Raw genomic sequence first — 217,231 nt, forward strand, 5'->3', positions numbered from 1 at the left:
AAGTTCATTCATTCATTCATTCATTCAATCATATTCATTGAGCGCTTACTGTGTGCAGAGCAGTGTACTAAGCACTTGGGAAGTACAAGTCGGCAACATACGGAGACAGTCCCTACCCAACAACGGGCTCACAGTCTAGAATGGGGAGACAGACAACAAAACAAAACATTAACAAAATGAAATAGAATAGTAAATATGTACAAATCAAATAGAGTAATAAATCTGTACAAAGTGACCAGCCCAAGGTCACAGAGCAGACAAGTGGTGGAGCTAGGATTAAAACCCACAACCTTCTGACTCTCCAGTCCCTGAGTAGTAAGAGAGCAGGATTAGGATTTATTGAATAATAATAATAATGATGGCATTTGTTAAGCACTTACTATGTGCAAAGCACTGTTCTAAGCGCCGGGGTGGATACAAGGTGATCAGGTTGTCCTACGTGGGGCTCACAGTCTTCATCCCCATTTTGCAGGTGAGGTCACTGAGGCCCAGAGAAGTGAAGCGACGTGCCCTAAGTCACCCAGCTGACAATCGGAGGAGCCGAGATTAGAACCCATGACCTCTGACTCCCAAACCCGGGCTCTTTCCACTGAGCCAAGCTGCTTCCCCAGGAGGGTCAAGGCACTGTAGTAAGGAATCGGGAAGTATGGAACAAGCGAATGACCCTTTGCCTGCCCACAAGGACCATCCGCTCTAATAGGGCCAACAGAGGCCCGGGCAGCTTACGATCGCGAACACACCTGGCCCCTGGATGGGCATCCTCTGTGACATCTAGATCAATCAATCAATCAATCAATTGTATTGAGTGCTTACTGTGTGCAGAGCACTGTACTAAGCACTTGGGAAGGACAAGTTGGCAGTATATAGAGACAGTCCCTACCCAACAGTGGGCTCACAGTCTAGAAGATCCCCTTTAGGGGAGTCACAACCGACCAGCGTACCCGTAGAGAAGCAGCGTGGCTCAGTGGAAAGAGCCCGGGCTCGGGAGTCAGAGGTCGTGGGTTCAAATCCCAGCTCCGCCACTTGTCAGCTGGGTGACTTTGGGCAAGTCACTTCACTTCTCTGGACCTCAATGACCTCATCTGTAAAATAGGGATTAAGACTGTGAGCTCCACGTGGGACAACCTGATTACCTTGTATCCTCCCAGCGCTTAGAACGGTGCTTGGCACATAGTAAGTGCTTAACAAATGCCATTATTATTATTATTATTGTTATTATTACCCCAGGTGGGCTGGGAGGGGGCTGAGGGGGAGAACTTTGGCCTTAAATTCTGCCTAACATGGAGCAAACGAACATGAATTAGACCTCTGCTGAGAGGTAAGCTTCTTCACTCCCGTTTATTACCTTCCAGCGGACTGCCAGGGTCACATCTGAGTGCATTAATGCAAAAATCAATCTTTATAGCTCTTGCAGGGCTATCTGGCTACCTAAAGGTAGGGGGAGGGAGGGGGCAGAGAGTATCCAAATAAAATAAAATCAGTTGTTTCTACATAAATCTCTTCGGCATTTAAGCAAGCAAAGCTGAACTTTCTGGATGGGAGGTTGCCAGGGGCAACAGGAAAATCCGGGCGGGCTCCCAGGGACAAACTGGATCCCAGAACTGCTTAATCATCATCAATCGTATTTATTGAGCGCTTACTATGTGCAGGGCACTGTACTAAGCGCTTGGGAAGTACAAATTGGCAACATATAGAGACAGTCCCTACCCAACAGTGGGCCCACAGTCTAAAATGAGCATTGGCACCACCCCTCTGCCGCCGATGCCAACGTCTTGCCCTGGCTATCGGATCACTAATCAAAGATGTGAGGGGGATTGCACGAGAAGCTCAGTGCCCGGAGGAAGAGCTGGGTTGTGAGAGCTGAGGGAAATCAATCAATCAATCAATCGTATTTATTGAGCGCTTACTGTGCGCAGAGCACTGTACTAAACGCTTGGGAAGCGTACTAAATGCTATATATATCCTGTATATATGTATATATGGTTGTACATATTTATTACTCTATTTATTTATTTATTTTACTTGTACATTTCTATCCTATTTATTTTATTTTGTTGGTATGTTTGGTTCTGTTCTCTGTCTCCCCCTTTTAGACTGTGAGCCCACTGTTGGGTAGGGACTGTCTCTATGTGTTGCCAATTTGTACTTCCCAAGCGCTTAGTACAGTGCTCTGCACATAGTAAGCGCTCAATAAATACGATTGATTGATTGATTGGGAAGTACAAGTTGGCAACATATAGAGACAGTCCCTACCCAACAGTGGGCTCACAGTCTAAAAGAGTGGGCTCACAGTCTAAAAGAAAGCGCAAGAGTCAGGCCAGTTTAGGACCGACCAACTCGGTGATACCTCGGGGCATCTTCTGTGGAGAACGAGGGCCGAGACTTGAAGACCGGTGAAGGACTCGTTGCCAGGGCTGGTGGTTCGGGCGGGACCACTCGCCCTCTCTGGTCCCAGCAAGTCGTGTTTCTCCTGGAGTTTTAGACTGTGAGCCCACTGTTGGGTAGGGGCTGTCTCTATATGTTGCCAATTTGTACTTCCCAAGCGCTTAGTACAGTGCTCTGCACATAGTAAGCGCTCAATAAATACGATTGATGATGATGATGGAGTTCACTGAGTAGCTCTAATTCTATTTATTCTGACGATTTGGACACCTGTCTCCATGTTTTGTTTTGTGTCTTCTCCTTCTAGACTGTGAGCCCATCATTCATTCATTCAATCGTATTTATTGAGCGCTTACTGTGTGCAGAGCACTGTACTAAGCGCTTGGGAAGTCCAAGTTGGCAACATATAGAGACGGTCCCTACCCAACAGCGGGCTCACAGTCTAGAAGGGGGAGACAGACCGTCGTTGGGTAGGGACCGTCTCTATATGTTGCCGACTTGGACTTCCCAAACACATAGTAGAATAATAATAATGATGACATTTGATAAGCGTTTACTATGTGCAGACCACTGTTCTAAGCGCTGGGGGGGATACAAGGTGATCAAGTTGCCCCATGTGGGGCTCACAATCTTAATCCCCATTTTACAGATGTGGTAACTGAGGCTCAGAGAAGTTAAATGACTTGCCCAAGGCCACACAGCAGTCATCATCATCATCAATCGCATTTATTGAGTGCTTACTGTGTGCAGAGCACTGTACTAAATCATGCGGTGGAGTCAGAATTCGAGCCCATGACCTCTGACTCCAAAGCCCGTGCTCTTTCCACTGAGCCACGCTGCTTCTCTGCACTTAGAAGAAGCACTTAGAGAAGCAGCGTGGCTCAGTGGAAAGAGCCCGGGCTTTGGAGTCAGAGGTCAGGGGTTCAAATCCCGGCCCCTCCGACTGTCGGCTGTGTGACTTTAGGCAAGTCGCTTAACTTCTCTGTGCCTCAGTTACCTCATCTGGAAAATGGGGACTGACTGTGAGCTCCCCGTGGGACAACCTGATCACCCTGTAGCCTCCCCAATGCTTAGACCAGTGATTTGCACATAGTAAGCGCTTAACAAATGCCACCATTATTATTATTATTATTATTCTGAAGATAAACCACTGGATTTTTCTCTGAGCAAATCAAGGGCCAGTCGAAGAAGCATCTCCAAACTGATGCATGATAATTGTATTGGCATTTGTTAAGCACTTTCGAGGTCTAAAAGAATTGTGATCATCCCGGGGAAAGATACAAGAATATTAAATTGGACACGGTTCCCGCCCCGACTCATGGCTCACAGTCAGAGAGGGAGGGAAAGAGATTGTCCTTATTTCCACGTTACAGACGAAGAAACTAAGGGTCAGGAAAGCGATGGCCTTGCCAGAAATTACCCACAGCAGGCCAGGGGCAGAGCTGGGACTTGAACTCGGGTCTTTTTGAGTCCTGTCAGCTCCTTTTGGGCAGGGAGATGTCTACCAACTCTATTATGGTGCAGTCTCAATCAATGGTATTTATTGAGCTCAATAAATACGATTGATTGATTGAGCGCTTACTGTGTGCAGAGCACTGTACTAAGCGCTTGGGAGAGTGCAATATAAAAGAATTGGTAGACGCGCTACCTGCCCACGACGAGCATGTAGTCTAGAGGGGGAGCCATATTAAAACAAATAAATTACTGTGTGACCTTGGGCAAGTCACTTCACTTCTCTGTGGTCTCTGTGCCTCAGTTTCCTCATCTGCAAAATGAGGATTCAATACCTGGTCTCTATCCTACTATGAGCCCCGTGTGGGATCCGATCATCTTTTTTCTACCCCAGCGCTTAGTACAGTGCTTGGCATGTAATAATAATAACAGTATTTCTTAAGTTCTAATCAATCAATTGTATTTATTGAGCGCTTACTGTGTGCAGAGCACTGTATTAAGCACTTGGGAAGTACAATCAATCAATCGTATTTATTAAGAGCTTACTGTGTGCAGAGCACTGTACTAAGCGCTTGGGAAGTACAAGTGGGCAACATATAGAGACAGTCCCTACCCAACAGTGGGCTCACAGTCTAGAAGGGGGAGACAGAGAACAAAACCAAACATATTCACAAAATAAAATGAATAGAATAGATATGTACAAGTAAAATAAATAAATAAATAGAGTAATAAATATGTACAAACACATATACAGGTACTGTACTAAGTGCTGGGGTGGATACCAGCAAATCGGGTTGGACACAATCCCTGTTCCATGTGGGGCTCCCAGACTCGATCCCCATTTTCCCTTATGCGGTAACTGAGGCACAGAGAAGTGAAGTAACTCGCCTAAGATCACACAGCAGACAAGTGGAGGAGCTGGGATTAGAACCCATGACCTTGCGATTCCCGGGCCCATGCTCTGTTAAGTGCTTAACAAATACCACAATTATTATTATTAATTTATGTGACATGTAAAGTCAAGTGGCAGGGTGAAATGGAGGCAGCTGCGGTACAAACTCAACCTCTTTTTCCAGTTTGTTTTTATTCATGGAATCGTATTTACTGAGCGCTTACTTTTTATCCGAAGATTGTTGTATCCACTGTCAGGGAAGACTCTCGCTTTCTGCTTCAGACAGCTGATGTCACCTTCTGTCTCCACAGAATGCTACTTTAATGAATGACAACTTCCTCGCCGGTGAGTCTAGAGAAATGAGCACAGGAAAAGATGACTTTGGGTGTCAGAAGACTCGGGTTTTAGGCCCGGCTGTGACACTGGCCTGCTGTGTGACCCAAGCGCTTAGTACAGTGCTCTGCACACAGTAAGCGCTCAATAAATACGATTGATTGAATGAATGAATGATTACAACTTTTCTTTGGAGAAGCAGCGTGGCTCAGTGGAAAGAGCACGGGCTTTGGAGTCAGAGGTCATGGGTTCATTCATTCATTCAATCGTATTTATTGAGCACTTACTATGTGCAGAGCACTGTACTAAGCGCTTCGGAAGTACAAAGTTGGCAAATCCCAAGTTGGTGCAAATCCCGGCTCCGCCAACTGTCAGCTGTGTGACTTTGGGCAAGTCACTTCACTTCTCTGGGCCTCAGTTACCTCATCTGGAAAATGGGGATTAAACCCGTGAGCCCCATCTGGGACAACCTGATCACCTTGTAACCTCCCCAGCGCTTAGAACAGGGCTTTGCACATAATAAGCGCTTAACAAATACCATCATCATCATTATTATTATTTCCTCCTCTCTAAAAATGGGGGTGAAAAAAGTAGCAAAAATGCGGTTTAACACAAGGAAGAGCGTCTTTAACTGGCAGGAGGGGTGGTGGAGTCTATAATTCTCTATACGACTCACTGAATGAATGAATGGCTGACTGACTGAATAGATGAATGAATGGCTAGTAGGAGAAGCCAAGGCCTCAGAGAGGCAGGGGACTGAGCAACCAAATGCCTAGAGGGGCCGGAAGTGCCCCTCGCGGCGCAGGGCCACGGTCCTTCTAGGCATCCCGGAGGTAAACTCTATGATGTCCCGCCCCCCCCCCAACCGCCCTTCAAGGCCTTGGCCTCCCGCGCCTGCGCAGCTGAAGTCATTTCGCCCCCTAATGGCCTTCAGGCTGAGCACGTGGGCCCATTTGAGGCTGGTTTCCTCACCGGGAAATCTCTTTAGGGGCTCGTGGGGTTCATTCCCAGAGTTTAGAACAGTGTTTTTCACATAGTAAGAGCTTAATAAAGACCATCATCATTATTTTTTATTATTTCCTCCTCTCTAAAAATGGGGGTGAAAAAAGTAGCAAAAATGCGGTTTAACACAAGGAAGAGCGTCTTTAGCTGGCAGGAGGGATTGTGGAGTGTATAATTCTCTATCTGACTGACTGATTGAATGACTGACAATGAATGAATGAATGGCTAGCAGGGGAAGCCAAGTTCTCAGAGAGGCAGGGGACTGACCAACCAAACGCCTAGAGAGGCCGGTAGTGCCCCTCACAGCGCAGGGCCACGGTCCTTCTAGGCAGCCCGGGGGTAAACTCTATGGTCTCCCCGCCCCGCCCTCCAAGGCCGTGGCCTCCCGCGCCTGCGCAGTTGAAGTCATTCCCCTTAATGGGCTTCAGGCCTGAGCACGTGGGCCCATTTGAGGCTGGTTTCGTCAGCTGGAAATCTCTTTAGTGGCTCGTGGAGTTCATTCCCAGCGCTTAGAATAGTGCTTTGCACATACTAAGTGCTTAACAAATACTATTATTATTATTCCCCTTCAATGCCATTTCACGCCAACATCCAGCTAGAAGGTAAGAACTCTGATCTATTTAGAGTCTTTTTGTTGCAGTGCCTTGCACAGTGCTTGGCACATAGCGCTTCATTCATTCATTGTATTGAGTGCTTACTGTGTGCAGAACACTGTACTAGGCACTTGGGAAGTACAGTCACCTTCAGTGACATTCATTCATTCAGTTGTATTGAGTGCTTACTGTGTGCAGAACACTGTACTTAGTGCTTGGGAAGTACAGTCACCTTCAGTGACATTCATTCATCCATTGTTGTATTTATTGAGCACTTACTGTGTGCAGAGCACTGTATTAAGCACTTGGGAAGTACAGTCACCTTCAGTGATATTCATTCATCCATTTAGTCATATTTATTGAGCGCTTACTGTTCAGAGCACTGGACTAAGCGCTTGGGAAGTACAGTCACCTTCAGTGACATTCAGAGAAGCAGCGTGGCTCAATGGAAAGAGCCCGGGCTTTGGAGTCAGAGGTCATGGGTTCAAATCCCGGCTCTGCCAATTGTCAGCTGTGTGACTTTGGGCAAGTCACTTCACTTCTCTGGGCCTCAGTTCCCTCATCTGTAAAATGGGGATGAAGACTGTAAGCCCCCTGTGGGACAACCTGATCACCTTGTAACCTCCACAGTGCTTAGAACAGTGCTTTGCACACAGTAAGCGCTTAATAAATGTCATTATTATTATTATTATTATTCATCCATTCAATTGTATTTATTGAGCACTTACTGTGTGCAGAGCACTGGACTAAGCGCTTGGGAAGTACAGTCACCTTCAGTGACATTCATTCATCCATTTAGTCATATTTATTGAGCGCTTACTGTGTGCAGAGCACTGGACTAAGCGCTTGGGAAGTACAGTCACCTTCAGTGACATTCATTCATCCATTCGGTTGTATTATTGAGCGCTTACTGTGTGCAGAGCACTGGACTAAGCGCTTGGGAAGTCCAAGTCAGCAACAGATAGAGTCCGTCCCAACCCAACAACGGGCTCACCGTCTAGAACGGGGAGACAGAAAACAAAACAAAACATGTGGACAGGTGTCAAAATTGTCAGAACAAGTAGAATTATTGCTATATGCAGATCATTAACAAAATAAATAGTAAATATGTACAAGTAATAGAGTAATAAAACTGTACAAATATGTTCATTCTTTCAATCTTATTTATTGAGCACTTACTGTGTGCAGAGCACTGTACTAAGTGCTTGGGAAGTACAAGTAGGCAACATCTAGAGATGGTCCCTACCCAACAGTGGGCTCACAGTCTAGAAGGGGGAGACAGAGAACAAAACATATTAACAAAACAAAATAATTAGAATAAACATGTACAAATAAAATAAATAAATATTATAGTTATTAAATATTAATATATAATTAATATAATATTATATAATATAATTAATATAAATATGTATTATCTATTATGTAATAATCATAACCACTAACAATAAATAATAATAATAATGATGGCATTTATTAAGCCCTTACTATGTGCAAAGCACTGTTCTATGCGCTGCATAGGCTACAAGGTGACCAGGCTGTCCCTCCGGGGGCTCACAGTCTTAATCCCCATTTTACAGATGAGGTAACTGAGGCCCAGAGAAGTTAAGTGACTTGCCCAAAGTCACACAGCTGACAATTGGCCGAGCCGGGGTTTGAACCCATGACCTCTGACGCCAAAGCCCGGGCTCTTTCCACTGAGCCACGCTGCTTCTCTTATTAATCTCTTCTCAATAATTAATCAGTTGTATTTATTGAGAGCTTGCCCTATGCAGAGCACTATACTAGGCACTTTAGAGGGTACACTGTAACAGAGTTGGTAGACATTGTCCCTGCCCACAGTGAGCTTACAGGTTAGAGGGGGAGGCAGGCATTAATGTAAATAAAATATGGATATGGACAAAAGTGCAGTGAGGCTGAGGAAAAGGTGAATAAAGGGTGACCATTCATTTATTCATTCAATTGTATTTATTAAGCGCAAGGAGAGGCAAGGCTGAGTCCTCAAGGAAAGCCAGCTGGCTTCGGTGCCCATGAGTCTGGCAGATTCTCAGAGGGTTTTCAGGCCCACAGCACCTGTATATATATTTGTACGTATTTATTACTCTATTTTTTATTTGTACATATTTATTCTATTTATTTTATTTTGTTAATATGTTTTGTTTTGTTCTCTGTCTCCCCCTTCTAGACTGTGAGCCTGCTGTTGGGTAGGGACCGTCTCTATATGTTGCCAACTTGGACTTCCCAAGCGCTTAGTATTTATTCTATTTATTTTATTTTGTTAATATGTTTTGTTGTCTGTCTCCCCCTTCTAGACTGTGAGGCCACTGTTGGGTAGGGACCGTCTCTATATGTTGCCAACTTGGACTTCCCAAGTGCTTAGTATTTATTCTATTTGTTTTATTTTATCAATATGTTTTGTTCTCTGTCTCCCCTTTCTAGACTGTGAGCCCACTGTTGGGTAGGGACCGTCTCTATATGTTGCCAACTTGGACTTCCCAAGCGCTTAGTATTTATTCTATTTATTTTATTTTGTTAATATGTTTTGTTTTGTCATCTGTCTCCCCCCTTCTAGACTGTGAGCCCACTGTTGGGTAGGGACCGTCTCTACATGTTGCCAACTTGTACTTCCCAAGCGCTTAATATTTATTCTATTTATTTTATTTTGTTAATTTGTTTTGTTTTGTTGTCTGTCTTCCCCTTCTAGACTGTGAGCCCACTGTTGGGTAGGGACCGTCTCTAGATGTTGCCAACTTGGACTTCCCAAGCGCTTAGTCCAGTCCTCTGCACACAGTAAGCGCTCAATAAATACAAATGAATGAATGAATCCCTGGCCCAACTGGAAAGGGTTCATCATCATCAATCGTATTTATTGAGCGCTTACCATGTGCAGAGCACTGTACTAAGTGCTTGGGAAGTACAAGTTGGCAACATATAGAGACAGAGTTGAGTGGCATTGGTAGCCACAGCACCCCACCCTACAGATCCAGCATTAGGAAACTTTTTTTTATGATACTTGATAAGCGCTTATTATGTGCCAGGCGCTGTACGAAGCGCTGAGGTAGAAACAAGTTAATCAGGTTGAACACAGTGCCACGTGGGGCTGAGAGCCTTAATCTCCATTTTACAGGTGAGGTAACTGAAGCACAGAGAAGTTTAGTGACTGCCCACGGTCACAAAGAAGACAAGCGACGGAGGCAGGATTAGAACCCGGGTCCTTCTGATTTCCAGGGCCGTGCTCTAATCCGCTTCTGCAGTGAGAACCCTCCTGGTCTCCGTGACCGAATGTGGGGTAGCCAGGGTGGTCACGAGCCATTATCACTGGGGAGAGGGGGTGGCATACCTTATCCCGTCAGGAGTTTCCGATGTTTTAAATTCGAGAAGCTCGTAACACAACACACCCTCCCGACACCTCCATCTTAAAGCACACAGTAAGCGCTCAGTAAATACGATTGAACGAATGAATGAAAGCGGCTGTTTCAGTACAGAAGAATGACCAAGTCGCCTATTTAACAGGAAACTCCAAACTCAGGTGTGGGAGTCCAAGGATCTGGCCTCTAGTCCCAGCTCTTTCCTTAGTCTGTTGTGTGACTCACTTTACCTTCCTGGGCTTCAGTTGCCCTAGCTCGGAAATGGGGATGAAATATCCGCTCTCCCTTCCTCGAGGGGAGGATGCACTGAGGTGAAAGTGCTTTGGGAAAATAAGCAGGCCTGGCACTTTCAAAGTGTGACTGTTATTGTGAAGTCGAGTACCTGGATATTAGGAGGCAACCTCTGGAAAATGCCAGTAATAATAATAATAATGGCATTTGTTAAGCGCTTACTGTGTAAAGAACACTGTTCTAAGCGCTGGGGGGGATCCAAGGTGATTAAGTTGTCCCACGTAGGGCTCACAGTCTTATCCCCTTTTTCCAGATGAGGTAACTGAGGCTCAGAGAAGTGAAGTGACTTGCCTAAGGTCCCACAGCAGACATGTGGCGGAGCTGGGATTCGAACCCATGACCTCCGACTCCAAAGCCCGGGCTCTTTTCCACTGAGCCGCGCTGCTTCTCTATAGGCTGGCGTGACTGTTTTTCTCTGACAGGCTCCTAATTAAGCGCTCCCGATGATTAACAGGTGGCTCCAGACACGTCGAAGTGTGAGAAATATGCGTCTGACGTGGAGTTGGGGCAATTTCCCCATCTCTGAAGTCATCCGACCGAAGGCGGACGTCACCCTGCAATTTGGCCCATTTACACGGAGATATCAGGACGGGGAACAGCAGCACGATCAAGTGAGCCCCGTTACCGTTTCAGTTCCTGGAATGTGAGTTTGTTCCCAGTGTCATTCCCGTGGCAAAGCTAATACAACTCGTTCCTCTGGTGTCAGACATGAACCAGGCGATCGCTTTCTTTGAACAGGTGCACGTGAAAGCAGAAAGTTCGAAGACTTCTTTTCCTGACTGTTTTCAGGGGGCTGTGCCTCTCCGCCTTTCTGGAAACGCCTGCCCAGGCCTTCCAATGGGAATTTGGGGGTCTTTCCAGAGCAGGGAAGAAAAAATGACACAAAATTGAGTCCTGCCTATAAAGTTCTTGGTGGCTAGTAGCCTCCCATGACAAAGCATATATCTTGACTGCTTGTTTCAACTGGAAATATTTTCACATAACTAACAGGTAACGATCGTGGCATTTATTAAGCGCGCAAGATGCGACAAGCACTGTATTAAATGCTAGTGTAGATGCGGTCTACTCTGGACGGACACAGTCCCTGCCCCACGCAAGGCTCACGGTCTAAGGAGGAGGGTGAACTGGCATCGAGTCCTCATTTTTACGGTTGAGGGAACTGAGGCCCAGAGCGGTGAAGTGACTTATCCAAGGTCGCACAGCGGACAAGTGGCAGAGCCAGGATTAGAACCTCGGTCCTCTGACTCCCAGGTATCATTTAAGTAATAATAATAATGGCATTTATTAAGCACTTACTATGTGCAAAGCACTGTTCTAAGCGCTGGGGGGATACAAGGTGATCAGGTTGCCCCGCGGGGGGCTCACAGTCAATCCCCATTTTCCAGATGAGGTAACTGAGGCACAGAGAAGTTAAGTGACTTGCCCAAGGGCACACAGCTGGCAATTGGCGGAGGCAGGATTTGAACCTGTGACCACCGACTCCAAAGCCCATGCTCTTTCCATTGAGCCACACTGCTTCTCAAGTAGTTCCTATAACAAACACAGAAGCACAGCGCTGCGGCTTTCATCTTTCAGGTGACAGCCAGGGGAATCCAAGGCCCCCGACAACATTGCCCAGGAAAGTCAAACCCAGTGCTGGAATTTTTAATTGATTTTAATTTTTAATTGATTTTAATTTTTAATTGATTGTAGAGAAGAGAAGCAACATGGCCTAGTGGTTAGACCCCAGGCCTGGGAGTTGGAAGAACCCGCTTTCTAATCCCTCCTCCATCACTTTTCTCTGACCTTGGGCAAGTCACTTCACTTCTGTGGGCCTCAGTTCCCTCATCTGGAAAGTGGGGATTTAAACTCTGACCCCACGTTGTGAGCTTCTATATACCCCGGCGCTTAAAGCGGTGTTCGACACGTCGTAAGCGCTTAGCAAATACCATCATCATTATTGTCGTTAATAGATATATCGGCTGATCAGCGTTTTCCGACGTAAAGGGAGCAACTTTCCTTGGGTCGTGCTGTCAGAGGCTGGTTTTCAAGTCCGTGCAGACCCCGGTTGGAGGTGGAACTGAAGGGGAAGTAGGACCTTTATTCTTGTAGCCCCTGCTGCCTGGGAATGCTACTTAGAACAGTGCTTTGCACATAGTAAGCACTTAATAAATACCATCATTATTACTTAACAAATACCACCGAAGGATCCTGAGCATTTCTAGGTTATGTAACAGATGTGAATATGTTGTAATGATGTTTTGTGCATATAGTAATGATGTAGTATACAGCTATAATTCTATTTATTCTGGTAGTGTTGACACCTGTCTACTTATTTTGTTGTGTGTATCCCCCAAATAGACTGTGAGCCCGTTGTTCGGTAGGGACTGTCTCTATGTGTTGCCGATTTGTACTTCCCAAGCGCTTAGTACAGTGCTCCGCACACAGTAAGCGCTCAATAAATATGATTCTCTCTCTCTCTGTCTCTGCCTCTCTCTCTGTTTCCGTTTGTCTCTGTTTCTCTTTCTGTCTCTGCCTGTTTGTCTCTGTCTGCTTCTCTGCCCTCTCTCTCTCTCCATTTCTCTATTTCTTCCTCTCTTTCTCTGCCTCTGTCTGTTTCTCTGCCCCCTCTCTGTTTCTTTCTCTCTCCATTTCTCTATTTCTTCCTCTCTTTCTCTGTCTCTCTGCCCCCTCTGTTTCTCTCTGTCCATTTCTATTTATTTTATTTTGTTAATATGTTTGGTTTTGTTCTCTGTCTCCCCCTTCTAGACTGTGAGCCCACTGTTGGGTAGGGACCGTCTCTAGATGTTGCCAACTTGTACTTCCCAAGTGCTTAGTACAGTGCTCTGCACACAGTAAGCGCTCAATAAATACGATTGATTGATTGATTGATTGATGATTGAATGAATGAATGGGAACTAGGCTGGGAAATGGGAACGTCACTGTTTATAGTTGTATTGTACTTTCCCAAGTGCTTAGTACAGTGCTCTGCACACAGTAAGCGCTCAAGAAATACAATTGAATGAATGAATGAATGCACTACATCTCCCAGAATGTCCTAGGAGACGTAAGAACCATTCAGCAATCCAGGAGGAATCTTTTAAGTTCTGGAGACGGAAAGCTCGCTTCCTCCCTTCTTGACTATTGAAGGTCACACTATAGTAGCCTTGCTGGCTTGGCGGGTTCCCTGGCCGATTATGCTCAGGACTCTGCCAGCGTATGGGCCGAAGTTTGTGGTTTTTTTGGTACTTTGTGGAGAAGAGTTTGCCTTTTTAGGGGTGCGGCAGCATTGTGATCAGTGTTGTTTTCCCTCTTTTCTGGCTGGGGGTTGAGCTATGCTTTGCTTCAGATCGCTATGTTGGTTTGTCTTGGGTTCCCGGCCCGATAGCCCCGACCGCCCACCGCCACCGGACCACCACTGCAGCCGCGGGCTTGGAATCAATCAATCAATCGTATTTATTGAGCGCTTACTATGTGCAGAGCACTGTACTAAGCGCTTGGGAAGTACAAATTGGCAACACATAGAGACAGTCCCTACCCAACAGTGGGCTCACAGTCTAAAAGAACCTGGAACCTGGAACTTGGAACCTGGGTCCGAGATCCCTTAGGACGTTCGGAGCCGTCAAGTCGGTTTTAACCCTTTGAGATGTGTTTTCACGCTGTATGAGAACTTCCTTCTGGTGAGACTGGAAATGCTGGCGAAACATAAACTGCCAAGAATTCTCTTGTTCGCTGTCGCTCGATTGTGTCTATTGAGCACTTACTGTGTGCAGAGCACCGTAGTAAGCGCTTGAGAGAGTGCAAAATAATAGAGGAAGCATACAGTCTGGAGGGGGAAACAGACAGAAATAAGTTACGGTTGTGTATGGAAGGGCTGAGGGGGGGTAAATATACAGAGGCAATCAGGGTGAAGCAGAAAGGAGGGGGAAAAGAGGAAATAAGAACTTAGGCGGGGAAGGCCTCTTGGAGAGACGTGCCTTCTCTTATTCCTCCTCCTCCTCCCCTCTTCTCGTCCTTCCCCACATCTCCTCCTCCCCTTCTTTCCTCCAGGCCCACAGGTCCCTTGTTTTCCCCCAAGGATTCCCCCTGGCACTGATGGAAGCTAAAAGCATTTAGAAATCAATCAATCATATTTGAGTGCTTACTGTGTGCAGAGCACTGTACTGAGTGCCTGGGAGAGTACAGTCCAACAATATAGCAGACACTTTCCCTGCCCACAATGAGTTTACAGTCTAGAGGGGGAGACAGGCATTAATATAAATAAATTATGGTTATGGACGTGAGATCTGTGGGCTGGAAGGAGGGGATGGATAAAGGGAGCAAGTCAGGGCAAGACAGAAGGGAGTGGAAGAAAAGGGAAAGGGGGCTTAGGAAAGGCCTCCTGGAGGCCTTGAATAAGGCTTTGAATTGGGGGAGAGTCATTTTCTGTCCGATGTGAAGAGGGAGGGCATTCCAGCCCAGGGGCAAGACGTGGGAGAGACTTTGGAGGCGAGATATTTGAGATCCAAGTACAGTGAGTGGGTTCATTCATTCATTCAATTGCACTTATTGAGCGCTTACTGTGTGCAGAGCACTTTTAGAGGACCACAGTGTGAGCGTTGGGTTGTAGGAGAGCAGCGAGGGGAGGTAGGAGGGGACAAGGTGATGGACTGCTTTAAAGCTGATGGTGAAGCTGAAGTTTAAAGTTTGAAGTTTGAAGCTGAAGTTTAAAGTTTGAAGTTTAAAGCTGAAGTTTCTGTATGATGCTGATGTGGATGGCTCTTAAGGAATGGGGAAGCACGGACTGAACGTTTTTATAGAAAAATGATCAGGGCAACAGAGCGAAGAAGGGACCGGAGTGGGGAGAGACAGGAGTCAGGGAGGTCAGCGAGGGGGCTGATGCAGCAGTCGAAGTGGGATAGGATAAGTTCTTGGGTTAATGTAGTAGTAGTTGGGATGGAGAGGAGAGGACGGAAGAAAGCCCCCGGTTAAAGGCGGTGAATGGATGGCTGCTTGCTAGCAGCCCACGAGGAATGCTTTTTCAGGGAATGCTTGTGTTCGTGTGCTGGAATGCCTGTGCAATCTGTCCGTCTGATTATCAACTGTCATCTAGTCTCAGGACTCATCCCACACCTGATCTCACTGAGCTGATCAGAAGAATTCCCGGTCAAGGGGATCTAAAGAGTTTGGCAGTAATCTCAAAAACTTTTTCTTAGGAATTTAATGTCAAGTGTCAGGGAAAGAATTAGAAGCAGTTGGCCTCAGAGGTTTGTGAGTACAGTACAACAATATAGCAGACACTCTCCCTACCCACAATGAGTTTACAGGCTAGAGGGGGAGACAGGCATTAATATAAATAAATTATGGTTATGGACATGAGATCTGTGGGCTGGAAGGAGGGGATGGATAAAGAGAGCAAGTCGGGGCAAGGCGGAAGGGAGTGGAAGAAAAGGGAAAGGGGGCTTAGGAAAGGCCTCCTGGAGGCTTTGAATTGGGGGAGAGTCGTTTTCTGTCTGATGTGAAGAGGGACAGCATTGCACTTTTGCCCGTGGAACAGATTCGAACCACAGTGAAATCCATTTGAGTTTGAACCCGTTATCCAGAATAATGAAAGAGTAACAACTTCCGATCTGCCTTGTCGGGTCCTGGTTTTCCAGCAGCTTCAGCCCAGCCGAGGTTGAAGAGCCATTTGTCCCCAACACCGTGGGGCACTCGGGGAGTTTATAAACGTGGTATTTAAGTGCTTAGTATGTACCAGGCACTGTACTAAGCCCTGGGATGGATACAAGCGAATCAGGTTGGACACGGTCCCTGTGCCAGTTGAAGCTCACAGTTTCAATCCCCATTTTCCAGATGAGGTAACTGAGGCACAGAGAAGTGAATTGATTTGCCCAAGATCACACAGCTGACAAGTGGCAGAGCTGGGATTAGAACCCGGCATCTCCAAAAATGCTGACATTTCTTTTAGACCGTGAGCCCACCTTTTAGACTGTGAGCCCACTGTTGGGTAGGGACTGTCTCTATGTGTTGCCAACTTGTACTTCCCAAGCGCTTAGTACAGTGCTCTGCACACAGTAAGCGCTCAATAAATACGATGGATGATGATGATGATGATTTCCTCCAGTGTTAAAAAGACTCCGTTAGATATAAAACAGGAAGAATATTTTCCTTCAGCACGGTCTGTCGATCGGCCGGGTGGCCAGAACCATGACACCTGATGTATATATGTTTGTACATATTTATTACTCTATTTATTTATTTTACTTGTACATATCTATTCCATTTTATTTTGTTACTATGTTTGGTTTTATTCTCTGTCTCCCCCTTTTAGACTGTGAGCCCACTGTTGGCTAGGGACCGTCTCTATATGTTTCCAACTTGGACTTCCCAAATGCTTAGTCCAGTGCTCTGCACACAGTAAGCGCTCCATAAATGCAATTGATTGATTGATTGACAAATCGGGGCGTTTTACAGAAGCAGGGGCCGAGCCCATTGTATTTTGACCCCCTGGTCTGCCGTTCTGAGCACTTCTTCTCCTGCCGGTTCTGCTGTAGCGTAAACTTCATCGCTTCATCGCGTGATCTACTGAATCCGCCTGTCCCCATGTTGGCAGTGGAAGGGTGCGATTTGCTTCCCCTCGCAGATTCAGTGAGAGTTTATTGATCTGTGTTCCGAAATCAGGCCTGAATTATTCTGGAGGGATTCTTCGCTCGGGAGCGCCTATCGATTCTGACGCCAACCATCCCCTTTGCGAGTGACACAGCGCTTGCCATTTCTAAAATAACAGGGCTGGTTTTCTCCTCCCTCCTCCTGCGCCGCTTTAAGCTCCTCCGCGGTTCTGGTCTGCAGCTGCCCTTAAACACTCAAAATTATGCACAGTAGCATTTACACGTATGCTCGGTTTAGATTGATTTGTACATTTATTTATCTAGTCAGCCTTCCGTACTTCTGCTGTCAACAACTGTAATGACTGTGAATGGCTTTTGCCTGTTAGTCCTCCCCATCTTTTAGGCTACAAGCTCCCTGAGGGTAAGGACTGCGTCTCATAATAATAATGATGGCATTTATTAAGCGCTATAAGCGCTGAACTAACTGAACTAACTCATAACTATGTTCGCCCAGGTAAATTCCATGAAATCCTAGAGATTTATGGTTTTCTAGTCTCCTCGCATAAATCCCGGCTCCGCCAATTGCTAGCTGTGTGACTTTGGACAAGTCCCTTAACTTCTCTGTGCCTCAGTGACCTCATCTGTAAAATGGGGATTGACCGTGAGCCCCCCGTGGGACAAACTGATCACCTTGTAACCTCCTCAGCGCTTAGAACAGTGCTTTGCAATAGTAAGCGCTTAATAAATGCTATCGTTATTGTTATATTCCATACGGCCATTTCAGCATTTCTGCGCCATCTAAACCCTTAAGTACTTCATTCTTCTTCTCCACCGTAGTGCTTGATTTTTGTTTTTCGGGGTAATTAAGTGCTTCCTGTGTGCCAGACACTGTACTAAACGATACAAGCTAATCGGGTTGGACACAGTCCATGACCCAAATGGGGCTCACGGTCTGACTCCCCATTTTACAGATGAGGTAACCGGCGCACGGAGAGGTGAAGTGACCTGATCCAAGTCACACAGCAGACGAGTGGGGGGGCCGGGATTTGAACCCAGGTCCTTCCGACGCCCAGGCTCTGTCTGTTAGGCCTCGCTGCTTCTCAGTGTACTTAGATATTTATCTCTCTTACTTCTGTTCTTTTAGACTGTGAGCCCAATGTTGGGTAGGGACTGTCTCTATATGTTGCCAATTTGTACTTCCCAAGCGCTTAGTACAGTGCTCTGCACATAGTAAGTGCTCAACAAATATGATTGATTGATTGATTGTTTGCAGTTTCTTTTCTTGTCTGTCTTCCCCACTAGCCTGTGAGCTCCTTGAGGGCAGGAATCTTGCTTAGCAACACGATTGTACACTCCCAGTTGATTTAGATCATCTCCGACTAATCCTCCGCTTTTCTAGTTTTTCCACCTTGTTTGCCACCTTCCTTCGCCTCTAAAGTGGATGCTGGTTTATTTCATTTATTCTTTCTGGCTTCCTTATGCTGTTTTCAGTTCTGTTTCCCCCATTACCCCCATTGTGGTTATACTATCTCTATCTGCTTGCCTTCTTTTAGATTATCAACCCCTTGAAGGCAGGGACCTTGTCACCTACTGCTTCTGCCGTTAACGTAGAGAGGCAGCCTGGCCTAGGGGAGAGAGAGGACAAGCTTGAGAGTCAGGAGATCTAGGTTCTAATGCCACTTGCTTGCTGTGTGACCTTAAGCAAGTTGCTTAACTTCTCTGTGCCTGTTTCCTCGTCTATAAAATGGGAATTACACATAATAATTATGGCATTTATTAAGCGCTTACTACGTGCAAAGCACTGTTCTAAGCGCAGGGGAGGTTACAAGGTGATCAGGTTGTCCCACGGGGGGCTCACAGTCTTAATCCCCATTTTACAGATGAGGTAACTGAGGCCCAGGGAAGTGAAGTGACATTCCCAAAGTCACACAGCTGACATTTGGCGGAGCCGGGGTTTGATCGCATGACCTCTGACTCCAAAGCCCAAAGCTCTTCTATCAATCAATCAATCAATCAGTCGTATTTATTGAGCGCTCACTTTGTGCAGAGCACTGTACTAAGTGCTTGGGAAGTACAAGTTGGCAACACATAGAGACAGTCCCTAACCAACAGTGGGCTCACAGTCTAGACAAGGGACTGTCTCTATATGTTGCCAACTTGTACTTCCCCAGCGCTTAGTACAGTGCTCTGCACACGGTAAGCGCTCAATAAATATGATTGAATGAATGAAATGCTCTTTTCCACTGAGCCATGCTGCTTCTCTTGTAGCCTAACATATCAGAACATAACATATAATAACATAACAGAACATATCTGTTCTTCCTCCTCCATACTGGGCACCCCATGTGCGGAAGGGACTAGCGTGGCTCAGTGAAAAGAGCGTGGGCTTTGGAGTCAGAGGTCATGGGTTCAAATCCCGGCTCCAGCAACTGTCAGCTGTGTGACTTTGAGCAAGTCACTTAACTTCTCTGGGCTTCAGTTGCCTCATCTGTAAAATGGGGATGAAGACTGTGAGCCCCCCGTGGGACAACCTGATCACCTTGTAACCTCCCCAGCGCTTAGAACAGGTTTTGCACACAGTAAGCGCTTAATAAATGCCATCATTTATCAGGGGAAGCAGCGTGGCTCAGTGGAAAGAGCCCAGGCTTTGGAGTCAGAGGTCATGGGTTCAAATCCCGACTCCACCAATTGTCAGCTGTGTGACTTTGGGCAAGTCACTTAACTTCTCTGGGCCTCAGTTACCTCATCTGTAAAATGGGGATTAAAACTGTAAGTCCCCCGTGGGATAACCTGATCACCTTGTAACCTCCCCAGCGCTAAGAACAGTGCTGTGCACATAGTAAGCGCTTAACAAATACCATTATTATTATTATCATTATTATTATTATTATTATTAATCTGATGTGGGCATATTGTATCTACCCCAGTGCTTAGGCTAGTGCTTGGGGTGGTGTAATTGCTTATCAGATACCGCAGGTATGATTCTTTTCCCATTTTGGAGGCTTCCAAGCCCTCAGCCCAGCACTGTATTCCCGGTCTGTGCTCAGCATAGCCTATTTCTTGATCGGGGAGGAGGAGGAGGAGCAGCAGGAGGAAGAGACAGAAACCACTTTCCATCAATCGCAGACACGGTGAGATAAATAGAGCCGTGTGAAACGATTGTCTCCTGGCCGTCTCCCTCTATATTTCAATGCCAAACTGGAAGCGGGAGTTAGACGAGAAAACCTTGCTGAGGGCTGGAAGGGGAGCCATGAATCATTTAGAAAAATAATAAAATTCAGACTTCTCCACCAGCCCCGGAACGACGCATTCCCTCAGCCATCCGGGATGGTGTTTTGGCTCCGACTCCATGAAAATCTCTTTCCCCACCTCCCGTCTGCAGGAGTCCTGTCCCGGCCAGGCCATGGCCGAATCCTTTTTCTGTGCACCGTAACGGCCGATGGAGAAGAATTTTCTCTAGGAGCTCACATACCTCGCTTCTCAGAGCAGGAAAATTTCGGGGTCCACCTTAGGCAAGCCCCCCCATTATGCATCAGGCAAGCCTTTCCTGAATGCGTCCCCCTTTCCTCTTCTCCCACACCCTTCTGCGTCACCCTGACTTGCTCCCTTTATTCACCGCCCGCCCCCAGAGCTCTAGTGTCCACATCTACAATTCATTTATATTAATGTCTTTCTCCCCCTCTAGACTGTAAGCTCGCTGTGGACAGGGCTTGCGTCTGTTATATTGTTCTCGAATACTCTCCCAAGTGTTTAATTCAGTGCTCTGCACACAGTAAGCGCTCAAGAAATACGACCGACTGAGTGAACTCTGTGGTCTCCATCTCCCAGTTCCCCAGCCCTGACTAGGTCGAGCCACCCAACACACGTTCTGGCTCTTCCCATGCCCATCTACCCACAAAGGCCAGGAAGAACGGGCCAACCATTTCGGTTTTTTTTTTTTACATGGTATTTTTTAGGCACTTATTATGAATCCAGGCATTGTATTAAGCACTGGGGTAGATATAAATTGGTCCCTTATGGGACTCACAGTCTTAATCCCCATTTTACAGATGAGGTAACAGCCCCAAAGAATAATCATAATAATAATAATTTAGACTGTGAGCCCACTGTTGGGTAGGGACTGTCTCTATATGTTGCCAACTTGTACTTCCAAAGTGCTTAGTACAGTGCTGTGCATACAGTAAGCGCTCAATAAATACAATTGATTGATTAATAATAATAATAATAATAATAATAATTTAGGTACTTGTTAAGCGCTTACTATGTGCCAAGCACTGTTCTAAGCGCTGGGGAGGATACAAGGTGATCAGGTTGTCCCATGTGGGGCTCACAGTCTTAATCCCCATTTTACAGATGAGGTAACTAAGGCACAGAGAAGTGAAGTGACTTGCCCAAAGTCACACAGCTGACAAGCGGCGGAGCTGGGATTTGAACCCATGACCTCTGACTCCAAAGCCTGGGCTCTTTCCGCTGAGCCACGCTGCTGATAATAATTATGTTACTTGTTAAGCACTTAGTATGTGCTAGGCATTGTATTAAGCTCTGGGGTAGATACAAGCAAATAGGGTTGGACCCAATCCCTGTCTCACAGGGGGCTCAGAGTGTTTATCCCCATTTTATTCACTCATTCAATTGTATTTATTGAGTGCTTACTGTGTGCAGAGCACTGTACTAAGCGCTTGGGAAGTACAAGTTGGCAACATAAAGAGACGGTCCGTACCCAACAGTGGGTTTACAGATGAGATAACGCAGGCCCAGAGAAATGAAACGGCTTGCCCAAGGCCACCCAGCAGACAAGTGGCGGAGCCAGGATTAGAACCCATGATCGTTTGTCTTCCAGGCCCGGGCTATATCATCATCAATCGTATTTATTGAGCGCTTACTGTGTGCAGAGCACTGTACTAAGCGCTTGGGAAGTACAGGTTGGGAACATATAGAGACATTCCCTACCCAACAGTGGGCTCACAGTCTAAAAGGAACTCCTGGCCCAGCGGACGGCCCCGGGTTGGGAGGATGGAATAGATCAAGGCACAGTGATGGACCCTTTTAGACTGTGAGCCCACTGTTGGGTAGGGACTGTCTCTATATGTTGCCAACTTGTACTTGCCAAGCGCTTAGTACAGTGCTCTGCACACAGTAAGCGCTCAATAAATACGATTGATTGATTGAATGCTGTGAAGCAGCTATCACTGACAGGCAGAAAAAAAGGGAGTCTTAGAAAGGAGGGCAAACCCAAACCCCTGCGGGCTCTGGACCACCAGGTTTTCGATTCTTAAATTCACCACGATTCGTGCGCTCAGAATAGCGTGCTGCCTTCAGTGGAGCTTTCTAAATAATCTCGCTGCCACTGGAAAATATAAATGGGCACCCGACTGTTTTTCCCCGAGGGGTGGGCTGGGTCCGGGTTGTACTGGGGGAAACCGAGTTCTCTGCCTAGGAAAGGAGGGGGCCGGATAATGGCTGCAGAGATTCAGATTTATTATTTATTTATTTGTTTATAATGGGATTTATTAAGCGCTTACTATGTGCAAAGCACTGTTCTAAGCGCTAAGATGGTGCGAGTAGAGGAGGATAAACGGCTTAGAGCCAGAGCAGCAGGCCTGTCTGCCTGCCTCTGAAGCAGTTGTTTACGCAGGGGAGCAAACTGGAGAACTTCAAGCTGAGACAAAAAGAAGCGGTAAAGCTCCCCTCTGCAGCAGATACCTGACAATTCATTGTCGATGTAAAGAAAAGGAGAGCCGCTTTGGAAGCGGCCGCCTTTAATCTGAAGAACGTTGGAATTCGATGCCACCGATGAATGGCTTGCACTCTTCAGAAGGAGGAACGGGAGCCGGCCTGCCCCATTAGGCCAGCGGCGCCGGTAAGAGACCAAAGCTCCGGACGGCAGCATAAACCGGAGAGTAGTAGTTTACTGACAGCTTCGGGTCTTTGAACAGTTACGTTCCGGGCCTCTATTACGGGTGAACGGTTAGCGGATTAGAAAGATTAAGCCGTCTTTCTGAGGAAACAGAGCAAAATCGCGTCCACTTAGAACGTACCCAGCCAGGATCATCAGTAGTATTCATTGAGCACCTGCTGGGCTCAGAGCTCTTAGGAAAGTGCGGTAGAGTTGGAAGACTTGCTCCGGGCCCACCAGGAGTACTGCTTAAACTCTAGTTTGGGAGGTTCGGCGATGTCAGCGGCAGATCTGGTTTTTGCCTTAGTGAGAATTCCTGACTGCGCATCCTGTGCCTGAGCCCCTTCCTTCCTCTCCCACTCGTCCCCCTCTCCATCCCCCCCAACTTACTTCCTTCCCTTCCCCACAGCACCTGTATATATGTTTGTACATATTTATTACTCTATTTATTTATTTATTTATTTTACTTGTACATATCTATTCTATTTATTTTATTTTGTTAGTATGTTTGGTTTTGTTCTCTGTCTCCCCCTTCTAGACTGTGAGCCCACTGTTGGGTAGGGACCGTCTCTATATGTTGCCAACTTGTACTTCCCAAGCGCTTAGGGCAGTGCTCTGCACACAGTAAGCGGTCAATAAATGCGATTGATTGGCCATTCTCCAGCATTTTCTGCAAATATGGAGGAGCTGTGGCCTGTTTGTCTGCAGCCATCTCCTCCGAGAGGCCTCCTGTGATCGCTCTGTAGTTCCTCCCACCCTCCCCCAACTGTCACTCAACACTAAATGGTCCTGGACCATCCTCAGTTTTCCAGTTGGTAGTGGGTCAGGCAGATATTCCGAAGACAGTTCCCATAAGCGCATTCCTGGAATTACCGGCAGCCTGGTGGAGTGGAAAGACCCCGGGTCTAGGAGTCAAAGAACCTGGATTTGAATCCCAACTCTGCCCCTAGCCTACTGGGGGTCTCTGGGCATGTTACTTAACCTTTCTGGGCCTCTGGTCCCTCATTAGTAAAAGAGAAATAAAAACACCCGCCTTTCACCCCCCACAGGGATGTCGTGAGAGCAAAAATGAGCAAAGTAAATAAGTAATAAAACTACTCTTTAAAATCAGGGTATTGTTATTACTGTATTTGGGTGGTTACCTAGGTACCTGGAGGGTTTTGATAAACTCACCAGCCTCGTTCTGATGCTTTCAATTAGAAATAGTTGCCCTTAAGAGTAACCTTGCAGACTGTAATGCTTGGTGCAGCTAAGAGCTAGGCATCGTCGACTTTTTGGTTGTCACAGTTTGTGGCTCCTTAGAGAAACAGAGCGAAGCCAGCGAAATGGTGAAGCAGCAGTTTGTCCAGAGTGGGCGAGCATCGCCTGACCTCTTAGCAGTCATTTGTTTCTTGTAGTCGGACTTAGCGCCTTATTATAATAATAATCCCCGGGTTCACTAAGCACGCACTCTGTGCCAAGCACTGGGGTGGATTCTGGGGAAGGTGTAGGGAAATCGGATCAGATGCAGTCCATGTCCCACTCGGGGCTCCCAATCTAAGGCGGAGGAAGAACGGGCATTCCCCATTTGACAGATGAGGAAACTGAGGCCTAGCGAGGCTACATGACTTGCTCAAAGCCTCACAGTGGGTCAGAGGCAGAGCTGAGACCAGAACCCAGGGCCCCTGGCAGTCTCGAGTCCTGTCTCCTCAGCCCCACTGCCTTCCGGAAAGCGCGGTCAGCGTAGCCTCTTGAAAGGTTGGCGACTCAGGTCTTGACAGCAGGGATTACAGGAATTCACGTAGATACCCGGTTAACTTTCTTCCAGTCTTTCTCAGAGGACGTCTCTATTTTCAAATCGTCTGTCAACCTGAATTTGGAGAAAAGGAGAGTCGATGAAAGACCCATCTCCTGTCGGACAGGGAAAGCTGCGTTAATCAGCTGCTGCTCGCGGGCCAGGCAGCAGGGTTGGAAATCAGTTCATGGTCTTTTTTTTTTTTTTGGTAGTGTTAAGCACTACTATGTGCCAAGCACTGAACTAAGCGCTGGAGTAGATAGATGAAAGCAAATCAGGTTGGACAGAGTCCAGGTCTCACCTGGTAATAACAATAATAATAATGGCATTTATTAAGCGCTTACTATGTGCAAAGCACTGTTCTAAGCGCTGATCCCTATTTTACAGATGAGGTAACCGAGGCAAGAGAAGTTAAGCGGTCTGCCCAGGGTCACACAGCAGACAAAGGGCAGAGTCAGGATTGGAACCCAGGTCCGGGCATTGTCCACTAGACTACGCCGCTTCCCGCTCCTGACACGGACTCCTGCTCCCCTGGCCTTCCTTCGCTTGCCCTTTGCCTCATTTTCTGGGTTATTTTTAGAGTCGAGTCGAGAAGGGATTGTTCCGTGGAGGGAAGGAGGTGAGCAGCGTGGTTTGGAGGGGACTTGTATTTTTAGATGAAAGGAGCAGGGTAGCCTTCCGTGCCAAGGAGAGGCCCGAGGTCCTCTTCTTGAAGGAAGAGCTGATTCTGTCAGAACAAGAGAACGACTGGCGATCCTCTCGGCTTCTTGCCCTGGGCCTTACCGTGAGGAATGATGTCACCCGGGGCATGCCCCTCGAGGATGAGCCACAGTGGCGGGGGAGGACAATCAGGAGGGAACCACAGAATTAGTAATAATAATAATAATAATAATAATAATAATAATAATAATGGCATTTATTAAGCGCTTACTACGTGCAAGGTGGGGTTACAAGGTGATCAGGTTGTCCCACGGGGGGCTCACAATCTTCATCCCCATTTTACAGATGAGGCCCAGAGAAGTGACGTGACTTGCCCAAAGTCACACAGCTGGCAGTTGGCGGAGCCGGGATTCGAACCCATGACCTCTGACTCCAAAGCCCGGGCTCTTTCCACTGAGCCATGCTGGTTCTCCCCCTTTTAGACTGTGAGCCCACTGTTGGGTAGGGACTGTCTCTATATGTTGCCAACTTGTACTTCCCAAGCGCTTAGTACAGTGCTCTGCACACAGTAAGCGCTCAATAAATACGATTGACTGACTGATTGACTAGTAGATATATGTATATATGTTTGTACATATTTATTACTCTATTCATTTTACTTGTACATATCTATTCTATTTATTTTATTTTGTTAGTATGTTTGGTTTTGTTCTCCGTCTCCCCCTTTTAGACTGTGAGCCCACTGTTGGGTAGGGACTGTCTCTATATGTTGCCAACTTGGACTTCCCAAAGGGCTTAGTACAGTGCTCTTCACACAGTAAGCGCTCAATAAATACGATTGACTGACTGATTGACTAGTAGATGAGACCCCTGCCCCCAGGGAGCTTGCAGTCGAATTTGGGAAAGATACAATGCAATCAGATCAGACACTGTAGCTGTTCCCCATGGGGCTCGCAGTGTGAAAGGGAGAACAGGGAAGGAAACTGAGGCGCAGAAAAGTTAATTGACTTCCTAAGGTCACACAGCAGGCACATAGCGGAGCTGGAATTAGAACCCAGATCTCCAGGCTGCTAGCCCAGAGATCTTTCCACACTGCCTTGGTTTTTTCCAGCTCTTGCATTTCTGTGCTGATCGGTTCCCCCTGAGAATGCAGAAGGCTGAATGAGGTCAAGAGATTGGGCACTGGACAAAGCAGGGCTCTCCCAAGCGCTTAGCACAGCACATCGTTCCCAGTGGCCGCTCAATAAAAGCTAGCCCTACTCCCATGCCCTCCGCGTACCTCGGTCCATGAAACCCTTAAGCGGCCTGTGAAAATCAGCGGGTAAATCTGTGTATTTTAGACTGTGAGCCCACTGTTGGGTAGGGACTGTATATGTTGCCAACTGGTACTTCCCAAGCTCTTAGTACAGTGCTCTGCACACAGTAAGCGCTCAATAAATACGATTGATTGATTGTATTGGTGGAGGGGATTGACCCCAGAGAGCAGAGACCGAGGCGGTGGAGGTGGGCAGGGAGTGAACACGAGCTTGCTTAGCCCAACCAAGGGGGATTATTCCTCTATTTATTTATTGTACTTGTACATATCCATTCTATTTATTTTATTTTGTTAATATGTTTTGTTTTGTTCTCTGTCTCCCCCTTCCCCTTCTAGACTGCTGGGTAGGGACCGTCTCTATATGTTGCCAGCTTGTACTTCTCAAGCGCTTAGTCCAGTGCTCTGCACACAGTAAGCGCTCAATAAATACGATTGATTAATTGATTGATCTTTCGACCTCCCCATGCCCCCCGAAACCTTGGATGCTCCCTGGATCAGCCCAGGGCCTGCCACCCCCTAAGCCCACCCGAGGGAGAGATGACAAGCTTCTTGAGGGTGGGGACAATTTCTTCCACTTCATTTGAACTCTCCCAAGCCGAAGATAACACTCTGCCCACAGGAGGTGGAAACTGGGGCTGGGTTGGTATTTCTTAAACGCTTACCATAATGATAATGATACCATAAATACCATAGTGATGGTATTTGTTAAGCGCTTACTACTAATAATAATGATGGCATCTGTTAAGTGCTTACTATGTGCGAAGCACTGTTGTAAACGCTGGGGGGGATACAAGGTGATCAGGTTGTCCCACGTGGGGCTCACAGTCTTCATCCCCATTTTCCAGGTGAGCTCGCTGAGGCTCAGAGAAGTGAAGTGACTTGCCCAAGGTCCCTCAGCAGACTTGTGGCGGAGCCAGGATTAGAACCCATGACCTCTGACTCCCAAGCCCGAGCTCTTTCCACTGAGCCACGCCGCTTACTATGTGCAAAGCACAGTTCTAAGCCCTGAAGCACTGTTCTAAGTGCTGAAGCACGAGTCACAGAGGCCAAAGCATAGATGGGGGCGGGTAATAAGAAGAATCAATCAATCAATCAATCGTATTTATTGAGCGCGTACTATGTGCAGAGCACTGTACTAAGCACTTGGGAAGTACAAATTGGCAACATATAGAGACAGTCCCTACCCAACAGTGGGCTTACAGTCTAAAAGGGGGAGAAGAAGGATGATGAATAACTTGGGTATTTGCTAGGCGCTTACTAGGTGTCTAGCACTGCTCTAAGTGCCGGGGTGGATGCAAGGTAATCAGACTGGACGCAGCGCAGTGAACATCCAATGGGGCAGCTATTATGAGTCGTTCATATTTATTGAGTGCTTACTGTGTGCGGAGCACTGGACTCAGCTCTTAGGAGAGTACGACACGGAATAACGGATATATTCCCTGCCCACAATGAGTTTACGGTGTGGAGGGGGAGAAAGACACTGAGAGAAATAAATCCACGACAGATGGAGACATAATTGGTGAGGGGCTGGGAGGGGGATGACTAAAGGGAGCAAGTCAGGGTGACACAGAAGGGAGTGGAGGGGTAGGTGTCTAAAAACAAGCACTGAGGTCTTAGAACAGTGCTCTGTACATAGTAAGTGCTTAATAAATGCCATTATTATTATTATTATTATTATTATAGTTCAGGCACCTGCTGACTCCAAGCGCCCTCCCAGTTTTAGATTCAGAGCCGGGGAGCCCGGAGACCCTGATGAATGCTCACGCTTGCACGTCTTCTTAGCACAGTGCTTTGCATATAGTAAGCGTATAAGAACCATTACTACTACTATTACGCTTCATTAGCCACATCAGTGATGGCTGAATTTGTCTAGACCTGTGATTTTTTTCCCCCCAACATGCCTTGATGTGTTATCTCATGCCAACTTGGACTTCCCAAGTGCTTAGTACAGTGCTCTGCACACAGTAAGCGCTCGATAAATACGACTGAATGAGTGAGTGAATTTTGTCCTCACACCATTACTGTGAGATCAGGGAATGGTTGGGATTATTAGCCCCACTTTACAGAAGGGGAAACTGAGGCCCAGGGGGGCTGATTGAGATTGTGAGGCCCCCATGGGACAGAGACTGCGTCCAAGCCGATTTGCACGTATCCACCCCAGCGCTTAGTATAGTGCCTGGTACACAGTAAACTCAACAAATACCCTAATTACTATTATTGTGAGCCCGTTGTTGTGTTGGGGCCGTCTCGATATGTTGCCGACTTGTACTTCCCAAGCGCTCAGTACAGTGCTCTGCACACAGTAAGCGATCAATAAATACGACTGAATGAAGGAATGAATTATGATTATTATTATTAACATTAAGTGATTTTCCAGGGTCCCACAGTAGGCCAAAATACGACTGAATGAGTGAATGAATTATTATTATTATTAACATTAAGTGATTTTCCAGGGTCCCACGGCAGGCCATGGACAGAGCTGGGTCTAGAACAGTGTTCTCCACATAGTAAGAGCTTAATAAATGCCATTATTATTATTATTATTCTGAATGTGCTCTCGCTGCGGGGCCGCTTCGGGAAACACAGTGTAGATTAGCAGTTTCCAAATAGCCGTGCCGGGGGCGGCGTTCAAATGTAGGTCATTTCCAGTGGCTGGTTCGGCGCTTCGGCGTGGTAGCAGAAGTGGCTTTACTCAGTTGGCGGTGGTGTTTACCGAGCCCTTCCTGAGTGCCAAGTACTGTGCTGAGCTAAATGAGCGGTCATGGTGGATTCATTCATTCATTCAATTGTATTTATTGAGCACTTACTGTGTGCAGAGCACTGATTCAGCGGGAAGGAACCGGTGAGAGAGTGGGTGGGTTTGCAAAAGTGTCGCTCCCACTCTCCCGTCCCCGCCCGCCACCGTCCCGCCAATGGGGCACGGAGGAGAGCGGGCGAGCCGGCGGGAAAAGGGCAATGCAGGCACAGTCCATGCCTCAGTGGGGGTTCAAATTGGGGAAGGGCCAGGCTACCACCTCAGGTCTTCCACTTATATATATATATATATATATATGCATAAAATGGCATTTATTAAGCGCTTACTATGTGCAAAGCACTGTTCTAAGCGCTGGGGGATACAAGGTGATCAGGTTGTCCCACTTCCGACTGAGGCTGACGAGCTGGCAGAGACTGAAGAAGGGTCAAACCATCTCTCGATCACTGAAGTCTTGGTGGCTGAAATCACAGCTGGGTGCTCTCAAATGTATATATGTTTGTACATATTTATTACTCTATTTATTTTACTTGTACATATCTATTCTATTTATTTTATTTTGTTAGAATGTTTGGTTTTGTTCTCTGTCTCCCCCTTTTAGACTGTGAGCCCACTGTTGGGTAGGGACTGTCTCTATATGTTGCCAATTTGTACTTCCCAAGCGCTTAATACAGTGCTCTGCACATAGTAAGCGCTCAATAAATACGATTGATGATGATGATGATGATGAAGTCTTGGTGGCTGAAATCCCAGCGGGGTGCTCTCAAATGTCACCAAGGGTGTGGTGGGCTTCCTCATTCATTCATTCAGTCAGTCAGTCGTATTTACTGAGCGCTTACTGTGTGCAGAGCACTGTACTAAGCGCTTGGAAAGTCCAAGTTGGTAACATCTAGAGGCGGTCCCTACCCAATAGCGGGCTCGCAGTCTAGAAAGGGGAGACAGACAACAAAACAACAGGAGCTGGAAGGTGCTCACTAGCTCTGGGCAGGCTTCTATGCTTCAAGAAGCCCCATCTTTCCCCAGTCGGTGTGAGAAAACGCATATAATAATGATATTAATTGTGGTATTTGTTTGGCGCTTACTGTGTGCCAGGCACTGTTTAAAGTGCTGGGGTGGATAGCGTGGCTCAGTGGAAAAGAGCCCGGGCTTTGGAGTCAGAGGTCATGGGTTCAAATCCCAGCTCTGCCAATTGTCAGCTGGGTGACTTTAGGCAAGTCACTTCTCTGGGCCTCAGTTCCCTCATCTGTAAAATGAGGATGAAGACTGTGAGCCCGCCGTGGGACAACCTGATCACCTTGTAACCTCTCCAGCGCTTAGAACAGGGCTTTGCACATAGTAAGCGCTTAATAAATGCCATTATTATTATTAAGCAACTCAGCTTGGACAGTCCCCGTCCCACATGGGACTCACAGGCTTTATCCCCATTTGACCGACGAGGTGACTGAGGCCCAGAGAAGTGAAGTGACTTCCCCAAGGTCACACAACAGACAAGCGGCGGAGTCGGGATTAGAATCCGGGTCCTTCCGACTCCCGGGCCCGTGGTCTCTCAACCAGGCCACGCTGCTTCTCTGATGGGCCGCGTGGCTCAGTGGAAAGAGCCCGGGCTTGGAGTCAGAGGTCACGGGTTCTAATCCCGGCTCTGCCACTTGTCAGCTGGGTGACTTTGGGCAAGTCACTTCATTCATTCAATCGTATTTATTGAGCACTTACTGTGTGCAGAGCACTGTACTAAGTGCTTGGGAAGTACAAGTTGGCAACATATAGAGACGGTCACTACCCAACAGTGGGCTCACTTCACTTCTCTGGGCCTCAGTTCCCTCATCTGTCAAATGGGGATGAAGACCGTGAGCCCCACGTGGGACAACCTTGATTACCTCGCATCCCCCCAGCGCTCAGAACAGTGCTTGGCACATAGTAAGCGCTTCACAAATGCCAACATCATCAGGTTCTTGGGAGTGCGCAGAATTTTCTTGGAGAAGCAGTGTGGCTCAGTGGAAAGAGCCCGGGCTTTGGAGTCAGAGGTCAGGGGTTCAAATCCCGGCTCCACCAATTGTCAGCCGTGTGACTTTGGGCAAGTCACCTAACTTCTCTGTGCCTCAGTTCCCTCATCTGTAAAATGGGGATGAAGACTGTGAGCCCCACGTGGGACAACCTGGTTACCTTGTATCCCCCCCCAGCGGTTAGAACAGCGCTTCTAGACTGTGAGCCCGCTGTTGGGTAGGGACCGTCTCTATATGTTGCCAACTTGGACTTCCCAAGCGCTTAGTACAGTGCTGTGCACACAGTAAGCGCTCAATAAATACAATTGATTGAATGAATGAATGAACAGTGCTTGGAACATAGTAAGCGCCTAACAAATACTATCATCATTATTATTATGTCTGGCACTTAGAGGGAACCCAGTCAACCCCAGGAATGCGCAAAGCAACACCGGCTTGATCCAAGGAACGCTTCCGCATCGGAAAGCTAGTTCCGTACTGGGAAGTTTGGAGATGATCCCACCAGAGGGAGCAGGATTACATTTCTTCGCCATCAGGCCTGCTCTCCTCAGGGATTTGGGCCACTAGGAAAACCAAGGCTTCCATTTCCAATCGGCCCGATTGGTCCTCCGGAAAGAAGAATTGCCGAGCGCTGGGGCTGGGAAGGATGAGTTGGGAGCCGGGAGGGGTAGCCCTGGCAGGGGAGGGGAACGCGTCCTCCCTTGACAAGCTCGGAAATACAGTTGGCGGGATGGGGGTGAATTCAGGAACATTTTAGGTTGCTAAATGGTTTTAATCCCGGCTCCGCCACGTGTCTGCTGGGCGGGTAGGGACCGTCTTTATATGGCGCCAACTTGTACTTCCCAAGCGCTTAGTACAGTGCTCTGCACACAGTAAATACGATTGATTGAATGAATGAATGAAAGTCACTTCACTTTTAATGATGGTATTTGCCAATTTGTACTTCCCAAGCGCTTAGTACAGTGCTCTGCACACAGTAAGCGCTCAATAAATACAATTGAATGAATGAATGATTTGTTAATCAATCAATCAATCGTACTTATTGAGCACTTACTGTGTGCAGAGCACTGTACTAAGCGCTTGGGAAGTACAAGTTGGCAACATATAGAGACAGCCCCTACCGAACAGTGGGCTCACAGTCTAGAAGGGGGAGACAGACGACAAAACCAAACATATTGTTGCCAACTTGTACTTCCCAAGTGCTTAGTACGGTGCTTTGCACACAGTAAGCTCTCAATAAATACGATTGATTGATTGATTGATATTAACAAAATAAAATAAAAAGTGCTTACTATGTGCAAAGCACATAGTGCCTCAGTTACTTCTTTTGTAAAATGGGGATTGAGTCTGTGAGCCCTACATGGAACGAGATCGTGTCCAACCTGATTTGCCTGTATCCACCCCAGCGCTTAGTCCAGTGCCAGGCACATAGTAGGCGCTTAACAAATATCATCATAACAATAACAATTATTAGTATTAAAGTTAGAGAACCGCGAAGATGGCTGGGTGAACCCGAGGCTGCAGCCTGGATCTTTGCGAGATCACTCTTCTTGTTGGTGCAGTGCAGTTGGAAAGAAGGCTGGTTTCTCCCCGTGTTTTAATGCGATGGATTAATTATGGTTCTTATTAAGCATTTACCATGTACTGTGCCAACTGCTGTGGTAGATGCAAAATAATCAGCTCAGAAACGGTCATAGTCCCACTCACAATCCAAGAGGGAGGAAGAACGGGTAATTTATTCCCATTTTACAGATGAGGAAACGGAGGCACAGAGAGGTTAAGTGACTTGCCCAAAGTCATGCAGTGGGCCTATGGCAGAGGGGGGATTAGAACCCAGGTCTCCTGATTCACAGTCCTGTGCCACTCTAGCATCTTCTAAATCATAACGCAGTCAAGAGTTTTTATCGAGTGCGAACCGCTGCACTGAGGAGAATTCAACAGAATAAATAGATGTGATTCCTACCCTCAAGACTGTATCATCATCAATCGTATTTATTGAGCACTTACTATGTGCAGAGCACTGTACTAAGCGCTTACTAAGGGGCTGTATGAGCTCCCTTAAATGATTCCCAGCTCGGGGGGAGGCAAAATCTTGGTCAGGGTCTGTGGGTTTGGCAGTCTGTCCTTAGCGAGGCTGGGGATGGAGCCACAAAGAGAGCAGAGGAAGAAGTCAAGTCACAGTCCCGCTTTTCACTGCACCCCTCCATCGTGAGATTCTGCAAAACCCTGCTAGAACCTCTGCAGTCCTAATAAAGGATTTAAAGGCTTGCAGCATACACTGTCCGCCGATGCTTTGTTGCCCGCCTTCGAAACGGTTTCAACATTTGAAATTGAAATTCCCGTGGGGCGACGATCTCAACTTGGCACATTCGGCAGTTTTCCGAATAACTCGAGGCGTCGAACCTCTGGGAGGGCGATGCGGTCTGGGCAGATTGATTTTTTTTTTTGCCACCAGTACCTTGGGACCTATAGACCCGGAGGCTCGGTGGCCCGAGATGGTCGGGCTTTGCGGCCGACTCGCCGAATCATTTGAAAGGAAAGGGAGAAGGCCGCAGAATTCCCGTTTTGAAATTGCAGCAGTTTGGCGTCCCCGGTCCTCGCTGGCCAAGGCGGGGATTTATGGGAATGTTCAGGAATCTTTATGCGTTCCTTGGAAGAAAGACGGTGAAGAAATGTGCGGCTCTGTGTTGTTCTGACGCCAGGGTATCTGGGCCGCGAGCCATATTTTCTGGCTGCCGCCGATGTTGAAAAAGTGGAAAAATGATAATCTTGTAAACTCAAGTCTCTGGCTGTGTCTCTCACCCCCCAGGTGTGCTAGAAACAATTCCCCCGTTGACCCTCGCCAAAAGGAACACAAGCGATTTATTAAGTGGTTGCTCTAGAGGGACCTGACGAACCGTAGAAAATTGAGCCCTGGGAGGGGTGGGGGGTGGTTTTTTTCCGGGGAGCCGAGGATGTTTTCCGTGGGTTTTGGAAGCAGCCACTTCTGGGGTGGGGATCCATGCCGGATGCAATTGCAGCAGCGTCTCTGCCTTCATCATTACTCGGTGATGTTGCAACGTGCAAATTGGGTTCTCGGCCAAGACCGAGTAAACAAAAGCGGGTTTGGGAAGAGTCACCACGGAAGGCGACAACTGTGGAAGAAAGTTGGGTGCGCCCCTTGGTTTTGAGTCCATCGACGGGTTTAACGTGGAAAACCGAATGGAATCGCTCACACTCACGGGAGGCAGGTTTGACCCCCTAGAGTGAGATTTTTTGGAACCGGAACCACTAGTGACCCGGCATGTTCTCTGGCACTTTATTCAATTAAATGCCAACTCTGTAAAGGCCACTTCCATAATAATAATGATGGCGTTTATAAAGCGCTTACTACGTGCAAAGTACTGTTCTAAGCACCGGGGAGGTTACAAGGTGATCAGGTTGTCCCACGGGAGGGCTCACAGTCTCAATCCCCATTTTCCAGATGAGGTAACGGAGGCACAGAGAAGTGAAGGGACTTGCCCAAAGTCACACAGCTGACAATTGGCGGAGCCGGGATTTGGACCTCTGACTCCAAAGCCCGGGCTCTTTCCACTGAGCCACACTGCTTGTATATGTGGCACCTTGTAATTCTAGTTCTGACAGCCCAATAAGTCATCAATCGTATTTATTGAGCGCTTACTGTGTGCAGAGCACTGTACTAAGCGCTTGGGAAGTACAAGATATTTATGTACCTACCCACCGTAGGCAGCCAGGGCCTGGGGGAGTTTAGGCAGGTTCAGTGGGCCTCCCTTTTGTGGGTGCTCTCTGGGAGAAAGGGGTATAAAATTTTAGACGTTATCCTGTTGCAGCGCGGTAGACGGGCCAGGTCTCCGAGGGCTCTTTGCTGAGGTCTCTGCTTTGTGTGAGCCGTAGTCAATCAGTCTTATTTATCAAGCGCTGACCGTAATAATAATAATAATAATAATGATGATGGCATTTATTAAGCACTGACTATGTGCAAAGCACTGACCGTACTGTACCAAGTGCTTGGGAGGATCTAGTATAATGAAGTCGGTAGACACGTTCCCTGTCCACAACAAGCTTGCAGTCTAGAGGGGGGAGACGGGCATTAATATAAATCATTGGAGATCAGTTGTGTTCATTTACACTGTGCAGATCACTGAACTAAACATTTGAGGGAAAGCCGAAGAGTAAGAAGACTCCATCCCTACCCTCAAGGGACTTACGGTCTAGCAGGGGAGACAGGCACCGAAATAATTTACCGATCATAATAATAATTCATTCATTCAATTGTATTTATTGAGCGCTTACTGTGTGCAGAGCACTGTACTAAGCGCTTGGGAAGTACAAGTCGGCAACATATAGAGACGGTCCCTACCCAACAACGGGCTCACAGTCTAGAAATAATGATCTTAGGAACTTACTAAATGCCAAGTGCTGGGATAGAGAAAAGAAATTTAGGTCAGACTCAAATTTTGTTGGGACTTTACAGTCTGAGAGGAATAATAATAATAATAATAATGGCATTTATTAACTGCTTACTATGTGCAAGGCATTGTTCTAAGCGCTGGGGAGGTTACAAGGTGATCAGGTTGTCCCACCGGGGCGGGGGGGGGGGGGGGAGGTGTCACAATCTTAATCCCCATTTTACAGATGAGGTCACTGAGGCCCAGAGAAGTGAAGTGACTTGCCCAAAGTCACACAGCTGACAGTTGGCGGAGCCGGGATTTGAACCCATGACCGCTGACTCCAAAGCCCGGGCTCTTTCCACTGAGCCACGCTGCTTCTCCAAGAACAGTATTTTATTTTTGTTTGGAGTTCTTTCAACTAGGCCCCACTGCCTCCTTTTAATCTCATAGTCATCTTTACTATGTGCTTTGCACATAGTAAGTGCTTAATAAATGCCGTCATTATTATTATTATTATTGTTATTATTATCTTTATCAAACCAGCCCTGATCTTTTCTTCTGGAATTATCCAGTCTAAGGCTGCCTGACGGAGAGTGTCTCATAGAGACCGCCAGATCTCCATCAGATGTGCAGTTTCTTCTTCCAAAAAGGCCGTTCCTGTTTGGTCTTTGGTGTTTCTTTGCACTCCAGATATTTGACATTTAGCCACCTAGGTGGTTTGGATACTACTTTCTAATGCCTCCCGTATTGAGTTCTTTAAGGTTTTGGAACCAACTGGAAATTGCACAGACGTGCAAGTCAAAAGGCCTGGGTTCTAGTTCCAGATCCACCATGAGCTTCTTCTGTGGCTCTGGGCAATTTGCTTAATCTCTCTCCGCCTCAGTTTCCTTGTCTGTGTCAGGTGGTGTAAGCTCATCGCGGGCAGGGAATGGATCTGTTGAGCGTTCATTCATTGTCGTATTTATTGAGCGCTTACTAAGTGCTTCGGAAGTCCAAGTCGGTAGCATATAGAGACGGTCCCTACCCAACAAACGGGCTCACGGTCATTATTATCGTTACGGTCATTCGTCCCCCAAGCAAATTTGGAAGGTACGAGGATCCAGTTGTCGGAGCGCCGCGTAGCAACGGATGTGGGGAAGGTGACCAGTTTTCCGGCTTCGCAAAATACGTTTGATCTGTGTCCCCCTCTCAGGGACACAGGACAGCAGGGAGAAGAAAATCAATGAAGTCACTTGTATTTATTGAGCGCTTAGTGTGTGCAGGTCACTGTACTAAACACTGTACAAAAAAAAACATGGAGACGGGTGTCAAAACCGTCAGAACAAATAGAATTAAAGCTAGATGCACATTATTAACAAAATAAATAGAGTAGTGAATATGTACAGGTAAAATAAATAGTCATAAATCTGTACAAATGTATACAAGCACTGTGGGGTTGGGAAGGAGGCAGGGCGAGGGGGTGGGAAGGAGGAGAGGAAAAAGGGAGCCCAGTGTGGGAAGGCCTCTTGGAGGAGGTGAGCTCTCAGTTGGGATTTGAAGGGCGGAAGAGAGCTAGTTTGGCGGATGTGTGGAGGGAGGGCATTCCGGGCCAGGGGAAGGACGTGGGCCGTATCGTACTCTCCCAAGCGCTTAGTACAGTGCTGTGCACACAGTAAGCCCTCAGGAAATAGTCGAATGAATGAATGGGAATTAAGTGGCTTGTGAACCCTGTGAGGGACAGGGGCCGTAGTTCCCAGCCCTTAAGAGATGCCTAAATCATTATTATCGTTACGGTCATTCGTCCCCCAAGCAATTTTGGAAGGTACGAGGATCCAGTTGTCAGAGCGCCGCGTAGCAACGGTTGTGGGGAAGGTGACCAGTTTTCCGGCTTCGCAAAATACGTTTGATCTGTCTCCCCCTCTCAGGGACACAGGACAGCAGGGAGAAGAAAATCAATAAAGTCACTTGTATTTATTGAGCGCTTAGTGTGTGCAGAGCACTGTACTAAGCTCTTGGGAGAGGACAGTATAGCGGTAGGGACATCCCCTGCCCGCAACGAGTTTACAGTCCAGAGGGGGAGAGACACATTAATATAAATAAATTATGGTTATGTACCTCGGTGCTGCGAGGCCGAGGGAGGGGGTGAATAAAGAGTGCAAATTTATTTGTTTTTAAAACCAAATTTATTACAGACTCGGGTCCTAGCCCCAGACAGACAGAACAGCCTGAGGGGGGGAGACCATCAGGAGAGGGGTTACTCTTCCTGAGCAGAGACTGGGAGATCGAGGCCCCTCGGTTAAGCCCACACAGCGGCAATGGAAAAACACTGGAGAACGGATTATCTGTTTTCTTTCCTCAGTCCCATTCCCATTTGTGGGGTGGAGGGCGATAAAATATCACCGCAGTAAGTATCATCTTTGATCATGAAGGGGCAGCCCTCTCTTGGAACCAAACCTCGGTGAGGGAACGTAACTTCATCGGCGCGTCTTCCCAGACGATCACCGAGAGCGAATAAAAGTCACACGAGAAGCCCCAGGATAAATTATGAAGCAAACACAGCGCTACTCCAGAGTGGATTTCTCAGCATGTTAATCTCGCTCGAGAGGGGTTTCATCGCTTCGTTACGAAGCCGAAAGAGTACCGTGTTTATCGCTCCGCCGAAATTGCCCTATCCGAGTTTGATTCATTGCTATCGTACAATTCCTTGTTCCTTCCTTTTATTGGGTGTGTAGCCCGGGTTTCATCCGAGTCCGGTGGCCATTTGCTTTAGACGAGGGTTACAAAGAGCGGGGTTTGGAATTCTGGTGTTTTCAAATTTGACCGTCATCCCAGTGTGGGAATTTATTTGAAAAGCAAAGAATCCTGGCTATTAAGTGATTTCGAGCTCATCCTCTGGGGCCGCTCAGATCGATCCACCAAATTGGCTGTTTACTTGCCCAATCAATTTCCATTAAATAGCTCTGTAGGGCATCTATCTTTTTTTGTTGTTGTTAAAGGATGAAAACTAAGAAACGAAGCGAAGAAAGCAGTGAGCTATGGATGTCTCCGAGTAGGCCTCGGAATACATCCAAATTTGGCGGTGGCTAGTTAGTTAGAAAGTAATAGGAGTTACCGGTATTTGGTATAAGATGGTATTTTCTGGCTCCGTGACGTACTCGAGTGAATCCTCTTCTGTATTCTGAGTCATTTTACTATTAAAATAAGGACTGCCACGTTATCGCTGGAGATGATGAAATCGTGCGATGAAGCGGGAAATAGCCTGCTTACAATTAGGGAAAACCCTGACTACCCCCAAAACCTGAGACGTCGTGACGCTTAGTGATCATTTTGACCGACACGGTACCGAGTGTCCCCATTTTGCGTTACATTTCCCAGGCTGGTACCGATGTGGTGGGTCAGTGACTTTGTCAATCCATCAGTATTTATCGCGGGCTCACTGGGTGCGGCACACTGTGCTAAGCGCCTAAAAGCGCAGTAGAGTTCCCCGCCCCCTCCCGCGAAGTGTACAGTCCAGCAGGAGAGACGGACAGTGAATTTTAGTATCTGGGAAGCGCTCACGATGACGGCGCAAGCACTGTTCAAAGCGCTGGGGTAGCTAGAGGTCGGACGCTGACCCTGAAACCCAGCGTCTGAGGAGGGAGAACGGGGGTTGAATCCCCACTTTCCAGATGAGGAAACTGAGGCACCGAGGAGTTCAGTGATTTCCCCAAGGGCAGGCATCGGCCCGATTGGCTCAGGGTTTTTTGGCAGGGACCCCTTTTGGAGCTGGACGTAAAAGGCAGTCTGGCTCAGTGGCTGGAGCCCGGGCCTGGGAACCAGAAGGTCGTGGGTTCTAATCCCACCGCTTGTCTGCCACGTGGCCATGGGCAGGTCACTTCACCCCTCTGGGCTGGCTCCGCCGATTGTCAGCTGCGTGACTAAGTCACTTCACTTCTCTGGGCCTCAGTGACCTCATCTGTAAAATGGGGATGAAGACTGTGAGCCCCCCCCCCCCCCCCCCCGTGGGACAACCTGATCATCATCATCAATCGTATTTATTGAGCGCTTACTATGTGCAGAGCACTGTACTAAGCGCTTGGGAAGTACAAATTGGCAACACATAGCGACAGTCCCTACCCAACAGTGGGCTCGCAGTCGCCTTGGAACCTCCCCAGCGCTTAGAGCAGTGCTCTGCACAGAGTAAGCGCTTAATAAATGCCATCATCATTATTATTATTATCATCTGTCAAATGGGGATGGAGACTGGGGGCCTCCAGGTGGGACGGGGACGGCGTCCGACCCGATTTGGTTGTGTCCATCCCAGCGCCTAGTACAGTGCCTGGCACCCGGTAAGCGCTTCCAAAGGCCACAGTGGTCGGAAGCCTTGCCCCGGAGCCTCCCCCCGCACACGGCCGGTCCCGGCGGGGGGGGGGGGGGGAGAGGGTGGAGAAGGGAGGACCCGGGGGGCCTGGAGGGGGATGGGGAGGATCCGGGGGGCCTGGAGGGGGGATGGGGAGGAGCCGGGGGTCCCGCGAGGGGGGATGGAGAGGATCCGGGGGGGGGGGGAGGATGGGGAGGCCCCGGGGGTCCCGGGGGGTGGGGATGGGGAGGACCCGGGGGTCCCGGGGGGTAGGGATGGGGAGGACCCAAGGGTCCATGGGGGGGATGGGGGGAACTGGGGGTCCTGGAGGGGGAATGGGGGGAACCCGGGGTCCTGGAGGGGGAATGGGGGAACCCTGGGGTGGGGATGGGGAGGACCCAGGAGGCCCGGGAAGGGGGATGGAGAAGACCCAGGGGTCCCGGGGGGTGGGGATGGGGAGGACCCGGGGGTCCTGGGGGAGATGGGGGGAACTGGGGGTCCTGGAGGGGAGATGGGGGGGAACCGGGGGTCCTGGAGGGGAGATGGGGGGAACCCGGGGTCCTGGAGGGGGGATGGAGAAGACCCAGGGGTCCTGGCGGGTGGGGATGGGGAGGACCCGGGGGTCCCGGGAAGGGGGGTGGAGAAGACCCAGGGGTCCTGGCGGGCGGGGATGGGGAGGACGCGGGGGGCCCGGGAGGGGGGATGGAGAGGATGGGGAGGGCCCGGGAGGGGGGGATGGAGAGGATGGGGAGGGTCCGGGGGTCCGGGGGCGGGGAATGGGGAGGCCCCAGGGGTCCCGGGGGGGGGATGGGGAGGCCCCGGGGGACCCGGGACGGGGGATGGAGAGGATGGAGGGGACCCAGGGGTGCCGGGGGGGGGGGGGGCTGGGGAGGCCTCAGGGGTGACGGGGGTGGGGATGGGGAGGGCCCGGGTTGGGGGGCCCGGGTCGGGGGGCGGGGCGGGCTGGAGCCGGGACTCGTGTCCGCCGGGGGCCGAAGCGGCACTTTCCGTTGGGCCCCGGCGCGGGGGGGGAGCCGGGAGCCGGGCGCCGGGCCCCGCCCCCCCCCACCCCTAAACCCGTGACTTGGAAGGTCCCCCGCCCCCCGCCCAGGGGACCACCCCGGCACGGGGCCCCGCCCCCGCGGCGCCCAACCCTGCGCCCAACGCTGCGACCAGCGGCGCGGCGACCGCCGCTGCGCAGGACCGCCGGGAGGAGGAGGAGGAGGAGGAGGAGGAGGAGGAGGACCGGGAGGAGGAGGGAAGGCGGAGCGGCCCCCGGCGTGTCGGTCCGTCCGTCCGTCCGTCCGTCGGTCGGTCGGTCGGTCGGTCCGTGTCCCCCCCCTCCCTCCCTCCCTCCCTCCCCATGGAGGCCAAGGCGGCGCCCAACGGGGTGGCCACCATCGAGGACAGGATCCTGCGGATCACCGGCTACTACGGATACTACCCCGGATATGCCAGGCACAAACGTGAGGGCGCCGCGGGCATCCCCTCCCCCCCCACCGGGCATCCCCATCCCCCTGGCCTCCTCCTGTCCCCGGGCGGTGGGGGGGCTTGGGGGCAGGGAGCTGCCGCCCCCCGCTCACCCCTCCCGGCAGCCGGAAGGACCTGGGTTCAAATCCCGTCCCCGCCGCCTCACCTTGGCCCGCTCCCTTCACTTCCCTGCCCTCCTCCGGGCAGCCCTCCTCCGGGCAGCCCAGCTCCTTGCCCTCCTCCGGGCAGCCCTCCTCCTTGCCCTCCTCCGGGCAGCCCAGCTCCTTGCCCTCCTCCGGGCAGCCCTCCTCCTTGCCCTCCTCCGGGCAGCCCTCCTCCTTGCCCTCCTCCGGGCAGCCCTCTTCCGTTCCCTACCCAGTGCCCTCCCCAGTTCCCTCCTCCGTGCCCTCCTCCTTGCCCTCCTCCGGGCCGCCCTCCTTGCTCTCCTCCGGGCAGCCCTCCTCCTTGACCTCCTCCTTGACCTCTTCCGTGCCCCCCTCCGGGCAGCCCTCCTCCTTGCCCTCCTCCTTGCCCTCCTCCGGGCAGCCCTCCTCCTTGCCCTCCTCCTTGCCCTCCTCCGTGCCCTCCTCCGTGCCGCCCTCCCCCGTGCCGCCCTCCCCCGGGCCCTCCCCCGGGCCCTCCCCCGCGCCGCCCTCCCCCGCGCGGGACAGCGTGGACTCAGCGCTTAGCCCAGTGCCCCGCACCCCGTAAGCGCTCAATAGAGACGATTGGACGGATGAGTGAATGAACGGCAGGGACCGCGTCCCTCGCAGCGCTTAGCGCGGGGTCCGGCACCTAGGAAGCGCGTTAACCAATAGCCGAATCAGGGAGGTGATGATGATGATGAGAATACTACTGCTACTAAGTGATGGTATTTGGTTCAGCGCTTACTACGTGCCGAGCGCTGTCCTAAGCGCCCGATGACGATAGGTCCGTCCCCCTCCGGCCGGCTGGCATCAGTTGGCCCAGAGCGGCCTGCGTGCCAGCCCGCCCGCCTCCCCCGGGCAGGGCTCCGGGCTTGTCGGGGGCTTGGGCCACAGCTTGGCGCTGGGCCGTGGTGGCCGCCTAACCGCCCCTTTCCTCCCCCTGCCCGTCCCGGCGCCCGGGGGCTGTTTGGGCCGCCCCCCCCCTCCCCTCCTCACCCCCCACCGGCCTCCTTTCCCGCAGGGCTCGGGGGCCGGGGGCGGGGCGTCTGCGCCTCGGCACGACTTGAACCCAAGCCCGGTGAGGCTTTCCCCTGCTTGGTGCCTTGTGCCGGCCCACCCGCCCGCTGCCCCGCGGCCCCCGACCGAACGGGGACCGTGGAGAGCACCGGGGCCAGCACACACAAAACTACTTCCTACCCACACTCACACACTCCCTCCGTCCCTCCCTCCTTTCCTCCCTTCCTTTCTCCCTTCCACCCTTTCCCCTTTCTCCCTTCCCCCTTCCTCCTTTTCTCCCTCCATTCCTTCCTCTCTTCCTCCCTTCCTCCCTTCCTTCCTTCCTTCCTTCCTTCCTTCCTTCCCTCCCTCCCTCCCTCCCTCCCTCCCTTCCCTCCCTCCCTCCCTCCCTCCCTCCCTCCCTCCCTTCCTTCCTCCCGTCCTTCCTTCCCTCCCTCCCTCCCTCCCTCCCTCCCTCCCTTCCTCCTTCCTGCATTCCTTCCTTCCCTCCCTCCCTCCCTCCCTCCCTCCCTCCCTTCCTTCCTTGCTTCCTTCCTTCCTTCCTTCCTTCCTTCCTCCCTTCCCCCTTCTTCCTTTTCTCCCTCCATTCCTTCCTCCCTTCCTCCATTCCTTCCTTCCTCCATTCCTTCCTTCCTTCCTCCCTCCTTCCCTTGTTTCCCTCCCTTCTTGCTCCCTTTCCCTCCCCCTTTCCCTCCCTCCCTTTCCCTCCCTCCTTCCCTTGCTTCTCTCTCTTCCTCCCTTTCTCCCTCCGTTCCTTTCTCCCTCCCTCCCCTCCCTCCTTTCCCTCCTTCCCTTGCTTGTCTCTCTTCCTCCCTTTTTCTCCCTCTTTCTCCCTTCCTTCCTTCCTTCCTCCCTCCCTCCCTTCTTCCCTTCCTTCCTCCCTTTCTCCCTCCCTTTCTCCCTCCCTTCTTCCCTTCCTTCCTTTCTCCCTCCCTCCTCCCCCTTTTCCTTTCCTTCCTCCTTTCCTCCCTTTCTCCCTCCCTTTCTCCCTCCCTTCCTTCCTCCCTTCCTCTCTCCCTCTCTCCCTCCCTCTTGGCCGTCGTCGTCACTGGGCTGAAACGTGCCGCGTTGTCGTTGCACTTTGCGCGGTACCGGGCAAGATCCTCGGCCAGAAACACGCCCGCGCCCAGTAGCAGAACGAGCCGTGGCGGAGGCCAAGATCACTCATTGCCATGCAGATGTAATTAGAGGGGCTAGAATTTTCTAGAAAGAAAATAACAGCGGAGGTTGCTTTTGAAGTCTAGGACTCTACTCTCTTAAGAAGCATCCCTTGTCCACCCCCGCCCGCCCGAAAGAAAAGGATTTCTTTTTAACCTCAGAATCCGAGAAGGCTCGGAGAAAAGTCCCCGTTTTCTTGCTTGTAATTAGGAGTAGCAGGATTTTCCGAGTTGAGAGAGTTTAGTAGCTCTGCATAACGGCCCAATTTTGGCACTGAGCTTGTGTAGCAATCGAGTAGTTTCTTTACTAAACTGCGAGGCAGAGGCGGGAAAATTGAGAGTCAATCACCGTTCATTCATTCAGCCGTATTTATTGAGCGCTTACCGTGTGCAAAGCACTGTACTAAGCGCTTGGGAAAGTGCAAGAACAGTGCTTTGCACGGAGTAAGCGCTTAATAAATGCCATCATTATTATTGCAACAACAGACAGACACATTCCCGGCCCACAGTGAGTTCACGGTCTAGAAGGGGGAGACAGAAATGAATATCAGTTACGTGCATATGGGGATGGGAGGGAGGGTGAATGAAGAGAGCAAGCCAGGGTGGCGCAGAACGGAGTGGAAGAAGAGAGGAGGGCTTAGTCAGGGAAGGCTTCTGGGAGGAGATGTGCTTTCATTAAGGTTTTGAAGTGGGGAAGAGCATTTATCATCTGTCTGATCGGAGGAGGGAGGGTGCTTGGTGGCTTATTCGTTACAGTTATCTGTTTCCTCTGTTGCGCTGACCCAATTGTCTAGCAGAGTGCTCTGCATCCGGCAGGCACCCAGGGCCATGCTCCGCACCCAGGACCGTTACTCCACACCCAGCCCACGTCGGAATAGTATTGTTTGTTTGCGTTTGCGACAGTGACAGATCCCAGTGAGGAGAGCAGAATGCACGTTGGCCGATGTGACGCTTGAAAGGCGGAACAGAGTACATTTAAGAGGCCATTTGGGTGGACTTTTAAACCACCTGGGCAAGTCACACCGTTTGGACAGCAAAGGGAAATGCAGGCACTCCTCCAGCCAAGGGAGAGCGTAAGCCCGTGGAGGGCGAGAGGCGTGTGTTCGGCTTCTGATGGGCTCTCCCGGGCGCCCAGGACGGTGCTTAGCCCTTGGTAGGTGCTCAGTAAATAGACCTGTTGGATTGAGAGCCAGGGAAGCAACCTCCACCACCAGCTGAATCCACACACTTACAGAGGATGAGGCAGTGAGAGGAGGAGCCTGGAAAAGAGCCGGTACGATAATTGGCCAATCAATCAATCAATCGTATTTATTGAGCGCTTACTGTGTGCAGAGCACTGTACTAAGCGCTTGGGAAGTACAAGTCGGCAACATACAGAGACAGTCCCTACCCAACAGTGGGCTCACAGTCTAGAAGGAGAATGATCAATCAGGGGTATTTATGGAGCGCTTACTGTGTGCAGAGCACTGTACTAAGAAGCAGCATGGCCTAGTGGCAGGAACACAGGCTTGGGAGTCAGAGGTTGTGGGTTCTAATCCCGGCTCCGCTACTTGTCTGCTGGGTGACCTTGGGCAAGTCACTAAACTTCTCTGTGCCTTAGTTAACTCATCTGAAAAGCGGGGATGGAGACTGCGTGCCCCATGTGGGACAGGGACTGTGTCCGACCTGATTGCCCTGTATCTACCCCGGTGCTTAGAACAGCGCTTGGCCCATAGTAAGTGCTAAACAAATATCGTAATTATTATTAATTAGCGGGCTTGCTCCCTGCACGTAACGCAGGATTCAGACGATTCCCAAAGGGAGAGAGCCAGCGCACTTCCCTGGGATTTAGCGTCAGCTTTGGGAAATCTGAAAGGTGAACTCCAGGAGCCAGAGGCGTTCACGTAGCAAAGACCCGCCTAAGCTTCTCTGAGTTTCACTCTCAGGGGTGGCGCGGGGGTTTCTGCCGACGCTGCTGAGGTCTTAGATTCTGCCGTGGGATCACAGACGGCCCCCCGTTTTTCCTACTGGCCGTCTCAGGGGGTCTGGGCGAGAGAGGACGGATGGCTCGATGCAAACCACCACTACCATTTGCAAAGACAACTCTGGCGCACGTCCGGCCGGTAGCAGAACACACCTTTTCCCCGCTCCGAGACTGTGAGCCCCACACGGGACAGGGACTGTGTCTGTCCTTCTTACCTCGTATCTCCCCCACTGCTTAGTATGGTGCCTAGCACATTGTAGGTATGTAACAATTGTTGTTATTATTATATATAAAATAACAACCATTCGGGTCTGAGCAGTGCCCACCCAAATGGCCGGGGGACCGAAAAGGGGTACTTTCCTGGGCGCTTTGTGAAACAGTGGATGCGGACGCTTGTGGATTCCACTCACCCTCAGCAGCTTAGCGTGTGTACCAAAGGGCGACTTTACCGCTCTGTGTCGAAGCGATGGGAAGCGTCTCATCTGCCGACTGGTTATCTTACATCCAAAGCAACGGTGGTGAAACTCTCTGAGGTTCTGGTTTAAATCAAGAGTGGCTTTGGAAGGGAGAAAGAACCAGGCAGGGTCGTGGCTACCGTGAAGACCGTGGGGGACGGTTGAACCGTCGTTCGACTTATTAATTAGGGTATTTAAGTGCCAAGCAGGGCGTTAAGGTCCGGGGTAAAACAGATCAGACACAGTCTCCGCCCCGCCGTGGAACTCAGAGAGAAAGAGGGGGGAGTTGGCTGATAAAAATGAAATGAGAGTGGTCTGATGATGATGATGGCATTTATTAAGCGCTTACTATGTGCAGAGCACTGTTCTAAGCGCTGGGGGGATACAAAGTGATGAGGTTGTCCCACATGGGGCTCACAGTCTTCATCCCCATTTTACAGACGAGGGAACTGAGGCCCAGAGAAGTGAAGTGACTTGCCCAAAGTCACACAGCTGACAAGTGGCGGGGCTGGGATTTGAACCCATGACCTCTGACTCCAAAGCCCGTGCTCTTTCCCCATGAGCCACGCTGCTTCTCTGCCAACAGCAGAGTCCAGAAACCACATCAACAGCGTGAGGGCAGATGATGGAGCCGTTTGCTGAGGTGAGAGCCCTCAGACTCCCCACTGGTCCAGGCCTAGTGTCTGAATAATTAGAGAAGCAGACATATAGTCACACAGCTGACGAGTGGCGGAACCAGGATTTGAACCCATGACCTCTGACTCCAAAGCCCGGGCTCCTTCCACTGAGCCACGCTGCTTCTGTAACGTGCTACATGCCACGTCGATGATAACGACGAAAGCTTAAAAGGGAGCCGGTTTTTAGATTAAGGTGGTTTTCGTTTCAACCTCAGTCATGATAATAATTACGGTGCCTGGTAAGCACTTACTATGTTCCAGGCGCTGTACTAAGCGCTAGGGTAGATAAGAGTTAATCAGATTGGACATATATATTGGATTGGATATATATATCAGGATGAAATAGCCAAAGACCTAACGGAATATACAATATACAGATAATCCTATTTGTGGTGCGTGAGAGCTGAATATATATATATATATCAGGATGAAATAGCCAAAGACCTAACGGAATATACAGATAATCCTATTTGTGGTGCGTGAGAGCCGAATATATATATATATATATATGAGTATATATATATATATGTATATGTATATATATGTGTATGTGTATATATATATTCGCCTCTCATGCACCACAAATAGGATTATCTGTGTATATATATATATATATATATATCAGGATGAAATAGCCAAAGACCTAACGGAATATACAGATAATCCTATTTGTGGTGCGTGAGAGCCGGGGATAAATGCAGAGGAGAGGAATCGTTTCTGGAGTCATTAGGGAACTAATTAGTCATTAGCAGTTCTGTAAACATAGAAACTTGCAGCAGCAGCGCTTAGTAATGTGAGGTGAGGTGACTGAGGCCCAGAGAAGTGAAGTGACTTGCCCAAGGTCACGCAGCAGACAAGTGGCGGAGCCCGGGATTAGAACCCATGACCTTCTGGCTCATTCATTGATTCATTCAATCGTATTTATTGAGCGCTTACTGTGTGCAGAGCACTGGACTGTGCCGTGCCGCTTCCCAGGGGCCCTCAGATTTCATTGATCGACTGTTAGGCAGTTGATGGCATCTGCAGGGAAATAAACAGGGCAGACCAGGGAGGGAGGCGGCAGGGGGAAGGAAACCCTTTGGGAGGAAAAAAAAAGCCGCTGTAGTGAGCGACCCCAGGAAGCAGAGCCCCTGTAGCGTTGGAGATTCATCAGGGTTTTTCTCCAGTCATCCCGTAGGGACGAGATGCGCTCCGGAGGGTCCCTCTGGGGCTGCTGTGTCCTCTCTCCCAGCTTCTCCGCTTCAACGGGCAATGCGGTCCTTGATTAAGGGAGTAGGGCAGAGGAGCCGTAGTGTTAGGGGAGAAAATATATGTCCTGTCTCTCCCACGAAGATGATGATTATTGCTTTTTACAGGCGCAAAACACCCATAACTCTCAAGCCCGTAGCGGGAGGTTATGAAAGCCTTCTCACCAGTGGAATGAAGATAATAAATATTTTGTCCAAAACATATTCTAGCGGAACTGTGAGAGTACGTTACAACACATTCTGTACTTCTCGACGATAGGCACCGCATTAAACAAAAAACAAAACCCAGTGTACATAGTGGGGAGGGAAGCGTATCTGTTCCGTTTGCAACCAGGTCCAGGTAATTACTATACCTGGTGAGAGCTCTGAGATTGCTCGTTTACAATGATTAATAATTTAGTTGCCGGGACCGGTTGCCCGACCCGTGGCTTTCTTTAGATTCGCTAAAATATTCAAACCTACATTTTCACCTAAAACCGGGGATTCTGTTGTTGGTCTCTAGGACCATTTCCTTTCATCGCCGGGAGTGGTTGACGAGAGCCAGCCGGGGACAGAGCACTGTTCTAGACACCTCCCAGGAGCAGAGGGATCTGCTGGGTACTTGAGGGCGTAGCCTAAAAGTAAGTTAGGCCTTGTCCTCAAGGAGTTTACCATCTCCTCAGCCACTAGCTAAGCACTTCAGCTCTTTGTGATCTCATAAGCGTTAGGGGCATATTTCGCTGCAAGTCAGATGCGAGCGGCAGTTGAAATGCGGAACAAACCAGGTGGCAGTCGGAGTGCCGTGGCATCGTTAACATGAAATTTTTATATTTTTAATTTTCCCGTGACAGTTGACTTTAGCTCTCGCAGCGCCGGAGGAAAAGTTGTATTCCCCGTTTTCGGAGTTCTCCGCTGGCTCTCCGAAATCTGCTCGGAACCTTTGCTCGCCCTCGATCAATCAATCAATCAATCAATCATATTTATTGAGCGCTTACTGCGTGCAGAGCACTGTACTGAGCGCTTGGGAAGTACGAGTTGGCAACATATAGAGACGGTCCCTACCCAACAGTGGGCTCGCAGTCTAGACCGACTCGAGAAAACTGGGGACACGCAGCCCTCTCGAAATGGCCCCCTCGTTTTTGCCCTTCCCAGTGACCGTAGAACCAGGATTCCTGAAAACCCCTCTTCCTTCCACCGTTGGCCTCGCACCCGGGGCTTCCGAGAGCTCGTGGGTCTCCGTCTTATCCCTCTCAGGCTCTTCGGAAGCTGGGAGTCTGTTATTCTATATATGCCAGTCGCCCACACGGGGCCCAAATCTCAGATCTGCCGATCCACCCCCGCGATCTCCACGGCGGGAGGGGGTGATGCCGGCCCGGCCCCCTCCTTGCTCTTCCTGGGGGGGGGAAACATTCCCGGTTGGGTCAGAGATGTCTCCGGGACCACTGGGATCTGTCAGGGCCTTCAGGGCGGAGGGCATGCCTCGTGATTCTGGAGTACTCTCCCAAGCGCACAATGCAGCCCACCGACCCTCCGTAAATCGGCGTGGTTGATCGATGGTTTCTAGTGCCCTGCGCCCCGGTCGGGGGGACTCAATCAATACCATCGAGTGACCGGGCTCATTCCTGGCGCAGCCCAGTTTGAACTCCGACCCTTTCTCTGTTGGCCGCTCCCACCTGGGCAGAGGGATTTCCTGAAGTTGGGGCCCTGAGTCGGTGACCCCGCCTTCTGAAAAAGTGGCAGGAGAGTCAGGTGAGAGAGAAACTCGGAATGACATGGGATGTGAGCCCACTCTTTTAGACTGTGAGCCCACTGTTGGGTAGGGACTGTCTCTATATGTTGCCAATTTGTACTTCCCAAGCGCTTAGTACAGTGCTCTGCACATAGTAAGCGCTCAATAAATACAATTGATGATGATGTCAGAAAATGTGTGTGTGCCTGGAATGCCCTCCTTCTGCCCATCCGCCAAGTTAGCTCTCTTCCTCCCTTCAAGGCCCTACTGAGAGCTCACCTCCTCCAGGAGGCCTTCCCAGACTGAGCCCCTTCCTTCCTCTCCCCCTCGTCCCCCTCTCCATCCCCCCCATCTTACCTCCTTCCCTTCCCCACAGCACCTGTATATATGTATATATGTTTGTACATATTTATTACTCTATTTATTTATTTTACTTGTACATATCTATTCTATTTATTTTATTTTGTTAGTATGTTTGGTTTTGTTCTCCGCCTCCCCCGTTTAGACTGTGAGCCCACTGTTGGGTAGGGACTGTCTCTATATGTTGCCAATTTGTACTTCCCAAGCGCTTAGTACAGTGCTCTGCACATAGTAAGCGCTCAATAAATACGATTGATGATGATGATGATGTATAAAAGCAGTGTGGCCCGTTGGAAGGAGCCCTGGGCTGGGAGTTGGAAGGATATGTTTGTACATATTTGTTACTCTATTTATTTATTTATTTATTTTACTCGCACATATCTATTCTATTTATTTTATTTTGTTAGTATGTTTGGTTTTGTTCTATCTCCCCCTTTTAGACTGTGAGCCCACTGTTGGGTAGGGACTGTCTCTAGATGTTGCCAACTTGGACTTCCCAAGCGCTTAGTACAGTGCTCTGCACACAGTAAGCGCTCAATAAATACGATTGATGATGATGATGATGATGATGATGATCTGGGTTCAAATTCCGGCTCCACCACTTTCATTCGTTCGTTCAATCGTATTTATTGAGCGCTTATTGTGTGCAGAGCACTGTACCAAGCGCTTGGGAAGGACAAGTTGGCAACATAGAGAGACGGTCCCTACCCAACAACGGGCTCACCGTCCAGGAGACAGGCTCACAGTCTAGAAGCTGTCAGCTTGTGACCTTGGGCAAGTCATTTCACTTCTCCGTGCCTCGTTTACCTCATCTGTACAATGGGGATTTAAGACCGTGAGCCCCATGTGGGACAGGGACTGCGTCCAACCTGATTACCTTTGGGCAAGTCACTTCTCTGGGCCTAAGTTACCTCATCTGTAAAATGGGGATGAAGACTGGGAGCCCCCCGTGGGACAACCTGATCACCTTGTTAACCTCCCCAGCGCTTAGAACAGTGCTTTGCACGTAGTAAGCGCCTAAAAAATGCTATCATTATTATTACCTTGTATCTACCCCACAGTGCTCAAGATATGCTATAATTTCTTCTTGTACATGTTTATCTTTTAAGTGTTACTGGTTGCCCGCCAAGTCTGGGGCATGGTACTAAGCACTTGAGAGAACTGAACTTTCCAAGCGCCTGGCATAGTGCTCTGCACACAGTTAGCGCTCAATAAATATGATTGATTGAATGAATGAATGAACTGAAGCAAGACCCAGGCTTCCCGTCCTCAAAGGTCGTATGAGGAAGCCAAACACGAGTTGTTTATAAATAGTGGGAGCAGGAGGAAAAAGGCTAGAACAGGGAGTAGTGCAAATATATCAGCTCAGTAAATATTGAATATATGTGTGTATATATCATCAATCATATTTATTGAGTGCTTACTGTGTGCAGAGCACTGTACTAAGCGCTTGGGAAGTACAAATTGGCAACGTATATATGTGCTGAAGATGAGAATAGAGTGCACCTGCGCTCAGGGTGGCTGTCCAGATGTCATCGATTGTCGTGCATGAATCGGGGAAGGCTTCTCGGAGGAGCTGGGGTTTCAGGAGGGCTTTGAAGATGGAGAGAGCTGGGGCTTGGTGGACTTGGGGCGGAGGCAGCACCAGGCCGGGTGGACGGAGGGCGGAGAGCGAGGTGCAGTCAATCAATCAATCAATCAACTGTATTTATTGAGCGCTTACTGTGTGCAGAGCACTGTACTAAGCGCTTGGGAAGTCCAAGTTGGCAACATATAGAGACAGTCATCATCAATCGTATTTATTGATTGATTGTTTTATTTATATTTATATTTTATATATTATGTGAGCCAGGGAGGGCCGGGGTGTCCCTTGACGTACAGCGGCGGTCGCCCTCGATGGTGATAGTCCCCGGGAATAACGGGTCGGGGGGGCCGAGCTCCGCCGTGACATCACCCCCACACGCCGTCGGTCTCGCCTACGTCAGGTAGGGTGGAAACACTCTGGCTCTTGAGAGAATCGGAGGTTGCTTTGTCTGCCGCTCATCCTAATCTGAGTTCCCCAGAGCGATCTTTAATAAACCTGTCTTCCGGGTAATTATCAGGCATCTCGACTTCTATTAACTTGTGATTCCACTTGCTGGGGTTCTGGGATTCCGTGGCTCCCTTAGGTAGCGCTGAGCTTGGGGGGCGGGGGGGACTCCCGGGGCCCCTTCCTAGATGCCAAACGTGTCTCCGTCAGCCGTCGCAGGGAAGGTGTGTGCTCCTGGAACCTTATTCTTTGAAGGTCTGTCCCTTTGAGAGTGAAGCCAATTGACCTGGGCTTGGACTGTGATATAACCACGATGATAATGGCATTTATTAAGCATCTTTACCGTGTGCCCAGCACCGGGCTGAGGGCTGGAGCGGACGTAATTTAAGCCGATCGGACACAGCCTCCAGGGGGCTTACGGTCTAAGAAGGTGAGAGAGCAGGTATTTTATCCCCATTGAACAGATGAGGAAACTGAGGCCCAGCAAATCGTCTTGCTCACGTTCAGCAGGCCGGTAGTAGCAGAGCTGGGGGTCTTCTGACGGCTAGTCCTGTGACCTTTCCGCTAGGCCACAAGCCTTCCGACGTGGCACCTTGAATTTGAAGGGGGCTATTCGTATTCCTCCAAGTGCGGTGACTAGTGTTTTGGTGAATATTTTGCCCTCCCAGCATCCTGGCCTGGTAGGAGGGGCAAGCATTACCATTCCCCATTAGACTGCTGAGGCTTCTCGGGCCCAGAGAGGTTAAGTGACTTACCCAAGGTCACACAGCGGGCCAGTGACAGAGCTGGCATGCCCCCTCCAAAGCTCTTGGGTCTCAGATGCCACTGATTGATTGAATTCCTACACCAACCAGCCGCTGGGTGACAAGAGGTTACGCTACTGTGAGGGTTAAGGTCATTCCCTTCAAGCTTCCGGCTCTTTCCCCCGTCCCGGTAGAGCACCATCAATCAGTGAATGGTATTTATTGAGCGCTTACTATGTGCGGAGCACCGTGTGACATCGAGCGGGCAGCCGCTGGGTGCTTGCCCTGCCCACCTTATGCCATCGGGTCTCCCTTCATCTTTCAATCAATTTTTCCTTTCGATTGGTGGTAGACAGGTTCCTCGGGGGTTCGGAAAATAGGTAGTGAACGTGGGTGGCGAAGATGGCGGTGGCTAACACTGTGGCTACCGTGGCAACCTCCTGCCGGGCTGTGGCACTTTGGGGCACCATGGGGTTGGGGAAGTGGGCAGTGCCGTGGGGATGGTGGGGGAACAACAGGTTGGTGGGGCCGAAACTCTCAGAGCCGGGAAGAGAGGGGAATCCCTCCCTCCGGATGAATCAATCAAGCAGTAATTTTAATTGAGAGCCGGATGAATCAATCAAGCAGTAATTTTAATTGAGAGCCTATTGTGGGCAGTCAGCCGGTCATAGTTATTGAGCACTTAATGTGTGCAGAACACTGCACTAAGCACTTGGGAGAGTACAGTACGACAATCAACAGACACACTCCCTGCCTACCAGCGTGGCTCAGTGGAAAGAGCCCCGGATTTCAAATCCCGGCTCCGCCAACGGTCAGCTGTGTGACTTTGGGCAAGTCACTTCGCTTCTCTGTGCCTCAGTTCCCTCATCTGTAAAATGGGGGTTAAGACAGTGAGCCCCCAGTGGGACAACCTGATCACCTTGTAACCACCCCGGCACTTAGGACAGACATAGCAAGCGTTTAAAAAATGCCATCATTATTATTATTATTATTATTACAGTCTACAGGGGGAGGATCGTTGTCAACAGCCCCTGGCGTGGGCCGGGCGCTGGACTGCGTGTTCAGGGAAAGCAGGAGACATTGTTCCCGCCCTCACGGAACTTACAGCCTAATGGAAGTGATTCCGCCTCCATTTCCAGCTGTTCAGGAGGCCTGCTGGGCTTCAGTCCGGGCCTGCCACGTACTAGGAAAAGAAGAGGGGCTGTGTCCGGAGAGCAGGGGGAGGCCTCGGGGGACCTGCCTTCAGCTTGTCCCCCCCAACACCCAGGCCCCCCGTCCCTCTCTCCAAGGCAGAGACCATCTCCGCTCTGTTTTCACATCTCCAGGCAGAGTGACTTGCAGCCTAAGGGGAAGATTTCAGCCCATCTATTTCTGTCCTTTCAAAGGCAGCGCTCTGTATTGACACGCCAGGCAAGCGGGGTTTGATCTAATAATAGCCGCGATAAATATGATGTCACCGCTCTCCCCGCACTTGGGTTTTCATTAAAAATCACCCAGCGCCGTGCTGCACCTGTCCTCCTCGGCCTCCTTCCCTATTAATAATAATAATAATACTGACAATAATAATAATAACGGCGTTTATTAAGCAGTTACTATGTGCAAAGCACTGTTCTAAGCACTGGGGAGGTTACAGGGTGATCAGGTTGCCCCACGGGGGGGCTCACAATCTTCATCCCCATTTTACAGATGAGGGAACTGAAACCCAGAGAAGTTAAATGACTTGCCCAAAGTCACACAGCTGACAATTGGCGGAGCCGGGATTGGAACCCACGACCTCTGACTCCAAAGCCCGGGCTCTGGTTTCCACTGAGCCACGCTGCTTCTCGTGGTAATGATGGTATTTGTTAAGCGCTTACTATGTGCAAAGCACTGTTCTAAGCGCTGGGGGGGTACAAGGTGATCAAGTTGTCCCATGTGGGGCTCACGGTCTTCATCCCCATTTTACAGATGAGGTAACTGAGGCCCAGAGAAGGGAAGCGACTTGCCCAAAGCCACCCAGCTGACAATCGGCAGAGCCGGGATTTGAACCCCTGACCTCTCCTCTTGGGGCTGCGGGTCAGGGCCGCTCTCCACCTCCTGGGAAATCGATTTAGCTCCTTGGAGGCACGGGTCCTGTCCCGAAATGTAGCCGGACATTTCTGATGGAGAAATTTAGGATTACCGTTCTGGGTTGCCCCGGGAGTGCCGAGTTTGACACTGTTTGCCCTCTATAATTTATGGCATTCTGCGGCCAACTGTTTGGCAGTAGAGGAATTGGAGAGAATCAGGCTCTGGAGAAAGAAAGGCAGCGTGCTGCGTGACAACTTGTCTGTGACGAGCAGAGCCTGTTCGGTTTGGATCGATTCCCTTTCTCCACTTCTGCTTGTTATTGTCCGAAGGTCTGCCTTCCCCGTTCGAGTGGAAGCCCCTTGTGGGCAGGGAACCTGTCTCGGGCCTCTCTTGTTCTTTCGCAAATGCTTAGGGTGGGACACCGTACCTCGTGGGCGTTCGGTAAATACCTTACACCTCCATACTCACCACCGGTCCTCTAGACTGTGAGCTCGTTGTGGGCAGAGGATATGTCCGTTCTATTCATTCATTCAGTCGTATTTATTGAGCGCTTACTGTGTGCAGAGCACTGTACTAAACGCTTGGGAAGTCCAAGTCGGCAACATATAGAGACGGTCCCTACCCGACAGCCGGCTCACAGTCTAGAAGGGGGAGACAGACAACAAAACAAAACATATTAACAAAGTAGAATAAATACTTGCAAGTAAAATAAATTAATAAATACGTACAAACATATATACATATATACAGGTGCTGCGAGGAGGGGAAGGAGGTAAGGTCGGGGGGGGAGAGGGTGGAGGGGTGTTCTCTTCTACTTCTCTTCTACTCTCCCAAGCGCTCAGTACAGTGCTCGGCACACAGTGAGTGCTTAATAAATGCGTTTGACGGACTGACGCCCCCAAGTCGCCGCTTCACCGACTAGTGTTTTGTTCGCAAAAGCTGCCTCAGTCTTTCTTTCCAGCCCATCTTTTCATGGCGAGGCAGCACTTCCATCCATGTGCGAATTAATGTTGCGACTTTTTGCCTTCGTTAGGCGCTTACTTTGTGTCCCTTTTCCCGGTAATTGATTTTTGGGTCTGTCTCCCCTGCTGGACTGGAAGATCCTCAAGGGTGGGGATCGTGTCCGTTAACATGGGGAGGAGCAGCATGGCTCAGTGGAAAGAGCCCGGGCTTTGGAGTCAGAGGTCATGGGTTCAAATCCCGGCTCTGCCAATTGTCAGCTGGGTGACTTTGGGCAAGTCACTTCACTTCTCTGGGCCTCAGTTCCCTCATCTGGAAAATGAGGATTTAGACTGTGAGCCCCCCGTGGGACAACCTGATCACCTTGTAACCTCCCCAGCGCTTAGAACAGTGCTTTGCACATAGTAAGCGTTTAATAAATACCAACATTATTATCATTATTATTAACTTGAGGGTTCTCTCCCAAGCTCTTAGGATAGTGCTCAGAGTAAGTGCTCCATACGTGCTGTTGATTGATTGATGGAGGAAAACCCACATTATAGCAGAGCCAAATTCAGAAGGACTCGGGTTCTACTCCCGACTCTTCCACTTGACTGCTGTGTGTGACCTTTGGCAAGTCACTTCAGTTCTCTGTGCCTCAGTTACTTCCTCTGTAAAATGGGGATTAAGACGGTGAGCCCCACATCATCAATCGTTTTTATTGAGCACTTATTATGTACAGAGCACTGTACTAAGGTCCCACATGGGACCGGGACTGTGGCCAGCCTGATAAACTCGCATCTACCCCAACGCTAAATACAGTGTCTGACACATAGTAAATGCTTAACAAATACCACTAAAAAAAAACACCCCAAAGCAAACAAAAAAACTGTCTGTGTTTCATGTTTCTGCCATGGGATGCTTGTTTGCCACGTTGTTTTTCCCCTCCTCTACAAGGGGGTGACTTGCCTGGTCCCTTTCCCGTGTCTATAGATTGCCTTACTTTCGTAGCAGGCTTTTGTTCCTAATGAACTCTCACGTTCGTGACCTCACTTTTGGGCTTGCAGCATCCCTGTGCAGTAGGGAAAGGCGGATATTATTGTACCCATTTTCCAGGTGAGGAAGTTGAGACCCAGAAGGTTAAGTGACTTGCCACGGTCACCCGATAGGCCGAGGTGGGGCTAGAACTTGGGCCCTCCGACTTGTGCTTTTTAACCGCACGCCACGTTGTACTTACGTAATCTATTGATGTAGGGAGCAGAGGAGCAGCATGGCCCGGTAGAAGGAGCTCGGGCCCGGGAGTGGGAGGTCCTGGGTTCTAATCCTTGGCCTGCCACTAGCCTGCTCTGTGACCTCGGGCAAGTCGCTTCACTTCTCAGTGCCTCAGTTTCCTCACCTGTGCCGTGGGGATTGAATGTCTGTCCTCCCTCGTACTCAGACTGCGAGTCCTGTGTGGGACGGGGAGTGTGTCCAACCTGATTAACTCGTCTCCACCCCGGCGCTTAATGCAGTGCTTGTCCCGTAGTAAGCGCGTAACAAGTATTATGATGAGTGATTATGATGGGGTCCAACCCCGAGAGGGAGTGTGGTGGTAAATAATAATAATGGTATTTATTAAGCGCTTACTATGAGCAAAGCACTGTTCTAAGCGCTGCGGAAGTTACAAGGTGATCAGGTTGTCCCACGGGGGGCTCACAGTCTTCATCCTCATTTTACAGATGAGGTCACTGAGGCACAGAGAAGTGAAGTGCCTCGTCCAGAGTCACACAGCTGACAATTGGCGGAGCCGGGGTTTGAACCCACGACCTCTGACTCGAAAGCCCGGGCTCTTTCCACTGAGCCACCCGGCTTCTCCAACAGGGAGACTAGGGAGTTCCACGGGGCCAACTCCTTGCAGTGTTTGAGGGCCCCGACTCTGCTTTCAAAGCTTCCTCCTGCTCTCCTGATCTTTGAAGAACTTCTGCTCCGGGAGAGCAACTCCTATCCCGCCAGGCTGCTCTGACCCACTGGGGTCTCCCAGGCCTAGTGGTTAGACCCCAGAAAGACCTGGGTTCTAATCCCGGCTCTGCCACTCGTCTGCCGTGTGGCCCCGGGCAAGTCGCTCAGCATCTCTGGGCCTCAGTTACCTCATCGGCAAACTGGAGGTTGCCCGTGAGCCCCTGGTGGGGCAAGGACCGTATCCAAGCTGATTAACTCGAATCCATCACAGCGCTTAATACAGCGCCTGGAACACAGTAAGCGCTCAAAACATTCCATTTAAGCAATGAAAAAAGGAGCCCAATCCATCCACCCATCCATCAGGGGTATTTACTGAGCGCCCATCGAGTGGGAAGACCTGTACTGAGTGCCGGGAAGAGGGCGGCAGTAACCAGCCCACTGCCGGGAGCCCTGATTTGAGGTGAGGGGCCCAGGGCCTCAGATTCAGTTGGTGGCTGTCAGCTGGGCTTTTTCCACCGGGAGCCTCATTAATATGCCGTTTCTCTTTCTGAAAAATGTAAAGTTAATAGTGTTTTCTCTGCTGGCAGAGCTGTTATTGAACCCACAAATATCCCGAGATCTCTGGAGGGGGAGAGAGAAAGATATTCATTGTGCAAATTACAGAAATGAAGTGAAGGGACTTAATTGCGATAGTCCAGGAGCCGCCTCGGAATATGAAGGAATGCAGTAATACAGTGAGTCGCATGTTGTCGTAATGCAAATGGGTTTACTCATCACCTGGGCTCTCCCAATTTGGCCGAAAGCGGAGGGCTTCGTGGTCCTCGTGCCGAGGTCGATACCCCCCAGCTCCCTTTGAACACGCGGACTGCGTGGCTGCAGGAACCCCGCGTGAAGGAGACCTCAAATCAGGGCCAGCACTGCATACGCTGCATACGCGCTCGCAACTGTTTTTTTCCCCCCGCCGGTGCCACGCCAGACTTAGACAGGCTCGTGGTCTCAGATGAGGGGTCCCTAATTCCCCCGCTGCCGTTCCAGCCAGACCGTGATATGCCAATGTGTGGCGGTGGCAGAACTGTGGGAACTCGGTTTGTTCTCCAAACACGAATGGGCACCTATTGACGAGTCACCAGCTGACCCAGGCCCCCCAAAACAAGTGTAGGAGGGTGACGGAGGGCAGGCGTGGGCTTGGGACCGAGCTCTGAGAAGATGGGCATGAAGGGGGAGCGACTCGGAGAGTTGGACCAGTGCGAGGCTCCTGACCTCCCCCTGCCAGGCTTAGAGACCCCTCTCTCCTTGGCCCCAGCCCTCTCTCTTGAATGGAGAGGAGCCCTTTCAATAATAATAATAATGGTATTTGTTAAGCGCTTACTATGTGCCAAGCACTGTTCTAAGCGCTGGATCAATCCAGCGCTCTGGATTGTGCTCTGCACACAGTAAGCGCTCAGTAAATACGATTGATGATCAATCGGTCGATCCCCAAACCCCTCCCGGAGCCTCTCAGCAGGGCTGCCGCCTGGCCAGGGCACCGGAGGGACTCGGGTGGTCTGAATTCTGGTCCCCTTAGGGGGTGTTGTTTGGTGTGGCATGGAGTGGGTGAGGCCAGAGGGAAACCGAGAGGAAAGGGGGAAAAACTTCAAAGCCAAAAAAGGGATGGAAAAGTCAGGGGACTTCTGGGCTTTTTCGTACTGGGCTCCGTCTCAGCCGGTCGAGCACAACCGGTGTTCCTTTGTGCCGTGTATCCTCCACCTCCCCAACATCATTACCGTCAGCCGCAGCAGCGTGGGCTTAGCGCGTTCGGGTGCAGAGCCCAGAACTAGACCCCCGTGGGACTCCACGAGGCCCGGCTTGCCTCCCGGAGCAATTACACAGGTTAAAAGTGCCTGGTTTCAAAAGGCAGAGAGCAGGGGAGCCGGCTGATGTGTTCGTGGCGGGCCAGAGCGGGTGGCTCTCCCTGAGCGGAGGCTTCCCGGAGATCGGGAGAGCAAGGGGCAGGCTCGCCTGCGGCCGCAGGAGCAACCCCCGGCTGCCTCGGCCCCGCCGGTTACCGTCTTTGTCCGCACCCGAGGTGTAGGTCAACGCGTCGGTCTCTTCGGCCGCACTGCACACTGCCGGCGTCGTCGTCTGTGCGGTCGAATGGTATTTATATTTTTCTACATAGGTCAAACTTTCAGTGGAGTAAACGTCCAGGGATTTCTTCTGGAGTTTTAATGTAACTCTGGGGAGGTTCTCAGACTGGAGCTACAAAATCTTTTCTTCTCTGGGAAAATGATCCAAACTCTAAGGCTCTTGGTTGAATGATGTTGGACACCTGGAAGTGCGGACTATCTGAGGGAGAGGAGAGCAAAGAGGGAGGAGTAAATGTCAATGTTAAAGTGCCAATCTCTTGAGGAAGGTAGCACTTTGTCCACATTTATCAATCAGTCAGTAGTATTTATTGAGCACCTACTGTATGGGCAGAGCACTGTAGTAAGCACTTGAGAGAGTATAACAGAGATTGTGGGCGTCATCTCTCTGAAACTGAAATCAATTATACCGCCGTCCTCCCTGTCTCACAAGTCCGTAACCTTGGCATTATCCTCGACTCATTCAACCCACGTATTCAACACGTCACCAAATCCTTTCGGTTTTACCTTCACGCAATTGCTAAAATCTGTCCTTTCCTCTCCATCCAGGCAGCTACTCTGCTGATCCAAGCACTTCTATCCCACACACAGTAAGCTCTCAATAAACATGATTGATTGATTGATCGATCCTGCTTTGGCTACTATATCAGTCTCCTTGCTGATCGCCCTGCCCCTTATCTCTCCACACTCCGGTCCATACATCATTCTGCTGCCTGAAACTGTGAACTGCGTCCAACCTATCTTGTAATAATAATGGCATTTATTAAGCACTTACTATGTGAAAAGCACTGTTCGAAGCACTTAGTACGGTCCCTGGTACATAGTAAATGCTTAACAAATGCCACAATTATTATTATTATTATTATTATTGAGGGAAGAGTATCTGGGCAGCTGATCATCCGCTTTAGGGGGCACCTGTGGGCGTAATTTGCTGAGGACAGGAAACCACTTCCCCCGGAGAAAACCGAGGCTTTCCTTCTGGTTAAAGTCCACTTTGTAAAAAGATCCAGAGGTGTGTTTCAGAATTTACCATTGCTCCTTTCCGGACCATCCTGAAGGAGGGTGGGACCTGCTTTCTGGAACGGCCCCGGGACGCTGCCAAACTCCTGCTCCGTGGGATGGTCCCATGGGCCCAGACCCTCAGGAGCAGCTTTGCTGCCCAAAGAGGCCGGTCCACTGAGCTCTTCTCTTTGATCTTTCCTTCCATCGAAACACACTCGTCTTCAAACCGCCGATCACCGCGTCGCTGTTTTCGTGGCTCTTCTCAGCCCCGCCGATCGCCGAGGGGGCCGTTAAGGTATTTCTAATGCGTCTCGGGTGATGCTACTCCCCTGCTTTGAGGCTTAGGTTTTGAGTCCGGGGACTCAGTCAGTTCCCATCGGTCCACGAGGGTGGGTTGCGTTTCGAACCCAGTTACGGAGATTGGTTCGTTTACTGACGTGCCTTCGAGTAATTCAGACGTGCTCAAACCTATGTTTTCGTTCCTCAACTTGGCTGTTAACGTGATGAAAGGATACGGAATGTCCTTCCCTCAGCCCAAGTTTTTCTAGTCTTTGTACTAGATCCCAGTCCCCATGTCGGTTCAGAGAGATGTGATGCAGGAAGAAATGGTTGCTTACAGGTCGAGGCGTGACCTCAAATGCGTCCCTGCCTCTGCCTCCGCCTCCACCCTGCTGAACTGGACCACGCAGGACTTTGTGTCTCTGGAGGCATTTTTTAAAAATAATAATAATAATAATCATAATGACATTTATTAAGCGCTTACTATGTGCAAAGCACTGTTCTAAGCACTGAGGAGGTTACAGGCTGATCAGGTTGTCCCACGGGGGGCTCACAGTCTTCATCCCCATTTTACAGATGAGGAAACTGAGGCACAGAGAAGTCAAGTGACTTGCCCAAAGTCACACAGCTGACAATTGGCAGAGCCGGGATTTGAACCCATGACCTCTGACTCCAAAGCCCAGGCTCTTTTCCATTGAGCCACAGTGCTTCTCGATGGTATCTGTTAAGCACTTACTGTGTGCCAAGCACTGTTCTAAGCACTGAGGTAGATACAAACTAATCAGGTTGGACACAGTCCCTGTCCCACATGGGGCTCACAGTCTCAGTCTTGAGACTGAGACTCAATTTTACCCCATTTTACAGGTGAGGTAACTGAGGCCCAGAGAAGTGAAGCGACTTGCCCAAGGTCACACAGCAGGGAAGTGGTGGAGCTGGGTTTGGAACCCAGGTCCTTCGGAGTGCCAGGCCCGTGCCCTAGCCACTAGACCACCCTGCTTTGGCAACTTTTCAGGATTTACTGCCGTGAGACAGCAAAGCTTGACTAGAGGGTGGTGATGTTTTGGGACTGCCTCTCCCGGAATCCGTTAATTCCCTGATTACCGTAATTCAGTTTTCCCAGGTGAGATTCTCCAAGGACACCCTCTTCCCGACATTGTAGCAGAAATGACAGTGGACTGCTTTGGGGACCAGGGCTTCCTCATTTCACAGCCATCTAAACTAGATGGGGTTTAATGTCTCAGGTTTGTTAACCTGAGAATATTTCACAGTGTCTCTAAGCGATGAGATCGAGGCATTTTTAACCTCTCTGTAAATGTTCAGGGCAGGGGCTCCTTTTCAATTATCGAGAAGTCAGGCATCGCTAACTGAGCTCCACGCACCTTTGTTCTACGGAGGCAAGAAAAAATGGGCCCAGAACAGATTATCCCAGCTCTCCCCCGGCCTCTTGGGTGACCTAGGGCAATTCAGTTAACCTCTCTGGACCTTGATTTCTTCCTCTGTAAAATGGGGAGAGGATACCTGTCTCCCTGCCTCTTAGATCAGGAGCCTCGTGTGGGACTGGGACAGTAGTCCAACATGGTTATCTGACTCAAAGACAAGGAAAGAGAACGGTGGAGTGTTAAATCTGAAGGCTTCTAACCGATGTACCAAATCCAGCTTGGAATTCAGGGCTCACTGAGCACCACGTTACAGAGGCTTGCAGGCTCAGAACTTTCCCCGGGTGAACACGAGTCATATTTATCCCAGGAACTGCCGACCGGCTGTCCGGTTGGCTATCCCAGCTGGCCACACTTGGTTTTCCATCTCCGTGGCCGTGGAGCATCTTGCGCGGCTTCTTCCGATATAAGTTTGGGCGTCTTATGGTCCTTACCCAAGGCGCTTCTCGTCACGTCATCCAGAGCTAAAAATACCTCTCTCCAGGGTTTTCTCATGTCATGCTCGAAAACTCAGACAGGTTTGGGGGAACAAACTCCCCCTCACACTTCCCAGTCATTTGCACGGAGAACAAAAGCACGGCAGGGGTTGGCGCTGTCAGATTCGGGGGTTCAGAAGAGGATCTTTGACCCCGAGTTAATTGAACATCTTTGTTTCCCCAAGACCACAGCTGTTGAGTCATTGCTGATCCCTGGAGGGGGTTTGCTCTCTGCTGTTCTGGGCATGGTTTCCTGTCTCCCCCATGGGCTCCCCTGGATGCTGAGAGGCCTTCCCCATCGTTTAGCTCTTTGCATGCTCGCACGCACTCTCTCTCTTCCTCTCCAGGCCACCCTTTTCGCCTGCCTGCCCTCCTCCTGGCCGTTTCTCTGATTCTGATGTTGAGCACGCTCTATCAGAAGTAAAGTTGGGCGGCCTAGTGGAAAGAGCACAGATTTAGACTGTAAGCTCACTGTGGGCAGGGGATGCCTCTGTTATATTGTCGTGTTGTACTCTCCAAAGCACTTAGTACAGCACTCTGCACACAGTGAGTGCTGAATAAATACGATTGATTGATTGATTTGGAGTCAGGGGACCCGGATGCTAGTCCCAGCTCTGTCTTTTGTCTGCTGTGTGACCTTGGGCAAGTCACTTCACTTCCCTAGGCCTTATTTTCCTCCTCTGTAATGTGAGGAATACGATCCTTGCTCTCTCGACGTCCTTAGCTTATGAGCCCTGAAGGACAAAGACTGTCTGATTGAATTATCTTGCGTATGTCCTAGTGCTTAGGCCTATAGTAAGGGCCTACTAAATACTTCAATCAGTTGTATTCATTGAGTGCTTACTCTGTGCAGAGCACTGAACTAAGCACTTGGGAAGAGCACAACGGAACAGCATTGGTAGACAAATTCCCCGCCCACAATGAGTTTACAGTTTGAAGGGGGGGATCCTTGTGTCATTATAATGATAATGATTATTATAGGAGGCTGGGAAGGAGTTTGTGTGGGGAAGTTGGACCCGTGTCCTGTTCAGAAAATGATCCCTGTCCTTCGTCAGCCCTACTGGGAGAGGCCTGTCTGGAATCTTGCCCGGGCCACTTGGAATTGGTCAGAGCCTGCAGACTGACTTCAGATCGCAGCCCCCATTTTCCAGGCTCAGAGCAATAATGGCATTTCTTGAAGGAGCGCTTTCCATGGCACTGGGCACGGCGCTCAGCCCCGGGGTGGGCCCAGGGCAGTCGGATTAGATGTGGGGCTCAGAGTCTGAGGGAGAGCAGATTCATTCACTCATTCAATCATATCTATTGAGCACTTACTGTATGCAGAGCACCGAACTAAGCATCTGGGAAAGTACAGTCTAACAACGATATAACCAATAAGCAGACAGCAAGCTTGCAGTCTGGCAGGTGTCTTCTCCCCACTGTACAGATGAGGAAATGGAGGCCGAGAGGGGGTGAAGGGAATCATCCGAGCTCACGCAGCAGCCCAGTGACTGAGCTGGGGCTAGAACCGACTGCCAGACCGGTGCTCTTTCTGCAAAGTTCTCCCTTTTTTTTTTTGGATTTTAACTTGGGCCCTGTGGTATGATGCCACTTGGCTGTGCCAAGGAGATGCCCTCAAGTGGTCTCTGGGCAGGTTCCATCTTTGCGTCTGGGGGAAGAAGGGAGCCTCAGGGGATAGGAAGCATTGCTAGGCTTCACCGATCTGGACAATATTCCCGGAAAAGGAGAGAGACTGAGGGGAGGGAAGCTAGCTCCCTGTCTAGGTCGGAGGGATTTCCCGAGGCCAACAAGGCGGTGGACAGGGCGAGCATGGGATTGTTTTGCACCACATCCCACCTCACCGGCCCCAGGCGGCACCCGCTGCAGCTTGAAGGTGGTCGGTTACACACAAACAAAACAAAACACTTCTTCCCACAGTGGGTGGCGAGCATATGGGATGTGTGACAGTAGGAGGCTGAGCAGGCAAAAAAGATCTAACGGACCAAGTGGGACGTGGAGAGATTCCAGCGGGAGGAGCCCCTATGACTTATAAGAGAGAAAATTCAAGACTTCAAAAGGTCAGAAAGGGTGAATTTGATCCACAGGTCCACCCACGACGAGCTGCTGGAGGGGAAGGAGGCTTGGAGAACAGCCCCCAACTTTTCCCCCCCGCCTCCATCCCTCATGGCCGGCCGTCGTCGGAGGTCGCGTCTTGGGCTGGTTAGGCGGAGTGGGCTGACCTCTTGTGAGAACCCTCCTGACCTCTTGTTCCTCGGGAATCTCTCACTTGAGCATTCGCTGTATCCATTCACCGTATCCTGTGGGAGACTCCCTATTCCCCTTTCACTGCTTCCCGTACATCTAAACGTCTAGGTGTTATACCATCATTGGCCGGGGCCCCGGTCATCTGGATGCCATCATCTTGGATGTCACCTTGGTATTTTTCTGAGTGCTTCCTCTGGTCCTAACTGCGAGACCATCAGATTGGACACAGGCCCAGCCCCACATGAGGCTTCCCAATCTGAGGTGGAGAGAGCGGGGATCTTACACCCATTTTATGGATGAGGAAACAGGCACGGAGAGGTTAAGTGATATGCCCCAGGTCACCAGCAGGCAAGTGACAGGGCCGGGACTGGACCAGAGGTCTCCAGACTCCCAGCCCTGCTCTCTTTCCACTAGGCCAAGCTGCCTGGAGTTCCTGGGGTCCACTGTGTTTGGGGTAACAACCCCTGCTGCAGCTCAGGACTGACCCCCATCCTTCCTGAAAGTTCCTGAGCAGAGCGGGCCTCTTCCCCCCGTCAGCCACACAAATCACCTCTCAGCAACGAGTCCTCTCATTCATTCATTCATTCATTCATTCAATCATATTTATTGAGCGCTTACTGTGTGCAGAGCACTGTACTAAGCGCTTGGGAAGTACAAGTCGGTAACATATAGAGACGGTCCCTACCCAACAACAGGGTCACGGGCTAGAAGGGGGAAGACAGTAAAATGGGGATTAAATACTTCCTCCTCAAACTGTGAGCCCCATGTGAGACAGGGACTGTCCGGGCTTACTGTAGCGTATCTACCGCAGCATTTGGCTGATAGGAAGCACTTAACAAATACTACAATTAGCATTATTATTAAAAATCGTAAGTCATGGAACAAGGAGGCTGAACTACATTTTGTGTTCAGTGTTGGGGGGCTGAATGGAGAAAGGGACCCAGGGACACCAGGCTGTGGCTGGGGTACACTGAACCTCGCTCATCTGCCGAACACTCACTCATGGTCTGACTCTCTCATAGGTCCCAAGGCCCCAAAGGGGGGAGATTCCAACCGGGAGCCAGAAACCGCAGAGCCCGGCCCACGTGGTGAAAGGCCGTGGGGGCACAGGTGTCCACGCAAAGTCGATTGTGGCGTCCCAGCAGGGCCGGGAGGGGTTGAGGAGGGAACACCGGGCGGTCTCCTGGTCGGGCGACCTCTTCGGAAGTCCTCTAGGGACCAGTAGCCCGGGCGAACGAAGGGCCGGCCCGCTGATGTAGGGCAGATGGATGAGATGGTCGCCGGGAGGCCTGGCACATCTTCCAATTCCTGAAGCAACGAAGGCTCCCGTGACCAGCGAGGCTGACGATATTGACTAGGTTCCCTTCAGGCGTGGGGTCGGGAGAGGGTCCTTATCTCCGCACTGCCCCTCTTCACCCATCTATTCCTTCAGTAATATTTATTGAACCCTGCATTGGGCAGGGCATAGTGTTGGGCATCTGCTGAATAGGCAGAGCGTGGTTCTCTGGGTTTGAGGAGCTTAAGAGCTAAAGTGTGTGTGTGTATATATAGACTGTGAGCCCACTGTTGGGTAGGGACCGTCACTATATGTTGCCAACTTGTACTTCCCAAGTGCTTAGTACAGTGCTCTGCATCCAGTAAGCGCTCAATAAATACGATGGATTGATTGATATGTATTTTATATATATATATACTACATATATATACTATATATATATAATGTGGGGGATGGGAGAAAAATTATAGATGCAGTTGGTGACAGCAAGAGAATGAATAAATGAGTGCCTAAATAGTTCAGAAATTGATTCCTGAGTGCTCAGAGGGGTCACTGGGTTGACACGACCTCGCGGCTGGAAATAGTACTGGATGTATATTTTCCCCAAACTCAAAGAGTAAGTCGTGGAGGAGAGCGAGTTCCAGGGAGCTTCCTAGAGGAAGAAGCGTTTGGAGGCTTACTACAGAGGAGTCGGGAAAAGATGCATCTGGGGTCACCACGGATTTGAGTTTCGGATGCCACAGGGTTCCCATGGAGATGAGTACCCCATTCTTCACTGTTACCATGGAGATGAGTATCGAACGGGATAGGCGGATTGGAAGCCCCGGGGACGGCACAGGGCATTTTCCTGTTTGAGTGGAAATCAGAAAGTTGGCGCATCTCCCCTTCCCTCGGTCCTTCCTTTCCCCACCCGCCAGGGCTGGTGACTGGGGCCCGGGAAGGATTGGTGTGATCAATCAATCAATCGTATTTATTGAGCGCTTACTGTGTGCACAGCACTGTACTAAGTGCTTGGGAAGTACAAGTTGGCAACATATAGAGACAGTCCCTACCCAACAGCGGGCTCACAGTCTAGAAGGGGGAAAAGGGGGTGTAGTGTGGCTCTAGGCTTCAGTTTGGCCAGGGTGGTCATTAGGGGATCGGACCCCCGCCGTTGTGCCCTTCCTAGTTTCCCCGGGCTTCACCCAGACTTCTAAGACAGCCAGCTGTCACTCGATGCCCGGGGGAGGAAGCAAGAGCCTGGGACTCTGTGTCAGAGAGGTCTGAGAAGAGGTCCCGCGGTCCACGAACCCTCTGGAGGCTGACCCTGCAGGCTCCGACCTGGGCCATCCTGATTCCCTCAAAGACGCCGCCGAGGGTAGAGGGCTAGGGGCTCGTTTACTGGTGCGGGTGTTTTCCTATGGGAAATGCTCGTCTGCCCTCTTGTTACGGGGAGGGAGGGGGACGGGCCATCGATTTTGTGCGGTTACTTGGAAAGGAAGACGAGTTTGTGGTGTTCGTCACGGCAGAGGACCTTATCTCGGGTATGTGATTCCCCGTTTTTCAGGTTTGGCAAGGCCCCCGCTGAGGGAGCGCAAGAGGGCTTGCAGTGGGGTTCCGGAAAAATACTTTCCGGAATCAATTAGTGACGGAAGCGGTCAGTTAGTGGTGTTTATTAGAGTGCTTACTCTGTGCAGAGCGCTGCACTAAGTGCTTGGGAGACTACAGTACGACAGATTTAGCAGACACGTTCCCTGCCCACAACGAACGTGCAATCTAGGGGGATCAAGGAAGCTCGTTCCTAAATGTTAACGATCAGTCGGCCAATAGCATTAATAATAATGTTGGCATTTATTAAGCGCTTACTATCTGCAAAGCACTGTTCTAAGCACTGGGAAGGTTACAAGGACTTGAGCACCTGACTGTACCAAGTGGTTGGGAGAGTACAGTTGAATGAATAGACACGATCCTGGCCTCGAAGAGCTGACCATCAAGCCGGGGAGAGACAGAGACGGGCCTGAATTCATTCACTCGTATTTATTAAGCGCTTACGGACAGGCCGAAGTAACCGTGTAAGACAGTGGATGTAAGTGTTCCCCAAATGGGGCACGAGTACCCAAATTCCAAGTGCCAAAGTGCCGGTGGGTCATACTGGGTCGTGACTGAATCGCTGGGATGCTCATCCCCTTCCGGTGGCTGGACTTGTGCCACCGGAGCCTAAGAAGAAAGTCACCGTGCGTCCACATGGGAAGCGGTCCGCCCCGGGAGCCGAATGGGTGGATCAGGTGTCCGGCTTAAGAACCAAAGTCGATTTGAGCCGAGAAAGCAGACACTCTCCCAAGCGCTTGGCTTCCCGAGCGTCCTCAGAGTCAGGCGGAGAATCCTTGGCCATCGATTATGTAGAGCCGCCCTTGACAGTCCAGAGAGATCAGGTTTCTTTCCGGGGCCACCCTTTGGGATTGGGTTTTGGGGGTGCTCGATCAAAGGAAGTCGTGAGCATCTGTTCCCCTAAATGGATACAGAGGTCCTTGGGGGATCGTGTCTACGAATACGATCGTGCTCTTCCGCATGTGTAGTGCAGTGCTCTTGACTGGCCGACGGCCTTCTGGCAGCCTTCCTCCCAAAAGGTGGCCCCTCCCTCCCTTCAGGACCGCTAGCCATCCCGTGAGCCCCCAAGCCCCCTTATTGTCGGGGGCTCACAACCTAACAGGGTTCATTCATTCATTCGCTCAATTCAGTCGTATTTATTGAGCACTTACTGTGCACAGAGCATGCACGAAGCGCTTGGGAAGTACAGTTCAGCAACGAGTCGAGGCAATCCCTGTCCACGACGGGCTCACGGTCTAGAAGTGAGGGGGAGGGGGCATTGCCCAGCGGAAAGAGCACAGACCTAGGAATCAGAGGACCTGGGTTCGAATCCCACTTCAGCACCTGCCTGCTGTGTGACCTGGGCAAGTCACTTCATTTCTTTGTGCCTCAGTTGCTTCACCAGAAAAAAAAGGATAAAATACCCGTTCTTCCTCCTTCGTAGACTGGGGAGCCCCTTGAGGCATAAGGAACTATGTCCGATCTGCTTATCTTGTATCTGCACTAACAATCAATCAATCAATCATATTTATTGAGCGCTTACTGTGCACTGTACTAAGCGCTTGGGAAGTACAAGTTGGCAACATATAGAGACAGTCCCTATAACACTCAGTGCAGTGCTTGGCATATAGTAAGTGCTTAACAAATACCACAGTTATTAGAGAGGGAGAGAGAATAGGTATTCATTCATTCAGTCATATTTATTGAGCGCTTACTGTGTGCAGAGCACTGTACTAAGTGCTTGGGAAGTACAAGTTGGCAACATCTAGAGACGGGCCCTACCCAACAGCGGGCTCACAGTCTAGAAGGGGGAGACAGAGAACAAAACCAAACATATTAAGAGAATAAAACCCCCATAATCATTATTACTAACCGTTCTAAACCAGTGCCAGAGTCCGGAGTGTCTTCAGTATTCATTTTCAGCCACTAAGAGGCTTTAATGCAATTCCATTGCTTTCCTTGGGATCCCTCCTACTTCATCAGTCATATTTTCCAAGGCAAGTGGGAAGTGTGAAGTAAGGGAAGAGCATTGAGAAGGGCAACTAGAGCAAGTGTGTCTCGTTAACTCAGGCTTATTTTTTTTTTTTTTGGTAGAAGAATACAAAAATACAGCATCTCTAGTTGTGTGTGTGTGTGCGCGTGTTCCTAGAACAAGAAACCTGTGTCTGAGTCACTGTCGGCCAGGGTTCCGACTGGCTCCGAGATGACTCCGAGTTGCGTTGCCAACTTGTACTTCCCAAGCGCTTAGTACAGTGCTCTGCACACAGTAAGCTCTCAATAAATGCGATTGATGATGATGATGATGACTCCCAGGAGGACGGGCCTGCAGGAAGGATAGAACCGTCTCTAGATGTTGCCAACTTGGACTTCCCAAGCGCTTAGTACAGTGCTCTGCACACAGTAAGCACTCAATAAATACGATTGAATGAATGAATGAATGAAGACTGTGAGCCCCCCGTGGGACAACCTGATCACCTTGTATCCCCCCCAGCAGTTAGAACAGTGCTTTGCACATAGTAAGCGCTTAACAAATGCCATTGTCATGAGGCTTTGGGTGTTGAGGGGTTATCAGGGACGGCCACCTTGGCGGGGGGGACTTTAGGGGGGGGATTTTGGTGGTCCAGCCTGAGCCTCGGCTGGCTTTGGTCTGATAATCACCGAGAGGACAAGGAGTGAGTCTACCAGTTCTGTTCTGTTGTAGTCTTCCAAGTGCTAAATATCGTGCTCTGCACCCAAGAAGTGCTCAATAAATCCGACTGACTGATAATTCCATGGGTACCCCATTGGGTCACCAGGGCTTGGTTTGGGTAGGGGCCGTCTCTTTGTGTTCCCAATTTGTACGTCCCAAGCGCTTAGTACAGTGCTCTGCACACAGTAAGCGCTTCCAAGTGCTAAATATCATGTACAGCACCCAAGAAGTGCTCAATAAATCCAACTGACTGGTAATTCCGTGGGTGCCCCATTGGGTCACCAGGGCTTGGTTTGGGTAAGGGCCGTCTCTTTGTGTTCCAAATTTGTACGTCCCAAGCGCTTAGTACAGTGCTCTGCACACAGTAAGCGCTTCCAAGTGCTAAATATCGTGCTCTGCACCCAAGAAGTGCTCAATAAATCCAACTGACTGACTGACTGATAATTCCATGGGTGCCCCATTGGGTCACCAGGGCTTGGTTTGGGTAGGGGCCGTCTCTTTGTGTTCCAGATTTGTACATCCCAAGCGCTTAGTACAGTGCTCTGCACACAGTAAGCGCTTCCAAGTGCTAAATATCGTGCTCTGCACCCAGGAAGTGCTCAATAAATCCGACTGACTGACTGACTGATAATTCCATGGGTGCCCCATTGGGTCACCAGAGCTTGGTTTGGGTAGGGGCCGTCTCTTTGTGTTCCAGATTTGTACATCCCAAGCGCTTAGTACAGTGCTCTGCACACAGTAAGCGCTTCCAAGTGCTAAATATCGTGCTCTGCACCCAAGAAGTGCTCAATAAATCCAACTGACTGACTGACTGATAATTCCACGGGTGCCCCATTGTGTCACCAGGGCTTGGTTTGGGTAGGGACCGTCTCCATGGGTTCCCAATTTGTATGTCCCAAGCGCTTAGAACAGTGCTCTGCACACAGTAAGCGCTCAGCAAATACTAATGAATGAATGCTCTGCACACAATAAGCGCTCAGTAAATATGATTGAATGAATGAGCGGTTTGGACGTGGCCACCCGTTTGACGGAAGTTCAACGAATGCCTCCCTTAAGGCCAGCACTTTTTTTTATGGTTCGGTGCTTACTACGTGCCAGGCACTGTACTAAGCACTGGGGCATACAAATGAATCAGGTTGGACACAGTCCCTGCCCCACGTAGGGCTCAGAGTCTTAACCCTGTTGTACAGACGTGGTCACTGAGGCACAGGAAAGTAAAGTGACTTGCCCAAGGTCATTCAGCAGTAAGACAAGCTGTCTTACTCTTTCACAGTAAGAAGCGGGCAACGGCCTAGGGATCCTCCACGTGCTGGAGGAGTTTTCTACAGAGTGCCTCTCCTCAGTGGAAAGAGTCCGGGCTTTGGAGTCAGAGGTCACGGGTTCAAATCCTGGCTCTGCCACTTGTCAGCTGTGGGACTTTGGGCAAGTCACTTCACTTCTCTGGGCCCCAGTTACCTCATCTGTAAAATGGGGATGAAGACTGTGAGCCCCCCGTGGGACAACCTGATTACCTTATAACCTCCCCAGCTCTTAGAACAGTGCTTTGCACATAGTAAGCGCTTAATAAATACTGCTATTATTATTATTATTATTATTATTTAGCAAACAGAAAAGATCCACAGATCCCGTTAAGTTAAATAGGGTCTCGGTTTCCTTAGCCAGCACCTAAGCACTTGGGGAAACACAAAAGAAGTCAGTGACCTGCCCCCTGGCTCAAAAGGAGCTTACGCTTTAATAATAATAATAATAATAATAATAATAATAATAATAATAATAGTATTAGACGCTTACCTGTTGCCAACTTGTACTTCCCAAGTGCTTAGTACAGTGCTCTGCACACAGTAAGCGCTAAATAAATACGATTGATTGATTGCAAAGCACTGTTCTAAGCACTGGAATGAGGGAGGAGACAGTCCTAAAACCATTTACAACCAAAGTGGCCAAAAGAATATAGTTTACACGTACAACTGAATAGATGTAAAGATGTAAGGGCTCAGGATGGGTACAGACAGATGAGTTTGGGAGTCTGATGGGTTTATAAAACTTTGGGATACTGGGACTTTATTGGGGAATCGATCAATCAGACGTATTAAGCACTTACTGTGCTTAAAGAGAAGCAGCGTGGCTCAGTGGAAGGAGCCCGGGCTTTGGAGTCAGAGGTCATGGGTTCAAATGCCGACTCCGCCACTTGTCAGCTGTGTGACTTTGGGCAAGACACTTAACGTCTCTGGGCCTCAGCTACCTCACATGTCAAATGGGGTTAAGATTGTGAGCCCCGCGTGGGACAACCTGATCACCTTGTAACCTCCCAGCGCTTAGAACAGTGCTTTACACATAGTAAGCGCTTAATAAATGCCATTATTATTATTACTGTGTGCAGAGCCCCGTAGTATGTGCTTGGGAGTACAATAGAATAGGGTAACAGAGTCGGCAGACACATTCCCGCCCCACGATGAGCTTACAGTCTAGAGGGGAAGGCCGAGAGGAGGAGGTGGGCCTGAAGGAGGGCCCCTCTGATTGTGGGGAGTCCGTCGGATTTTGGAAGAGATGGTCCCTCAGGCTGGGGGAGCGGAGGGACCAGTTTTAGATCTCGTGCCTGATTGATGCGGGCTGAATGAGACAGCTGTGCCTGCCCGACGTGAGTTGCTCTGTCCCTCCGCAGCCTCGAATCTCCTGAGTAATCGGAGAGCTCTGGGGGCCTTCTCCGTGCCAGTCGGACCCGAAAACTCCCACCCGGATGGGAGAAGGGGCACGGAGCAGGAGCGAGTCCGCACACCCCGCGTCGAATCCCGGCTCTGCCATGGCCTATCGGGTAACCTTACACAATAATAATAATAATGACGGCATTTATTAAGCGCCTACTATGTGCAAAGCACTGTTCTAAGCGCTGGGGAGGTTACAAGGTGATCAGGGTGTCCCATGGGAGGCTCACAGTCTTCATCCCCATTTTACAGATGAGGGAACTGAGGCCCAGAGAAGTTAAGTAACTTGCCCAAAGACACACAGCTGACAATTAGCGGAGCAGGTAATAATAATAATAATGATGATGGCATTTATTAAGCACTTACTATGTGCAAAGCACTGGTCTAAGCACTGGGGAGGTTACAAGGTGATCAGGGTGTCCCATGGTGGGGGCTCACAGTCGTCACCCCCATTTTACAGATGAGGGAACTGAGGCACAGAGAAGTTAAGTAACTTGCCCAAAGACACACAGCTGACAATTGGCGGAGCAGGTAATAATAATAATAATAATAATGATGATGGCATTTATTAAGCGCTTATTTAAGGGAGGGGGATGCTTTCGGAAACGAGGATGGATTCCGCGTTCACCACGAAACTCTCTAGGCTCCACAGCCAAGCTTTTACCTCCAAGTAAGACACCTTCCCGGCGAATTAAGCATCCACCCTCCGGCCGGGAAATTTTTCAACACGACGGCCCGGATTTTCCCTCCGAGACACTTTCCGGGTGAACCGGGTGCCGCCCCTCCTCGTGGAAAAGCGCGCTGCACTCGGCGGCCCGGGTTTTACACAAGCCATTAACCTCCCTTCACCTCAGTTCCCTGCGGATCAGGTCCCCACTCCCCCTCCGTCTCAGATTGTGAGCCCACGTGGGACGGAAACCGTGACACATCGGATTATTTTGCATCTGGTGCTTGGCATAGAGTAAGCACTCGATAAATGCCATGATCAAAACAATGTGATGATAGATAGGATGAGAATTTAGCCTGGCCCGTGGCGTGTTTTTCCTCCATACTCGGAGCAAGCTCGATTCTCCCAGAACACGGGTTTGCAAACGTGTTTCGGCTAGAGCCGACGGCACGCTGTTCCTCCTCCGGTCGGGGGCGTCCAGTCCGGGTAGAGGGATTGAAAAATCTCTCTGTCCCGTACCAAAAACACAGCAGAGTTTGCCATGATGTTTCTCTTTCACTTGTGGGGACTGGCAGTGTGTTCCGTGTGGGCTTGGAAGGCTCCCGGGAGGGTTGAATGGCACAGACCGAAGGTTTTTAGGAGCCCAGGTGGAGGAATTCTGGGTTTCGTTTGGGCTGGCACACTGTGTAAAACAGCACTCAGAGATGAAGAATTAAATTAGAGAGTCGTTCCTCAGGCTCCAGAAGCTCACGGCACCCCGATTTCCTTCTGGGTTCCATTTCGGAAGAAAATTCTTTTTCCCTTCTGGTTTTCTCCCGAGTGATTAGATGGTCATCCCATCCCTAGTGCCCAGTCTCCCGTTCCTCAGGAGCCGCTTCTCGCCGGCGATGGAGGCTGGGACCTTCTGTTTTCTCGCCCTAGGCCTGGTCACTAGTTTTCCATTTGACCCTTCATCATCATCATCAATCGTGTTTATTGAGCGCTTACTGTGTGCAGAGCACCGTACTATGCGCTTGGGAAGTACAAGTTGGCAACATATAGAGACAGTCCCTACCCAGCAGTGGGCTCACAGTCTAAAAGGGGGAGACAGAGAACAAAACCAAACATACTAACAAAATAAAATAAATAGAATAGATATGTACAAGTAAAATAAATAGAGTAATAAATATGTACAATCATATATACATATATACAGGTGCTGTGGGGAAGGGAAGGAGGTAAGATGGGGGGGATGGAGAGGGGGACGAGGGGGACCCTTGACGTGTGGTCCGGCCCAGAGCTAACCTCCTTACGCCTGACAGGAAATCCATGGCCAGGAACTGTTCCTCCAGGGCAGAGGCACCGTCCGAATGCCCGGGGAACCAAACAAGCGAAGCGCGGATAAAATTCGGATCTCCTCGGAGAGATTCGGAGAGCACTGATGATCCTTGCAATGGATTTGGAGTGAAATGTCGCCCTAACGCGTCTCTCTGAACAGATAATGATGATAATAATAATAATAACTGTGGTGTGTGTTAAGTGCTTACTATGTACCAGGCACTGTACGAAATGCTGTGGCAGATACAAAGAAATTCAGACGGGCACAGTCCCTGTCCCACATGGGGCTCCCAACCTTAACTTCCATTTTACAGCTGAGCTAGGCCATACCATTTCTGATTTTTTCGGTTGGCTGATGAATCAGCAGGGAGTATTGAACGCCCACTGGATGCAGAGCGCTGTACTAAGCTCTTGGGAGAGTAAAACAGAAGAGAGAGGGAAACTAGCAGGCCCAGATGCTTTACAAACAGTGGGGAAGGAAAAGGGTAGAACTGAGAGTAGCAAGAGTGTGGAAGGATGAAAAAGGTAAGTCATTGAATAAGTAATGTTTGCAGGTTGATAATGAGCTCTGATCTAACCCCAGCTTTGAACATAAGTGCCAGGGGGAGCTGCCGGTGGGGCTGGGAATAAATCATGGGAGGCTTCCTGGAGGAGGTGGGCTTTCAGGAGGTTTTGGAAAGAAGAGAGAGAGCTGGGGTCTGTGGGTGTGAAAAGGGAGGGAGATAATAATAATGTGGGTATTTGTTAAGTGCTTACCATGTGCCAAGCACTGTTCTAAGTGCTGGGGGGGATGCAAGGTAATCAAGGTTGTCCCACGGTGGGGCTCACAGTCTTCATCCCCATTTTATAGATGAGGGAACTGAGGCCCAGAGAAGTGAAGTGACTTGCCCAAAGTCACACCGCTGACAAGTGGTGGAGCCGGAATCTGAACCCATGACCTCTGACTCCCAAGCCCGGGCTCTTTCCACTGAGCCATGCTGGAGATGCAAGCGGCGGGTGGGTGGAATGAGTCAGGGGCAGGACGAGGGGAGACAAGAGCGAGATACAGTATTCATTCTTTCATTCCATCGTATTTATTGAGCGCTTACTGTGTGCAATGCACTGTACTAAGCGGTTGGGAGAGTACAATATAACAACAGACACATTCCTGCCCACACGAGCTCGCAGTCTAGACGGGGAGACAGGCATTAATATCAATCAACAGATAAAGAAATTACAGAGAGAAGCAGCGTGGCTCAGTGGAAAGAGCCCGGGCTTGGGAGTCAGAGGTCATGGGTTCAAACCCCGGCTCTGCCAATTGTCAGCTGGGTGACTTTGGGCAAGTCACTTCACTTCCCTGGGCCTCAGTTACCTCATCTGTCAAACGGGGATGAAGACTGTGAGCACCCTGTGGGACAACCTGATCACCTTGTATCCCCCCCAGCGCTTAGAACAGTGCTTTGCACATAGTAAGCGCTTAACAAATACCATCATTATTATTACTATTATTAGAGCGTACACAAGTGTTGTGGAAGGTTGTAAGAGTGAGTGAGGTGGAGACGCGGAATGGACAGTATTCCTGAGGTAGGGAGGTGAGGAGTCAATCAGGAAGACTTCCTGGAGGAAGTGGGCCTTCCCATGATCCTCTGTGGAGTGTGCGTTGGCTTCCTTGACTGTTTGACCCAATGTTGCTACTGAGCCTCCTCCCCCCTCCCCGCCGACTCTCAACTCCAAGAAAGTTCGTCAGGGGAGCCGGCAAAGCACTTTGATGATGCCACCTGTGTCAAGTTCTGTATGCAATCTTTCCGAAAACGAAGCGATGAAAGGAAAGCCACCCATTTACCCCGGGTTTCGGTCTAGAGATCTAATCAGATGTGACGAGCCGAAGGGCGAAAGCTAACTGAGTGGGAGAACTCCTCGGGATCTGGGAGTCTTGCCGGAAAAGTCCTGAACCATCCGAAAAGGAACCATCACATAAACTCGAGGGGGGCAGAGAGAGAGAGGGAGCGTGCGTGCGCCCAGGCATCGCAGGAACGAAAGCGTTGGAGGTGTCTTCAGGCGGCAGAGCGGGGCGGCCTCTCTTTCGGGTTTGGCCGGACCCTGGGGTTTTCAGCTGGCCCGTCCCCCGCTCATTTCCAGGCGTAGGAAGTGGGCAGAGCCGGGTGTGGATGGAAGCGACACGACAGAGGAGCATCTGGTATTTCTGAGCGCTGCCCCGGCCGTTGTAGTATAAGCCTCCTCCTTTTTGAGGACCCTTCCATCCTCCTCCTCCGAAAGCTCACACTGCCCCAGCCGCGTCCGTGAAAGTCGCCAGCCCCTTCCCCCAGGACAGCAAGCCACACCAACTGCTTGGCAGACAGAGAAGAAACCCAGGATCCGTCCCCGGCCTACACAAAGCTAACACTGTCTTGCAGAGTCAGCCTTAGAAATAGTATATTTCCCCCCCATCTTACCTCCTTCCCTTCCCCACAGCACCTGTATATATGTATATATGTTTGTACATATTTATTACTCTATTCATTTAACTTGTACATATCTATTCTATTTTATTTTGTTAGTATGTTTGGTTTTGTTCTCTGTCTCCCCCTTTTAGACTGTGAGCCCACTGTTGGGTAGGGACTGTCTCTCTATGGTGCCAATTTGTACTTCCCAAGCGCTTAGTACAGTGCTCTGCACATAGTAAGCGCTCAATAAATACGATTGATAATGATGATGAGTATATATGCACACAATAGTCATAATGATAATAATTGTGGTATTTGTTAAGCACTTACTGTGTGTGCCAGGGACCGTACTAAGCACTGGGATAGATCAATCAATCAATCAATCAATCGTATTTATTGAGCGCTTACTATGTGCAGAGCACTGTACTAAGCGCTTGGGAAGTACAAATTGGCATCACATAGAGACAGTCCCTACCCGATAGTGGGCTCACAGTCCAAAAGGGGGAGACAGAGAACAGAACCAAACATACCAACAAAATAAAATAAGTAGGATAGAAATGTACAAGTAAAATAAATAAATAAATAAATAAATAAACAGAGTAATAAATATGTACAACCATATATACATATATACAGGTGCTGTGGGGAGGGGAAGGCGGTAAGGCGGGGGGATGGAGAGGGGGACGAGGGGGAGAGGAAAGAAGGGGCTCAATCTGGGAAGGCCTCCTGGAGGAGGTGAGCTCTCAGCAGGGCCTTGAAGGGAGGAAGAGAGCTAGCTTGGCGGATGGGCAGAGGGAGGGCATTCCAGGCCCGGGGGATGACGTGGGCCGGGGGTCGATGGCGGGACAGGCGAGAGCGAGGTACAGTGAGGAGATTAGTGGTGGAGGAGCGGAGGGTGCGGGCTGGGCAGTAGAAGGAGAGAAGGGAGGTGAGGTAGGAGGGGGCGAGGTGATGGAGAGCCTTGAAGCCCAGGGTGAGGAGTTTCTGCCTGATGCGCAGATTGATCGGTAGCCATTGGAGGTTTTTGAGGAGGGGAGTGATATGTCCAGAGCGTTTCTGGACAAAGATAATCCGGGCAGCAGCATGAAGTATGGATTGAAGTGGAGAGAGACACGAGGATGGGAGATCAGAGAGAAGGCTAGTGCAGTAGTCCAGACGGGATAGGATGAGAGCTTGAATTAGCAGGGTAGCGGTTTGGATGGAGAGGAAAGAGCGGATCTTGGCAATGTTGCGGAGCTGAGACCGGCAGGTTTTGGTGACGGCTTGGATGTGAGGGGTGAATGAGAGAGCGGAGTCGAGGATATAAAGTAATTGGGTTGGACACAGTCCCTGTCCCACGTTGGGCTCCCATTCTTAATCCCCATTTAACAGATGAAGTAACTGAGGCACAGAAAAGTTGGGAGACTTGCCCAAGGCCCCACTGCAGACAAGTGGCAGAGCCGGGATCAGAACTCAGGTCCTTCTGACTCCCAGTCCTGGGCTGTATCATGTAATCAACACCAAGTGCAGAGGATGGCATAAAACCATGAACGTGGATTCATTCATTCATTCATTCAATCATATTTATTGAGCGCTTACTGTGTGCAGGGCACTGTACTAAGCACTTGGGAAGTCCAAGTTGGCAACATATAGCGACGGTCGCTACCCCACAGCGGGCTCACCGTCTAGAAGGGGGAGACAGAGAACAAACCAAAACATATTAACAAACTAAAATAAATAGAATAAATATGTACAAATAAAATAGAGTAATAAATACGTACAAACATATATACAGGTTCTTTGCAGATGTGCAAAGAACTCCTCTCCGGGGTAGTCTCAAAGCTCATTAACTAATATCCCATCTGTTAGTTTGCCCGAGTGCGGGAAAGAGACTGGCTGTTTCACTCACAAAGACCATTTCCCACTTAGGAGCATTACCGATTTTACCTTGGTTGCATAATTACCATTTAGCCGCCCTTAAGTCCTGCAATGCTCTTCTGCGGTGCTGCCTGTGTTTTCTTAATTGCTTTGTCAAGTATGAGAAAGTAGCCCGAGAGAGGGTTACATTAAGATTTAGCGGGAATTATGCAATAAATATTTGATGCCGCTTAATACGGAACCCTTTGTGTCTGGGCTTTAATATTCACCCCGGTACTTATTACAGCGCTCAGCATAAAAACAGGTGCTCCAGTGTTTTCGCATCTCAGTTCTGTCATCTTGCCCTTAAAAATCTCCCCATGAAGAAGCAGCGTGGCTCAGTGGGAAGAGCCTGGGCTTTGGAGTCAGAGGTCATGGGTTCGACTCCCGGCTCTGCCAGTTGTCAGCTGGGTGACTTTGGGCAAGTCACTTCACTTCTCTGGGCCTCAGTGACCTCATCTGTACAATGGGGATGAAGACTGTGAGCCCCCCGTGGGACAACCTGATCACCTTGTAACCACCCCAGCGCTTAGAACAGTGCAGACTGTGAGCCCGCTGTTGGGTAGGGACTGTCTCTATATGTTGCCAACTTGTACTTCCCAAGCGGTTAGTACAGTGCTGTGCACACAGTAAGTGCTCAATAAATACGACTGAATGAATGAATGCTTTGCACATAGTAAGCGCTCAGTAAATGCAATTGAATGAATGAATGCTTTGCACATAGTAAACGCTTAACAAATGCCATCATTATTATTATTATTATGAAAAGGGCATCTGTTAACGACGCTACTTTTCACATGAGGACACGGAGGCCCAGAGAGGTTAAGTAACTTTCCCAAGATCACCCAGCAGGCCGGGGTTGAGGCCACGGCTAGAATCTGGTCCTCTTCACTTCAACCCGATGCTCTTTTTTTTAGGCCACACTGCTTCCGCACGAGTAATTTTGTGATTGTAATGGGGGCCGATGATCCTAGGGTGGCAGGGGGGAAGAATGGGGATGAGGGAGGGGAGGAGAGGTCAGAGAAGCTTGGGCGGGGACCGTTTGCCTCGATGATCAGAAGCCGAGGTTCAATCTAGAAGCTCTCCTCATCCCGACAGGTGGGGGTCTGAGGAGCCAGGTTCATTCATTCAATCGTATTTATTGAGCGCCTACTGTGTGCAGAGCACTGGACTAAGAGGTTCCTTGGGGCGACAGGGAGGGAAGTCCGGATAACGACAGTTGTGGTATTTGTTAAGCGCTTTCTACGTGCCAAGCACTGTTCTAGGTGCTGCGGTAGATACTAGTTAAGCGCTCAATAAATGCGATTGAATGAATGAACCCAGGTCTTTCTGCTTCCCAGGCCTGGGCTCTATTCATTCATTCATTCATTCATTCATTCATTCACATTTATTGAGCGCTTACTGTGTGCAGAGCACTGGGCTAAGCGCTTGGGAAGTCCAGGTTGGCAACATATAGAGACAGTCCTTACCCAACAGCGGGCTCACAGTTTAGAAGGGGGAGGCAGACAACAAAACAAAGCACGTAGACGGGTGTCAAAGTCATCATCATCATCATCATCATCAATCGTATTTATTGAGCACTTACTATGTGCAGAGCACTGTACTAAGCGCTTGGGAAGTACAAATTGGCAACATATAGAGACAGTCCCTACCCAACAGTGGGCTCACAGTCTAAAAGTCGTCAGAACAAATAGAATTAAAGCTATATGCACACCATTAACAAAATAAATAAAATGGTAAATATGTACAAGTAAAATAGAGTAATAAATCTGTACAAACATATATCCAAGTGCTGCCAACTTGTACTTCCCAAGTGCTTAGTACAGTGCTCTGCACACAGTAAGCTCTCAATAAATAAGATGGATTGATTGATTCTACATAGAATAAATTGGGCAACTGGTCCAGCAGGATATCCCTGTCTCACTGAGGCCGGAGAGGCTTCTCCCTCGGACTGGGGGCTGCCGCTGCTTCGTTTCCACCCTTCGGTGCAGTTGTACGTGTCCCCAAGCGCTTAGTACAGTGCTCTGCACACAGTAAGCGCTCTATAAGTACGATTGAACGAATGAAAGGTGATGGGTTCGTTCATTCAGTAGTACGGCTTAGGCAGCCACTATGTGCAGAATGCTGTACTGAGTTCTTGGGAGTATATAATAAGTAGAAGACAAGACGTCTTCCTTCGAAGGATCCCACTTTCTAATAGGAAAGACAGGCAGGTGCCGATAGCATAAATATGGTATAACAAAAATCCAGAGAGGACTCTAGTGATAGCGAAAATATGGGGAAAGGAATATTTGGATAAATAAGCGGCAAACAGAACACAATGAAGAGAGCATATATGCCTTACGCTAAGCGTGGCTGCATCGATATAATAATAACAATAATGGCATTTATTAAGCACTTACTATGTGCAAAGCACTGTTCTAAGCACTGGGGAGTTTACAAGGTGATCATATTGTCCCACGGGGGGCTCACAGTCTTAATCCCCATTTTCCAGATGAGGGAACTGAGGCCCAGAGAAGTGAAGTGACTTGCCCAAAGTCACACAGCTGACAATTGGCAGAGCCGGGATTTGAACCCATGAACTCTGACTCCAAAGCCTGGGCTCTTTCCAGTGAGCCACGCTGCTTCGCCATACCTAAAGTGTGTCGCGTAGACAATCAAGAACTTCCACCTTTCATTCCATCAGAATTTCTCCCGCTTTTTAAGCTCATGGCCTCCTCATCCCGGGGGGGAATTTGGGGTTTCGAGACATCCTGCGGGCGGGTTCAAAAAAGTCAGTTTGGCTTAATTGGAAAATGTTGTGGTGTTTATTTTTACCAGAGGGCAAACTACTGATGTTCCATTGCTGTTTCATTAGGTCTTTCACGATTGTCTTATGTAACCATTACCCTGATAAAGAATCTTCTAATTTTAGCATCTGGTTTTCCGACAGACCCAAAGATGTCAGAGTGAAGGAGTTTTCTCCGCGGAGCGCCAGCTAGTCTTTAAGCGCTTAGTACAGTGCTCTGCACACAGTAAGCGCTCAGTAAATACGATTGATTGATTTAGGCGGGGGGTTTGGGGACTGTTGGCTGCCGTGATTCCCTAGTACTGTACTCAACGCTGGGGTGGAGACCAGGAAATCGGGTTGGACGCGGCCCCTGCCCCACGGCAGGGGGCTCACGGTCTTCATCCCCATTTTACAGAAGGGGTCAGTGAGGCCCAGAGAAGGGAAGTTACTGGGCCAAGGTCACACGGCAGCCAAGTGGTGAGCCCGCTGTCGGGTAGGGACCGTCTCTATACGTTGCCAACTTGTACTTCCCAAGCGCTTAGTCCAGTGCTGTGCACACAGTAAGCACTCAATAAATACGATTGATGATTGATTACGACCGTCTCTATATGTTGCCAACTTGTACTTCCCAGGCGCATAGTACAGCGCTCTGCACACAGTAAGCGCTCAATAAATACGATTGAATGAATGAATGGTGGAGTCGGGATTAGAACCCAGGTCCTTCAGGCCCCTGCTGCCTCCGAAAACAAAGTCAGGAGGTCCCGGCTCTGCCACCTATTTATTTTATTATTTTATTATGATTAAATTACGGATTTATTACTCTATTTATTTTACTTGTACATATTTATTCTACTTATTTCATTTTATTTATTTTACTTGTACATATTTATTCTACTTATTTTATTCTGTTAATATGTTTTGTTTTGTTGTCTGTCTCCCCCGCCCCCCCAAACCCCCAGACTGTGAGCCCACTGTAGGGTAGGGACCGTCTCTATATGTTGCCGACTTGGACTTCCCAAGCGCTTAGTACAGTGCTCTGCACACAGTAAGCGCTCAATAAATATTACTGAATGAATGAATTCCCGGAGAGCTTGGCCCCTGGGTGGCAGGTGGCTACAGTCTCCCATTCTTCTCCTTTCTTGTCATTCTGTCCTCTTGTCCATTGGCTTCCTTTTAACCCCCCCCTTTAATAACAATGATAATAATAATAATCGTGGTATTTAATGATGGCATTTATTAAGTGCTTACTGTGTGCCAGGCACTGTTCTAAGCACTGGGGAGGCTACAAAATGATCAGGTTGTCCCACGGGGGGCTCTCAGTCAATCCCCATTTTACAGATGAGGGAACTGAGGCATAGAGAAGTGAAGTGACTTGCCCAAAGTCACACAGCTGACAATTGGCGGGGCCGGGATTTGAACCCATGACCACTGACTCCAAAGCCCGGGCTCTTTCCACTGAGCCTTGCTGCTTCTGTGTGTATTTAAGTGCTTACTATGTGCCAGGCACCGTACTAAGCTCTGGGATAGGTACACGTAAATCGATAGACCTTTTAGACTGTGAGCCCACTGTTGGGTAGGGACTGTCTCTATATGTTGCCAACTTGTACTTCCCAAGCGCTTAGTACAGTGCTCTGCACACAGTAAGCGCTCAATAAATACGATTGATTGATTGATTGGACACGGTCCCTGTCCCACGGGGGGCCCACAGTCTCGATCCCCATTTTACAGATGAGGGAACCGAGGCCCAGAGAAGTGAAGTGACTTGTCCAAGGCCACACAGCGGACAAGTGGTGGAGCCAGGATTAGAACCCATGACCTTCTGACTCCAGGCCCGTGCGTTGTCCACCACACCGTGCTTCTTCTCTAGAAGCAAATTATTGAGCCCTTTCTCACCCTCAAATTCTTCTATCATCTAAGTGAACTTTGGAGTCAGGGTAAAGGGAAACTTTAGGTGCAGAACTTCTTGCTTCCTTTGGCAGTGGGTAAAATGTGTTACTTGGACGTCTAGCAAACACACACACACACACACACACACACAGTAGTACAGTGCAAGCGCTTAGTACAGTGCTCTGCACACAGTAAGCGCTCAGTAAATACAATCGAATGAACACACATGTGTGTACACTCCCAGACAATATCAAAATTAGGTACAGGCTTATTCCATGCTGTTCAGCTATTCTATTTCTAATAATAATAATAATGGTATTTATTAAGCACTTACTATGTGCAAAGCACTGTTCTAAGTGCTGGGGAGGTTACAAGATGATCAGGTTTGTCCCACAGAGGGCTCACAGTCTTAATCCCCAGTTTACAGAGGAGGTAACTGAGGCCCAGAGAAGTGAAGTGACTTGCCCAAAGTCACACAGCTGACAAGTGGCGGAGCTGGGATCTGAACCCATGACCTCTGACTCCAAAGCCCGGGCTCTTTCCACTGAGCCACGCTGCTTCTCTTATTTCTAGTAAACAAACTTGTTTCTCTTGTTAATTGTTTGAACGTCTGGAGAATGTGCAGACCTGACGGGAGGTCTGTTGTGATCCCGCCCCAAACTACCATCATTGGCAAGCCCTGAATCCAAGTTATTTCAGTACGGACGTTCCCGTCTGATAAAGAAACCACGAAAATAATAAATTGGAAATAGCGGAAAGCCCGCAAGTTGTGTGCCAGATCATAAAATTTGGTTGGATTAAGTCATTCAAGTTCTATTGTGGCTGAACATTTTGACTTGTTGAGAAGCCTTTCATCTAATCAATCAATCAATCAATCGTATTTATTGAGCGCTTACTATGTGCAGAGCACTGTACTAAGCGCTTGGGAAGTACAAATTGGCATCACATAGAGACAGTCCCTACCCAACAGTGGGCTCACAGTCTAAAAGGGGGAGACAGAGAACAGAACCAAACATACCAACAAAATAAAATAAGTAGGATAGAAATGTACAAGTAAAATAAATAAATAAATAAATAAATCATCATCAGTGGTATTTATTGAGCACTTCCTGTGTTCAGACCACTGCACTAGGAGAAGCAGCGTGGCTTAATAAATGTCATCATTATTATTATTATTAAATTGGACACAGTTCCCGTCTACATGGGCCTCAGTCTTAGAGAAGCAGCGTGGCTCAGTGGAAAGAGCCCGGGCTTTAGAGTCAGAGGTCATGGGTTCCAATCCTGACTCTGCCAGTTGCCAGCTGTGTGACTTTGGGCAAGTCACTTAACGTCTCTGGGCCTCAGTTCCCCCATCTGGAAAATGGGGATTGACTGTGAGCCCCCCGTGGGACAACCTGATCACCTTGTACCCTCCCCAGTGCTTAGAACTGTGCTTTGCATATAGTAAGCGCTTAATAAATGCTATTATTATTATTATTATTATTAAGTGTTGATCCCTGGGTTTTCTGGAGATTCTAGTTGGCCCAGGAGAAACTCCGGCCCCCAATCCAGAGGACTCCCTGAATCCCATTCATTCATTCAGTCGCATTTATTGAGCGCTTACTGTGTGCAGAGCACTGGACTCAGCGCTTATTAACCCCAGCGACTCCTCCGGCGGGCCCGAAGCAGGGAGGCTCCCACCCTTCCCACTCCGAGCGCGGTCTTCCGGGGCCGTATGCAGGTGATCGAAATACCGGGTCCTCGGCCTATATATTGGCCATCTGCCTATGATTTGCATAGCCCTACATAGATTACACCATCTGCCTACGTCCCTGTCCAAGTTTAAAAATGTTTGTTGCCTTCTTAAGTTGAATTTCCTTATTTTGTACTTCCCCATTCCCTTATGTCCATGCACTGTGTATATTTTATTTTTACAAGAGTGTGTGTGTATGTATATATATATATATATATATATATATATATATATAATATATATATATTCAGACATCCTTTGAACATTCAGTCATGTAGTCAACCATTTCATCCTGTTATATTTTTGCAACTTCCTGTTCCATCCCCGTTCTCCCTCCCGGTCCCACTGTTTGGGAAACCATCCTGGCGACGGGCTGCCTCCCCATTTAGTGTACGCTCCTCATCAGCACGTGTCTCGCCGCTGTTGTACTCTCCCAAGCGTTTAGTACAGCGCCAGGTTGAAAGCTTTTTGAGCGCGGGAGTCGTCGCCACTAACTCATCATCATCAATCGTATTTGTTGAGCGCTTACTGTATGCAGAGCACTGTACTAAGCGCTTGGGAAGTACAAATTGGCAACATATAGAGACAGTCCCTACCCAACAGTGGGCTCACAGTCTAAAAGGGGGAGACAAAACCAAACATACTAACAAAATAAATAGAATAGATATGTTGTATTCTCTCAAATGCGTAGTTCAGTGCTTCGCACCCGTTAGGCACTCAGTCCGTACCATTGATTGATTTGTTTTGCGCTTAGTAGGCACCCAGGAAGTAGCACTGAGTGACTGATCACGACCACTGATCTGACAGAAGACAAATATAGCCAAGTGGGAGAAGGACCACAGGGAAAAGGACCTGGATACTAGTCCTGGCTCTGCCACTTTATATTTCTGTATCATCATCAATTGTATTTATTGAGCGCTTACTGTGCAGAGCACTGTACTAAGCGCTTAATGACCTCAGCCAGTTGGTCAGTGGTATTTATTGAGCGCTTACTGTGTGTAGAGTGTTGTGTTGTACTCTCCTGGGAGAGTACAATACAACCACCAACAACCACACTCCCTGCCCACAACGAGCTTACAGTCTAGAGGGGCACAATTCCCCTCAGACAAGTGACTTCTCTGTACCTCAGTTGTCGTACGCTGTCGAGTCGTTTCCGACCCCGAGCGATTCCATGGGCACCTCTGTCCCAGAACGCCCCAATTCCATCTGCGATAGTTGTGGTAGAGTTTTCTCGGTAAAAAATCCGGAATTGGTTGACCGTCGCCTCCTTCCGCGCGGTAAACCTGAGTCTCCACCCTCGACTCGCTCCCACGCCGCTGCTGCCCAGCACGGGTGAGTTTTGACTTGGAGCAGCTGGCCTTGCCACTCGCTAGTGTGCCTCAGTTACCTCATCTGTAAAATGGGGAATAAGAGCGTGAGCAGCCTGATAATATCTACCCCAATGCTTAGTACAGTGCTTGGCACATAGTAAGTGCTTAACAAATACCGTAAAAAAAAAAAAAAAGGCCAAGGAACCCCCAGGAGAAGGAGCGGAAGTTCCCGCCATGTCCCTGTCATCCCTCAGCGGGGCAGGCCTGGCCCCAAGTTTCTTGCTGGGTTTCATTCATTCATTCATTCAATCACATTTATTGAGCGCTTACTGTGTGCAGAGCACTGTACTAAGCGCTTGGGAAGTACAAGTTGGCAACATATAGAGACAGTCCCTACCCAACAGTGGGCTCACAGTCTAGAAAGGGGAGACAGAGAACAAAACAAAACATACTAACCAAATAAAATAAATAGAATAGGTACAAGTAAAATTAATAAACAAATAGAGTAATAAATATGTACAAAGATGGGTTTCCGGCAGCCCACACGGGGCCTCAGCCTAAGGGTTACTGGCTGCCCTTCTGGACCGTGAACCCACTGTTGGGTAGGGACCACCTCTATATGTTGCCAACTTGTACTTCCCAAGTGCTTAGTACAGTGCTGTGCACACAGTAAGCACTCAATAAATACGATGGCATGAATGAGTGAATGAAAGGTGATCAAGTTGTCCCACAGGGGGCTCACAGTCTTCATCCCCATTTGACAGATGAGGGAACTGAGGCCCAGAGAAGTGAAGTGACTTGCCCAAAGTCACACAGCCAAGTGGTGGAGGCGGGATTTGAACCCATGACCTCTGACTCCAAAGCCCGGGCTCTTTCCACTGAGCCACGCTGCTTCTCTAGCGGCCTTACGGATGGCGGTGCGGTCTTGAGCCGCCCCCCACCCCGGGCAAATGCGATAGGGACTGTCTCGATACGTTGCCAACTTGTACTTCCCAAGCGCTTAGTACAGAGCTCTGCACAAAGTAAGCGCTCAATAAATACGATTGAATGAACGAATGAATGATAGAGCACATAGTGGAGCCGAGCAGCTTCGTTCTAGGGACATCCTGAGCGACGTTAGCAGGTCTGGCAATAACACAGCTTTAAGATGAATCGGCTAATATTCAAAGCTCGTTTAAGTCCTTTCTCCTCGTCTCGCGTGCACGTCGTTTGGGCCACGTTGAAAACTCTCACGTGAAAAATCATGAAAAACGGCCCTAATAAGCAGAGCCTGAGGAATTTTTAATTTAGGGCTAAGCTGGCTGGCTACATTAGCTCAGCAGGCGGTGTCAGCTCAGCAGCGGGGCCGAGTTCCTTTCCATCCTGTTGGTTCAAAGAGACGTTCCCCGCTTTTCCTCATTTTGGATTAAAAAAAAAAAAGCATCACGCCGCTGATTTGTGGGAAAACAGCCTAGAGGGACAGCATTCGTACCAGGACGACTGAATAACGTTTCAATCGGTTGTACTTATTAAGCATTTACTGTGTGTGGAGCACTGTACTAAGCGCTTGGGAGAGAGCGGTGTAACAGAGTTGCTGGACAAGTTCCCTGCCCACACAGTTTAGAGAGGAGACAGATATTAAAATAATAAAGATTGTAGAAGTAGCGTGGCTCAGTGGAAAGAGCCCGGGCTTTGGAGTCAGAGGTCATGGGTTCAAATCCCGGCCCTGCCAACTGTCAGCTGGGTGACTTTGGGCAAGTCACTTCACTTCTCTGGGCCTCAGTTCCCTCATCTGTAAAATGGGGATTAATGTGAGCCCCCCTGTGGGACAACCTGATCACCTTGTAACCTCCCCAGCGCGTAGAACAGTGCCTGGCACATAGTAAGTGCTTAGTAAATGTCATTATTATTATTATTAAGTACATAAGTACTGTGGGACTGAGGGAGGGGTGAATAAAAGGGGCAATCCAAGTACAAGAGTGGCACGGAAAGGAGTGGGAAAAGAGGAATTGAGGACTCAGTTGGGGAAGGCCTCTTAGAGAAGATTGGCCTTCAATAAGACCTTGACGATGGGGGAAGTGATCATCTGTCGGATGTGAAGAGGGAGCAAAATGCACCGGCCCATTTTTGTTTGAAAGACAGTGGTAAGGAGCTTCCAGGATGGGCAACCCCTGGAAGTTCTTGAGGAAGGTTTAGTAACATTATGTGTAGGGTTGGAAGTTTAATTCATCTGATATTTACCGAGCACCCACCGAATGCAGCACAAAGTGCTGTGCTGAGCACTTGTGAGAGTCTGTCGGACGCAACTCGTTCCCTGCCCTCAAGGAGTTTACACTCCAAAAGGGGAGAGAGGCAAAAAGTATTTAGTTAGTGGGAGCGGGAGGACGAGCGGGGAGATAGCCTGAAGAGGAACAAGAATGCAGGAGTCAGGCTGACATAGCTGAATCAAAAATCGAGCGTACAAATTAATGTAAAAGCGAATACCCAGGTAAACGAGAAACATCCACACGTACCGAAGTGTTGAGGACAGGAGTAAAATCCTTAAGCGTTGAGGTGGGCATTGGGTTGACGTGACTGGGGTGTTGTAAAGTAATCAGGAAGTTGTTTCATTAATTGAATGAAAGCCCGTTTCCTCCTTTTTTTTTTTTTTTATAAATCAGAAGGAAGAGGAAACCCTCCGAGAGAAAGCTCTTTACTTAATAGTGATTACAAGAATGCTGATTTGGTGGAAACCTTTCACTCCGTGTCCTGCTGATTTTTGATGCGTTTAAAGTCATTCACCAATCAGCAGTTTCACAGAGTGTCTCCTGTGTTAGAGTATTGTAGTGTGTAGGGACAGGGAGAGTCCAATGGAGGTGAAAGAGCCCATCCCTTGCCTCAAGGAGTTTTCAGTCCTTTTGGTGCCGAGTGTGGATGGTGACCATGTTCATGTTCTGCACCCTGGGCAGAACCGAACTGCGACCCGAAGTTTCTTCTGCCCCTTGGCCAGTCCTGTAAAGCCACGTTACCTTTCTAAGGCCTAGGCATATGATTGAATGAATGAATAGGTCCTGCATCTTAGTAGAATACCATTTCCTAGGATTATAATAATAATAATAATAGCATTTTTAAGCGCTTCCTATGTGCAAAGCATTCATTCATTCATTCAATTGTATTTATTGAGTGCTTACTGTGTGCAGAGCACTGGACTAAGCGCTTGGGAAGTTCAAGTTGGCAGCACTTGTATATGTTTGTACAGATTTATTACTCTATTTTACTTGTACATATTTACTATTCTGTTTATTTTGTTAACGGTGTGCATATAGCTTTAATTCTGTTTGTTCTGACGACTTTGACACCCGTCTATGTGTTTTGTTTTGTTGTCTATATCCCCCTTCTAGACTGTGAGCCCGTTGTTGGGTAGGGACCATCTCTGTGTGTTGCCGACTTGGACTTCCCAAGCGCTTAGTACAGTGCTCTGCGCACAGTAAGCGCTAAATAAATACGATCGAATGAATGAATGAATGAACATAGAGAGACGGTCTCTACCCAACAGGGGGCTCACAGTCTAGAAGGGGGAGAAAGCCCTGTTCTAAGCGCTGGGGAAGTTGCAAGGTGATCAGGTTGTTCCTTGGGCTCACAGTCTTCATCCCCATTTTACAGATGAGGTAACTGAGGCACAGAGCAGTTAAGTGAGTTGCCCAAAGTCACACAGCTGACAAGTGGCAGAGCCGGGATTTGAACCCATGACCTCTGACTCCAAAGCCCGGGCTCTTTCCACTGAGCCACACTGCTTCGCGATGGGATTTACCGAGCGTCTACTGGATCCGATGCCCTGTGGCAAATGCTCGATGAAAGTGGCATCTTATGATAAAGATGCTGATCTGGAGGTTTAAATCATTTTGTCGGGATGCTCTGCATTCAGTCAGTCTACGTACTGAGCGCCTGCTGGGCGCGGAGCACTGAATTAAGCGCTGGGAAGAAGATAGCAGAAGGATCAAACTGAAGCAGCACGGCCTAGTGGAAAGACCACTGGTCAGGGAGTTAAAGGACTTGGGTTCCAATCCTGGCTCTGCCCCTTGTCTGCTGGGTGACCTGGGGCTAGTCACTTCACTTCTCTGGGCCTCAGTTTCCCCATCTGTTCAATGGGGATTAAGACTGTGAGTCCCACGGGTCCAACCTGATTAGCTTGTATCTACTCCGGCACTCAGTGCAATGCCTGGTATGTAGTAAGCTCCTAACAAATACCAGATGCCTAGTTCTTCCCCTCAAGGAGTTTATATTTTAGTGGGGGAAGATTACATTTTACTGTAAAGTTGTGTCCCTGCTGTGCATTCTGGGGAAAGGACTGCCTTTCTATCAAAAGGTAGAGACACACCTAACAATAAACAGTAGCTCATGGCTAGAGGTGATTTAATTTAAAAAAAAAACCATGCAATTGGTATGGCAAGTGGATTCTTTTTTTCAAAAAGAGCAAACTTCTGTGAAAGGTATTTAAAATGCTCCTTTAACAGACACTCCTCCACCCCGTAAGGTTTTTAGATGGTGTCGTTGTCCATAAGCTCTGAACACAAGTGATAACATCTCCCAGCCTCAACTCTGGTCACTCCGCACGTTTCTAGAAAATCACAGCGCTCACAGTCGTGCCCTGCCATAAACCATCCTGACTTTAGAGCTGAATTGCAGTCTGCAGGATGGAATTTGAGTTTTTTTGTTTGTTTTTTTTTTTTGTAAATGAATGGAGATCTCGCTGTGTTGTGGTTTCTAACCCGTGCATCCTCACCGTGTTCAGGCCCCCTTGCTGGGAGCTTCTCTCCTCACCCCAGTGGACTTATGTGGATCCATTACGGGGAGCAGTGTGGCCTAGTGGAAAGAGCCTGGGACTGGGAGTCCGAGCCTCTGCCACTTGTCTGCTCTGTGACCTTGGACAAGTCATTTCACTTCTCTGGGCCTCAGTTACTTCCTCTGTAAAATGGGGATTCAGTCCCTCTCCCTCCGACTTAGACTGTGAGACCCTCGTGGGACCCACCTGAATACCTTGTGCCAGTTTAAAACAGTGCTTAGAACATGGTAAGCGCTTATCAGATACCAAAATTAATCATTATTATCAATCAATCAGTCAATCTTATTTATTGAGCGCTTACTGTGTGCAGAGCACTGTACTAAGCGCTTGGGAAGTACAAGTTGGCAACATATAGAGACAATCCCTACCCAACAGTGGGCTCACAGTCTAAAAGGGGGAGACATTATTATTATTATTATATTATATATTATATTATATATTATATTGCATTATATTATATTATATTATATTATAATTATAGATAGCCCAAGGCATTTCACATGACTTCCTTCTCCAGTATTTCCTTGAAACACCTTTAAGGCTGAGCCGGGCGTGATACACAGCCCATCTCAAAAAGCCCTTGAGGAGATCTTACTTCTGTACAGTTCCATTTGCGCACTCCGCTATTTCAGCACTTAATCATCCACTTATCCAGCTTTCCAGTCCCTTCTTTCTCCTTAGCTGTAAATCATTTGACGTCTTCCCGCCCCGCTAGATCGGAAGCTTCTTGAGGGCCGAGAGCGCGTCTCTAACACTACCGAACTCTCCCAAGGACTTAAGTACAGTGGTCCGCCCGCAGTAATTGCTCAATCAATACTCTTCGCCGATCGGTGTGACCCAAAATACCCGAAACTCTGCCGAAAAAATAGCCGTTTGGATCGGTCTTCATAGCATAGCCAAGAAACGAAGGGTTAAAACTCCATTTGTCCTTGTTTTCCCTAAATATTAGAGTAGCGTAGAAATAGTGGGGCATTTCTAAGCGCCATATGGACGGGCATGATTGCGCCCGGCGACGTAAAGGCTCACAAGGCTCCAAAGCGATTTAAATACGTTCACCAAAATCAAAACAGCTCGTCAGCTTTCACAGACGTACCCACAATTCCTGAAAACCAGTTCCTCGGCGGCTCCCGGAAGGCGGCGCCTCGGCATGCTGACCCAGGTGATAATAATAATGATAATAATAATAATAATAGCATTTGTTAAGCGCTTACTGTGTGGAAAGCACCGTTCTAAGCACTGGGGGGATACAAGGTGATCAGGTTGTCCCACGTGGGGCTCACACCCTTCATCCCCATTTCACAGATGAGGTGACTGAGACCCAGAGAATAATAATACTAATAATAATGGCATTTATTGAACGCTTACTATGTGCAAAGCACCGTTCTAAGCGCTGGAGAGTTTACAAGGTGGTCAGGTTGTCCCACGGGGGGCTCGCAGTCTTCATCCCCATTTTACAGATGAGGTGACTGAGAGAAGTGAAGTGACTCGCCCAAGGTCACACAGCAGACACATGGCGGAGCTGGGATTAGAACCCGTGACCTCTGGCTCCCAAGCCCGGGCTCTTTCCACTGAGCCACGCTGCTCCTCTGATGAGCCCACTGTTGGGTAGGGACCCGTCTCTATATGTTGCCAACCTGTACTTCCCAAGCGCTTAGTACAGTGCTCTGCACACAGTAAGCGCTCAATAAATACGATTGAATGAATGATGATGATGATGATGAAGTTCAGGTGCTGTCCGAAAGCCAGAGGATCCATGAGGCGGCAGCCCGGCCTAGGGGAAAAAGCACAGGGGCTGGGAATTCAGAGACGGACAGACGGTCTGATCCTGGCTGCGCCGCTGGTCGGCTGTGGGACCTTGGATGAGTCACTTGCCCTTTCCAGGCCTCAGTTCCCTCACCTGGAAAACGGGGGTCAGATCCCGGTCATCCCTCCCTCCCTCTTACAAGGCAGGATTATCTTGTATCCCGCCCCCAGCCCCGACCACATAGTGCTTAATAAATGACACAGTTATTACTGCCTTCTATTTATGGAGCAGGCGTGCGACATTCTAATGTGAGTTACGCCCAGCCCTCTAAACCCCAAATTCATATTCCCATGGTTCTTTTCCTGGCTAATCAGTATTCCGTGTTCCCACCAGCAGATCGGGATTTCATCACCTCCCCTCCCGTCAATCCCAGAGTTTCACTGGTTCGCCGGCTAGCAAAGGGAGGATCGTCTGAGCCCAGATAAATACCAGCGCTTACAACAGTGCTTTGCACATAGTAAGCGCTTAACAAATACCATCATTATCTTATTATATCTTATTTGTACATATCTATTCTATTTATTTTATTTGGTTAGTATGGTTTTGTTCTCTGTCTCCCCCTTTTAGACTGTGAGCCCACTGTTGGGTAGGGACTGTCTCTAGATGTTCCCAACTTGTACTTCCCAAGTGCTTAGTACGGTGCTCTGCACACAGTAAGCGCTCAGTAAATACGATTGATTGATTGATTGATTATAAGGCTTTTTTTGAATGCAGTCAAAGTTGGGAGTGACCTTTGTGTGCGCGTGTGAGTGTATGTGTGTATGCACAGGCAGAGTCTGAAGACGTTCCCTTGGGACACAGAAAACGGGTACCCGGGGGCTCCCTGCGGTGTCTCCCGAACAATCAATCAATCGATCGTATTTATTGAGCGCTTGCTGTGTGCAGAGCACTGTACTAAGCGCTTGGGAAGTACAAGTTATGTTTACCAACCTGAAATATCCGGCCCCCGGCCACGGATAGCCAAGGCCCAGGGCCACGGCACCACCCTGCCAGACAGAGTATGCCCAGAGGGTTCAGAAACATTCCTGCAGAACGGGGGAAGCAGAAGAACCTGGGTTCTAATCCCGGCTCCGCCACTTGTCTGCTGTGTGACCTTGGGAAAATCACTTCGCTTCTCTGTGCTTGTTACCTCAGCTATAAAATGGGGACTAAGACTGTGAGCCCCATGTGGGACACGGGCCCTGTCCAACCTGATTACCTTATGTATAACCCTGTGCTTAGTAATAATAATAATAATGGGATTTCTTAAGCGCTTACTGTGTGCAAAGCACTGTTCTGAGCGCTGGGGGTGGGGGGTTATAAGGTAATCAGGTTGTCCCATGGGGGCTCACAGTTTTAATCCCCATTTTACAGATGAGGGAGCTGAGGCCCGGAGAAGTGAAGTGACTTGCCCAAAGTCACACAGCTGACAATTGGTGGAGCCAGGATTTGAACTCCAAAGGCCGGGCTCTTTCCACTGTGCCACGTTTCTTCTCTGTACTTGTTACCTCAGCTATAAAATGGGGATTACTTGTATATATCTATTCTGTTTATTTTATTTTGTTAGTATGTTTGGTTTTGTTCTCTGTCTCCCCCTTTTAGACTGTGAGCCCGCTGTTGGGTAGGGACTGTCTCTATGTGTTGCCAGCTTGTACTTCCCAAGCGCTTAGTACAGTGCTCTGCACACAGTAAGCGCTCAATAAATACGATTGGTTGATTAAGACTGTGAGCCTCACTTGGGACACGGGCCCTGTCCAACCTGATAACCTTATGTATAACCCTGCGCTTAGTACAGGGCCTACATTCATTCTTTCAGTTAATTGTATTTATTGAGTGCTTACTGTGTGCAAAGCACTGAATTAAGCACTTGGGAGAGTACATTACAACAACAAGCAGACACATTCCCTGCCCACATCGAGCTCACCTAGTAAGCGCTTAACAAATAACATTAAAAACAAGCAAACCAAAAAAAAAAAAAAACCATGGGCAAGTCGGTTCACTTCTCTGTGCCTCAGTTACATCATCTGTAAAATGGGGATTAAGGCCGTGAGCCCCACGTGGGACAGGGACTGTGTCCAACCCGATTGTATCTACTCCAGTGCTTGTTACGGTGCCTGGCCCAGAGTAAGCGCTTAGCAAGTACCGTAAAAAACAACAACAGGGTACCTCTCGCCTCCATCCACAACACAGAGCGAGAGCCGCCCCTTGCAGTCGGTGAACGTAGCTTGACTATCCGCCGGCCCCTCTGTGGGCGAGCGGTTTGCAAAGATCCCCGGTGGTGTTGTTATATTGTTCTCTCCTAAGGGCTTAGGACAGTGCTTTGGACATAGAAAGTGCTCAATAAATATGTTTGAATGAATTAACGTATAAGGCCTTTGCCGCCGACGGGATGCTTAGAGGGGCAGCCGAGGGAGAGAGTTTCTGTGCTGGAGCAAATATCTGGTCGAAGAATAAGTGCTTCCCTGGGGAAGCGCCAAAGATGTCCCCAGAAGCCCAGCTGGAAAAATGTCGTTCGGTTTGGGTTTGGGCTTCCTATTTGGGAATAACGGCCTGGGCTTGAGGGCCGGAACGAGCCGCCTTTGGCCATAATGAGCGTGGTTCTCTGGGTCCGTGCGCGCTAAAACAGTCTATTGACTTCAAAAGAGTGAAAGGTGAATCGTGTTACCTGGGTGGGAAGGGGTGGGAATCTAAGAAACAGCGCGATACGAAAGGGGAACTTGGAGTTGAGAAGGGGGTCTTTCGTTCTTGAACCGGTGAGTGGGGATTGGAGGCTGGTTTCTGTGTGATATTCCACATATCTGCTTAAGACTCCTATTTGAATAAGTCTCTAAAGTCCCCCATTTGTGAGTTAAACATCTGCTCACCGAGAGGATAAAGAGCCCCAACTTATGTGTCTGCTGGTTCTGTTTCTATCTGCCCCCAGGGCTTCGCACAGTGCTCGGCACAAAGTAAACACTTAACGAAATAAGCCCTGTCACTAAGGAACAAAGAAATTCCATCTTTTCCTAGGCTTTGGTTCTTTAAGAAGGCAGGCCAGTCAGGATGGCGAAGACTGTCTTGCTCCCTTTGGGATCTGCCCAGTGCTCAGTGCCGAGGTTTATTTCTCGTGTCGCGCTGTTATTTCCGCCGTAGCATTATGGGGCTTCACACAGTGCTCGCCACAGAGTAAACACTTAACGAAATAAGCCCTGTCACTAAGGAACAAAGAAATTCCACCTCTTCCTATGGTTTGGTTCTTGAATAAGGCAGACAGGCCAGTCAGGATGGCAAAGACTGTCTTGCTCCCGTTGGGATCTGCCCAGTGCTCAGTGCCGAGGTTTATTTCTCATGTCGCGCTGTTATGTCTGCCGTAGCATTATGGGGCTTCGCACAGTGCTCGGCACAGAGTAAACACTTAACGAAATAAGCCCTGTCACTAAGGGACAAAGAAATTCCACCTCTTGCTATGCTTTGGTTCTTGAAGAAAGCAGACAGGCCAGTCAGGATGGTGAAGACTGTCTAGCTCCCGCTGGGATCTGCCCAGTGCTCAGTGCCGAGGTTTATTTCTCATGTCGCGCTGTTATTTCTGCCGTAGCATTATGAGGCTTCGCACAGTGCTCGGCACAGAGTAAACACTTAACGAAATAAGCCCTGTCACTAAGGGACAAAGAAATTCCACCTCTTCCTAGGCTTTGGTTCTTGAATAAGGCAGACAGGCCAGTCAGGATGGCAAAGACTGTCTTGCTCCCATTGGGATCTGCCCAGTGCTCAGTGCCGAGGTTTATTTCTCATGTCGGGCTGTTATTTCTGCCGTGGCATTATGTGGGGAGGTGGTCTTCAAAGCCTTTGGGAGAGTCTTGTTACGGCGACCATTGACTTCATGGGACTGAGCGGTTTGGGGTCGTAGAGCAGGTAGATGGCTTGAAAATACCACGTGATGGTCACTTTTCCTAAAATTCCTGAATTATCATTATGTCCCTGGCTAGGGACTGTGTCCAACGCGATTATCTTGTTCGTATGCTTAGTACAGTGTCTGGCACATAGTAAGTGCTCAACGACTTCTCTGAGCCTCAGTTCCCTCATCTGTAAAATGGGGATTAAGACTGTGAGCCCCACGTGGGACAACTTGATCACCTTGTATCCCCCCCAGCGCTTAGAACAGTGCTCTGCAAGTAGTAAGCACTTAACAAGTGCCATCATCATCATCATAAAACAAAAAAGATTTCAGCATCTCTCTCTACCCTGCTGGCTCCCTGTAAGTTCCTTGAGTGTAGGGTTCGTGCCTTCTGTCTCTGTGGTAATAATAATAAATAATAATGGTATTTGGTAAGTCCTTACTATGTGCCAAGCACTGTTCTAAGCACTGGGGTAATAATAACAATAATAATGCTGGCATTTGTTAAGCGCTTACAATGTGCGAAGCACTGTTCTAAATGCTGGGGGAGATACAGGGTGATCAGGGTGTCCCACGCAGGGCTCACAGTCTTAATCCCCATTTTACAGATGAGGTCACTGAGGCACAGAGAAATGACTTGCCCAGAATCACCCAGCTGATAAGTGGCAGAGCGGGATTAGAACCCATCACCTCTGCCCTCAAGCACGGGCTGTTTTCTCCACGATCTGTCGATGCAAATCATCATCATCATCATCAATCGTATTTATTGAGTGCTTACTGTGTGCAGAGCACTGGACTAAGCGCTTGGGAAGTCCAAGTTGGCAACATCTAGAGACAGTCCCTACCCAGCAGTGGGCTCACAGTCTAAAAGGGGGAGACAGAGAACAAAACCAAACATACTAACAAAATAAAATAAATAGAATAGATATGTACAAGTAAAATAAATAAATAAATAGATAAATTTATTTTATCTATTTTAAATTTAAATAGATGCAAATGATTGCTTGTGGAGTCCCACCTCCTAAACTGGTGAGCGCAGCAGCCTGGGAGTGGCCAAAGCGATCCCCCGATGAGCGGTGGTGAACCGTGTCGAGAAATTGTCCCACCTTGTTAGTTCATTCATTCAGTCGTATTTATCGAGCACTTACTGTGTGCAGAGCACTGTACTGAGCACTTGGGAAGTCCAAGTTGAGGAGTTTTAGGTGGGCGCCGTCAACCGTTTTGGGCTGTCTCCTTGAGAATGAGTTCGGTCGGCCTAGAGTCAGATTCAGGTTGTGGGGAATCCCTAAAAGCTTTCCTAGAGAGAGAGAGAGAGAGCGCGTGCCCGGCCGTATGATCCGATTTAGGCGGGATGGCCCCAGTCCAATTAGAGGCATTAACTGTAACAATAACAACAGCAATGATGGCATTTATTAAGCACTTTCTATGTGCAAAGCGCTGTTCTAAGCGCTGGGGGGAATGCAAGGAGATGAGGTTGTCCCATGTGGGGCTCACAGTCTTAATCCCCATTTTCCAGATGAGGGAACTGAGCCCCGGAGAAGTGAAGTGACTTGCCCACAGTCACACAGCTGACAGTTGGCGGAGCCGGGATTTGAACCCATGACCTCTGACTCCCAAGCCTGTGCTCTTTCGCTGCTCTATGAGAAGCAGCATGGCCTACTGGATAGAGCAGGCGATCGGGAGTCAGAAGGACCTGGGTTCTAATCCCGGCTCTGCACTTGTCTGCCGTGTGACCTAGGACAAGTCCCTTCACTTCTCTGGGCCTCAATTACCTCATCTGTAAAATGGAGATTGAGACTGTGAGCCCCACGTGGGACAGGGACTGTGTCCAACCCGATTTTGCTTAGTACAGTGCCTGGAACATAATCACCACTTAATAAATGCCATCATTATTATTGCCTGCCGTGTGATCCGGAGCAAGACACTTCACTTCTCTGGGCCTCAGTTCTCTCATGTGTCAAATGGGAATGAAAACCGGGAGACATGGACTGTGTCCGACCAGATTAGCTCGTATCTACCCCAGTTTCTGACTCATAATAAGTGCTTAACAAAGACCAATCCACCCCCCGCCCCCCGCAAAACACAAAATAGAACAAAAAAACAACCTAACGGGAAAACAGCTTCTAGATCTGTCCCTCCCCCAAATCTGTCCCTGGTTCAAGTTGTGGTCATATCACACCTATAATCGCAGTAATAATAATGATAATGGTATTTGTCAAGCGCTTACTACGTGCAAAGCCCTGTTCTAAACACTGGGGAGATGCAAAGTAATCAGGTTGTTCCACGCGGGGCTCACAGTCTTCATCCCCATTTTACAGGTGATGCCCAGAGAAGTGAAGTGACTTGCCCATAGAAGCAGCGTGGCTCAGTGGAAAAGAGCCCGGGCTTTGGTGTCAGAGGTCATGGGTTTGAACCCCGGCTCCGCCACATGTCTGCTGTGTGACCTTGGGCAAGTCACTCAACTTCTCTGAGCCTCAGTTACCTCATCTGTAAAATGGGGATTGAGACTGTGAGCCCCACGTGGGACAACCTGATCACCTTTTATCCCCCCAAGCGCTTAGAACAGTGCTCTGCACATAGTAAGCGCTTAACAAATGCCATTATTCTTATTATTGTTGCCCATAGCCACACAGCTGACAAGTGAATCCCAGCTCCGCCACGTCTGCTGTGTGACCTTAGGCAAGCCACTTCTCTGAGCCTCAGTGACCTCACCTGTAAAATGGGGATGAAGACGGTGAGCCCCCCGTGGGACAACCTGATCACCTTGTATCCCCCCCCCCCCCGAGCTTAGAGCAGTGCTTGGCACCTAGCAAGCGCTTAACAAATGCCATCATCATCAAGGGGCGAAGCCGGGATTTGAACCTTGACCTCTGACTCCGCAGCCCGGGCTCTTTCCACTGAGCCACGCTGCTTCTCGCAGGGTGGTTATAATAACCATTATATATTGGTTATTATAATGGTTATTATAACCATTGTGACAGCCTCCCCTCTGGCGTCCCTGCCTCCAGCCTCTCCCCACAACAATCCACCTGCTCCTTCCATCACTTTCTTCTTGAAACATCTTCTCTGCCCACACCTCGCCACTCCTTCAAACCCTCCAGCGGCTTTCTGCGTTCCTCTGCCTCAAGGGGAGAGTCCTCACCCGGCAGCCGGCTATCGTCATCATCATCATCAATTGTATTTATTGAGCGCTTACTATGTGCAGAGCACTGTACTAAGCACTTGGGAACTACAAATTGGCAACATCTAGAGACAGTCCCTACCCAGCAGTGGGCTCACAGTCTAAAAGGGGGAGACAGAGAACAAAACCAAAGATACTAACAAAATAAAATAAATAGAATAGATATGTACAAGTAAAATAAATAAATAGAGTAATAAATATGTACAAAAATATATACATATATACAGCTGGTTTGGTGCCTCCCAAACCAGCCTTCCAGCAGCAGCTGACGCTCATCCTCTCATTCATTCATTCCTTCATTCAATCATATTTATTATTAATAATAATAATAATAATGACATTTATTAAGCACTTACAGTGTGCAAAGCAGTGTTCTAAGCACTGGGGAGGTTACAAGGTAATCAGGTTGTCCCATGTGGGGCTCACAGGCTTAATCCCCACTTTCCAGGTGAGGGAACGGAGGCACAGAGAAGTGAAGTGACTTGCCCAAAGTCACCCAGCTGACAACTGGTGGAGCCGGAATTCGAACCCGTGACCTCTGACTCCAAAGCCCGGGCTCTTTCCACTGAGCCATGCTGCTTCTCTTATTGAGCGCTTACTGTGTGCAGAGCACTGGACTAAGCGCTTGGGAAGTCCAAGTTGGCGACATATGGAGACGGTCCCTCCCCAACATCATCAGTCGTATTTATTGAGCGCTTACCGTGTGCAGAGCACTGTACTAAGCGCTTGGGAAGTACAAGTTGGCAACATATAGAGACGGTCCCTACCCAACAGCAGGCTCACAGTCTAGAAGGGGGAGGCAGGTCATCCTGAAGGCGTTACCCCTTTTCCACAAAAGAACAGGCGCTTAGTACAGTGATCTGCACACAGTAAGCACTCAATAAATACGATTGAATGAAGGAATGAGTGAACAGGGTGGCAGTCTAAGATGCCGGCTTCAGTGCTCAGAAAAAGAGATTCTGATGCATCTGCGGTCCCGGTTCCAGGGAAAACCGGCTCCAGATCCAGGGACTGTTCATTCATTCATTCAGTCGGATTTATTGAGCGCTTACTGTGTGCAGAGCACTGTACTAAGCGCTTGGGAAGTACAGGTTGGCAACTGTTACTTCCGCTAGGGTACGCGGATCCCTCTCCTTGCCACAGCAGCTTAGAAACTGGTCTTTTCTGATGTCTGCTGGCTTTCCGTTAAGGTTAGGGATGGGGAGGGGAAGAAGCCCGTTGTTGGGTAGGGACTGTCTCTATATGTTGCCAACTTGTACTTCCCAAGTGCTTAGTACAGTGCTCTGCACACGGTAAGCGCTCAATAAATACGATTGATGATGATGAAGGGGATAGGCGAAGCGGCCGGGGGAGGGAGGGGAAGTTTGCGGTGGAAGACGCCACACACACTCGCTCAGCCTGTGGCGAGTGACCACAGACAGTCCTGGGTGGCAGGTGGGGGACAGCCACGGTGGTGGTGCCTCATTTCTGGGTTCCCTGTGAACAAGAGAAGCAGCGTGGCTCAGTGGAAAGAGCCCGGGCTTTGGAGTCGGAGGTCATGAGTTCAAATCCCGCCTCTGCCAATTGTCAGCTGGGTGACTTTGGGCAAGTCACTTCACTTCTCTGGGCCTCAGTTCCCTCATCTGGAAAATGGCGATGAAGACTGTGAGCCCCCTGTGGGACAACCTGATCACCTTGTCACCTCCCCAGCGCGTAGAACAGTGCTTTGCACATAGTAAGCGCTTAATAAATGCCTTCAACATATATGTAATAAGAGCACTTTAACCTCGAGAGGTGCCGTAGCTTCCTTTTAAGTTTTTGCCGAGATCACAGCTTCCTCGGATCTGCTAAAGATGGGCCCTCCCGCTTGGGGCCCGGCCCCTGAACTGTTGCTAGTAATAATCGTAGTAATAAGTGTCCACCACTTGTCAGCTGTGTGACTTTGGGCAAGTCACTTAACTTCTCTGTGCCGCAGTTCCCTCTTATGTAAAATGGGGATTAAGACTGTGAGCCCCACGTGGGACAACGTCCCCAGCACTTAGAACAGTGCTTTGCGCATAATAAGCGCTTAATAAATGCCATCACCATTATTATTATTATTAATTGTGGCATTTGTTAAGCGCTTATTCTGTGCCAGGCACCGTACTAAGCGCTGGGGTGGATACAAGCAAATCGGGGTGGATACAGTCCCTAGCCCATGCGGGGCTCACAGTCTCAATCCTCATTTTCCAGATGAGGTAACCGAGGCCCGGGGAAGTGAAGTGACCTGCCCAAGGTCACCCAGCAGGCAAGTAGCTGCTGTTGCTCGTTGGGAACAAGGCATTAATATTTTGTGAATCGGTCCGTGGCCTCATGGTTTAAAAGCCCGACTCACAAGCGAAGGAGGAGATTAATGCAGTCCATTAGAGCTGGCAGGGGCTGGGGGATGGGGAATGGGGGCGGGAAGGCTCTGTTGGGCATCAACCCTGGCACGGGGGGCTGCACGGTGATCAAGGCCGTTAGCGGGGCAAGGCTGGCAGAGCACTTCCAGGGCAGAGGGGAATAGCTCCTCCGCCCTGTTTAACTCCCTCTTCAAGCCCCCCTGTTGTCTCACGCCCCTCCCCTGCTCCACATCTCTTACATTTAAAGACCTGGCTACGTTCTTTATTGATAAAATTGAAAACTTGAAACCCTCGGGTGTGATCTTCCTAAAATCTCCCTTGCCCCTCCCCAGCCCCTCCCTCCTCCTGCCCCTTCTTCACTCTCTCAGCAGTATCTCGAGATCTCCCACCTCCTCTCCAAATCTGCCCCCCTCCACCTGCACTTCCAACCCCATCCCTTTACAGCCCATCAAAACACTTGCCCCCTTTCATCTTCCATCCCTGAGCTCCCTCTTCAACCATTCACTTCCCAGTGGCTGCTTCTCCACTGCTTTCAAACCTGCTCACCTTCCCTTGACCCCATAGCTCATTTCCCATTATCTCCTTCCTACCATTCCTCTCGAAACTGTCTGTCTACACCAGTCGCCTCCACTTCCTCTCCAATTTTCTCCTTGACCCGCTCCAATCTGGCTTCCACTCCCTCCACTCCACGGAAACTGCCCTCTCTGAGGTCCCCAATGGCTTCTTTTGTCCTCCCACCAGCCCAGTCCCGCTCACCGGGAAGACCCTTCCGCCACTGGGCCCCGAGTCTCATCGCGGGAATCCGACGACGGCCCGGCCCCACCGCACCCCCGGCCCCACGGTGCGAGTGACACAGGAGGCTTGCCACAAGACACCGAGCTTTCCTAAACACAAACTGGCTGGGCCTGTATTCCCCCCACCACCTCCTATAATCAATCAATCAATCAATCGTATTTATTGAGCGCTTACTGTGTGCAGAGCACTGTACTAAGCACTTGGGAAGTACAAGTTGGCACCATATAGAGACGGTCCCTGCCCAACAGTGGGCTCACAGTCTAGAAGGGGGAGACAGAGAACAAAACAAAACATGTTAACAAAATAAAATAAATAGGATATGTACAAGTAAAATAAATAAATAGAGCAATAAATACCTACAAATATATACATATATACAGGTGCTGTGGGGAAGGGAAGGAGGCCTTCCCTGACTCACGACCCCGCACCACGAATCTGACCACAGATGTGTTTATCCTCGCCCGTCCCTCAGCCCTTGGGCCCGTCTGCATCTTCGATCGGACATTCGATTTCACTTATTTCACTTCCCCGGCTTCTGAATATTTCTGTTGGTCTCCCCTGTTAGTGTGTAAGCCCCTTGAGGGCGGCGAACATGGCTCGTGACTCTCCTGTACTGTCCCGAGTGCTCAGTGCAGCGCTCTGCACAGAGGAGCTGTTCGCTAACTAGCGTCGGGATCGATTTGGCTGGTTCTGGCGAAAGCAGTCGCTTTTCACAGGCAGTCACGGGAAGGTGGTTGTCCCTGTAGTAGCTGATATTTGCCAGAAACCATATCAGATTGGCCTTTAGATGCCTGTCACGTGGGTAATTTGTTTTTATCTTGTCAAAATGCAACACGGTAACTTGTGATAATGCTGAACAGCGATTGCCAAGCTTTCCCGTTGCCTTTATCGGCATCGTTTCCACCTATCTGGGGCCGAGAGGATTTTAAAGCCAGCTCCGGGGGGGCGTTTTGTGCTTCATTCCTACTCCTGGTGGGTAAACTCTGCTCAGAAAATGCAGTGTGAGGCAGCAGGCTCCCCCCACCAGCCGCCCCGCACAATTCCAACAGGGAATTTCACGGCCATGGAATGGCAGCAGCGCCTATGAGAGCGGCCTGGTATTTACCGCCAACGTCGGCTTGAGAAATGCTTGGCTGCGCTTTTCTAATAATGATACTGATGGTGTTTACTAAGCGCTTACTAGGTGCCAAGCCTTGGAGTAGATCCAGGGCCCGGGCTCGCGACCTGAGGGAGGGAGAGCAGGGAATCTCCTATCCATTTTACCGATGAGGAAACCGGAAGCCCAGAGAAGTGAAGTGACTTGGCCCAGGTCACACAGCAGGCCGAAGGCGGTGTCCGGATTAGAACCTGGGTCTCCTGGAGCCCCACACCACAGCTGATGCCGGGACTCGGGATCCCAGCTCGGGAGGTTGGAGAGACAAGCCGGAGAGGATGGGTTGGGTCTTGGGGAAATGTCTTAGTTAAGCTGCAAGGCCCGGGGGCTCAGAGGCCAGTCAGTTTGATGCAGGAAAAAGTTCTCAACCCACCAAGGTGTCAGTTGCTCGGCATGGCCTGGTGAATAAAACCCGGGCTTGGGAATCCCGGCTCTTCCGCTTGTCTGCTGTGTGACCTTGGTCAAGTCACTTCACTTCTCTGGACCTCAGCTACCTCATCTGGAAAATGGGGATTAAAGCCGTGAACCCCATGTGGGACAGGGACTGTGTTCAACTTGATTACCTTGTATCCAGTGCTTAGAGTGGTACGTGGCACACAGTAAGCGCTTAACAGATAACATAATAATAATTATTATTTGAGTGGAAGTTCTGTGTGGGCAGGAAATGTATGTCTTGGGCTCCTGTTGGACTGTTGCAAGTGTGAGTACGGGGCTCTGCATTGGGCAGGCCCCTGGGACGTACCGTTGCTACTCTTACCGGAGCATCCTTCTCCCTCCTCCCTGCCCCCTGCCTCCCCCGACCCAGCAAGTCATCGACGAGAGTTGTGTCGACTGTACCTCCTCCTCCGGGAAGTCCACGGACTCACGCGAGCCTTTTCTCTCCAGGAGCCTCCCGGGCTTCGGTCTCACGGTGCAAACCCGGGGCCAGCTGCGCCGGCGCCCACGGGAGCATCAGGCAGCTGTCTCCGCTCACCGCCGCCCAGGACTCGGCCACCGCCATCCTGGAACTCCAGAGCCGCGGCCCCGCGGGGATTTGCGGGCTCGGAAGAGGGGAGAGACCCAGCAGATCCGGTAAGCCCCCGGCCCGCGGGGGGCCGGGGAAAGGCGGGGATGCTCCGCTTGATCATCCGGCCGGGGGGGACGAGGGGAAGCGGAAGAGGCGAGGGGAAGGAGATCAACAGGTCAAGGAGAGCAGGTGGGGCGGAGCAGGGAAAGGCATCGGGAAAGGGGCAAGCAGCGGCTCGGCCTCTGGAGCCCCCCACCTGCTCAGACCTGCGGCCCCGAGCCCCTTCCTGAATTCATCTGACGGAACGAGAGGCTGCGGACAACATGGAGATTTCAATCCCACCCCGATTCCCCCGAGGAGCGCTGCCCACTGAGCCACAGGGTTTGGCGAGGGGCAGACCCCGGCTCCAGATGGAGGCGGAAATCCTGACCGAGAAATTCGACTTCCACCCGGCTCCAAGCCGGACGCAGCCCCGACCGGGCCGTGTGGGCACCTATCTAGCCTCAGGATCCTGGTGGCCCAATTGGCTAGACGGGCCCTGCCCAGAATTGGGGTCGGAATCGCTGGCCAGGCGGGAGATCGGGGCGTGCGAGCAATGCCCCCGAGGTCCCGTAACACTGCACGGTCAGCGAAATGGGGCCGAACCAGGCCTGGCCTCCCGGAAGGATCGGTCATTTACTCCCAGAGGTTAATGAACAACGAGCTGCGGATAAATACAGGCCAGAAATACAAGACGAGGAATTGGATTTTGGGAACGTGAACGTGTGGAGATGTTTAATTTTTTTGATAGTGTATCTTTCACGTTCTATTTGGCAAAAGTCACCTGGTGGGAACAGACTAAAGAGGCCTGATTATCTGGTGCCAAACAGAGGACAAAGCAGCTGTTGAAACAGGCTTTTAATTTCCCAATATAAGTCAAAGTATCAGAGTGATTTGAAAGCATGGTCAAGGAGATAGGGAATGAAAGGAAGGAGATTTTGAGTCAAGAGAAATCTTCACTGACGCGTCACAAAGTAAGGGTGCTGTAAGAAATATCAACCCATCAGTGGAATTTATTGAGCGCTTTTCTGTGTGCAGGGCTATAAGAAATAACAGCATTAATACCCCCGGTGCTAAATAGAGACGGTTTTAGCTGGAGGGGGTAGAGGTGGGGGGTGGTTCTCTGTTGTTAGAAGAGCTGTGGCTTCAGGTGGGCACTACTTTCAAAACCATCAGCCAGTCCAGGATGTGAACCTAGATAGGCTGGAAAGCCAACCTAGAGAAACTAGAGAACGAATCCAGGTGGACTAGAAAGCCAGCGCAGAAAGACTAGGAGAATGCGTCCCGATGAAGTAGAAAATTGAATCCTGTGAAAGGCCAGGAGGGAGGCCGAGGGACTCATTGTCAGATCCGTGTGACTTCGGACAAGTCGGACAAGTCGCTTCACTCCTCTGGGCCTCATTACCTCATCTGTAAAATGGAGATTGAGACCGTAAGCCCCACGTGGGACAGGGACTGTGCCCAACCTGATTTGCTTGTATCCATCCCAGCGCTGAGTAGAGCGCGTGGCACTTAGTAAGCGCTTAAAAAAATACCATAATCCTTATTATTATCTCCAGGAATGTTCTAGAGCGGTGCCGTCTCCCCACCGGCCGTGTGGGAAATCTCCAGGGATGTTCTAGAGTGGAGCCGTCTCCACACAACCCCCCGGCCCACGCAACCATGCTTGGGGGGAGGGCGTTTGGGACATCCAGTTGGGGAGGAGGGAAACCGCCTTCCACCGTGGGTCCAAGCCAAAGGGAGGATCCTCTCAGGAGCAGCAGGAGCAGCAGATGGTAGGCCCGGGAGAAGTGAACGCTTGGAAGATGGAAAAGGGACCGAGTTGGACTGCTTAGGGGTTGTCGTTTCTTACCACTCCAGCCTGGCCAGGGTGTTTTGATCCCTCTCCCCCGACCTCTCCTCCCCCTTCCCCTCCTTCCCCCCGGCCCCGGTGTCCCAGGGCGACACGGGCAGCCCCCACCAGAGCTGGGGCCGCGGGGCAGACGGCGGGGCCGGGAGGCTGACGGCCCAACGTTTCCCCTCCCCAGGAGAGGCCGGGGGCCAGGCCCTGGCGGAGAGCAGCAGCCAGGAGAGCGGAAACAAGACTCCCTGTCGGTCCTGCGCATCGCTGTTCCTCCAGGTGGTCTGGGGCTTCCTGATCGTCCTGTCGGTGTCGTCCTCCTGGGTGGGGACCACGCAGATCGTCAAGATCACCTACAAGAACTTCTACTGCCCCTTTTTCATGACGTGGTTTTCCACAAACTGGAACATTCTGTTTTTCCCGGTCTATTATTCCGGACACCTGGCCACGGCCCAGGAGAGACAGTCCCCCGGGAAAAAATTCCGGTAGGTGCCCGCGTGCGGATTGCAAACCCGGGGCCCCGTCGGGGGCGGGGGAGTGTTATCCTGCTCGCGTATCGTTTGGGATTGCGGGGAGCTGGGTCTGGTGTGTGTCGGGCTGCGGGGGCTCATCCCGGGGCCCCCGACTCTTCCGTCCCCAAACCGGCAGACGTTGGCTCGGGACTTTGGCGTGGGGTGGTCTGCCCACTGTCAGACGGGTTCTAACTAGGCCTGCCTATGGGGCAGCGTCCAGGGCAGGTGGCTGGAACAGCCGTTCCCCCGGCCAGGGTCTGTCCATCTGTCAGTCCAGGAGCTCTGTTGCTCCCACCTGCTCTGCGAGGGGCATCCGTCCCGGACCGCTTGGTCCGGAGCAGCCGCAGACGCTTCGGAGCCCGGGATTTGAAATGCCCGGTCCTTGGAAAGCAACGTCGGCCCACCGCGACTCCCCACATTCCGTGTCCGCCGGCCGAATCCGTCGGCGGAGGGGTGGCGGTCCGTGAGAAGGGTACCGGTGCCCCAGAACCAGAGAATCCGCTCTACTCCGCCTAGGAGATCAGATCAGTTTCACTCATTCAGTGAATGAGCGAGCGAGCGAGTGGTATTTGTCCAGGGAATTAGAAAGAGACGCCACTGGAGGTGAAACTCGCCCCCGAGGAGCGCGTGTGTGGCTGAAAAAGCCAACGCGGGACCCACATCGCGCACACAGAAAGGCCGTTCTTTGTGTCGTCGTGTTTGAGGTCTGCGGGGGTTGGCGCCGTTTTTCCCTTTCGCCTCCTTATGTGTCGTCCGTTAAGAAGCTTTCGCTTGAAGAGAATTGCTCCGTTCTTGAAAGCGGCCCACTAGCTGGGCCGTCCTGGGCAACGGCTCCCAGTTTTCAGCTAGCGTACCTGAGGCTCTATAGCCCGAAAACATTGCCTCTGCCCCCTTTGGGTTTCCCGGTTTCAGCTCTGAAGGGGCCGGGTATCCTGCCGTCACCTATCGTCGTCACCCGTCCCACCCCGGGTTGCTGTGTCGAGGTGAGCCGAGGTGAGCAGGTCACAGGAGACTCGATCCACGATCTTGTCTTGCCGTGTGATATTGAGTGCGGCCCACAAGCAGCGTCAAAATTAGAACCGCTCAAGGAGCCGGATCTAGCGCCCGCGAGTTGCCCGGTGTCACGGCTGAACAGAAGATTGGTCAGCACTGCGGCCCTGGAGAACTTTAGTTTGATCTGGAGTCTGCTGACCTCTGACTGATAGCCTCCAAAATAATAATAATAATAATAATAATAATAATAATAATAATGGCATTTATTAAGCGCTTACTATGTGCAAAGTACTGTTCTAAGCGCTGGGGAGGTTACAAGGTGATCAGGTTGTCCCACGGGGGCCTCCCAGTCTTCATCCCCATTTTACAGATGAGGGAACTGAGCCCGAGAGAAGTGAAGTGACTTACCCAAAGTCACCCAGCTGACAATTGGCAGAGCCGGGAATTGAACCCATGACCTCTGACTCCAAAGCCCGGGCTCTTTTCCACTGAGCCACGCTGCTTCTCTAAATCATGATTCTCAAAATCATGAGAATCATGATTCTCAAAATCACGTGTTGGCCTCGATTCCGTTTCCTACTTCCACGTCCGTCGTTATGCCATTCGTCAGCGCGCTATGCAGGTAGCGGAATTCCGTGCCAGCCCTTACCTCTCTGTCGCCACTTTGAATTTTGGGTTGCGATGTATTCAGTAGTTTCCATCGCGCCCCGGCTCTGTGCAGAACGTTGTGTCGGGTCTCCCCTCCGTGTAGAGCACTGTTCTGGATGCCTCCTTTGTGCAGACTGCTCTGCTGAGTGTCTTCTGGACAAAACACTGTAGAAAGAGCTTGGGAGAGTACAATAAAAGTAGAACTCACGGGCCATACCCGTAAGGCACTTACAACCTAACAGACTTCTCCACCACCTTGAATCTGCAAAGCGACCTCTCGTTTTGTCAAAATGCTTTTACGTTATCTCACTTCAGCCTTGTAATAATGATGGCATTTATTAAGCGCTTACTGTGCAAAGCACTGTTCTAAGCGCTGGGGAGGTTACAGGGTGACCAGGTTGTCCCACCGGGGGCTCCCAGTCTTCATCCCCGTTTTACAGATGAGGGAACTGAGGCCCAGAGAAGTGAGGTGACTTGCCCAAAGTCACCCAGCTGACAATTGGCAGAGCCAGGATTGGAACCCATAGCCCCTGACTCCAAAGCCCATGCTCTTTCCACTGAGCCGCGCTGCTACTCTTAAATTATGGTATTTGTTAAGCGCTTACTATGTGCCAGGCACTGTTCTAAGCGCTGGGGGAGATACAAGATGATCAGGTTGTCCCACGTGGGGCTCCCAGTCTTCATCCCCATTTTACAGGTGAGGGAACTGAGGCCCAGAGAAGTGAAGTGACTTGCCCAAAGTCACCCAGCTGGCAAGTGGAGGAGCCCAGGCTCTTGCCACCGAGCCACGCGGCTTCAATAGTAGTATCCCTGTTCGGTAAGGGAAGGGTCGGTATCATTGTTGCCATTTTACAGGTGAGGAAGTGGAGGTCCACATAGGCTAAATGACTTGCCCGAGGTCACACGGCAGGCCAGTGGCAGAGTTGGGGTTAGAATCCGGGCCTCCCAACTCCCGGCCCCAGGCTCTCTCCACTAGGCCACCCAATAGAAGGGGAAAAGGCCGATTACCAAGACGGTATAGTTGCGGCGAAACAGCTCCCGGAGAAAGCATCGCAGCTAATAATAATAATGTTGGCATTTGTTAAGCGCGTACTATGTGCGAAGCACTGTTCTAAGCACTGGGGGGATACAAGGTGAACAGGTTGTCCCACGTGGGGCTCACAGGCTTCATCCCCATTTTACAGATGAGGTCACTGAGGCCCAGAGAAGTGAAGTGACTTGCCCAAGGCCACACAGAAGAGAAGTGGCGGAGCTGGGATTAGAACCCATGACCTCTGACTCTTCTAGACTGTGAGCCCGCTGTTGGGTGGGGACCGTCTCTATATGTTGCCAACTTGGACTGCCCAAGCGCTTAGTACAGTGCTCTGCACGCAGTAAGCGCTCAATAAATACGATTGAATGAATTGAATGGCTCCCAAGCCCGGGCTCTTTCCACTGAGCCACGCTGCTTCTCCAGCACTGGCTTTCCGCTCGCTGCCCGTCAATGATGGAGAGCGTCGGGAGTAGTAGCATCAGCCGAGGTGGCATTCGGTGTGTGTCTTCTAGACTGTGAGCCCACTGTTGGGTAGGGACCGTCTCTATATGTTGCCAACTCGGACTTCCCAAGCGCTTAGTCCAGTGCTCTGCACACAGTAAGCGCTCAATAAATACGATTGATTGATTGGTGGAAACAGAAGCGATCTGAAGGACCGAAATACAACAAAAGGAATACACGCGAGCCGGCTTTTAGACTGTGAGCCCACTGTTGGGTAGGGACTGTCGCTATATGTTGCCAACTTGTACTTCCCAAGCGCTTAGTACAGTGCTCTGCACACAGTAAGCGCTCAGTAAATACGATTGATGATGATGATGATGTGCCGTTATCTGTGCAATTAGGTCTGCCGTCAATGGCTTTCCGTCCGGTGCCGGGAACGCGGTCTCCCGTAGCTACTGGATAGGGTCGTGTTAGGTGAAGATCTCAGGCTGACTGGCAGACGCAAACACTCGGGGTTGTCTGGGCCTCGCCGGGGCCGTAGGAGGATGTAGATCAGCGCGGAGGAGGCGGGAAGGAATAGTGTGTGCGTTTGTGTGTGCGAGAGAGAGACGAGAAAGAGCGAGATAATACCTTGATCTCCTTATAGCTCTATTATTCCCAAAGCGCTCTCGCCTTACGTGTCTCGTCTTTGTCCTCACGACATCCCGGGGAGGGAGAGAGAGCGGAGATCCCCATTTTACGGAGGAGAAACTGAGGTCCGGAGGGGGGAGGGGACTTGCCCAAGGTCACCCAGTTGGCCGAGGGCAGGGCCGGGATTACAGCCCAGGTGTCGTGACTCCGTGCCTCGGGCCCCCTAATCTCCCCGGCCCCTGCGTGCTGGGGATGGTGGCCGAGCCGCAGCGGGGGCAGGATCCCGTCGACGCGTTTGGTGGCTGGTGCCGTCCGCCGCCCCACGCGTGACCGGCTGCGGGCGGGGTCCGGCAGCTGGAGGCTTCGGCCTGCAAAAAGTATCAGCGACGGCGCTGGCCTGCCTCAGAATGCCCACTCTCCGTGGCGTACGAGCCGCTGGCGAGCTCCCCGTCCCCCTCCGTGCCTCCAAACCTGGCCCACACCCCCTCTCCAGAGGCCGCCTCCTCCCCTCAGCCCCCCGGGAAGGCTCCCGAGCTGCTGGTGAGTCTCCATCGCACCCACTCTCACTGTGTCCTCCTCCCCCTGGCAAGGCCACAGCTTTTTGGAGAGCAAACCCTCCATTCGTTCCGGGGCGGCCGGGCTCCCCAGTGGGGGACAAGCAGAGCCAACTCTTGCCCCAACCACGGTCCGGAAACCCTGCCCGGGCAGTCCCAGAGCAAGGACTGGCGGGTCAGGAGATGCTCTACCTCTGGCTTGCTGTGTAACCACGGACAATAACAATAATAATAATAATAATAATAATAATAATAATAATAATGGCATTTATTAAGCGCTTACTATGTGCAAAGCACTGTTCTAAGCACTGGGGAAGTTACAGGGTGATCAGGTTGTCCCACGGGGGGATCACGGTTTTAATCCCCATTTTCCAGATGAGGTCACTGAAGCCCAGAGAAGTGAAGTGACTTGCCCAAAGTCACCCAGCTGTCAATTGGCAGAGCTGGGGTTTGAACCCATGACCTCTGACTCCAAAGCCCATGCTCTTTCCACTGAGCCACGCTGCTTCTCATAATAATAATGATGGCATTTATTAAGTGCTTACTATGTGCAAAGCACTGTTCTAAGCGCGGGGGAGGTTACAAAGTGATCGGCCAGAGCGGCCCTCCCGGTTGTGGAGGCAGGGGAAATCACTTCCCCTTCCACTCCCCCCTCACCTTTTGGGATTGTGGGGGTCTGATGGCGGCCGACACGCCCCAGCGGGAGAACAGCCAAGGTGAAAGGGAAACAGAACCAATATCTGTGTTAGCCTTTAAACCCGTTCCCACCTGCTCCAACGTGGTCCCCGACCCACCCACCCCAGTCGGACTTTCCCGCTTCCCGCCAGGAAACCTTTGCTGTGAAGTTTTAATGCAACTGACGGCGGCCCCGGCCGCCCCCTCCCAAGGGGCCGGCAACGGTCTGCGCATCTGTGGCCCAGGCCTTCCCGTCGGCGCAGCCCGACCCAGTGACAATAGCTCATTTGTCCGGCTGCCGGGATCTTCTAGACTGTGAGCCCACTGTTGGGTAGGGACCGTCTCTATGTGTTGCCAACTTGTGCTTCCCAAGCGCTTAGTACAGTGCTCTGCACACAGTAAGCGCTCAATAAATGTGATTGATTGATTGATCAAACCATCCAATCGGAAGCCACGAGACAACTTTCTCAGCCTAAACACAGGGTGGGCCTCAGTGCAGTGATGTGTCCCCTTCTCTTTCTGCTGAGAAAAAAACCTCATTTTTCCCTGCCTAGTCCGTGCTCCAGGGAACTCTGCCCAATGTCATTTGTGCTTCCCCCAAACGGTTTCATTTTCTCCAGTTTCCAACGCGGCGAATCTCCCTTTCCTCAAGAACTAGTATTCCCGCGTGGCTCAGTGGAAAGAGCCCGGGCTTTGGTGTCAGAGGTCATGGGTTCAAATTCCAGCTCCGCCAATTGTCAGCTGTGTGACTTTGGGCAAGTCACTTCCCTTCTGTGGGCCTCAGTTACCTCATCTGTCAAATGGGGATGAAGACTGTGAGCCCCCGTGGGACAACCTGATCACCTTGTAACCTCCCCAGTGCTTAGAACGGTGCTTTGCACATAGTAAGCGCTTAATAAATGCCATTATTATTATTATTGTCAGAAGGTCATGGGTTCTAATTCCTGCTTTTCCACTTGTCTGCTGTGTGACTTTGGGCAAGTCTGCCTCATATGTAAAATGGGGATCAAGACTGTGAGCCCCCGTGGGACAACCTGATCACCTTGTAACCTCCCCAGCACTTAGAACGGTGCTTTGCACATAGTAAGCGCTTAATAAATGCCATTATTATTATTATTATTATTAAGTCAGAAGGTCATGGGTTCTAATTCCTGCTTTTCCACTTGTCTGCTGTGTGACTTTGGGCGAGTCTGCCTCATCTGTAAAATGGGGATCAAGACTGTGAGCCCCCGTGGGACAACCTGATCACCTTGTAACCTCCCCAGCGCTTAGAACAGTGCTTTGCACATAGTAAGCGCTTAATAAATGCCATTATTATTATTATTATTATTATTATTAAGTCAGAAGGTCATGGGTTCTAATTCCTGCTTTTCCACTTGTCTGCTGTGTGACTTTGGGCGAGTCTGCCTCATCTGTAAAATGGGGATCAAGACTGTGAGCCCCCGTGGGACAACCTGATCACCTTGTAACCTCCCCAGCGCTTAGAACAGTGCTTTGCACATAGTAAGCGCTTAATAAATGCCATTATTATTATTATTATTATTAAGTCAGAAGGTCATGGGTTCTAATTCCTGTTTTTCCACTAGTCTGCTGTTTGACTTTGGGCGAGTCTGCCTCATCTGTAAAATGGGGATCAAGACTGTGAGCCCCCGTGGGACAACCTGATCACCTTGTAACCTCCCCAGCGCTTAGAACAGTGCTTTGCACATAGTAAGCGCTTAATAAATGCCATTATTATTATTATTATTATTATTATTAAGTCAGAAGGTCATGGGTTCTAATTCCTGCTTTTCCACTTGTCTGCTGTTTGACTTCGGGCGAGTCTGCCTCATCTGTAAAATGGGGATCAAGACTGTGAGCCCCACCCGGGACAGGGACTGCGTCCAACCCGATCTGTTTGTGTCCTCCCCAGCGCTTGGCACATAATAAGCGCTTAACAAATACCACAATTATTGTTATTAAGTCCTGACTTCATTTCTACGTTCCCACCCGGAGGCATTTCCGGACTGTGGGCCCGGCTGTCCGCGGGCCTCTCTCGTTACGGTGGCCCGATGCCCCCCGGGTGCGTCTCCCTCGGGCATCTCGGAAGAGAAGCCGAGTGGCGGTGGAGGGGCTCCGTCCGGAGAGCTTCCGCGACCCGTGTGGGGCTGGGGGAGGCGCCGGGGGCGGCCAACGGCGGTGCGCTTGCTGCCCCTGGGCGAAAAGCGTTTTTGGCAAAGTTTTCCCAGAACCCGCGAGAGGGAAGCCCGAAAACTACCAAATCCCACCCGGGGGCAGGGCCCTAGCGGGATGACACGGGCCCCGGCCCGAAGGAGCGCCCACCCTAACTCACGGGGAGAACGAAACTGAGTACCAAACTGTCTTCTTTCCCCAGGGAATGCGGCCGGATCTTCGGAGAAGATGGCCTGACGCTGAAGCTCTTTCTTAAAAGGACTGCTCCCTTTTCTATTCTGTGGACTCTGACTAGTTACCTGTACTTACTGGCTTTAAAGAAGCTGACAGCCACAGACGCCTCTGCTCTCTTCTGCTGTAACAAAGCATTTGTCTTCTTGCTCTCTTGGATTGTGTTGAAAGACAGGTTCATGGGAGTGAGGGTAATGACACCTCTGGTTTTCAAACGGGCTTACCCATCGCTTGTCCGGCCGGGGTCTTAACGGGAGGCTCTCCGCGCTCCCCCAGCCCCGGCTCTCCGCGGCGTTTCCGCCGAGCTTCCCCGGGGCGGGTCGGAGGGTACGGGCAGTTGAGGGATCGCGAACAGCGGAGACACCAGGGCAGGGTCCCTGTGGGGTAAAGTGACACGTACCTCCTTCCTCTCGGGGGCCAGTGGCTTGCAAGGAGACGAGTCCCCTCCTTTTCCAAATTGTTCGGACTCCGGCTGCCGAAGCAAACCCCTTTGGCTCCGTCTAGGCAGGCGCAGCGAGCGGCAGGTGAGATTCCCACGGGTACGCCAAGGATTTCCAATCATAAACATCTGTCTGGGCTTTGCCAAGCCCCCCCCATCTCAGGACAGCCACTTCCTGACTGGAAGATCCCTAAGGGCAGGGAACACGTCCACTAATTCTGTTGTACTCTCCCACAGTGCTCTGCACATGGTAGAGAAGCGGCATGGCTTAGTGGGTCTTTTAGTCTTTTAGACTGTGAGCCCACTGTTGGGTAGGGACTGTCTCTATATGTTGCCAATTTGTACTTCCCGAGCGCTTAGTACAGTGCTCTGCACACAGTAAGTGCTCAATAAATACGATTGATGATGATGATGATGGGTAGAGCATGGGTTTGGGATTCAGAAGGCACTGGGTTCTAATCCCAGGTCTGGCACTGGGCAAGTCAGTTGGCATCTCTGTACCTCAGCTACGTCGTCGATTAAAAAGGGGATTAAGATCGAGAGCCTCAAGTGAGACAGGGACTGCATCCAACCCGATTTGCTCGTATCCACCCCAGCACTTAGTGCAGTGCCTGGCACGTAGTAAGCGCTCAACAAATACCACTATTATTATTATAGTAAGCGCTCAATAAATGCCATCGATTGATTGCACCAAAATTTGGGCGGTAGAATTCAGTCCAGCAGTGGCCTATCGTGGCTGTGACGCACAGTACTAGGGTTTTTTTTATGGTTTTTATGTGCCAGACACTGTACTAAGTCCTGGGATAGATACAAACTGATCAGGTCGGACCCAGTCCACCCGCCACGTGGGCTCACAGCCTTCATCTCCATTTTACAGATGAGGGAACTGAGGCCCAGAGAAATGAAGTGACTTGCCCAAAGGCACACTCAGACACGTGGCTGAGCCACATTAGAACGGGGGGCTTGGAAGAATACAGCGGAAGCGAGACGACCCATTCCCTGGCGTGGAGGAGCTCCCGAGCTACTACGGCAGGCCGGCAGTAATTGTTTAGAAACAGAGGGGTGGGGGAAGTCAAGTGGAGAGGCCCCCTCCCTGCAGCAGGAATGGGGACACTGTCCTCTTACCCCCTCCTCCTCCGGGAGGGGTTCCAGCCGCGTCCTGCCGACAGCCCCCCAACCCCTGCTTGAAGAGGAAAGGGACCCCGCCACTCCAGAAATGCCCCGGCGTCGGCGTCTGCACGCTGCAGAGGGCTGTCGGGGCGCTTCTAATGATGCTCCTAACCAGGCCACAGAGCCCCAGATGCTCCCAGACCCCACTCAGCGTTTTGCCTTCTGGCAGCGTCAGCAGTTCCTTCCCCCCCGAGACACATTGGGAGCGGGTATAATTAGATCATCCAAGCGATCACGGCCCCAGCCAAATAAACCCATTTCCAGTCGTCCGGCGGCGCGTCGCTTCCGCGCAAAGGGAAGGGCTCCCTTCCCGGACTCCCTTCCGACGGCCGGCCGATCCGTCCCCGCGGGGTACGGACCGAGCGCCTCTCGAGGGCCGGGCCCCGGACTTGGTACTCAGGCGAGGGCAGGGGAGCGTCCCGTCTAGAAGCATCGAACCGCTTAGTGTCGGTTGTTTCAGATGGTAAATACGTATCTGTTATTACGCCCATCATCCGCTTTATCCCAGGGAAGCCATGAAAGGTGAAGGAAGTGTGCCCAGGTTGCCCGCTAAATTTTCTTTTGGCTTCAGTTACCCTTTGAAATGTTGGAGAGCACGACGGTGGCATTTCTTGAAGCAAGGACTATCTGCCTGGCCTCTCTGTTAAGCAGGAGGGTAGATCATCATCATCATCATCATCATCATCATCAGTCATATTTATTGAGCGCTTACTATGTGCAGAGCTCTGTACTAAGCGCTTGGGAAGTACAAATTGGCAACATATAGTGACAGTCCCTACCCAACAGTGGGCTCACAGTCTAAAAGGGGGAGACAGAGAACAAAACCAAACATACTAACAAAATAAAATAAATAGAATAGATATGTACAAATAAAATAAATAAATAAATAGAGTAATAAATATGTACAAACATATATACATATATACAGGTAGATACAGGTAGATTCCAGATAATTAGGTCAGACCCAGGCTAGGAGGTCAGAGTCTAAGAGGGAGGGAAAGCCAGGTATTCTATTCCCATTTTACAGGTGAGAGAACTGAGGCCCAGGAAGCTAAGTGACTTATCCCGGATCACACAGCAGACGGCGGAGCCGGAACTAGAACTCGGGTCTCCTGACTCCCGGTTCTGTGCTCTTTCCACTGAGCGCCGACCGTGCAGAGGAGACATCCTCCTAAAACACTGTCACCATTTACTGGGGTGACGGTCAGTCGACAGCGTTATCCTCTCTAGATTTCCACAGTCGTTCAGGGAAGCAGAATGGGCCAAAAATGCTCCCGTTGCGGGGAGCCAAGCCCATCTGTTATGTAACTTGGGCACTTCAAGAGGTTGTTTTCTCCTGTGCAATTCTGAAAAGTTCAACAGCGACCGACCCAATTATCTCGGCCGTACACCCCGCCCGGACTCTGCCTGGTCCGCGGCAGGCGGTAGGCGTTCAGCAGATCCTGCAAGTTCACGCTGTAGCCAGTTAGTAAAACTAGCACCGGGAGCAACTTGTTGGTTGCCATGACAGTGGTGGTCAGGGGTCCCTCAGTCTTGGCACTCGGTAGAGAAAAGCTGCCGATATCCACATCCTCCGTATTCCACCTGAAGCTGTCCCAGCTGCTGTGCAGAGGACTGCTCTCCCCGGAGGCTTAAGTCGGTCAGGATCTTGATGATGATGATGATGTTGATGATGATTTTCCCCCCCGTCCCCCCACCCTGGGAAGAGGACAGCCAGTGGGGACCGGGCTCCAACGGGCAGCTCAGCCTTCCCCACTCTCCGACTCCCGGCCCGGGATCACCCCCTGAGGAAACGCTCCCGCTCACGAGAACCTAGGAGGCCCCAGTAGGTCCGAAACGAAAGATTCCTTCCAACCTCGTCGTCCCCATTCCCGACTTGGGTGGTCCGCAGGCTGGGGCGCCCGCTGTGAGTGCAGGGATGGGAAAGGGGCAGGGACGAGGCCTGGGAGAGTTCTAAGGGCGACCGCGGGCCGGACAGTTTGGGTCACTTCAGCCCTGACAATCACACCAGTCCACTCGTCCCTGGATCCCGTCATTTCCTCGAATTACCCGGTGTTTTGAAGTCTCCGTTTCCGTGCTCCGGGCTCTGACCCCCACCACGGTGGGAGCTTAAACCCGACGGCTGCGCTCTTTTCATTCGGCCTCGGATGCGTCTTTCTTTGGGAGAGCTTTTCTTTTTTCACTCCCAACTTTTCATCCTGGTTCATTGCCAAACCTACGTGCTGTTTTCCCTGAGAATTTAGGGCAGGTCTGCTCCCTGCCACCACGAACAAAGGGGATTGTTTTGGCAGCATTTGTTCGAAGTGATTAATCCGGAGTTATTCCGCCCTGGCCTCTCACCATTCCACGCTGTCGTGGGAAAGCTAGAGCTTGGGGTAATAAGGAATCCACCCACTGGGCCAGAAACAGGAGAAATTACATCCATTACCAAGGGTCCCGGGGAAACTGATTTCCCATCGAGATCCTCGGGGCCTGTCACTGGATCACGGGCAGCAGGGCTCTCTTACGTTGGTCCGCTACCTCCATTTGGTATCTTTGATCCGGGAGATTTTTCTCCTGAGGAATTGTCACTTTGCTCCCCAAAACGGTTGTCGTCCTGCAGTCCCCCGGGGGCCTTGGGCGGCTTTGGGAAAGAGTTCAGCTGAAGTAACTAACTCAGGACAGTTTTATCGAGCGGGCCCCTGCACAGTTGTCTTTCAGTTCAGGGAGCGGGCTGCCTTCTGTTCCAACTAGATCCAGAATGATGTCAGTTGACAGTGAGCCATGATGACTTCCATTAAGTTATGAATATTTTGTTTTTGTGCAGTTAATGCTCCAGACTAATTAAATGAAATTATGCTTCTGTGCTATAAAATTGGAATTAATTTACATGTAAATAAGAGAGGATGAGGCTCCATTCGTCGGTGGAGGTAACGTGCAGCTTTAGTATTGTCCTGTCCAAGTCTATCTTTACCCTCTCCGTTCTCGGACCAGATCCGGCCTCCCTGCCGGATCGGGCTGGCTCCGAGCCCGGGTTAGACGCCCGAGAGCATAATTTGGTCCGGTGACTGGCTAGGAGACAGCTGGCGGGCTCACAGGCACCAAGTGTGTTTGGTCTGACCGAACCGTAGCCTAGAGCGGAGGAGTAGCAGGAGTCATCGTCGTCGTGGTATTTACCTCACTGACGCCTACTGAGCGCGAGGCACTGGAATCGTGCGCGTGGGCGTCGCAACAAACGCCCGAGATGCTTCCTCTCCTCCCTGGAGCGGGAACTCATTTGTTCTTGAGAGTGTTTCTCTCCGCACGGTTGCTCCCCTAGGGAAACCGCGACAGCTGTGGTGAAATCCAGACCCCTCCCCTCGGCCCAGAGAAATGGGGCGATTTGGGTCACACGCCGGGGGGTTGGCCTGCTTGTGTCCGGTTCGCTTTAGTCCGCACCCCCACCCTTCCCGTCTAGCCGTGTCACCCCCCACCCGGGCTTGGAGACGTAGGAGAATTTTAGCGTAAGGTCCGAGTGTGAGGGGTTTGTCTCCTTAGCGTTTCTTCCGAAATCCTAGAGATCTAGGCCAGGTCGCTCCCGAGACAGCGTCGCATTCAACTATTCCGTTTCCGTCTGCTCGCTCGGCAGATAGTGGCCGCAATTATGGCCATCACGGGGATCGTGATGATGGCGTACGCGGATGGTTTCCATGGCGATTCCATCATAGGGGTAGCCTTTGCTGTCGGATCGGCGTCCACGTCTGCGCTGTACAAGGTAGGCCCCGAATCATTTACTCAGCGGCCTCTGTCGACTCCATTGTGTGTGTGTGTGTGCGCGCCCAGAGCTCTATACTGGGCTCCTAATGGGTGTAGGGTGCTGTGCTCAACCCGTGAGAGAGTACAGTGTAGCTAGAAGACACACGGTCCCTGCCCTCCACTAGCTGCCCATCCTTAGTCAACCAGGTGTCTTCCTCAGTGGGAAAATACGACGCCAAGCCTGGTTGCAAAAATTCGGTTACCCTTTGTCCCTTCGTTTACATCTGAGAGGGAGAAGAGTCCGAAAAGTTCCGACTGGGCTAATCAGTAGTAGTAATCGCATTTAGGAAGCAGGGGGAAAGAAGTACGGGCCGGAGAGGGGAAAGGCCAGGGCGGGGAGACCAGCGAGGAAGCTGATGCAGTCGTCAAGGCAGGCTGTGGCTAGCACCCGGGCCGGAGTGTTGGCCGTGGAGATGAGAGGCAGTGGGGGCTCTGGGAGATGGCCCTGTGCTCGGGTCAGGCCTGGAAGCGGGGAGCCCATCTTGAAGGGAGAGAACTTGAAGGGGCTTCGCAGGTGCTCCCGGTGGGTGGGGAGGCCGTGGTGATGTCAACGCCGGTCTCCCGGCCCGGCCACCGCCCCTGATTCCGCTCACCGGGCCCTCTCTCCCTCCAGGTCCTGTTCAAGATGTTCCTTGGAAGCGCCAACTTTGGCGAAGCGGCCCATTTCTTCTCCACCTTGGGTTTCTTCAATTTAATTTTCATCTCGTTCACCCCGCTCATCCTGTACTTCACCAAGGTGGAGCATTGGTCGTCCCTGGCGGCGCTGCCCTGGGGCTGCCTCTGCGGAATGGCCGGGCTCTGGCTGGGTAAGTCGGCCCCCTTCCCTGGTTCCCGCCCGGAGCGCCGCTGGAGCGGACGGAGTCAGAGCACCCCGGCCGCTTTCCGTGCTCCGAAGGCTGGCCCCGGGGGGGCGGGGGAGAATTCAAGGGTCCCGGTAGGCCTCTAGGACTGAGTGCCTTGAAAGGACAAAAGCTTATTCCGGAGAGGAGAGACCTTTCCCCCTAGTTTTTGAAAGCTGTCGAGTTGGCCAGATGCTAGCCAGCCCCACCGGGAGACTGGAAAAGTGGCTTTCAGCCCCGGCCCTCGCCGACTTTGCCGATTTTATCGAAGGAAAGTTCGAAGGCCAGTACCTGACTCATCCCAGAGGTGCTCCCGCCAAGAGCTTCTGAACGATTAGTTTAGAGCAGCCCGTGCTCTTTTGGCCCGGGCCCGAGGAAAAGATGGGCCAGTGAACCAGTGCTGCTGCTCAGGGGAGGGTCAGAGGATTTCGGCGGTACCTACCGAGTCCCGACTGGGGGCCGAGTACTGGATTGGGAGCTTCCTGGGGACTGAGCACTTTAGGGAGTAAGTAAGAGAAGAGAAGCAGCCTGGCTCTGTAGGAAAGAGCCCGGGCTTTGGAGTCAGAGGTCAGAGGTTATGGGTTCAAATCCCGGCTCCGCCAATTAGCTGGGTGACTTGGGGCGAATCACTTCACGTCTCTTGCCTCGGTTACCTCATCTGGAAAATGGGGATTAAGACTGTGAGCCCCATGAGGGACAACCTGATCACCTTGTAACCTCCCCAGCGCTTAGAACAGTGCTTTGCACATAGTAAGCGCTTAATAAATGCCATCATTATTATTATTATTATCATTATTAAGAGAGGGAGAGAGAAGACACAGAACACTATCTCAGTTTCAGTCGTCCCCCAGATGCAGAGTCGCAGCTCTCGGCGGGATGGTCTGTGTTTAGGTCAACTAAATCCTCACTCGCCTTAGGTTAGGACAGGGCAGAGCTCAGGGCAGAGGGTCCACACCACCCTCTTTAGCACTGAGCTTCAGCACTTAACTCCTCTGTGCCTCAGTTACCTCATCTGTAAAATGGGGATGAAGAGTGTGAGCCCCCCGTGGGACAACCTGATAACCTTGTAACCTCCCCAGCGCTTAGAACAATGCTTTGCATGTAGTAAGCGCTTAATAAATACCATTATTATTATTATCTTTTAGACTGTGAGCCCACTGTTGGGTAGGGACCGTCTCTATATGTTGCCAACTTGTACTTCCCAAGCGCTTAGTACAGTGCTCTGCACACAGTTAAGCGCTCAATAAATACGATTGATTGATTGATTTACCAGAGCTCTAGTTCTCCTAGCCTAAGGTGCCTTTCTGCGGAAGAAGATTTGAAAGAAAGCACTGAAAACTAAGTATTTGCAGAGCAAAAACCTTTCCTTGTCAGTGCATGTTATTTGAGCCAGTTAATTTTACCCTGGGGGAAACCGTGCTGTGCTTAGGGCTCCGTTGTGGAGCATGCCGTGATGTTTCTTGAACCTCTCTGGGTGCCACCCATGTTGCAGAACTTGGGGGGAGAGGAGAAGGGCCTTCCAGGGGCGGGGGGCTGGAGGAAGCTCAGAAGAGAGGAGAGGAACAGCTGTCTCCCCTTGGGGCAGGGCAGGTGGGAGCAGTCAAATCAATCGTCAGTAGGATTTACTGAACATTTAGCACTGTACTGAGCCCTTGGGAGAGAGTACAGCGCAACAGAATTAGCAGACGCGTTCCTTGCCCCTAAGGAGCTCACGGTCTAGAGGGGCAGAAAAATTCAGCCGTCAGTCTCCGAACGGGGGGAGCAGTAGAGAGGGTGCCCCGCTCTGAGGGAACGTGGGGGAATGGGAATGATAACCATGCTATCCATTAAATGCTTACCATATGCCAAGAACTGTACTGACCGCCCATGATCAGGCCCTGTATGGGGCTCAGAAAAGTGGGAAGAACAGGCATTGAATTCCCGCTTTGCGGATGAGGGAACTGAGGCACAGAGAAGCGACGTGACTTGCCCAAGGTCACACAGCAGGTAAGCGGTGGAGCCGGAATTAGAACCTGGGCCCTCTGACCCCCAGGACCATGCTGTTTCCCGATAGGAGTGGGACCCCCCCCCCCCCCCCCCCCGGTCTCTCCTTTTTCCCGTTCCCCCTCTTTTCCACATGTGTGGAAGTCAGGGGCAACTGAATTTTCTCCTCCAAAGCCCCACGGCTCCACGCCAACCCGCGCTCGTGAAAGCCATGTGCTCGGCAACACGCTGCTAAATGCATTTGAGTTTGCTGGGCGATTAGCCCGAAACTAGATGGTTGGACCTAAAGCAACATATATGTACTGAGAAACAGTGGTAACACACCATAGAATTAACGCGATCAAATTTCCTTTCCCCCCAACTTCCACCGTTCAAGACTGGGCCAACAAGAGTCCCAGAGCAACGTGGTGTTCGGTACCGTACTCTCAACGGGCTTAATCGATACCGTAATGGACGGATTCCCCGTCAGTCGGTGGTGTTTTCTGAGCACCTACTGTGTGCAGAGCACTGTCCTGGGTTCGCGGGCGAGCCCTCCAGAAGCAGAAGGAAGGCCCACCCCAGTCCCTGCGCTCCAGAAGCAGAAGGCGATGGATCTTTTCAAAAGCAGGAAGGTTCCCGAATCAGTCAATCAATCAATCGTATTTATTGAGCGCTTACTGTGTGCAGAGCACTGTACTAAGCACTCGGGAAGTCCAAGTTGGCAACATATAGAGACAGTCCCTACCCAACAATCAATCAATCAATCAATCATATTTATTGAGCGCTTACTACGTGCAGAGCACTGTACTAAGCGCTTGGGAAGTACAAATTGGCAACATATAGAGACAGTCCCTACCCAACATTGGGCTCACAGTCTAAAAGGGGGAGACAGAGAACAAAACCAAACATACTAACAAAATTAAATAAATAGGATAGAAATGTACAAGTAAAATAAATAAATAAATAAATAGAGTAATAAATATGTACAAACATATATACATATATACAGGTGCTGTGGGGAAGGGAAGGAGGTAAGATGGGGGGATGGAGGGGGGGACGAGGGGGAGAGGAAGGAAGGGGCTCAGTCTGGGAAGGCCTCCGGGAGGAGGTGAGCTCTCAGTAGGGCCTTGAAGACAGAGCACCCCAAAGGCCACGCGATCTCACGCCCCCGTACCTGTCTTTGCTCCCCCAGCGTTCAACATCCTGGTGAACGTGGGCGTTGTGCTGACTTACCCCATCCTGATCTCCATCGGCACCGTTCTCAGCGTCCCTGGAAATGCCGGTGAGTCCGCTCTTCCCTCCTCTTCCTCTGTCCTCCTCGCCCCCCGACCCCGTTGAAATTCCCCGGGCCGTTATCCCGTGTTTGCTTGGTGGACTGGGACTGAATTGTGGCTCTCTCCTTGGGAGATGTTTCCCAAACCTGGAGACACGGAAGAATCGCGGGGCACCCCATTTATTCAGCTCTAACAGTTCAATCGTACAGTACTCTGCACAGCGTAACGGCTCCGCCGCGCATCTGCTTTGTGACCTTGGGAAAGTCGCTTCACTTCTCTGGGCCTCAGTTCCCTCATCTGTAAAATGGGGATTAAGAGTGTAAGCCGAATGTGGGAGAGGGACTGTGTCCAACCTGATTAGCTTGTGTCTACCCCAGAGCTTAGAACAGTACGTGGCAGATGGTAAGCGCTTAATTGTTACTATTATGGTATTTGTTAAGCACTTACCACGTGCCAGGCATTGTTAAGCGCTGGGGTGGGTACAAGCAGATGGGGTTGGACACAGTCCCTGTTCCATATGGGGCTCACAGTCTCAATCCCCATTTTACAGATGAGGGAACTGAGGCCCAGAGTTAACAGATACCATCATCATTTCTATTATGATGCAGAGAAGCAGCGTGGCTCAGTGGAATGAGCCCGGGCTGCGGAGTCAGAGGTCATGGGTTCAAATGCCGGCTCTGCCAGTTGTCAGCTGTGTGACTTTGGGCAAGTCACTTCACTTCTCTGGGCCTCAGTGACCTCATCTGGAAAATGGGGATGAAGACTGTGAGCCCCCCCGGGGACAACCTGATTCATTCATTCATTCATTCAATCGTATTTATTGAGTGCTTACTGTGTGCAGAGCACTGTACTATGCGCTTGGGAAGTCCAAGTTGGCAACATATACCCAACAATGGGCTCACAGTCTAGAAGGGGGAGACAGACAAGACAAAATATATTAACAAAATAAATAGAATAGTAAATATGTACAAGTAAAATAAATAGAGTAATAAATCTGTACAAACATATATACAGGTGCTGTGGGGAGGGGAAGGAGGTAGGGCAGGGGGGATGGGGAGGGGAAGAGGAAGGAGGGGGCTCAGTGTGGGAAGGCCTCCTGGAGGAGGTGAGCTCTCAGTAGGGCTTTGAAGGGAGGAAGAGAGCGAGCTTGGCGGATGTGTGGACAGAGGGCATTCCAGGCCAGGGGGAGGACGTGGGCCGGGGGTCGATGGCGGGACAGGCGAGAACGAGGCCTAACGGGGAGGAGATTAGCGGCAGAGGAGCGGAGGGTGCGGGCTGGGCTGGACAAGGACAGAAGGGAGGTGAGGTAGGAGGGGGCGAGGTGATGGACAGCCTTGAAGCCCAGGGTGAGGAGTTTTTGCCTGATGCGTAGGTTGACTGGCAGTCACTGGAGATTTTTGAGGAGGGGAGTAACATGCCTAGAGCGTTTCTGCACAAAGATGATCCGGGCAGCAGCGTGAAGTATAGATTGAAGTGGGGAGAGACAGGAGGATGGGAGATCAGAGAGGAGGCCGATGCAGTAATCCAGTCGGGATAGGATGAGAGATTGAACGAGCAGGGTAGCAGTTTGGATGGAGAGGAAAGGGCGGATCTTGGCGATGTTGCGGAGGTGAGACCGGCAGTTTTTGGTGACGGATTGGATGTGGGGGTGAACGAGAGAGCGGAGTCGAGGATGACACCAAGGTTGCGGGCTTGTGAGGTGGAAAAGATGATAGTGCCGTCAACAGTGATGGGAAAGTCAGGGAGAGGGCAGGGTTTGGGATGGAAGATAAGGAGTTCAGTCTTGGACATATTGAGTTTTAGCTGGCGGGCAGACATCCAGATGGAGATGTCCTGAAGGCAGGAGGAGACCCGAGCCTGAAGGGAGGGAGAGAGAGCAGGGGCAGAGATGTAGATCTGGGCGTCATCAGCGTAGAGATGATAGTTGAAGCCGTGGGAGTGAATGAGTTCACTGAGGGAGTGAGTGTAGAGAACAGAAGGGGACCGAGAACTGACCCTTGAGGAACCCCCACAGTAAGGGGATGGGATGGGGAGGAGGAGCCCGCAAAAGAGACTGAGAATGAACGGCCGGAGAGATGAGGAGAACTAGAAGAGGACGGAGTCTGTGAAGCCAAGGTTGGATAGCGTGTTGAGGAGAAGTGGGTGGTCCACAGTGTCGAAGGCAGCTGAGAGGTCGAGGAGGATTAGGATAGAGTAGGAGCCGTTGGATTTGGCAAGCAGGAGGTCACTGGTGACCTTTGAGAGGGCAGGTTCCGTGGAATGTAGGGGATGGAAGCCAGATTGGAGGGGGTAGAGGAGAGAGTTGGCGTTGAGTAAATCGAGGCAGCGCGTGTAGACGACTCGTTCCAGGAGTTTGGAAAGGAATGGTAGGAGGGAGATAGGGCGATAACTAGAATGAATACTGATATCTAGATGAGTACTGATCACCTTGTAACCTCCCCAGCACTTAGAACAGTGCTCAGCACATAGTAAGCGCTTAATAAATGCCATTATTATTGTTGTTATTATTATTATTATGCAGGCGGGGCCGGACGCTGCCGACCCGGCCCTGTCCGGTCGGTTCAGCTCCAGGGAAGGCGGGGGCGTGAGGTTCAAACCTCCGCCGTCCCTGCAGTCCCGTCCCTCGTGGGAGACGGTGAGGCCGGACGGGTTCCGTGCAAACCCTCTTCCCCCGTCTCTCTCCCCCCGTCCCCGCAGCCGTGGACCTCCTGAAACACGAGGTGATCTTCAGCGTGGTGCGCCTGGCCGCCACCGTCATCATCTGCCTGGGCTTCCTGCTCATGCTGCTCCCTGAGGAGTGGGACGAGATCACCTTGCGCTTCATCAACAGCCTCAAGGAAAAGAAGGGCGACGAGCTGGGCGACGAGGCGGCCGACGCCCCGCTCCGGAGCCGGCCCCGGGCCAACGGCGCCGTGGCCATCCCCCTGGCCTAGCCCGCGCGGGAATGCACGGCAATGTATATTCTGTGAATATGACATACAACTGTCTCCCTCCCTGTATGCGCCACTGAAGCCGGACGACTCCCGCCTGAAACGACCCAGCAGACGGTTTAAATTTTACGCGGAAACGCGTGTAGAGAGCCACAATACATTTCGTATGAAAACGCAATCTCGCCTGGCTCCCGTGTCGTCTCTGCTTCTGAGCCTTCGGCCGCGTCCTTTCCCGGCAGCGAGCCTCCGTCCATCCCCAGGGATGGGGTTCCGGACCCCATCCTAGGGGGGCTGCCGGGAACTTAGGGGAACTAGATTCTCACCCACTCGTCTGGGCCACAATCTAGGGGAGAAGCCTGGGGCGAGGTTGCTGGTAGTGGTTTGAAATGGAAATTCGGCTCCCTGGGAACCGGGCTGTTACCTCTTTAACACTTCCCCAAGTCCAGCGCTTAGAAAAGTGCTTTGCACATAGTAAGCGCTTAATAATAGTAATAATAATAATGATAATAATAATAATAATGACATTTATTAAGCGCTTACTATATGCAAAGCACTGTTATAATAATAATGATGGCATTTATTAAGCGCTTACTATATGCAAAGCACTGTTCTAAGCGCTGGGGAGGTCACAAGGTGATCAGGTTGTCCCACGTGGGGCTCACAGTCTTAATCCTCATTTTGCAGATGAGGTAACTGAGGCCCAGAGAAGTGAAGTGACTTGCCCAAAGTCACACAGCTGACAGCTGGCGGAGCCGGGATTTGAACCCATGACCTCTGACTCCAAAGCCCGGGCTCTTTCCACTGAGCCACGTTGCTTAACAAATGCCATCATTATTATGATGATTATTATTATTATCTTAAGCCCCAAGCTGTCAGTGAGAGGCCTTGGGCTGGAGAGGAAACAGCTGCTTCCTAGCATGTAGAGCCAGGCCTGAGAGTCAGAAGGACCTGGGTTCCAATCCCGTCTCTGCCACTTGTCTGCTGTGTGCCTTTGGGAAGGTCAGTTCACTTCTCTGGGCCTCAGTTACCTCCTCTGTAAAAAGAGGATTATGACCGTGAGCCTCGGGTGGGACAGGGACCGTGTCTAACCCGATTACCTCGTGTCTACCCCAGCGCCCAGAACAGTGCCTGGAACATGGTAGGTGTTTAACAAATATGATTTTTTGAAGAAAGGAGTACCAGCACGATCTCACGGAAAGAGCGCAGACTGGGAGGCAGCAGACCTGGGTTCTAGGCCGGAGCTTGCAAGTAAGTCACTTGTCTCTCTGGGCCTCCGTTTCCTCCTCTGTGAAATGGGAGTGGAACAGAAATGGAGATTTAATCTTTGAAAATGCTTTCCAGACCCTTTTTTTTCCCCACACGGTGTAATGAATAATTCTTTAACTCCCTCTTAAAACACAGCGATCACTGGCTGATTCTATAACTCTGCGTTGAAACTTGACATTTAAATTACACATTGGCACCTGAAGAAGGGATTCGTTTTTTCCTTAATGATGATTGATATTGACAGAAGGGCAGTAACTCAAACCTTCCTAGGGCTAATAAATATAATCAGCCCAGCTGATTTCAAGAAAACATTTCAACTTGTTGTAAGAAATCAACCTGTCATTAAAACAGGAACAAATAAACGACGTATTACCTGACTGGTAACCAGTAGAGAGAAGCAGCGTGGCTCAGTGAAAAGAGGACGGGCTCTGGAGTCAGAGGTCATGGGTTCAAATCCCGGCTCCGCCACCTAGCTGTGTGACTTTGGGCAAGTCACTTCACTTCTCTGGGCCTCAGTTCCCTCATCTGGAAAATGGGGATTAAGACTGTGAGCCCCCGGTGGGACAACCTGATCACCTTGTAACCTCCCCAGCGCTTAGAACAGTGCTTTGCACATAGTAAGCGCTTAATAAATGCCATCATTATTATTATTATTAGAGGTGGAGCCTGAATTGCACAGTGGATCTGGAGGAGTCAAAATAGTGGCCCCGTTCGACCTCTCCTGGCCTTGTTGCTCTCCTCAGCCCTGACTGAGTCGCTGCTGCCTTATCCGCTGGCCCCTTGGGAGGACATCGTTGTATGTAAGAAGTAGCGTGCCCTAAGCCTAATCATCATCATCATCACCAATCGTATTTATTGAGCGCTTACTATGTGCAGAGCACTGTACTAAGCGCTTGGGAAGTCCAAATTGGCAACATATAGAGACAGTCCCTACCCAACAGTGGGCTCACAGTCTAAAAGGGGGAGATAGAGATATCGATAGATAAGGATAGAGAACCGTCCTGGGAGTCCAAAAGGGGGGGAAAAAAAAAAGGAAACGTTAGAAGATGCTTCGTGCGGGGTCACCGGGGGAGAGTCACGCCTGGAGAGGGGACAGGTAAGGATGTAAGGATGTCGAAGCAGGCAGGTGAGGAGTGTCCAGAAGGACCTTCTAGACTGTGAGCCCACTGTTGGGTAGGGACTGTATATGTTGCCAACTTGGACTTCCCAAGCGCTTAGTACAGTGCTGTGCACACAGTAAGCGCTTAATAAATACAATTGATGATGACCTGATGTCCCTGGCAGAGACCAGCCCACGTCACCGCATTGTACTACGTCCCCCTCCCGCCCCTCCAAACTGAGGATCGGGCACCAGGGCCCATCAGGCCGAGGCTACCGAGCCATCGAGGCCTGGGAGGGGCGGAGAGGAAGCCGGGTGTGGTGTTCCCGGCCCAAGTTCCCCTCGGTGCCTCGCCCGTGCCAATCTAGCTCAGTCGGGGGGCGAGTGGGTGGGCCAGAAGGCCGGCCCGCCGCCTCCCTGGGCCCAGCTGCACTTCGTGCGCCTGTTCCTTTCGCTCAAGCTCCCCAGGGGACGTGTCGCACGGAGGAGGACGGCGCGCGGCCCACACGTTGGGGAGAATGACACACGGACCACGCGCCTCACCCGCAGAAGACCAGCGCACGGACCACAGCGGTGCAGCCCCGGGGGCCTCCCAGGTGGGTCGGGGGACGCGGAGGGGACCGTGGGTGTACCTGCGACCCTGTTCCGCTCCACAAGATCCCGTTGAGATATTCTCGAGCAGCTACGGCGGAGCACAGAGCTGTAGTGAGCACCTCAGAGAGAACAGTAGGAGGAAGTCTTTTAGACTGTGAGCCCACTGTTGGGTAGGGACTGTCTCTATGTGTTGCCAATTTGTACTTCCCAAGCGCTTAGTACAGTGCTCTGCACATAGTAAGCGCTCAATAAATACGATTGATTGATTGATTGAAGTAATAGCAGCAGCTGTGGTGGTTGTTAAGCGCTTACTAACTGCTGGGGTAGATACGAGATAATCAGGTTGGGCTCGGTCCCTGTCTCGCATGAGAAACAGCGTGGCTCAGTGGAAAGAGCCCGTGCTTGGAGTTAAGAGGTCAAGCGCTTAGTACAGTGCTCTGCACATAGTAAGCGCTCAATAAATACGATTGATTGATAAGAGGTCGTGGGCTCTGATCCCGGCTCCGTCACGTGTCCGCTGCGTGACCTTGGGCGAGTCACTTCACTTCTCCAAGCTTCAGTTATCTGTAAAATGGGGATGAAGACTGTGAGCCCCCCGTGGGACCTGATCACCTTGTATCCCCTCCCCAGCGCTTAGAACAGTGCTTTGCACATAGTAAGCGCTTAACAAATGCCATCATTATTATTATTATTGTGGGGCTCACAGTCTTAATCCCCATTTTCCAGCTAGGTAACTGAGGCACAGAGAAGTGACTTGCTCGGGGTCACACAGCAGAAAGTGGCAGAGCCGGGATTAGAACCCACGTCCTCTAACTCCCAGGCTTGTGCACTTAATAATAATAATAATTATTATTATTGCCACTTGCCACGAGCCCACGCTGCTTCACCTGATATACATCTGTACACTTGTACATTTATCATCTTATTTATTGAGCACTTACTGTGTGCAGAGCACTGTACTAAGCGCTTATATTTATAATGGATGCACACACCGATACATAGCTGTTCTTTGTTTGGAAGATGCTGCTACCCGACGGCGAGACCCTGGGTGCATCACAAGCTGACCAGTGGCGTCCGACTCCATTATGATGCAGCGGTGAGACCCCCTGCCGCAGAACAAATGCATCCCAACAGCGTCACACGGACCAGAATGCTCCACGGACCTCGACTCCCGCTCCATCGGAAGTTCCTCAAGGGCAGGGATCGCATCTTCCGCCTCCTGGGAACTCTTCCGAGCCTTTATGACCCGGCTCTGCATGCAGCGGGTGCTCCCTCAGGACGGCCCATCGACGGGCGGACGGAGGCAATCCCACCTCACGCCGGCGGCCCAAGTCAAGCTCCGGGAGCTCAGCGGCGATGTCACCCTGTTGAATCAAGACATGTCAACCCCAATTCGAACCGGATTGGAAGCCAATTTGATTCCGCCTACCGGGCAACCGTGGGGACGTTGGGCCGGCCAAGCCGAGGCTCCCGGACTGTGGGATTAAAAAGTCCACTTTCGGTGACACGTCTATATTCCAAGATGCCCCTCCCCTCCGCTCACGCAGACCTGTCCTTTTCGATCATCGGTTCGGACTTCTGCGGCGAGTGAAGGAAACCCCAGCCTGTTTAAGCTGGAAGTACCCGCGAAGTTAAAGGTACGGACTGGATGGGCCCACAGCCTGGGACCGGGGGCGACCTAGGGGACGGAGCTTGAGCTTGGGAGTCACGAGGACCTGGGTTCTAATCCGTACTCTTCCACCTGTCTGTCGTGTGGTCTATTCCGTTCTCTGGGCCTGTTACCTCACGTGTAAAATGGGGATTAAGACTGTGGACCCCCTGTGGGATATGGACTGTGCTCAACCAGATTAGATTGGGTCTACCCCCAGGATTTAGTACAGTATCCGGCACATAGTAAGCGCTTAACGAATACCATAAATAATAAATACTGTTTGCAAGGTTGGGTCCACAGATGAGGGGAAGTTAAGCGGCTTTCTTCCTGTTGGTTGAGGGGCAGGTGATGCGTGGGAAAGCCGGAAGGCCCTCGTGGGAAGGGATGGGAGGAGATGGGAGAGTGGAGAGGGATCTTCCCATCACCAGGGAATTGTGTTTGTTTGGGTGGGGGCTGACAGGCAAGCAGCGTGGCGTAGCAGATTGAGCGTGATCCTGGGAGTTGGAAGGTGATGATGGCATTTGTTAAGCGCTTACTATGTGCAAAGCACTGTTCTAAGCGCTGGGGAGATACAATGCGATCACGTTGTCCCACGGAGGGCTCACAGTCTTCATCCCCATTTTTACAGATGAGGTAACTGAGGCCCAGAGAAGTGAAGTGACTTGCCCAAGGTCACACAGCAGACTTGTGGTGGAGCTGGGATTCGAACCCATGACCTCTGACTCCAAAGCCCGGGCTCCTTCCGCTGAGCCACGCTGCTTCTCTGTGGAACCCGTGGGAGGTCATGGGTTCTAATGCCGGCTCTGCCGCTTGTGTGCTGTGTGACCTTGGGCAAGTCTCTGAACTTCTCTGGGCCTCAGTTACCTCATCTGTGAAATGGGGATTGAGATGGTGAGCCCCACAGGGGACAGGGAATGTATCCAACCTGATTTGCTCGTGGCACATAGTAAGCACTTAAATACCACAATTATTATTATTAGTATTAAGGCTCCCTCTCCCTGTTGTTCTCTCTTAATAGGAGAAATGGAGGCAGGTTGGGAAGGAAGAGCCATCTGGGGTCAACATTCCAGGCAATAAGGAATGCGGAGAACTTCACGGGTTAGTAGCCTCTGCCGGGGAATGGAACACCAATGACTGGAATTTTCAAATGCCTAAATGGGTGTATCTCAACACCCAGCCGTTTCCCACCGGGATCACTCCCGCGTGCGGGGCGATGGGGAGAACGTGCCCCCTCCTAAAATTGGCTACACCATTCATTCATTCAATCATATTTATTGAGCGCTTACTGTGTGCAGAGCACTGTACTAAACGCTTGGGAAGTACAATCAATCAATCGTATTTATTGAGCGCTTACCGTGTGCAGAACACTCTACTAAGCGCTTGGCAAGTCCAAGTTGGCAACATCTAGGGACGGTCCCTACCCAGTAGCGGCCTCACAGTCTAGAAGGGGGAGACAGAGAACAAAACATATTAACAAAATAAAACAAATAGAATAGATATGTACAAGTAAAATAGAGTACTAAATACGTACAAACGTATATACATATATACAAGTGCTGTGGGGAAGGGAAGGAAGGTAGACCAGTTCCTCCACCCGTCCCTTCCCGCTTGGGGTGTCCGCTACCACTCAGACTATGGCTGCTTGAAAAACAGTAACCGCTTCTCCGTGAATGATTTGAATTGGGACTGTGTCGCCATCCATGAATTAAACAGAAAGCGTGTAGTAGGACGTGTCCCAGAGAGTTTCCGTTGCAAGGCTTAGTAGGTTTGTGATCTCAATGAGATACTGAGTGCTTAGTACACTGCTCTGCACACAGTAAGCGCTCAATAAACACGATTGAATGAATGAAGAAAGCATGCACAGGGGGACAAGGTGACTATGGGTTTCAGCGTCCATGTCGATGGCATTATCGAGCCCTTACCGGAAGCCCAGCCTGCTTTCAATCTGGTCGCTCAGTCAGTTCCTTCTCGTCTTAATTGTCCTACAATATTTATTGAGCACCCAGTGGGTGCCACCATTCAATCTGTTGGGTAGGGACTGTCTCTGTATGTTGCCAATTTGTACTTCCCAAACGCTTAGTACAGTGCTCTGCACATAGTAAGTGCTCAATAAATACGATTGATGATGATGATGCTTACTGTGTGCAGAGCACTGTACTAAGCGCTTGGGAGAGTACGATACAAGAATAAACAGACACTTTCCCCGCCCATAGCAAGCTTGCAGTCTGAAGGGGGAGACGGACCTTGATAATAATAATAATAATAATAATGGCATTTATTAAGCACTTACTATGTGCAAAGCACTGTTCTAAGCGCTGGGGAGGTTACAAGGTGATCAGGTTGTCCCACAGGGGGCTCACAGTCTTCATCCCCATTTGACAGATGGGGGAACTGAGGCCCAGAGAAGTGAAGTGACTCGCCCAAAGTCACCCAGCTGACAATTGGGGTTTGAACCCGTGACCTCTGACTCCAAAGCCCGGGCTCTTTCCACTGAACCACGCTGCTTCTGGCGATGTAAATAAATAAATGACTGATCTGGACATAAGCGGTGTGGGGCTGGGAGGGGGAGAATCAATCAATCAATCGTATTTATTAAGCGCTTACTGTGTGCAGAGCACTGTACTAAGCGCTTGGGAAGTCCAAGTTGGCAACATAGAGAGACAGTCCCTACCCAACAGCGGGCTTACAGTCTAGAAGATGAATAAAGGGAGCCAGTCAGGGCGACGCAGAAGGGAGTGGGAGAAGAGGAAAGGAGGGCTCAGTCAGGGGAGGCCTCTTGGAGGAGGTGGGCCTTCAATAAGGTTTTTAAGGGAGGGGAATAATTGTCTGTCAACTCTGCTCCCTGTAAGGACGGTCCACCCTTCTGAGGACCCTCCCTCAGGCCGAGACCAGTTGCCCCCGGCCACGGCGAAGTAGTAACAGATGGGGGCCGGTTCCCAGCAGCGTCTGTCGTTCGTCTTACAATCTTAAAGTCCTTTCCGCATTTCCTGCCCTAAGTGTGTTTTTACTCACCAGCAGGCCGCCTTTCAGATGGTCCCTGCTTCACGGATCATCCGTCGATCCAGCCCCAGCCTGTTTTGGAAGCATCAGGTGACATGTTTATTTATAAGGTTTAATTTATGTCCCGTAGAGTTACACATTCCTGCTCAGCCCCTTTCATTCATTCATTCAGTCGCGTTTATTGAGCGCTTGCTGGGTGCAGAGCACTGGACTAAGCGCTTGGGAAGTCCAAGTCGGCAACATCTAGAGACGGTCCTTACCCGACAGCGGGCTCACAGTCTAGAAGGGGGAGACAGAGAATGAAACAAAACATATTAACAAAATAAAATAAATAGAATAAATATGTACAAATAAAATAGAGTAATAAATACGTACAAACCTATATACGTATATACAGGTGGTGTGGGGAGGGGAAGGAGGTGAGGAGGGGGAGAGAAATGGCTCCCCCATTTCTTCCCAGCTCCTTGCAACCTCACCTTTCAGACAGGTTTCCCCTCGGCCTTTTATTCATGGTGTTTCCTAAGCGCTTACTTTGTGCCAAACACTGTTCGAAGCGCCGGGTTAGGTACCGGTTAATTAGGCTCGACCCAGTCCCTGCTCCGCGTGGGGCAGCGAAGTCTAAGAAGGAGGGCGGTTAGGAGGCGCAGGGAAGTGAACCGGCTTACCCAAAGTCACACGGCATGTGGCGGAATTAGAACCCAGGCCCTCTGACTCCCCAGGCCTGCGCTCTTTGAACTAGGCCACGCTGTTTCTCCAACATCGGGGCTGGAACCTGTATATATGTTTGTACATATTTATTACTCTATTTTACTTGTACATATCTATTCTATTTTATTTTGTGAGTATGTTTGGTTTTGTTCTCTGTCTCCCCCTTTTAGACTGTGAGCCCACTGGACCTCAGTTCCCTCGTTTGTAAAGTGGGGATGAAGACTGTGAGCCCCACGTGGGACAACCTGATCGCCTTGTATCTACCCCAGCGCTTAGAACAGTCCTTGGCACATACTAAGCGCTTAACAAATACCAACATTATTATTACCTTTACCGTTTCCTTTTCCTACTTGGAGGGAAAATCCAGAGGGAAAGGGAACACCGCTTCATTCATTCATTCATTCAGTCGTATTTATTGAGTGCTTACTGTGTGCAGAGCACTGTACTAAGCGCTTGGGAAGTCCAAGTTGGCAACATATAGAGACGGTCCCTACCCATCAGCAGGCTCATAGTCATCTGAGCCTAGCACTCCTCTCTGTTCCCACCCTCTTCCTCCCGCTAAAGCTGCTTAAGTTTGAGAGCAGGACACTCTGGGAGAAACAGTGTGGCCTAGTGATTAGAGCACAAGCCCGGAAATCAGAGGACATGGGCTCTAATCCCGGCTCCCCTATTTGTCTGCTGTGTGACCTCGGGCGAGTCACTTCGTTTCTCCAATCCTCAGTTATCTCCTCTGTAAAACGGGGACGAAGGCCGCGAGCCCCATGTGGGACATGGATTGTACCGACCCGATTATCTTGAATCATCATCAATCGTATTTATTGAGCGCTTACTGCAGCGCACTGTACTAAGCGCTTGGGAAGTACAAATTGGCAACATCTAGAGACAGTCCCTACCCAACAGTGGGCTCACAGTCTAAAAGGGGGAGACAGAGGACAAAACCAAACATACTAACAAAATAAAATAAATAGAATAGATAAATCTTGAATCTATCCCAGTGCGTAATACCGTGCCGGGCTCGTAGCGAGTGCTTAACAAATACCATTTGAAAAGGGGGAAAAAAAGGTCAGAGCTCAGTGAGCAGCTGCAGGAGTGGGACAGACCGGGCTTTTCCCCACCTCCTCTGTGGCCAGTGGAGCCCAGTTTACTGATGAGTAGAGGCCAGAGTCCTCCAGCCTTCGTGCCTGGAGCGGAGCCGGGTGGAACAAGTTAGCCCGTCAATATTTAACCGGACCCGCTGGCTCTGGAATCGGGAGGGAGGGGGGTATCTATGGAAACCCGATGCCCAGGCGGGATTCCGGGTTGGGGGGGGGGACGCATTTGTGTGGAGCCGGGCCCGGGACCACGTCCTGAAGGAAACCTGGCCGAGCGGCTCCGCTCGCCTCGGCGTGAAGTCCTCCACGGCCCGCGGCGGCTCCCCGGGGATGGGGTCCGGCTCCTCGCGGACTCACCCGAAGGTGACCCGGGTGGCCCCCCTGCACAGCCGCGACGCTCAGGTGGAAGGGTGTAACTTGGGCACCTCATCTGGGCCGCGGGGAGAGATCGACCGGTTTGAAAGGCAGCTGCCGCCTCTGAGACAGCCTTGGTACGGACGCTACGCGGCAGGTAATAATAATCATGGTATTTGTTAAGCGCTTACTAGGTGCAATCAATTGTATTTATTGAACGCCTACTGTGTGCAGAGCACTGTACTGAGCGCTTGGGAAGTACAAGATACTTGTAAGTACACTTACACTTGTACTTACAAGTATGGACTTGTAAGTCCATACACTCCCAGCACGAGGCCTCTTCTGCCGCTACTAAGAAGCGGGAAGAGTCCCCTAAAATCTGGTAACTCCTAAGACAATAATAATAATAATAATAGTGGTATTTGTTGAGCGCTTACTATGTGCCAAGCACTGTTCTAAGCGCTGGGGTAGATACAAGGTAATCAGGTTGTCCCCCGTAGGGCTCACAGTCTTCATAATAATAATAACGATGGCATTTATTAAGCGCTTACTATGTGCAAAGCCCTGTTCTAAGCGCTGGGGTAGATACAAGGTAATCAGGTTGTCCCCCGTGGGGCTCACAGTCTTCCTCCCCATTTTCCAGATGAGGGAACTGAGGCCCAGAGAAGTGAACTGACTTGCCCAAAGTCACCCATCTGACACGTGGCGGAGCCGGGATTTGAACCCATGACCTCTGACTCCACTGAGCCACAGCGAGCCCCTTCAAAGGGTCTGCCGCTGTCTGCACACTCCCCTGTAAGCCCGTTGTCAGGTAGGGACCGTCTCTATATGTTGCCAAGTTGGACTTCCCAAGCACTTAGTACAGTGCTCTGCACACAGTAAGTGCTCAATAAATACGATTGATTGACTGAATGAATGAATGAAGCCTCTTTCGCGGCTACTGAGAGGCGGGAATAATAATAATAATAATAATAATAATAATGGCATTTATTAAGTGCTTACTATGTGCAGAGCACTGTTCTAAGCACTGGGGAATTTACAAGGTGATCAGGTTGTCCCATGTGGGGCTCACAGTCTTAATCCCCATTTTCCAGATGAGGTAACTGAGGCCCAAAGAAGTGAAGTGACTTGCCCAAGCACTGTTCTAAGCGCTGGGGAGGTTCCAAGGCGATCAGGTTGTCCCACGGGGGGGGCTCACGGTTTTTAAGCCCCATTTTTCAGATGAGGCCTGGAGAAGTGAAGTGACTTGCCCACAGTCACCCAGCTGACAGTTGGCGGAGCCGGGATTTGAACCCATGACCTCTGACTCCAGAGCTCGGGCTCTTTCCACTGAGCCACGGTGCTTCGCCTGGTGTGAGGTAATCTCACACCAGGGCCCCCGTTGGCTGTAGTGAGGCTGTTGGGGGGCTCCAAGACGAGGATGGTGGAGGGGGTGTGGGCCTGAGGAAGCGATGCAGGATTTGCCGGCCCCCCCTGCCCTGTCAGTCGTTCATTCAGTCGTATTTATTGAGCACTTACTGTGTGCGGAGCGCTGTACTAAGCGCTTGGGAAGTACAAGTCGGTGACATGCCCGTCCCAACAGGTGGTCCTTTGTGTCCTCACGTGAGCTGTCAGCAGGGCCAGGCCTTGTTCTCATTCTGGCCTCCTTAATGGAGAGTGACAGTGATGATAATAATAGTAATCATCATTACCGTTATTATTATGGTACTTGTTGAGCACTTACTATGTACCAAGCACTGTTCCAAGCACAGTACAGGTTAACCAGTTTGGACACAGTCCCTGCCCCACATGGGGCTCAAACTCGTAATCCCCATTTTACAGTTGAGGTAACTGAAGCCCAGAGAAGTTAAGTGACTTGCCCACGGTCACACAGCAGACACGTGGAAGAGCTGGGATTAGAACCCAGGTCTTTCCGATTCCCAGGCCCACGGTGTATCCCCTATGCCGCGCCGCTTTCCTAAGGCTCAAGGCTAGGGCTGGTGGAGAACACGGATGTCATCCATCCAAGAGAAGCAGCGGGGCTCGGCGGAAAGAGCCCGGGCTTCGGAGTCTGAGGTCGTGGGTTCAAATCCCAGCTCCGCCAGTTGTCAGCTGGGTGACTTTGGGCAAGTCGCTTCACTTCTCTGGGCCTCAGTTCCCTCATCTGTAAAATGGGGATGAAGACTGTGAGCCCCTCGTGGGACCACCTGATCACCTTGTAACCTCCCCAGTGCTTAGAACAGTGCTTTGCACTGAGTAAGCGCTTAATAAATGCCATCATTATTATTATTATCCATCTCCACAAGCCAGAAAGCGGCTGTCTAAAATGCCGCTAAATCTTGGATGGAAGCAGAGGGTGCGGAGAAACTGATGACTGTGTGAGCAAGGTGGGGGAGACATTTTTCTCTCTCTGGAGAAAGATGAATCAGATTATATTTTGATTGAAAGAGCATTCCTTTCAGGCCTTGACGCTCCGAAGAGCTAAGAAGATTCAAATAGCTTCTAGGTGTAAAGGATTAAGCAGGAGGAATGGATTTTGTGTTAATCACTGCATGCTCAATGTCACTGTTCTCTAAAGTGAATTTTGGAGCCCAGACTATGGGACCGTCTCTATATGTTGCCAACTTGTACTTCCCAAGCGCTTAGTGCAGTGCTCTGCACACAGCAAGCCCTCAATAAATACGATTGAATAAACGATTGAATGGATGGGAGTGGATGGGATGTTTTCCCCCCTCCCCAGGCTCGCCCTGTTGCTCTTTCGCTTAGGAAGGGCAATTTAGACGGCAGGATTACAGGCCTGTTGGAGAGCCCTTGTGTCTGAAGGAAATGTGGATTGGCTCTCGATGTTCTGTGGGCTGACATCAAAGTAATAGAAGTTTTACTTCTATTTATTCTGATGACTTGACACCTGTCCACATGTTTTATTTTATTGTCTGTCTCCCCCTTCTAGACTGTGAGCCCGCTGTTGGGTAGGGACCGTCTCTATATGTTGCCAACTTGGACTTCCCAAGCGCCTAGTGCAGTGCTCTGCACACAGAAAGTGCTCAATAAATACGATTGAATGAATGAATGAATGAATGACAGGCGACGGCGACTGTTCCAGTTCGGCCAGATGGAACCAAGGGCTCTTCACGAAGCAGATGAACGATCGTCAGCCCAAGTGGCGTTTTCTTCATTCATTCCATTCAATCGTATTTATTGAGCACTTGCTGTGTGCAAAGCACTATACTGAGCACTTGGGAGAGTACAGCAGACACGTTCCTTGCCCACAACGAGCCTACAGTCTAGATGACTAGTTTTCCGCCGTGTAGTCTAGATCAATAACAAAAGGGCCTATCCCCTGGAAGGCTGGAGAGCATGAATTCCACCTCATTCATTCAATCGTATTTATTGAGCGCTTACTGTGTGCAGAGCACTGTACTAAGCACCTCCTAAAGGCCTCCTGCCTAGAGAGACCACTTAAAGGATTTCATGATAGTTTGGTTTCCATTAGGTGGTCAATGGCTCAATGTCTTTAATGGTCAACTTTCTAAGATTTTTCCCCACAGTTTCTCTGTCAGATGCTTTGATGTCCCAACTGCTCATCTGAACACAGAACTTGCGTGGCTCAGTGGGAAAGAGCCCGGGCTTTGGAGTCAGAGGTCATGGGTTCAAATCCCGGCTCTGCCCATTGACAGCTGGGTGACTTTGGGCAAGTCACTTCACTTCTCTGGGCCTCAGTGACCTCACCTGTAAAATGGGGGTGAAGACTGTGAGCCCCCCCCATGGGACAACTTGATCACCTTGTAATCTCCCCAGTGCTTAGAACAGTGTTTTGCACATAGTAAGCACTTAATAAATGGCCATTATAAAAAAACTTGGAACCTTAAGTGACAAAGGAGCATCCGGTCGGGAAGCAGCACGGTCCGATAGGAAAAGCATGGAGCTGAGAGTCCGAAGACCCAGGTTTTAGTTCCGACTCTGCCCCCTGGCCTGGGGGAAATCACTTAACCTCTATAGGCCTCAGCTGCCTCATCTGTAAAATGGGGGTGATGACGATAACCACCTCTTAGGTTATGAGCTCCGCACGGGTTGGGGTCTCTGTCCAATCTGCTTCCTTTGTATTTACCTCAGTGTTTAGCACCGAGTAGCATTTAATAAATGCCATCAGGAAAGAACCGAACTAGAAAAGCCATTCTGGTAACATTTCTTTTATTATCATCATCAATCGTATTTATTGAGCGCTTACTATGTGCAGAGCACTGTACTAAGTGCTTGGGAAGTACAAATTGGCAACATATACAGACAGTCCCTACCCAACAGTGGGCTCACAGTCTTTAGTGTTTGTAATCACTCAAGTGTACTAAAGATAATGAAAGGGACCAGGAAATTGCCGCTCTATTGCAAAAAGAGGCAGAGGAGATTCTTTGAAAGCTCTGCCACTGAAATACATTCCAATGTTGTTGTTTTTTTAATGGCATTTATTGAGTGCTTACTATATGCAAAGCACTGTTCTAAGCGCTGGGGAGGTTACAAGGTGATCAGGTTGTCCCACGGGGGGCTCACAGTCTTAATCCCCATTTGACAGATGAGGTAACAGGCACAGAGAAGTGAAGTGACATGCCCAGAGTCACACAGCTGACGATTGGCGGAGCCGGGATTTGAACCCATGACCTCTGACTCCAAAGCCCGGGCTTTTTCCACTGAGCCACGCTGCTTCTCTTAGCTGACAAAAAGACAACGGCGGATTGAACTCATTCCCACTTAGCCGGCCCCTCACATCTCCAATCCCACAAACATAACATTGAGCACCTGGTGTGACTCTCACGGTTCCTCAGGAAGCCAAAGGCCATTGTGGGCGGCCCCGGCAGGTGAGATCCGTGGCAGCGCCAACACACACAGCTCCTTAGCATCCAGGAAGCATCCCCCCCTCCTTCCTCTCCCCCTCCTCCCCCCTCCATCCCCCCATCTTACCTCCTTCCCTTCCCCATAGCACCTGTATATATGTATATACATATATACATATTTATTACTCTATTTTACCTGTACATATCTATTCTATTTATTTTATTTTGTTAATATGTTTGGTTTTGTTCTCTGTCTCCCCCTTCTAGACTGTGAGCCCACTGTTGGGTAGGGACCGTCTCTATATGTTGCCAACTTGTACTTCCCAAGCGCTTAGTACAGTGCTCTGCACGCAGTAAGCGCTCAATAAATACGATTGATGATGATGATGATCCAGGAAAGTTATAATGCTTCTTCTGTCTTGTCTAACATGTCCACACCTCTGCTGTAAATCCTGCTCTTCCTCTAAAAATCTGCCCTTGGGGAATCTCTGCCCTCCCAGGTGCGAACATTGGGGACATTTGCTGAAAGGGAAACGCAGGAGGCCGTGAGAATAATAATAATAATAATAATAATAATAATAATAATAATAATAATAATGTTGGTATTGGTTAAGCGCTTACTATGTGCCAAGCACTGTTCTAAGCGCTGAGAAGAGCAGGGGCTACTGGCTGGCAGTTTCTGGTTCACGATGGGTCTGTGCTGAGACAATCTGTTGCTTCGTTTGGCCTCTGCTTCTGGCCAGGAGGTTGACTAAGGCAGAAATAGAAATTAGAAAAGATATGTCATCTTTATTAGCCAAACCAAACTAATACTGTGATCCTGTGAAAATGTTTGACCGTTCCTTATTTTCTCTCACTCCATCCAGTGCCCGGGGCCATGTCTTTGGACACCTCACCGGAGAACAGAGGAACAAGCATTATTAAAAGTCATCCACCACGGAGACTGCAGGTAAGGTGCCTAAGAAATAAGGGATTCCTTGGATTTCACGGTCACATCCCTTTTGAACGCTCGTAATTTCAGAGGGAGGTTGGTGATTTCATCGATTTGCCAACCTGCTGCCGTTCCTGATGGACTGTTCCCTAACTTCCCATACCGTTTTGGGCTCTCGTTCATCTTTGTGTAATTATTGCCCGTAGAAAGTCAACGGGGGTGAGCATTCAAACCAGAATGGGCCGTAAAAATTAAGGCTCATTATGCTTCATCCACAGATTTGTCATTATCTGTGTGTGGTAGTTATTGTACTATCAGTGGCCACTCTCTGGGGACAACAGGCACATTGACCACCCCAAGCACGCACGCACACCCGTATCAGTCGGTCAATCCATCAACGAGCACTTAGTGCGGGAGAGTATAATATCACAGAGGTGGTAGACACATTCCCTGCTCACAATGAGCTTCCAGTATAGAAGGGACTGTATGAACTTCCTATATGATCCTTTTAGACTGTGAGCCCACTGTTGGGTCGGGGCCGTCTCTATACGTTGCCAACTTGGACTTCCCAAGCGCTTAGTACAGTGCTCTGCACACAGTAAGTGCTCAATAAATGCGATTGATTGATCAATCGATCGATCTGGACTCCCAGCCTCGCTCACCCCAGTTCTCTGGCCGCACCGGAGAGTTTCCCCTCAGGGACGGGAAGAGAACCAAAATGGTGGCTCTGTGACTGGCGTACTTTTAGAAGGCTCTTCCCTCCCATCCGCTGTCATCATCATCATCATCAATCGTATTTATTGAGCGCTTACTATGTGCAGAGCACTGTACTAAGCGCTTGGGAAGTACAAATTGGCAACATATAGAGACAGTCCCTACCCAACAGTGGGCTCACAGTGTAAAAGGGGGAGACAGAGAACAAAACCAAACATACTAACAAAATAAAATAAATCATCATTAGTCGTATTTATTGAGCGCTTACTATGTGCAGAGCACTGGACTAAGCGCTTGGGAAGTCCAAGTTGGCAACATATAGAGACAGTCCCTACCCAACAGTGGGCTCACAGTGTAAAAGGGAGAGACAGAGAACAAAACCAAACATACTAACAAAATAAAATAAATAGAATAGATATGTACAAATAAATTAAATAAATAGAGTAAAAAAATATGTACAAACATATATACAAATATACAGGTGCTGTGGGGAAGGGAGGGAGGTAAGATGGGGGGATGGAGAGGGGGACGAGGGGGACGAGTCCCCACTTTCAACCCGTCCGACCCGTTGTGCCCCACAAAGATTGGCACCAATAGTCTCCACACCATTTTTTTGGTCTGAATACAGTGACTAAAGGTAACCAGAAAACGGTCAGTTGTCGTCTTCAGTGTGTTTGTACACGTGATCTGAGGGTTGTCACGTGGAGCTTCGAAGGAAAGAAACAAAAATAAGGTTCCCAGTAGTGTATTTCTGGCTGCTAATAAGCCATCGCATCGCCAGCTTGTTGAAATGCTTAGACCAGACCTTTCTCTGATGCCCAAATTTAGTCTATTTTCTCCTTTTAAAAGCCAGGCCGTCAGTGCTCCATATGTTGTTTGTGTTTTCTCTGTTTCGTGGCTTATGGCAGCGCGGCGCTAAAATGATTACTTGGTTTTAGTCATGTACTCTTCTCCTCGTGCTTATGATTTTAAGGACTAGGTTAGAACACGCCTGTAGCTGTACTCTCCCAAGTGCTTAATACAGTGCTCTGCAAACAGTGCTCACTCTAAACACCACAGGTAGACTGGTTGACTATTAGATCCAATAGTCGTTGCTCCCTAACCTTCACCAGGATGGCTCCTCCGGCCATGATCTCCGAAGAGACTCTTTATTAGAGGAAACGACTATGGGTGAGAAACAGCGTGGCTCAGTGGAAAGAGCCCGGGCTTTGGAGTCAGAGGTCGTGGGTTCTAATCCAGCTGTGTGACTTTGGGCAAGTCAACTTCTCTGGGCCTCAGTGACCTCATCTGTAAACTGGGGATGAAGACCGTGAGCCCCCCGTGGGACAACCTGATCACCTTGTACCCTCCCCAGCGTTTAGAACAGTGCTTTGCACATAGTAAGCACTTAATAAATGCCATCATTATTCTTATTATTACTATCACTGAGCAAGTGAGGACTTAGAAGGTTTTTCTCCTCCAGCCCCTGGCCTTTGGGCTGGCCCGTAACTGAACGATGCCGGACAAATAGTTTCATCCCCCATTCTTGTTTCCCCAACAGGCGGTTTCACAGGTCCCTGGGGTAACTCACACCGATGTGAACCACCTGCCACAAAATCCTAATCCCTTTAGATTGTAAACTCATTGTGGGCAAGGAATGTGTCTGTTGTATTGTTATATGTACTTAGAACAGTGCTGTGCACACAGTAAGCGCCCAATAAACACAATTGACTGACTGCCTGCACGCTTCTTACGGGTAGGAGCGTGACTTTTGTTGCTCCTGTCGAAGTAATGGTATATAATAAACCCTTACTCTGTGCCCTGCCGTTGGTCCCATGGAAAGAGAACCAGGAGAGCTGGGTTCAAGTCCTGGCTAGACTATTCATCAATCGGATTTATTGAGCGCTTGATGAATTTGCTACTTGCTAATAGACTGTTTGCTGGGGCTGTATCATTAATAGTGAAGAACCAACCAAGGAGTTCCCAAAGTCTCAGGACTGAAACAATTATTCTTGACAGGAGACTCCTTTATCAATAATAATAATAATAATGGTATTGGTTAAGCGCTTGGGTAGATACAAGGCAGTCAGGTTGGACACAATCCCTGTCCCACATGGGGCTCACACTGTTAATCCCCATTTTACAGATGAGATAACTGAGGCACAAGTGAAGTGACTTGACCAAGGTCACACAGCAGACTTATGGCAGAGCCAGGATTAGAACCCACATCCTCTGAGTCCCAGGCCCGGGCTCTTTCCAGTAGGCCATGCTCCTTGAACATGGATGACATACACGATAAACAGTTAATAATAATAATAATAATAATAATTGGCATTTGTTAAGCGCTTACTATGTGCAAAGCACTGTTCTAAGCGCTTGGGAGGATACAGGGTGATCAGGTTGTCCCACGTGGGGCTCACAGTCTTAATCCCCATTTTACAGATGAGGTAACTGAGGCCCAGGGAAGTTAAGTGACTTGCCCATGATCACACAGCAGACACGTGGCAGAGTCGGGATTCAAACCCATGACCTCTGCCTCCAAAGCCCGTGCTCTTTCCACTGAGCCATGCTGCAGTCTCTGTTCCACATGGATCTTAGTGGGAGAGGGGAGAGACACACACCCACACAACACACACCCACACAACCCCAGGAATAAATTACAGGGACACTGACAACATTCGAGTGTCACCTTCTGACAATGAAAAGCCATCATTTCCCAGAGGAGCTGGTATTTCATGAATATCCCATCTCTGCTAGCAAACATCTTATCTCTTCCATGAAACCGCAGAGTTCACATCTAAATTTAACTCCTCTCAAGTTAAACAAATTTGAGACAGCCCCTGCCCTTAAAGAGTCTACAGTCAAACCGGGATGAAATGGGAATTCCCTTTTCCCTGAGAGTCTTCAATTATAAAATCCAACTAAAAGGAGCAAGAAGGGAAGTGGAATGGTGAGTCTTCCCATATGGGAATAGGGAAGAGGAACGTGAGTGTAGACTATTGTAAATGGTAACATTTGATATGATTAGTTTGGCAAAATCTTTGTCTCTTGTTCCAGTGGGAGTGGGATTGGAGCCAATTGGAAAGCTTATTTATATATTATTAATAATAATAATAATAATAATAATAATAATAATAACAATTGTGGCCTTTAAGCCCTATGTGCCAGGCACTGGGGTGGATATAAGCAAGTCGGGTGGAACACAGTTCCTGTCCCACACGGGGCTTACAGTCTTAATCCCCATTTTACAGATGAGGTAACTGAGGCCCAGAGAAGTGAAGTGATTTGCCCAAGGCCACACAGCAGACAAGTGGCAGAGCTGGGTTTAGAACCCATAACCTTCTGACTCCCAGTATGTGCAGAGCGCTGCACTAAGAGTTTGAGGGAGGACAATATAACAGACAAATTCTCTGAGTGAGCATGAGTGTGCAAGAATGAAGGACAGTTTACATATCCTTCATTACTGAAAACAGTAATAATAATAATAATAATAATGGTAATAATAATGGCATTTATTAAGCGCTTACTATGTGCAAAGCACTGTTCTAAGCGCTGGGGAGGTTACAAGGTGATCAGGTTGTCCCACAGAGGGCTTACAGTCAATCCCCATTTTCCAGATGAGGGAACTGAGGCCCAGAGAAGTGAAGTGACTTGCCCAAAGTCACACAGCTGACAGTTGGCAGAGCTGGGATTTGAACCCACAACCTCTGACTCCAAAGCCCGGGCTCTTTCCACTGAGCCACGCTGCTTCTCTACTTGAAAAGCGCTTACTATGTGCCAAGCACTTTTAAGTACTGGGCGGAGAAACAAGTTAATCAGGTTGGACACAGTCCCTGTCCCACTTGGGACTCAAAGTTTTAATCCTCGTTTTAGTACTGAGGTAAGAGACACAGAGAAGTGAAGTGACTTGTCCAAGGACACAGGGCAGACAAGTGGCGGCGCTGGGATGAGAACCCAGGTCCTTCTGACTCCCAGGAGCGGGCCCTAACCATTAGGCCAGTGGGCCCATGGGTAGGACCCATCCCGGCTCCGCCAATTGTCAGCTGTGTGACTCTGGGCAAGTCACTTCACTTCTCTGGGCCTCAGTTCCCTCACCTTTAAAATGGGGATGAAGACCGTGAGCCCCCCGTGGGACAACCTGATCACCTTGTAACCTCCCCAGCGCTTAGAACAGTGCTTTGCATATAGTAAGCGCTTAATAAATGCCATCATTATTGTTTGTACATATTTATTACTCTATTTATTTTGCTTGTACATATCTATTCTATTTACTTTATTTTGTTAGTATGTTTGGTTTTGTTCTCTGTCTCCCCCTTTTAGACTGTGAGCCCACTGTTGGGTAGGGACTGTCTCTAGATGTTGCCAATTTGTACTTCCCAAGCGCTTAGGACAGTGCTCTGCACATAGTAAGCGCTCAATAAATACGATTGATGATGATGATGATGATGATTAGGACCAAAACGTCATCAGCGAGAGAACCTCCACGATTCGCTTCACTTCTCTGGGCCTCGGTTCCCTCATCTGTAAAATGGGGATTAAGACTGTGAGCCCCATGGTGGGGGGCAGGGGCTGGGTCCAGCTCGATTTGCATCTCTCCACCCTAGCGCTTACTACAGTGCCTGGCACATAGCGCCTGGTGCTTAACAAATACCATAATTAGTAGTAGTAATATTCTGAGCTCACTTTCTGCACAGGATTTGTGTTTGGGGTGATGTGGGGTGAAGTCCACCCTCTCCTCCCGCAGGAGCACGGGATTAACTTGTATCTCCCCCAGCGTTTAGAACGATGCTGGGCACATAATAATAATAATAATAATAATAATAATAATAATAATAATGGCATTTGTTACTTTATTACTATTACTAAAATATTACTTATTTCTTACTATACTATAGTATAGTATTACTATTACTATTTCAGCGCTTAGAACAGTGCTTTGCACATAGTAAGCGCTTAATAAATGCCATCATTATTATTACTACAATATTACTTATTTCTTACTATGTGCAAAGCACTGTTCTAAGCGCTGGGGAGGTTACAAGGTGATCAGGTTGTTCCACGGGGAGCACCCGGTTTTAATCCCCATTTTACAGATGAGGTCACTGAGGCACAGAAGTGAAGTGACGTGCCCAAAGTCACCCAGTTGACAGTTGGCGGAGCCGGGATTTGTACCCAAGACCTCTGACTCCAAAGCCCGGGCTCTTTCCTCTGAGCCACGCTGCTTCTCTTAAACCCACATACTAAGCGCTTAACGAGTATCATCACTTTTATATGAGAAGCAGCGTGGCTCAGTGGAAAGAGTAGGGGCTTTGGAGTCAGAGGTCATGGGTTCAAGTCCTGGCTCCGCCAACTGTCAGCTTACCAAGCACTGTACTAAGCACTGGGATAGATAATAATAATAATAATAATGTTGGTATTTGTTAAGCGCGTACTATGCGCAAAGATAGATGCAATGCAATGGGCTTTTCACTGAATACAAACTTTTTCTCCTATTTGTTATACACTTACATACCCTTCCAAGACTTCCTTCACTTTAAACTATATGAATATTTTCCTTTACCACGTTTCTCCACTCTACATATCAGCTCTCTTCACCTGTTGCTACTCAGTTCATGTTCTTTATTCCTCCGAAGCTCACCTTTATAACCGAACTCCCCTTTCATTTTTGCCTACCTATAACCCCTTGATCACACTGCTCATCCGGAGATGAACACGGGAGAAGCAGCATGGCATAGTGGCTAGAGCACAGGCTTGGGAGTCATGGGTTCTAATCCTGTCTTCTGTGTGACCTTGGGCAACTCACTTTGCTTCTCTGGGCCTCAGTGACTTCATCTGGAAAATGGGGATGAAGACTGTGAGCCCCCCCCGTGGGACAACCTGATCACCTTGTAACCACCCCAGCGCTTAGAACGGTGCTTTGCACATAGTAAGCGCTTAAAAAATGCCATCATTATTATTATTATTATTTGGACAAGTCACTTTGCTTCTCTGGGCCTCGGTTCCCTCATCTGTAAATTGGGGATGAAGACCGTGAGCCCCATGTGGGACAACCTGATCGCCTTGTATCCCCCCCCAGCGCTTAGAACAGTGCTTGGCACATAGTAAGTGCTTAACAAATACCAAAATTATTCTTATTCTTATATACAGGGGCTGGGGGGGGAGAAGGGGGCTCTATATTTGTATGTATTTATTTCTCTATTTATTTTATTTGTACATATTTAGTCTATTTTATTTTGTTAACAGGTTTTGTTTTGTTGTCTGTCTCCCCCTTCTAGACTGTGAGCCCGCTGGTGGGTAGAGACCGTCTCTAGATGTTGCCAACTTGGACTTCCCAAGCGCTTAGTACAGTGCTCTGCACACAGTAAGCGCTCAATAAATACGATTGAATGAATGAATGAATGAATGATCTGAGCGTCCAGAGATGGCTGCTGCCACCTAGTGGCCCTTACGGAGTAAAGCTGCTCTAGTTTCTTTCCAGGCCCCGCAGAACCCAGGGGATAATAATAATAATAATAATAATAATAAAAATAATAATAGCATTTATTAAGCGCTTACTATGTGCAAAGCACTGTTCTAAGCGCTGTGGAGGTTACAAGGTGGTCAGGTTGTCCCACGGGGGGCTCACAGTCTTCATGAGAAGCCACGTGGTTCAGTGGAAAGAGCCCGGGCTCTGGAGTCAGAGGTCGTGGGTTGAGATCCCCACTTCGCCAATTGTCGGCTGTGTGACCTTGGTCATGTCACTTCACTTCTCTGGGCCTCAGGGGCCTCATCTGGAAAATGGGGATGAAGACTGTGAGCCCCCCATGGGGCAACCTGATCACCTTGTAACCTCCCTAGTGCTTAGAACAGTGCTTGGCACATAGTAAGTGCTTAATGAATGCATTATTATTGTTATTATCATTCTCTGGGCCTCAGTTCCCTCATCTGGAAAATGGGGATGAAGACTGTGAGCCCCTCATGGGACAACTTGATCACCCTGTAACCTCCCCAGCACTTAGAACAGTGTTTAGCACATAGTAAGCACTTAATAAATGCCATCATCATTATTACTATTATTATTATCATTCTTTGGGCCTCAGTTCCCTCATCTGGAAAATGGGGATGAAGACTCTGAGCCCCCCGTGGGACAACTTGATCACCTTGTAACCTCCCCACCGCTTAGAACAGTGCTTGGCACATAGTAAGCGCTTAATAAATGCCATCATTATCATTATTATTCCTCCCCATTTTACAGATGTAACTGAGGCCCAGAGAAGTGAAGTGACTTGCCCAAAGTCCCACAGCTGCCAATTGGCGGAGCCGGGATTTGAACCCACGACCTCTGACTCCCAAGCCCGGGCTCTTTCCACTGAGCCACGCTGATCCAAGGGGAGGGTCACCCCTTCACAGGATTCTCCTTGTAGGCCAACAGGATTAGAACCCATGTCCTTCTGCCTCTCAGGCTCCTGCTCTTCCACTAGCGGCTTCTCTCTTTCATCAACCTCCGTCACCTGGGGCTGGGTTACTCCAATTACCCCACACATTGCAATAGACTGATTCCTTGAAACCTATGATGGGTCCTTTTTTTACAAAAAAAAAGCACAAAAAACATTTCTCTCTATGCAGGCAGGGAATGCGGCTCCTAACTCAATCCTAGCATACGCTCCCAAGGGCTTAGTACAGTGCTCCGCCCACCGTGAGCACTCAATATATACCACGGATCGAAACGAACAGCAACAAGAGCGTTTGTGTGGCTCTCGCCGTCTTGGGTTGAGACATACTAAACGCTTGTTCGTGTTGGATTTGCAGATGCTGGAGCCCGCCGGCCCACCGCAAGCACGAGGCCGCCTGATCCAGCGCGAGACAGCGGTAGCCCCCAAAACCAAGGTAAGTGCCGGGGGCTTGGCTCCGGGGTCCCCCTCTCCCCCACTTTTAGACTGTGAGCCCGCTGTTGGGTAGGGACCGTCTCTATATGTTGCCAACTTGTACTTCCCAAGCGCTTAGTCCAGTGCTCTGCACACAGGAAGCGCTCAATAAATACGACTGATTGATTGATTGAAAGAAATCCGATCCTGGAAAATCAATCCGGGGCAGTTGATCCGATCCTCCTGCCTCTCGGCCGCTCCCGCCGCCATCCGCCACGTGTCTCGCTGTCAAGCGCTTACTACAGTGCTCTGCACACAGTAAGCGCTCGATAAATACGATTGAATTGAATGAATGGGCTGACCTCCTTCACCGGCCTCGGCTCCTAGAAACGAGGCCCTTTTCGGCTCCTCCAAATCCCATCCCCACTTCTCAATCTTAGGGACTATAGTACGGCTTTTTTATGGTTTCTATAAAACTCTTAGTAGGTACTAAGAACTGGTGTAGATCCAATTTAATCAGATTGAACACAGTCCCTGTCCCACATGGGGCTCACGGATTAAGTGGGAGGGAGAACCGGTATTTAATCCCCATTTTACAGATAATAATAATAATAATAATGATGGCATTTATTAAGCACTTACTATGCGCAAAGCACTGTTCGAAGCGCTGGGGTGGTTACAAGGTGATGAGGTTGTCCCACGGGGGGCTCACAGTCTTCATCCCCATTTGACAGATGAGGCAGAAGTGAAGTGACTTGTCCGAAGTCACACAGCTGACAATTGGCGGAGCCGGGATTTGAACCCCTGACCTCTGACTCCAAAGCCCGGGCTCTTTCCACTGAGCCACGCTGCTTCTACAGATGAGGAAAGTGAGGCACAGAGAAGTTAAGTGACCTCCCCAAGGTCACACTGCAGGCGACTTGGGTCCTCTGACTCCCAGCCTTGCCCTTTTCCCTTCCGAGCCATGCTGCTTTTTGATAATTATGGTATTTGCTAAGCGCTTAATATGTGCCAAGCACAGCGCTGCTTCTCTTTGCAAAATGAGGCCATGAGAGCTCACGTTACCTGATGCTTGGGGATGTTCCCTCTACTAGCTGTGGTCCAGAAATTTCCCCAAACCTTTCCGGACTCGAATGGCTTTTCCCACCCTCGTCACCACTTCCCCGGTGCCGGATCCCACGCGCACTTACCACCGGCTGCGGCGAGAAACAGCCCACCCCAGGAGAGCCGGAGGGGTCTTGCTTTCCGGGAGGTTCTGGGGGAGCTGGCTTTCTGTTCCTGGTGTTGGATTTCTGCGCTGGGAACACTGGACGTCACGCTTGGCCCCTGATCCACACTTTTTCTGTTCTCGTATGGTAGGAGCTGGAAAAGAGAATGCAGAGTGTCAAACACCCACTGGGAAAGAGGCAGTATTTACACAAGATGCAGATGCTTGAGATGAACAGGAAGAGACAAGAGGTAAGAGTAATAATTATGGTACTCGTTAAGCACTTTCTCTGTACTAAGCGCTAGGGTAGATACAAGTTAATCAGGTCGGACACAGTCCCTGTTCCACATGGGGCTCTCAGTCTTAATCCCCGTTTTTTTTACAAGTGAGGAAACTGAGGCCCAAAGAAGGCAAGTGACTTGCCCAAGGTCACACGTGGCAGAGCTGGGATTAGAACCCATGACCTTCCATGCTCTATCCACTCTGCCATGCTGAAGGACCCTTCCCCTCTCCACTTCTGTTCCAAAGGCCCATCCATTCCCCACCCCATCCCCGAGTTCAGCTACTGGGTGTGTATGTCCAGCTAAAAGAAATATCATCATCAATCATCAATCGTATTTATTGAGCGCTTACTATGTGCAGGGCACTGTACTAAGCGCTTGGGAAGTACAAATTGGCAACATATAGAGACAGTCCCTACCCAACAGTGGGCTCACAGTCTAAATATCGTCACCAACCGAGGGGCAGGAAGAAAACAGAGAGCGCTAAGGGTGACCTGGGCAAAATTCTCTGGTTCCAAGCCTTTTGGCGGAGGGTTTTCTGCCCCATTTCTCCTAAATTACAATGGCCACCACCGAAGCTGTGTTGAAACTTTTCGGGCTTAGCCTGAAGAGCTTTGCGATGGATAGACTAGTTTTACCACCCCAGCCAGGCCCCCACGGGTGGAATCCAATGCCTTTGTCTTTAGGTTGAAGCAGCGTGGCTCATTGGAAAGAGCCCGGGCTTTGGAGTCAGAGGTCATGGGTTCGAATTCCGGGTCCGCCACATGTCTGCTGTGTGACCTTGGGCAAGTCACTTAACTTCTCTGAGCCTCAGTTCCCTCATCTGTAAAATGGGGATTAAGACTGTGAGCCCCACGTGGGACAACTTGATCACCTTGTATCCCCCCCAGTGCTTAGAACAGTGCTCTGCACATACTAAGCACTTAAATGCCATCATTATTACTTAGGTTCTTATTATGCATCAAGTGCTGGACTAGACAAAAGCTAATCAGCTCAGCACAGCCCCCGTCCCACCCAGGAATCGCAATAGCAGAGGCAGGAAGAGCAGGGATCCTGCTGCCTTTTCACAGAAAAGGAAACTGAGGCTCAGAGAAGTGACTTGCCCGAGGCGATACAGCCCATCAGCAGCAGAGCTGGGACTAGAACCCAGGTCTCCTTACTTCCGAGCTCTTCCCACCAGGCCGGACTGACTTTAAAAAGGCGAACAGAATTCTGTTCTCAGTTCCAAAGCTACATCTGCCCTAGTTATCATCATCATCAATCGTATTTATTGAGCGCTTACTATGTGCAGAGCACTGTACTAAGCGCTTGGGAAGTACAAATTGGCAACACATAGAGACAGTCCCTACCCAACAGTGGGCTCACAGTCTAAAAGGGGGAGGCAGAGAACAAAACCAAACATACCAACAAAATAAAATAAATAGGATAGATATGTACAAGTAAAATAGAGTAATAAATATGTACAACCATATATACATATATACAGGTTATCTGCCCACGGTCTTTCTTTTCTGTAAACCCGCCATCCCCGCCCTCTTTTCACCCTCCAAACTCGGGACGGCCCGCTTTCCCGGCCGTGCCGTTTAGAGGATCCCGGGAATTTTGCTGCAACAACCTGGAGCCGGTGCGTCGCGACTGAGAACCGATTTCTGTCGTTGGCCTCTTCCCGCTCTTTGCCTCTCGTTGGACCCAGGCGTCCCCCACCACCTGTCGCAGGTCCACGCTTGGGCACGTTCGCTAACTCTTCCCTGTGTCTGCCGCTTCCTCGCCTCTTCCTCTCCCGCTAGGCCGCAAGCTCCCCGGAGGCAGGAATCACGTCCTCTCCGTTGTTGTCTCCCAAGGGCCTCGGAGGGTGCTCGGCCCCAAGAAGGCTCTCGCTAAATCGTATCGACTGTTCACAAACCCTTTGTATTGTACCATACTGTCCAGAAACATCGCCGTTCAGGCCGATCTTTTAATTGATCGAGCCGCAGTATTTAATGATTGGCCATTATTTTAGAGGGAGTTCTTCAGATTCAAAATATGATTATCCCATACTGCAAGATTCTGATTTAGAGAAAACTCCAATACAATTCAGATTATAAAACGCTGCCGGAATCACCGTTAGTTCATTTAGAGAAGCAGCGTGGCTCAGTGGAAAGAGCCCGGGCTTTGGAGTCAGAGGTCATGGGTTCCAATGCCGGCTCCGCCACTTGTCAGCTGGGTGACTTTGGGCAAGTCACTTAACTTCTCTGGGCCTCAGTTCCCTCATCTGTAAAATGGGGATGAAGACTGTGAGCCCCCCATGGGACGATGTGATCACCTTGTAACCTCCCCAGCGCTTAGAACAGTGCTTTGCACATAGTAAGCGCTTAATAAATGCCATTATTATTATTATTATTTCCTGCGGTCCGTTAGCACGACGCGCCTCTAGTCCCTCAGCATCCTCCCTCGCTGTCGCTCTGCCCCCATAGTACAGTGCTCTGCACACAGTAAGCGCTCAATAAATACGACTGATTGATTGATTGATCGATCTCCGCTGTCTCTGCGGCTTTCCGGTCCGCCTCCCGAATCCCTGTCCCTCGGTTTGTCGTCTCCTGCTGAACCTTCCCCGTCTTCGGTTCCCTCCGGCCCCGCTCCTCCGTCTCGGGACAGGCTACCCTGCTGCCTCACCGGCTCGGGCTCTCCCACCGGCCTCCCGCGTGCTGCAGGAAAGCTCGGTACCCCAGCGCTTACTGAGCGGACGGGTCCCTTGCAGGCCCAGGCGGAACTGAAGAGAAACCTGCAGCGGGAGTCCAGGATTGGGAAACAGAAAGCGAGGGAACGCAGAGGAAAGAAACCCTTCGTGAACCTTCCGGGAAACAGGGGCTGGGAAGACCTCGCCACTCCGGAGCCTCCCGGGACCCTCTCCGCAGACTGGGGTGAGTTGGGTCGCTGTCGGGGGAGACGAGACGTCGCGGTCCGCGCGCCCGCGACCCCGCCGGTCCGCTGTTCGGTCTGCAAACTGGCGGCACGAGCCTTGATGTGTGTGATGGATGTGCGCGCTCTGCTCTGAGCCGCCCTCCCTCCTGTTTCCCAAGTCCTATGGGTGCAGAGGGGCAGAGTTTCAGAAGCAGCGTGGCTTAGTGGCTAGAGCCCAGGCCTGGGACTCAGAAGGATCGTGGCTCCACTACAACTCTGCTGGGTGACCTTGGGCAAGTCACTTCACTGGGCCTCAGTTCCCTCTTCTGTAAAACGGGGATGAAGACTGGGAGCCCCATGGGGGGCAGGGACTCTGTCCCACCTACTTCTGTACTCCAGCGCTTGGAACAGTGCATGACACGTAGTAAGTGCTTAACGAGTACCATAATTACGATGATGATTATTATTCAGGAAGCCCCTGGGATGGAGAATTGGGGGCATGTCAGCCCGGCGGTAAAGCAGAACGCTGGCTGACGCAGCGGGCCGACCGTGAGCTCCCGTGGGACGCTTCCAGCTCCGACTCCGATGGGGAGGCAGAGGAAAGGAAGAAGCCCCGCGCCCTGGTGAGGACCAAGACGGAGAGGATTCCGCTTTGGGATGAGTTCTTCGATCAAGAGTGAGCGGCTCGGGGCACGGCAGGAGAGCGGGCGGAAGGGCTCCACTCCCTGCGGCCCCCACTTCCACCGCCATAGGACACCCTCCAAAGAACCCCAGGCTAAGCGCTGGGGTGGGTATGAGACAATCAGATCAGACACAACCCCACCTGGGACTCTCGATAACCTGAGCAGGATTCCTATCCCTGTTTTACAGATAAGTAGAAGCCCAGAGAGGTTAAGTGATCGGCCCGATTCGCACAGCAGGTCCACGGCAAAGCCGGGATTAATTGTAAATGTGGAATTTGTTAAGCGCTTGCTCTGTGCCAGGCACTGTTCCGAGCACCGGGGTGGATACAGGCAAACCGTGTTGGACGCAATTCGTGTCCCGCATGAGGTCACGTGTTAACCACCATTTTGTAGTTGAGGTAACAGGCACAGAGAAGTGAAGTGACTTGTCCGAGGTCACACAGCGGACGAGTGGTGGAGGCTGGATTAGAACCCAGGTCCTTCTGACCCCAAGGCCCGGGCCCTCAACCCGTTCCTATCCCCGCTGACTTCACCTCTGGAGTCCGAAAGAGGCAAGGAAAACAGTGACTTGGCCCTGGATGCTACGGACAGGAGAGGGTTCTTAAAGACGGGCCCCGTTTCCCCCGCTGCTGCCCGTCCCGTGACTCTCCACGCCTGGATGGCCCCCGCACTGGGGAAAGGCTTCTCTGAAAGTTGAGAGACAACTTCAGGGGAGCAACTGCCTCCGCTAATCAAGAAAGTATCATGAAGCGCTGACTGTGGAGGAAGGTGCCTGGCTGGCTGAGGGATGGGGCTTCCGACTGAGGGGATTCCCACCCCTGCATGTAGGAATCCTGGGCTAAAACAAGAAGAATCAAACCGAGGAAACATCTTATACGCTGACATATACGTTGCCCATTCCGTAGCGTGGCGACTCATGCCACTGTGTACTTTCCCACTCATTTACTACATCCACCGAGTGCTCCATAAATACCATTCTTACCACTAAACCATCTGAAAAACCCAGCAGGGACCACTGCTCTTCACCACATTCACCACCAACGAATAAACAGCTTTTAACATGTTTGTTCAGTGGCTTGTCCTTGTAGACGCCTCAGGGGGAATTTCAGTCTTTTCTGTATTAGCTGGAGTGCCCTTACTGCTTGGCCTATTTCCAGCCCTTTGCTCCTTCTACTCACTCTTGTAGGATTAAGATTAAGCTAAAATTAGGGTGAGGGTGGGCCTCAATTTCCCTTTAGCCTCTTGACAGTCTGCCCCTTCTTTTGTACTTCCACTAGCCTGGGAAAATGCCTTTGCTTCTGAATCAGGAGCCTCCTTTCTTTCCAACACCATCTCAAAACCCCACATTTTCCAGTTCTGAGGACTGGAATTTTGAGGATTTATTTAGGTTGGAAGACAGACAACTCTTCTAAGCCTTCAATATTTCCTGCTGGACAATTACGTTTCTATGCCAAACCCTCACCACAGCCGATTCATCTTCAAAGCCCTAACCTCCCAGTAGTAACCAGTTAATCCCGCCCGTCCTGTCTGCCAAACCAGCAAGGCTACTGCCCCGATTACAGACAAGAAACACCAACAGCTGTTCATGGAGTCACCACAATTGCATAGCTTAACTGGCAGCCCGCTTCAAGGAAAAGCCAGCACTCTCATCCACTCTAAACATCTTAATGGAATCGTAAAAACTAAACTGAACACTCTGATCTGACCACTCTAGTGAAGGTTTTTACCTACTAGTCTAATAATGGAAAAAAAAAAAATCAAAGTTCAACTGGATTCCTCTTGAAATTCAAGGAAACTGTTTTTTCGTAACAGTTTCCCGGGGGCCGAGAATACATTTCTACCAATTGAAAGCAGTCACGTTTCTCTGACTCGAAGGTTGGCATTGAATATATGGATCCATCCAACCAATTGAACAGCAGATCTGATTAACATAAAGGGGAATTGCTCTCTGGATCCTAAATGCCACAAGCGCTTAGTACAGTGCTCTGCACACGGTAAGCGCTCAATAAATACGATTGAATGAATGAATGAATAAATAAGGGAGATTTCTCTCCCACCTCTCATTGGACTTGAACAAAATCACTGCCACAGTTTGGGCTTTTCGGAAGCCGGTCGAGATATGTGGGAGCACTGCAGTTTGAGGAACTGTAAATTTACAAATTTCAGGTTTAAAGAGAAAAGACTTACATTCATTTTAACTTCCTCATGAGAGACCAGCCCACTGAGAGCAGGCTTGTGTTAAAGAAATCAATGCCGGGTTCCTAGGAAAATGGTACAGAACAGCTACGATTAGAAGCTATAAAACATTCTCAAGTTTCTTGAGGGACATTAAAAATGGGGTCTATCATTAATGTACGGAAGCAGAGGGCATATTACTAGATAGTGAATGATCAGCCGGGAAGCAGCGTGGCTCAGTGGAAAGAGCACGGGCTTGGGAGTCAGAAGTCATGGGTTCAAATCCCAGCTCCGCCACGTCTGCTGTGTGACCTTGGGCAAGTCACTTAACTTCTCTGAGCCTCACCTGCAAAATGGGGATTAACATTGTGAGCCCCACGTGGGACAACGTGATCACCTTGTATCACCCCCGGTGCTTAGTGCTTTGCACACAGTAAGCGCTAAACAAATTCAATCGTATTGAGCGCTTACTGTGTGCACAGCACTGTACTAAGCGCTTGGGAAGTACAAGTTGGCAACATATAGAGACGGTCCCTACCCAACTATGGGCTCACAGTCTAGAAATGCCATCATTATTATTATTAATTTTTCTCCTGATTCTCATCATAAAAAAGAAACGCACATTAGGCACTGGGGGAACAGAAGGGCTCCCAAAGGTGCAGAGAGAAGCCATAAATCAATCAATCGTATTTATTGAGCGCTTACTGTGTGCAGAGCACTGGACTAAGCGCTTGGGAAGTACAAGCTGGCAACATATAGAGACAGTCCCTTCCCAACAGTGGGCTCGCTGTCTAAAAGGGGGAGACAGAGAACAAAACCAAACATACTAACAAAATAAAATACATATGTACAAGTAAAATAGAGTAAAAAATATGTACATATATAAACAGTTGGTATAGTCCCCATTTCTCTCCCATTTCCCGCCACCTCCAAGAATCCCAGGCAAATTTATGGTCCACTTACCTCAAAAGAGTCAGCAGGCTGTCGGTTCCTCAGTGGCCACTTCCAACCTGCCTTAAGTCAAGCCTACTTTCTGAATCACAGGGTCTCGGTGGGTAGTGAGGGGCTGGGGCTGGGGAAAGGTCTGGAGCTTGTTGTGAGCTGGGAACATGTACGGTAACTGTTGTATTGCACTCTCCCAAGCGCTTAATACAGTGCTTCGCACAGAGTAAGCACTCAAACGCCATCGAGCAGAGCTTGAAGACCATAGGTCTTAGAGAAGCAACGTGGCCCAGTGGAAAGAGCCTGGGCTTGGGAGTCAGAGGTCAATCAATTGTATTTATTGAGCGCTTACTGTGTGCAGAGCACTGTACTAAGCGCTTGGGAAGTACAAGTTGGCAACATGGATTCTAATCCCTGCTCCGCCACTTATCGGCTGTGTGACTTTGGGCAAGTCACTTCACTGGGCCTGTTACCTCGTCTGTAAAATGGGGATTGATTGTGTGCCCCATGTGGGGCAACCGGATTATCTTGTAACCTCCCCAGCACTTAGAACAGTGCTTTGCACATAGTAAGCGCTTAATAAATCCCATTATTATTATTATTATAGGTATTTTACCACTCCTCCTTCAGTCAGCCTAAAACATCCCAGGCATGAAATCTGCAGCTGTGGAGAGCCAATTCCACTTCTTTTTTTTTTTTTTTTTTGATGGCATTTATTAAGCACTTACTATGTGCCAAGCACTGTTCTAAGCGCTGGGGAGGTTACAAGGCGATCAGGTTGTCCCACGTGGAGCTCACGGTCTTAATCCCCATTTTACAGATGAGGGAACTGAGGCCCGGAGAAGTGAAGTGACTTGCCCAAAGTCACACAGCGGACAATTGACGGAGCCGGGGTTTGAATCTATGACCTCTGACTCCAAAGCCCGGGCTCTTTTCCACTGAGCCACGCTGCTTCTCATTTCTCACTACAAACTGGCTGGGATATAGTCCTAATCTCCAAGACTGAATCAATCCATCAATTCCATTTACTGATGGCCTTCTCTGCGTGGCACACTGTACCCTTGGGAGTTAGTGGATCCAATTCCTGTCTTCAAGGACCTTAAATCAACCACTGTTTACGGAGCTTTTCTTAGGTGCTCCTGAGATAGGGTCAGACACGATCCCTGACCTCAAGGAACTTAATCTAGCAGCTAGAGCAGGCCCCAACCCCCAAGATATTATTCAGACTACTGGATTAATCTGTTCCCCTTTGCCCAGTGAAATCATGAATTTGCCAATTTGCCTTGAACTGAGGAAACAAGTCAGTTCTTCTTCAGTATTTATTATTTAATAATTCATAGTAGTTGTGTTTTCATACTTTGCGTGGCTATAAGTGACAGTATATCCAGCATGGCTGGGGTAGGTAAAAGAGAACAGAAGTGCCAACCTTTCATTTTGAGTGTGGGGATAAAAAGAGAGCAGGTGTTTTGGGGGGAATGAGGCCGGGGTAGGGATGGGGTCTTTTTAGTTCTGAGTGGAAATTCTCTTCTCAGACCTGGAATGAGCAAGGTCAGGAGTTCAGCTCACACAGCTGTGGGAGCATTTACACCCCCTCAACCCCGATGAGTGAGCACCTCTAACGGAGATATTTGATATACAGGCAAAACACATACTTTGTTTCCATTTAACAGATGAGAAAACAGGCACAGAGAGGTTAAAATGACCTAAGGTCATAGTCAATCGTATTTATTGAGTGCTGTGTGCTGAGCACTGTTCTAAGTGCTCAATATAACAGACACATCCCCTGCCCACAGCGAGCTTACAATCTAGAGCAGCAGGCAAGTGGCGGAGTCAGGGCTAGGACCCAGGCCTCCTGACCCCCCAGTCTCCCATTATTGTAAACAGTTTTTCTCTGTTTGACTCCAATAGATTATAAATTCCTTGAGGGTAACAGATGGATCTTGCTTCTATTATACCTTCCTTGGAGCTCAGTACAATGTTACACTCGGTAGGAGCTCAATAAATATCACCCGATGGACTGACCTACCTCTCCAATCCCCATAAAAATAGAAGAGATTTTTCTCAATTCTCCCTACCGTTGGCCGTATTCCTGTTTTCTGTCCAACTTGTCCTGGGTTGAGGCGGGTGGGGAGTGTTGGTTACAAACCCCTACAATTCTTCTACATCTACTGGTCTTGCACTCCTGAAATGCTCTAAGTTCCCCAGTGTTAACACCCTCGCTATTCTATAGCCTTTCTATCCTTTCACCAGCCACTCAAAATGCATACCTTCCTCCCTTTCCAAATGTCTTAGGGCCATTTCTAGTTGAGCCCCAGGGAAAAAAGTTTGAGGTGAAATAGACGACTACTATTAAACTGTGAGCCCGGGGTGGGCACAGAATGTGTCTGATGTTATATTGTACTCTCCCAAGTGCTTAGTACAGTGCTTGCACACCGCTAAGAGCTCAATAAATACAAGTGAATGAATCAATGAGGAAATAAAATTAAATATTTCAAAGGTAATGACTATATACATTAATTTATTTTATTAGTATGTTTGGTTTTGTTCTCTGTCTCCCCCTTTTAGACTGTGAGCCCACTGTTGGGTAGGGACTGTCTCTATGTTGCCAACTTGGACTTCCCAAGCGCTTAGTACAATGCTCTGCACACAGTAAGCGCTCAATAAATATGGCTGATGATGATGATGATATACATATATTGCTCTTAAAATCATCGATGGTAATACAGACACAGAGAACCCAGGATCCAAATTAGGGTGTACCGTGTGAGCCTGATGGAAACGCGGATATTGGATAGTGACATTTTGAATGGAAAGATAAATGACAACATCTTCAGTTCTCCTTGCTATTTTAACTCCGATCGGCAAAAATCCAGGCAACAAAAGCCATCGACTTTGAGATCGCTCGGTTACCACCTAGGCAGGTCACCCGATTATGACAGTTAATGAACTTTTTAACGTTTGGTACACATCAAATGATAAGAAGTCATTTTGTGAGTGGCGAGAAGACTCTGCTGCCAGCTCGAAAGGTAACGTCGGCTGCAAGAGGCCGAAGGACGGGCTTGGGTTGGGGGAGGAAAACCAAGTGAAGCCGCCTTGGCAGTTGGAGCCACAATCCAGGTCAGAAAAGCTTTCCTTCCCTCCTTCCCTCCCGGACTAAGTCACTAGTTAACCCAAGGAAGCTTTCGTGCTTTCCAGGCTCAGACTAGCTCAATGTACAGACCTGCTTTCTACCCCAGTCAATCAGCACTTAATAGGGTTTGATCAAGTTTTGGTGAATAATACCTGCAAAATGCAGGAAGAAAATGCACCCAAAATAAAATTATTAATTTGGCATAATAGAAAGTTCCCTTAATGGGAGGGCATCTGGGATCCATTCCTACCACTTTTAAAATAGCACCTGTTTCCTCACTTTTATATTTAGGAAGGGTTATTATGGCAGTGCTTTGGAAGATGACTATCCCATCTTTGTGTCCTGCTGACATTATTTGATATAGAATGAAAAAGGTTAGCGATTGTTCCTTTTGCTCTTTTATCCCTTAAAAGACAGTTCAACACTGACTTGGAAAAATCTATTAACGGTATAAAATGACTACGGGAAAACCTGATGGAAGTATACCGAATGCCTACTAATTGAATTGACCAAGATAAGTGGCAAATCCCGTAGCTTAAAGGCAAAGGTTAGGAGGGGTCGAAAGTGGAAAATAATTAAGCAGAACTGATGGGAAGGAAAACTGAAAAGACTTCAACACGAAGCGAATCCGGGCACTCGGGTTACGGAGCTCTCCGGCAACGAAGCAGTTCAAAAGCCAGCACAAATGAACGAAGATACTGAAGAGCTGCTTTTCTCGGAAGGATTACGACTTAAAAGCCAGAGGAAGAAAACAAATCCCAGGGAAACGTCTGGGCCAACCACTCAACTTTCTCCATCGGAGACGATCATTTTAACTTCTCATTTTCCCGTTCGCCAAGGTGGCTGACGAGACTAACGCTGCACTGAGATCTGGGTCTGGCACTCCTGTCTGGAAATACCCTCCGCCTGGTCCCACCGAGTCACCAAAACGACACTAAGCTATCACTGAAATCAGAGGCGGGTTAAAGGACGTAGGCCTTCATTTTCAACTAGTCCGTTCCACTGTAGAGGTGGGTGAGTACCTGATTTGGGTAATAACAGCAGTGATAGCGTTTATTTAGCGCTTACTATGTGCAAAGCACTGTTCTAAGCGGGTAGAACACCATCTACATGTTGGTCCAGGAAGATCTGGTGCAGGACTCGCACTCGGGGGGCGATACCGCTTAGGGGTCCGTGCCTCGGCCTTACTGCACGGAACCGATCGGGACTTTTGGGTTTCCGTGGGTCTTTTGCAACCTCTCAGTACTGAATGCAGGAAAGCAGCCGAGGTTGTAGCGTGTTCTGCTGGCGATGGGCACGGCGAAGATATAGGAACCTGTACCAAAAACACGTCACGGTCGCCTCTGCAGATCACCTACCCCGTTCACGCCCATGGGACACCGTTTTCTCACAACACGAGGTTCTTCAAGAACACAACTACCGCATTATAGCAGAAAGGAGTGCATTTTTAATTGTACCGTTTTATTTGATCAGTGATCTTTAAAAGAATATCACTTCTTTGGCCTATAGCTGAGGCTTTGGTTCCTGCTCACAATTTGCCAAAGACTAGACGCCACTAACTCTCTAGTTCTGTTTGGGATTCAGGAGCATCCAACCGAGCTTATGAAATTCTGACAGTACCACAGAGATCGAGTGTAAAATAGGAGATTTTTGAATCCACGCCCTTTCTCAGTGTCTTTCAAGAGGTCGCTACACGCGGAGTAGCAACAATACAGCGACTAAAGGATTCGCTACACAAGATAACATTGAAAAAAATTCAGTGCTCACATTAGTGTTTTAAGATGGATAGAGTCTCACACAAACGCTCAAATCAAACCCCCCAAAAAAATCAAAGTGCACATCTAGGTTTTTTTGGATAAAGCTTCCATTTTAGCTAACCAATGCATCACTTCAATATCAATAAGGTAAACACTATAAACAAAATAAACAAAGAACACATTCCAGTTAGACAGAAAAGTCAAGTAATGAACTGCTTAAAATAGGAAGTCAAATGCTTAACTCAAAAACAAAGAATTTGAGATTAGATAAATAACAAAGGCCTCAGTGTTACGAGTACAATACAGATGGCTGTGACCAAGTGACTCTCTACTCCTTTGGAGAAGACCAAGTTCACGTAATTGATATTCAAAATATTTCTCAAATGTACTTCATTACCACACAAAACTAGAAAGTGGATGACCCCACAGAGTTCTTTCTTCCACATACCTTTGATTCGCTTTAGGAAGAAAAGAAAGCACACTGCTTGTTTTTTGTTTTGTTTTTCCTAGCCGGTTACCACAGGCACAAACCACATTATGAAATGAACACACCTGCATTTCAAAGGAAAATGCAAACACAACTTAACCATATTTTATTTGACCACATCTTTAGACAGCTTGCACATTTTATCCCCTCATAAGCTCTCTCTCCAAAGGAAAAAGGTCCGAAGAAAATAATGCAGCACTATCCAGTCATCAAACGGCAGATCAATATTTTGAGATACACATACTTGAAAGATCGCCAACTCGCACCCCAATTCCAATGCAATTTGTGTTTAAACAAACCGGGAAGCCCTGCAACATCACTCAAATCTACTGATGTCGGGGTGCTTACAAAATAATAGCGATGCGCATACCGATCAGATTTTGCCTGCACTCCTTCAAGGTGAACCTCGTTATTTTTTTTCTGGACACTGGGATACACAGACATCTGGTCTTATGCATACCGAGTCAAAAGCAGTATAGTGGGCAAGGTAAAGGTGAAACGTAGAGTCACCTGAATGCAAACTCTTTTTTTTTTTTAGATTTGTCAAGCAAACAGGGCTGGGGGGGGAGGGGATAGTGAAATCCTGCAAATCAATTTTTTAAAAAAATAACTGCACTTTTTGGCTAGCCTCGATGTGAAATTCTATTCAGCTGTTTTTGCTTAGTCGATTCGAGAGTCTTATCAATGCTTCCGCCAAGGGAGCTACAAATCCACCCAGTTGACAAACCAACGGAGTCCACTGTCCACCGCTTCAACAGTCTCGCACAGCTTTAACAGACCTGTAAAGAAATGACGTTAAGGGGTGACAACACCAAACCTCTGTCAGTGGATAAGTCACTGCGGTTTCGCAGGCAGCATCCCCTTTTAAAAGGAAGTTGTCCCTCTTTGGCCCAGCATTGGAAATAATAATAATAATAATGGCATTTATTAAGCGCTTACTATGTGCAAAGCACTGTTCTAAGCGCTGGGGAGGTTACAAGGTGATCCCATTGTCCCATGGGGGGCTCACAGTCTTCATCCCCATTTTACAGATGAGGGAACTGAGGCCCAGAGAAGTTAAGTGACTTGCCCAAAGTCACCCAGCTGACAAGTGGCGGAGCCGGCATTTGAACCCATGACCTCTGACTCCAAAGCCCGGGCTCTTTCCACTGAGCCACGCTGCTTCTCTAAATGAACGAAAGGTGATTCCAGCAGCGTTTTATAATCTGAATTGTATTTGAGTTTTCTCTAAATCAGAATCTTACAGTATGGGATAATCATATTTTGAATCTGAAGAACTCCCTCTAAAATAATGGCCAATCATTAAATACTACGGCTCGATCGATTAAAAGATCGGCCCAAACGGCGATGTTTCTGTACATTACGGTACAATACAAAGGGTTTATGATTTAGAGGTCTGAATTTTCAAGAGGGTCTCAAGTGGGCCACTCGTTTTCTGACCATTTCCGGCCCGATAGGCACAGGCAGAACCGTTTGCACGGTAAACCGATCGGCTGACCGGTTGGCTCGCCACCTAGATTGTGAATCCGCTGGTTTAATTCACCCAGAGAATTAACCCCTACAGCTGCCTGGGAATACCAAATGTTGGAGGTCAACAGAAACGAGATGACTTAAAACTTGAAACTCAGATGCCCTTCATCTCAAAACAGATTCCCCTACAGGCCCACAACTTGAAAGCGACTCTCTACAGTGACTGTGAAACTAATCAATTCTTTCGCTTCACCTTCACCTATCTACGGAGAAAACCTTAAAAGCTCCCCCCAAATAAGCACCCTTCTAATTCCCCCCCGAAAGATGGTCACAGCCTAAATGAGTAGCTTAGCGCGTCCTTCTACCCAGAGGGGAGCTGTCCAGAACAGGCAAAGAGCCAATTTTATCACCGCGCTTTCCCCTGTACATATTCTCCATGTAGAATTTAAAAACGGTGCCAAGATTGGCAATTCTGAAAATGCCGAACAAATTCTCCGTAAAAATAAGATTAAAGTACAAATGGTGCCGCAGCAACAGCAGGATATTTGGAGGTGCCGTTAACTGACCAATTTAATTTTGTGTGTTACTCACACCGCCTCATCTGATGAAAAGGTTTTAAATCACCCCTGGGAACTTCCAATGCATTGGGCTGAGCAGAATGCAGCTTTCCTTTAAAACAAATCCTGCCAAGAACGGTGGAGGTAGGGTTTGAAAGATTCAGTAACTCTAGACATTCATAAATCAAACCGAATCCCGAAACGGTAAAGAAAGCCAGAAAATCCAGGTTCCCCACAGAACATTTTTCTTGAGGGACTAGGCTTTTCCAAAAACATACATATATTACCACTAGTTTATTTTCTGCGTGGAAAACCATCCGTTTATGAACCTAAATTACATCAAGCAACAAATTTGCCCCCCAAAAAAGATGCCGTCGACAAAATGATTTGAAAAATCCAAGTAGGTAGTTCAAGAGCTGGCTAAACCTTCTTCCCTTTTTATTCTGGAAAAAAAAAAAACGCACACACAAAAACAGGAGAGAACCTCCCCAAGAACCTTGCTCATATAAGTTTAGAGAAAATGAAAGCAGCTAGAGTGGATAGAAAACACCTTGAAATTTATTTCCAAGACCGAGAACTGAAGATTGAAGCGTATTAGAACACCAAAACAAAGCAATCTGAATTCAAATCAAGTGAAAGAAACCTGTCCCGCAGCCGGAAAATAGCTGTTCTCCACAGCTTCTGGCAATACTTTTGAGTTGTTAAAATCATACTGATTTACATTAATTTTTCATTCTTTCCAAAAACTAAAAACTCCCTCACTCTTAAAAAAGAAAAAGTGCATCCAAAGCCCGGCGATTTACTAGTGCTCTCGGGTGGGTTTTTTTTTCTCCCCTTTTAGCAGCTTCTCAAGGATTTTCCAAGTAGCTTACACTTCTTTCCGTAAGTAGGCCTGCCCAAAGCAAACTGCTCGGTCTCTCTTCCTGGGAAACGTCTCCAAATGATAAAAATCTGAAATAATTTATTATCAAATTCAAAATTTAAATTAAAAAAAAACACAGAAATGTTCTTGCACAGACATACTGGGGAAAAAGGAAAGAAAAAAGAAAGCATGCACTCAGAAACTAGAGGTGAAGACAAATATACTTATCTATATGGGCACTGGCAGATGCAATTTAATTGTTACCGGTATTCATTGTAACACACACCCCACCCTACGATACAGTTTTTTCCATTCACTAATCACTGAGGTACCAATATTCAAGAAATGGAAAATTTCCATATTGAAAAATAAACCTAAAATTGAAGGTTTTTTTCCCCCACCCCTCTCCACCCCTCTCCCCAAAAACCATGGCAAGTTTTGTATGAAATGTTAGTATACTTAAGAGAATTTTACAATCTACGTTGGCTTTTGTCAGGAACCCAAACACTGTTCCACAAACAGGTCCTGTGAGAAAATGTCCACGATGTATAGAACAGTCAGTAGACTTGCAAAGGAACGAACGGATCTTGGCTATCGACTGGCACATCTTGCTGGTACCAAAAGAACTCTTGAAGTTTGAAACAATCTGTTTTAATTCAGAACAAATGCGCCATGCCATAGTGCAACAAATATGTGCGACACTCAATGAGACACTGACAGAGAAGAGCTGCATGGAAATGACTAAATCCACCTGCAAAGCAATTCTGTACAAATTGCATTGCATGCAAAGGGACGTCTCTGCGTTGGTGTGAAAGTTGATCCTTGAAGTGAGAGTCTCTTAACGCAGCCAGAGTTTAAGACGCAGTGCATCAACTCCATTTAAATAGTATCTAAACAGCCTTTTATCTCGCACAAAACCAAGATTTTCATAAAGTTTCAAAGCAGACTTGTTTGTGATCTCTGTTTCTAAGACAACCTGTGAAGAAAGAAGAGAAAAAAAATCATTCATTAAACAATGAAGTACTCTTAAGAGCATTTTATTTTATTACTTAAAAACGAATCTATCTTCCAGAAGAAAATGCTGAGAACGCATCAACCTGCGGTGAAAGGTATTTGAAAAAGCAACAAGAAATGCAGTTACTTGAGGAAAACAGGAGAAGGGGGGGGTGGGCATGAAAATGCCCTACAACAGGCCAAAGGTCTACCTAAAAACGAACACCCTAAAATTACACATCGGCAAGAACAGTGACAGGGATGGGAAAATGGTGGTGATGTGTTTGGGGCCTATATGGCTATTCTGTAGGCCCCTGACGCTTCCCCAGACACATCGGGTCAGGGCCGGGAGAGCGCTAGCAGAGGTGAGGACAAAGCGCCGTCAGTATGTCCCCCGCCCACTGGCCCTGCCTGATTGGACTGGGAACCTCCTCCTTTGACCCCAGATTCCCTATTCCTCTTTCTCCTCCCTCTAAACCCTAACTGGCCTCCCCGGACCAAGCCAGCGAGCACTGGCGTCATGCTAAAATTCGGTCCGGGGCTTAAGAACTGCAATTCCCCAATGGAGACCGAATTAAAAAAAAAAAAAATCAATCAATCAATCCACAATCACAGGGTAGACGCAGAGCTGAAAAGTGTCAGAGATCTACTTTTGAATGTCAGCTTGGTCTTTAAAAAGGAAAATAACCAAAAAAAACCCTTACCTTAAAAAAGAAAAAAAAAAACGCACCCAAAGTGGCAATGTTCTCATTTTGCACGCCACAGTTTAAACAACAGCCACTTTCACCGCCAGAAACAGGCCAGAAATAAGCGTTAAGTCAAAGGACAATGTTCTAAACCAGCAAAAACACCTGAATGTACTTGGCTTCCAAAACCTGCTGCTACTCCTCCCACCGCAGATTAAGGGGAGAGTCCATCAGCTGCCACACTTAATACCTTAAATTCAGTTTAGCTAGTCACTTTCCAGACCAGAACCAAAATATCCAGGGGATAAATGAGTTTCACATAGCCAACAAGAAGCGGAAGGATGGGGTCGCTGAGTCCCGGAAATTGATCCAGCTAAATAAAAATGGCAGTTTGTTTAAATTAAGGATTCAGGGTCCACAGTATGCTTAATCTAAGTCAATTTCCTAGGCCGCCAACCCCTGCTCCTTGGGTAATGGAATCATTTAATTTTCTACAATCTGCATGCTTTCTCCTCCGAGGACGACTCTTTCGTGGTTCCTCAGTGGAAAAATACGAGGGCGCAATCGTCGGACTAATCCTACTAGAATACTGAATCCGAACAATCGGAAAAAACAGCCTGAAAATTGGAGTACTATAAATCGAGGCCAACAGCAATCGTTTTCTTTTCTCTTGGATGCTGATTTAAGGCAAGTACCACACTCAATCCGAACCGCTTCCCTGCACAAAATAAGACAAAGCCACCAGAGGTCCGGGAATCAAACCACCCGAGAGTCCGTCGGCAGGGCGATCTCTTGCAGCGGATCGGAATCGATCCACGTTTGCTGCTACCGATTAGTGACAATGGAGAGAACCGGAATAAATACACTCCAGCCACTGGCAACCGTGCCAAGTCATATTACCCTGCGCACGAGCCTTCGCCCTCCCCTGGCACGTCACCAACTGCTGGGCGGGTGGGGCTCAGGGCTGAAATTCAGGTTTGTTGGCATCCCGAGAGCTTAATGAATTGAAGCCTAATTTGATGGTACTGATGAAATCACAATGGCCAGCCCTCGACAGAATGTAGGGATTCTTCGTAAGTCAGGCAATAACCTACCCAAGCAGCTCCTCTGGAATGTCCCGCCCTACCTGAGAGCTGGGGCTGGAGGAAAAGTGGAAATCGCCCGCAGAGACCTACTATAATAATCGCCCACATCTTCGGACACAGGGCGAATCGCGCTACTCCCCAACAAACTCTGAGACCGGGTTTCTGGGAGAGAGGAAGCAGATCGCGTTCTCCTCCCACCTAGTCATTCAACTCCCGGACGGCGTCGGGAACTCTCCGTTCAGGACTGCCAGAACGCGTGAAAGGGGTGGAAAGCTAGCCACCCTGGGCTATATACTGGGATGACGGGCTATGAAGCCGTGTCATCTCCAAGATAAGCCTCCTTACTAGGGCTAGGAAGTTGCCAGTGACCAAGTTTTACTGCCAGGGACCATCTCTTCGGATGGGCGGTGGAAGGTGGCAGAGAATGTTTTTACTCTCTCTCCTGCATCCCCGCATCGAGCAGCAGGGTTTCAGCTCCGTGAAGAGGCCGTGTGGGAAGGAGCCCGGTCAAACTACCATCAGTCCCGGGGAACCAAGCCCAATAATCGCTAATCAAACGGGGCTCCATCCCGATTCCCTCCTTTAGGCCACCTGAAAAATGCCAGGTGCCCAGCCACAACTTGGCAACCAGAATCTCCAAACCCAACCCCATTTGCTTAGTAACCACCTCGGCGCTAAGTAGGGTGCCTGGCACAGAGTAAGCGCGTAACAAATACCGAAATTATTATTACTGCTATTACTACCTACTTTTTAAGCCCTGAAAATTGAGCGCAGAAATAATAAGGCATCTACCGAGTGCAGAGCACCGTACTCCGGGCAGACAAGGTAAACAGGACTGAGCGACACGAGCAGGCCACCACTGAAAATGACTATTCAAGGTCATTCCCCGCCACCAGTCTCAAGCCTCTCCAACCTTGAATCCACACCGTGCCAACCAGACACCAGTGTCCACTGCCTGCCCCGGGCACTACCACCCCCACCCAACCGTGGTAAGGGCTGGAGAAGACCGAGCAGGAAGGAAAAGAGTGACAACGGGCATTTTGGGAATAAACGTTATCTAAAATCCGTGAGCAACTGTTCGGACTGAGCCGTCAAACACTCCTATCGTTGTCTTCCGGTCTCTTGGCAGATCTCTCTGGAAATCTTGGGATAACTGACTTACCGAGGTCCCTGACTGCAGGCTGTTTGCCCACCTCCCACGATCCCCATCAGTATCCCCATCCCACCTCCCACGGTAGCCATCCCCATTTCGTAGGGGGAAGGACCACCTGTTAATTCCAGGTTCGTCCAGGCCAAAGTTTTGGCTTTTGGATCTCTCGATTAGCACAGTCTTCGATCAGAGCTGTGTCGTTTGAGGGAGGATGTTTCTCTAGAGAAACGAGAACTTCAGACTGAATGTTTAATGAAACTGCTTATAAAACTGTTACTGCCTTCAATAGTTTTTCTTTGCATTTAGGAAATCGTAGCGAGCTACAACATTTGCATAAAAATGTACATTTAAATTGGCTCTACAAACCTCATTTATATTAAGAAACACTTAAGGAATGAGTAAGGGCCTCTGAACATCTATAAAATCAACCAGAAGGGTAGAAAATTCTCTCCAAGGGATATTCAATGGGTTTTAAATATTCGCAAGACTTACCTCATCACAGTCTCCTTCAACCATGGCATAAATAGCTTTCTTAACCAAGTTAGTACCTGAAACACAGATTTAAGAGCAACAAAGTCAAAAAATATTTATTTTCAAATCTAAATTGTGGAACCTATGATAATGACTAGTGCAATCATATGCTCGAGTCTTCTCTGATACCCAATGTTGTGCTAAAAACTAGATTTTCAAGGGTCTCTTAATTGGTGATGGTAATAATTCCTAATTTTAAATTTTCAGCTTACTGAAATTAGTTCAAAAAGGCTGCTTTCTCTTTTTGAGTGGCTGCTTTAAAACAGCAACTAGATCCTGAACTAAGTTTCTTTTCTTGGTTTAATTTCGTGGATTGAAATTATGCATGAAAAATTGCTTAAAATGTTTTTTTTAAAAACCTGAACTACTATAGCTCCAGACACTAGAATTCTTTGTTCCTTTAAACCTTGTGGGACTCCTGCAACCAGAATTGAGATTTCTCCTTCAAATAAAAAGGAAGAAAAAAATTTTAATCAACATGGAAAACAAATATGAAGGTCAAAATGCATTTAGAAGAAATTCTTAAAGGAAAACCCAGGGATTCTCCTTTAGTTCTTGCCATTAGCAATTCTGTGCAAACTCCACGTGGCTCCTAGGAAAATACTCTACAAAGTAAAAGCAGAGCCCCTGCCTCTCCGGAGCTTACTTCAGGTAGGTTTGTCTATTATACAAGAGAGATTTCCTTTCAAGTTTGTGTTTGCGGGGACGGGGGGGAATGTAAGAGGGTCAAAAAAAGAATAAATATTCAAAAAAAGTTTTAAAAATGCATTTTTTTTTTGCTCACCCCCAAACCTTGAAAATGGTCAACTATTCTATTTCCCCTATGTGTGGCCTATACAGATATATCTGAAGATGGTGAAGTTTTCCTATAGATATAAGCGGATGAGGAGACTGTTATGGAACTAGCACCCCGTGTACAAACAGGACTAGCCTTAATCCACCCTAAACAAACGGGTGGGTTTCTCTCTGAGTAGGAACACCTCCATCTCCGCAGAACAGATCTTCCCCAAATAGCTCGAGAGGTGAAACAGCCCACAGCAAGTCAAAACCCCTTTAGTCCCCGAGATAAACTCCGAAGCTACAACAAAAATTAAGCCTATCTCCTCCCTGCCTCCCGACTCTGACATCGTGCTGAATTCTCACTCTCTCCTGGCTGTGAGTAGTAATCTATTTTCAGTGCTTTTATCAGTGTGAAGCAGAGCTACAACACAGAAGGCCACTGCGGGAGGAGAATTCAGCCACAGTTGAGAGTCCCTGGTGGCACGCTGCTCTGACGAATGAAAGGCCACGATTTGAACTAAAACAACGATGGAAACAACGACGTGGCCAAAGACAAGTTACAGGGTGCCACCGCCTGCGAAACCAACGGGGAAATGGCTTCAAGATTCACCTTCGCTCGCCGGATTGTTTGGCTCAGCTAGGAAGGGACCAGATAGTTCCCTTCCTGAGTGAAATAAACGAACACCTCTGAATTGTACGGGGGCAGAGTTCAGAAATTCCAGAAGCTTGGTTGCCGGTCGGGGCCTGGGAGCTTTTTAGAGCATCCCAATAAAGCGGACGGAAGCGGAGGACGCTCTCCCGGAGGCTACTTCCCAGTCTCGCTGCAGCTCCGTGGGCATCTAAAGTCCAGGCTGGCCTGTTGGCTCTCGGGTCAGCCGACGAAGGAGCCGAGCTGATAACCGGACCCTATCTGGGCCTCCCAGGGGAGGCGGCCCTGGGGCACCGAGACTGGTTGAGGGATTTTTTTTCACTGCAGCATTTCCACCCTGCCCGCCCCCTCCTCCCCAACTCCGTCTATCCCACCCTGCTCTCCCACTCTGATGGGCCACGGCAACTGCTAACTTTTGACAGTTCCGGCAACTCGGATCCTGTCCGGGACACTTGGAACAGGTTATTTCGTTTCAGTTTTAATTAACCCGACCCTTCATACTTCATTAAAATTCACACACTTCATTTTCAGCCAAAAGGCAAACACCACCAGATGGGTGTGTGACCCAAAAGGGAACATTACCCCCTCCAAATCATTTCATTTATAAAAATCAGGAGGAACGAAACCTGTGTGTGAAGGGGACACAGGAAGGGGAGGGGGGGTGAGGAAGAGTTCCTGGATCATGCCTATTTAAAAAGTGCTGGCTTGAAAAATCCCCAGGGGAGAGCACCTGAAATTCATCCCTATCACCCGCTCCATCTTGGGTTCGTGGACTTTCACCTCTACAGGACCTGCCTTCATTTTGAATAACCTGTGAGCTCCCAAGTGAAAAGCACCCATCTTCGTTCTGATCATGCAAAGAAAGAAGTGTTCTCCTTACCAATGCCTTTCCTTCTGTATTTGGAATCCACTGCTAACATGGCTATATAACCTCGCCGGAACATCTTTTTGTGCATATCCAACTTGCAGACGATGGCACCTACACACTCCTCCCCTACCACGGCCTTAAAAAACAAACAAACAGCGGTGGGCTACACGTTCCGGCCTGGTCGATCCGACCACCCAATGACACAGCATCCACAAAACTTGAGACGGCTTCGTTTGCGTTTTAGAGTTGGCAGATCTCACCTACGCACGGCGGTAAGAGAGCTAGAATTTCATTTGGAATCTTCCTTTTCTCTCGGGTTGAAAAGATGAACGGGGTCGAAGCACCGAGGAGGGAAATTACACTGTGTTATGACCTAGTGGCCCAACCCTAGGCTTCTTACACGCAGCTCCCACTTCCAAAAACGAAAACCTTACAAAACCAAGGACTTTTACACAATTGAGGGTTTTGGGGTATTTTTCCTTCTTCTTTTCCATCTGACATCTGTGTGTACTTGAACGTGTGAGTTAAGGGAGGAGAAAGTCTGTTCATTCAGAATATCTGAACGTGAGCAACGTGAGTGTCAATCTTTTCATCAAATACGCATTTGGACGTTTAATTTCTTCCTCTGTTGGGCAGTGAGAAAATTCTACTGCCACAACTCTGAAACGATAGTCAGATGGTAATTTTTGTTCACTTGAACACCTAACGTATCATTTGAAATAGGGGATTACTTACCCAGGAAACTCATACTTTAGGTCGTAGGGTATATTTTTCTTAGGTTGGTATAATGCCTGCTACTTGAAAACGTTCTCTTTTAAACCACAGAAGTGTGAACATCCTTCCGGTTTACCAATAAAGTGTGGCTTTCCCGAAGGCAGTACAGAAAACATGCCCATAAATGATGGGGAAGCCTGTAATTCTACGAGGTTTGTAGGGAACCCCTGGGAAAGATGTGTTTAAATGAGCCTTCCCACTCTGATTCACAAAACTTCATCATTCACAAAATAACCTATTGATTCGATGAACCGGGAGAAATTTGATCATTACAGCATTATTTCCGCAGGTTAGATATTTAATCATACGAGATATTCTGGTTGCTCCAAACATTTTATGGGAAGGAAGGGGGTGGGTGGGGGGGAATGGCAATTCTGCTTAACACAGCTTACTGCCAAGAGAATAACTTATTTTCTCATCAAATCAGCAAGATTAAGTTCAGACACTATGGTTTTTGAGTTGGGGGGGGGGGGAAGGTCTTTAAAATGATCTTTCCGCCCCTTTCCTCTGGAGGCTTACAAATAGGTAGATCTGAAAAGAGACAAACTTACATTTAAATGCAATGCACTCTTATGCAGCGTGACTGTCTTCAATTGTTCTTTCCACTTGTTTCATAGGGTTGAAATAACTTTGTGCATCAATCACACAGAAAATTCCTTTAAAAACCATTTTAACCGTATAATACATGAGTAACCTGACTCCACAAAAAGTCAGTAAATTCCAATTTAGACTACTGGCTCCTAAAGTTAAACACACACCCAATTATTCCAATTAAGTTCTGAGCCATCGCATGTTTTTTTAAAGACTATTTAGGAAAAAAAAATATCTCCAAACAATACGAAGTGGTATTACCATAACAAATGATTTGATTCCTATAAAGTGCTTTTAAAAAAAAAAAAAAAAAGCCATTTCTATTCTTTCCCAGGCTAACACTGAATGTTCAGTACAGGGAATGTTTCACACTCTAAATTTGGAGTATTTGAACTCTGGGGGTGGGGGGGGGAGAGAAGAACCGTAGGGAATTAGCATCAAAACAATAACAGTAATGTACTTAAACTTATATAAACCAGAAGCAATCCATCTCAGAGGTTATTACACGATCACGTTGAACACATTACAATTTAACCTAGACAGGAAGAGCACAGTTCAAACTATAAAATGTGCAGTTACCTTTACAGATGACATAATTTAGAAAACAATGAGATACAAAGGTCAAGGCCGACAGGATAGAGTCAGAAATATGAAAGAACAATCTAACAGGCCCGTTCTAGGGAAGCCCATGGGAAAGCCTCTCCGCAAACCATTTGCGAATCAGTTTCCCCATCAACTGAAATGTCAATAAAAAACTCATTTGGCTTTTCCGGGCAGGCCATCTCCCCACTCAGACACTCACTGTGACCATAAAGACAGCAGCGCCAAAAAAATGACCTCAGGAAAGGACCCAAAAAATCATTTGCACGGCACAGACCCAGGTGAAGAAATTGGTGAAAATCCATAGATGTTCACAACCCAAGGCTGATGGAGCCCCTACTTCTGAGTAAAGTCACCTAAAAAAAAGTCTAGGTGACAAAACATCATTACTACAGAGCCAAGCAGATCACTTCATCTGCGTAAACCAGAGGCAATCCATCTCGTACGTTATCATGAGATAATCATTTTTTGAGGCCCCTGAATAAACAACAGAAATGGGCCGCAAAAAAATGACATTTGCCTGCAGAAGCAAAAATCAAATTCGCTGCCATTTTTCAAAGACCCTTAGCCTAAAACGCTATGACAGTTTCCTTCTCCCTAACCTAGAAATCCCACAACCTTTCCCCTGAGAAATGTGCCTTATGAGCTCATGTAGCTGAGCTTCTGTTAAGCGAGGAAACTTACAACTTGCACGTTGATAAGCGGTGACCTTTACTGAGGGAAGAATGGGAGAACAATCAAGAAAATAGTCTCTGAAAGCAAAACTGAAAAAAAAAAAAAGCGTTGCTTCTAGAGTAAAAATTTATGTGGCATGCTTCTTTGTTCCTTAAGGCCAAGTTTTGCCACACAACACTAACAGACAATTTTCAGGAAGGGGCCTTCATTTTTTGATTTCCACTGCCCTCAATTTCAGCTGTGAAAAGTCACTTTTTAGAGAGAATTCAGTATTGGCCGTGTTTATGCGGACCCCCATTTTTGATTGATGGCTTGTTGGGGGCAGGGAGCGTATCTACCAACTGTTGTACGGTACTCTCCCAAGCGCTTCGTACAGTGCTCTGCACGTGGTAAGTGCTCAATAAATACCACTGATTGATTGAGGGACCCAAAAGATACCAGCCTCTCAACGGGGGTAGAGCATGGCTATTCAGGACCCTCTGGCTCTGTCCAAAGTCAGCTCTGGATTGTCAAACATTTACACAGATTACCACACACCGTTTGTAAAAAGCGATGAAACAAGAGGCCCAGGTTCGGTACCTCAATTTAAAATGTGACAGCCAATAAAGGGAACATGGACCGGTCTGACGTTTGTTGCCGCTGAAATCAACAATCGCCTCAACTTATTTGCAAAGGCCTCTGACGTCTCCTTTTGACATTCATAATCCTGTCAGAAAGCCATTTTGTAAGTACCTGCTGACATCACTCTGCCAAACTACATTTCCCATCCTTCTTTTCATAAAAGTTTGGAATCTGATAAGAGTCATTTTCGAAGACGGTAATTTCTAGAGGAGAATCGTTATGATCCACAAAAACTAAAAACCACTAGAAGGCTACCAAACGTAACACTGAAGACGTACACAGTAAGGTACCATTAACCACAAGTACCAGAGTGCATTCTCAACCTATCCCCAGGTTGCAAAGTGCTTTTCGGAGAGGCAGCGAAGAAGGGTATTTATTTTCACTACGGAGAGGAAAATGTTTTACTGACCACGGAGAAATTACAAAGTGTTTCTAGAATACTAAACCTGGAACACACGACCGACAGAGTCGCTGTTAAAATGAAAGTACTTCTTTTAAAAGTTCTTTTTTAAAAACTTCTTTCACAGCTGGAAGACCAGGTTTCCTCAGACAAAAAAAAAAGACCCAGATACTGTACTTCTGAGTACCCAAATCAAACTGTGAAAATGCACCTGTGTGCTTTAGTGGAGCTTTCAAGAGGCCCTCTTGATAGCTACGTGACTTTACTACTCCGAAGCTATCATCTGAAATAACATGTTTGACACTAACAATTTTAGTGGCAGAAATAGAGTCGCTAGCACTCATTGTTCTCTTCTCTAAAGATATTTCAAAACCAGAGATTATATTCTTTCTTATTGTTTTTGAAGGTCTTCCGAAGCCTTCCAGATTCACTGACGATACAGCCTGCGCATCGGTCCTTCACAGTACCACCCTAGGGAAGCAGCGTGGCTCAGTGGAAAGAGCCCGGGCTTTGGAGTCGGAGGTCATGGGTTCAAATCCCAGGTCCGCCCACTGCCAGCTGAGTGGCTTTGGGCGAGTCACTTCCCTTCTCTGTGCCTCAGTTACCTCATCTGTAAAATGGGGATTAAAACCGTGAGCCCTCCCAGGGACAACCTGATCACCTTGTAACCTCCCCGGCGCTTAGAACAGTGCTTTGCACATAGTACGTGCTTAACAAATACCATCATTATTATTATTATTACCCTCAGGTTTGGCACCTGGGGGAATACTTACGATTCATGCTAAAAGACATGCGGTAGAGGGGATTCGCAGCAATTTCATACCCATTTAACTGGCTTCTTGCTGAGCTTCAGAAACGTCAGCCCTTAACAACCCACAGAAGCACGTTCTACGCTAGAGCCCCGAGGACCAACTGTTCTCACGGTTCTGTTGAAGTGGAAACGAGCGTGCTCGACGGCCACTTTTAACATCATCAATCGTATTTATTGAGCGCTTACTGTGTGCAGAGCACCGTACCAAGCGCTTAACATGCCTTTTCGGGGCGTTTTCTCCCCCCCGTGGACACAGGTGACCGAGATCTGGGTTCATCCCAACGGGTTGGCGAGCACTCCCTCCACCGTGCAACGGACGGCGGTTTCGGGGCATCCGCTCGGCCACGCGCGTAACCGGCGGCGAGGCCCGGCTGTGGCTTCTCCCTCGCTTCCAAGTTCGGGGGAGGAACGTGGGCTTGACCGGAGACGGTCTGGGACCAGATTTCCAGCGTCCCCCAAACCTCCCGGTGCAACACGTGCCATGCTGGTCGGAAAAACGGTACGCCCGACCGGGCACGGATTGGGCAAAAAAACCCTCAAAAAACCTGGCTGCGGGCATAGCTACTTTACAGCACATACAACGAGACTGTACTTGAGAAACTGAGAAGCAGCGTGGCTTAGTGGCAAGAACAAGGGCTTGGGAGCCAGAGGACGTGGGTGCTAATACCGGCCCCGCCACTCGTCTGCTGGGTGACCTTGGGCAAACCACTTGGCTTCTCTGTGCCTCCGTTCCCTCATCTGTAAAATGGGGATGAAGGCTGGGAGCCCCACGTGGGACAACCTGATGTCTGGCCTCTACCCCAGAGCGTAGAATGGTGCTTGGCGCAGAGGGCCCAGAAATCAGCGTGGCTCGGTGGAAAGAGTCCGGGCTCGGGAGTCGGAGGTCGTGGGTTCTAATCCCGGCTCCGCCACTTGTCAGCTGGGTGACTTTGGGCGAGTCGCTTCGCTTCTCTGGGCCTGATCCGTGGGGATGAAGACTGTGGGCCCCACGTGGGACAACCTGATTGCCTTGCATCTAGGCCTGCACTTAGAACAGGGCTTGGCACATAGTAAGCGCATAACAAACACCACCGTTATCACAGTAAACTCTACAACAGTGCTTGGCAGACAGTAAGCGCATAACAACGTCATTATCCCAGTAAGCACTAAAACAGTGCTTGGCACATAGTAAGCGCATAACAAACACCGTCATTATCCCAATAAGCACTAAAACAGTGCCTGGCACATAGTAAGCGCATAACAAACACCATCATTATCCCAGTAAGCACTAAAACAGTGCTTGGCACATAGTAAGCGCATAACACACACCATCATTATCACAGTAAGTGCTAGACACTTAGTAAGCACGTAGCAGAGAAGCAGAGTGGCTCAATGGAGAGAGCCCGGGCTTTGGAGTCGGAGGTCACGGGTTCTAATCCCGGCTCCGCCACTTGTCGGCTGTGTGACTTTGAGCAAGCCACTTCACTTCTCTGGGCCTCATCTGAAAAATGGGGATGAAGACTGGGAGCCCCACGTGGGACAGCCTGATCACCTTGTATCCCTCCCAGCGCTTAGAACAGGGCTTCGCATCTAGTGAGCGCTTACCAGATACTATCATTATTATAACGGACACCACCATTCGCCCAGCAAGCGCTAGACCAGGGCTTGGCACATAGTAAGCCCTTAAATACCATCACCATCATTATTATTAGAAAAGACAACATCACTACCCCAGCAAGTGCTGGACCAAGGCTTAGCACATAGTAAGCGCCTAATAAACACCATCATTATTATTATTATAACAGACACCATCATTACCCCGGCAAGCGCTAGACCAAGGTTGGCACATAGTAAGCGCTTAACAAATACCATCATCACTATTATTGTCATCATTAAATGCGCAGGTCAGAGAGATTCAGTCATTTCATTCAATCGCATTTATTGAGCGCCTACTGTGTGCAGAGCACTGTAGCAGCGTGGCTCAGTGGAAAGAGCCCGGGCTTTGGAGTCAGAGGTCGTGGGTTCAAACCCCGGCTCTACCAATTGTCAGCTGTGTGACTTTGGGCGAGTCACCCAACAACAGGCTCACAGTCTAGAAACTGCGAAAGTTTCTGGAACGTAGTCTAGTTTGTTGTGTAGGTGTGTGTCAACATTTAGAGACGGCTCCCTACCCGACAATGGGCTCGCAGTCTAGAAACTGCGAAACGGTTTCTGGGAATAATGATAATAATAATGATGATGGCATTTATTAAGCGCTTACTACGTGCAAAGCACCGTTCTAAGCGCTGGGGAGGTTACAAGGTGATCAGGTTGTCCCATGGGGGGGCTCAGTCTTAATCCCCATTCTACAGATGAGGTAACTGAGGCACAGAGAAGTGACTTGCCCAAAGTCACCCAGCTGACAATTGGCAGAGCCGGGATTTGAACCCATGACCTCTGACTCCAAAGCTCGTGCTCTTTCCACTAAGCCACGCTTTCTGGAAAGTAGTCTAGTTTGTTGTGTGGGTGTGTGTCAGTGCTTAGAACGATACTTTGCACATAGTAAGCGCTTAACAAATGCCGTTATTATTATTATTAGAGACGGCTCCCTACCCAACAACAGGCTCGCAGTCTAGAAACTGCGAAACAGTTTCTGGTAAGTGGTCTAGTTTGCTGTATGGGTGTGTGTCAGAGCTTAGAACGGTGCTTTGCACATAGTAAGCGCTTAATAAATGCCATTATTATTATTATTATTATTATTAGAGATGGTTTCTGGAAAGTAGTGTAGTTTGTTGTGTGGGTGTGTATTAACATTTAGAGACGGTTCCCCTACCCAACAACGGGCTCGCAGTCTAGAAACTGCGAAACAGTTTCTGGAAAGTAGTCTTGTTTGTTGTGTGGGTGTGTGTCAACATTTAGAGACAGTCCCCCTACCCAACAATGGGCTCGCAGTCTAGAAACTGCGAAACAGTTTCTGGGAATAATAGTAATAACAATAATGACATTTATTAAGTGCTCACTATGTGCAAAGCACCGTTCTAAGCGCTGTTTTCGGTTACAAGGTGATCAGGTTGTCCCACGGGGGGCTCACAGTCTTCATCCCCATTTCCAGATGAGGGAACTGAGGCCCAGAGAAGTGAAGTGACTCGCCCAGTCACCCCGCTGACAATTGGCGGAGCTGGGATTTGAACCCATCACCTCTGACTCCAAAGCTCGTGCTCTTTCCACTGAGCCACGCTGCTTCTCTAGTGGGAAGTAGTCGTTTGTTGTGTGTGTATGTGTGTGTTTGTTTCCTAGTTTGTTGTGTGTGTTTGTGTGTGTGTCCTAGTTTGTTGTGCATGGTGTGGGGGTGTGTGTGTGTGGGTGTTGTCTTCCTCCTCCTCCTTCCCACCCACTTATCAAGTCCTAGTTGTATGTGTGTGGGGTGTGTGTGGGGGGGTGTGTGTGTCCCCTAGTTTGTTGTGCGTGTGTGTGTGTGTGTCATCTTCCTCCTCCTTCCCACTCACCAAGTCCTAGTTTGTTGTATGTGTGTGTGGGGGGGGGGGGTTACATGTCCTAGTTTGTTCTCCGTGTGTGTGTGTGTGTGTGTGTGTGTGTCTTCTTCCTCCTCCTTCCCACCCACTTACCAAGTCTTAGTTTGTTGCATGTGTGTATGGATGTGTTGTGTGTCCTAGTTTGCTGTGCGTGTGTGTCGTCTTCCTCCTCCTTCCCACCCACTTACCAAGTCCTAGTTTGTTGTGTGTGTGTGTGTGTGTGGCATGTGTCTTGGTCTGTTGTCCGTGTGTGTGTGTCTTCTTCCTCCTCCTTCCCACCCACTTACCAAGTCCTAGTTTGTCGCATGTGTGTGTGTGTGTGTGGGGGGGGGGGGTCTGTGTGTGTGTTGTGTGTGTCCTAGTTTGTCGTGCGTGTGTGTGGGGGGGTGTTTTCTTCCTCCTCCTTCCCACCCACTTACCAAGTCCTAGTTCATGTGTGTGTGTGTGGTGTGTGTGCCGTCTTCCTCCTCCTTCCCACCCCCTTACCAAGTCCTGGTTTGTCGCGCGTGCGTGTGTCGTGTGTGTGTGGTGTGTGTGTGTGTGGCGTGCGGCGCCTTCCCCCTCCCCCCACTTACCAAGAAGCAGAGCTGCGGCCAGTTGTGGATAAAATACCTATAGGTATAAATGGAGTAGGGTTCGGACAGATCTTTGGTGATCAGTCTCATGATCTCGGGCATTTGCAGCTCGGATTCGTACCGGACGTAGCGGATCGTCCGTGGGTCGTGGTCGTCGTCGTCGCCGCCGTGCTCGGGGGGCGGGTGGGGGCAGGGGTGGGGGGGGGGCGGGGTCCCGGGGGGGGCGGTCCTGCTCCTGCTCCTCCTCCTCCGGGGGGCCCTCCAGGCTGCAGGCGTCGGCCAGGGAGGCGGCGAGCAGGCGTCGGGGCGAGGCCGGTCCGGGGGTGGGGGGGAGCCCGTTGGGGGCGGCGGGGGGCGGCGGAGGCGGCGGCTGCTGCAGGACCCGCAGCTCGGGACCGACGAGGCCGTTGAGGGGAGGAGGGGGCGGAGGGGGCGGGGGCGGGGGCGGCGGCGGCGGTTTCCGACGGTGCCCCTTTCCCGCCTCGGCCTTCCCGCCCCTCCGGCGGCCCCGCTCGCCCTCGTCGTGGGCGGGGCACGGGCACCGGGACAACGGCGGGGCGCCCAGCAGCCCGCTGGGCCCCGACGGGACCGGGGCCGGCACCTCCGACATCCTCACGGCCGCCCCGCCGACGGCACCGCCGCCGCCGTCGTCGTCGTCGTCCTTCTCCTCAGCCGCCAGCGCCGGAAAGCGGGCCGCCGGACGCCGGGCCTCCGCGGCTTCCGGTTTGCGACAGTCGCGCGCCGGGCGGCCGGAGGGAGCGAGGGGGGCGCATGCGCGAGGACGGTGGGGGGGGGGGGGAGGCGCATGCGCGTGGACGGTGGGGGGGGTGCCTGCGCGAGGAAGGTGGAGGGAGAGGCGCGTGCGCCTGGATGGTGGAAGGGAGGGTGGTGCGTGCGCGCGGACGGTGGAGGGCGGGGGCGCATGCGCGGGGACGGTAGAGGGAGGGGGGCGCATGAACGCGGACGGTGGAGGGCGGGGGGCGCATGCGCGGGGACGGTGGAGGGAGGGGGACGCTTGCGCGAGGACGGTAGAGGAGGGGGTGGTGCATGCGCGCGGACGGTGGAGGGAGGGGGGGCGCATGCGCGCGGACGGCAGGGGGGCGCATGAACGCGGACAGTGGAGGGAGGGGGCGCATGCGCGCGGACGGTAAGGGGGCGCATGAACGCGGACTGTGGAGGGAGGGAGGCGCATGCGCGCGGACGGTAAGGGGGCGCATGAACGCGGACAGTGAAGGGAGGGAGGCGCGTGCGCGCGGACAGTTGGGGGGGCGCATGAACACGGACGGTGGAGGGAGGGGGGCGCATAAACGCGGACGGTTGCAGGGAGGGTTGCTCATGCGCGCGAACGGTGGAGGGGAGGGTGGCGCGTGCTCGCGGACGGTGGAGGGGAGGGTGGCGCGCGCGCGCGAGCGGTGGGGGCGTGGCCTGGATCGTTATGGGCGTGGTCCGAATCGCGGAAGGGTGCGGCCCGGCCGTTAGGGGGCGCGGTCCGGAGCGGGGGGGGGCGGGGCCCGGAGCAGTCATTCATTCATTCATTTAGTCAATCGTATGTATTGAGCGCAGAGCACCGGGCTAAGCGCTTGGGAAGTACAAGTCGGCAACGTATAGAGACGGTCCCTATTCATTCAATCGTATTTATTGAGCGCTGACGGTGTGCAGAGCACTCGACTAAGCGCTTGGGAAGTACAAGTCGGCAACATCTAGAGACGGTCCCCATTCATTCATTCATTCAATCGTACTTATTGAGCGCTGACTGTGTGCAGAGCACTGGACTAAGGGCTTGGGAAGTCCAAGTTGGCAACATTATAGAGACCGTCCCTATTCATTCATTCAGTCGTATTTATTGAGCGCTGACGGTGTGCAGAACACTGGACTAAGCGCTTGGGAAGTCCAAGTTGACAACATATGGAGAAGGTCCCTATTCATTCATTCATTCATTCATTCAATCAATCGTATTTATTGAGCGCTGATGGTGTGCAGAACACTGGACTAAGCGCTTCGGAAGTCCAAGTTGACAACGTATGGAGACGGTCCCCATTCATTCAATCATATTTATTGAGAGCTGATGGTGTGCAGAACACTGGACTAAGTGCTTGGGAAGTCCAAGTTGACAACATCTAGAGACGGTCCCTATTCATTCATTCGGTTGTATTTATTGAGCGCTGACTGTGTGCAGAACACTGGACTAAGCGCTTGGGAAGTACAAGTTGACAACGTATCGGAGACGGTCCCTATTCATTCATTCATTCATTCATTCATTCAATCAATCGTATTTATTGAGCGCTGACGGTGTGCAGAACACTGGACTAAGCGCTTGGGAAGTCCAAGTTGGCAACATAGAGAGACAGTCCCTATTCATCCATTCAGTCGTATTTATTGAGCGCTGACGGTGTGCAGAACACTGGACTAAGCGCTTGGGAAGTCCAAGTTGACAACATATGGAGAAGGTCCCTATTCATTCATTCAGGAGTATTTATTGAGCGCTGACAATGTGCAGAACACTGAACTAAGCGCTTGGGAAGTCCAAGTTGACAACATCTAGAGACGGTCCCTATTCATTCATTCAGTCATATTTATTGAGCGCTGACGGTGTGCAGAACACTGGACTAAGCGCTTGGGAAGTCCAAGTTGAAAACGTATGGAGACGGTCCCTATTCATTCATTCATTCATTCAATCAATCGTATTTATTGAGCGCTGACGGTGTGCAGAACACTGGACTAAGCGCTTGGGAAGTCCAAGTTGACAACATCTAGAGACAGTCCCTATTCATTCATTCAGTCGTATTTATTGAGCGCTGACGGTGTGCAGAACACTGGACTAAGCACTTGGGAAGTCCAAGTTGACAACATCTAGAGACGGTCCCTATTCATTCATTCAGTCGTATTTATTGAGCGCTGACGGTGTGCAGAACACTGGACTAAGCGCTTGGGAAGTCCAAGTTGACAACGTATGGAGACGGTCCCTATTCATTCATTCATTCAATCAATCGTATTTATTGAGCGCTGACGATGTGCAGAACACTGGACTAAGCGCTTGGGAAGTCCAAATTGACAACATATAGAGATGGTCCCTATTCATTCATTCAGTCGTATTTATTGAGCGCTGACGGTGTGCACAACACTGGACTAAGCGCTTCGGAAGTCCAAGTTGACAACGTATGGAGATGGTCCCTATTCATTCATTCCTTCAATCGTATTTATTGAGCGCTGACGGTGTGCAGGGCGAGAAGGGACAGGCAGAACAGGAGCAGCCAACGTGAAGGGAAGGCCCAGAGAAGCAGCGTGGCTCAGTTGCAAGAGCCCGGGCTTTGGAGCCAGAGGTCACGGGTTCAAATCCCGGCTCCGCCAACTGTCAGCTGTGTGACTTTGGGCAAGTCACTTCACTTCTCTGGGCCTCAGTTCCCTCATCTGTAAAATGGGGATTAAAACTGAGCCCCCTGTGGGACAACCTGATCACCTTATAACCTCCCCAGCTCTTAGAACAGTGCTTTGCACATAGTAAGCGCTTAACAAATACTATCATTATTATTAGGGGAAGCAGCGTGGCTCAGTGGGAAGAGTGAGGGCTTGGGGGTCAGAGGTCATGGGTGGGAATCCCAGCTCCACCACTTGTCAGCTGTGTGACCTTGGGCAAGCCACTTAACTTCTTTGTGCCTCAGTTACCTCATCTGTAAAATGGGGATTAAGACTGAGCCCCAAGTGGGACAACCTGATCACCTTGTAGCGCCCCCCCCTGCAGCGCTTAGAACAGTGCTTTGCACATAGTAAGCACTTAATCGTATTCATTGAGCGCTTACTGTGTGCAGAGCACTGTACTAAGCGCTTGGGAAGTACAAGGTGGCAACATATAGAGACAGTCCCTACCCAACAGTGGGCTCACAGTCTAAAAGGGGGAGACATAGAACAAAACAAAACATATTAACAAAATAAAATAAATAGAATACATATGTACAAATAAAATAGAGTAATAAATATGTACAAACATATATACATATATACAGGTGCTGTGGGGAGGGGAAGGAGGTAAGGCGGGAGGGATGGGGAGGGGGAGAAGGGGGAGAGGAAGGAGGGAGATCAGTGTGGGAAGGCCTCCTGGAGGAGGTGAGCTCTCAGTAGGGCCTTGAAGGGAGGAAGAGCGCTAGCTTGGCGGATGGGCAGAGGGAGGGCATTCCGGGCCTGGGGGAGGACGTGGGCCGGGGGTCGACGGCGGGACGGGCGAGAACGAGGCACGGTGAGGAGGTGAGCGGCAGAGGGCTTTCAAATCCCGGCTCCGCCACTTGTCAGCTGTGTGACTTTGGGCGAGTCACTTCACTTCTCTGGGCCTCAGTTACTCCATCTGTGAAATGGGGATGAAGACTGTGGGCCCCCCGTGGAACAACCTGATCACCTTGTAACCTTCCCAGCGCTTAGAACAGTGCTTTGCACATAGCAAGTGCTTAATAAATGCCATTATTATTATTATTAATAAGTCGTCAGAACCACTAGGGGCGTGGCCATGTACGGAGGGGGCGTGACCTGGGACGTCTGTGGCGTGGCCCCCACCGCAGGGGGCGTGGCCAGATGACGTCGGGGCGTGGCCTGGAACGTGGAAGGGCGTGGTCGGGGGCGTTTCCTGGACCGTGGAGGGGCGCGCCCCAGGGTCGTTGGGGCGTGGCCTGCGAAGTGGGGGCGTGAGCGGATGGCATTGGGGCGTGGCCTAGATCGTGAGGGGCGTGGCCTGGGCCGTTGATTGGCGTGGCCTGGAACTGGAGGGGCGTGGCCGGGGACGCCGGGGTGTGGCCGGGGACGCCGGGGCGTGGCCGGGGACGTGGAAAGGCGTGGCCGGGGACGTTGGGCGTGGCCTGAATCGTGGAGGGTAGGGGTCTGGTGACGTCGGGGGGTGGCCTGGAGCATGGAGGGCGTGGTCGGGGTCGTCGGGGGCGTGGCCTGAAGAGCGGAAGGCGTGGCCGGATGGCGTCTGGGCGTGGCCAGGAACGTGGAAGGACGTGGTCGGGGCGTTTCCTGGAGCATGGAGGGACGTTGGGGTGTGAGCGGTTAACGCTGGGGGCGTGGCCTAGAGAGTGGAGGGGCGTGGCCGGGGACGTCGAGGGCGTGCCCTGGAACGTAGAGAGGCGTGGCCGGATGATCCCGGGGCGCGGCCTGGAACGTGGAGGGGCGTGGTCGGATGACGTCGGGGGCGTGACCGGATGACGTCGGGGGCGTGGCCTGGACCGTGAAGGGGGCGTGGCTGGGTGGCGTCGTGGGCGTGGCCCGGAGCGTGGGGGCGTGGCCGCATGGCGTCGGTGGGCGTGGCCCTGCCGCCCGCCCGACCACGTGGTCGTCAGCGGCGAGGACGAGGAGTCGGCCGCCGGGAGTCCCGAGTTCGAATCCCACCACTGCCCCGACGCGTCACCTTGGGCAAGTCCCCCTTAAACTGTTTTACGGCCTTCCTTCCGCGCTCATTGGGTTTGCGGGCAGGCGACGTATCTGAGGATAATTCTGCTGGATGGGACTCCCTCAAGTCCTTTGGAATCAATCATAATTAATAATAATAATAATCATAGTAATGGCGTTTGTTAAGCGCTTACTACGTGCAGAGCACTGGACTAAGCGCTTGGGAAGCCCAAGTCGGCCACAGCTAGAGACGGTCCCTATCAATCAATCAATCAATCGTATTTATTGAGCGCATACTGTGTGCAGAGCACTGGACTAAGCCCTTGGGAAGCCCAAGGCGGCCACATCTAGAGACGGTCCCTATCAATCAATCAATCAATCGTATTTATTGAGCGCATACTGTGTGCAGAGCACTGGACTAAGCCCTTGGGAAGCCCAAGGCGGCCACATCTAGAGACGGTCCCTATCAATCAATCAATCAATCGTATTTATTGAGCGCTTACTGTGTGCAGAGCACTGTACTAAGCGCTTGGGAAGCCCAAGTCGGCCACTTCTAGAGACGGTCCCAATCAATCAATCCTATTTATTGAGCACTTACTGTGTGCAGAGCACTGGACTAAGCGCTTGGGAAGCCCAAGGCAGCCACAGCTAGAGACGGTACCTATTAATCAATCAATCAATCGTATTTATTGAGCGCTTACTGTGTGGAGAGCACTGGACTAAGCGCTTGGGAGCCCAAGTCGGCCACATCTATAGACGATCCCTACCCACCAACGGGCTCCCAGTCTAGAAGGGGGAGACAGATGACAAAACAAAACATGGAGACAGGTGTCAAAGTCGTCAGAACAAAAACTTAACCTGTATAATAATAACGATGGCATTCGTTAAGTGCTCACTATGTGCCAAGCACTGTTTTACATATCTATTCTATTTATTTTATTTTGTTAGTATGCTTGGTTTTGTTCTCTGTCTCCGCCTTTTAGACTGTGAGCCCACTGTTGGGTAGGGACTGTCTCTAGATGTTGCCAACTTGGACTTCCCAAGCGCTTAGTACAGTGCTCTGCACACAGTAAGCACTCAATAAATACGATTGATTGATTGATTTTAAGTGCTGGGGGAGATATAAGGTAATCAGGTTGTCCCACGTGGGGCTCCCATTTTACCGATGAGGTCACTGAGGCCCTCCCCCAGCCTTACCTCCTTCCCCTCCCAGCAGCACCTGTGTATATGTTTGTACGGATTTATTTCTCTATTTATGTATTTATTTTATTTGTACATATTCTATTTATTTTATTTTGTTAATATGTTTTGCTGTCTGTCTCCCCCTTCTAGACTGTGAGCCCGCTATCAGGTAGGGACTGTCTCTATATGTTGCCAACTTGGACTTCCCAAGCGCTTAGTCCAGTGCTCTGCACACAGTAACCGCTCAATAAATACGATTGGAGGCGTGTGCAGGTATTTCTAGAAACAAAAAAATTGCCCGTGGAAAGTGCACGGGCACTAAGGAAAGAAAAAGCATGTGGCGGCCGAGTCTTAAAGCAGAGTATTTGGAGTCTGTAAGCAGTGATAGAGATGTAAGTAAGGATGTGTGCTAGACTGTGAGCCCACTGTTGGGTAGGGACTGTCTCTATGTGTTGCTGACTTGTACTTCCCAAGCGCTTAGTACAGTGCTCTGCACACAGTAAGCGCTCAATAAATACGATTGATTGATTGATGTAGAGATGTAAGGCACGCAGTTGCTGATTTGGGGTTCCCACAAAGGGCTGGCTTTGAAGCCCTGGGGATGCAGAAGAAATGGTTCCTTTTGATCTTTCCACCTGTATATATGTATATCACCTGTATATATGTATATATGTTTGTACATATTTATTACTCTAGTTATTTATTTTACTTGTACATATCTATTCTATTTATTTTATTTTGTTAGTATGTTTGGTTTTGTTCTCTGTCTCCCCCTTTTAGACTGTGAGCCCAATGTTGGGTAGAGACTGTCTCTATATGTTGCCAATTTGTACTTCCCAAGCGCTTAGTACAGTGCTCTGCACATAGTAAGCGCTCAATAAATACGATTGATGATGATGATCTTCTCCTCCTTTGGCACTTCAGGGAGCTTTCGGGGAGGGGAATTTGGGTTTTCATTCCCGATCCCATCCGTTGTTCACAAAAGGAAACAGAGTCTTCCTGAACTGACAGAGATAGGTTATAATAATAACATTTGTTAATAACAAATAGCATTTGTTAAGCGCTTACTATGTGCAGAGCACTGTTCTAAGCGCTGGGGGGTTACAAGGTGATCAAGTTGTCCCACGTGGGGCTCACAGTCTTAATCCCCATTTTCCAGACGAGGTAACTGAGGCTCAGAGAAGTTAAGCGACTTGCCCAAGGTCACACAGCAGACATGTGGGGGAGTCGGCATTCGAACCCATGACCTCTGACTCCAAAGCCCGGGCACTTTCCACTGAACCACGCTGCTCCTCTAAGCGCTGGGCTCAGGTTATGCAGGGGACAGAAGGTGAACGGCTCTGCTTCGGGGGTTAGCTTGTCTGTTGGCCTGCTCTGCACACAGGAAGTGCTCGATCAATCAATCAATCAATCATATTTATTGAGCACTTACTGTGTGCAGAGCACTGGACTAAGCGCTTGGGAAGTACAAGTCGGCAACACATAGAGACAGTCCCCACCCAACAGCGGGCTCACAGTCTAGAAGGGGGAGACAGAGAACAAAACCAAACATACTAACAAAATAAAATAAATAAAATAAATAAAATAAAAATAAATAGATAGATAAAGTAAAATAAATAAATAAATAAAATAAATATTCTAAAATAAAATAAAATATTCTAAAATAAATAGAATAGATATGTACAAGATAAATAAATAAATAGAGTAATAAATCTGTACAAACATATATACATATATACAGGTGCTGTGGGGAAGGGAAGGAGGTAAGATGGGATGGAGAGGGGGGCGAGGGGGAGAGGAAGGAAGGGGCTAAATAATAATAATAATAATAAATAATAATAATAATAATAATGATGGCATTTGTTAAGCGCTTACTATGTGCAAAGCACTGTTCTAAGCGCTGAGGGGGATACAAGGTGATCAGGTTGTCCCACGGGGGGCTCACAATCTTCATCCCCATTTTCCAGATGAGGGAACTGAAGCCCAGAGAAGTGAAGTGACTTGCCCAAAGTCACCCAGCTGACATCATCAATCGTATCATCAATCGTATTTATGGAGCGCTTACTATGTGCAGAGCACTGTACTAAGCGCTTGGGAAGTACAAATTGGCAACATATAGAGACAGTCCCTACCCAACAGTGGGCTCACAGTCTAAATGGGCTCACGGAGCCGGGATTTGAACCCATGACCTCTGACTCCAAAGCCCCTACTCTTTCCGCGGAGCCAGGCTGCTTCTCTGAGAAATACGGTGCAATGAGTGAGTGACCGCTGTGGAAAAGGAAGTTGAAATTTTAATGTGTGGGTTAAATGAGACATAATTGATCGCTTCCAAGCGTGAAGCTGAGGAGGAACCCGTCTTGCTTTGTCGTGACACTATTGCTGGGGGTCCAACTTTTCTATTCCCCCAATTCTCCTGTCACGGTCGGGGTTTTTCGCTGCACACTATGGCTAGAACCATCCTGGATCTGTCTCCCCCTCTAGATTGTAAGCTCGTTGTGGGCAGGGAACGTGTCTGTTATATTGCTTTACTTTCCCAAGCTACACTGCTCAGCACACAGTAAGCGTTCAACAAGTACGACTGACCACGACTAGTGAATATTTTTATGACTGTCTTCCCTGCTAATAATAATAATAATAATAATAACGGAGGTATTTAAGCTCTTACTATGTGGAAAGCACTGTTCTAAGCACTGGGGGGATACGAGGTGATCAGGTTGTCCCACTTGGGGCTCCCAGTCTTCATCCCCATTTTACAGATGAGGGAACTGAGGCCCGGAGAAGTTATGCGGCTTGCCCGAGGTCACACAGCTGACAAGTGAGAAGCAGCGTAGCTCAGTGGAAAAGAGCCCGGGCTTTGGAGTCAGAGGTCATGGGTTCAAATCCCGGCTCCGCCCATTGTCAGCTGTGTGACTTGGGGCAAGTCACTTCACTTCTCTGGGCCTCGGTTACCTCATCTGTAAAATGGGGATGAAGACTGGGAGCCCCATGGAGGACAACCTGATCACCTTGTATCCTCCCCAGCGCTTAGAACAGTGCTTTGCACATAGTAAGCGCTTAACAAATACCAAAATTATTATTATTAAGTGGCGGAGCCGGGATTTGAACCCATGAACTCTGACTAAAATGGGGATGAAGACTGTGAGCCCCCCGTGGGACAACCCGATCACCCTGTGTCCTCCCCAGCGCTTAGAACAGGGCTTTGCGCATAGTAAGCGCTTCACAAATGCCACCAGTATTACTAGTGAATTCTCTACCTCTGCAAAGAAGGAAGGAATTAAATGTGAGAACCAGCGTCTTTAATCCGAGCTGTTCCGAATCCGTACCGAAAAAACCAGAACCGCCATTCAGACCGTCCCTCTTCTTTGAATGTTGGAATCGCGGGAATCGGAAAAGGTGTAAATTGTGAATTCACAATAGTTTCCTAGAAAACACAAGAGGGCAACCTTGTATAACAATAAAGTTTATTTTTTAAGGGGTGAGGAGGGTGCCAGCTATTTTGCACGCACTGATTTTTATTTTCACCCAAATAATATCGGGGACCCAACCAGTAGCACCGTCTATTTTTTTTTTTTTACCATATGCACTGGAATGGGATCTTGATTTTCTTGGAAGACAGTCAATATCTGGATCAGCACGATGAAAAATTGTGGCACTGTCAGTTCGTTACTCCTAGCCGTTCGTTGTGCTTTGCACATAGTAAGCGCTTAACAAATACCATCGTCATTATTATTATTATCTATTGGATTCCTCCAAGAGAAGCAGCGTGCCGATTTGTACTGGGTAGGGACTGTCTCTATATGTTGCCAACTTGTACTTCCCAAGCGCGTAGTCCAGTGCTCTGCACATAGTAAGCGCTCAATAAATACGATTGATGATGATGATGATAAAGTTTTTTTTAAGGGGTGAGGAGGGTGCCAGCTATTTTGCACGCACTGATTTTTATTTTCACCCAAATAATATCGGGGACCCAACCAGTAGCACCGTCTATTTTTTTTTTTTTACCATATGCACTGGAATGGGATCTTGATTTTCTTGGAAGACAGTCAGTATCTGGATCAACACGATGAAAAATTGTGGCACTGTCAGTTCGTTACTCCTAGCCCTTTGTTGTGCTTTGCACATAGTAAGCGCTTAACAAATGCCATCGTCATTATTATTATTATCTATTGGATTCCTCCAAGAGAAGCAGCGTGCCGATTTGTACTGGGTAGGGACTGTCTCTATATGTTGCCAAATTGTACTTCCCAAGCGCTTAGTCCAGTGCTCTGCACATAGTAAGCGCTCAATAAATACGATTGATGATGATGATGATAAAATAAAGTTTTTTTTTAGGGGGTGAGGAGGGTGCCAGCTATTTTGCACGCACTGATTTTTATTTTCACCCAAATAATATCGGGGACCTAACCAGTAGCATTGTCTATTTTTTTTTTTACCATATGCACTGGAATAGGATCTTGATTTTCTTGGAAGACAGTCAATATCTGGATCAGCACGATGAAAAATTGTGGCACTCTCAGTTCGTTACTCCTAGCCGTTCGTTGTGCTTTGCACATAGTAAGCGCTTAACAAATACCATCGTCATTATTATTATTATCTATTGGATTCCTCCAAGAGAAGCAGCGTGCCGATTTGTACTGGGTAGGGACTGTCTCTATATGTTGCCAACTTGTACTTCCCAAGCGCTTAATACAGTGCTCTGCACATAGTAAGCGCTCAATAAATACGATTGATGATGATGATGATAACAATAAAGTTTTTTTTTAAGGGGTGAGGAGGGTGCCAGCTGTTTTGCACGCACTGATTTTTATTTTCACCCAAATAATATCAGGGACCCAACAGTAGCACTGTCTATTTTTTTTTTTACCATATGCACTGGAATGGGATCTTGATTTTCTTGGAAGACAGTCAATATCTGGATCAACATGATGAAAAATTGTGGCACTGTCAGTTCGTTGCTCTTAGCCGTTCGTTGTGCTTTGCACATAGTAAGCGCTTAACAAATACCATCGTCATTATTATTATTATTATCTATTGGATTTCTCCAAGAGAAGCAGCGTGCCGATTTGTACTGGGTAGGGACTGTCTCTATATGTTGCCAACTTGTACTTCCCAAGCGCTTAGTCCAGTGCTCTGCACATAGTAAGCGCTCAATAAATACGATTGATGATGATGATGATAAAATAAAGTTTTTTTTTAGGGGGTGAGGAGGGTGCCAGCTATTTTGCACGCACTGATTTTTATTTTCACCCAAATAATATCGGGTACCCAACCAGTAGCACCGTCTATTTTTTTTTTTTTACCATATACACTGGAGTGGGATCTTGATTTCCTTGGAAGACAGTCAATATTTGGATCAACACACTGAAAAATTGTGGCACTGTCAGTTCGTTGCTCTTAGCCGTTCGTTGTGCTTTGCACATAGTAAGCGCTTAACAAATACCATCGTCATTATTATTATTATTATTATCTATTGGATTCCTCCAAGAGAAGCAGCGTGCCGATTTGTACTGGGTAGGGACCGTCTCTATATGTTGCCAACTTGTACTTCCCAAGCGCTTAGTCCAGTGCTCTGCACACAGTAAGCGCTCAATAAATACGATTGATTGATTGATTTGTACTTCCCAAGCGCTTAGTCCAGTGCTCTGCCCACAGTAAGCGCAGCGCTTAGAACAGTGCTTTGCACATAGTAAGTGCTTAACAAATACCATCATCATTATTATTATTATCTATTGGATTCCTCCAAGAGAAGCAGCGTGCCGATTTGTACTGGGTAGGGACCGTCTCTATATGTTGCCAACTTGTACTTCCCAAGAGCTTAGTCCAGTGCTCTGCACACAGTAAGCGCTCAATAAATACAATTGATTGATTGATTTGTACTTCCCAAGCGCTTAGTCCAGTGCTCTGCCCACAGTAAGCGCAGTGCTTAGAACAGTGCTTTGCACATAGTAAGCGCTTAATAAATGCCATTATTATTATTATTATTAATAAATACGATTGAATGAATGAATGAATGAACACCAGTCTGGGAGTCAGAAGGTCCTTGGTTTTGCTACTTGTCTGCTGGGTGACCTCGGGCAAGTTACTTCACCTCTCTGTGCCTCAGTTACCTCATCGGGAACATGGGGATTTAAGTTATGTGCCAAGCAGTCAGCCAATCAGTCAATTGTATTTACTGAGCACTTACCGTGAGCAGAGCATTGTAATAATAATAATAATAATAATGGCATTTATTAAGCGCTTACTATGTGCAAAGCACTGTTCTAAACCCCGGGGAAATTACAAGGTTATCAGGTTGTCCCACGTGGGGCTCACAGTCTTAATCCCCATTTTACAGATGAGGTAACTAAGGCCCAGAGAACTTAAGTGACTTATAATAATAATACTGATGGCATTTGTTAAGCGCTTACTATGTGCAAAGCACTGTTCTAAGCGCCGGGGAGGTTACAAGGTGATCAGGTTGTCCCATGGCGGGCTCACAGTCTTAATCCCCATTTTACAGATGAGGTAACTGAGGCCCAGAGAAGTTAAGTGACTTATAATAATAATACTGATGGCATTTGTTAAGCGCTTACTACGTGCAAAGCACTGTTCTAAGCGCCGGGGAGGTTACAAGGTGATCAGGTTGTCCCACATGGGGCTCACAGTCTTAATCCCCATTTTACAGATGAGGTAACTGAGGCCCAGAGAAGTGAAGTGACTTGCCCAAAGTCACCCAGCTGACAATTGGCGGAGCTGGGATTTGAACCCATGACCTCTGACTCCAAAGCCCGGGCTCTTTTCCACCGAACCACACGGCTTCCCTAAGCACTGTACCAAGTACTTGGGAAAGAACAATAAAACAGACAATAGTTCGATGCCTGACACATAATCAGTGCTTAACAAATACCACAATTATCATTATTATTTCCCTGTTGAACTACCGCATCAGCCTTGATACTCTATCCTTATTTCTTCCCCCAGCCTTCACTAGACTAAGTTCCACGAGAAAACGTGTGACTTCCTCTTGTTCTCTCCCAAGACCTTAGTACGGCGTCTTACACTCTGTAGGCACTTAGTGGATGCCCCTGATTGATTGACCCCCCTGCCCTCGAGAAGCATCCAGTCTAATTTTATTCCTTATTCTCATTTTATTCCTTAATTTCCCTTCCGTTTCAACCGATGACCCGCTCGGCTTTCTGTAAAGCTCCGTGTCAGAAATCAGAGGAAGCCTGGTCAAGGGGTTAGTACAGTGCTCTGCACACAGTAAGCGCTCAATAAATACAATTGATTGATTGATTGGTTAGAAGGTGATCTCTTGAAGGGTCGCCTAATTCCAAGGAGAGATTATTTTCTAATATCCCGCAGAAACCGCAGTCTAAGAGAAGAGTTGAGAGTCCAGTGAGTAATTAAGGAGACTCTTGGGTCCTCATCACTGCTTTTTAATTAAGCCTTCGCTTTTCCTGCAATTAGCTGAAGATGCCAAGAAGCTGTGACTTTTCTGGTCCCCTAAGTGGGAACATTTGCACACATTCATTCATTCAATCATATTTATTGAGCGCTTACTGTGTGCAGAGCGCCATACTAAGCGCTTGGGAAGTCCAAGTTGGCAACATCTAGAGATGGTCCCTACCCAACAGCGGGCTCACAGTCTAGAAGGGGGAGACCAACAACAAAACCAAACATTTTAACAGAATAAAATAAATAGAATAGATATGTACAAATAAAATAAATGGAGTAGTAAATACATACAAGCATATATACATATATACAGGTGCTGTGGGGATAGATAAGTGGATAGATAACACAACAGATAAGTGACTATCTGTTAAGTGACTAGATGACTTGTTGCCTATTTGTACTTCCCAAGCGCTTAATACAGTGCTCTGCACACAGTAAGCGCTCAATAAATATGATTGATTGATTGACTAGGGAAGCAGCCAGAGCAAGGACCTGGGTTCTAATTCCGAGTCCACCGCCTGTCTGCTGTGTGACCTCGGGCTAGTCACGTCACTTCTCTGGGCCTCAGTTCCCTCATCTGTAAAATGGGGATGAAGACGGTGAGCCCCATGTGGGACAGGGACTGTGGCTGGTCTGATTTGCTTGTATCCACCCTAGCGCTTAGTACAGTGCTGTGCACATAGCACCCAATAGATACCATTGTTTGAAGGGAAGGTCATACTGTCGTACTTATTGTCGCACGTGGACACACAAAACATTTCTTCCAACAACACGGGGCGCTGTATCTAAACAGGTTCAGAATTATTGTGGTACTTGTTACGCACTCACTATGTAGTAAGCGCTGGGGTTGATACAAGATAATCAGGTCCCACATGGGGCTGACAGTCTAAGGAGGAGGAAGAACGGGGATTGAGTCTCCATTTTGCAGAGGAGGGAACTGAGGCACAGAGAAGTGAAGTGATAGAGAAGCAGCATGGCTCAGTGGAAAGAGCCTGGGCTTTGGAGTCAGAGGTCGTGGGTTCAAATCCCGGCTCCACCACAGGTCAGCTGTGTGACTTTGGGCAAGTCACTTCACTTCTCTGGGCCTCGGTTACCTCATCTGTAAAATGGGGATGAAGACGGTGAGCCGCCCCGTGGGACAACCCGATCAGCTTGTAACCTCCCCAGCGCTTAGAACAGTGCTTTGCACATAGTAAGCGCTTAATAAATACCATCATTATTATTATTGTTTGGAGTCAGAGGTCATGGGTTCAAATCCCGGCTCCGCCACATGTCAGCTGTGTGACTTTGGGCAAGTCACTTCACTTCTCTGGGTCTCGGTTACCTCATCTGTAAAATGGGGATGAAGACGGTGAGCCCCCCCCGTGGGACAACCTGATCACCTTGTAACCTCCCCAGCGCTTAGAACAGTGCTTTGCACATAGTAAGCACTTAATAAATGCCGTCATTATTATTATTATTTGCCCAAGGTCTCCTAGTAGGAAATCGGTGGAGCTGGGATTTGAACCCAGAGCCTCTTGATTCCCAGCCCGTGCTCTTCCCTCTAAGCCACGCCGCTTCTCGTTGCCCGATTAATTCATGTTGTCTGATGAACTTTTCCTAATCCCTAGCAACCTTCTGGCCAGAATGTGTGGTGGAAATGTATGCTTTCAGCAGCAAGTATCAGAGAAAAGTAACATTAATATTAACAGAAGCTCCTTGTGGGGAAGGAATGTATCTACCGACTCCGTTGTATTCTAATAATAATAATAATGGCATTTATTAAGCGCTAACTATGTGCAAAGCACTGTTCTAAGCTCCGGAGGGGATACAAGGTGATCAGGCTGTCCCACGTGGGGCTCACAGTCTTCATCCCCATTTTCCAGATGAGGGAACTGAGGCCCAGAGAAGTGAAGTGACTTGCCCAAAGTCACACAGCTTCTCGTTGCCCGATTAATGCATGTTATCTGATGAACTTTCCCTAATCCCTAGCAACCTTCTGGCCAGAATGTGTGGTGGAAATGTATGTTTTCAGCAGCATCATAGAAAAGTAACATTAATAGTAACAGAAGCTCCTTGTGGGGAAGGAATGCATCTCCCAACTCCGTTGTATTCTAATAATAATGACATTTATTAAGCGCTTACTATGTGCAAAGCACTGTTCTAAACGCCGGAAGGGATATAAGGTGATCAGGCTGTCCCACGTGGGGCTCACAGTCTTCATCCCCATTTTCCAGATGAGGGAATGAGGCCCAGAGAAGCAGAAGTGACTTGCCCAAAGTCACACAGCTGACAAGTGGCGGAGGCGGGATTTGAACCCGTGACCTCTGACTCCAAAGCCCGGGCTCTTTTCCACGAGTTCTGCTGGGGGTGGAAATGGGACTTTGAAATTTCCCCTCATTTCTTTCCCTGTTCAGCCTGGTTTAGCGGAGAGAGCCCGGGCCTGGGAATCAGAGGGTCACGGGTTCTCCTCCCGACTATATATATTTGTATATATGTTTGTACATATTTATTACTCTATTTATTTATTTATCTTACTTGTACATATCTATTCTATTTATTTTATTTTGTTAGTATGTTCGGCTTTGTTCTCTGTCTCCCCCTTCTAGACTGTGAGCCCGCTGTTGGGTCGGGACCGTCTCTATATGTTGCCGACTTGTACTTCCCAAGCGCTTAGTCCAGTGCTCTGCACCCAGTAAGCGCTCAATAAATCATCATCATCAATCGTATTTATATGATTAAATACGATTTAATAAATACATTTATTTAAATTTAAATCAATAAATACGATTGATCAGTAAATCAATAAATACGATTGATTGATTGATTGACTCTGCCGGTGGCCTGCTGCGTGACCTTGGACAAGTCACTTCACTTCTCCCCTCGTCCCCCTCTCCATCCCCCCATCTTACCTCCTTCCCTTCCCCACAGCACCTGTAGATATGTATATATGTTTATACATATTTATTACTCTATTTTACCTGTACATATCTAGTCTATTTTATTTTGTTAGTATGTTCGGTTTTGTTCTCCGTCTCCCCCTTTTAGACTGTGAGCCCACTGTTGGGTAGGGACTGTCTCTATGTGTTGCCAACTTGTACTTCCCAAGCGCTTAGTACAGTGCTCTGCACACAGTAAATGCTCAATAAATATGATTGATTGATTGATTCTCCGGGTCATCATCATCAATCGTATTTATTGAGCACTTACTACGTGCAGAGCACTGTACTAAGCGCTTGGGAAGTACAAATTGGCAACATATAGAGACAGTCCCTACCCAACAGTGGGCTCACAGTCTAAAAGATGAGGGTCGCAGATCCCTCATCTGGAAAACGGGGATGGAAACCGCGAGCCCCAGGTGGGACAGTGGCCCACCTTGTATCCGCGCCAGCGCTTAGTTCAGCGCCTGGCACGTAGTAAGCGCTTAATAAATACCGCAATGATTTTCAACCCGGCTGGAGCTTTGAAGGCAGCGTAGCTTGTCAAACTTCCAGCGCGGGAGGAGAGAAACCCACCGCCCCCCTAGGATTTGGGGTTATTGCTATGGCTTCCTCCCCAAGCCTCTCCCCCTCAAGAGATTTAATCTGTTTCAATTGATGTTGGTTATTTGCCTTTGAGTTGACTGGGAATTTAATCTCACGTTACTGTTTAATATACTAAAGTGCTATTTAGGTTGCCGCGACTGCACTGATTAGCATTTCTTTTCCCCTGACGGGGTTTTGGATATCCCCGAGCTGTTCGGCGGAATGGCTGATAATTTTGCCGTTTTAAAAACAATGAAATGTTTGATTGCGCTAGAAAGACGGACGCGGTGCGTTTTCCGGAGCCTCTCCGAGATCCCGGGAGAAGGGAGGGCGGTGAGCCTGGCCCGCAAGTTCCACCTATTACATTTTTATTTTCCTGCTGATGGAAATGGGCCATATTTGCATTTTGTGAGCCTGAATAGTTTTAATTTAGTTTCTATTGTACAAGCTCAAGAGGAACATTGACTTTGTTTTTACTGATTAGCTATACAATTATTCCTTTCAGATACCACATGAACCATGAACAAGAATATTCTATTTCTTGCTAATACATTTTGGCAGCGGTATTTACACGAAAACACAATGCCTAAATGTAATGAATTTCTCCAGTGAGCGCACCGTTACCATAAAGCAGTCGAGTTTTAATAGGAGGAAAAAAAAAATCATTAAACTTTTTCTCAATTAGCGATGTGACTTTTCTAAATGAGTTAGGGTTGGAAAATCACAGGGGCTCATTCAAACCGGCTGAATCGCCTTTCTTACCGAAACGCACCGTTTTGGGGAGGGGAGGAGAGGAAGAATTTAATTTCCAATAAACCTGCCGCAGTTCTGGCTCGGGAGGGATTAGAAAGGGCTTTAAGATCCTTGTCTTGAGTCATGCACAGAGCTAGTTGGCTTGGAAACTAACGTCTTAGGGGGAAAGGAGTCCACCTGGGTTGCTCTCCCAAGGTGAGCAACGCGGTTTAGGCACCAAAAATGAGCAAATCCCCAAGATGGGAACGTTTCACCGAAAGATTCCCACTTTTGACCAACAACACCATTGGAAAAGGGGACGGAGTATTGATTCCTGGTCCGTTCCTACAATTACTCTTTCCCCCTTCAGAGCCTTATTGCAGGCCCATCTCCCTAAGCCCTCCTTTCCTCTTCTCACACTTCTCCAGCACCCTGACTTGCTCCCTTTATCCATCCCATCCCAAGTAACTTGTACTTCCCAAGCGCTTAGTCCAGTGCTCTGCACTCAGTAAGCGCTCAATAAATACGATTGAATGAATGAATCCCCTCTCCCAGCCCCACAGTGCTTATGCTTTAGACTGTGAGCCCACTGTTGGGTAGGGACTGTCTCTATATGTTGCCAACTTGTACTTCCCAAGCGCTTAGTACAGTGCTCTGCACACAGTAAGCGCTCAATAAATACGATTGATGATGATGATGATGTCCATATCAGTCATTTATTGATATTTATAGTAATAATGGCACTTATTAAGCGCTTACTATCGGCAAAGCACTGTTCTAAGCGCTGATTAATGTCCTTCTGCCCCTCTAGACTGTGAGCTTGTTGTGGGCAGGGATTGCTTCTGTTTAGTGTTATATTGTGCTCTCCTGAGCACTTAGTACAGTGCTTTGCACACAGTGAGTGCTCAATCAATCAATTGTATTTATTGAGCGCTTACTTTGTGCAGAGCACTGTACTAAGCGCTTGGGAAGTGCAAGTTGGCAACACATAGTGACGGTCCCTACCCAACAATCAATCAATCAATCAATCGTATTTATTGAGCGCTTACTGTGTGCAGAGCACTGTACTAAGTGCTTGGGAAGTACAAGTTGGCAACACATAGAGACGGTCCCTACCCAACAGGGGGCTCACAGTCTAGAAGGGGGAGACAGGCAACAAGACAGAACATATTAACAAAATAAAATAAATAGAGTAGATATGTACAAGTAAAATAAGTAAATAGAGTAATAAATACGTACAAACATATATACAGGTGCTTTGGGGAAAGGGAAGGAGGTACGGCGAGGGGGATTTTGAGGGGGAGGAGGCGGAGAGGAAGGAAGGGGCTCAGTCTAAGGAAGGAGGGGGCTTGAATAATATGATGGCATTTATTAAGCGCTTACTATGTGCAAAGCACTGTTCTAAGCACCGGGGAGGATACAAGGTGATTGGGTTGTCCCACTTGGGGCTCACAGTCTTAATCCCCATTTTACATATGCGGGAACTGAGGCCCAGAGAAGTGACGTGACTTGCCCAAAGTCACAGCTGACAAGTGGCAGAGCCGGGATTTGAACCCACGACCTCTGACTCCAAAGCCCGGGCTCTTTCCACTGAGCTACGCTGCTTCTCTAATAATAATAATAATGATGGCATTTATTAAGCGCTTACTATGTGCAAAGCACTGTTCTAAGCGCTGGGGAGGTTACAACGTGATCATGTTGTCCCACGGGGGGCTCACAGTCTTAATCCCCATTTTACAGATGAGGGAATTGAGGCACAGAGAAGTTAAGTGACTTGTCCAAAGTCACACAGCTGACAAGTGGCAGAGCCGGGATTTGAACCCCTGACCTCTGACTCCAAAGCCCGGGCTCTTTCCACTGAGAATGAATGAATACTAAGTACATCCCAAAAGAGACATATTTCCTGCCCCACAAGGAACTGATATTCTAATAGGGGAGGCAAACGTAAAAATATATACAGCTAGGGAATCTACTTAAAGCATCTTATATTCATTCAATTGTATTTATTGAGCACTAACTGTATGCAAAGCACTGTACTAAGCGCTTACAAATAATTTCAGAATGCCTTGATTTTTGTATAGCGCTTTTATTCTCAAAGCACTGTCACATATTGTACTCTCCCCAGCACTTAGTGCACAGAGCTCAGTGGAAAAGAGCCCGGGCTTTGGAGTCAAAGGTCATGGGTTCAAATCCCGGCCCCGCCAGTTGTCAGCTGTGTGACTTTGGGCAAGTCACTTCACTTCTCCGTGCCCCAGTTCCCTCATCTGTCACCTTGTAACCTCCCCAGAGCTTAGAACAGCAGCAGCTTAGAGAAGCAGCGTGGCTCAGTGGAAAGAGCCCGGGCTTTGGAGTCAGAGGTCAGGGGTTCAAATCCCGGCCCCGCCAGCTGTCAGCTGTGTGACTCTGGGCAAGTCACGTCACTTCTCTGGGCCTCAGTTCCCTCATCTGTAAAATGGGGATGAAGATTGGGAGCCCCATGTGGGACAACCTGATCACCTTGTAACCTCCCCAGTGCTTAGAACAGTGCTTTGCACATAGTAAGTGCTTAATAAATGCCATTATTTTTATTATTGTTATTATTATAAGTCACTTCACTTCTCTGGGCCTCAGTTCCCTCATCTGGAAAATGGGGATGAAGACTGGGAGCCCCATGTGGGACAACCTGATCACCTTGTAACCTCCCCACACTTAGAACAGTGCTCCACCGCTTAGAACAGTGCTTTGCACCTAGTAAGCGCTTAACAAATACCAACATTATTATTATTATTATTAGAACAGTGCTTTGCACATAGGAAGCACTTAATAAATGCCATTATTTTTATTATTAACAGTGCTTTGCACATAGTAAGCGCTTAATAACTGCCATCATCATTATTATTATTATTACAGTGCTTTGCATACAGCAAGCGCTCAAAAAATATGATTGAAACCGTGCAACTAGTATAAGGAAATGCTGCCTCCAGTTCTATTTTTAAGCTCAAGAACAAGAGCTTTTCTCTGCAAGTAAGAGAGGAAATCCTCTGGTTGCGCATGTTTGGCCAGCATTTCAACATGCTCCGTTTAATGCCCCCCGGTATGTCCCTAGGTTGGGGGAGGAGAAGGAGAGGGGTGACAGCCTTGAGTTCCAAAGCTGCGCAAAAGTCCGGCATAAGAAACACCTCATCCTCCATTCCCATCTCGGTAAGTAGCTTAGAACAGTGCTTTGCAAATAGTAAGCGCTTAATAAATGCCATCATTAGTATTATTATAAGTAGGGAAGTAAGGGAAGGAAAATGGATTCGGTAGCCTGGATCAAGAGACAGCTGGAGGACAAGCCATCCCCGCTTTTCCCCGTATTCAGAATATGGAATGTATGCAATCTCTGTTGAACTACTGTAATAATCAATAAATCAATCGTATTGATTGAGCGCTTACTGTGTGCAGAGCACCGTACTAAGCGCTTGGCAAGTCCAAGTTGGCAACATATAGAGACAGTCCCTACCCAACAGTGGGCTCACAGTCTAAAAGGGGGAGACAGAGAACAAAACCAAACATACTAACAAGATAAAATAAATAGAATAGATATGCACAAATAAAATAAATAAATAAATAGAGTAATAAATCTGTACAAACATATATACACATATACAGGTGCTGTGGGGAAGGGAAGGAGGTAAGATGGGGAGGATGGAGAGGGGGACGAGGAGGAGAGGGAGGAAGGGGCTCAGTGTGGGAAGGCCTCCTGGAGGAGGTGAGCTCTCAGTAGGGCCTTGAAGGGAGGAAGAGAGCGAGCTTGGCGGATGGGCAGAGGGAGGGCAGTAATAATAATATTATATTAATAATAATTATAATCGAAGGCAACAACCTCCCTCTTCTGAAGGACACTTTGGCTGCTTCTCAGCCAAAGCAGAGCAGGATTCGCAAAGGAGGCCACAGCAGGATTTGCAGATCAATCAATCAATCAATGGTATTTATTGAGCGCTTACTGTGTGCAGAGCACTGTACTAAGCGCTTGGGAAGTACAAGCTGACAACATATAGAGACAGTCCCTACCCAACAGTGGGCTCACAGTCTAAAAGACCCCCACCCGATCTCTCCTCTTTCCCCCATTAAGACCTAGGGACCAGTCATCATCATCATCATCAATCGTATTTATTGAGCGCTTACTATGTGCAGAGCACTGTACTAAGCGCTTGGGAAGTACAAATTGGCAACATATAGAGACAGTCCCTACCCAACAGTGGGCTCACAGTCTAAAAGGGGGAGACAGAGAACAAAACCAAACATACTAACAAAATAAAATAAATAGTCTAGAGTCCCCCTCTAGACTGCAAGCTCACTGTAGGCAGGGAATTATTTATCTATTTTTATTAATGTCTGTCTCCCCCTCTAGACTGTGAGCTCACTGTGGGCAGGGAATGTGTCTGTTGGTTATTATATCGTACTCTCCCAAGTGCTTAGTACAGTGTTTCACACACAGTAAGTGCTCAATAAATACCACTGACTGGTTATTGAATAGGTTATTATGAATAATCATATTTATTGAGTGCTTACCGTGTGCAGAGCACTGTACTAAGCGCTTGGGAGAGGACAGTAGAACGATATAACAGACACATCTGCTCACAACGAGTCTTCAGTCAGATCAGACCATTTGTAGCGTAATTTATTGATTTATACTGAAGTCTGTCTCTCCCTCTAGACTCTAAGTTCGTTGTGGGCAGGGAATGTGTCTGTTGGTTATTACATTGTACTCTCCCAAGCGCTTACTACAGTGTTTCACACACAGTAAGCGCTCAATAAATACCGCTGACTGATTATTGAATAGGTGATTATGAATAATCATATTTATTGAGCACTTACCGTGTGCAGAGCACTGTACTAAGCGCTTGGGAGAGGACAGTAGAACGATACAACAGACACATTCCCTGCTCACAACGAGTCTTTAGTCAGATCAGAGCATTTGTAGCGTAATTTATTGACTTATGCTGAAGTCAGATCAGAGCATTTGTAGCGTAATTTATTGATTTATACTGAAGTCAGATCAGACCATTTGTAGCGGAATTTATCGATTTATACTGAAGTCAGATCAGACCATTTGTAGCGGAATTTATTGATTTATACTGAAGTCAGATCAGACCATTTGTAGCGTAACTTATTGATTTATACTGAAGTCAGATCAGACCATTTGTAGTGTAACTTATTGATTTATACTGAAGTCAGATCAGACCATTTGTGGCGTAATTCATTGATTTATACTGAAGTCAGATCAGACCATTTGTAGCGTAATTTATTGATTTATACTGAAGTCAGATCAGACCATTTGTAGCGTAACTTACTGATTTCTACTGAAGTCAGATCAGACCATTTGTAGCGTAACTTATTGATTTGTACTGAAGTCAGATCAGACCATTTGTAGTGTAACTTACTGATTTCTACTGGTCAGATCAGACCATTTGTAGCGTAATTTATTGATTTATACTGAAGTCAGATCAGACCATTTGTAGTGTAATTTATTGATTTCTACTGGTCAGATCAGACCATTTGTAGCATAATTTATTGATTTATACTGAAGTCAGATCAGACCATTTGTAGCGTAATTTATTGATTTATACTGAAGTCTGTCTCTCCCTGTAGGCTCTAAGTTCATTGTGGGCAGGGAACGTGTCCGCTTATTGTTAGGTTGGACTCTTCCAAGTGCTTAGTACAGCGCTCTGCACTCAGTAAACGCTCAAGAAATTCAACTGAATGAATATAGGACTGCTCCAGAACCTTCCCCCAGGCCTTCCTCAGCTCCAAGTTGGGGCAGTCTCACACCCAGCTCTTCCCCATATTTATTACTCTATTTATTTATTTATCTTACTTGTACATATCTATTCTATTTATTTTATTTTGTTAGTGTGTTTGGTTTTGTTCTCCGTCTCCCCCTTCTAAACTGTGAGCCCGCTGTTGGGTCGGGACCGTCTCTATGTGTTGCCGACTTGGACTTCCCAAGTGCTTAGTCCAGTGCTCCGCACCCAGTAAGCGCTCAATAAATACGATCGATTGATTGATTGATTGATTCCCAAAGCTCCTTCAGGAGGCTGGGATGGGCCAGGGCCTTCCTGCCCGCCTCTCAGCAGGGATTCCGCCAACCCCACAAAGTGCCCTTCCCGCTGTTCTCCCAGGAAAAGCGAGGTAAATATATCAGTCCAGAAGAACAACCCTCAGAGGTCCCCGGCACCTTTGTTTGGGGCTAATCGCATTTCTATTTGTGCTGGGGGCCATCTCTGGTTTATGTTCTTTGCGGTTAATAATCATCTTTGTTCAGTGCCTCCCTCTCCTAGGAGAGCAGGCTAATGTAATACTCACTGCGATTCCAGCGTCTGGCTGGGAATTATCAATAGGTCCTAAATAAACCGACCACCACGTAGGAAAGACAATGAGATTACATGTACTCCTACCACCTCCAATTATAGTAAGAGCAACAATTAGAAGGTTGTACTCTCCCAGCCACCCTAGGGAGAAAATGCGAAGAAAATGTTCCATTAGCTTAATGAAGAGAGCAGAGAGGCGCGCTGCAGTCAAATTTTCCCACTATTAGCCTCCACCGTATGCTCCGAGCGCACAAGGGAGGCTAGAGTCGTAGGGGAAACAATTAAACTTTCCGACAATTGGACCCTAGGCCGCACGGTCCTCGAGCCGGAAGGAAATTCGCCAGAGAGGTAGCATTTACAGCGTGGCTCGGTGGAAAGAGCCCGGGCTTTGGAGTCAGAGGTCACGGGTTCAAATCCCGGCTCCGCCAACTGTTAGCTGGGTGACGTTGGGCAAGTCACTTCGCTTTTCTGGGCCTCAGTTCCCTCATCTGGGATGAAGACTGAGCCCCACGTGGGACAAGCTGATCACCTTGTAACCTCCCAAGCGCTTAGAACAGAGCTTTGCGCATAGTAAGCGCTTAACAAATGCCATTATTATTATTATTATTATAATAATCTGATCCCCTCGTAACCTCCCAAGCGCTTAGAACAGTGCTTTGCATATAGTAAGTGCTTAATAACTGTCATTATTATTATTATTATTATTTACACGCTCCCACCGTTGGGCTCGTCAAACGGGCAATGGGGTCGTTTTCCGGTGAACATCGAGGGCGTAAGGGTCACTGACAATTTAGCAAACAGGTGGTCCTTGGGCATCTTGGCCACTGATAATCGTGGTTGGCAAACGCGAAAAGCTGCTCGTAGGCCGTTAGGGTAAAAAAAAGGGACGGTTCTGCCGGGAGCTGTCGCCTGCCTTTTTACGGAGACGGGAGACAGAACAGACATGACAGAACCTGCGGTTCTTCTAGAACACGGATTTTGGACATGAAAATAGTGGGAAAATTCGGGTACGTTCTCCCCTCACCATAATCAGGTTGGACACAGCCCATCATCAATCGTATTTATTGAGCGCTTACTATGTGCAGAGCACTGTACTAAGCGCTTGGGAAGTACAAAGTGGCAACGTATAGAGACAGTCCCTACCCAACAGTGGGCTCACAGCCCATATCCCGCAGGGGCTCACGGTCTTGGACCCCATTTTACAGACGAGGTAACTGGGGCACGGAGAAGTTAAGGGACTTGCCCAGGGTCACACAGCAGACAAGAACCCAGGTCCCAAGCCACTATCTTCTAGACCGTGAGCCCGCTGTTGGGTAGGAACCGTCTCTCTATGTTGCCGACTTGTACTTCCCAAGCGCTTAGTCCAGTGCTCTGCACACAGTAAGCACTCAATAAATACGATTGAATGAATGAATATCTGACTCTATCCACTAGGCCACGCCGGCTGCATGCGGTAGGCGCCCCTTAAATACTATTATTGTCCCCTCCCAAGCACTTAGTACAGCGCTCTGCACCCGGTAAGTGCGCAATAAATGCGACTGAAGGAATGAAGATCGATCGATGAGTATCACAAATGCCAGAATGAGAGAACCAAATAAATCACCGAATACGGAGTTGAATCCGTAGACTCGGAAGCAGCGTGGCCCGGTGGGAAGAGTCGGAGGTTCTGGGTTCCCATCCTGGTTCTGACCCTTGCCTGCTGTGAGACCATTGGCAAGTCGCTTAACTCTTCTGGGCTGCCTGTTCCTCCCCCTCTCCTCCCCCTCTCCATCCCCCCCCCCCCCCCGCCGAGAAGAGAGAACAGGTGCACTGAAGCACAGAGAAGTTAAGTGACTTGCCCAAAGTCACACAGCAAGCAGTTGGCAGAGCTGGGATTAGGACCCAGGTTGCTCTGTGACCTGGAGGGAAGACGATTAGCTGGGGCAAGATGATGATCAGGATGATGATGGTATTTTTGAAGCGCTCACCGTGTGCCGGGCACTGTACTAAGCACTGGGTGGATACAGGCAAATAGAGTTGTACACAGTCCCTGTCCCACGTGGGGCTCCCGGTCTCAATCCCCATTTTACAGATGAGGTAACTGAGGCCCAGAGAATAATAGTAATAATGATGGCATTTATTAAGCGCTTACTATGTGCAAAGCACTGTTCTAAGCACTGGGGAGGTTACAAGGTGATCAGGTTGTCCCAAGGGGGGCTCACAATCTTAATCCCCATTTTCCAGATGATTTAACTGAGGCCCAGAGAATAATAATAATGATGGCATTTATTAAGCACTTACCATGTGCAAAGCACTGTTCCAAGCACTGGGGAGGTTACAAGGTGATCAGGTTGTCCCAAGGGGGGCTCACAATCTTAATCCCCATTTTCCAGATGAGGTAACTGAGGCCCAGAGAATAATAATAATGATGGCATTTATTAAGCGCTTACCATGTGCAAAGCACTGTTCCAAGCACTGGGGAGGTTACAAGGCGATCAGGTTGTCCCAAGGGGGGCTCACAATCTTAATCCCCATTTTCCAGATGAGGTAACTGAGGCCCAGAGAATAATAATAATGATGGCATTTATTAAGCGCTTACCATGTGCAAAGCACTGTTCCAAGCACTGGGGAGGTTACAAGGGGGGCTCACAATCTTAATCCCCATTTTCCAGATGAGGTAACTGAGGCCCAGAGAAGTGAAGTGGCCTGCCCAAGGTCACACAGACAAGCAGCAGAGCTGGAATTAGAACTCATGACTTTCTGGCTTCCCGGGCCCTTGCGGTAGCCACTGAGTCATTCTGCTTCGCCCCACACTCAACCCTGCAGCGCCTAAGTGCATATCTCTAAATTATATATTGTTAATTATTTATTTGTATCAATGCCTGTCTTCCCCCTAGAGTGTCAACTCTCTGAGGGCAGGGAACGCACCTTCCGGTCTCTTGTGTTGTTCTCAAGAGTCTCAACTTCTCTCAAGTGAGAAGCAGCGTGGCTCAGTGGAAGGAGCCCGGGCTTGGGAGTCAGAGGTCATGGGTTCAAATCCCGGCTCTGCCAATTCATTCATTCAATTGTATTTGCATTCAGTTGTCAATTCAGTTGTCAGCTGTGTGACTTTGGACAAGTCACGCCACTCCTCTGGGCCTCAGTTACCTCATCTGGAAAATGGGGATTAAGACCGTGAGCCCCACGTGGGACAATCTGATCACCTTGTAACCTCCCCAGCGCTTAGAACAGTGCATTGCACGCAGTAAGTGCTTAATAAATGCCAAAAAAAGTGTCTAGTGCAGTGCTCTGCACTTAGTAAATCCTCAATAAATAACAGTGATGATGATGTCGGTTCGCCTCATTGATTTTTCTGGTCATTTCTATGCCAGAGAGTGCTACACAATAAGCCCAAGTTCCATTTTCATCCCCGTTCGGAGATAAGACAGTCTTAGGATTGTAATTACTCTCCCGTCCCTTTATTGGTTAAATTAACATTTAGCTGTTGGGTTTGCAGTCGAATATACAATATTATTTCACCTACTGTGCGTTCAGAGCAGCCTTGTCACAGCAACAGCACGCCAGCACGAAAAGCCTTTGAACAAATAGTAAATATGTCTCTTTTATGAGTTAAAAGGGGGCAATTATGGCAGCCTCACGACGCTTGTGGGGGAAAAGCTAAAAATAATTGAAACGAAAATGCCTCACGGTATTGAACGTGGCAAGGATTAATCTTCAGGCTATGTTGAGAAAGGAAAGATGCTGAAATGAACGCAAATTTGTCTTTTACTGGTGAGATCGCGCCCAGGATGGCAGGGGTGATAGTCTATAAGAGCGTGAATTAAGCCATTCTTACATTCTCCCTAGGTCATTTCACACCTTAAAGGCACATCCTCAGGAAGTTTTGTTTTCTGTCGGAACTGGATCTGTGCAGAGGAAAAGATCCTCGCGTTATTCATCCCTTCATTCAGTCGTATTTATTGCGCGCTCACTGCGTGCAGAGCACTGTACTAAGCGCTTGGGAAGTCCAAGTTTGGCAACATACAGAGACGGTCCCGACCCAACAACGGGCTCACGGTCTCTGTCCTTTCTAAAGTTGATCTTAGATTTTAGACGGGCAGAATGCAAATATGCCCTCCCACTTGGAACTGTTCTAGTTTCTTCTAGGGGCAAGCGAGATTGATGCGGCATCAATATTATTTGGAATTAATTGGGGGCACTGTCTCATCTCATTGATTTTATTTTGTTAATATGTTTTGTTCTGTTGTCTGTCTCCCCCTTCTAGATTGTGAGCCCGCTGTTGGGTAGGGACCGTCTCTTTATGTTGCCAACTTGGGTTTCCCAAGCGCTTAGTCCAGTGCCCTGCACACAGTAAGCGCTCAATAAATATGATTGATTGATTGATCTGACAGTGTTTTAAGAACTATGAGTAAGAAGTCACAGGAGCTGCAGGACAAAATTGATTTTGTTCCGAATTTGACCTTTTTCTTTGGCTCCGACTACTAAATGTGCGGCGTCGCGCCGAAGTGCCTACATTACGCTGAATGTTGATCTGAAGTTTGAATTGAATTGCATTATTCTGAAATAATTCCAGTAAACTGAGCCACGCCACGATGAGTTTACAGTCTAAAGGGGAGATAGCTTTAACGGCCTACTTAAAAGAACCTGAGGCTGGGAGTCAGAAGGCCTGGGTTCTAGTGTTATCTTTGCCACTAGTCTGCTGTGTATGGACTCAGGGATGCTCCCTAAGCCCTTTGGGCCTCAGTTTCCTCATCTGTAAAACAGGGATAATATGCCTGCTTGCCCCACCTTGTGAGACAAGGATCATCATGGGTCACGAGGCCCATGAGACAAGGATCGTGTCCGTACTGATTTATCTGTTTGGATGCTATTGATGTCTGTCTACTTGTTTTGTTTTGTTGTCTGTCTCCCCCTTGGAATAATAATTATAATGATGATGGCATTTGTTAAGCGCTTACTATGTGCAAAGCACTGTTCTAAGCGCTGGGGAGGTTACAGGGTGATCGGGTTGCCCCATGGGTGAGCCCGTTATTGGGTGGGGATTGTCTCTATATGTTGCCGAATTGTACTTTCCAAGGGCTTAGTCCAGTGCTCTGCACACAGTAAGCGCTCAATAAATACGACTGAATGAGTGATCTTGGCTCTACCCCAGTGCTTAGCACATAGAAAGTGCTTAATAATTGCCGTAATCATTATGGGTCCCTATTTATGAAAGAACCACTTTCCTTACTCAACTCTGGATGCTCTCCTCGGACGGATAACTATAACGGAAAATGCCCGAAAAATGCTAATCAATAAAATACCTGGCTTAGAAGGCTACCAGACTAATTTTTTCGGCAACCAAGATTAAGGCCTGATTGAAAGGTTAGGGAAGGAAGAGTAGATAACTTTTCCTGCGGGTGAACTTCCAAGAGGATTAAATTCCTCACAAATATTAATTACGAGGAACATTCACCTGTGTTCTTATTTGTGTAGATTTGGCACCCGCCTCTTAAATGGTTCTTTAATCTCTGCCAAATTCTATTGCTTGTAAAACACCAATAATTTAAGGAGCGACTGCCACTGAGGAGTAATTCTAAAACCTCTCCTGTCTTCCCGTTTGAGACGCCTCGGTCTCGTTTCCTTTTTTCAATAAAAAGAATGTATTCAACTTCTTAAATAATTCACGTTCTTTTGCTACCCCTCAGGACAGGTTATAATCAATAAGTCATTTGTATTTATTGAGTGCTCACTGAGTGCAGAGCCCAGGACTAAGCGCTTGAGAGAGTACAAAATAAGAGAGTTTGGCAATCGTATTCCCAGCCATCAAGGAGCTTACATTCCTGATACCTTTGCTCTGCAAAGAACAAACATCTTCCAAATGTGCATTTCACTCCTCTGTCCGGTTACACATCAACAAATAATAAATACTCTCATCCCAAGTTTAATTTAGCATTTTGATCTGCTTCTTTAATTTGACTCCAATTCCTGCTGAGAAAGTGGCGTCAAATATTTAGAAATCATTTTGCATTTGAGCCTTGAGTGGTAACAGGGTGTTTTTCAAATGAACTTGATCCTAGATAGTAAATCATAAATGCAAAGAATACAACCTCTCTAAAATGTCCTCTAAAAACCTAACGCTTTCATAAAACTGAAGGCAGCATTAAATAATATTTATGGATTTTTTCCAAATCAGGGCACTTTGGAGTCGTCTCGTTGATTCCTTCTGCATCGCAGTGCAGCCTAAAGAATAGCACACTCGCTTGATGATGCAACTAATACACTTTGAACACTTCAACAAATAGAAGTGTAAACACTAGCTTTAATAATGGTTTCTTTGTGAATGCAAAGCTGAGGGCAATTTTTTTGCAACCTCTGGGCAGCGACTAGCTCGGTAGCAACAGCAGAGTGCTGAAAGAATTTTTCAACAGCAATTTGCTAGATCTAATTTGCTTTTCAGGGTTAGTGATCAGCATTGTTTGGTAGCCTGTAAAACGATCTATTCCTATTAATTTGGATGGGTTATTTCTCTTGTTCTAGTCAGATTTAGTTTCCCTGGCAGTTCCACTATGCAAGTTCATGGAATCGGAGTAGCATCAGTATCCTGTGCAGGTCTACGTTTTCAGGTCTGAAACGGGCTCCAACCGATACGCCGCACCTGCTAAAAAAGTGAAGAAATGTTATGTTTCTCTGTTCGTTTTAGGGCTTGCTTTGCTCCTCCTTCTGGAAACGGGGAAATGAGTCTTTTTCCCTAATTGGCTCTGCGTTGGAGCCCATCAGGCTACTACTGATATTTGTTCAGACCTGGTGATTTAAATCAAATTTAAAAAACACCAAGAACAATGACGAAACCTCTGCGGACTATGAATTTTCCACATCTGCTGCTCCAGCAGTGACTTTTTGGGGAAAGTCTCTTACCTTCAGGAGCATAGAACTGCACTTAGAACAGTGCCTGACGCATAGGAAGTGCTTAACAAATTCTACTACTATTATTTTATTATTATTAACTGCGGATATAACCTGCCACATCAGTGGTTATTGAAGAACATGTTTCCCCCCCTTATTTTGAAAAGTAATTCAAAACCATAAGAGAAAATTTGAAGTTACTCACTCTGTCTTTGCAACTCTTATTCTTGACTAATCTCTGATGAGCACTTTTATCTCCCAGCTCTCCCTCAGCGTTAATGTGGGATATTTGTGGGATTCATTCATTCAATCGTATTTATTGAGCGCTTCCTGTGTGCAGAGCACTGTACTAAGCGCTTGGGAAGTCCAAGTTGGCAACATCTAGAGACGGTCCCTACCCAACAGTGGGCTCACAGTTTAGAAGGGGGAGACAGAGAACAAAACAAAACATATTGACAAAATAAAATAAATGGAATAAATATGCACAAATAAAATAAAAAATAGAGTAATAAATTCATAATGTGGGATAAGAGAAGCAGCGTGGCTCAGTGGAAAGAGCATGGACTTCGGAGTCAGAGGTCAGGGGTTCAAATCCCAGCTCCGCCACTTGTCAGCTTTGTGACTTTGGGCGAGTCACTTAACTTCTCTGGTCCTCATTTCCCTCATCTGTAAAATTTTATTATTTTAGACTTCTAGACTGTGAGCCCACTGTTGGGTAGGGACCGTCTCTATATGTTGCCAACTTGGACTTCCCAAGCGCTTAGTACAGTGCTCTGCACAGAGTAAGCACTCAATAAATACGATTGAATGAATGAATGAATGTAAAATGGGGATGAAGACTGTGAGCCCCCCGTGGGACAACCTGATCATCTTGTAACCTCCCCGGGGCTTAGAACAGTGCTTTGCACATAGTAAGCGCTTAATAAATGCCATTACTACTATTATTATCCCCCAATTCCGGAAATTTGCAGTTATCTCGGTCTGCAAAGATAAAGACGTTTCACGTTCCGTGCGGCACACGCTAAGCCTCCGCTAGCCCAAAACACAAGAATTGAGGAACTTATCCTCTTCTTTGAAACCGCCAGCATCGAACGGTAATTTCGTGTTGAAAACAGAGATTATCCTGATTTTAGGGGGATTTTTTTGGATTCCCAACAGCTCTTTTCATGATCCAGTTATTCCCAGCAGAGGGCAGGGAAACTCTTTTGAGAACGTTCAATAATTTGGCAACGGTAACGCAGAGAGCTGTCCTTTGTTTTTGTTTTGTTTGCTTT

General features: G+C 49.1%; 3 protein-coding genes across 4 annotated transcripts; 2 read left to right on the forward strand and 1 right to left on the reverse strand.

The window, feature by feature from the left end:
• Window positions 1-41,348: 41,348 nt before the first annotated feature.
• SLC35F4 (solute carrier family 35 member F4) lies at window positions 41,349-128,957 on the forward strand. Of its 2 annotated transcripts, XM_038756393.1 has the most exons (8): window positions 41,349-41,451; window positions 106,511-106,696; window positions 108,698-108,995; window positions 116,371-116,590; window positions 121,616-121,741; window positions 122,396-122,588; window positions 125,776-125,865; window positions 128,555-128,957. In XM_038756393.1, the coding sequence occupies exons 1-8, from the start codon at window positions 41,349-41,351 to the stop codon at window positions 128,788-128,790; spliced, it is 1,452 nt and encodes a 483-aa protein (XP_038612321.1). In that variant the 3' UTR covers window positions 128,791-128,957. The 2 variants fall into 2 exon arrangements, with proteins under 2 accessions (XP_038612321.1, XP_038612322.1); XM_038756394.1 differs by lacking the exons at window positions 41,349-41,451; window positions 106,511-106,696; window positions 108,698-108,995; window positions 116,371-116,590 and adding an exon at window positions 119,440-120,917.
• A 9,507-nt stretch (window positions 128,958-138,464) lies between these two features.
• Window positions 138,465-159,600, forward strand: CCDC198 (coiled-coil domain containing 198). Its single transcript, XM_038756639.1, has 6 exons — window positions 138,465-138,707; window positions 144,222-144,304; window positions 152,768-152,845; window positions 154,183-154,281; window positions 157,049-157,211; window positions 157,663-159,600. Exons 1-6 carry the CDS (start codon window positions 138,527-138,529, stop codon window positions 157,869-157,871), a joined length of 813 nt encoding a protein of 270 aa, XP_038612567.1. The 5' UTR covers window positions 138,465-138,526; the 3' UTR covers window positions 157,872-159,600.
• A 10,068-nt stretch (window positions 159,601-169,668) lies between these two features.
• NAA30 (N-alpha-acetyltransferase 30, NatC catalytic subunit) lies at window positions 169,669-185,271 on the reverse strand. The gene is made up of 5 exons (XM_038756585.1): window positions 184,759-185,271; window positions 184,535-184,676; window positions 176,009-176,132; window positions 173,661-173,716; window positions 169,669-170,230 (listed from the first exon to the last, which is right to left on the reverse strand). Exons 1-5 carry the CDS (start codon window positions 185,142-185,144, stop codon window positions 170,093-170,095), a joined length of 846 nt encoding a protein of 281 aa, XP_038612513.1. The 5' UTR covers window positions 185,145-185,271; the 3' UTR covers window positions 169,669-170,092.
• Window positions 185,272-217,231: the final 31,960 nt, after the last annotated feature.

The sequence above is a fragment of the Tachyglossus aculeatus genome, chromosome 14 (assembly GCF_015852505.1).
Source record: "Tachyglossus aculeatus isolate mTacAcu1 chromosome 14, mTacAcu1.pri, whole genome shotgun sequence".
Classification (NCBI taxonomy): Eukaryota; Metazoa; Chordata; class Mammalia; order Monotremata; family Tachyglossidae; genus Tachyglossus; species Tachyglossus aculeatus.

Bases quoted from the DNA above. Each gene is read 5' to 3' on its own strand.
- SLC35F4 (XM_038756393.1), top strand. From the start codon at position 41,349: ATGGAGGCCAAGGCGGCGCCCAACGGGGTGGCCACCATCGAGGACAGG. The intron at 108,996-116,370 runs GTAGGTGCCCGC...TTCTTTCCCCAG, and splicing joins TCCCCCGGGAAAAAATTCCG to GGAATGCGGCCGGATCTTCG. The intron at 122,589-125,775 runs GTAAGTCGGCCC...TTGCTCCCCCAG, and splicing joins AATGGCCGGGCTCTGGCTGG to CGTTCAACATCCTGGTGAAC.
- NAA30 (XM_038756585.1), bottom strand. From the start codon at position 185,144: ATGTCGGAGGTGCCGGCCCCGGTCCCGTCGGGGCCCAGCGGGCTGCTG. The intron at 173,717-176,008 runs GTAAGGAGAACA...TCTGTGTTTCAG, and splicing joins ATACAGAAGGAAAGGCATTG to GTACTAACTTGGTTAAGAAA. The intron at 170,231-173,660 runs GTAAGTCTTGCG...CTTTCTTCACAG, and splicing joins TTGAAGGAGACTGTGATGAG to GTTGTCTTAGAAACAGAGAT.
- CCDC198 (XM_038756639.1), top strand. From the start codon at position 138,527: ATGGGGTCCGGCTCCTCGCGGACTCACCCGAAGGTGACCCGGGTGGCC. The intron at 144,305-152,767 runs GTAAGGTGCCTA...TTGGATTTGCAG, and splicing joins ATCCACCACGGAGACTGCAG to ATGCTGGAGCCCGCCGGCCC. The intron at 154,282-157,048 runs GTAAGAGTAATA...GGTCCCTTGCAG, and splicing joins TGAACAGGAAGAGACAAGAG to GCCCAGGCGGAACTGAAGAG.